Here is a 288,358-nt window from a genome sequence, read left to right as displayed (position 1 = left end):
TTCAGGAAGGTGTAACGATGTGCGCCGAGAATCTGGAAGCAAGTTCAGGGAGTGAGTGTATATACAACATAAAACAAAACAAGAAACAAATTTTTTTGTAAATTGAAATTTGCTGTCATAAATGTTCCGCATTTGTGGGTTGCGCAGGGGATATGGTCACTAGTGTAACCAGGAGGAGAGGCCTCAATTAATGGTAAATTAATCAGGCTTGAGACATATTTCAGTCAGGCCAATCACATCAAGATCAGATTAGTTCATTGACTATGACTGCCTTGGAAGTGAGGAATCTAACATTAAGTAACCCTATTTTGAAATGTGAGATATCACAATCTCTTTCAATAATGACCGGAATGGAGGAGGTCTTTATTACAGTGAGATCACTAAGGCAAACACCGCCATGTTCTGTTTTGCTCAACCTAGATCGAGGCACAGACAGTCTCAATGGGGATAGCTGAGCTGACTACACTGACTGTGCTACTGGCAGACTCCACTAAACTGGCAGTTTTGGGTCGATCCCAGAACCAGACCCATAATAATTGCGCCGCAGAAGGTGTAGACGGAGCAGCCTCCTGGTCAGGCTCCGTAGACATACACATCACCCATCGCTCCCGAGTATACTACTCGCCAATGTCCAGTCTCTTGACAACAAGGAAGATGAAATTCGAGCAAGGGTTGCCTTCCAGAGAGATATCAGAGATTGTAACATTCTCTAGTTCATGGAAACATGGCTCTTTCGGGATTTGTTGTCGTAATCAGTTCAGCCACCGGGCTTCTCCATGCATCAGAGACAGAGATACACACCTCTCTGGGAAGAGGAAGGGTGGGGGTGTATGCTTCATGATTAACGACTCATGGTGTAACAACATACAGGAACACAAGTCCTTCTGCTCATCTGATCTAGAATCAAACGCCGGCCATATTACCTCCCAAGATAATTCTCGTCAGTTATCATCACAGCTGTGTACATTCCCCCTCAAGCAGACATCAAGACGGCCCTCAAGGAACTTCACTGGACTCTATGTTAACTGGAAACCATATATCCTGAGGCTGCATTTATTGTAGCTGGGGATTGTAAAGACAATTTGAGAACAAGGAAACCTAAATTCTATCAGCATATTGATTGCACTACGCATGGGGGTAATACACTTGATCACTGCTACTCTAACTTCCGCGTTGCATACAAAGCCCTCCCCCGCCCTCCCTTCGCTAAATCCGACCATGACGCCATCTTGTCCTACCGTGTTATGGGCAGAAACTCAAATAGGATGTAACAGTGACTAGAACCATTCAATGCTGGTCTGACCAATCAGAATCCACGTTTCAAGATTGTTTTGATCACACGGACTGGGATATGTTCCGGTCAGCCTCAGAGAACAACATCGATTGAAACGCTGACTCGGTGACTGAGTTTATAAGAAAGTTCATTGGCGATGTTGTACCCACTGTGAACATTAAAACCTACCTTAACCATTTGCGCAAAACTGAAAGTACGAACCACCGCATTTAACCATGGAAGCAGTGTAGTTATTCCCTCAGGAAGGCAATCAAACAAGCGAAATGCCGGTACAGGGACAAAGTGGAGTCGCAATTCAATGGCTCAGACATGAGACGTATGTGGCAGGGTCTACAGGAAATCATGGACTACAAAAAGACGTCACGGACACCGACGTCACGCTTCCAGACAAACTAAACACCTTCTTTGCCCGCTTTGAGGATTATACAGTGCCACAGTCGCAGCCCGCTAACAAGGACTGCACCCCACCCCTCTCCTTCTACGTGGCCGACGTGAGTAAAACATTTAAGAGTTAACCCTTGCAAGACTGCCGGCCCAGACGGCATCCCTAGCCGCGTCCTCAGAGCATGCGCAGACCAGCTGGCTCGTGTGTTTATGGACATATTCAATCGCTCCCTATCCCAGTATGCTGTCCCTACATGCTTCAAGATGGCCACCATTGTTCCGGTACCCAAGAAGGCAAAGATAACTGAACTAAATGACTACTCACTTCTGTCATCATGTAGTGCTTTGATAGATGAGTCAAGGATCATGTCACCTCCACCTTACCGGCCACCCTAGACCCACTTCAGTTTGCATACCGCCCCAACAGGTCCACAGACGATGCAATCGCCATCAGACTGCACACTGCCCTATCCCATCTGGACAAGAGGAATACCTATGTAAGAATGCTGTTCATTGACTACAGCTCAGCATTCAACACCATAGTACCCTCCAAGCTCATCAAGCTGGAGGCCCTGGGTCTCAACCCTGCCCTGTGCAATTGGGCCTGGACTTCCTGACGGGCTGCCTCCAGGTGGTGAAGGTAGGAAACAACATCTCCACTTTGCTGACCCTCAACACTGGGGCCCCACAAGGGTGCATGCTCAGCCATTTCCTGTACTCCCTGTTCACCCACAACTGCGTGGCCATGCATGCCTCCAAGTCAATCATCATGTTTGCAGATGACACAACAGTAGTGGGCTTGATTACCAACAATGACGAAACAGCCTACAGGGAGGAGTTGAGGACACTTGGAGTGCGGTGTCAGGAAAACAACCTATCACTCAACGTCAAAAAAACAAAGATGATGATTGTGTACTTCAGGAAACAGCAGAGCGAGCACCCCCGAATCCACATTGAAGGGACAGTAGTGGAGAAGGTGGAAAGTTAAGTTCCTCTGCGTATAATTACAGACAAACTGAAATGGTCCACCCACACAGACAGTGTTGGGAAGAAGGTGCAACAGCAGGCCAGGCTTGGTCCTATTTGTGGGTGAGTCCCAGAATTTGTAAATAATTGGCCCTATTTCTATCTTTTGGGAGGGGCAGAAATCAGTTTTCAACCAGCGATTGAGTTGTGAGACTGCTGAAGACCTCATCACTCCCCCTAAATGGGAGGGGGCCACAGACAATTACTTGATGCCGACATCTTTCTAGCTGATTTACATGCTGAAACTATGTTGCGCTTGGTGACCTCTGACTATTTCATCCTAACATCATTGGTGCTGACGTGGATAAAAAATATCCCTATACTCTCTACACTCGTCAGTTTTAGCCTTAGCAATCACCATCTTCAGATTAGCTCTGCCCCCTGGTAAACAGTGTATGATCACTGGATGATTAATTTTAAGTTTAATATTGTGGGTAATGGAGTCGCCAATGACTAGGATTTTACATTTTTCAGAGCTAATGGTGGGAGGCTTCGGCGGCACAGACCCCGTAATGGGTGGAGGAGAGACCTGAGAAGGCTCGGCCTCTGACTCTGACTCGTTGCTTAATGGGGAGAACCGGTTGAAAGTTTCTGTCAGCTGAATAAGTGACACCGGTTGAGCATGCCGACAGCATTTCTTTCCAGAAGCCTTGAGAAAATTGTCCAGCTGAGGGGACTGTGCGAGAGGATTTATACTACTATCTGTACTTACTGGTGGCACAAGACGCTGTTTCATCCTATTCTACACTTAAATTGCCCTTGCCTAACGATTGCATCTGAAGCTGTGCTTGCAACACGGCTATCCTCATCATAAGGCGATAGTTCTCCTGTATATTATGAGTACAGCGACTGCAATTAGATGGCACAGTATTAATGCTACTACCTAGCTTTTTCGGCTGGCGGAGGTCCTATAGAACCAGATAAAGCGCCCGGGGGAAAAAGTTGAATGAAAGACGTTGAGCAAGGATAAAAACCAAAATGTTTGTCAGATAGCCAGATAGCAACAAACAGCACAACAGCAAGGATAAAAATCTGGAAGTTGAGGGCGGAGCGATTGATTCTCTGCAGCACTCCACCAATCAGGCCTTTATGGTAGACTGGCCAGACGGAAGCCATTCCTCAGGAGTAGGCGCATGACAGCCTGCTTGGAGTTTGCCAAAAGGCACCTAAAGGACTTACAGACCATGAAAAACAAGATTATCTGGTTTGATGAAACCAAGATTGAACTCTTTCGCCTGATTATGGGGTATTGTGTGTAGATTGAGGAGATTATTCTTCTTTTTTAAATTCATTTTCGAACAAGTCTGTAATGTAACAAAATGTGTAAAAAGTCAGTATATATTACCTTTAACTTATCAGGGAGTCTTACTGCGACCACGGTCTCTTTTACAGATGAGCCCTGAATTACATAAATTACAGAAAATACACAAATCAATATAAATAAAAAATGCAAGCAGAAAGAAAACCACGGTCATAAAAAACAAACACATTCAGAGACAACTGCAGGTCTTGACAGGTTGTCTTGCAGTCAGCAACCATCTTCTGGTAGACAGAGCGCTCACTCTGAACAAGCAGGAGATGCTGTTTCTTCAGCTTGACTAATTTAACAGCTTCTGGCAGATTGGCAGATCTGAAGACATGATAGTTGTTCTTCCCACACTGCCAGCACAGGTCTGTCCTAGGCTTAGTGCTCAATATGTGGGGCAGCAATTCTCTCCACAGATTCCTGAAGGAAGACAGCTAGACTACACATACCTCTGAAAAATGCACAAATAATGTGAAATCAATAAAAGTTGTGGCAATTTATGTTGGAAGTAAATGAAATAACCAAAATGTATGTTGTTTATGCTTTACATACCAAGTTTTGTCATCGATTCCTTGTAGAGACGCTTTCCACCAAAGTGTTTGTGTCAAGGGTGGCATCCTCGTAAAACTATTGCATTTTCCTATGCATAGTTGTTGATGAAGTTCACAACTCGCTGCAAGTCCTTATGCTTCAGATGTAACCTGTGCTTGCTTGGGCCAGCTCTCATTTTGATGGGAGGCATTTGACCATTCTCCTTGTATGACTGGTAGAGGAGAGTCAGGTGTGTTCTACTGATGCTGAAAGACTCATTTGTGATACAAATATTTTAGCATTATTATACAATAGATGGCCCTAATCACCGCCAGACACACCTAGCTAACTTGATGGGTCATGTAATCATCTGGCAAAGAGGAGTCTTTTGTTTACGCATCTAGCTAGCTAGCTAGCTAAACAATTAACCATAATCCCAGTACTAGCAATACAAACCGATTGTCATAGCCAGTTAAAGGTAATCAACTAGGTTCAATGTTAGTTAGCTAGCTAACATTAGGCTATAACTAGCAATGCAAATTGCTTCCTGAGATACAAATAATATTTTCTAAACAGATAATACAGTGAGCCAGCCAGCTAACATTAACTAGCTAACAATACACTTTAACTTTGAGTCTTTTGTTTAGCTAGCTAGCAACCAGTTAGCAATGAGCAATCTTGAGGCCGGTGCCCCTCCAGAGGGGTTGTGCGACAGCTTTTTTGTCCATTGCCTCATCCACGGGCCTTAGCGATATGCCGCAGCCATGCTCCTGCCATTCACGTGCCGTATTCCTCACGCATCTCACCCGCCCATGACCTGCCATTCTCCCGGCCAGCAACACTACAGCTGCTAGTCGGAGGCAATACGCTTTTTTAGCATCAAGCCAGCGGCATGCCTCCTCCCTATTGCCACGTAATTGTATATATATTTATAACTTTTTATTATTTAAAGGTGCATTGAACTCCATGTTCATTTGGAAAAATACTGTAAAATAATGTGTGTGCAAAATAACAGATAACCAGGGCAGTCCTGGTCTCCTGGATCCACTAGTGACTAAAAAAATCTAATCCAGTCTAATCTAATTCATTCTTAAGTGATAATGCCAGAGAAGCCGGTGTTTGGAGGATATATTGACACGGGTGTTGCTAGGCCTGAGACGAAGTCGAGGGCATGATCACTTTTATACAACGGTCTCTCCAACAAATTCAAATAACGATTGACATATTTTCATTAAATACATTATTTGAATGAATTCATTCATACTATTTCATCCTTCCACAATATATAGTCCCCACACAAATCTAGGGTTGCTACTCAAGCCGCCTGGTCATTCGTTCTATCGGTTCGGTTACCCAGTCATTCAGTCTGTTTGTTCCGTATCTATGGATGCAACCCAGTTTTCGTTCTAAATGTGACATTACCATACTGTCTGGCAACGTTCTAATCTCTTGTTTGCTAGCTAGCCAACTACGGCTAATGTACAGTCACGTCAAAAAGTGAGGCCAGAAAAACTTTTCCATTTGTTTAAGCTGTTTTCTAGTGACATTTATTTGGATACATCCACAAGATTGAGCAAATGAGCCGCGATTTCGCCTGGCATAGGAAAGGTGCTCACTCGTCAGGACACTTATTCAGAGGAGCTAGCCAACAACCCAGATAAGACAATCGGTTCAAACTGAAACTGGAAAGACTGCTAACTAGCTGCACTTTGTTTTGTTTTAGCTTTTTTCATTTTACATTTCTTTGCATATATCCATAAAAATGATGCCAGCTGATTCATTATTTCGACTGGCTGAGAAACGCTGCCTGCCTATTTATCTTGTTCCGAATCCCAACAAGTTCATTACTATGGGACAGCTGGAGATCAAATTTGATTATTGAAACAATGTTGCAAATGTCAGAGAGAAGGACAGCAAGCTTTTATAGTGGAGATCAAGTTTATAAATTGCCTGGCTGGGCTGAGTAGACAGTGGATTGCGCAGTCAGGTGGAACAGAGTAAATAGTTATTTTAATGTCATAGATTTAGCTTGTGGTAACTTCTGGAACAGATACCGGCTGGAATGTGGTTTTAACCAATCAGCATTCAGGATTAGACCCACCCGTTGTATAATAATAAAACAACAACATTGTAAATATGTAACATAATGAAAAGATTAAAGACCGATTGCAGATATTTCCAATAAGTATTTACATTTAAGTTGGTAACAGTTATGCTCTTACCTTGGCACTGTTGGCCCGTTGTGGCGTCTCACTCGTGGCCCTGTTTGAAACATTAACTTTACATTTAAATTAAGTAAATACTGTGCAAGAAAGAACAGATATATCAAAGTCTCATCTGGGCTATAACATTACATACTTCCATGGTTATTACATCCACATGGTGCTGTGGTGATGGCAAGACGTTGACAGAATGCAAAAGGTAGCATCCACCACACTGTCGACTTTAGGTCCTTGGCACCCATTACTGCCAGAAACCTAAGCTACAAAATGCAAGAGAGGTACTACAAATGACACTTAACATATTTTCCACACCCATGAAACATTTTCAGCTGCTTCCCTCTTAAACCTGATTGATCTTGTGAAGCGCGCTCTAATGCTACACATGGTGTATGTCTTATTTTGTACCATTTTCCTATTGAAGGGATGCATGCATGTGTTCTTCCAGGTTGTGGTCAAGTGCTCTACTTTCATGGTTTCTATATGCTCTATATTTTTCACCATGTTAACAGGCATTTAATAAATGTCCAACCTTTTAAGTTTTGTCTATTTTCTGAAGATGCATATAATTATAGTAGACTATATTTTATGATATTCTGACCTAATCTGATCATAGGGCAACAGAACATAAGTAGTTGCCTATATAATATTTTACAGACATCTACCACAATTTAAGAGGTACTTAATGGTTTTCTACAGCTCGATAAATTGTTTTGCAATGACCCAGTGTCACAAATGATGGCTTCTATTGATTGTGCAGCATACCCTGGGATAGCCTTGGATGTAATATAGCTGGATACATTGGTAAATTAACGTTAGCTAGCCATGCTGCCTCATGCTAGTGTTAAACCCAGCTATAGTTTTGTTTCATTACTGGTAGTTACCATGTTTTATCTATCAGTGATCATTGCTTTGGTGATTGATTTGATGGGTAGTCATGGATACAACACCACTACTGATTACACAGCCAACCGAGCCTCACCATGCAATAATTACTCCAAATGCATCTTCTCATTATTTATTACATACCTTTCAACGTCTGTTGGAAACTGGACATTTTACAGTAAACAAGGTATTTATTGATGACGTATGTTTCTTATCGTGAAAAAGAAGTTGATTTACAGATGAATACTAGTAGTGGCAAAACTTGCAAAGACATTGATTTCTAGCAATTTTTTGTGCGTTGTGAATTAGCTAGCCAGCTAAATATCTACTTGGGACAAGCTAGCTAGCTACCGCCAAGAAGAGGATGAAGACCATTTGTGCCTTACTGAATGTACATAACGATCATTAGGAAAACATCCACTATCTAGTGCACTCGTCCTAAACAAACTTATAAACAATTAGGTAAGTCAAGTCTACCAAACTAAGTGCACTCTGTTACAGATTATTTTTTGGCGATCAAATGTTTCATTGATGAAAAAAACTTGCAGAATGTAGGCCAAAATCCACCTAGCTCCATCTTCTCCCACTGCCGGCCACAGGGCTTCCTCTCACTACCATATTTGGAAGTGAGAGGAAACACCAACCGGATGCTTCACATTTACAGTGGGGCAAAAAAGTATTTAGTCAGCCACCAATTGTGCAAGTTCTCCCACTTAAAAAGATGAGAGAGGCCTGTAGTTTTCATAATAGGTACACTTCAACTATGACAGACAAAATGAGAGAAAAAAATCCAGAAAATCACATTGTAGGATTTTTAATGAATTTATTTGCAAATTATGGCGGAAAATAAGTATTTGGTCACCTACAAACAAGCAAGATTTCTGGCTCTCACAGACCTGTAACTTCTTCTTTAAGAGGCTCCTCTGTCCTCCACTCGTTACCTGTATTAATGGCACCTGTTTGAACTGTTTGGCACCTGCCTCTCTCATCTTTTTAAGTGGGAGAACTTGCACAATTGGTGGCTGACTAAATACTTTTTTGCCCCACTGTATACATCCGGTGAAATATTTGTCTCATTGTTCTAACACTTTGTATTCAGGACAAAAAGTAAATTACTTTGGTCATTTTTTAGCAGTAGTGCCATGTTGCAAACAGGATGCATGTTTTGGAAAGTGTATTATTCTGTACAGGCTTCCTTCTTTCACTCTGTCAATTATGTTAGTATTGTGGAGTAACTACAATGTTGTTGATCCATTCTCAGTTTTCGATTATCACAGCCATTAACTGTTTTGAAGTCACCATTTGCATCATGTTGAAATCCATGAGCATTTTCCTTCCTCGTCGGCAACTGATTTAGAAAGGACGCCTTTATTTTTTGTAGTGACTGGGTGTATTGATACACCATCCAAAGTGTAATTAATAACATGCTCAAAGGGATATTCAATGTCTGCTTTTTATCTACCAATAGGTGCCCTAACCTCCCTGGTCTTTATGGTTGAATTTGTGTTTGAAATTCACTCATCAACTGAGGGACCTGTTACATTTGACTTGTTACATTTGTACAGCTGAATTGATTTAGGCTTGCCATAACAAAGGAGTTGAATACTTACTGACTCGACATTCATGCTTTTTATTTTTAATTAATTTGTGATGTCCACTTTGACAAAAATGTTTTTTTGTGTGTGTAGGCCAGTGACAAAAAAAATCCCTACTTAATCCATTGTAAATTCAGTCTGTGACACCTCAAAATATGGGAAAAGTCAAGGGATGTGAATACTGTACTTTCTGATGCTGCACATTGTCTATGAAATCATAGCAGCCAGAACCTCCAGAGTGAGACAGACCTGCCCAAAAAGCAGCACCTCAGACTTGTTTACATAAGACAACATGTCACCAATATTATGGTTAATATAACTCTTGGCCCTAAGCCCTGTATTTGATATTGTCAATCACCTGAGTGTACCACTTTTTGGGGCAAAATGAGAATTGAGATGATCCGAGCGCACTTGTATTCTAACTGCAACTTTTCAATATTCCAAAACCCATTGGAAAGCATCTTTTGTCCTCCCCAAGACCTGTTTTGTAACATGATTCCCTATGAAACACTGCCAGATGGAAGCACACTCGCCAATGACTTGCAACCAGGTTCAGGTTGTCAACCTACCAGGGTATTTACAAACAGCACATGAATGAAATCATCATGTATTGATCACATCTTTACTAATGCCACAGAAATTTGCTTTAAATCAGTATTCAAATCCATAGGATGTAATGATCACAATATAATAGCCATACTGTATCTAGGAAAACCAAAGTTCCAAAGGCTGGTCCTAATATAGTGTATAAGAGGTCGTACAATAAGTTTTGTCGTGATCCATATGTTGATGATGTAAAAAATATTTGCTGGTCTGTGGTATGTAATGAGGAGCAACCAGACGCTGCACTTGACACATTTATGGAATTGCTTATTCCAGTTACTAATAAGCACGCACCCATTAAGAAAATGACTGTAAAAACTGTTGAATCCCCTTGGATTGATGAGGAATTGTATGGTTGAGAGGGATGAGGCAAAAGGTATCTGTCAGCCCAACTGACTGGAAAACATACTGCAAATTAAGAAATAATGTGACTAAGCTAAATAAAAATAAACTATACTATGAAACAAAGATAAATGATATAAAGAATGATAGCAAAAAGCTTTGGGGCACCTTATGTAACGGATGTAAAACGGCTAGCTTAGTTAGCGTGGGCGCTAAATAGCGTTTCAATCAGTGACGTCACTTGCTCTGAGACCTTGAAGTAGTAGTTCCCCTTGCTCTGCAAGGGCCGCGGCTTTTGTGGAGCGATGGGTAACGACGCTTCGTAGGTGTCAGTTGTTGATGTGTGCAGAAGGTCCCTGGTTCGCGCCCGGGTATGGGCGAGGGGACGGTTTAAAATTATACTGTTACATTGATGCTGTTGACCCGGATTACTGGTTGCTGCAGAAAAAAAAGGAGGAAGGTCAAAAGGGGGGTGAGTGTAACGGATGTAAAACGGCTAGCTTAGTTAGCGTGGGCGCTAAATAGCATTTCAATCAGTGACGTCACTTGCTCTGAGACCTTGAAGTAGTAGTTCCCCTTGCTCTGCAAGGGCCGTGGCTTTTGTGGAGCGATGGGTAACGATGCTTCGAGGGTGACTGTTGAGGTGTGCAGAAGGTCCCTGGTTCGCGCCCGGGTATGGGCGAGGGGACGGTTTAAAATTATACTGTTACACTTACATGAGATTTTGGGGAAAAAAGCCAGCTCCATCATTCATTAAAAACTTCTTATGGAGGTGGTCCCTGCACAGGGATAGCTCAGCGGAAATTTCAGAGCGTCACCTATAGTACTTGAGTAAAGTACTCAATAAAACTCAAACTTTCATAAAAATACACATGCAAGGTACTGAATTAAAGCTACACTCGTTGTGAATCTAGCCACCAAGTCAGATTTGTAAAATGCTTTTCGGCGAAAGCATGAGAAGCTATTATCTGATAGCATGCACCCCCCAAAATACCAGCACGACACGTAAACAACAGATTTTGCGGTAACTGGCGCTACCCAAAACGCAGAAATAAAATATAAAACATTCATTACCTTGGACGAGCTTCTTTGTTGGCACTCCTATATGTCCCATAAACATCACAATTGGGTATTTTTCCCGATTAAATCCGTCATTGTATACCCAAAATGTCATTTGCTGAAGACCAGTCTGATGCTGAGAAAAGTCAATTTACAAGACGCAACGTCACTTTTTAAAATTACAAAAGTCGCCTATAAACTTTTACAAATCACTTCAAACGACTTTTCTAAACCAACTTTAGGTATTAATAAACGTTAATGATGTATCAAATTGGTCACGGGGCGATCTGTATTCGATAGCAGCAAGTCTGGAAATCATCGTCCATTTTTTCAGTTTCACAACATACTGTGGTGCGCCTCAAGAAAGGAGGGGTCTATTCGTGTTGTAACCAAGGATAAATTAATATGAAAATGACAGCAATGGCGACATCGTGTGGAAGCTGTAGGCGTTTACAGGAGATCATTTATTTTAGGTCGCCTTTAACAATACATTGAATGGCGGACTAATATTTTGTTTTTGTTTTTGGTAAACAGTTTTACCAGGGATTTTTACTCCTAAACACGTTCTGTTATAGCCACAGACCCGATTTAACCAGTTTTAGAAACTTCAGAGTGTTTTCTATCCACACATACTTATCATGTGCATATACTATATTCCTGGCATGAGTAGCAGGACTTTGTAATGTTGCGCGATTTTTAACAAAAAGCTGCGAAAATTCGCATCATCCATAACAGGTTCATTGATGGCTCATTTATCACAAAACTCACTGATATTGCCAAGTACTTTAATTACATTTTCGTTGGCAAGATAAACAAACTTAGGGATGACATGCCAGAAATAAACGCTGACACTACACATTCAAGTATTTCGGACCAAATTATGAAAGGCAAAAGTTTTGGCCACTAGATGCCCCCATTGTGCTTTTTGACCCTTTTGTTTTCCCTTGTTTCCAGTTATTATTTGCACCTGTGCCTCATTTCCCTTGAATGTATTTAAACACTTAGTTTTCCTCAGTTCTTTGCTCTGTGTTTGAATGTTAGCACCCAGCGATGCTGTGAACATTTGTTGCTCAAGTTGGATTCTCTTGTGGTACTCTGTTTTTGTTCTTGTTTATTTATTTCTGATTATCTTTTGAGGCTTTTTTCTGCTGTACCTACCACCTTGTGGATTTACCTTTTGACTTGGAGGATTACATTTTTCTCTTGGAATTACTGACGTTGTGGATTTGTATTTTTGCCTGAAGAACTTTCCTTTTTACTTTATTAAAACACTGTCTCAAGTACTGCTGTGTCTGCCTCATCTTCTGGGTTCTGCCGACTATTAGTGGCTCTGTTTGCAAAGTGACTGTTTCTCACACCGGAGACCCGAGTAGCAGACAATATTGCCACTCCTATTTGCCACATCTTCATATTAAGCCTACTAGAAAGTGTGTTCCCTCAGAACTGGAGGGAAGCTAAAGTCATTCCGCTACCCAAGAATAGTAAAGCCCCCTTTACTGGCTCAAATAGCCGACCAATCAGTCTGTTACCAACCCTTAGTAAACTTCTGGGAAAAAATGTGTTTGACCAGATGCAATGTTATTTCACAGTAAACAAACTTTCAGCACATATATAGGGAAGGACACTCAACAAGCACGGTACTTACACACACGACTGATGATTGGCTGAGAGAAATTGATGATCAATCAATCAAATGTATTTATAAAGCCCTTTTCACATCAGCCGATTTCAAAGTGCTGGACAGAAACCCAGCCTAAAACCTCAAACAGCAAGAAATGCAGATGTAGAAGCATAAACTGATTGTGGGGGCTGTCTTGTTGGACCAGTGCAGCTTTTGACATTATTGATCCTAGTCTGCTGCTGGAAAAAGTATGTGTTATGGCTTTACACCCCCTGCTATAATGTGGATAAGGAGTTAATTGTCTAACAGAACACAGAGGGTATTCATCAATGGAAGCCTTTCAAACATAATCCAGGTAGAAGCAGGAATTCCCCAGGGTAGCTGTTTAGGCCCCTTGCTTTTTAAAATCTTTAATAAAGACATGCCACTGGCTATGAGTAAGGCCAGTGGGTCTACGTATGCGGATGACTCAACACTATACACATCAGCTACTACAGTAAATTAAATGACTGAAACACTTAACAAAGAGCTGCAGTTCGTTTCTGAATGGGTAGCAAGGAATAACTTAGTCCTAAATATTTCCAAAACTAAAAGCATTGTATTTGGGACAAATCATTCACTAAACCCTAAACCTCAACCACATCTCGTAATGAATAATGTGGAAATTGAGCAAGTTGAGGTGACTAAACTGCGTGGAGTAACCCTGGATTGTATACTGTCATGGTCAAAACATATTGATACTACAGTAGGTAAGATGGGGAGAAGTCTGTCCATAATAAAGAGCTGCTCTGCCTTCTTAACAACACTATCAACAAGGCAGGTCCTACAGGCCCTGGTTTTGTCGCACCTGGACTACTGTTCAGTCGTGTAGTCAGATGCCACAAAGAGGGACTTGGGAAAATTGCAGTTGGCTCAGAACAGCGCAGCACGGCTGGCCCTTAAAAGTACACGGAGAGCTAACATTAATGACATGCATGTCAATCTCTCGTGGCTCAAAGTGGAAGAGACATTGACTTCCTCATTACTTGTTTTTTGTAAGCGGTGTTGACAAGCTGAAGGTTTCGAGCTGCCTGTTTAAAATAATAGCACACAGCTCGGACACCTATGCATACCCCACAAGACATGCCACCAAAGGTCTCTTCACAGTCCCCAAGTCCAGACTATGGGAAAAGCACAGTACTACATAGAGCCATAACTACATGGAACTCTATTCAACATCAGATAACTGATGCAAGCAGTAGAATCAGATTTAAAAAGCAGGTAGAATTACACCTTATGGAACAGCGGGGAATGTGAAGTAACACAAACATAGGCACAGACACAAACACATGATAACACACGCACTATACACACATGCACACATGGATTTTGCGTTGTAGATATGTGGTAGTGGAGTATGTTGTTAGTGTGTTGTGAATTCTGTAATAAAGGTATTGTAATGTTTTTAAAATGGTATAACTGCCTTCATTTTGCCGGACCCCAGGAAGAGTAGCTGCTGACTTGGCAGCAGCTAATGGGGATCCATAATACATACAAATACAAATACTTGATAAGCTGATTGTGGCCTGGGTGCTCAATGTACCTTAGTTACTACTTGCTAGCTTCATTGACAAACACAAGAGTTGGATGAACAGCGTGTTGCTTGTGCTTTATTTACGATAGTTTGATAGCTTGCAGATGATGAAGTTGTTAGACATGTTATTGTTCTCAGAAATCAGTCCCGAGTGTGCAGCCCAATGTGTATAAAAACCTGGATGACTGACAGGGGGTGCTGTATTGAAAAAGGATTTAGTGTAACGGCATTCCAGAAACCAAACATAGAAAACAAACATAGACTTCCCACCCTGACCATACTAAATAAAGACAAAACAAAGGAAATAAAGGTCAGAAAGTGAGAAAAAAAAACCTGGATGACTGACAGGGGGTGCTGTATTGAAAAAGGATTTAGTGTAACGGCATTCCAGAAACCAAACATAGAAAACAAACATAGACTTCCCACCCTGACCATACTAAATAAAGACAAAACAAAGGAAATAAAGGTCAGAAAGTGACAGTTAGGAAGTTATGGAAATGCATTTATTAATGTCTACATTCGTTTTTGACACATTTATTGTATTACAGACACCTTAATGCATACTTTCAATTTATAAATTGTATAATGGAGCTAAAAATAAAAAAAAATGTTTTTGTTGTTGTTGAGAGTACGAATGTTGCTGTTCCCACTCAATCTTTTTTTGGTCCTTTTAATTGAAATACTGCTGAATTCCATTCATTCTGTCATGTGTGCTCCCTCTCCGGTCTCTAGGTCACCAGGCTGCTCGTTATGGAGCACACCTGTCACCATCATCAGACTCACCTGGACTCCATCACTTCCCTGATTACCTTCCCTATATATGTCACTCCCTTTGGTTCCTTCCCCAGGCGTTATTGTTTCTGTTTCATGTCTGTGCGTTGTTCGTGTTTTTTTATTTTGTATTATGTTGTGTTTATTTATTAAAACACTCACTTCCTGAACTTGCTTCCCGACTCTCAGCGCACATCGTCACACATTATTATGGAGGACTGCTCATACTGGGGAGTGTCAATATTGCCGACTGGTGGATTCAAAGCCTCTCATTGGCCAGTACATAGCATTAACAATCCAGGGTTTATAATACATTGTTTTCACAGCCAGACTTTCCCGACTAGATAGACTGTATGGCAGTGCACTGACTGGTTTTATGTACATTTTGTAATTTGACCAAAAACCTTAGCTAGATCTAAAATTGCGTGACTAAATCCTCCTTGGCAAAAAAACATTAAATAAATTACAGATTTCTTGATTATTTTCTTAGAATAATTATTACTATTTTAGGGAAATTTATATTTTTAGGAAGTGGCCATGTTGTTGCTACGGAGACTCAGGAGGGACAAACAACAGTACCTGCCAGGGTATGATATGCTAACATAACACACCCACATCTAACCACATGCTAGCATTCCTTACTGAGTAATCTTCAAAATTAGGAAAATCAGGAAGTGCAGTCACCCTTTAAAAACATGTCGGCCCAACTAGAAATACTATACTCAGGTAGGCTTCGTTACCTTTTTACAGAATATTGTTACAGAATTTGAAATTCCACGTGAAAGTTGTTTTTAAAAAATTATGTACCACATGTTTGTTTTTTGTGTTGTGTAACATGTGAACTCTTAATTTAATACATGTGAAGATATGGTTTCACATGTGAACAACTGACCAAACATGCCTCTAGCTTTTTTGTGACATTTTCAGCTCACTGTGTGAAAATAGCTATTTCACATGTGAAAATGCGATTTTTCACATGTAAAAATGTATGTGAAAATACAACCTAATGTGTAAATAGGATAACTTTGGACTTAGTATCTTTCGTTTCCTGAAACTAGTGATATTTAGAAAATGAATGATGTTGCTAAATGCTTGGAAATTACACTGATCTCACATACAGTATGAAAAATTATGATCCAAAATCTAATAAAGCCAACTAGTTCAGTGACTTGGAGGGCTTTGCTTTGATTGTTTTAAAGAATTTATCATGGTATTTCTTTCTGTAGACTAGCGGATCAGGTGGAGTTCAGGAGAGTTCACATTTAATTTCCATGCTCCCTGAATCTGTGAGCTTGTACAAGAATAATTAAGTTATAGTATCAAGACATAGTTTGCATCCCAATTGGCAAACTATAACCTTCATAGTTTATTGCCTTGGTGCTGGTAAAAAGTAGCGGACTATAAAGGGAACAGGGTGCCATTTGGGTTTACCTAGATCTCAAGGAGTGTGTAAAAGACGCTATTCTGCTCCTGTAAAACCTGTCGGGAGACGGGTCATCAATCAACGCAGGCATCGACTTGATTGCCAGGACAGAGTACTGAGGACTATTCGTCATTTTTATGTCTCTCCGTTCAGCGACACAGAACATCATAAAAAGGCTTCATATATCATGTAACTCTACCCAGTGGGCTTACATGCCAAGCTGAACCACGTGTTCACCCAAACCTACAGCACATACACTATATATACAAAAGTATGTGGACATCCCTTCAAATGAGTGGATTTGGCTATTTCAGCCACAACCGTTGCTTACAGGTGTACAAAATCGAGCACACCGCCATGCAATCTCCATAGACAAACATTGTCAGTAGAATGGACTTACTGAAGAGCTCAGTGACTTTCAATGTGGCACCGTCATAGGATGCAATCTTTCCAACAAAAATGCATAGTGCCAACTGTAAGGTTTGGTGGAGGAGGAATAATGGTCTGGGGCCTTATTTCCATTGAAGGGTACTCTTAACGCTACAGCATCAATGACATTCTAGATGATTCTGTGCTTCCAACTTTGTGGCCACAGTTTGGGGAAGGCCCCTTTATGTTTCAGCGTGACAATGCCCCCGTGCACAAAGCGAGGTCCATACAGAAATGATTGGTTGAGATCGGTGTGGAAGAACTTGACTGGGCTGCACAGAGCCCTGACTTTAACCTGATCGATGATATCTGGGATGAATTTGAACGCCGACAGCTAGCCAGGCCTAATCGCACAACATCAGTGCACGACCTCACTAATGCTCTTGTGGCTGAATACGAGCAAGTCCTTGCAGCAATGTTTCAACATCTGGTGGAAAGCCTTCCCAGAATAGTAGAGGCTGTTATAGCAGCAAAGGGGGGGACCAACTCCATATTAATGGCCATGAGTTTGGAATGGGATATTCGACGAGCAGGTATCCACATACTTTTGGTCATGTAGTGTATATAAAATAGCCGACAATGGAGGTTTTAAAATAATCTAAGACAGCACAAGGTGCTTAAAGTACTTCAAAATGTAGCACTCTGAAATTGCTTGAAAATCTGAAATGTTCTCAAATTGGTACTTAAAAACTACAAAAACTATTTTTAAAATGTATTGGTCTTGCAAATTAACTGCTGAGTTTAATTTCCTCACGTGTTTCGCGCTCTGGTTGTCAGCCGAGCTCGCTCATTCCACCCACACTGCCACTCAGCCAGGCAGGTACAGAACTGCCTGGCTGAGTGGTAGTTTGGCACCGCCAAACGTCACATTGATATCTAAAGTGCTGGGCAAATGTCGATTCCATCCTGCATGGCAGGATATGGATGTTTATGGATAGGTTTTGCTAGACCCAACCAGGGATGTAATGGAGGGTAAATGCATGTAAACATAGTTTAATCACCTTTTTATATGTGAAATAGAGATTACTCACCTTTTTATATACAAGTTTGTCGTGACATCTCATAGCTAGTTAATTCTCACAAAAGTGAGAGAACTGCTCTAGATTGGAAATGTACATTACTGAGTGTAAAGCCATGCTGGCTTTACGGAAATAATATACAATATATGGGGCAGAATGACGTTCAGTAAATAATACAAACCTAGGTCTGCCTAGTTAGACATAACGTTAGCTAGCTAGCTCATACAACAGTCAAACCCGGCTTTCTAATGTTTACGTTCATTCTTCTGAACTAAAGTAGCTAGCTAACTTGACAGCTAATGTCATGGAAGCTATTCACAGAAGACCATAATTGTCTTTGTTATGCATTAGTATTTTATATTATTATATTAATTATTTTGATATATATTCAGAACCAAACATCAACCCAACTTTTACCTTTTGCCTCATTCAAACTTGGCATGAATGTTTTCAGCTGCAATTTCGAAGCTCCCCAAAGAACTCCAGTAACAAATGGGGATTCCTCGATGAACCCAAGCCCTAACCCTAGCTGAACCCTAACCTTTTGGGGCTGTTTTTCATTTCCAAGAACCCTAAGATTCTTCAAGGATCTTTGAGGATCTTAGAACTATAGTTGAAGCCCACATTTTTTGAGCGTATTTAAAATGTGCATCTACATCAAGTCAATCGGAGGACTGTTATTTGTGCCAGAAGGGTGTGTTCTGGAATCGAACACACGCCGACAAGGTAGGCTTATACGTGCACGCTGAAGGTAGCAGCCCTAATCACTAGACCACCAGAGGCCACGATTGAACTCAATTATGACAGGACATTCGTAACCTTCGGATATGTATCTATCTTGTTATTAAGCTATATAAAACGACGGTTGTTGATGTGTATGATTTCAGTTACATTTTTGTACATTTGAATCTTGCGGTAATAGAACCTAAGCTTAGCATTTGAGTGAGCGAGATAACCTTATTTTGAGAGCCCTGATCCCATTGATTCGACTGCCCCTGCACAGAAAGAAAGAGAACTGTTCATCCTTCTCAACAAGGCTCATTTGAATTCTCAGCGACAAAAGAGTGATCAAGTTAAGATCCGACATCTGTATGTTCCTCATTTAACTTGGGAGATGATATTTTGACAGACTAACCATGTAAAAGGGTACTGGTCTAGTTCTAGTCCAAGGTCATGGCAACACAGCAACCTGGGGCCATATGTGCAAAGCATCTCAAGAGTATCAGGCTCCATCTGTTAATGCAATCTTAGTAATCTACAAGACAAAGAGAATCTTGATGCATACGCCACCTGGAGTCTTCAACCTAGATACAGCTAATGCTGGGCATACACTACATGGCTTAACAACTTGGACGTGCTCACATTTACCGATTTCCTTGTCCCAAATCTTTCATTCCGTCCATCCTCAACCCCAGGACGTGGATGCTCACATTACACAATGATTCCCTAGTTGATCCTGCCCTGCATTTCTCTGTTGTCATAGGGAAAAAAGGCTGACAGGCAAACAGGGTATTCACTAGTTAACACATCCACAAATTGCTAAACATCGCCTATTTCTATCATTTCTCTGACAAAATCTGATTTGAATCCTAACATCACCACACTGCTACGTTTTTGAGGCCAGTTGGATGTATTGGCAAATTCTCTAAGATGATGTTGGAGGCTGCTTATGGTAGAAAAATTAACATTACATTCTCTGGCAACCTCTCTGGAGTCAACATGCCTATTGCACGCTCACTCTAAACTTGAGACATCTGGAGCATTGTGACAAAACTGCACGTTTTAGAGTGGCCTTCTATTGTCCCCAGCACAAGATGCACCTGTGCAATAATCATGCTTTTTAATCATCAGGCAGTTTGTGTTCCAATATTCTCACACAACTGATATCACAGTGAAGCGTCACAAGGTGTCGCCCTAGACCGTGTTATCAGTAAATCTGCCTCACTCAGTCTAGGGAGAACCAGAGACTAGTGGGCAGAGGGAACAAAAAACATAAATCCAACATCAACAGTTATATAACACAAGGTGTTATCATATAAAAGTAAATACAAAAGTGGCGTGTGGGAAAAATGGCGCCAATAAAGACGGTTGCCGTGCTTCTTGCTCTTAGGAAACTTTGCAGTATTACATTATTAGCCCAGAAAATGTTTTCTGTTATTACATACAGCCAGAAATAATTATTGGATATCAGAGTGGTGGTAACTAACCAGCACTACCAGCATTACGACCAGGAGTATGACTTTCCCTAAGCGGATCCTTTGTTCGCACCCCCCAAGGCAATTGAACTGATTCTAGAGACCGACCCAAAATGGAGGAGAGGTAGTCGGAGTGGTCTTCTAGTCCGACTTAGGAGGCGCGCACACCACCCGCAACTTCCGAGTATATTACTCGCAAATGTTCAGTCTCTGGATAATAAAGTTGACGGGCTCAGGGTGAAGATTTCTTTCCAGAGACACATCAGGGATTGTAACATACTCTGTTTCTCAGAAACATGGCTTCCTCTGGATATGCTGTCTAAGTCCGTCCTGCCAGCTGGGTTCTCAGTTCATCGTGCAGACAGGAATAAATATCTCTCCGGGAAGCAGAACGGAGGGGGTGGGGCAAATTTGAGAAAAAGGCTGTCGAAGTTCTATCAACAAATCGACTGTAGTACTCGTGCTGCTAAAACACTCGACCACTGCTACTACAACTTCCGGGATGCCTACAAGGCCCTCCTCCCTCACCCTCCTTTCAGAAAATCTGACCACGACTCCATTTTGATCCTCCCTTCCTATAGGCTGAAACTCAAACAGGAAGTACCTGTGCTAAGGACTATTCAACGCTAGTCTGACCAATTGGAATCCACGCATCAAGATTGTTTAGATCTGTTTAGATCGGGTAGCTTCCGAGACTAACATTGACAAATATACTGATACGGTGACTGAGTTTATCAGGAATTGTATAGGAGATGTTGAACCCACTGTGACTATTAAAACCTACCACTGTGACTATTAAATCTATCCTAAACAGAAACCGTGGATAGATGGCAGCATTAGTGCAAAACTGAATGTGCGAACCACTGCATTTAACAATGGCAAGAAGACTGGGAATATTGCAGAATACAAACAGTGTAGGACAAAACACACATCACTACAAGAGTGAAAACGCAACACTACATGAAGAGAGACCTAAGACAACAACATAGCAAGGCAGCAATACATGACAACACAGCATGGTAGCAACACAACATGGCAGCAGCACAACATGGTAGCAGCACAAAACGTGGTACCGACATTTTTGGGCACAGACAACAGCACAAAGGGCAAGAATGTAGAGACAACAATACATCACGCAAAGCAGCCACAACTGTCATTAAGAGTGTCCATGATTGAGTCTTTGAATGAAGAGATTGAGATAAAACTGTCCAGTTTGAGTGTTTGTTGCAGCTCGTTCCAGTCGCTAGCTGCAGCGAACTGAAAAGACGAGTGACCCAAGGATGTGTGTGCTTTGGGGACCTTTAACAGAATGTGACTGGCAGAACGGGTGTTGTATGTGGAGGATGAGGGCTGCAATAGATATCTCAGATAGGGGGGAGTGAGGCCTAAGAGGGTTTTATTAATAAGCATCAACCAGCGGGTCTTGCGACAGGTATACAGAGATGACCAGTTTACAGAGGAGTATGGAGTGCAATGATGTGTCCTATGAGGAGCATTGGTGGCAAATCTGATGGCCGAATGGTAAAGAACATCTAGCCATGTCCTCTAAACCTTCAATCTGCATACTGGACCCTATTCCAACTAAACTACTGAAAGAGCTGCTTCCTGTGCTTGGCCCTACTATGTTGAACATAATAAACGTCTCTCTATCCACCGAATGTGTACCAAACTCACTAAAAGTGGCAGTAATGAAACCTCTCTTGAAAATAGCTAAATGATCCTTGGTATGACCTTCTTAAAACAATTCCATATAGTTTAGTAGACCACCCCCCTGGCTTAGACAGGAATTAGACTGATGGGCTTATATATTTGACAGGTATTCGATGTGGCGTCCAAGCAGACCAGAATGTACGACTCAAAGGGCTCCCGCCAAGGTACCTCAACCCTCTTCATACTACAGTTTCAAAACATGGGAAATTGTGCCTGTGGTATCTTGAATAACAAAATTCTGTTTTATTGCATCAATGCCTTCGGGAATGTCTGGGATCTGAGTGAATGGACCACCGTGTATCCATCACAATGGCACCAGGATCCGACAGATTCGGTGCCATGGTCCCAGCAATTTTGCACCGTATAAGCAATATCAAAAATAACCTAAGAAATAGGTTACATTACCATAGCCTAATATAATGGGCCATGTGAGAATATATCGGTATTCCTGGGCTATATCAGCAAATATGTTAGATGTAGTTTGAAGCGAGCAGAGTTGGACTTGCACTTTCTCTTGTGCTATTTTATAGCCTACCTTTTGGAGTGAGAAGATTTTCAGACTGAGAAATATGGGTGATCAATATTTATTTCAAGGCCATGTAGTAAGTATTGTTGCTTATGTATTACAGATTCGAGGTTCACGGAGAACTTGATGAGTCAGCATTGTGGCATCTTCATCGATACCATGCCTGTCTCTGGCAGAATACGCGTTGACAAAGATGACATACGACCGGTATGTTATTGGAGTCACCTTACACTGTAGTTGATGCAGAATTTAGCAAAAAAATATATAATTTTATTACATGCTATTTTCCAGAACTCTTGCTCTCCACCTCGGAGTTGATGCCCTCATCACTGAGGAAGACATTGAGGTAATTTTCTTGTCTGAATAAATGATGATTTGTAGTTGAGAGACTCATCAAGACATTTGATACAGACACCCACTTCCACTTCATCTCTGAAGTGATGTTCTGTGAGGTAATGACATGCAGAACTGGATGTTTTTGTGTGTTCTATAAGTGTACTTTTTGCAGTCAATCTGTGTGCATTCTTATCTAACAGGCCTCTGCCTCATCAGATGTACATTGTGTTCAGCTGTACTCATCCACAGTGTCGTTTGGTCAGTAATTGAATTGCTCTCAACCCACTTCCTTATATCCTCACACATAATGGGTGTTTCTCAAAATGCATGCTATCGTGCTCCAAGCACGCAAAATTGGAGCACTAGAGGGTCGGAGAATAAGTCTAAATTGAAGTATGCGAAATGGAGCACGGAGGGCACTTCTGGAATATGTACTCCGTTTGCACATACTTTGAAGCATGCATCGATGCAAGCTTCAACAGAAAGTATGCAAAGAAATATGACGCAACTAAGAAAAAATGTGTGTGAAATTTGTGAAATTTGCAGTTAGACAAGAGAAAATATTCTCCGGAATTAAATGCTGCCTATTCACATCTCCTATGTTGCCTGCCTACAATATTTTATCTTGACATGTTAATAAATACATGCTGTCTTCATTTTGGCATGTTTACCTGCCTACATACCGTATATAACAAGCCCATAATACGTCAATAGGGCTAACTGGCTAGGTACTACTGTTAGCTAGCCGCAAAGAATTGTTAGCTAGCTACCCACGAAGAATTTACATCTATTTTGCCTGTTAAAAACTTCTTAGGAAACAAATCCCGTTAACGGGATCGATTTGACATCATCCGGTGAAATGGTAGAGCGTCAAATTAAAATGTAATTATTTGAAATATTTAACTTTCATATAATCACAAATGCAATACAGCAAATTAAAGCTTTACTTCTTGTTAATCCAGCCACCATGTCAGATTTCAAAAAGGCTTTACGGCGAAAGCAAACCATGCTATTATTTGAGGACAGCACCCCATCAAACAAACACATGACAATCATATTTTAACCCGCCAGGCGCGACACAAAACTCAGAAATAACAATATAATTCATGCCTTACCTTTGAAGAGCTTCTTCTGTTGGCACTCCAATATGTCCCATAAACATCACAAATGGTCCTTTTGTTTGATAAATTCCGTCGTTATATCTCCAAAATGTCCATTTATTTGGCACATTTTATTCAGAAAAACACCGGTTCCAACTCGCCTGACATGACTACACATTATCTAATAAGTTACCTGTAAACTTTGTCCAAACATTTCAAAACAACTTTCCTAATCCAACTTTATTTTGTAAAGTAAATAACAGATAAAAAATTAAGACAGGATAAACTGCATTCCATAGCGGATAAAGTGAAAGTGGAGCGAGCTTCAGGTCGAGCGCCCCAACCACAACAGTACCCTTGGCTATCCACCCAGATAGGAAATAACTACTTCTTCATTACTCAAAGGAAAAACCTCAACCAATTTCTACAGACTGTTGAAATCTAGTGGAAGCAATAGGAACTGCAACCAAGTGCCTTAGAAATCTAGATCCACATAGAAAATAATTGAAAACACTGTCACCTCAACAACAACAAATTCCTGGATGGTTTGTCCTCGGGGTTTCACCTGCCAAATAAGTTCTGTTATACTCATAGACATTATTCAAAGAGTTTTAGAAACTTCAGAGTGTTTTCTATCCAGATCTACTAATAATATGCATTTCCTAGCTTCTGGGCCTGAGTAGCAGGCAGTTTACTTTGGGCACACTTTTCATCCGGACGTGAAAATACTGCACCCTAGCATTGAGAGGTTCATGAAAAATTGGACTTTCCCAATTGTTTGGGATTGGATGATGGAAAACATTATGATCACCAAACCTCCAAATTCAGGGAGACATTTTTTTAAATTATAAATTAACCTTCTTTGTGGTGCTACTCGCCCTTGTGGATGCCAAATACCACTTCACAGCTATTCAGGTGGGGGATTTGGGGAGAAACAGCGACAGCGGAGTCTATGCCAACTCCCCACTTGGAAGGGCAATGGTGTCAAAAACCCTGCAGGTGCCCCAAGATGCCTTTCCGCCTGGGGGTGAAGATTTGGGAAATATACCAAACACAATTGTGGGGGACACGGCCTTCCCACTACAACCTGACCTGATGAGGTCATATGCAGGGCACAACATCAGCTACGACAAAGAAATCTTCAACTATTGTCTCTATCGAGCTAGAACGACAGAGGAGAAGGCATTAGGGATCCTTGCAGCCAGATGGAGGATCTTCTACAAGGGAATCAACCTACTGCCATGCATGGTTGATACCCTAGTGGTTGCAATGTGGATCCTCCATAACTTCCTCACAAAGCCTTGTGATTTGGAGATGTGGCTACAGCAGAGTGGGGCAGGGATGAGGCAAGGCATGAGAAGCATAGCCATCCAGGCCAACAGAGCAGGTCAGGAGGCGGTTTCTGTCAGAGAAAAGTTTACAAAGTATTTCACATCTGTGGCAGGCAGAATTGACTTCCAGAACAGAATGGTTGTAGCTAGGCCTGCTTAGATGCACTATGTGTGAGTGTGTGTGTGTGTGTGTGTGTGTGCGTGTGCGTGTGCGTGTGCATGTGTGTAGTTAAAAAAAATCCTTCCTGATTGATCAACATGGGACAGTAAGTTCAACTTTGACAACATCTTCCTTTGTTTTGTGTATTCATTCAACACTTTACAACTATTGTACAATTCCACCATTACTTCAACAGTGAACAAAAAAACATAAACTTTTACATTTTTTAAATACTAGTAATTTTCCACCTAATTTTCTCATGTGACTGTTGGCTTCGGAGGATTTCTGTATATTAAAAAAAATCATACAGCACACATGCCATTCACATTCAGCTAGCTAGTTCATTTTATACCAGAGAATGAACATTGGGTTGTTATACTTTAGCTGAAATGCACATGGTCTTTGCAAACTCTCTCCAGACCACATCTTTTTTAGCGTCATACAAAAGTGAGTACTTCTCTACTTCCATGATAAATCTCCACTGAAACATGCATGAGAGCATCAGCTGTTCTGGACGACTGTGCGATCACACTCTCCACAGCCGATGTGAGTAAGACCTTTTAACAGGTCAGCATTCACAAGGCGGATTACCAGGACGTGTACTCCGACATGCACTGACCAACTGGCAAGTGTCTTCACTGACATTTTTTAAGCAGACCACCATAGTCCCTGTGCCCAAGAACATTAAGGTAACCTAAAGGTAGCCTAAATGACTACCGACGCGTAGCACTCACGTCTGTAGCCATGAAGTGCTTTGAAAGCTTGGTCATGGATCAGATCAACACCATTATCCCAGAATTCCTAGACCCACTCCAATTTGCATACCGCCCTAACAGATCCACAGATGATGCAATCTCTATTGCACTCCACACTGCCCTTTCACACCTGGACAAAAGGAGCACCTATGTGAGAATGCTATTAATTGACTACAGCTCAGCGTTCAAAACCATAGTGCCCTCAAGGCTCACCACTAAGCTAAGGACCCTGGGACTTAACACCTCCCTCTGCAACTGGATCCTGGACCTCCTGACGGACCGCTCCCAGGTGGTAAGGGTAGGTAACAACACATCGGCCATGCTGATCCTCAACACTGGGGCCCCTCAGGGGTGTGTGCTCAGTCCCCTCCTGTACTCCCTGTTCAGTCATGACTGCATGGCCAGGCACAACTCCAACACCATCATTAAGTTTGCCAATGACACAACAGTGGTAGGCCTGATCACCGACAACGACGAGACAGCATATAGGGAGAAGGTCAGAGACCTGACCGTGTGGTGTAAGGACAACAACCTTTCCCTCAACGTGATCAATACAAAGGAGATTGTGGACTACAGGAAAAGGAGAACCGAGCACACCGAAAAGGAGGACCGAAAAGGAGGACCGAGCACACACCCATTCTCATCGACGGAGCTGTAGTGGAGCAGGTTGAGAAATTCAAGTTCTTTGACAGTAGTGAAGAGGGCACGACAAAACCTAATCCCCCTCAGGAGACTGAAAATATTTGGCATGGGTCCTCAGATCCTCAAAAGGTTTTACAGCTGCACCATTGAGAGCATCCTGACGGGTTGCATCACTGCCTGGTATGGCAACTACTCGGCATCTGACCGCAAGGTACTACAGAGGGTAGTGCGTACCACCCAGTACATCACCGGGGCCAAGCTTTCTGCCATCCATTGTTATTATCTATTGTTATTTTACTGCTGCTCTATTTATTTGTTACTTTTATTTATTTTTCTTAAAACTGCATTGTTGGTTAATAAGGGCTTGTAATTAAGCATTTCACTGTAAGGTCTACCTGTTGTATTCAGCGCATGTGACAAATAAAATTTGATTATAGAGAGACTGTCAACGAATACAGCAAAGAGCTGCTGTTTTTAAGAGTGAGTTTGTTTAAGTTCTTTCTCAGCACTGTCAATACTTTTATAAGCCATAAAATGTGTGTTTTTCCTATTTCCACTCAGCTCTACAACAGCAGCAGTTAAATGCAGAAGACACATTTCAGTTGAAGGCATTCAGTTGTACAACTGACTAGGTACCCCCCTTTCCCCAATGAATGAGTAAGAAAGTGTATCTCTCGGTTTGCATTGTTATTATTAGCGGCTTGTTTTTTTTATATCGAGTCATATTTCACTTTCTCCTTTCATAGGAGTAACAACATGAATTTGTGCATGAGGCAGAAATAATGTGGTGCGACTGAAGTTTTCCCATCAGCTGGGAGATGCCATTTTTGGTCAGTGTCAGTGGAGGAAAGGGAGAGTGGAGGGATCTTGAGAGGCGGACACCCGGTCTGCTGCTCTCTCCCTCTGCTGACTGACCATCAGATACAGCCAACACCATCAACAGCGGGACACAAATAAAATAAAAAATAGGAACACAAGTCCTTATCGTTTGTTTTTTTACAAAAAAAATGTTTGTCGATTGACTAGGAATGCCTTGGAGATCGATCAGTCGACTGCAATCGACCGGTTGGTGACCACTGGTATACAGCATCCATGCTTACTTGCAGGTTCCTTCCCGACAATAAGAAATAATAAAAGACAAGAATATGAGCATAAAGTAAATGGCTCAGTTGAATAGAATATATTTTAAAAATAATAATATTGTATTGGAAGGCACAATTTACAGTCCAATATATAGGGGGATGGGGGGCCAGTGTATACATTTAGCAGTATAATAAGTCTGGTAGCAGCAGTTGTGATGTGTGTGTGGGTGTGTGCTGAGTGAGTGCATGTGTGCTAAGGTGCAGAGAATCAGAGCAGGTGTTCAGTCCAGTTCAAGTGCTCCGATACCGGCCTTGATGATGCTGCGTGCCATCCTCAGGCACCGTTTTGAGTAGATGTCCTGGACAGGTGGGGCCACGGTCCAAGCACGTCTTCACCACCCCGCTGGAGGGCCTTGCGGTCGGGGATGGCGCAATTCCCTTACCACGCCGTGATGCAACCGGTCAAGACACGCTTGATGGTGCAGCAGTAGTATTTGGAGAGGACACGGGGAGGCTTGTTGAATTTCTTCAGCTGCTTCAGGAAGTATAGACAATGTTGCACCCTCTTGACAAGAGTGGTGGTATTGTTGGTCCATAACAAGTTCTCAGTGATGTGGATGCCGAGGAACTTAAAACTCGTGACTCTACTGCAGTCCCCTTGATGTGGATCGGGCCATGTTCCCACCTTCAACAATCAACTATTTTGTTTTGCTGACATTGAGGGAGAGGTTGTTGTCATGACACTACAATGCCAGTTCCCTTACCTCCTTCCTATAGGCTCACTCGTCGTTGTTGAATATCAGGCCTGCAACCGTGGTGTCGTCAGCAAACGTTAGGATGGAGTTGGTGTTGTTCAAAGCCACACAGTCGTGGGCGAACAGGGAGTACAGCAGAGGACTGAGGACACACCCCAGGGAGGGCCCTGTGTTTAGAATCTGTGTGGAGGAGGAGTTGTTGCCAATCCTTACAGCCTGTAGTCAGCCTGTCCAGGATTCAGTTGCAGAGGGTGGTGTCCTGCTGAAAGGTGAATTTGTCTCCAAGTGTCTATTGGAAACCAGACTTTATCAATATATTCACCTGTATTTACCCCCCCCCCACCCCCCACCAAAAAGAAATCACGCTAATTAGCATCATAAAGAACTACAAATGCCATGATGATGATCTGGACGAGATTGCCGAATCGAGGCAAAGTTAAGAATCACTGGATTACCTATCTAATGTTAGGTGATTTCAGTAATGAATAAATTGGCAAAATGTACAATTCTGTGAACTATCTTGTTCAAGTTTTAAATTGACACAATACCTGTTAGCAAAGGTGTCAGCTAGAGATGATGTGCAGGAGCATGCAGGGATTTGTAGGCTTGCACGATGTCTACTTTGATGTAAATTTGCATTTTCAGATCTGAGAGTTAATAGAGCCAAATATATTGATAAAGTTACCTTGTCCACGAGAGATTTATCAAAACATCACTCCAGGGTAAGCCTACACAAAACACAGCCCTTATTCTAAGTGTTTCTAAAAATCCCTATTGCAAAAATGAATGGTGGAAAAACGATTGGAACCATTTCCCTGTTTGACTGCAAGGTCAAACAGACACCTTCACTGTGGGGCTCTATTTATTTATTAAAAAAAACAACCTTTTACCCCTTTTTCTCCGCAATTTCGTGGTATCCAATTGTTTAGTAGATACTATCTTGTCTCATCGCTACAACTCCCGTACGGGCTCGGGAGAGACGAAGGTTGATAGTCATGCATCCTCCGATACACAACCCAACCAAGCCACACTGCTTCTTAACACAGCAGGAGGCCCGTGGGGCTCTATTTCATTTGATTTTATCCTAAGAAACTCCCTAGTCCTTGCCGATAACAAGCATACCCATAACATGATGCAGCCACCACCATGCTTGAAAATATAAAGAGAGGTACTAAGTGATGTGTTGTGTTGGATTTGCCCAAAACATAAAGCTTTATATTCAGGATATTAAGTAAATTTCTTTGCACCTTTTTAAAAAGTTTTTACTTTAGTGCCTTACTGCCAACAAGATGAATGTTTTAGAATATTTTTATGCTGTGCAGTTCTCCTTCTTTTCACTCTGTCATTTAGGTTAGTATTGTGGAGTAACTACAATGTTGTTGATCCATCCTCAGTTTTCTCCTCTCACAGCCATTAAACTCTGTAACTGTTTTAAAGTCACCAATGGCCTCATGGTGAAATCCCTGAGCGGTTTCCTTCCTCTCTGGCAAGTGAGTTAGGAAGGACGCCTGTATCATTGTAGTGACTGGGTCTATTGATACACCATCCAAAGTGTAATTAATAGCTTCACCATAATCAAAGGGATATTGAATGTCTGCTTTTTACATTTTTTACCCTTCTACCAATAGGTGCAAAAGGCCACGCCCCCCTTGGGGGAAAACATGAGACACTGCCCGTAGACCCCCATTCAAACTGACTTTTACTAACCTATGAATCGCATACTTTACATAGAAAATGCCTAAAATTGCTGTGTTCTGCACAGCAAACAAAACAAAGAATTAAGATTTTATGTTTTTCCAAACGTTGCAACTGAGCCAGACAGGAGGAACCGGTGGCTACAAGCTATTTGGCAAGAGGAGCGGGGCAAGATCTGGGATCCCAGCAGCACACACGTACACATATGTATATGATATATATGATGCCAGATCTAGCCCAGCTCATCTTACACTATATATATATATATATATATATATATATATATATAAAAGTATGTGGACACCCCTTCAAATTGGTGGATTCGGCTATTTTGGCCACACCATTGCTGACAGGTGTATAAAAATCGAGCACAGCCATGAATGCATTCTCCATTGACAAACATTGGCAGTAGGATGGTCTTACTGAAGAGCTCAGTGACTTTCAACATGGCACCGTAATAGGATGCCACCTTTCTAACCAGTCAGTTCATCAAATTTCTGCCCTGCTAGAGCTGCCCGGTCATCTGTAAGTGCTGTTATTGTGTTACTCACTATTTTTGTAAGGGGGGGCATTTTCGAAAACAAAAAATACAATGAATAGCGAAACAAAAGAAAATGCGAACACCCTCTTGAAAGCACGCCCAAGAGGGGGGTCCCTGGAGAAGCAGAGGGGGAGAAAGGAATCCCCAGGAAAGCCAGTTCCCCGACTTGGAACAAGTTCCCCAACACGAAGAGGTTCAATTGACCACATCTGAGCGTGCAAAACTAGAAGAGGAAATCTTTACCTTGAGGGATGCGGCCAGAAGAGAGTGGTGATGTGATAAGATTTACAGCGAGCAGTGTCAAAAACAAGGACAATCATTGCAAACTAATGACCGGTCAGTGTTTGTCGATTTGCATGTTTCTGCTTCACCTGCAAATGATCAACAGAAGACCAGCTGTTTGTCACCCTAGTCAAATTGAGGCAAAACCCCCTCCACAGCCCTATTAAATCAAGTATTACATTTGAGTAAACCCAATATACAAAATGTTATCTCCTGATGGATCGATCTGATATATGTCAATAGGACTTTTTTTTTTTAAATCACTGGCCAGACCGGGAGTGCATCAGATCCTCGTCAACAGAAGCTCAAACTAAATTCCCCAGACTGGCAGGTACAATTGGCTGCTTCGACATCAGGATTGAGCATCCAAAATGTGTACCTAATTGAAATTAGCTCAAATACACTATAATGTTCATTAGTTTTCAATAAGTAAAATGTGTTTAGATTACCTTTCAATTGTCATAAAGCACACTACAAATGCTGATGGTGGTATGTTAACTGTATATCATAACACACTGGTGGTTTAACAAGGCAACACAGTTTATAGAACAACACATGCATTGAAATAGACATTGATATTCCACTACCCCCATATTTGTAGCAGCTAGTTATGCTGTGTCTATTTGTGAACATTGCCACAGTGAAGTATTTAATCGCCTGCCACCCGTCTGGCAGCTTCAGCCACTTGTCAAAAGGTTGGGGAGGAAGAGCATCAGAGGTTCCACATTGTAAGACAGTCGGGCTTTACATCCCACTCGTAGCACCACTCTGGAGATCAGGCATGTAGTACAGTTTCTTAATAATTCTAGTTGCTATAGTGTTCGTGTACAAAGGCCTTCTGTGACCTGAGATGGCTACCATAGACAATAACATGTATTGTATAAATGGTTGAAAAGATGTAACCTACAGTGCATGCTCGTTGATCTGTGCTGTGTTCTAATGTCCTTCCTTTCAGATTTTGGCAGACAGGGGCTTCACATTTAAGGATGATTTTGCCCTTATTGGAGCACACCTCAAAACCCCTGCCTTGAGTCTGGAGTCCGATGCAGTTTGTGGGGAAAGAAGTAGAGCACTCAAGTGTGAAGTCGAATGTGAGGATTCACATAGACGAGAATTCATTTATGTTGAGAGCCTAAATGATGCTTCAGAATTGTACATTTTGTGCATAGTATTGAACTCCAATAGATAACAGGTCATCTTCTTCTGCTTCTATTCAACAAGAAAAACAAAAGTCGTGAGACCAGTATGTAAGACCACGGAGTGTGTTGCTCCAATGTTTTGCAATAGAGAGTCTGATAGGCGTGCTGAAGACGCGGTTCCCCATCCTGGATGGGCCACTTAACCTGCGCCTGGTTAAGAAACTGAAGGATGAGAGCGAAGACAAAGAAGAGGCAACAATCGACAAAATTGTCCATGTCTGTGCCGCTCCAGTCAACATGTCAGGCAGTGTGGTTGATAATAACAACGAGAACAATAGGGATTGTCACGGTCAAATGTTATAATCTTACTGGTGCACACAGATGGTGCACTGCAACAATATTATAACTGGCAAAATCATGTTTGTTTTAGAGGTTTAACTGCACTAACACTACGGCTGCCTGCCCTGCGGCTATTGCTGTCTGCCCTACTGCTGCTGCTGCCTGCCCTGCTGCTGCCGCCCTGCTGCCTGCATTGCCATCACCACTGGGGTTGTGATCAACCCCCTAATAAAATACAAAGTTATGAACACAGGCGTGCAGACATGACTTTGTTCATCTGCATATTTGATGTACATACACATATTGCGCGTTCTTTTCCAAGTTATGACATCGGTTAGTATCATTCAAATGGAATATACTGAGCAAAAATATGAATGCAATATGCAACAATTTCATAGATTTTTACTGAGTTGCAGTTCATATGGGTCACGTTCTGACCTTAGTTCCTTTGTTTTGTCTTTTGTTTTAGTATGGTCAGGGCGTGAGTTGGGTGGGTTGTCCATGTTAGTTTGTCTTTGATTTTCTATTTCTGTGTTTGGCCTGGTATGGTTCTCAATCAGAGGCAGCTGTCAATCGTTGTCCCTGATTGAGAACCATATTTAGGTAGCCTGTTTTCCATTGTGTTTTGTGGGTGGTTATTTTCTGTCTAGTGTGTTTTGTCACCTTACAGAACTGTTTCGGTTTAGTTTCTTTCTCTTTGTTATTTTGTTTAGTGTTCTGAGTTTAAATAAATATCATCATGAACACATACCACGCTGCGCTTTGGTCCTCACCTTCTTCCACCGATGACGGCCATTACAATATGAGAAAACCAGTCAATTGAAATGAATAAATTAGGCCCTGATCTATGGATTTCACATGACTGGGAATACAGATATGCATCTGTTGATCACAAATACCTTCAAAAAAATGGGCCTCAGGTTCTCGTCAAAGTATTTTTGTGCGTTCAAATTGCCGTTAATAAACTGCAATTGTGTTTGTTGTCCGTAGCTTATGCCTGCCCGTACCATAACCCCACTGCCACCACTCTGTTCACCGCTCGCCCACAAGACCTCATACACGTGGTCTGTTGTTGTGAGGCCAGTTGGACGTACTGCCAAATTCTCTAAAACGATGTTTGAGGTGGCTTATGGTAAAGAAATTAACAGTAAATGATCTGGCAACAACTCTGGTGGACATTCCTGCAGTCGGCATGCCAATTGCACGCTCCCTCAAAACATAAGACATCTGTGGCATTGTGTTGTGTGACAAAACTGCACATTTTAGAGTGGCCTTTTATTGTTCCCAGCACAAAGTAATGGTAATTATAAGGTAATTATCATGCTGCTTAATCAGTAGTACTCTTGATATGCCACACCTACCTGGTGGATGGATTATCTTGGCAAAGGAGAAATGCTCACTAACAGGGATGAAAACAAATTTGTGCAAAGTCTTTGAGAGAAATAAGCTTTTTGTCCGTATGGAACATTTCTGGGATCTTTTATTTCAGCTCATAAAACATGGGACCAATACTATACATGTTGCGTTTATATTTTTGTTCAGTGTAGTTCTATACAGCATACAGTATGTCGTAAAAGTATACCTGTGTCGCACTTACCTGTACATCGTGGTGTGTCAGTCTGGGGAATATGTGCCTCGCCCAGATGTCACGAGAATGTTGATGGAGCATTGGATTAAAACTTTATCTCTGGTGACACAGAAGATCAGGCAATCTTGTGGAGTCCATGTGATAAAATCACAGTAAGTAACCTGAATCACGAGCATCTCCATCTGTCCTGGCGCTTGCTTGACTTTCTTGGGTGCCCTGAAGTCTTCTTCACAACAATTGAACCGCTCTCCTTGAAGTTCTTGATGATCCGATAAATGGTTGATTTAGGTGCAATCTTACTGGCAGCAATATCCTTGCCTGTGAAGCCCTTTTTGTGCAAAGCAATGATGACGGTACTTGTTTCCTTGCCGGTAACAATGGTTGACAGAGGAAGAACAATGATTCCAAGCACCACCCTCCTTTTGAAGCTTCCAGTCTGTTATTCGAACTCAATCAGCATGACAGAGAGATCTCCAGCCTTGTCCTCGTCAACACTCACACATGTCTTAACGAGAGAATCACTGACATGATGTCAGCTGGTCCTTTTGTGGCAGGGCTGAAATGCAGTGGAAATGTTTGTTTGGGGATTCAGTTCATTTGCATGGCAAAGAGGGACTTTGCAATTAATTGCAATTCATCTGATCACTCTTCATAACATTCTGGAGTATATGCAAATTGCCATCATACAAACTGAGGCAGCAGACTTTGTGAAAATTAATATTTGTGTCATTCTCAAAACTTTCGGCCACGACTGTATATTTGAGTACATTTACTTCAGTGCTTAATGACAGTAATCATGGTAATCATGTAATGTAATCATGGTAATTGTGTAAACAAACCTACTTGATGGCAGCACCAGGTATTGTGAACTTGGATAGCACAAGCAAGCTGGTCAGATATGACAATGTTTTTCTTGTTAAAACCTTAGGAACATTACAAGTAGTTGTAGCAGTATACGACTACTAACACTGAAGCTAATTTTTGATAATAATGTAATACTTATTCTGCCATGCAGGCGCAATGGGCTGCAGCAATTGCCCCGTCCCCCATGACTTCACCAAAGTGTGATGGGGTGTGTCTGTTACCCTCCGAGTCGGCTTCACTCTGGCTCTAAACACTTTGTTGTTGTCAGAACCTGCAGCCGTGTGATGGGGTGCCACTTTGGTTTTAGAAGTGGGGGGCACATAACCTGGCAGGGGGTCTGAGTGTTCTCCCCCAGAATTTGTTGGGGGCATCTAAGGCAGATTTTCTAGATTGTTACACAATCCAAAATGCCATCTCTAATTTAGAACAAAAAGTAAGCAAAAATGCCCACAGTCATCAAGCTCGGTAAGAGATCATTATTAAATAGGTTTAAGTGATTAATAAGACTGAACTAGGTCAAAGGTAATTCAATAATAAATATTGTGTTGCACGTTTAACCAATAGACTAACAAATGAACAACTCTTGAAAAAATACAAAGACTTTTGATTGTCTTTCTTAACACATCCTCTATATCAAAATTCAGCCAGACGGACCAGCCAGCACACCGGATCCCTACCAGTCTAGTCAGTAACTCATCTCTCTCCCAACACAATTTTCTTCCTAGTTCCCACCTTGAATTTTTTTAATTCCCAAGGGAAAGGTTTGAACCCCCCCCCATACACCTCAAATATACTTTAACACACAAACAGCAAATTCTCTGTATAATTAATCTCACAGGCCTAATAGGACTGTAGAGATCTTTTTACCTGCACACAATATAGCAGGGTTGCCCCATCCTGTCCCTAGGGGTCCAACACCCTGTAACGCCCCAACCCAACAAACCCAACTCAGCTTTAGGATCTTAGTGAAACATTCATTATTGGTTTCTGGTGTGTTAGGCCAAGGCCAGAGTGACAACTCACAGGACAGCAGAGTCTCCAGTGTCAACATTTCTAAGCAAACAAAAACAGGGATAATCTGTAGACTTGCTGAGATAAAAGTACACACTCAATGCCAGAATTCAGCCAGCCTTCACAAGACCATAACATATGCAGGTATGTCCCCTTTTGTGTTTTACACCTCCAGCAGAGGAATGACATTTCAGAGTGCATGTAATTCAGTTTCACCGTCATATAGTATGTTCTATGGATGGTCTTCAACTGCAGTCGTTTATGTCTGAGGTGATATGAACATGACTGGGCATTCAAACACATCTGTATCCATTCATCATCATCAATAGCTTCTACCAGGTCTTTCTCACATTTTGGTTTGACATGTTTTGTGTCATCGGGAAAAGCCTCTATCAACCCATGATACAGTTTGGAAATCAACTTTTGGAGGTTTGTCAGACAAGAATAAAGTGTTTTATCTGCAAAACTTCACCTCAGCTCCGTCACAGCCTGGCCTTCCCTGGCTGCCTGACCCCTCTGAGACCCGTCACCATCTGATACTCCTAAGATGAGGCATGGCTAAGAATTACCTTGGTGTACATTTATACATTATATTACCCAAGAATAGAATCAATGGTTCAATAATTGAAATGAACATTATTCCCAGATCCCAAACTGTAGCTTTAGGCTTAAGATGCTGTCCTGTAGCTACAGTAGGTCTATCCATCAATTCAAGATGGAACTTTGTATCATTCATAATCCTGCTAAGACATGATGAGCGTAGTGCTGTGTACTGACTGTGCACTAGAGGGCTGCATTCCCGCTGGATGCCAGCAGGACCTACGGGTCCTGACAGAGATCATTGCGGCACGGTATCTTTGTCCCAAAGATCATTTGGAAACGGTCCTCTTTATAATTTGTGTGCGTTAGCCTACCTTTTTGTAATAAAAACACATCATTTTCACATTATTCACACACAGAATTCGCTGCTTCAACTTCAGTAGCCTACCTCTCCTAGTTGGGCCAGAGAGTTCGAGCGATTTAAGTTAGCAGGCTAAATGCCAGTGCTGTAACGTTTGCCAGCGGTGTCGATAGACAATAACGTTACAACCTGTCTGTATAATGTGATCATAAGACTTACGCTATTCTGAATTATAATAGGCGTGCATTAATGCTAGTTAATAAGTGACAAGGAACTGGCATGATAGCACTGACTGGCACTCGGGCTATGCTACATGAGCATGGAGGAAGGCCAGAATAATTGTGGCAGATTCATAATAAATCATTGAGGTTAATATTTAATGAGGACTGTTTAATGTTCTAGCTTTGTTTCCGGTATTTTATCCCCCAACAAAACAAGTGAAATCCTAACGACTAGCTTTACTGAGTTTAGTCCAGAATGAGGCTGAGCGATCAATCTCTGCTTTGACACAATGCATCAATGGAAGCAATGACTGGCAAGTCTAATAGCCCATAATATATCATAAGTCTCTGTTGTACCAGTGTTTGAATTTATATCTTGAGGTTCCAGACTTTTTTCCATCTACAGACTTGAAACAATTTTTCACTTTCTTTCAACACGTTTTTGGACACCCTTGCAGAAAGCAGGCGATGGCACAGAAACATGATTAATGGCATCTAATGAACCAAAGAAAGCCATTTCTGCCTGTGGTAGAAAAGCAGTGTGTTTGACAAAATCGGAATCGTCTGAATGGAATCAAACTCTTCCTCCCTGTGGTGTTCAAAGGGGACGCAGCAATGCACCTTGAACAGGTTGCGGCTGATTGTTTCCCAAACAGATTGCAAAATTTGGAAAATTGTGCGGTCTGTGTCAATGTGTAAGTCATTGGAAAGCCTGCAGTTAGATGAACACGGTAACGCAGTTACTCATGTCTCACAGAATAGCACTGCATGTACTTATAGCGCTGCATGTACTTATAGCACTGCATGTACTTATAGCACTGCATGAACCAGCATCAGCAATAAATGGCCCCTGTGGAAACACCAGAGACTGTCTGAATCTCATTGTGAAACATTGGCCGCCCCACCCAAGCCCCCATGCCCAGCAGCACAGACAGACCACAGTACAGTCACCATCCGGTAATGGTGCTACTTAACACAAGAGGTGAGGCCCAGTTAAGCTGCCCACCAGGCTAACCGTTAAAAGCCTGGCTCACCAGGCTGACCGTTAAAAGCCTGGCTCACCAAGTTGACCGTTAAAAGCCTGGATGACCAGGCTGACCGTTAAAAGCCTGGCTCACCAAGTTGACCGTTAAAAGCCTGGATGACCAGGCTGACCGTTAAAAGCCTGGCTCACCAGGTTGACCGTTAAAAGCCTGGCTCACCAGGCTGACCGTTAAAAGCCTGGCTCACAAGGCTGACCGTTAAAAGCCTGGCTCACCAGGCTGACCGTTAAAAGCCTGGCTCACAAGGCTGACCGTTAAAAGCCTGGCTCACCAGGCTGACCGTTAAAAGCCTGGCTCACAAGGCTGACCGTTAAAAGCCTGGCTCACCAGGCTGACCGTTAAAAGCCTGGCTCACAAGGCTGACCGTTAAAAGCCTGGCTCACCAAGTTGACCGTTAAAAGCCTGGCTCACCAGGCTGACCGTTAAAAGCCTGGCTCACAAGGCTGACCGTTAAAAGCCTGGCTCACCAGGCTGACCGTTAAAAGCCTGGCTCACCAGGCTGACCGTTAAAAGCCTGGCTCACCAGGCTGACCGTTAAAAGCCTGGCTCACCAAGTTGACCGTTAAAAGCCTGGCTCACCAGGCTGACCGTTAAAAGCCTGGCTCACCAGGCTGACCGTTAAAAGCCTGGCTCACCAGGCTGACCGTTAAAAGCCTGGCTCACCAGGCTGACCGTTAAAAGCCTGGCTCACCAGGCTGACCGTTAAAAGCCTGGCTCACCAAGTTGACCGTTAAAAGCCTGGCTCACCAGGCTGACCGTTAAAAGCCTGGCTCACCAAGTTGACCGTTAAAAGCCTGGCTCACCAAGTTGACCGTTAAAAGCCTGGCTCACCAGGCTGACCGTTAAAAGCCTGGCTCACCAGGCTGACCGTTAAAAGCCTGGCTCACCAGGCTGACCGTTAAAAGCATGGCTCACCAGGCTGACCGTTAAAAGCCTGGCTCACCAGGCTGACCGTTAAAAGCCTGGCTCACCAGGCTGACCGTTAAAAGCCTGGCTCAACAGGCTGACCGTTAAAAGCCTGGCTCACCAGGCTGACCGTTAAAAGCCTGGCTCACCAGGTTGACCGTTAAAAGCCTGGCTCACCAGGTTGACCGTTAAAAGCCTGGCTCACCAGGCTGACCGTTAAAAGCCTGGCTCACCAGGTTGACCGTTAAAAGCCTGGCTCACAAGGCTGACCGTTAAAAGCCTGGCTCACCAAGTTGACCGTTAAAAGCCTGGCTCACCAGGCTGACCGTTAAAAGCCTGGCTCACCAGGCTGACTGTTAAAAGCCTGGCCCACTGGCCCCAGGTTCTGTAATCCTGTAAATGCTCTAAGTGGCCCCCCATCGATCAGAGAAATAATTTCCCTCTGCAAGACGCTGTCTTCCTCACTCAGAGTGTGCATCCCAAATGGAACTATATAGGAAATAGGGTGCTATTTGGGACAAAACCGTACTCACTTAGACTCAGGCTCTCAATGCAAGATGGTAGATAGCAAGATCCATAAAACTAAATGTACCCTGTTAATAGGGACAAAAGTGCACAGTAATGCACAAACTAACAATACACATCTGGGATCATCAACTAGATTTAGCCGTGGGATGATTTTTTCTTGAGAGGGTGGTCAGGGGGCCGGGGACATGCTAATTGACCGCAAAGACCCCAAACAGATATACTATTTGACTAAAACATTTGCTTATGATATTTTTTGGTATTGAAAACAAAATTAAAATCAATTGGAGCTGATTTGCTGGTGTTTTTACAGTCTTTATTGTCCAAAAAATAAATAAAAAACATATATAAAACCACCCAAATTAGACAAGTGGACAGCCAGTTGGGGAACCCTGATATACATGATGTGTGTATGAAAGTCTCATCAGGGAACAATTGTTTTAGCCCTCAAGGTCAATATTTAGCTGACTGGCTAAATAGTTGGAAGCTTGGTATGTCATCCATTTTGTACCTACATGATGAGGAGGAGGAGATTCAGGATGAGAAGCAGGATGAGGAATAAGAACATCCTATCTCTGGCCCATAGACTGACTGATGATACAATGTCGCTACCTGGTGGACAATATATAATTTCAAAGGCTAAAGCACCAAATCTAAAATGCACCAAGTGGCAATTTATCAGACACATGATCAATAATCTATGGCAGCTTTTAGACAGGCAGTCAAACTCTGATATCATTTCCACTAATTGGTCTTTTGACCAATCACATCAGATCTTTTCACATCAACTCGCGCTTGAGCCTTTTACTTAAGGTTTTGGTCCACCAGCTTCAAACAGCTGTAAAAAACTATATGGTTTTGTATTGAAAACATATTTCACAGCAATTTAGATCATACAGTGATTCCCTACACTATTCAGTGCTTGTTTTCTCACAAAAACTGAAACTGAGCGAACAGAGTCGAACTTTAACAAGCCGGGAAATGACAAAGTGATTTCCACTATATAATATTACTGCAGATATATTATGGACATCTTCTGAAAATCCTATGTGTAGCACCTGAAGGAAATTGACACCTTTGCAGCCTGAATGGAGAATGTTTTATGTATGAACCGGTCCACGGGGGATACGAGTGTATAGCCAGCTGCATACCTGCCCTTCGGTAAGATGAAACGACTCAATATCCCCATCTGCCGGCCTTTGGGCTATGTTTACACAGATCAATTCTGATATTTTAACCAATTATTGGCAAAAGATCTAATCTGATTGGTTAAAATAACAATTATTGGCAAAAGATCAGAATTGAGCTGTCTGTGTAAACATGCTACAGACAGTTAGACAGACTACTTGGACTTCTAATGGCCCTTGTAGAAATATCATCAGATGCAGAGAGGTGGTCACATAGAAAATGGAAGAGAAGATCCATTCTTCTCTGTGAAATGGAAGAGAACATCCATTCATTTCTAACCAGTCTTATGTCACCCGAGACGTGGCGATACTTGGAAAGCCTAGGCCACAGAGGAAACATAATCTGCATCCCAAATTGCACCCTATTCCCTATATAGTGTACTACCTTTGTTTTGACCAGAGCCCTATGGAAATGTAATGCTCTAAATAGGGGAAAGGGTGTAATTTGGGACACAGACATGGTTACACAACCTAACGAACCTCGTTAATAAGCTGATATGAGCCTTTTGTCTGTTAGTACGATGCAAATACCGGACAGGATATGAACTGACTGAATCAGAGCTCCTCTTGCAACAGAAATCCAAGGATATCCATTGGAAAAGGATGTGTGAATAATATTTTGGACGCCATATCAAGTAGCCGTTTCGAGCAGATGACATAGAACAGGTTTTTTCTTCATGTGTGAAATGATATAGTTTAAGGCTCTAGCAGTGTGTCAGTCAAAGGCCTCTAGTGTCATGCCTCTACTCCATGGATGTGGCAGGTAGCTTAGTGGTTAGAAGGTTGCTGGATCGAATCCATGAGCTGACAAGGTAAAATTCTGTTGTTCTGCCCCTGAGCAAGGCAGTTAACCCAATGTTCACCAGGTGCTGAAGACATGGATGTTGATTAAGGCAGTCCCCTGCACCTCTCTGATTCAGAGAGAGGGTTGGGTTAAATGTGGAAGATTCATTTCAGTTGGACAACCTTTCCCCAAATGGCTCCCTATGTAGTGCACTCCTATGGGCCCTGGTTAAAAGTAGTGCACTGTTTAGGGAATAGGGGGCCATTTGAGATGCACACCATTCTCGTAAATCCCCCGTCAGTGGGGACCTATGGTTAACACAGCAAAGCCATTCTCTTAATTACAAAGCTGGATTTCTTGAAACACTATTAACAGGTCAGTTGTTACCAAGTCAAGTGATTATGATACAAGACAGCTGCGTCTATGTTCTCTACTCCAATGAAATATCAACCTATCCGGAATATAGAAACCGTAACACGGAACCCAAACCGGCTTCGCGCGTGCGCCATCGTGCATAAAATGTATTTTTTTTAAAACTGTAATTAGTAGTAAGCCTATTTCTCATTAAACCGTTTCACCTTAATTTTAAATAGCAAAATAATAGTGTTTACACAGGCAACCAATTCTGATATTTTCCCCACTAATTGGCCTTTTGACCAATCACATCAGATCTTTTTCAGAGCTGATCTGATTGCTCAAAAGATAAATTAGTGAAAAAATATCTAAATTGGGCTGCCTGTGTAAAAGCACCGGCTTCTGTTAGCTTCACATTCCAAGTCAGTCTTCATCCATACTACAATGGTGAATATTGATCATCCGCCTGCCACTAAATCTAGCAGGTTTGAAACTGCGCGTGCATGTCGCACATGGCTAGTCGAACGCAAACTCTTCATTGAGCCAATGCTGAAATACCAATACATGGGCGAGTCAGTGCTACATTTTAAATGGTTGCCGAAATCAAAATGAAAGAAAAGTTATCTTCACAGGCTATAGTGTGAAATAAGCTTTTTAGGAAGTGCCGTCTTTATTTGATTTCTTATTTTTAATGCTGACTTTTTGGTGTGCTTATCAATGCACAACCCCAAGCATATGTTTCTCACTCCTATCGATAAAATAATTGTATTAAGTCATAAGTGTTACTGTGCGTGTAGTTTAAAATGCATTATGTCATTAAAATGTGTACCATTTAACACACAAAAAACATTTGATTAACAACATATTTAATCAGTTGTCTTCCTCAAATTAAGGGGATGATGACGCAATCTTTGCAAGATTTCATTGGTCCTCAACTCGTGGCTCAGTCATTTAATCCAGGGTAAATGGAGTTAGCCGAGCAGGTTAGTTGTGAAGATTTGTTACCATAGAAATTGACCTGGCTAAAAGGTGTTGAACTCAGTTGACCAAAGTTACCTCGCTAACTTCTCAAACCTTCATAGGATAGCCCTCTGCTCGTCACTAGTTAAAATAGTCACAAAGTCAGATTCCACAGCCTACAAAAATGATATTTTTGGTCTTCCTTTCAGGAGAGGCATAAGGTTAGCAGCGTGGTTAAGGTTGGGTTTCAAATCAAATTTTAAGAAATAGGCGGTGTTTAGCCATAATTGTGACTTTGTGGCTGTGTTAACTACTGATGACCTGCAAAACTGCCTCCAGTACATGAGTCATCTCAATGAATGCCAACTTGCACTTTTTAAAGACATGGACTACATAAAAAAAAATAAGAATAGGCTTCACCAACAGTAGTTTTCCATTGATACAAGCTCTCGGGTAAATTACCACAGTAGATTTGCCGTGGTAAACAAGGAAATGCTTTTTTCAATTCTACGGGATGACATCTCCCTTAGTCTACTAAAACATAAGGATACATTTGTTCAGATGATAATACCCAGGGTATATTTGAACAAAGTTGGCAGCAATCAGGTCTAAAAGATAACCTCGACATCTGTTTTAAAGGTAGACTCTGCGAAATGACATTGCCACGAACAGCACAAGAGATATTGAGCTGAGCAAGATGCAGACTTCACTCTCACGGTCACACACTGTATCTGCGCATGTGCAGTGGGCTAAATCAGGGTCACAGAGTGTTTCTTGGTAGTCTTAAACAAATCTACTTTAAAACAAAAGTATACGCCTCACATGGTTACGGGCACCTGTACCATGTCAAATATAGTTTGCATCCCAATATTACATTTTGTATACATCACAGAAGGCTAAAATATAACAAAACCGTTTGACAGAAACACTGGATTTTCTGAATTAAGTTAATTAATTAAAAATTAATTATGAAAAACATTAACATTTCTTGTGGCTACTAGGTCATTTGATTGCAGGAAAGGGTTTTAAGGAGCAGTAAATTGTGGCCAATGATGGTTGTAATCAGCTGTGCGGGTTATTTTTAGCACTTATTGATGGTTTAACGTGAAATCACCTTGTGTTAGTACGCTGGCCAACACTCATTACAATACGTCCTCAGTGTTATATTGCAAGCTAGAGTATATTTTTCACCTAAACTCAGCAACAAAAAAAGAAACATCCCCTCACTGTCAACTGCATTTATTTTCAGCAAACTTAACATGTGTAAATATGTGTGAACATAAGATTCAACTTAGAAATAAACTGAACAAGTTCCACAGACATGTGACTAACAGAAATGGAATAATGTGTCCCTGAACAGGGGGGGGGGGGGTCAAAATCAAAAGTAACAGTCAGTATCTGGTGTGGCTACCAGCTGCATTAAGTACTGCAGTGCATCTCCTCATGGACTGCACCAGATTTGCCAGTTCTTGCTGTGAGATCTTACCCCACTCTTCCACCAAGGCACCTGCAAGTTGCCGAACATTTCTGGGGGGAATGGCCCTAGCCCTCACCCTCCGATCCAACAGGTCCCAGACGTGCTAAATGGGATTGAGATCCGGGCTCTTCGCTGGCCATGGCAGAACACTGACATTCCTGTCTTGCAGGAAATCACGCACAGAACGAGCAGTGTGGCTGATGGCATTGTCATGCTGGAGGGTCATGTCAGGATGAGCCTGCAGGAAGGGTACCACATGAGGGAGGAGGATGTCTTCCCTGTAACGCACAGCATTGAGATTGCCTGCAATGACAACAAGCTCAGTCCAATGATGCTGTGACACACCACCCCAGACCATGACGGACCCTCCACCTCAATCCCGTACATGTCTCTGTGTAACGCTCATTCCTTCAACGATAAACGCGAATCCGACCATCACCCTGGTGAGACAAAACCACGACTCTTCAGTGAAGAGCACTTTTTGCCAGTCCTGTCTGGTCCAGCAACAGTGGGTTTGTACCCATAGGCGACGTTGTTGCCCGTAATTTCTGGTGAGGACCTGCCTTACAACAGACCTACAAGCCCTCAGTCCAGTCTCTCTCAGCCTATTGCGGAAAGTCTGAGCACTGATGGAGGGATTCTGCGTTCCTGGTGTAACTCGGGCAGTTGTTGTTGCCATCCTGTACCTGTCCCGCAGGTGTGATATTCGGATGTACCGATCCTGTGCAGGTGTTGTTACACGTGATCTGCCACTGAGAGAGCGATCAGCTGTCCGTCCTTTCTCTCTGTAGCGCTCTCTTAAGCATCTCACAGTACGGACATTGCAGTTTATTGTCCTGGCCACATCTGTAGCATGCATAAGGCAAGTTTACGCAGATGAGCAGGGACCCTGGGCATCTTTCTTTTGGTGTTTTTCCAGAGTCAGTAGAAAGGCCTCTTAAGTGTCCTAGGTTTTCATAACTGTGACCTTAATTGCCTATCGTCTGTAAGCTGTTAGTGTCTTAACCGTTCCACAGGTGCATGTTCATTAATTGTTTATGGTTCATTGAACAAGCATGGAAAACAGTGTTTAAACCCTTTACAATGAAGATCTGTGAAGTTATTTGGATTTTTACTAATTATCTTTGAAAGACTGTTCCTTTTTCAGGACCCTTTTTTTTTGTTGCTGAGTTTATAATAACATTGAGAAAACATTGTTTTTAATAACAGTCTTGCTTACTTTATTATGGCGGTGCAACACACCAGATGATAGCGTACACAGGCAGCCCAATGCTGATCTTTTTCCCCACTTATTAGTGTTTTAACCAATCAGAACTTATTCAGATCTGATTGGTCAAAATACCAATTAGTGAAAGAAATATCAGAATTGGGCTGCCTGTGTAAATGCAGCCTTGGTCATGACAGCTGCTAGGTTCTCTGTTCTGAGAAGGGTCTGCAGATGTCCTCATATGTTCATCAGGTCTTCACCCATGAGAGGGTATAAACAGTATGAGACTGCTGGCAGCCAGCTGTGGATGCCTGAAACATTGAAAAGCAAATCGCAGCCTTCTGGGCCTAATCAGTGAACAAACCAGATTCACATTTCAAAATACAATATTTTATTTAAAAATAAAACTGAAATGTGCAACCCAGATCATACATGTGATTATCATCCTGATTCAAGTGTCTGACCATTCCACTGTCTGACAGAGTATAAAGCACTAGATGGACCAATGGAATGCACTATGATTCTCAAGAGACTGGGTATGTGTCCCAATTCCAAATGGCCCTCTACTGCTAGTAGTAACTATAGGGAATATGGAGCCATTTGGGACACATCCTGGGTCCATCGGTTTCACATAATGCTAACTGTGTGTCAATTAAAACCAGTGGACTCAGATACTCTCCCGGACCAGGGTGGATGCCACTGCGCTTTGTAACTTGTCGCGCGATGGACCAGGGCCCAGTTTCCCACTGAAACTTAGGCTTATGACCGTTTTAATCTAGCCCTACAACAGTCAAAGCTATAACATGCTTTTCACAAACCACCACAGAGTATGTTATGGCCTGTGTTGATACTGCCCTTCTCGGAGCAGCGTTCTGCCTTTCCAATCTTAACATTAGAATTACTGACGAGGGATCAGCTCCTAGAGAGATGTTATTTATTGTCTATGGCTACAAATATTGAGGCGGCTTATTCTAATGTTTACCCTATAAAAACGCACTAAATCAAGATTTGGCAAATATTAGACGGAAGGCTAGTCTACAATTAGCTATATATTCAAATACAGTATATTAGGTCTGTAGCCTATACTGTATTTATCTTTTAAAGTCAAGCAGAACGGCAAAAAAAAAAAGCATCTAACGACATTCTTAGCTGTTCTACAAGTGGCCTGATGTCGTGGGTAAATAAGTGTTAAAGAGCAGCTTTATTAAAACGGTGGTTTTGGGAAACAGCTTAAGAGATTTAACGATGCTCCTACGAAGGTCCTAATGATGAACGTAGCCTTAAGGTACTTTGGGGAAACCGGACCCTGAGCTACTCTGAATCTAGTCCCAATGAAAAGACTGAAGTTGTTTCCTCGACTTCACCACACACACACACACCTGCAAAGTGACACGTGCATAGATCTGTTAGCTATTTAAAAGAACTCACCCATCAGGCCAATGTCGTAACAAATCCTGGTGGTGAGAGGCCATATGTAGCATGCTTCTCAGAGTAGGAGTGCCAATTTAGGATCAATTTAGTGGTTCCATCCACAATGAGTAATATTGTGGAATGGGGCTGATTCTAGACTCTGAGAATCTTGATACAGCGGGAACAAGGGATAAAATATTGTCAGGGCAAGCAGACAGACATTGACATAAGAAGAACATCAACATCCCATTCATTCACATGCGAGTCTGTCTGACATGTGGCACATTTGACACAGGAGAAGCCCTAACCCTGACTCCTTTTGAGGCCTGTCAGTAGCCTGGTCCCAGACCTGTGTGCTTCAGCCAATTTCTCTAACTAGAGAAGTTGGCTAAAACCCAAACAAATCTGGGATCAGGCTAGCTGTTTTGAGGGTACGCAACATAAGCTGATGGGGACTGGATGGCATGTTCCGACACACTGCAGTCAAAAATGCACAAAGACTACCATATATCTAACGCTTGCTTGGTCCCAGATCCATTAGTGCTTTTGCAAACTCCATTGATGTCCTTGTCAAGCTAAAACAAGGAGGTGGTGTGATAGCACAAACAGACTGACACTCAGGCTACTTTAACTCTAAGGAGTCATTTCTGTCAGAATAAGGTGATACACTAACAAACGTAGCTGCAATTACTGACCTGCTCAGTTCGACATCTCAACACATACTTGAGATGTGTATACACAAAATGCTAAAATAATCTAATCAAAATGCTGCATCGACATGTGTACAATACTGGTATGAAACTTGAGCTTTGAACACTGATATTACCACGGTAGTGGTTGGTTGGCACTAGTGCCGAGCGATTACTGCATTTGAGGTCTGTATGGTTTCGGTTTGATTATTTTTTTTCCAATAATCACAGTTTTCAGTTGATACAATTTTAACATTAAATGCACTGTGGGTTAAATGTTAACAGAAAACAATTATTAAAATTCCCATTATTAGTAGTGACTGCCAATTTACTGCGTATCACTTAATTACTTAAAAATATTTCATTCTGTATATTACATTTGTTTTATTTGATGACTTTAATTCCAAATCTCCTCATCTCTAAAGAGCTGCTGCCTATGCTGTCTGACAAAAAAAAAACCCACTATTTTAGTAGTTCTTCAATGGAAATAAGGCATACTATCAATCACTTAGATAAATGCATTTTCAGGTAGATACCTCACGAAGCAACTGCTCTCTATCCCTCTTGATCATGCATTTCTCGGTCTAAGTGTCTGCCCCACACTAACCTAACATAGCAGGAGTAACGAAAAAAAAAACTGAAAAGTAGGATTATGCATAATGGTCATTGTAGTTAATTATCACGTTTTCTGCACTAAACTATGAATATTGGCCTTTTGGAAAATACGTCGCACAGATCGGGCTAGATTATATGGAATTCAAATAATTGAACCAAAGTTGGTCAATTAGCGGTTTAAAAAACAAAAAATAAACAACATTTTGGTTGATCGCTCAGCACTAGTTAGCACCCCATTTGTTTCCGGTGTGAATGAGTGCTAAGAAAAACAGATCCCAGCGACATTCGCTTGAGAAGTCAAATGCAATACGACTATTCCCAATAATACATTGGCTCCCACAGTCAAAGAAACAAGCACCACGAGGCTTGTACCCAGTGTGCATCCCAAACGGCACCCTATATAGGGCACTACTTTTGAACAGAACCCTCTGACCATGTATAATAAGCCCCGACGACAACTCACCAGGAAATAAAAAAAACACACCAAAAAGTAGTTAAAAATATCTTGAACATGCCATCCTGCACACATAGGCCTAAACCAAAACACATGTATTGTAACAGACTTCCACTCCTGTAACCAACATAGAATACCAGTGTTACTGATACTACCCGGTGTCCATTCACCATGATAAACCCCTTCCTTTCCCCAACCTAAGTAAGTTAACCTGACTACCATAAGTGAGTAGGTAAACACTGTTTGGTATAGGCCTCTGTATAGTAGGCATCAAAATAGACAGACAAATGAATACATGATTGATGAAACACTTCCGCACAGAACATTCAAGAGACCTAAATGTTAATCCAGGTCCTAATATGGCATTATGATATATAATCATGATATGTAGTGGTGATGGTGTGTCCATCGCTTCAAGTGGACACTTAGTATTCCAGTCTTAGAGGAGAAGTGTTCTTTCTGGCTGTGGTTCTACTGCAGTTTACTATCAGCTTGATCACATCCAGGTAGCAAAAAGTCCATGTGGTTTAGTAAGAGGGTCCAGTTAACAAGGACCTTATAATAGTGTGGTATTCATTACAGCACACCGTAGCAAAAACGTAATGGAAAGGAGCATTTCTAATTGGACAAGTTCTGGAAGTCCCTCCCTGTTTTGGTTTGTTTTCTTCTGTTTGGTGCTGAATGAACACAACCCAGGCGAGGTCAAGTTGATGTAGCAGGGAGAGACGCAACACTTGCTTCCCGTGCAGCCTTAAGCTCAAAATTGAACAATTTTGTTTTGTTTTTAAGAAGCCAATAGGGAGAGGCTGAGAACACCAGATAGGTGAGAACGGTAGTCAGTCAGTTCAACATCCAACGAGGGAGAAGGGGCTATCTTAGTCCCGCCCTCGAGGTCATCCACTCCAGGCCCTGGCATAAGCTGAAAATAAAAAATGATGAACAGTCTAAATTGCAGATCCCTTTTGAAGTTTCAGAAGAAGTAATGTTAAGAGGCGTATCACATAGGCTATAGAAAGGAATGGGACAGTGTTAAGGTTGTGTGTGTGTGTCCGCGTGATGCCAAGGCCCCTCTCACCCTTCTCCTGTGAGTGCGCAGCACGACTGGATGTGCCAGGGGTGGTCTTTGATGGAGCTGAGGGTGAGGTATTTGGAGATTTCCGCCGCCGACATGCAGTCCTTCATATCCTGCTTGTTGGCAAATATCAACAAAGCTGCCTTTCTTAGGTCCTGGGAAGAAAGAAGGGGCAAAGAGAACAATGCAACTTCCACTACAACATGTGTCCCAACTGGCACTCTATTCCCTTTTTAGTGCATTCATTTTGACTAGAGCCTTATGGCACTATATAGGGAAAAGGGCACAATTTGGGACGCAACCAAGCACAACGGAAACTTCCCCTAAACAATGTGACGGAGGGAACTAGGAATCACTCATGTGGACTTGTGAGACTAGCTCCTTTTTTTTTTGGCTAGCAAAAAAATAAAAAATCAATTACAGAGATAAGACAAGACTAGTTCTGTATGGTTTCCCACCAGTTTTATGTGCCAGCATGCGTGTGAATGAAGGTCAGAGTACTGGGGGGTTAATATACGAACCTCATGAGCCAACATCTTATAGAGCTCCTCTTTAGAGATCACCAGCCTCTCTCGGTCTGTGCTGTCCACCACCAAGATGATAAACTGGGAATTACAGGAGACAGAAAATGCCAACTGAAATCACTTTATAAATCCTGCAAGAGGAAAGTAGACATTTCCAAAAACACGTACTTGCGTACTAAATAGTAGGCTTTTGAGGTGTGCGAAAATAGATAGTATGTGATATTTAGAAAAAAATGTATGCTTTAAAAATGCCAGGATGTCATACTCATTTCAGCTTTTCATCTAGGAGACTTCGTTGCACCCTTGAGGAAGAGAATAGTCTTTTCACACCCACCCGTGTTTGACAACAGCTAATAAGAATAGGGGTACTCTATTCTTGCGTGATTGTGCATTAGATCACGCCTTCTCAGGATAGATGAGTATTTATGTTTATTTGTTGCTTACTGCATACTTTTTCACTAAACAGTACGTTCTAAATAGTATGTACACTGAACAAAAATATAAAAGGTCAAACGTTGGTCCCATGTTTCATGAGCTGAAATAAAAGATCCCAGAAATTGAGCACAAATTGGTTTTACATCCCTGATGGTGAGCATTTCTCCTTTGCCAAGATAATCCACCTGCCAGTTTTTTTAAATTTAACTTGGCAAGGCAGTTAAGAACAAAATGTACAATGACTGCCTACCCAAGCCAAACCCAGATGCTGGGCCAATTGTGCCACCCTATGGAACTCCCAATCACGAACGGATGTGATACAGCCTGGATTCGAACCCGGGACTTTGGTAACGCCTCTTGCAAAGAGATGCAGTGTCTTAGACCACTGAGCCACTTAGGAGCCCAAAGATTTTGCATATCAAGAAGCTGATTAAACAGCATTATCATAACACATGTGCCCGTTGTGCTGGGGACAATAAAAGGCATCTCTAAAATGTGCAGTTGTCACACACAACTACACAAGAACATCTAATGCGATAGACCATATCACTGGACAGGAAATAGAAGGCATCAGCTGAATGTTAAGTGTTTCCTGTCTGTATTGTCTACTTGTTAAATGTTTGAAGTCTTGATTTGTAATTGTTTAATGTCTCATTAATTGGTCTTGGACCACAGGAAGATTAGCTAGCGTTATAGCGTTAGCTAATGGGGAGCCTAATAAAAATGACCCCCCCAAAAAATGGGGTTGTTATGGGCAGGCATAAGCTACAGGCAACGAACACAATTGCATTTTATCGATGCAGAGTGATAAGCGTGACGAGATCCTGAGGCCCATTGTCGTGCCATTCATCTGCCTCAATCACCATGTTTCAGCATGATAATGCACGGCCTCATGTCACAAGGATCTGTACACAATTCCTGGAAGCTGAAAATGTCCCAGTTCTGCCATGGCCTGTAAACTCAGACATGTCACACATTGAGCATGTTTGGGATGCTCTGGGTCGACATGTATGACAGCGAGTTCCAGTTCCAGCAACTTCACACATCCATTTAAGATGACTGGGACAACATTCCACAATCAACAGCCTGATCAACTCTATGCGAAGGAGATGTGTCGCGCTGCATGAGGTAAATGGTGGCCAGATACGGACTGGTTTTCTAAGCCACGGGCCTACCCTTTTCTTTTAAGGTATCTGTGACCAACAGATGCATCCCTCTATTCCCATTCACGTGAAATCCATAGATTAGGACCTAATTTATTTTGATTCGCTGACTTCGTTATGAACTCAGTAAAATCTTTGCAATTGTTGTATGTTGTGTTTATATTTTGTTCACTACAGTAACATTATTACAAAGTACGCAGTTTAAATAAGTACTAGGCAAGACAGATATTGGACACGGCCATTAGGTTTGTCACCAGCAAGACACTATGCTCGTACTCGTTGAGTGAACGAGAGGGATTTGGAATGATTGGCCACATGCGACTGGGAAGACAAGTACAGCAACAGACAAGTTACAGAGACAGAGCACAGATGGCTGGTGAAACAAGCTCATGACTTCCATAGAAGCCAATAGATTCAATAGGACACTTCATCTTTTCAGATGCCATTTAGAACAGGTACAGTGAAACATGGTGGGTGGATATTTCCGAGCGGAGACCCTCACAATTGGGCTTGCTCCGGGGCTGGTGGCTAGCATGCTAATGACTCATTGTGTATCGTTCAGAGAGCATAGCAGATGTGGATGCAGTGTTTGTGCTGAAGTGAGCATGTGAACAGAGCATAGCAGATGTCAGGTTCCAGAATTGGCAAGAGTGTGTCATACGGTTTGAAGAGTCCTACTGGGGGGGTTTTAAAACAGAGCTCCAATGAAGAGCCACATTCCTCATCCTCCTCTTCCCCTCACTCTTACCATAAGCTGCTGAGGCAAAACATGCCTTTCAGACAGGCCTCTGTCAGCGTGACCTTTGAACCCGGGGACGCCCCTTTGGTCCGTCTGTGCTCTGAACAAACACGGCAGCTGGGTAATACTTTTGTTCCCCTCTCTGACAGCATCTATTAGGGATTAGGAGCCCCACTATTTACAACACACACCACTGGACCTTGATGCACCATCTGTCTGCTACCACTAAAACGTACAGCACTGGCCACTGGGTGAGTAGAGTATGTTGGGGTGGTGGGTGTAACTTACCTCTGTGTTGGAGTAATAGGTGTTCCAGGAGGAGCGGAGAGACTCCTGTCCCCCGATGTCCCACATGAGGAAGTGGGTGTTCTTCACCACTATCTCCTCCACATTACTCCCGATGGTGGGCGAGGTATGGACCACCTCGTTCATCAGACTGAGGAGGAAGTTACAAAAACGTTGCAGTCATCTACCTCAGAGAGCAACAGTCATTAGTAGGATGGCCAGGAGTTTTCCCTAAACATAGAAAAACGCTTGAGTTTTAGTTGAAGATACATGGAGACAGTAGACATGGGGGGGGGGAAATTGTAGTAGTCCCGAGTGGAGCAGCGGTCTAAGGCACTGCATCGCAGGGTAAGAAGTGTCACTATAGTCCCTGGTTCTAATCCAGGCTGTATCACATCTAGATGTAATTTTGAGTCCCATAGGGCGGAGCACAATTGGTCCAGCGTCTGGCCGTCATTGTAAATAAGAATTTGCCTAGTTAAATAAAGGTTAAAACGTTTTTTTAAGTACTCACAATTGGTACAGTATGGTGGTCTTTCCAGCATTGTCCAACCCGACAATAATCACCTTGTGTTCTGCAACAAAGAAAGTGTGCACAGGTTACAGTTTCCCTTCCAAAGATACACTACCTTCTTGCCACACTAAGATTAAAGGAGGGGAAGCTGATCCTAGATCTGTACCTACGGGAAACTTCACACCAGAGCCATTTTCAAAGCTAATTAGCCTACCTCTTCAAGCAAATTCTCTCTTAGCTTAGCTCCTAGCTTTAGCTGGCTTAACACAAGTGCAAGTAGCCCACCCCCCAAAAATCACCATACAGGGTCTTTAGCTTCTGTGTTGCTTTAGGGCCTTTAACACTCCACTGTCATACAGAAGTGGCTGGCAGACCAAAGCCTGAATCAAAGTTGGCACGTCTGTGTTAGAATATCCCCCATAGGGGACTTCACCTTTGAAGCCCATGGGCGACAAGGAGGAAGGTAGTACTATCAGAAGGCTGATGACTTTGACAGGCTTTGGCACACAACAGATGATGTCGTCAGATGTTCCACAGCTATTGCTTCCTGAGAGGATAGCTACCTTGTTGTGGATGTGGGTTGGCCCGGCCAAAAAAAGCTCACAGAGAGAGTTGAGACTTTATTACATGCAAGGAACACTATCCAACATTTCCATATCCATGGACTGGTGTGAACTCTATATTTTCCATTCAAACAAAATCAAACGTTTTCAATATGACAAACACCATGATGGAAGTGGTCCAGAATGCACATTCCACAAGCATCCATCCTAGTAGTAATCTCACTACCATTAACTCTGTTGATGTGAGTGAAACTGGTAGAGTTCTAAGCCCCCGAAATGGTAAATTCTGACTTGTCTCTCGGATCTGATATAAAATTGCCATGGATCTGTGCAATTAAAATTTATTTGTCATCTGGACCAGTCCTCTTAAATGTAATGTGCGTGAGACAGACAAGAACCGCACAAGCTTTATTGTTGTCAGCCAACTGCAACTCAAAAACGTATAGCTTCTGCCCAGCTGAAAGTGATTCCGGCTGCTCGCCTCACGTCCGCCTGCTGCTGAGAGAGAGCGAGAAAGAAAAAATGTCCTCAGGGACAAGTTTAATATTGTAGTGGAGAAAGATGAGAAGGTTGGCACGGCCAAATGGAACTCACTATTCAGGTTTGATGCAGTTTTCTAACCTATTTGTTTTGGTACCCATTATCATTTGTTTTATTATTTTTGTATATTATTATTAGCCTATTTAATAACATAAACCAGTTCTTGAAATATGCAAAAATTTTATCATTTTGTTGCCCAAATTAAATTCTGTATTTTGTTCTCTGTATTTAGGTTATAAGTAGGCCTGTTATAAAATAACATTTGCCTATTGCTGTCATTTGTTGGGTAGGCCTACAGTAGGCACTCACATTTATTGGTAATTACTGCAATATAGGCCTGTTCAAGGTTTAAACCAGTTATTTAAATGTTTTGTATGATTCTGTTCAGCCATTTTCTTTGGCCAAATTTAGAGTAATGTTACATTTGCTGCAATATAACATAATTATCAGAAGGCCTAGGGCTACACGCACTCAAACCATGAAAAGGAAAAAACAAAAAAAGGGCAAGATGCAAAACTCAATTTAATGCTGCAATATAATAACCTGTTTGTATTTTCCCTGTAAACAATGACTTGACTTACCTTTATTAGGGTAATATCAAAATTAACTTCTGTGAAGGTTTGGTATGCCTAGCTATTAGGCTTAGCTAATGGGGCACCAGGTAACCTAGTGGTTAGAGTGTTGGGCCAGTAACCGGAAGGTTGCAGGATCGAATCCCCGAGCATTTAACTAAGGGGTTGTGTTAAATGCGGAAGATACATTCAGTTGGACAACTGCGAACCAGCGACACTTTATACACTGCTCAAAAAAATAAAGGGAACACTAAAATAACACATCCTAGATCTGAATGAATGAAATATTCTTATTAAATACTTTTTTCTTTACATAGTTGAATGTGCTGACAACAAAAATCACACAAAAATGATCAATGGAAATCAAATGTATCAACCCATGGAGGTCTGGATTTGGAGTCGCACTCAAAATTAAAGTGGAAAACCACACTACAGGCTGATCCAACTTTGATGTAATGTCCTTACAACAAGTCAAAATGAGGCACAGTAGTGTGTGTGGCCTCCACGTGCCTGTATGACCTCCCTCCAACGCCTGGGCATGCTACTGATGAGGTGGCGGATGGTCTCCTGAGGGATCTCCTCCCAGACCTGGACTAAAGCATCCGCCAACTCCTGGACAGTCTGTGGTGCAACGTGGCGTTGGTGGAATGAGCGAGACATGATGTCCCAGATGTGCTCAATTGGATTCAGGTCTGGGGAACGGGCGGGCCAGTCCATAGCATCAATGCCTTCTTCTTGCAGGAACTGCTGACACACTCCAGCTACATGAGGTCTAGCATTGTCTTGCATTAGGAGGAACCCAGGGCCAACCGCACCAGCATATGGTCTCACAAGGGGTCTGAGGATCTCATCTCGGTACCTAATGGCAGTCAGGCTACCTCTGGCGAGCACATGGAGGGCTGTGCGGCCCCCCAAAAAAATGCCACCCCACACCATGACTGACCCGTCGCCAAACCAGTCATGCTGGAGGATGCTGCAGGCAGCAGAACGTTCTCCACGGTGTCTCCAGACTGTCACATGCTCTGGACACTACGCTGACAGACACAGCAAACCTTCTTGCCACAGCTCGCATTGATGTGCCATCCTGGATGAACTGCACTACCTGAGCCACTTGTGTGGGTTGTAGACTCCGTCTCATGCTACCACTAGAGTGAAAGCACCGCCAGCATTCAAAAGTGACCAAAACATCAGCCAGGAAGCATAGGAACTGAGAAGTGGTCTGTGGTTATCACCTGCAGAACCACTCCTTTATTGGGGGTGTCTTGCTAATTGCCTAAAATGTCCACCTGTTGTCTATTCCATTTGCACAACAGCATGTGAAATTTGTCAATCAGTGTTGCTTCCTAAGTGGACAGTTTGATTTCACAGAAGTGTGATTGACTTGGAGTTACATTGTGTTGTTTAAGTGTTCCCTTTATGTTTTTGAGCAGTGTATTTCTTATAGCTCTTCCTTTATACTTATTTTTTTAAATAAATGGACACCTATGCCTTCCTTTATACTTTTTTATAATATATACATATATATATATCATACTGATGCATTTAGCGCTCAAATCTCCTACATCTGAAACGTGAGGTGGACAATTGTTTTCAGAAAGTAGAAACTAATCAAATAGGCTATAAAGTTTTTAATATGCTACACATTGAAACAACAAATCTATATATTTTCAGTTTAAGGGCAAGTAACTGGATCATTTGGCCAAGTTAGCTCGTTTATTGATGTCGCTGGCAGCGCCCAGCTTGGGGTTCTCTCGCTCCCTCTTTCTACTCTCGGACCTAAATGAGCACTGGTCTGTTTTTCCACCGGTCTTTTCGTAACAGGTCCGACTGTCCTCGAGTCCATTCGGAACGGGTCTATTTTTATTTATTTATGCATATCAGGTCAGGTGGAAATGCCATGGATCCATTTCGGAAGAACTTTTTTGACCTGTTAAAGTCCTCTAGTCTAAAACACTGGAGGCTGGGATTAGCAATTCACTGGTCCTCTTCTGTCTCACTGAGGGATTAGGCCAATGGGATACACAATTCCACAGGATTACTTTAGGGCCCAACATTGCGGGACAGTAGTATGAGAGTTGTTCTACTATAGATTACCTCCATTGGTATACAGATCTGGGACCAGGCTAGCATGAGTGCCAGTCTGTTTGTGCTATCATCATGCCAACTCCTTGTCCCTCATTGTCATGTTTGGCTTGACAATGAGAAATGTAGTTGGGAAGAGCACAAACAGATATGGGACCAGGTTTAAGGGGGAGGGAGGTAACCTAGAGGTTAGAGCATTTGGCCAGTAACTGAAAGGTTGCTAGATCGAATCCCCGAGCAGACACGGTATAAATCTGTCGTTCTGTTTCTAAACAAGGCAGTTAACCCCCTGTTCCTAGGCCGTCATTGTAAATAAACATTTGTTCTTAAAAGACTTGCCTATTTTTTTTATTTTTTTTTAAAGGCTCTGCCCAATTCCATTATATTGACATGTTCTTTCTCTGCAGGATTGAAAAGACAGGAAAGGGCCATTACAACACGTCTTTGTTATCCATTTAGCCCTATAAAACTCCAAACCGACTTCCACATCCTTCCAAAGTTGTCCCGTGTGTCCATTTCTCAAAGTCAACAGAAACAGTAGCCTAAACAGCAAGTCCGAAATTGGACCACAGACTGCACATTATTCATCTCAAACATGTGGCTATTTGAGTGTTACCGTTACATCTAACAGTATCCTTAGCTGGCTGATTCTGTGAACATCTACCACCATTATATTATGTTGCCCACGGTAACTACCTAAAATTGAGCTACAATAAATAAATAGTTAGCCAACTAACTAGACCACTACTATGTGTTGTTTTGCATGCAGCCATTGTCAAGGAATAACGTTAACTACACATCGGGACGAAGAACAGCTGGCAACCAAAAACGTTAGCTAGCCAACTAACTAACTAACGTTACTGATGAAGGCCCCATATTATTGCGTGTATACTAGCTAACGTACTAGTTAGCTACTAGCAAGCTAAAAATGTTAGCTGGTAGATAAGTACTCACCTTGATTGCAAAAGAAACTCCACAGTTTGGCAAATATAAGACCCATGTCGTTAGTGGTTTAAACTGCAAAGAGTGGACAGTCGACGTATCCAGGGCTAACTAACGTCGTTAGCTGGCACAACAAGCCCCCGTTAGTAGTTCTGAAATGAATAACCAGGTCCACAACAAGCCACGTAAATTAACTCGCTAGCTCCACAACAAAACTCTAGTTGAGAAATGATTAGCTAACTAGCTACCTTTCTTTACTATCCGAGGTACCAGACTCAGTTATTTTGTATATGGGCTAACGTTAACTAGCATCAGAGTCACTACTATCCGTTATGGCCAAATACGTTGACACAACACTCTTTCCTGATGGTGCCTTTGGAATTCTGTGAGCTAACGGCCCGGAGCTAAATTAGCTAGCTAAGGGTTTAACATTAACCACTTCAAGTCGACTCGTTTCCAGCTGCTAGCTAGCCAACTCTACAGTGAGAACCTTATATACACGAAGTTTTCCTTAATCCGAGATCTGGCTGTGTGTTCTAGCCTCTTCAAATTGACTGTTTGTGTAAACCCAGATGCAGTGTATTTCAAATGCCACCCCCGGCCTAAGTGTCAGGTTACAATTGATGACGTTGACGCTAGGGGCTCAATAATTGGTTGAAAATTTACAGGATTATTTTTCATTTAAAAAAACCTGAATAAAATGTTTATTTATATATTCAGGAGTATTTTTTTTAACAACAAGCGTGGGGGTTACTGTCGCCGGGACTGGCCGCGTTGTTGTTAAGAGTGAGCTATTGTGACATCAACTGTGTGACAAAGTTGTGCCAGATGACATCATGTCTGACATATATATGTATATGTATATATAGACATTTTGATGGACAAATCAATCAAACGGGTCCACCACCTCACCGGAACAACTTTCTATATTCACACTCCTGGTAGGTTCTACATTTGATTGACTTCAGTGATAATCCAACCAGAACTGGGTTGAAACACTGTTTGAAATCAGGCCAATGGAACAGTCCTAAAATGACAAACCCCGCCTAATTTGGCACTCCAGGTAGGCTAAAGCAAACAGTCATAGTAATAATAATAAATAGGTGGGTGTTTACATCTGTCCTACTTCATGTGTGTATTAAACATGTGTGAATTATATTTTTTTGTGTGCATATGGCTCAGAGAGTGGTGTTCAGTGTTACTTTGCAAAGTATTTGAAAGATTTAAAATAGTATTTGAACCCAGGACTGAATTCAACAGAATAGGTTATGGTGAGAAAAAAGTGTGTAAATGGTCTTCGATGTGAACAGTGAAAAATAGTATCAAAGTTCAAGTATGAGCTTGAACTTTCTTTCAATTGGTTTGTTTTACCCTAGAATAGGCTGAATATAATTGTTTTCACCATATTGCTTAGGCAATCAAATCCTTTCAGACCTACACAATTTTATGGGGCCTAGTGGCTCTTGGTTTGTCTCTGTTCTGGACAGGGCTTACATATATCTATTACAATGGCAAGGTGGCTTATTGGTGCACTTGCAAATCACACTATTTTCTCATAAAGGTTATCACAAACATCCCAAAATAAAATGTTAGGACTGTCTGACTGTTTCAGAACAAGGGGCTGAGAATGAAGAGGAAGTGCAGGTTCAATGTGGACAGGGGCGAACGCCCAACCAAAAAACGGTCCAGCCAGCAGGCCATAACCAAAATGGTTTCCTTGGTGCTCCCTTGTCCTCAATTGACACAGAGCACTCTCCAGAAACTGCAGATTGAGAGTGAGGCTGACCCTGACTGGCCCACTCCTATGGAGACCAGGGCAATTTCAAAGATGCCAAGGAAAAAGGGCCTACCAACCCCCAAGATGGAGGACAAGGAAACCCAATGCGACATGGGATCAAAGAGGAAAAGGATGACTTTTTTCCAAGATCTGGATTCAGACGACCTTAGGGCTGCTAAGAAGATCAAGGTCACCATGGCATCCGGGTCATACAGCTCCTTTGGCTCCTCCACATCAACAGATGCATCCACCAGCAGCGAGAGAACTGACTCTAAAGGTTCAGAAGTCTGTGATAAACACAAGACCAAAGTCCGGCGCAACCCACCACGCAGAGGTCAGACACATCGGTTATAATTTGCCTTAGGTTTGAGTGACCAGACACCACAGAGTGTTTCAATGAGATAATTCAACTGTGGCCAATTGTTGTAAAATGCAAATACAGTGCCTTGCGAAAGTATTCGGCCCCCTTGAACTTTGCGACCTTTTGCCACATTTCAGGCTTCAAACATAAAGATATAAAACTGTATTTTTTTGTGAAGAATCAACAACAAGTGGGACACAATCATGAAGTGGAACGACATTTCTTGGATATTTCAAACTTTTTTAACAAATCAAAAACTGAAAAATTGGGCGTGCAAAATTATTCAGCCCCTTTACTTTCAGTGCAGCAAACTCTCTCCAGAAATTCAGTGAGGATCTCTGAATGATCCAATGTTGACCTAAATGACTAATGATGATAAATACAATCCACCTGTGTGTAATCAAGTCTCCGTATAAATGCACCTGCACTGTGATAGTCTCAGAGGTCCGTTAAAAGCGCAGAGAGCATCATGAAGAACAAGGAACACACCAGGCAGGTCCGAGATACTGTTGTGAAGAAGTTTAAAGCCGGATTTGGATACAAAAAGATTTCCCAAGCTTTAAACGTCCCAAGGAGCACTGTGCAAGCGATAATATTGAAATGGAAGGAGTATCAGACCACTGCAAATCTACCAAGACCTGGCCGTCCCTCTAAACTTTCAGCTCATACAAGGAGAAGACTGATCAGAGATGCAGCCAAGAGGCCCATGATCACTCTGGATGAACTGCGGAGATCTACAGCTGAGGTGGGAGACTCTGTCCATAGGACAACAATCAGTCGTATATTGCACAAATCTGGCCTTTATGGAAGAGTGGCAAGAAGTAAGCCATTTCTTAAAGATATCCATAAAAAGTGTCGTTTAAAGTTTTCCACAAGCCACCTGGGAGACACACCAAACATGTGGAAGAAGGTGCTCTGGTCAGATGAAACCAAAATTGAACTTTTTGGCAACAATGCAAAACGTTATGTTTGGCGTAAAAGCAACACAGCTGAACACACCATCCCCACTGTCAAACATGGTGGTGGCAGCATCATGGTTTGGGCCTGCTTTTCTTCAGCAGGGACAGGGAAGATGGTTAAAATTGATGGGAAGATGGATGGAGCCAAATACAGGACCATTCTGGAAGAAAACCTGATGGAGTCTGCAAAAGAACTGAGACTGGGACGGAGATTTGTCTTCCAACAAGACAATGATCCAAAACATAAAGCAAAATCTACAATGGAATGGTTCAAAAATAAACATATCCAGGTGTTAGAATGGCCAAGTCAAAGTCCAGACCTGAATCCAATCGAGAATGTGTGGAAAGAACTGAAAACTGCTGTTCACAAATGCTCTCCATCCAACCTCACTGAGCTCGAGCTGTTTTGCAAGGAGGAATGGGAAAAAATGTCAGTCTCTCGATGTGCAAAACTGATAGAGACATACCCCAAGCGACTTACAGCTGTAATCGCAGCAAAAGGTGGCGCTACAAAGTATTAACTTAAGGGGGCTGAATAATTTTGCACGCCCAATTTTTCAGTTTTTGATTTGTTAAAAAAGTTTGAAATATCCAATAAATGTCGTTCCACTTCATGATTGTGTCCCACTTGTTGTTGATTCTTCACAAAAAAATAGTTTTATATCTTTATGTTTGAAGCCTGAAATGTGGCAAAAGGTCGCAAAGTTCAAGGGGGCCGAATACTTTCGCAAGGCACTGTACCTAAAGGCCTACAGGGCTGACTTACAGTAAGTCAAGTGTACAATAAAGCCCCCTGTCTGATTATTTGTATTGCTCTGTTTGTGCTCTTCTAGATCTGGTTATTGTCCTCAATGAAGCCTGTTAGACATTGAACAGCCTGATAAACAGTGTGTGGTTAGGGGAGGGACTGGGCCGTGTCCTTAACTGTGACATTTGTGTTGCAGCCAGTTTCACCTCGCTCTATAACGTGGGCAAGTTGCTGGGACAAGGAGGCTGTGGGTCCGTCTATGAGGGAACACGAAAGGAAGATGGGAGAGAAGTAATCATCCCTCCCTCTCTTTCCTCCCTCTTTAGATCTGTCCATCCACAGCATAAGACATTACCACAATTATGTTGTTTATTCACAACATGCTTCTCCCTTCTCTGTCACTCAGGTCGCTATTAAGTACATTCCTAAGGGTGTATCGGAGTACTACCTCACAATTGTAAGTACAGTCTGATAAATGTGTACGAGCCTACCCAACAAACCACCAAAACAGTCACATCGGAGTGCTAGCCTACCTAATAATTGTTTGTACAGTCAGACCAATATAACAGCCCACTGTGCACTGCCAATGCATGAAATGGTTGTTAATCAACCTTCCCCCGTTTAGCCTGGAACAACGCACAGGCTGCCCCTGGAGGTCGCCCTGATGCAGATCGTGTCGCGGCCCCCTGTCTGTGAACACGTGCTGGAGCTGGTGGATTGGTTCGAGCAGCCCAGGAAGTTCATCCTGGTCCTGGAGCGTCCCACCTCCTGCATGGACCTGTACGACTACTGTGAGACAATGGGTGGGAAGCTCAACGAGGCCATGGCGAGGGTCATCATGCTCCAGGTGGTTCTGGCGGTACGGCACTGCCGCGACCGCGGCGTCATCCACCGCGACATCAAAGTGGAGAACCTGCTGGTGCAGACGGACACTCTGAACGTCAAGCTCATCGACTTTGGCTGCGGGGATCTGCTGAGGGAGAAACTCTTCAGGGACTTTGCTGGTGAGAAGAGACGAAGACTGAATAGCATTGGTGTTGTGAGCTTCAGGCAAAGGAATGTAACCCCCCCCCCCATCTGTCTCAGGCACTACAGAGTTCTCCCCCCCTGAGTGGGTTCTGGATGGAAAGTACCAGGGGCGGAAAGCCACTATCTGGTCCCTGGGTGTGCTTCTGTTTGGCCTGGTCAACGGTGACCTGCCCTTCAGGAAAGAGGCCGAAATCATCCGAGGACGCCTGCGCTTCAAGAGAGGGATCTCCAAAGGTATATAGTTGCAGCTGGGAGGAGAGTAGGCGTGTTTAGGGAGTAGGGTGCAATTTGGTACGGGTCCAATTACCAGTGCTTTATCTACACACTATCCAAAGCGATGACGACACAGTAGAAACACAGAATTGAACTATTTTGCATTAAAAAATGGTTTAGGGTAGGATACATGATTCACAGAGTTTAAACTGAAGTTTGCAACAAGTTTGTTCTCTCTGTATACTTTTTTCTACTGTAACAAGATACCATTTGTGACTCTATCTAATCCTATTGTTCCATAGAATGCAGAGACCTGGTCCGCTGGTGCCTCAAGCAAGACCCTCTGAAGAGGCCCGTTCTGGAGCAGATCCTCCTGCACGACTGGCTGTCGGACCGGGCTCGCCCCTAAGTCCGTGTCCGTTGCAAATGCCATAAGAAATGCTGATATGAAATACATTTATTACTGTGTCATCAAACAATGTCATATTGCATACTTTATGTCATACCTATCAGATCTTTTACAAAATCTTATCCATTCTGTAACTGACAGCTCTTGTTTGTTACTCTCGTTTTTTTTGCAGGTTCTATAGCAATGTAAGCAAATTGAGGAGGGTAAGGGTGGGAACATGATTGGAGTGGGGAGAGATTTTGGTAATTTGGAATTAGTAGCTGTTAGTACCAAAACAACATCCCCTTTTATGGTACTTAACTGGACAATTGGGTCTTAAAATTCTTTAATGTTCAAAACCAAACCCTCCTCCAATGGAATTAGCCAAAGACAGCATCGAAAAAGAAGAAAGAAGAAGAGGACACCAAAAATCACCTGATATCACATTTGATCTGCACAACCAACTGGGAATGAGGACTGAAATTCAAAGCAGCTCTCCAGGGAACAATTTTGCAGAACATGAAGGGACACTCCAATTGTAGATAGGACCTTCAAAACAACGCTGAGTTCTTACCCTCCTTCTGTGCTGCAAGGGTTTGAAGAGAGATTGTAACAGGGATAATGCTTGGAGATTTTGCTACTCTGATGAGAGAAAATATGGTTTTTATTCAACCCCTGTACAACATCTTACCTTCGCCTTTGAGCTGATGTTGACAAAGGGAGGATACAGAAACTCCCCATAGAATAACAACTTTATGTTCCCCTAGACTGCACTGAGCCAGCTACCACTGTTCTAGTACTGAGCTTGAAGAGAACAACAGCCGAACTGGAAGGAAACTCCAACAGGAAGAGACCTTCAGAAAGACACCGCTGAGACCAGGTCTGACCTCCTCTGCTGCAAGGGCTTGAAGAGAGATAGTACTCGAGGGGAGTGAATTCCAATCGACCCCTTTACAGCATATTACTTTCACCTTTCAGTGTCTCCCGAGTGGCGCAGCGGTCTAAGGCACTGCATCACAGTGTAAGAGGCATCACTACAGTTCATGGATAGATTCCAGGCTGTATCACATCTGGCCGTGATTGGGAGTCCCATAGGGTGGCGCACAATTGGCCCAGTGTCGTCTGGGTTTGGCCGTCATTGTAAATAAGATTTTGTTCTTAACTGACTTGCCTAGTTAAATAAAGGTTAAATATATATATATATTTTAAATCAGCTGACACAGGAATGCCAATGACAGTTCTGAGCAGAAACAACAGTTTTGCCCCCCCCCCCCCCTTAAAATGTAATACGATTAAAAACACATTTCACATCAGTGTCCTGATGTAGTTAGGATTGTAATTTTAGTATTAATCTTAGTCTAAGTGAAGTAAATCAGAGCTGAAAAATGGTGTCCTCAAGAAAAGAAAAAAAAAACAATGAAGCATCCCTGTCTGGTGTAGTTTTAGATGTCTCATTTTATAGATACTATTAATGAGTAGGTAATAATAATCTGTAAGTGACTATCACATGTGAGTTGATTAATGTTTGATTAATGTACATAAACTCAAAACATATATACAAAATCTTTGAATTATCACTGAACTGAAATGTGTGTGTCAATAGCAACATGGATGTAGAACAACATGCAGAACAGTATCTAAAGAACGAGAAAACGACTCCAATTAGATTGCCTCAAAAGAACTACAACTCCCAACATTACGATACAGACATGTTAATGACGTATAAGGAAATACCCTACGAAGATCCTTCACCCAAAAATGTAACGTGAGTAGCATGGAAACTGATTCAAAACTGACTTGTAAAACGCTTTTCGCTTAGAATTTGCACACAAAAGTACTTTGAATCAATACTTCATGCGAGGAACATGCTAGATAATGGAATCGCAAAGAAGCTTATGCGTTTGATGTCTTCATATCACCTAAAACTAGCCTTTTCGCTCCCAGGTCTCCGGTTAAAATGGTCAGATATTGACCATTTCAAGGGAATGTATGCAGTAATTAACAATAACTTTAATTTCTGTTTATGTAATAACCTAGGTTACATCTCAGGTCGAAATAGGTGTATTTCTTTCCATCTTCAAATTGCCATAACCAATGCCAGAAGAAATGTCAATTTTCCCAAGAATTGCATTGAAGCCAGAAGTTCATGATTACTTGAGGAATGTCTTCATAAACAAGGAGGTGGGGTTCCCTTACCTGCTACACACACACACACATAGGGATATCTAAAGAATTGTGTTATTAAAGAGTTTCCAAGCCAGGGTCTGTTGTAGACCCACTTCCTCTCTCCTCTCTGCCTCTCATGTCAAAATAAAAGTCCTGCACATGCGGCATATGTGGACAAATAAGGAATAACTTGTGGGGGACGTTTGTTTTGACATGAGGCAAGCAGAGAGGAAGTGGGGTATATAACAGACCAAAGTTTGGAAAGTATGTTTAATAATATGATCCTTTAGATATTTTCTCTCATAATGATCAACTGTCCTGCCCATCGGCAGGAAAGTTAAAATGTATTTATTTTCTGGCTTCCCACGGACTGTTTTTTTTGCAACCCAGTACAATTTAAAGCAATTGCCTCCCGAGTGGTGCAGCGGTTTAAGGCACTGCTAGAGGCGTCACTACAGACCGTGGTTCGTTCCCAGGCTGTGTCACAATCGGACGTGTTCGAGAGTCCCATAGGGCGGCGCACAATTGGCCCAGCGTCGTCCGGGTTAGGGGAGGGTTTGGCCGGGGGAGGGGGGGGGGGAGGCAATCATTGTAAATAAGAATTTGTTCTTAACTGATTTGCCTAGTTAAATAAAGGTTAAATTTATTTATTTTAGTATGTAAATACACCCGCGTTGCTAAAAGCACCTAGCACACACACACACACTAATTAATGTGTTTGTGTTCATTGTTTTGATAGTGACTACATTTATGTTCTTGTTCGAACAAGACGTTGGTTGACTTCTACTAGATGCAACTTTATTGTTCCTAAATGACACCTAAGCTTTTTCTCGCACATGAGATCTCATCTATTTATGTACAGCTATCTGGGCATGTATTTCTCCTGCTTCTCAGAGTAGCATTGCTGATCTAGGATCAGTTTGGCCTTTTAGATAAAATGAATCCAAATGTTATTGAAAGGGAGGCCCTGATCCTAGTTCTACTCTGAGATGCTTCATGAATATGGGCCCTGAAGTTCAAAGTGTCACCCATCAATGATCTGTTGAAATAGAGAAGTAATGTTCAGCTACTCGAACCTGACACCCCCTTTCCTATGTTTGGGTGCAGGTGCTGGCTGCAGTGAGTCAAGGAGAGGCAGAGCAGAGGTTCCAGAGGCTGCTGTCCTGCCTGTCCCACCCGCCTGCCTTGACCTGTGTACGAGCCAGCACTCACCTGGCTTCCCTGGAGGAGATCCAACACAGGCTTGGGGAGGAACTCAAACAGGTGGGGAGCAGTCTGCTTTCTGTGTTGCTGGCTCGTGGGGGTGGGATTGATTCACTGTAGGACGTTAACTGAAATGTGCTTGAGTTCAAGGTTCCTTCTAGGCTATAGTGTGAGAGACAGATGGACTGAGTTTATTCCCTTCTACCGAAGTGTGCACTTGCACAGTTGATCACTCTCCGTCATCAATCAATCAATAAATCAAATATATTTATAAAACCCTTTTTACATCAGCAGTCATGGATTTAACAATGAGGGAAACTCCCTCCAGCCAATGCTTACACGAATCCAATGCTTTTAAATACATGACAGGGTGCAAATGCACACTTTAGGAAAAGGGTGGAGAATCAGGACACAGCCATAGTGGACATGTCTATGGCGCAGTTTTGCCCGAAAACTTAACTACTTAAATTGTCTTTTTTTTTATTGCTAAAGGTATTTTTTGTCCCGGTGGGTATGCTGTGTAAGAGCGTTTATGTCTGACTGTGTGTGTGTATGCATTTATGATTTTCAACACAGTTTTCTGTGTGTTGACGCCTCAGTGCGCGCTCTTCTAACCCTGCAACCTCTGTTCTTGCAGCAGCAGAAGTGTGACTCTCAGTCTGAAGACATTTCCGTTATTATTCTCCCCCACCCACACATTCCAGATGTGCTGCTTCTTCCTGTCATCGGGCCTAGGTATGTCAGGAATGCCTGCAAAATGTCCGCCAAATACACTATATACAGTACCAGTCAAAAGTTTGGACACACCTACTCATTCCAGGTTTTTTCTTTATTTTGAGTATTTTCTACGTTGTTGATTAATAGTGAAGACATCAAAACTATGAAATAACACATATAACACATATGGAATCATGTATTAACTGTTAAACAAATCAAAATATATTTTATATTTGAGATTCTTCAAAGTAGCCACCCTTTGCCTTGATGACAGCTTTATATACAAAAGTATGTGGGCACCACTTTGAATTCGTGAATTTGGCTATTTAAGCCACGCCCGTTGCTGACAGGTGTATAAAATTTAACACAGCCATGCAATCTCCAGAGTCAAACATTGGCAGTAGAATGGCCTTACTGAAAAGCTCAGTGACTTTCAACGTGGCACCGTCATAGGATGCCACCTTTCCAACAAGTCAGTTTGTCAAATTTCTGCCATGCTAGAGTTGCCCCGGTCAACTGTAAGTGCTGTTATTGTCAAGTGAAAACGTCTAGGAGCAACAACGGCTCAGCTGCGAAGTTGTAGGCCACACAAGCTCACAGAACAGGACCACTGTGTGCTGAAGTGTGTAGCACATAAAAATCGTCTGTCCTCAGTTGCAACACTCACGAGTTCCAAACTGCCTCTGGAAGCAACGTCAGCACCAGAACTGTTCGTCGGGAGCATCATGAAACGGGTTTCCATGGCCGAGCAGCTGCACACAAGCCAGAGATCACTGTGCGCAATGCCAAGCGTCAGCTGGAGTGGTGTAAAGCTCACCATCATTGGACTCTGGAGCAGTGAAACACGTTCTCTGGAATGATGAATCACGCTTCACCATCTGGCAGTCCGACAGACAAATCTGGTTTTGGCGGATGCCAGGAGAACGCTACCTGTCCCAATGCATAGTGCCAACTGTAAATCTTAACGCTGCAGTATACAATGACATTCTAGATGATTCTGTACTTCCAACTTTGTGGCAACAGTTTGGGGAAGGCCATTTCCTGTTTCAGCATGACAATGCCCCCGTGCACAAAGCGAGGTCCATACAGAAATGCTTTGTCAGGATCGGTGTGGAAGAACTTGACTGGCCTACACAGAGCCAAGACCACAACCCCATCGAACACCTTTGGGATGAATTAGAACGCCAACTGCGAGCCAGGCCTTATCGCCCAACATCAGTGCCCAACCTCACTAATGCTCTTGTGGCCGAGAGGAAGCAAGTCCCTGCAGCAATGTTCCAACCTCTATTGGAAAGCCTTCCCAGAAGAGTGGAGGCTGTTATAGCAGCAAGGGGGGGACCAACTCTGTATTAATGCCCATGATTTTGGAATGAGATGTTCGACGAGCTGGTGTCCACATACTTTTGGTCGTGTAGTGTAAGACTCCACTCCACAAAGGTAAGAGGGAAAAGCACTCTTTACCGATGTAAAAAATCGAAGCTCTTGTCCAGGACTTTGCATGCAGCTTTCTGAGCCTTCCTGGACCAGAGCTTAGAAAAATCCCAAACCCTCTCCAAAATCACTCCCACCATGGCCACAACTACACATGATTTCATAAAATTACAGTAGAATGAACAATTTTCTTAATTGAACTCGCTATGCAAAAACACTATGCACATTGGGTTTGACATTCACCTATGTAACCAACTCAACGACAGAACTTAAAGACACAAAGAAAGCCCCGCATAAACCAACAATTGCTATTAATGACATGAGGCAACTTTCTCTTCTGTTCTTAATCTTTCCAAGAATTTGTCCTTTGCTACTATTGATATGTATGTGTGTGGGGATAGCATATAAGTGGTACCTCTGATCATTAGCGCTGTTCCTCACCTCATCACTCGCGCACCACATAGGGAATAGGGTGCCATTTGGGACGTAACCATAGAAAATAAGCGGCATGTAAATGTGTTTTTACCACCCTTTTACTTTGCGCTCAGGCCTGTGGTCCAGCTCACCTCGGAGGTCATAGTAGGCGCTCAGTGTGGCAGTGCTGTTCTGAGGGGAGCGCACGTCTTCGCCCCAGGGATCCTCGCCACACCCAAGTGTAAGAGGACTTCATGCACTCCAACTACAAGCCAAGGACGGCACCCTTTTCCTTCACTTCCTTAGTTGCCATTGGTACCTTTGACCGTAACGATTTGGTAGACCCTTGAGTTCTTCTTCAATCATTTGAAGGGATACTAGTTGCGTTCTCCACAGATTGTTGCGTTAGAACTGTTATCAGCAGTCTACTGAAACAATAGTTTTGAGAATGAACATTATGGCCTGGACTGGAGGCACAATATTAGCGGCGTGTTTTGGTCTCAGTCATGAAGACAGGACGTGGTGTAACATATCAATGTTGTGATACTAGTTGCCTTTACTGCAGATAATTGTGCTAGAACTGTAAAAAAAAAGACTATTGACTCGTAAACCTGTTGCCGGATCATTTTCTGTCTGTTTCAGTCATGAAGACAGGAGATGCTGTGTCTGTGTTCTCGGACCTGGAGGGGAAGTGCACACGGGGGAACAAGGACTTTAAGGGAAAGAAAGTGTTTGTGGGAAATGGAGTCGCTGAAATGGACCGCTCCGGCATCTTCTGCTCAGACGAACCAGTCAAGTAGGCAGAGACACTTAGTTCTCGAATCTCTATTCAAAATTCTCTCAGAGCAGCGTTACACTAGTTTGTTATAAGGCTGCTATTTGGCCAGCACTTTATAGCACATCAAAGTGGTAGTAACATGGTAATAGTATGGTTGCTATTGGAGTAAAGTTTTACTACAGATCAAGCCTCATTGAATGAAGCAGGCGCAGATACTCGATATCAATGCTCAGAAAGATTTAGTCCTAGTAAAAAGTGTACGCTACGCTGTAAAACATGCTCAGGCTTGAATATATTTTACAGTAATGTCACTGTTCTCTCCCCGTGTAGGGGCGTTGGTATTCGGATGGTAGAGCCCCTGTACCAGAGCCCCTCCTTCGATGGGGTACTACCCAGCCTGGCGTTCCTACAGGTACCTCTTGAACAGCAGTTTTTTTGAGACGGCAGTAGATTCTCTGGATCGACGGTCGTAATCAGGGGCATCTCGTGTATCAAGAATCTCAGAGAAGGAGTGCTGATTTTAGAATCGGTTTTGATCACAACAAATAAGATCACATGGACATTGGGGACCTGGGCCTGTAACCACAAAGCATTTCAGAGTAGAGTGCTAGGTCCCCACCTCTCTGTAAAATCTTATTCATTATGATCTGAGCAGCAACACTTATCCTAGATTAGCACTCATACTCTGAGCTCTGTTTTCCCCGTCTCTTTCTATGACTCTAGAACCTCCCATCGGTGGTGGTGGGTCACGTGCTGGGGCCCCGTCCTGGAGAGCGCATCCTGGATATGTGTGCCGCTCCCGGGGGGAAGACCTGTCATATTGCTGCCCTGATGCGGGGACAGGTGAGAGAGTGTGGGGGGGGGGGGGGGGGGGGCTCTGCTGGGCTTTGAAGACCTTGAAGTTAAAGGTGCAATATGCAGAAATTGCTCCACAATTTCCTGGTTGCTAAAATTCTTATAGTTCGCCTAATTTCAGATTATGTGATAAAACAAGCAAGTATAGTGTAGAGAATCATTGTACCATCTAACCCGCTGTGAAATATATTTTCCATAACCAAAACTATTTTATTTTCAGCTGTTTGAAGCTGGTGTTCAAAACCCAAAGTGAAAGACACAAAAACCAAATTTAAGAACGGGAAGCATAGAAATAGCTCACGTAGAACATATCTACCGCTTCTTAGACTTTCTTTCAATGGGAATGACAGATCAAGAACTCACATTTCTATGTGAATTTGGTTGGGTCACCCAAAAAGTTACATATTGCAGCTTTAAAGGGACATTACACTTTCAGGTCAAAGTTTGTGAGATGTAAAGTAGTCTAATGTGGTCTAATGTCAAGATGAAGCCACGTCCCATTACGTCACTTGTATAGATCCAGCTATGTGGCTCCACCCCAAATAATTGAAAACAAAACTTTAATTTATGAGTAAAATGTCCCTTTTTAAGTTTCCATTTGCACATTACATCTACTTCTCCACAAGGTGGAGCTGTTGTGCAAGGTTGAGCTCTTTTTCCCACTGCTACCTGGAATGTTGTTTTTGCCTTTGCTGCCCACTTGGTTTGTCCCTTGCAGGGAGAGGTAGTGGCCCTGGATAAGATCAGAGGCAAGGTGGAGCGCATCCGTCAGAACGCCAAAGCGCTGCATCTGGACTGCATCAAAGCCCACTGCTTCAATAGCATCAAGGCTGTGTGCACTGACCAGGCCCAGGACACTGAGGGTACGGAATGTAACTGATGGGACGCACATCCCAAATGGCACCCTAATCCCCTACGTAGTGCACTACTTTTGAACAGGGCCTAGGCAAAAGTAGTGCACTATAGGTAATCGGGTGCCGTTTAGATCGCCGGCATGAACACCACTGCCGATTTCAATGTTATTCTCACCTCTTCTTGGTTGGCTAGCGTGGTTACTAATTCAGAGACCTGGATACTTTCATGTCACCCTGTTTTCAGGTCCACCCTTCCCTCCACAGAGTTTTGACCGGGTGTTGCTGGATGCTCCATGTAGCGGTCTAGGCCAGAGACCCAGCATGGTCTGTACCTGGAACCTGAAGGAGATCTGCTCCTACCAGCCTCTACAGCGCAAGCTCTTCCACACCGTGCGTCACACACGCATACACACACACACACACACACAGACGCATGCATGCCCGCTCGGGCACACTTACCTCGCATAACACTGTCCGTGACCAGTGCTGACCAGTAGAGGACAGTGTGGACGAGCTTGTGTGTTCTAGAGCTCTGGGCTCCGATATACTCTGATGAAAAGCTTAAGTATAGCCGGCAGATGGATTACTGTGGGGAGATTAGGGTCCAATAGTGAGCACATCACTTATTCCAGCGGCACAAAGCGCTCCATCAGTGTCCACTGGAGTTTCCTTAAGGCCATTTAATATCTAGGCTCTGGAGAGACCGCAGTAAGGTAAATGTGTGTGTGTACATAGCTGCACCAGCATTTTGACAATGCAGTGTCTATCTATTGAGCGATGAGGGCATGTTAAAGAGTGCTTACTGTGAGTGTGACCTTAATGTGTGTGTGTGTGTGTGTGTGTGTGTGTGTGTGTGTGTGTGTGTGTGTGTGTGTGTGTGTGTGTGTGTGTGTGTGTGTATATAATTGGCAGGCGGTACGGCTCCTGAAGAGAGGTGGAGTCCTGGTGTACAGCACCTGCACTGTGACTCTGGCAGAGAATGAGGAGCAGGTGGCCTGGGCCCTTAACACCTTCCCCTGCCTCACACTACAGCCTCAGGTAGCGCACACACACATGCACACACAGCCTCAGGTAACAAACCTGTAAACACACACACACACACAGCCTCGGGTAACAAACGCGTATGCACACACACACACACATAGCCTCGGGTAACAAACGTGTACATACACACAGCCTCAGGTAACAAATGTGTACACACACAGCCTCAGGTAACAAATGTGTACACACAGAGCCTCAGGTAACAAATGTGTACACACAGAGCCTCAGGTAACAAATGTACACACAGAGCCTCAGGTAACAAACGTGTACATACACAGAGCCTCAGGTAACAAATGTGTACACACAGAGCCTCAGGTAACAAATGTGTACACACAGAGCCTCAGGTAACAAATGTACACACAGAGCCTCAGGTAACAAACGTGTACATACACAGAGCCTCAGGTAACAAACGTGTACATACACACAGCCTCAGGTAACAAATGTGTACACACAGAGCCTCAGGTAACAAATGTACACACAGAGCCTCAGGTAACAAACGTGTACATACACAGAGCCTCGGGTAACAAATGTGTACACACAGAGCCTCAGGTAACAAATGTACACACAGAGCCTCAGGTAACAAATGTGTACACACAGAGCCTCAGGTAACAAATGTGTACACACAGAGCCTCAGGTAACAAACGTGTACATACACAGAGCCTCAGGTAACAAACGTGTACATACACAGAGCCTCAGGTAACAAATGTGTACACACAGAGCCTCAGGTAACAAACGTGTACATACACAGAGCCTCAGGTAACAAACGTGTACATACATAGAGCCTCAGGTAACAAATGTGTACACACAGAGCCTCAGGTAACAAATGTGTACACAGAGCCTCAGGTAACAAACGTGCACACACAAAAAGACTAACTAAGGTGTCTGTCTCTCTCAGGAGCCCCACATCGGAGCAGAGGGCATGCTGGGAGCTGGCCTGTCACCTGAGCAGCTGCGTCTCCTCCAGAGGTTCAGTCCTGAGTTGGGCTGGAGCGCGGCCGAGGCCAGGGGAGAGGATGACAGCCCCACAGAACAGCCAGAGTCCCCAACCCCCCTCGCACACCGAGCCAACAAGGACACTATCGGCTTCTTCATTGCCAAGTTCCTGAAGAGCTGACAGGACTGGACTAGCAGTACCCTCCCCATCTGGTTAGAACCGAGCTGTTCTCCCTGCCTTCACACAGGGCCTGCAGAGAGGAATAATGGTGTTTACACCTCTCACTGTACTCAGGCAGGAGAGCATTTAGAACACACACTCCCTGTGCGGTTTACAACATCCACCTCTGTGCCTGCCTGGCTGCCTACTAAAACACTGGCCCATATAGGGATGACTTGTATAAACAGAGAGGGGAGGGAGGGATTGAACAAGATGAAAAACATTTATGGGTGAGTAAGGGAGAAAATGCGTAGGGTGGATGAGTATCGGCAAATGCAGTTCTGCTGCCGTTCGCCTCGTCGCCATGACAACAGTGACGACACAGCTGCCCTGGTGACAGCGGATTTGCTGGCTCTGGGAGCGTAGATCAGGAAGTAGCGTGCTGAAAGAGGTCACGAGGTATTAACAATTTACTGCCTTTTAGTTAGTGCTTTAAAAACAAGGAACCGGTATGGTTATTTTTTACAGGAACAAGATGGCATCACACAGCTATTCCTCAGTTTATGCTCTCTCTACATTCAACAGATTTTGTTACTTTACTTATCCCCTTTTCTCTCAAATAAATTGAAAATAAACTAAATATGTATATTTGCATATTCTTTACTACTTTCTCATTAAATATTTGTGTATAAACATCACCATATTGCTTGCAGTATCAAAACATTTATTTATTAAGTCGATTTGATCAAATGGATGAAGGTCAATGCGGGTGAAGGTCAACGTCATAAATCTACAAGTGTTCAGTACTAGTCAAAAGTTTGGACACCTACTCATTCCAGGGTTTTTCCTTATTTTTGTTTGACTATTTTCTTCATTGTAGAATAATAGTGAAGACATCAACACTATGAAATAACACATATGGAATCATGTAGTAACCAAAAAAGTCTTAAACAAATCAAAATATATTTTATATTTGAGATTATTCAAAGTAGCCACCCTTTGCCTTGGTGACAGTTTTGCACACTCTTGGCATTCTCTCAACCAGCTTCATGAGGTAGTCACCTGGAATGCATTTCAATTAACAGGTGTGCTTTGTTAAAAGTTCATTTGTGGAATTTCTTTCCTTCTTAATGCATTTGAACCAATCAGTTGTGTTGTGACAACGTAGGAGAGGTATACAGAAGAAAGCCCTATTTGATAAAAGACCAAGTCCATATTATGGCAAGAATTAAGCAAAGAGAAATGACAGTCCATCATTACTTTAAGACATGAAGGTCAGTCAATCCGGAAAATGTCAAGAACTTTGAAAGTTTCTTCAAGTGCAGTCGCAAAAACCATCAAACGCCATGATGAATCTGGCTCTCATGAGGACCGCCACAGGAAAGGAAGACCCAGAGTTACCTCTGCTGCAGAGGATAAGTTAATTAGAGTTAACTGCACCTCAGATTGCAGCCCAAATAAATGCTTCACAGAGTTTAAGTAACAGACACATCTCCCACATCAACTGTTCAGAGGAGACTGCGTGAATCAGGCCTTTTATGGTTCGAGTTGCTGCAACGAAACCACTACTAAAGGACACCACTAAGAAAAAGAAACTTGCTTGGACCAAGAGTCACGAGCAATGGACATTAGACCAGTGGAAATCTGTCCTTTGGTCTGATGAGTCCAAATTTGAGATTTTTGGTTCCAAACACCGTGTCTTTGTGAGGGTAGGTGAATGGATGATCTCTGCATGTGTGGTTCCCACTGTGAAGCATGGAGGAGGTGTGATGGTGTGAGGTTGGTTTGCTGGTGGTACTTTCAGTGATTTATTTTGACTTCAAGGCACACTTAATCAGCATGGCTACCACAGGATTCTGCAGCAATACACCATCCCATCTGGTTTGCACTTAGTGGGACTAATTTGTTTTTCAACAGGACAATTTATTTTTTTTATTTATTTATTTCACCTTTATTTAACCAGGTAGACTAGTAGAGAACAAGTTCTCATTTGCAACTGCGACCTGGCCAAGATAAAGCACAGCAGTTCGACACATACAACAACACATAATTACACATGGAATTACAAACATACAGTCAATAATACAGTAGAAAAAAAAGAAAAGTCTATATACAGTGAGTGCAAATAAGGTAAGGTACTAAATAAGTAGGTAAGGCAATAAATAGGCCATGGTGGTGAAGTAATTACAATATAGCAATTAAACACAGGACTGGTAGATGTGCAGAAGATCAATGTGCAAATAGAGATACTGTGGTGCAAAGGAGCAAAATAAATAAATACAGTATGGGGATGAGGTAGTTGAATGGGTTGTTTATAAATGGTGTACAAGTGCAGTGATCTGTGAGCTGCTCTGACAGCTGGTGCTTAAAGCTAGTGAGGGAGATAAGAGTCTCCAGCTTCAGTGACTTTTGCAGTTCGTTCCAGTCATTGGCAGCAGAGAACTGGAAGGAGAGGTGGCCAAAAAAGGAATCGGCTTTGGGGGTGACCAGTAAAATATACCTGCTGGATCGCGTGCTACGGGTGGGTGTTGCTATGGTGACCAGTGAGCTGAGATAAGGAGGGGCTTTACCTAGCAGAGACTTGTATATGACCTGGAGCCAGTGGGTTTGGCGACAAGTATGAAGCGATGGCCAGCCAACGAGAGAGTACAGGTCGCAGTGATGGGTAATATATGGGGCTTTGGTGAGAAAATGGATGGCACTGTGATAGACAGCATCCAATTTGTTGAGTAGAGTGTTGGAGGCTATTTTACAAATGACATCGCAGAAGTCGAGGATCGGTAGGATGGTCAGTTTTACGAACGTATGTTTGGCAGCATGAGTGAAGGATGCTTTGTTGCGAAATAGGAAGCCGATTCGAGATTTAATTTTGGATTGCAGGTGCTTAATGTGAGGCTGGAAGGAGAGTTTACAGTCTCACCAGACACCTAGGTATTTGTAGTCGATGAATACGGCTGCACAGTAATGTCTCTTATCGATGGTGGTTATGATATCGTTTAGGACCTTGAGTGTGGCTGAGGTTCACCCATGACCAGCTCTGAAACCAGATTGCATAGGGGAGAATGTACGGTGGAATTCTAAATGGTTGGTAATCTGATTGTTAACTTGACTTTCGAAGACCTTAGAAAGGCAGGGTAGGATAGATATAGGTCTGTAGCAGTTTGGGTCTAGAGTGTCTCCCCCACAAAAGAGGGGAATGACCGCGGCAGCTTTCCAATCTTTGGGAATCTCAGACAATACGAAAGAGATGTTGAACAGAATAGGGGTTGCAACAATTTCGGCAGATAATTTTAAAAAGAGATGGTCCAGATTGTCTAGCCCGGCTGATTTGTAGGGGTCCAGATTTTGCAGCTCTTTAAGAACATCGGCTATCTGGATTTGGGCGAAGGAGAAATGGGGGAGGCTTGGGTGAGTTGCTGTGGGGAGTGTAGTGCTGTTGACCGGGGTAGGGGTGGTTACTTTGAAGAAACTAAAATATTAAATATTTTGATTTGTTTAACACTTTTTTGCTGACTACATGATTCCATATGTGTTATTTCATAGTTTTGATGTCTTCACTATTATTCAACAATGTAGAAAATAGGCAAAATAAAGAAAAACCCTGGAATGAGTAGGTGTGTCTAAACTTTTGACTGGTACTGTATATCCTATATGGGCTTCAATTTACAGGCCACCTCTCCCATACTTCCCGTGCTGGAGTCAGAACTCAGACCTTCACAATGACCTCAGCTCACCCCACTTTCCCTGGCTTCCTGGGAGGAGAAATAGCATCTAGGAATGGCCCTAGAAAAGTGATTAAAATGGCTCCACTGACAGGCCTCTAAGACCCCACTATCTGTGGTTTAAATCTGACCCAGGAACAGCATAAGTGGTTGCTTTTTGTTGTTGGTACTCTGCAGTGTAACAAGATAAAGGGACTGTCCATTCACTAAAATTGAGATGCAGCTTTAAGAGTGACTCGAGTTGGTGTATTTTCTGGGACCTGAGGAGAAATGTTGGGAAGTAATACACTGCTCTCTGCAGGGACTGACTGGGACCAGACATCGGGATGGGCATTTCTAACACACGGACTATGTTTTTCCTCAAGGACCCCATTATTAGCCAGATAATGATATTTCTGTGCAAAACCTCCAATTTAGACCAGCCCACTGGGCTAAAGATGGACCAGCCCACTGGGCTAAAGATGGACCAGCCCACTGGGCTAAAGATGGACCAGCCCACTGGGCTAAATATGGACCAGTCCATCTGGCGTTCGCCCTAACTGCCCTATGGCCAGTCCATTTCTGGAGAGACAGTGGGAAGTAAAACACTGCTCTCTGCCTTATTTAAACCTGTCTACTCTCTCGCTCTCAGTCCCTTCTGTCTCTCCTTCTCTCTCTGCTGTTGACGTCCATGGCGTCATGGCGACTCGGAGGCAGCTGGTTCCACCTGGGAGTTTCAGGATGGTTTCAGAGGTCTCTATTCTTAGACCAGACCAGTCTTCTTCACTTCTGTCTCTTCTCATCTCTCCCATGTCCTGGTGGGCCATTCCTGGTCAGAGTACTAACGTAAGCTGTGAATGTCATTCTCAGAGGAAGCGATGACTTTTAGACACAGACATGCACGCACGTACACACTGTTGCCGACACACAAAGTACAGACAGACACCACAGGTATGTAAGAAACAGCATTTCCTGAAACGTATTTCAAATAAATCTAAGACCAGTTGATTTTCTTGTCCTCTACATAAATCCTTTGTTGCCAAGTTTATTTTTTTGTATTTATACATATGTACATACAAATGTACACTCTTAAAAATGTGTAGTGTTACTACAGTAGCATATAAATGGATTGTACATTATAATCATAATATTTGAGGCAAAAATAACATTTAAAAACTAAGACTTGTTCTAGGGGACCGGTTGGTTGATGGTAATGTAAACAGAGGGACAGGATACCCTAGGGGTGCATCCCAAATGGAACGCTATTTCATACATAGTGCACCCTGGTCAAAAGTAGTGCACTGTATAGGGAATAGGGTGCAATTTGGGGCACATCAACTCCCTTAACTTACTTAACTTACAGAGGGCAGCCTGAACTAAGTTAGGAGTTGGCCCTAACCTCAACTGTGCTAGGTTATAACCAGAGCCATATATTTGAAAATAAATATTTTTTTAGAGAGAAAACGTTTCTAAATGTATGGCTCCGGTTATAACTTGGGGCTTTACGACATTTCTTGACCACAGTAGCTTAGCAGAAAGGCTTCCCTTTTTCATCCAGTTGATATCATTCAGTGGTTGTGATTGATTTTCAAAAGAAAAAGTGGACAATTGGCAAATTTCTCACAATACCTCATAATGCACATTCATAGCTAATTGGACTGTACTAAGTACATGGAACTGTCCTTAGAAAATGGTCAAACTTAAAAAAGACATTTCATCATAGATAAAAGTCCCCTAGTGTGTGAGTGGATTGGTTTGACCCGATAACTGTACCCTAAAATATCAAATCGCTGTACACCGGACACCAACACTGTGAATCAGTCTACAGAATGTTGTGCTAAAAGTGCTGAACAGAGTGTTATCAATGTTATAAAATGTTTCTGGACCCTTTATAAATAGAACAACAGTACTGTAATGTAAGACAGCAAGTCATGTCACTATTAATTGTCTTGTAAGGCAAGACTAAGGTGTGCCCCAATGGAGAGGCAGCATCAACACCAGAGGAACCAATGTCAGAGGACCAAACACCGAAAATTAGCAGAATAAAAAAACTAAAAAAAGAAGGAAAGAAAGAAAACAGGAACATTTGAATTAAACAAAGATAAAACAATTGCAAATATTTAGCATTTAACCTTACCTGGTTTCCCACTTCTCAGTCAGTCACCGCTAACAGTAGTCTGAATGAACAAATTATTGTTCAAGTGGCAGTAAGAAAAAGAAAAAAACAATATAGAAATACAATTTAAAAACGCTAATCACAGAAAGCACAGTACAGAAGAGAATTCTGCTGTTGTGTCATGCGTTATCAAACACAGGTTGAAAATATGCATATTTGAGAAGATCCATGCATATCCACACATAAACGACAACGTCTATGTATTGATACACACATTTATATATTTATATATCCATATCTATATATGATCAAAATACTGCCGTTGCTAAGGATGCAGCAGGCTTTACAAAGGAAGCGGACATAAACAGGGGATGCAGGGGCTTAAGAGTATAGCAGCAAGATGGGACAACAGAATGGTTTGGGAAAGAGGGGGGTGAGTCCTACAGTACCACTGTCTCAGTGTGTGAGGGGGTTTGTGGTCTAGGGGCTGGGCTGTCACTGGTGAATATAGGGGTCTCTGGCCCAGTCCCCTGTGTCGCCCCTCTTTTTGGGGGCCACCTCCCCTTCCCTGTCCCTGTCTCGGTCATAGTACTGGTGGTGATCGCGGGCCGGTCGTTGGTGGTGCTGGTGACCGCGCGGCTTGTTGCGCTCGTTGTGGTCCTGCTCGTTGCGCTCCTTGGAGCGGTGGTGTCCTGTCGTAACGTGGTCCGCCTCCTCGCCAGTGCCGCCACGGTGATGGTGGTGATGGTGATGGTGGTTGTGGTCCCTGGGGTGAGGCGGAGCCTCGTAGCGCCCCTGCTGAGGGTGCCCCCCCTCTCCCAGCCCCTCCTCCTCATACTCCTCCTCTCCAAACTCTTCTTCCTCTTCCTCCTGGTGGAGGAGGTGAGTGCGGGGCTCTATGTAGGCTGAGTCTCTGCTTTCTCTGCTCTCCCGGCTCTCGGGGGTCTCTGAGTCCTGTGTCTCCCCCCGGGAGAGGCCCTTGCCCCGGCTACCACCGCCACCAGTATGATGATGGTGGTGGTGGTTGTTGTGGTGCTGCTCAGTCCGCTGGGAGGAGGAGCGGTGGTGGATGTGCTGGGGTCTCCTGGAAGACTCTGTCCTCAGGGGCCTCCCCTCCTCCTCCTCCTCCTCCTCCTCATCCTCCCTCTCCCCGTCTGGCTGCTCCTGGCTCTGATGCTGGCTGTGGTGGTGGTGATGGTGGTGGTCCTCCCTGGAGCCCTTCCTCTCCCCACCTTGTCCTGCCTTGTCCCCTGCTTTCTGCTCTGCCCCGCTGCCCTGGGGTTAGCAACACAAACAAACAACACGGCCGTTAGTACAGTTAGACACACCAACACACCTAATGCAGAGTAAAACACTTTTTTGGATTATCCTCTATGATTTTGAATGCATTGTATCCATATACAAATCAATTTCTAATCAAACACGCACTCCAACCACATCCATACAGTATATCAAATCAAACACACACTCCAACCAAATCCATACAGTATATCAAATCAAACACACACTTCAACCACATCCATACAGTATATCAAATCAAACACACACTTCAACCACATCCATACAGTATATCAAATCAAACACACACTCCAACAACATCCATACAGTATATCAAATCAAACACACACTTCAACCACATCCATACAGTATATCAAATCAAACACACACTCCAACAACATCCATACAGTATATCAAATCAAACACACACTTCAACCACATCCATACAGTATATCAAATCAAACACACACTCCAACAACATCCATACAGTATATCAAATCAAACACACACTTCAACCACATCCATACAGTATATCAAATCAAACACACACTCCAACCAAATCCATACAGTATATCAAATCAAACACACACTCCAACCACATCCATACAGTATATCAAATCAAACACACACTTCAACCACATCCATACAGTATATCAAATCAAACACACACTCCAACAACATCCATACAGTATATCAAATCAAACACACACTTCAACCACATCCATACAGTATATCAAATCAAACACACACTCCAACCAAATCCATACAGTATATCAAATCAAACACACACTCCAACCACATCCATACAGTATATCAAATCAAACACACACTCCAACCACATCCATACAGTATATCAAATCAAACACACACTCTATCCACATCCATACAGTATATCAAATCAAACACACACTCCAACCACATCCAAAACGTATATCAAATCAAACACACACTCCAACCACATCCATACAGTATATCAAATCAAACACACACTCCAACCACATCCAAAACGTATATCAAATCAAACACACACTCCAACCACATCCATACAGTATATCAAATCAAACACACACTCCAACCACATCCATACAGTATGTCAAATCAAACACGCACTCCAACCACATCCATACAGTATATCAAATCAAACACACACTTCAACCACATCCATACAGTATATCAAATCAAACACATACTCCATCCACATCCATACAGTATATCAAACACACACTTCAACCACATCCATACAGTATATCAAATCAAACACACACTCCAACCACCTCCATACAGTATATCAAATCAAACACACACTTCAACCACATCCATACAGTATATCAAATCAAACACACACTCCAACCACCTCCATACAGTATATCAAATCAAACACACACTTCAACCACATCCATACAGTATATCAAATCAAACACACACTCCATCCACATCCATACAGTATATCAAACACACACTTCAACCACATCCATACAGTATATCAAATCAAACACACACTCCAACCACATCCATACAGGATATCAAATCAAACACACACTTCAACCACATCCATACAGTATATCAAATCAAACACACACTCCATCCACATCCATACAGTATATCAAACACACACTTCAACCACATCCATACAGTATATCAAATCAAACACACACTCCATCCACATCCATACAGTATATCAAATCAAACACACACTCCAACCACATCCAAAACGTATATCAAATCAAACACACACTCCAACCACATCCATACAGTATATCAAATCAAACACACACTCCAACCACATCCAAAACGTATATCAAATCAAACACACACTCCAACCACATCCATACAGTATATCAAATCAAACACACACTCCAACCACATCCATACAGTATATCAAATCAAACACGCACTCCAACCACATCCATACAGTATATCAAATCAAACACACACTCCAACCACATCCATACAGTATATCAAACACACACTCCATCCACATCCATACAGTTTATCAAATCAAACACACACTCCAACCACATCCAAAACGTATATCAAATCAAACACACACTCCAACCACATCCATACAGTATATCAAATCAAACACACACTTAAACCACATCCATACAGTATATCAAATCAAACACACACTCCAACCACATCCAAAACGTATATCAAATCAAACACACACTCCAACCACATCCAAAACGTATATCAAATCAAACACACACTCCAACCACATCCAAAACGTATATCAAATCAAACACACACTCCAACCACATCCAAAACGTTTATCAAATCAAACACACACTCCAACCACATCCAAAACGTATATCAAATCAAACACACACTCCAACCACATCCATACAGTATATCAAATCAAACACGCACTCCAACCACATCCATACAGTATATCAAATCAAACACACACTCCAACCACATCCATACAGTATATCAAATCAAACACACACTCCAACCACATCCATACAGTATATCAAATCAAACACACACTCCAACCACATCCATACAGTATATCAAATCAAACACACACTCCAACCACATCCATACATTATATCAAATCAAACACGCACTCCAACCACATCCATACAGTATATCAAATCAAACACACACTCCAACCACATCCAAAACGTATATCAAATCAAACACACACTTCAACCACATCCATACAGTATATCAAATCAAACACGCACTCCAACCACATCCATACAGTATATCAAATCAAACACACACTCCAACCACATCCATAAAGTATATCAAATCAAACACACACTCCAACCACATCCATACAGTATATCAAATCAAACACACACTCCAACCACATCCATACAGTATATCAAATCAAACACGCACTCCAACCACATCCATACAGTATATCAAATCAAACACACACTCCAACCACATCCATACAGTATATCAAATCAAACACACACTCCAACCACATCCATACAGTATATCAAATCAAACACACACTCCATCCACATCCATACAGTATGTCAAATCAAACACACACTCCAACCACATCCATACAGTATATCAAATCAAACACACACTCCATCCACATCCATACAGTATATCAAATCAAACACACACTCCAACCACATCCATAAAGTATATCAAATCAAACACACACGCAAACCCACATGCATGAAATTCAAACTCACACTTGTAGAAGTACACACGTGTACTGCACTGCACACTCAAAGGTTGAAATGAAAGGATCAACCCTAGAAAGGTTGACTGTGGTCCTGGAGAATACTAAACGTTTCCCAAAAAGTAATCATATTAGTTTGAACTTGATTGATTTACAAATGGCGCCCTACTTTTGACCAGAGCCCTATGAACCCTGGTCAAAAGTAGTGCACTGCATAGGGCCATTAGTGCCATTTGGGATGCACACCCAAGTCTGCAGGACCAAGGCTGAATCACCATGGGAATCTAAACCTGAAGTCCACACCGCTCTTTTGACTGAGTACCTCTCACTCACCGCAATCACACACATGTTAACCTCACTCGTCAGAATCATTTTCAGTAGTTTAAAAAGGACGTTCATTGTCAGGAGTTTCAGCAAGGCATGGGGACGGAGAAAAGACGTGGACATTTGAAATTCACATGAAACTGATCTGCATCGATCAAATGGCCCAGACGAATTGTTCGCTGCAGTTAAATACAGACACTTCAAATAGATCATTATTCTCAAACTGACAAAAGTGCGTCGTGCAAAATTCCTCTGCCTGTAAGAATTCATTTTTTCAAAGGATAGCAACCAGCCGTGTTGAACCAATTCTAAACACAAGCTCCAGATTTGTCGGTGTAATTTCAAGGCTTAATGATCTTGTTCAGTCATGGTTAGCAGGCCCACCACTAGTCATGCCACCTCTCGTCTCTCGATGCCTCTTCCTATTAGTTTCTCTACATCTCATTGCATCCTCAGCCTCCCCCCCCCCCCCCCCATCTCCCTCTCTCTTTCATTTTCCTTCTCACTGTATCTCTGTATCTCTTTGTTCTTCATCTCTCTCTCTCTGTCCTGCTCTTCCCTGTCGTGGTCAGTGTGCCATGGCGCTGACTCTGTGGCAGTAAAGACTGCTGACGGCCAGTGAGCTACTTGTCTCCCTGCCCTCCCTGCTCTCCCTGTCCTCCTCCTTGTCTGGGCTCCGGAGCAGGCCGCCCACAATGGCCCGGAGCCTGGTTAGCGCCTGTACCTGCATGCTGGAGACAGGAGCGGGGCTGGAGGGCAGGGCGGCCGTGGACACCTTGGGCAGCAGCGGATTGGGGGGGTTGCAGCTGGCGGGGTGGGTGCTCTTCCAGTAGGCCTCCAGGTAATCAGCCATGTGCTCACACGCATCCTCCAGTTGGTTTTCATCCAGGATGATGTCAAACATCTCCTGAGTGAGGGAGATGGAGAGAGATAAACAGAGGGGAAAACAGTATTGTTAGTGTCTTTATGGGCCCAAAACAGTACAGGTGTGAGCTTAGTATGGGTCAACGATAGATAACAACTTTATAAGAGAGGATCTATTTTTTCTTAGATACTTTATTTTATAGATTCCAAATGACTTTGCACCTTGTTTTGTTGTTGTTTTTTTTTTACAAGAAACTGACATGCTTCTTGGATTAAGTTAGACTAAAACTGTATCAGAGACAAAATAACCAATTTAATAGCATTAAATATTCATTTGGCAAGAATAGTCAGATCAGGGAGACTCTTAAAAGCTAAATACCACCAGGGATGCGATGCTATTGGAATTACATTAGGGTGGATTTTTTCACAAGCCTGTGATGTTTGGGATCATATTCTAAAAGAAAACCAGAGAAGATCACAGAAGGACTGAAATAGATTTGGCAGGAGATATGAGGCTTTCTGAAGCATTCCACAACAGTATTATTAATATAAGGGCAGAATCCTGACGGGAGATATATACGCACACAACTCAAAAAACCTCCACGCAAATCAACGTCAGTGCACGATTTACACAAGACTTCAAGTAACTTGAGTGCGTGTCTTCTCAAGTTTTCCTCCTCTCCACCCTTGACAGTCTCCTTTATGGTATCAATAGAGGCTTGAGGCACAGAGACCCAAATCGTCAATCTGCACAAAGAAACAGTATCCTTCCAGATTGTAATAGCTGTGGCGTGCGGCGGGTGTGATCCAGGTAGACCTCTGGCCAGCGGTGTGGCTATACTCACGGCAGGGCACTGGGCCAGTTTGTCTGCAGCGACCATCTGGACATTGAGGTGCTTGGCCTGGGACTTCCCTCTGGACTTGATGAGCCTCTGCAGAACCTGTGGGAAATATGAGCGAGGGGCATGAGAGTCACGACACCGTCAGCACCACAACAAATCCCATTCCCATCACATGAAAGTGCGTGGACACCGTAGCGATGTTAACCAACGCTGTCCCATGAAAACATTGTCAACGCCGCAACAGAGTCAACTCCGTCACATGAAAGCATCGTCAACGCCGCAACAGAGTCAACTCCGTCACATGAATGCATCGTCAACGCCGCAACAGAGTCGACTCCGTCACATGAAAGCGCGTGGACACCGTAGCAATGTCAACGCCGTCCCATGAAAGCATCGTCAACGCCGCAACAGAGTCAACTCCGTCACATGAAAGCATCGTCAACACCGCAACAGAGTCAACTCCGTCACATGAAAGCATCGTCAACGCCGCAACAGAGTCAACTCCGTCACATGAAAGCATCGTCAACACCGCAACAGAGTCAACTCCGTCACATGAAAGCATCGTCAACACCGCAACAGAGTCAACTCCGTCACATGAAAGCATCGTCAACACCGCAACAGAGTCAACTCCGTCACATGAAAGCATCGTCAACGCCGCAACAGAGTCAACTCCGTCACATGAAAGCATCGTCAACGGCGCAACAGAGTCAACTCCGTCACATGAAAGCATCGTCAACACCGCAACAGAGTCAACTCCGTCACATGAAAGCATCGTCCACACCCTAACAAGGTCAACTCCATCACATCACAGCATCGTCGGCACTGTAACGTAAGTCAACTCCAATGTAGCAGCAAGGTGGAGACTTCAATCCAACATCAGTAGCACAGTAGAACTGTGATTCTACTGATTCACAGCAGCAGTGGTTGATGAAAAGAGGAGACGAGAGGTGTCAGACGGTTTATCCCGTCGAGATGTGATTCAGGCTGACAAAACGTTGATTTAGTGGCCGTATTTCACACATCTTCAGCTACGCCTTCGTTCCCTTTTTATGTTCCTGAAATGGCAGGGTTTTTATTGTGTTATTTGCAGACAGCTGAAGGTCAGCGTGATGAATCACACACCTGACTCTCTCCCATTTAGACGAGCTGAGTAGACGGAGCTTTAAAAAAAAGGCCATGTTTAAAAACTGGAGCAGGTCGCCATTCAGTAAGAAAAAGGCGATATGAACAGTGACAAGACACATCCATACACCATTGGCTCCCCAATGCACCAGGGACATCCATAGACATAAACCAGTAGGAGACGACTTCACTACTTCACTACTTCTCGTCTTCTGTTCATTTCATCAATCTGTCACTCACTTCTTTCATACTGTCTGGAGGGGATCAGTCTCTACCTGCCCTGCTTCTACCTTTACACACTGACACATATTATGTATGGAAGCCCTGAAGCCCAAGGTAACAAAAATAAAAAATCACTTGGAACGATCTTGTTTGAACTACTTAGTATCTTGTTTGAACGATGTAGTCAATTTTTTTATAATAATAAAGTTCTGTATATTATTACTGTGTGTGAGATGGAAGGTTGGCTGAATACATGACTAGAAAATAAAGGTTAGTATTGGAATAATAACCATGTAATACACTGGGGCAAACTGCTAGTACCCCGAGATTCAGTATGATGACCCAACAGTGGTAGGTAGGCCTGATCAATGACACGATGAGACAGCCTATAGGGAGGAGGTCAGAGACCTGACCGTTTGGTGCCAGGACAACAACCTCTCCCTCAACGTGATCAAGACAAAGGAGGTGATTGTGGACTACAGGAAAAGGAGGACCGAGCACACCCCCATTCTCATCGGCAGGGCTATAGTGGAGCAGGTTGAGAGCTTCAAGTTCCTTGGTGTCCACATCACCAACAAACTAACATTGTCCAAGCACACTAAGACAGCTGTGAAGAGGGCACGACAAAACCTAATGAAAACATTTGGCATGGGTCCTCAGAGCATCAAAAGGCAGCTGCACCATCGAGAGCATCCTGATGGGTTGCATCGCTGCCTGGTATGGCAACCGCTCGGCCTCCGACTGCAAGTCACTACAGAGGGTGGTGCGTACGGCCTAGTACATCACCGGGGCCAAGCTTCCTGCCATCCAGGACCTCTATACCAGGCGGTGTCAGAAGAAGGCCCTAAAAATTGTCAAAGACTCCAGCCACCCCAGTGATAGACTGTTCTCTCTGCTACCGTATGGCAAGCGGTACCAGAGCACCAAGTATAGGTCCAAGAGGCTTCTAAACAGCTTCTACACCCAAGCCATAACACTCCCAGACTTTTTGCATTGCAAATTTGACATGTCATGATTTGATATGCCATGTAAACTACCACATGTATTTGTGGAATGGAAATTGTGTATTGTGAATGAACGTAACTTTATGACTATAACTACTGTTCCATGAAGGAGTGAAACAAAGTACAACACACTATGTATGGGGAGTAGCAATCTCGCAACTTTGGATGAAGGATCTACAATCACGCCTGACAAGGCCAATGAAATCCAAGCCTCGCTGGAAGCCCTGCCTTCCACAGGTTATAAGCGTGAGGGTTGGATTCATTCCTTCAATTTAATACCGCTCTTCACCGAGGCCAGGAACGGGCGGTGCGGGGTCAAACAGGTGTCGTACCTCGTTTTTCTCCTTCAGGGAACAGTAGTTATAGTCATAGCGTTACGTTCCCTTTCAGTCAGTCATCTTTGGTGCAACAAACTATTGCGAAATATAATCACGACCCAACGGATACTAAATGAAACGGCCCATGGCAGACCACCCCAACCTGACCACTCCAGATGCGGCAGTCTGGGCATTGCGCAAACGGCGCCCTGTCTAATGACTTTCCCCTGTCCCAAGCGCAAGCACGCGGTGTTCTATACTGGGAGCAGACACATCCAAGCTATAAAACCTCATGTGTATGTGGTGATGCCCAACTCGCAGCAGCACAAATATTTCCTATGGTCAACCCTTTAAACAATGCTCAAGACGCTGCCAGACCCCTGGTGTACTGGACACTGGTAGGTAATCCTTGCCCCTTGCTGCTATATGCCAGGGCAATAGCATCCACAATACAGTGGCAGAGACGCTGCTTAGAGAGTGCCCTGCCGCGAGCTGGATTAGCAAAACAGACCAAAAGTTGGTCACATGACCGGATATCCCGGGTCCATTTAATGTACGTGCGTAAAGCTCGCAACAGGCACAGGGCATGTAACCTTTGTTGCTCTTCAGAAGCAATAGCAGGAGGCGAACAGGTAAATAGGACCTGTAGGACATAGCCATTACTTTTGGGGCGAAGGCCGCTTTTGGACGCCCGGGGCCTACTGAGAACAGCAAGGGTGTACAGAGGTCCCCAGCACTTTTAGCCTAGGCCATAGCCATGAGCAGGAAGGTTTTGTAGGAGAGTATCTTCTGATCCACCGACTCCAGAGGCCATGTACCCTTTTAAAGTGGAGAATGCTTGAAAAGCACCTGTAGAAACATAAGGATGTCCCTTACAGAGCACTGAAAAGTCCTTTATCTTGGCACCAGAGCGCAAATGCTTGCCACTTATTCGCATACAGTTCTCTCATGGAGGGCGCCCTTGGTAGCAATAACATTCAGAGGTAAACCTCTAGCCATCAGATTGGCCTCTAGTGGTCAGGCCCATAGGATCGCTTACCATACCTGCCAGTGCACCTGGGACAACAGGTGCCTGCCTAACGGGTGTTTCCACGGGTCCCCGCCTAAAAGGTTAATGATCTCTGCGAAATAAGGTTGCCTGGGGAGACACAAGAATCAAAGGTAAGCCATCCCGGTGCACCCACTTCACCGTGGGATACCTCATGGCGAAAAATAGAAGTCACTGCGCGTTTTCCCACAATGCCTAAAAATCGACATCGGCCCTGCCGAAAATGTTCCATACCTGGGACAGCCTCTACTCCCCCCCCCCCCCCCCCCGCTCCAATTTCACTCCAGTACCGTTCACTTCACTCAGGGAATGCCCGGTCCAGCATGCATTGTAGGCTATTTGTGTTATTCTATAGCCCCTTGCTTTAGCTACTGTCATGGAGTTCGCTAAATCTTTTCATAAAGAAAATGATAAAACACACAGGTGCAAAATCAAAGTGACAAAGATGAGGACGACCAAGACCAAGAGAGGTAGAGTGGTGACCTAGTGTTCACAACTAAAGAATCATTGTGGAATCCGAAAAGACACCTATCCCTAAAGCATGATGGTGTACTTACTATGTGCACATGCTAACAGAAGGGAATGAGGTGGGTAGCTAGCTAAGTATTTATAAACAAAAAATCTGACTTCTTAAAAGTTATATTATCTATACAATAGGCTGAAATAGATTTTGGCCCAATAGGCATGACATGTTATGTTTTCCAAGGAGCTTTCCGTTTTTGCCAAAAAGCATTTAGGCCTACACATTTTTAAAAACAACTCTGCATCCCTGCCCAGCCTGGCAAAAGTGGCCTGAAGACTCCCAGTGGCTCTGCAAGCACGGAGAGGGTATTCTCCACTGCTGGCCTGATCTCCAGGCACCATCGCATGAGCCTGATGACAAATTCTGGTGTTTGTAAAAATGAATTCAAAGGAACTGTAGACTAAGCCTAATAAGGTATTTTTGTTTCATTTGTATTTAAGTCAGTTTACCTGTCTGGTTCTTGACCTAGTTAGAGAGTGTTTATATGCCTTTTAATGTAACGTCATTTAATGTAGCCTATTTCAAATGATGAGCACTTCTTACAGTCACTTTTTCATTCTGTTAATTAACATAGTTTTCATTCAAATCATATGGTTTGGTTTCAACACTTCAAAACCAAATGGTAGGTCCGGGTGGTCACAATAGTAGATTGGTGTTGGTTAAATGGTGAGTTTAATAAATGGAACGAATTTGGAGCGGCAGTTTTTTTTCAAGTGACCGAGGAGCGGTTATTCGCCTGAGCGGTTGGAGAATATGTGCATACTCTACCACCAGCCAATCAATGTAATAGCGATCGGATGGTGAGCATTCTGAGTTTGTAGACTCTGAGGTGCTTGCTGAGGGCACGTAGTTCGAGAATAGGACGCAAAGTCCCGTCCGTTTCCGTAAACCAGGAATACCGGCTGTACTAGAAGTCCCGGGTCTTCGACATAGGAACCACTCAGATTGCCTGCTTCTAGAGACGGGAGGATATTTCCTCCCTCAAGAACAGTCGACGTGATGATGCTGCAGACGCGTGGGGGATGCACAACAAGTTCTAGCCTGTACCCTGACATCATTGTTCGCATGATCCCGGGCGAAAATTGAACTCACATACCCGTCAAAGTTCCACCCGTCAAAACTGTGGAACTTGGCTGAAAAAAACTGTGTTTATGTGCCAAGGTTTGCCTAAAGCCCGGCCCACTCTGGGTACACGGGCTCTGGCGATCAGTGACGTACCCCGGTTGGCAGTGCCACATGAAGGCACTGTTGTCACAACGAGGCTCACCAGGTTCAGGCAGTAAGATGCGTTTCAGTAACCAGCTGGCACCCAGCGCTGGACCGCACACATAAAACATAGACCCAGGGAACAAAAGTTAATCATGGAGGTTACCCTACCAACCAGTCATAGGTACTAGCGACAAAACGCCTTGTAACCTAGCTGGAAATTGGACAGGTAGCTCTGAAAAACGGACCCCTTCTGTTGTAACAGACAGGGGTGATTGGTAATTGAATCTCATTTTCAGGAATGTAAAGTGTTGAGCTGGAGACAGACAGCTCATTTGGGGGGCTCTTATGAACCACAGAGACTGCATGTGGGATAATAGCGTGGTCGTGTCCAACCCTGCTCATTCCCTCGACTCCGCTACCAACAACTCATCGCCTATAGAGCCCATAACCTGCATCACTAGACACCTCATAGTGATTAGTGAGCTACAGGCAGGAATCAATGAATCCCAGTAATGAACCAGCCATGGGCACAGTGACCCAACTTGTCATACTCACCCTGGGGAGATTGATCTACCCCTGTGGAACGCGGGGGGCAGGTAGCATTAAGTATGGACAAGCTTCCAACATACATTGTGCTTCTGTGAGACTGTATAGCCTGCATGAAGCCTGGCCCCTATATAAGCACAGGGGGCTCTGGCAATGGCTGACGTAGTACGCCGTCTGCCAAACGTGGGGCCACTGTTGTCACAGTAATGTTTTTGCAGAGGGGCGCACTGGTCACTCAGACACATGCTTGGCCCCACGCTCCGGGAGTTACCCCAGCCAAGTGCTCAGAGGGCTGCTTCTACATCGGAGGTGCACTTAAACCCCATTTCCGTCACTCCCTCCAACTCCAGGAACTTAAAATAGGAATGGGGTTGCCATAACGCTGGGGGAAAGCTAGTAAGTTTTACTCAAGGAAGTTAAGCATGCTAGCCAACGTTAGCAAGGACACTTTTTAGCATAAGCTAGGCTAGCTAGCCCAGCAACACCAGTGGGGAGGCAGTAATAGGTATTATAGCTAGCTCGCCTCGGCGAGTTAAGACAACCTGGCTAGCACGACATGCAAAGCTCATTTAGCTAGCCCAGTGTCGAAAGTCTACGTAGAACCGGATCACTGAGGTGACCGGACCCATCCTTAAGAAGTCTATGAAGAGAGGAAGCCAGTGCTTGACTGAGGCAGACATAAGTGGCGGGGGGGTACCCCCGAACCTGGCCGCCCTCTCTCTTCGAGTAGCCTCCCGTGTACCGAAGGTGACTGACTGAAACCAGACTAGATGTAAGTTACCACTTATTTGCCTTGCTTGGCCTCACCTTAGGAGAGGAGATCTTGACGTAGACGATGATAGGGGCCAGGGAGGTCTTTCCCAATTGGGCCGGGTGGTTGATGGTGTCTGCGTCCAGAACCACCAGCTGCAAGGTCCGGGCCAGCTCAAAGATACGCTCTATCTCACTTTGCACTTCAGCTACTAAGAGAGAACGAGAGGGAGAGCATTAGGATTGGAGAGACACGAGACAGAGAGAGAGAGAGAGAGAGTGAGGGAGAGAGAACGAGAGGGAGAGCATTAGGGTTGGAGAGACACGAGACAGAGAGAGAGAGTGAGGGAGAGAGAACGAGAGGGAGAGCATTAGGGTTGGAGAGACACGAGACAGAGAGAGAGAGAGAGTGAGGGAGAGAGAACGAGAGGGAGAGCATTAGGGTTGGAAAGACACGAGACACACAGAGAGAGAGAGAGTGAGGGAGAGAGAACGAGAGGGAGAGCATTAGGGTTGGAGAGACACGAGACAGAGAGAGAGAGAGTGAGGGAGAGAGAACGAGAGGGAGAGCATTAGGGTTGGAGAGACACGAGACAGAGAGAGAGAGAGTGAGGTAGAGAGAACGAGAGGGAGAGCATTAGGGTTGGAGAGACACGAGACAGAGAGAGAGAGAGTGAGGGAGAGAGAACGAGAGGGAGAGCATTAGGGTTGGAGAGACACGAGACAGAGAGAGAGAGAGAGAGAGTGAGGGAGAGAGAACGAGAGTCAAGCCATAAATCCGCTTTCATTCCGCCCTTCAGTTATGCGGCTTCGAGAGGAGGAGAGATTATCAAAACTGAATGGCCATAGGATCATGCGGAAATACGGAAGTATCCCATTTAACGTGAGAGAACATGTATTAGCTAATGCACTTTCCCCCCCCAGATAGACGTGGTTAGGTCATAAACATAAATCACAGACAGTCCAGGAAATCTCCTTCAAGCAACACTTCACTTCGTTACATTTCATTAGAAGCTCAAACAAACTTGTGTTTGCACATCCACTGCTGCAATGACTAAGACACGCGTGTTGCCGGAAATTGAGTGGAGAGTCCAGATGTGTCTGGTGATTATAATACATTATGGATGCATCCCAAATCCCTCTCTATCCCTATATATAGTGCACAACTTTTGACCAGAGTTCTATGGGCCATGGTCAAAAGCAGTGCCCTACAAAGAGAATAATAGAGTGCCATTTGGGATGCATTTTATGATGATGTTTTTCATATCAGACGCTTCCTGTTGGAAACACTGGGTTTTGATGATATCTAGGCCGAAATCAAACAGGAACTAACAGCTGTGACTGGAATGCAACATAGGCCGCATAATATTACTTTTCACACACTAACTCAATTACACAAATGCTTAACTCAAGCGATGGGTCTGCTTGTAAGAGATTCCTGAAATAACTTCAGCCACATTGGGAACAACTGTTGCTTTCAGAAAAGTCTTCCTATCTATTGCCATCGAGACAGAGTTCGGGTTCAGCGCACTGTCAACACGTGTGTCCCTGAAGTGATTAAATAATTATACAGTTGCATTGGCTTCCAGTTGAAGAGCTTGTCATCAAAAGTGGAGCACCGAGGTTGTACAGAGCTGTGCAGTGCTTTAAGTGTAACCCAGTCTTAAAGTATCTTTAAAGATGAGTGGGGCAGTGGGGGTAGACAGAGGGAGGTGCTACTAGCATCCATCCACGCTCCGTCTGAGGCTCCACAGAAAGGGCTTTAATCCCGGGACATCGCTGCCCGAGCAACCGGCACGTCAGAAAAGTAGTGCACTCAATAGGGAATTGGGTGCCATTTGGGATGCTACCCAGGAGTAACATTACAGAGCACCGTTGCTCATGTCAGTGATCCAATACAAAGATTAGGACTGTGGCTTCCATAGTTCCGTTGGCTCTCCGGCCACCCCTGTGAGGTCAGAGCTGAGGAATCTGTTTCATTCTAAACCGCAGCTTGTTAATCAAGCCTGGTAAAATCAGCTGGGTTCTTGACCTTGTTATCTGGCAGCAGGCTTCTGGATTCTCCTCTCTTTCCCTATCTTTTGTTCCAAACACAAACCTTTTTAATCACATCCCCAGACAGGTCAATCGTCCCCTTCCAACATCTGTAGGTCTGCACTATAACCATCTTCAAGGCTTTCTTCCAAATGGCACCCTATTCCCTATATAGTGCACTACTTTAGACTTTTGATTTCCCCTGGTCAAAAGTCGTGAACGACACTCTTAGTAAAAAGGGTTCCAAAAGGGTTATTCAGCTGTCCCCATAGGAGAACCCTTTTTGGTTCCAGGTAGAACAATTTTGGGTTCCATGTAGAACCTTCAGTGGAAAAGGGTTCTTTCTACATGGAACACAAAACATTTGTACTTGGAATCAAAAGGGTCTGACCTGGAAACAACAAGGGTTCTTCAAAGGGTTCTCCTATGGGGACAGACGAAGAACCCTTTTAGGTTATAGATAGCGCCTTTCTTTCTAAGAGTGTATAGTGTATAGCAGTGGTGTAAAGTACTTAAGTAGTTTTTTTGGGTATCTGTACTTCACTATTTATATTTTTGACAACTTTTACTTCACTACATTCCTAAAGAGAATGATGTACTTTTTACTCCATACATTTTCCCTGACACCCAAAAGTACTCATTACATTTTGAATGCTTAGCGGGACAGAAAATGGTTCAATTTGCACACTTATCAAGAGAACATCCCTGGTCATCTCTACTGCCTCTGATCTGGCGGGCTCACTAAACACAAATGCTTTGTTTTTAAATGATATCTGAGCGCTGGAGTGTGACCCTGGATTTCCTGGTTTGCCTAATATAAGGATTTGTTTTTATTATTCATACTTTTACTTTTGATACTTAAGTATATTTAAAACCAAATACTTTCAGACTTACTCAAGTGTATCTTAACTGGGTGACTTTCCTTTTTACTTGAGTCATTTTCTTTTAAGGTATCTTTACTTCTACGAGAGAGAATTGAGTACTTTTTCCACCACTGCTGTATGAGGTATAGGATGCCATTTTGGACACATCAGAAGGCTTTGTTTAATCTTTTACTCCTTCCCTTTTCTCTATGCAATTAGTCTCTCTAAATACAAAGGGCACTAGAGGAACACAGAGGTCTCATACTTCCAGAACTTACCAAGGTTGGAGCGTGTGTTGGAGCGCTCGATGATGGCGTGCTTACTAGGGTTGTTGAGGACCGAGCGTTTGGCAAGAGAGATGTCTGCCGTGACACGAGTGATTGATATTCTGATAGGAAGGCAGAGAAAAAAAAATAACTGGTCAGAGAGAGAATAGAGCGTGCTCTGATTTCCGAATCAAATAGCCTTGATTCATGATCAATAGCAATGCAAAATGTAACACTTGGAAAGAAGACTGTATTCCAAATAAAAAGGGGATAGCAACCAAATCACCATATGAAGAGGGGAGAGTTGTGATTTCTAAGGTTTAGTAGACGAGGACAGAGATGGTGTGAGTATGCTTATAGTCAAATACCATATGTAAAACATCTTGCTAATGATCAAAAGGCTTGCACTCTGAGAAGAATATAAATACGGTTTACAGTATGAGTACAGTATGAGTTTTGTAACATCATTTATTTACTGTGGATGGGAGACTGGCCAGGAAGCCCAGGCAGGGACTGGTGCATGGAGAGGAGAGGAGCTGAGGAGAACCCTGCGCTGCACTAGGGCCCACTATGGCCTATTAAGGACATGGAGAAGGCCTATTTAAAGCAACAGCTAGCACACATCTCCAGGCCAAACAAACTTGTTACATACTCCTTCGGCAAAACCTCCCGGGACGACTAAATACCAGCCTATAGGACTCAGGCAGAGCAGACTGAACAGGGAAAAAGAGAGGGGGAAGGAAGAAAAGCACGTACCTCCCTTCAAATCGGTGTTTCAAAAAGTCAAACAGTGCCTTTTGCATCATATCTGTCACCTGCAAGCAAAAGGGATAAGAAAAACACAGTGAACATTTATGGAACGACCATCATTTTGAAAACAGACTGTGTGTGTGTGTGTGTGTGTGTGTGTTTGCATGGGTGGGTTGGTTGGTGAATTGAAGCAAGCTCTCTGTTGGTGAGAGAGGGAGCCCCACAGCACAGACTGTTGTTTCAGAATTGACGGACAGCACAGACTGTTGTTTCAGAATTGACGGACAGCACTTCAGCCTTTCCCATGTAAACAACTGTGCTCCTCCTCAGCTTAGTGTGTCCTGTTCTCATCAGGTTCCAGAGGAACCTCCCCTTTCTGCCTCCCATTTAACCACAGAGACAAAGCTCTGCTCTGTTGGTGTGTCCATATGTCCACAATGAGAACAAGTAGTAGAAGTGGAATTAGTGTAAACAGAATGTATTAGTGAGTGTAGTAGTGGTGCTAGTACCAGTAGTAGGGTTGCACAATTCAAGTAATTTCCCCAAAATGTCCAGGTTTTCCAGAATTACCATTTGGAAGATTCCCTGGGTTTCTGGGAAACCTGGTAATTTGGGGAAAGTTACCGGATTTGGCAAACTTAACAAGTAGTGATCTAAATATAATGTACTAGTGGTGAGGGTGGTAGTGTCAGTGATAACCCCTTATAACAACTGCATAACAACTTATAACAACCCTTATAATAACAATGCTGTTACCTCATAGCCCTTCAGTGACGGTCCAACCAGGACCACAGGTCGCATGGAAGGCACAACGTCGTATGGAGGAATGTGTTCCGTCTGCCCGGCGACAGAAAACAACCCATCAGCTTCACATCCAGGGGGATTATTATACAGAGGCCGCAGCCCAAATGGCACCCTGCCCCCCTACATAGTGCACTACTTTTGACCAGCGCCCTGGTCAAAAGTAGTGCGCTAAATAGGAAATAATGGCGGCATTTTGGAAGCATGCACACTCAACATTACACACTGTAATGTCCAGGGGAAAAGGCAAAACACACTGTACCAATTATTAGAACTGAAAGGAACTTGGCAAACTATGAAATTAGTTGTTCTAACTGTGAGCCCCAGTCTGCACTCAACACACATGAAGGATGCCAGTTAAAGGGGCAATCTGGGACTGGTATCCCTTCATTCATCATAGTTTTCTGGTCCATAGAAATAGGGGTGTTTTGTTTTCATTTTGAGTAAATATAAAACGGTAAGACGTTATACTGAATGACACTCTAGACAGAGCAAATACTAAGATCATCTCTGAACTGAATTCACTGACCCCGTAATGAATTGACAAGCAGCTTAACATAAGAACAACAATCCAAATCTGTGTGGAGGTCAAGGTATACTGAACAGAATCTCATTATTGTTATCTACTCAAAAGGGAATGTCAGTAGAGGAACTGGTTAGTCAGAACAAGGATGATAAGAACTAAAATGGTAGGAAACGGTAGAACTGAAACAAACTAGCAGAGAAACCCAGTCACACAGCGACAGAGTGGGAGCTCAGTGCATCTCAGTGACAGCTTCAGAGGTATGCGTGTGTGTGTGCGGGTGACAGCGAGGCAGTAGACCTCTAATGCCACATCTGTGTGTGCTGTCACAGTTCCAGCGGTGTGACGGTGCAGTATGTCTGAGGAACGCACCGGCAGACAGACAAGACTGACACGCCATCGCTTCGCCGGGAAAATGAAACCGCTTTCACCTCCGCAGGAGCGACAGTGCGTGATCTGAGCACTACTGGAGACAGCTATGACAGATGGATGAAGAGAGAGAGAGAGAGAGAGAGAGAGAGAGAGAGAGAGAGGCGATAGCACAGTCTGTCACACCTTTACTACCTTTTTTCACAACTCAATATTACTGCTAACTACAGTATCTACCGCTCTTGCTGTTTTTGTTTGTTGTTGTTCCATCTCACCCTGTTTTTGTGTCTTAGCCTCTCTCCGCAGTCTTCCTGTCTATCGCTCTCTCCCCTTCCAACTCTCTCGCTCTCTCTTTGTCTTCATCTCTTCCCCCCCTTCTCTCTCTCTAGCTCTCTCTCTCTCTCTCTAGCTCTCTCTCTCTCTGTCTCTAGCTCTCTCTTTTCCTGTATCTGTCTCTCTCTCTCTCTCTCTCTAGCTCTCTCTCTCTCTTGCTCTCTCTCTCTCTCTCTCTCTCTCTCTCTCTGTCTCTAGCTCTCTCTTTTCCTGTATCTGTCTCTCTCGGTCCGTCTCCCTCTCTTTCATTTTTCTTCAACTGCTAACATCTGCTGCCGTCACTGGCTGTCCCTGGGGAACTCTCGTTACATCAGAGCGGGGAAAGTGCTGCTAGATGCAAGCCAGAGCATCCAAGTCTGGAGCACTACCGGTCAGGACGCTGAAATATTTTAGGCCACATTTCGCTGGCCTAGGCTACAGGGTTATTGTTACTAAAATAATGCACGCTGCTGGATGATGGGAAATGGTGGCTATTGTTTCCATTGTTGTTGTAGTTGCATGGTCTTGGAAAGGAGACGAGACTGCACCTCTTTATCTGATTATTGTAAAAAGAAAACCAAAAACTCAATAAATATAATGTTTCAAGTAGAAAGGACATGAAATGTGAATGGAGAGGAGTTTTCTGTTTGCTAAGCTTTGCATCAAGTCAAGACATGGAGTGCACACAATGACCCGAGAACTATTGTTGTGTATGCAATGTGTGTATGTGTGTGGGTTATGTGTATGAGGTTGGCCCACACACATAAACACACACAGGCAGGCATAGAAAGTCACACGCACACACACACACACACACACACACACACACACACACACACACACACACACACACACACACACACACACACACACACACACACACACACACACACACACACACACACGCACACTCCTCTGAAATTGTGTATTAATATGGCAGTGCTTGACAAAATAATGTTTTTTTTATGGGAGTTGTTTCATTGTTGTATTTGTTCTAATGGAGGTCACACTTGATTCATGTTGCTGTGATAAAGATACACAACCAAACCAACACGGACGCTAATAGCTGTCACTGTAGATTAGGGCTGTGGCGGTCATGACATTTTGTCAGCCGGTTATTGTCATGCAAAAGATGGCGGTCTCAGGTAATTTACCATTAATTAACACGTTTAGCATGTCCAGGCCTCCCCAGATACAAGCCGCTGATTTAAAAAAGTTGAATAAATCAATTTAATATACACCATCACAATATATCCACTATTTCATTTTGTTAAGTTTTAAAAAATGAGGACATGAAGAAAATCTATACTTATAAATCCTGTGCCATTATTTTATTTTATACGCTTTTATAGTAAGAAGAATATAATTGAATTTATCTGGAAAAAAAATAAGGGATATTTTTTCCCATTACGAAGCAATTGCGCATACTGTATGAAGTGGCTATGTTGAGCGTAAACTGATCATTTGAAACAGGTCCTATATGCTAGATTTAGTTGTGAATGATACAAACCTTACAATGTCTCAGAAATCAAAACATACACTACCGGTCAAAAGTTTGGACACACTGCACCACCTATCACACTTTCACAAAATGTATGAATACATGGGTAAAGGGCAATCAGATGTGTGAACATAATCGCTTTCCATGTTGTCTGTTGTCTGTAGCTTGTGAGGTGTGGAAACACTTTGTTGCTTTTATGAATTTTGTTGCTCTGTCTGTATTCTACGTCTTGCTTGTCCTATGTTGCTCTGTCTGTATGCTATGTCTTGCTTGTCCTATGTTGCTCTGCGTGTGCTCACTGCTCAATGATTGTCTATATTGTAATTGTTTTTAATAACCTGCCCAGGGACTGCGGTTGAAAATTAGCCTGCTGGCTAAAACCGGCACTTTTACTGAAACGTTGATGAATGTGCACTGTCCTTGTAAAAATAAAATAAACTCAAACTCAGGGTTTTTCTTTATTTTTACTATTTTCTACATTGTAGAATAATAGTGGAGACATCAAAACTATGAAACATCAGATATGAAATTATGTAGTAACCAAAAAAGTGTTAAACAAATAAAAATATATTTTATACTTGAGATTCTTCAAAGCAGCCATCCTTTGCCTTGATGACAGCATTGCACACTCTTGGCATTCTCTCAACCAGCTTCATGAGGAATGCTTTTCCAAAAGTCTTGAAGGAGTTCCCACATATGCTGAGCACTTGTTGGCTGCTTTTACTTCACTCTGCTGTCAAACTCATCCCAAACCATCTCAATTGGGTTAAGGTCGGGTGATTGTGGAGGCCAGGTCATCTGATGCAGCACTTCCATCACTCTCCTTATTGGTTAAATAGCCCTTAGACAGCCTGTAAGTGTGTTAGGTCATTGTCCTGTTGAAAAATAAATCATAGTCCCACTAAGCGCAAACCAGATGGGATGCTATATTGCTGCAGAATGCTCTGGTAGCCATGCTGGTTAAGTGTGCCTTGTATTCTAAATAAATGACTGACATTGGCACCAGCAAACCACCCCCACACCATCACACCTCCTCCTCCATGCTTCATGGTGGGAAACACATGCGGAGATCATCCGTTCATCCGTTCACCTACTCATCAAACCAAAGGACAGATTTCCACCGGTCTAATGTTCATTGCTCGTGCTTCTTGGCCCAAGCAAGTCTCTTCTTCTTATTGGTGTCCTTTAGTAGTGGTTTCTTTGCAGCAATTCGACCATGAAGGCCTGATTCACGCAGTCTCCTCTGAACAGTTGATGTTGAGATGTGTCTGTTACTTGAACTCTGTGAAGCATTTATTTGGGCTGCAATCTGAGGTGCAGTTAACTTTAATGAACTTATCCTCTGCAGCAGAGGTAACTCTGGGTCTTCCTTTCCTGTGGTGGTCCTCATGTTTCATCATAGCGCTTGTGCAACTGAGCTTGAAGAAACTTTCAAAGTTCTTGACATTTTCCGGATTGACTGACCTTCATGTCTTAAAGTAATTTATTTATTTTATTTATTTTACCTTTATTTAACCAGGCAAGTCAGTTAAGAACAAATTCTTATTTTCAATGACGGCCTGGGAACAGTGGGTTAACTGCCTGTTCAGGGGCAGAACGACAGATTGACCTTGTCAGCTCGGGGGTTTGAACTCGCAACCTTCCGGTTACTAGTCCAACGCTCTAACCACTAGGCTACCCTGCCGCCCTGCCGTAATGATGGACTGTCGTTTCTGTTTGCTTATTTGAGCTGTTCTTGCCATAATATGGACTTGGTCTTTTACCACATCTTCTGTATACCACCACTACCTTGTCACAACACAACTGATTGTCTCAAAAGCATTAAGAAGGAAAGAAATTCCACAAATTAACTGAAATGCATTCCGGGTGTCTACCTCATGAAGCTGGTTGAGAGAATACCAAGAGTGTGCAAAACTGTCATCAAGGCAAAGGGTGGTAACTTTTAAGAATCTCAAATATAAAATGTATTTTCTACAAAAAACTTTTCTACAAAAAACCTGGAATGAGTAGGTGTGTCCAAACATTTGACTGGTACTGTACATGATTATAGGTGTTACGTGTGCTCCCTCTCCGGCCTCTAGGTCACCCGGCTGCTCGTTATGGCACACACCTGTCACCATCGTTACGCGCATCAGCGCAATATGACACTCACCTGGACCTCCTTGATTACCTGCCCTTTATCTGTCACTCCCTTTAGTTCCTTCCCCAGGAGTCATTGTTTCTGTTTCAGTTTCCTGTCTGTGCGTGGTTCGTGTTTTTTATTTTGTATTATGTTGTGTTAATTGATTAAAACACTCACTCCCTGTACTTGCTTCCCGACTCTCAGCGCACACCGTTACAACAGGCTATTGATGACTTGAGAAAGTCGCAAAAAAAGCTTGAGCTCTGTTCCTTGCCTCAGGCTGCACAGCCGTTTTCTCATCAACTGATCATATTCCCACCATTCAGACAGACTATTCTCAATTTAATCTCGTCTTTGCTAATAGGTAAAAATTAAGTTTCGATTTAGAATGGCCCATTATCAAATGGGCAGGAACAGGGGCAGGGGAAACGATACATGTCATCTGTATTCACTCGACTAGCGACTAGCGAATGGAGGCCGCGTGCTTTCCCACTGGTCCGTTTTGTAGGCTACTTCGGTTTTACAGTGGAGCATGTGCTTAATACAGCAGCTGAGAAATAAATATAAGAAAACTCACTTCACTCCAAGCATCAACCACTGAGCATGCTCTCGCTGCCCCGACAAGTGCACAACCAATGAACCAAACAGGTTCTCTCCCAGACTCATGGATAGACATTTTAGAGCGTAGCATAAAGGTAGCCAGCCCATCCAGTATGCATAATAATACAGTCTACACACAAAGGTCCATTTGTTTCATTTTGGAGTATAGGCTAGACCAATGATGCACCAAAGACATCTTAAATTAGTTATGTTTTATGTTTTTCTGCCATGTGTATAATACGGTGGGCTGTGTATTCTATAACGGCACAATCATTTTAATTCAGTTCTTTATTTTTTCCGGGCTCGGGCTTATCAGCCTATGCATCAGCTCAAATATGTGTTTTTACACGGTTTCAAACCGTTGTTGAACTTCGTTCTTGTCACGCCCTGACCATAGTTTACTTTGTATTTTCTATGTTTTGATTGGTCAGGGTGTGATCTGAGTGGGTATTCTATGTTTCTTGTCTTGTTTGTCTATTTCTATGTTCAGCCTGATATGGTTCTCAGTCAGAGGCAGGTGTTCGTCATTGTCTCTGATTGGGAACCATATTTAGGTAGCCTGGGTTTCACTGTGTGTTTGTGGGTGATTGTTCCTGTCCTATGTGTCCCTGTGTTCACACTATATAGGCTGTTAGGGTTTCGTTACGTTTTGTTTTTGTAGTATTGTATTGTATTGGAGATTCGTGTTTCGTATTATTAATAAACATGGATTGTAAACCACACGCTGCATTTTGGTCCGACTCTCCTTCGTATGAAGACGAAACTCATTACAGAATCACCCACCACCAACGGACCAAGCGGCGTGTCAACAGGCAGCAGCAGCAGCAAAAAGAGGAGTTACGTTGTAAGGATTTCTGGACATGGGAGGAAATCCTCGACGGGAGAGGACCCTGGGCTAAACCAGGGGAGTATAGCCGCACCAAGGTGCAGCCGAAGAAGGAACAGAGGCAGCAGGAGCAGCAGCAGCCGCAGCCGCAGTGGGAGAGAGCGTCATGGGAGTATGAATTAGATAATGGTGGACCATGGGCTCAACCGGGAGAATATCGCCGTCCCAAGGAAGAACTGGAGGCGGCGAAAGCTGAGAGGCGCAAATATGAGGAAGTAGCACGACGGAGCGGATGGAAGCCCGAGAGTAAGCCTCAAAAATTTCTTGGGGGGGGGCTAACAGGGAGTATGGCTACGCCAGGTCGCAGACCTGAGCCAACTCCCCCTGTTTATCGTGAGGAGCCAAGGAGGAGACCAGAACCGGTGTTGGAGGTAAGCGAAGCAGAGACTGTGAAGGAGTTAATGGAGAAATTGGAGGAGAGTGAAATGAGGGAGTTGCTGTGTTGGTGCTTTAAATATGATATTCGCCCGAAGGAGCGTGTCGGGGATTTATTGGCACCTGGGTCAGTGCTCTCTACTCGTCCTGAGGTGCGTGCTAGTCAGCTGGTGAAGACAGTGCCAGTCTCACGCACCAGGCCTCCTGTGTACCTCCCTAGCCTTGCATGTCCTGTGCCAACACCGCTCTCAAGATCTCCAGTACGCCTTCACGGTCTAACCCATCCTGTGCCACCTCCACACCCCAGCCCTCCGGTAGCAGCTCCCCGCACTAGGCTTCCTGTGCGTGTCCTCGGCCCAGTACCACCAGTGCCAGCACCACGCATCAGGCCTACAGTGCGCCTCGCCTGTTTAGCGCTGTCGGAGCCTTCCTCCTCTCCAGCGCTGTCGGAGTCTCTCACCTGTTCAGCGCTGCCAGAGCCTTCCTCCTCTTCAGCGCTGTTGGAGTCTCCCGCCGGTTTAGCGCTGTCAGAGCTTTCTGCCTCTACAGCGTTGCCGGAGTCTCCCGCCTGTTCAGAACTGCCAGTTAGCATAGAGCTGCCAGTTAGCATAGAGCTGCCAGTTAGCATAGAGCTGCCAGTTAGCATAGAGCTGCCAGTTAGCATAGAGCTGCCAGTCTGCAAGGAGCTGCCAGTCTGCAAGGAGCTGCCAGTCTGCAAGGAGCTGCCAGTCTGCAAGGAGCTGCCAGTCTGCAAGGAGCTGCCAGTCTGCAAGGAGCTGCCAGTCTGCAAGGAGCCGCCAGAGCTGCCTGTCTGCAGGATGCCGCCAAAGCTGCCAGTCTGCAAGGAGCCGCCAAAGCTGGCAGTCTGCAAGGAGCCGCCAGAGCTGCCAGTCTGCAAGGAGCCGCCAGAGCTGCCAGTCTGCAAGGAGCAGCCAGGGCCGCCAGTCTGCAAGGAGCAGCCAGGGCCGCCAGTCTGCAAGGAGCAGCCAGGGCCGCCAGTCTGCAAGGAGCAGCCAGGGCCGCCAGTCAGCATGGAGCAGCCAGGGCCGCCAGTCAGCATGGAGCAGCCAGGGCCGCCAGTCAGCATGGAGCAGCCAGGGCCGCCAGTCAGCATGGAGCAGCCAGGGCCGCCAGTCAGCATGGAGCAGCCAGTCAGCATGGAGCAGCCAGTCAGCATGGAGCAGTCAGTCAGCATGGAGCAGCCAGAGCAGCCAGAGCTGCCAGTTAGCAGGGAGCAGCCAGGGCCGCCAGTTAGCAGGGAGCAGCCAGGGCCGCCAGTCAGCATGGAGCAGCCAGGGCCGCCAGTCAGCATGGAGCAGCCAGAGCAGCCAGGGCCGCCAGTCAGCATGGAGCAGCCAGAGCAGCCAGAGCTGTCAGTCAGCATGGAGCAGCCAGAGCAGCCAGGGCCGCCAGTCAGCATGGAGCAGCCAGAGCTGCCAGTCAGCATGGAGCAGCCAGAGCAGTCTGCCAGCATGGAGCAGCCAGAGCTGTCAGTCAGCATGGAGCAGCCAGAGCAGCCAGTCTGTGTCGACCAGTCTCTTCCAGATCTGCCAGTCGTCCAGTCTCTTCCAGATCTGCCCGTCGTCCAGACTCTTCCAGATCTGCCCGTCGTCCAGACTCTTCCAGATCTGCCAGTCGTCCAGACTCTTCCAGATCTGCCAGTCGTCCAGACTCTTCCAGATCTGCCAGTCGTCCAGACTCTTCCAGATCTGCCAGTCGTCCAGACTCTTCCAGATCTGCCAGTCGTCCAGACTCTTCCAGATCTGCCAGTCGGACCAGACTCTTCCAGATCTGCCAGTCGACCAGACTCTTCCAGATCTGCCAGTCGACCAGACTCTTCCAGATCTGCCAGTCGACCAGACTCTTCCAGATCTGCCAGTCGACCAGTCTCTTCCAGATCTGCCAGTCGACCAGACTCTCCCAGATCCGCCAGTCGACCAGATTCTCCCAGATCCGCCAGTCGACCAGATTCTCCCAGATCCGCCAGTCGACCAGATTCTCCCAGATCCGCCAGTCGACCAGATTCTCCCAGATCCGCCAGTCGACCAGATTCTCCCAGATCCGCCAGTCGACCAGATTCTCCCAGATCCGCCAGTCGACCAGATTCTTCCAGATCTGCTAGTCGACCAGGATCTGCTGAAACCGCCAGCCAGCCAGGTTCTGGTAGTTTCTACTACCTGCCTGGGCTTCCTCTCAGTGCTGAGCTTCCTCTCAGTGCTGAGCTACCCATCTGTCCCGAGTTACCTCTGTCCCGAGCTGTCCCTCTGTCCCATGTTATCATTGTGGTGGGTAACCTATTTAGGGACGTTTAGGAGGGGGATTAAAACTGTCATGGAGTGGGTTCCACGTCCAGCGCCAGAGCCGCCACCGCGGACAGATGCCCACCCAGACCCTCCCCTATAGGTTCAGGTTTTGCGGCCGGAGTCCGCACCTTGGGGGGGGGGTACTGTCACGCCCTGACCATAGTTTACTTTGTATTTTCTATGTTTTGATTGGTCAGGGTGTGATCTGAGTGGGTATTCTATGTTTCTTGTCTTGTTTGTCTATTTCTATGTTCAGCCTGATATGGTTCTCAGTCAGAGGCAGGTGTTCGTCATTGTCTCTGATTGGGAACCATATTTAGGTAGCCTGGGTTTCACTGTGTGTTTGTGGGTGATTGTTCCTGTCCTATGTGTCCCTGTGTTCACACTATATAGGCTGTTAGGGTTTCGTTACGTTTTGTTTTTGTAGTATTGTATTGGAGATTCGTGTTTCGTATTATTAATAAACATGGATCGTAAACCACACGCTGCATTTTGGTCCGACTCTCCTTCGTATGAAGACGAAACTCATTACAGTTCTTCAAAATTGATCATCACAGTGAGGTGAGTTTTAAGAGTACTGGGGTCCTACTGTATTGACGATATGTGTTTGATGTGATTTTATATTGCATTTGCATTGATGTCAGAGTGGTTAGAGGGACAATAGAGCCCTGAGTTTCAGGCCATTAGGACCTGATGGTCTAGCAAGTTGGGTGCTATCAAAGCATGTCCAGAATGAATAACAGGAGATTATTGTGACTCAATGTTCATGTGGAATTTGACTGTGGTCATGACTCGTGGCTGCCGGTGTGGCGGTAATATGATCACCGCAACAGCACTAATGTAGATACACTTCTGGTTTAATAGCTGAGTACAATGAGTTCCCACTAAATCTGCATCACGCATGCACACACATGTACACACACACACACACACACAGAGAGAGACCACAGCGACGACAGTGAGTTAGATGGGAGTGTCAGGAAAAACCACAACCACTGCAGAGAAATCACCGATGCACATCCCCCAGACCCCCAAGGCCCTGCTGGGGGTTGGTGCATGCTGCACGGCAATATAACTTACCGACTTCTGCTTCTGCTTAGCTACGGCCCAGACGGAAGAGGAGAGAGAGAGGGTTAAGAAACTGGCAACATGCATGCTAATGGCTCGAACGCCCAGTGGAGGGAGGGAAGAGACATGGACTATGGCGGGACACAGAGGACAAACAGAACGGGGGGGAACGGACAGACGGTGGACAGGGTGATGCTGAGCAGCCACAGTGAGGCAGTTGTCGTGGGTAGCTGTGCGGACGGACCGACAGAGAGAGAGAGAGAGATCGAGAGTAAATACTGGCGTAGATGCCACGTTTACCTTCTTAAAGAAGGGCATTCGTTTCTCTTTGGCTAGGGTGGATGACATGACAGTGTTTGGCTGACTGGCTTTAGGGGAGCGGAGGTGGACTGGAAGCTCATTGTCCTCGGGGTCTAAGCCTGTGGCATCTATGTCAAAGGCTACGCACATGGACACAACACAAGGCCACCATCACACAGAGGCAAACACAGGAGGTTACGAGGGTAACATTGAACACCTAACACTGGACAGATACACAGGTTATTCCACCACATAAACAAACTATACAGACCATAATCAAGCTTGAGTTAACTATAGTCAAACTGGGGTGAGCAAGGACAGTAAACGATAGCACATAAGGTAAGCAAACATTTAAGACATAAACACCATTCCAACATTTCCACTAAAGGGCCACGTCGTGTAGATTTAGCAACCGATTGGACAATACGCCTGAAGTGTACAAAAGATAGGCCAGCAGTAAGGTCAAAATAATGACCTTACTAATGAAACTCACCCTCGTCTCCCATTTCTATCACGCTTCCTTTTCAAACCCTCTTAGAGGTTGATGGAGGTTTGGTAATAACTCCCAAGTATTACAGTAAAGAGTTTGTTTGTGTCTGTGAAAAACGTGGCAACCTTTCCCCAAACGCCTGCCGCAAGGCCCTCCATTACTCACCAGAGGAAGGGGGGGTGGATTTCCGCGAGTTAGGAACCACTTCACCTAAACTGGTAGAGGAGTTTGCTCCCGATTTACTGCAAAGAGAAATAATTAATATCAGCTATATAATTCATATCAGTATATCTGAGGTGTTGCAGGATGACAGTGTCGGCTATCTCAAGGGTCGGCTCAATGCAAGAATAATGATTGGGTGAGGTGCATGTTAGTTTCCATGGTGATTGCAGTAAGGTGGGGGGGGGGGGGGAGAATGGTACGTACCCGGAATGGAACTTGCCCTGTTTGGCTCTCTGCTCGTGTTGTATCCGAGTGTTCTCGATCTTCACAGGACTGGGGATGAAACCGATTTCACAGCCTTCCTTCACCAGGCGCCCTATCCACCAGTCGTTATTAAATTTCTACAGGGGGACGGACATGAACTGGTTAATACATCTGTGTTCCCCTTCTGCTCGTCATCATTGTTATCAACATCATCTTCCTCCTCATCCTCATTCTTCTCCCATTCTCCTCCACCTCCATCATCCTCGTCCCCATTTGATAGTACTGTGACCCCTGACCTCTTTGACGTGGAGGAAGTCTTTAGCCTCAAAGGAGATGGCCATGCCCGGCACGGGGACGTCGTCATCGTTGGTGGCACAGTAGTTGACATTTGTGCGGACAGCAAACGCAACCGGTTTAGTCTGCCAAAGAAAGAAAAGGAATAGATGCAAAGTTTTGGCTACACAAGATAAGACATGATATAATGACAGGTGTCTCTGTAGGCTGAAACCTTTGTGTTGGGTGAAAGTTGAGCATGAAGAAAAGAAGGGTGATATGCACATCCTGAACTTGAGAATACCCGTGCTAACTAAAACATTATACTGAGATAGGAATTGAGAGTCCCACACGTGGAATAGGCTGCTCCCAAGTGCATTATTCCAAACACCCAAATACACCGTTTGGACTTCACAGAAGTCTTTATCGGGAGACAAAGCTGAGCTCCATGGATTCGTTCCCTGAATCCAATTCTCCGTGATGTTTTTATTACCGTCTCAGGCTGAGAAGAGAGGAGTGCTATTCGCGGGGCTATTTTCTCCCCCCATTGTGTGAGGCGTAAAAAAAGAACTGCTGTCAGAGATGCTGCCTGGCAGGCACGCTGTGACTCACCCACACTCACTTCTAATCTTTATGAATGAGCCTGCTAATGTCCCAAAATGACACCCTAGTCCCTATATCAGTGCACTACTTTTGACCAGAGCCCCACGGGGTTATAGGACAGCCTGGTCAAAATTAGTGCACTAGACAGGGAATAGGATGTCTTTCCCCTACTCTGTCTCCCTGCTTTAGGGTACATCAGTGGTTCCCAACCAGGGGTACTTGGCCTATCCACAAGGGGTACTTGGCCTATCCACAAGGGGTACTTGGCCTATCTACAAGGGGTACTTGAGAGGACTCTTGAGACCATAGGCCTACTGGCATCACAATCATCAAACCATCATCTGGTATCACCATCATCTGGCATCACCATCATCTGGCATCATCTAACTCCGTTTAGGAGCCTGAGATTTGCTGATAATACTGAGGGAGTCCTGCTCTAGGATATGACAATGTCGCCCTGTCCTTTGTTTTGTGTTGAGTAACCCAAGTACGCCCAGAAGGCTAGGTCTACCGAGTAGCCTAGGACGACCATTTTGATGTTTGTACTTGTTTGTTTGTATTTTGAACCATTTATTTAAGAGAACCACAATGGAAATACATTTTCAAACGTGTCGTCGTCGATTATTTTAAATGCATTATCCACGCGTGGTCGTATTGGGATTGAACTTGTCAAAGAGATCTATCTATTAAACAAATATAAACCAGGATTAGTCTTGTAATGATTCGACGGCTTCTTAACTGAACTTCTGGTTTTGTCATGTGTTTCCTTCTGACTGACAATGAGCACACTGCACTTGTCCAAATGGTTGGTGAATAGAGTCTGTACAATGGCTGGATCAATGTGTTCCATTTCTAAAATCACCTATGACCTTTTTCCCCTCTGGGACAGCCATCCACCCTGTGTGTCCCAAATGGCCCCCTATTCCCCCCGTAGCAAGGCATGACATTTTCTGTGAAAAGGGATTTAAACAATAAAGACTTAAAAAAAATAGGTCACTGACTAGAGAAACGAGACAGGAGAAAAAACATGCACAGACTCCAAATCGTAACCTGATTGTGGCCTTAAGAATATCAATTTTTTTAAAGATGTAATTCCTTTCTAAACGATTCTATCAAATGTTATTGGACACGATAGTAACCTGAGCTGAGTTTGTCTGTGGTGGCGGCAGTTGGTGACATGGACATGGCCCTATCCGGATTACATTTCCTCTGCCTGTGAGAGCGTGACAAGCTCCTCTGTCGCTGGTGGCCGATGGAGAGCCAAGCCAAACGCTCAGTGACACAGCCCACAGTAGTCTCCCCTGGCCCTTTTGCTAAACGTTTACCTGTAGATGAGAAAGGGAAGCTGGAAAGGGACATGGCTTAGCTTACCACTAGCTAAATACATCAAATATCCATGTAGCATAAACCCAATGAAAACCCTGGAAAAATGATATAAAAACGACAAACAAACATTAAAGCGAAAATGACTGGCCATAGGACAGTTAGGGTGAATGCCAGATGGACTGGTCCATATTTAGCCCAGTGGGCTGGTCTAAATTGGAGGTTTTGCACAGAATTATCATTATCTGGCTAATAATGGGGGCCTCAAGGAAAAACATTTGCTGGTGTTTATTGCTCAGGCACATTTCTGCTCCCAGTGAGAAACCATGGCGAATGGCCTTGTAATGCACTAAGCCTATACAGTATACAAACCCATAGATGTGGCAACAACTGTTTGGTAAGAATCGTCCTCCAAGAAAAGGGGGCATAAAGAACACTTAAGAGTAGGGAGCGTAATTCTTCCCAGTCACCTTCAGCCTTCACCTATCTGATGAGCCCCATTAGAATGATTGGCCAGGAGAGTGGACCTGCAGGAGATCCTGCAGACCTACGGACGTCCCAAACGGCACCCTATTTCCTAGTGCATTACTTTTGACCAGAGGCCTATGGGGACCCGGTCAAAAGTAGTGCACTATGTATGGAATAGGGCGCCATTTGGGACGCAGCCACGCATTTGGACCATTCTCAGGCGAAGAGCAAACAGGATCATTCAATCCCGATGTCCTTCAATGTCAGATAATGCTTTGTAAAAATATGAAAACCGGTGCAAAGCGACAATGATAAACCTCTAAAGAAAACAAGATAAATACACGCCATTTATAATCCTCTCTAAATGAGCTTGGCAGGAGAGTACAGCACATCCCAGGAAAGGAATGAATGGTTGTATGTGTTGGTCAATGTCAATGGAGTAAATGTACTGCGCCTGAGTGTGTACAGCACTAGTACATGACACACAGAGGACATTGTGTCCTTGGTTGAGTGTCAGTTTAACGCCACACGGCTGCCGTGCTAAGATGTTATGTTCCGTCTGAGGCGGTGTCCCAAATGGCACCCTATCCCCTACATAATGCACTACTTTTTGACCAGAGCCCTATGGGCCCTGATGAAAAGTAGTGTCCTATGAAACAAATAGAGTACCAATTTAGAACACAGCCAGGTAGTATGTGCCTGTGTGGTCTGGGGGGACTGGTACTGCCTTTCTCATGCTCCACTGCTTCTCTCTCTCCAGTCTCTCAGTGATCAATGACATGGTCTGTGACGTCAGTAGCCCATGCTGGAGTATTAATGCTGTTTCACAGTGGTTAATGCTATTTCACACCAGTGTGCATCTGTGTACACACTCTCCTGACCTCAGATGCCACCATGGATTATCACAGGTGACAAGCGCTGTACACTGTGGCGCTGTGTTGTTCTCCTCTCCTGTAAATCCCCCTCTTCCTTCCTGTCTACCCCCCATTTCCTTCCTGTCCACCCCCCTCTTCCTTCCTGTCCATCCGCCTCTTCCTTCCTGTCCACCCCCCTCTTCCTTCCTGTCCACCCCCCTCCTCCTTCCTGTCCATCCCCCTCTTCCTTCCTGTCCTTCCCCATCTTCCCTCCCCCTCCCCTCATCGCTCCTCTCTTGTCCATCCCCCTCTTCCTCTCCTCATCTCTCCTCTCCTGTCCATCCCACTGTTCCTCTCCTCATCTCTCCTCTTCTGTCCATTCCACTCTTCCTTTCCTCATCTCTCCTCTTCTGTCCATCCCCATCTTTCTCTCCTCATCTCCCCTCCTGTCCATCCCACTGTTCCTCTCCTCATCTCTCCTCTTCTGTCCATCCCCCTCTTCCTCTCCTCATCTCTCCTCTCCTGTCCATCCCACTGTTCCTCTCCTCATCTCTCCTCTTCTGTCCATTCCACTCTTCCTCTTCTCATCTCTCCTCTTCTGTCCATCCCCCTCTTCCTCTCCTCATCTCTCCTCTTCTGTCCATCCCCATCTTTCTCTCCTCATCTCTCCTCTCCTGTCCATCCCACTGTTCCTCTCCTCATCTCTCCTCTTCTGTCCATCCCCCTCTTCCTCTCCTCATCTCTCCTCTCCTGTCCATCCCACTGTTCCTCTCCTCATCTTTACGTAGCACAGGCAGGCCTTCATTAGGCATGCAATATTGACCGCAGCAAGAAAATAAGTACAATTATAATTCTGAATTTATTCAACTTTTATAGCGCTATTCATGACTTAAAGAACCTCAAAGCGCTTTTTAAAATGTAAAACAACAACAACAACAACATCATTCATGACAGGGTCGGGAAAGTTCGTGGCTTGAGTGGTCATCGGAGGAAGGTGGTCATGACATAAGGGGGATAGAGAGAGGGATGGAATAGGAGAGGGAGGAAAGGTCGGTAAGAGAGTGAGGGGCTGGAGAAGAGAGTGAGGGGAATGGGAGAAAGAGGAGGGGAAGAGAAAGAACGGAGAGAGAATAGAAAAGAGAAACGACTGACATAAGAGAAAGAGAGTGTGAGGGGTGAGCTAGAGAAAGAAATGTGAAAGAAATGTCCACCACCCCCCTTCCCTCTTGCTTTCTCATTCTCTCTGTTAAAAATCACTCCATTTTGTGCATATTTCATTAACTAATATCCTGAAGCCTTCTCTATAACGGTACTGCCATCATTATAAGATGCCTGCCCTGCGTGTTGCCTGCCTTGTCATTTGTAATCTGGCACTGTCCTTGCATTAGCAGGCCACAGTGGATCTAGGACCATAAATCAAGATTCTCGTATTGTTTCACCTTGAGCAAATGTTTCGGATTGTTCTGAAGTCGAATGTAAAGCCTTATGGCGAGCAGAGCGAGTGCAGTGTGCTAGCTCTGAAGTGCGAGTCTGTAAAATGTGGTTTTATGCGCCGTGGTAAGGTCCCCTTAACCTTCATCAATCCAGCCGGATATTTTTTATTCTATAAATGAGCAGAGCCATATGGCCATTTCAGCACTGTCCATGCATAATGAAATAGATAATGAGGACAGTTCTCTAAAGTCCAGACATTTGAATATTTTACATTCATATCGAACATAATTGGGTGACAGTGATTGATGGTTGAGGCTATTTTTACAGGGGAAACGAGAGGTCTGTCTTGGTTTGAATCTGGGGTTGTGTCTGAAATGGAATCCTATTCCCTATATAGTGCACTACTTTTAACCAGAGCCCTTTCTCTTTCCTCTCTCCCCCCCTCTCTATCTCTATCTACTGTATATATCTCTCTTCCCCTCTGTCACTCTCTCTCTATCTCTGTTTTGTTAACTCCAGTGTACAGTGGGGAGAACAAGTTTTTGATACTGCAAATTAAATGCAAATTAATTACTTAAAAATCATACAATGTGATTTTCTGGATTTTTGTTTTAGATTCCGTCTCTCACAGTTGAAGTATACCTATGATAAAAAAATTACAGACCTCTACATGCTTTGTAAGTAGGAAAACCTGCAAAATCGGCAGTGTATCAAATGTATCTGTATCTCTGACTCCTTGGCATTGCTCTGAGGTGATAGAGGAAAGGAGGGCAGATGGTGCTAGTTTGTTGTCAGATGTGAGTGTGATTTGGGCTAGGAGACACTGCCATTAGGAGGAGAAGCCTGTAGAGTTGATTAAAGCTGTGCGGTCAGAGAGACGGGCTCAAGGGCCCATGAGGGGATACTGATGTGAGAGACCAGTGGCCTCAGGGAGACACAGCGTATCTCCATTTAACTCTGGCTCGCCTCGCGTGTGCTGCCCAGATCTGGGCTACGATTAAACGCAAACAAACAAAGACGTGCACACACACACAAGCACACACCAGGGTTTCATATGACATTGAAACCAGTAGCCTATTTCTCTCATGTTCTATTGGTTTTCAAATCAACTTTATTTTATTGTCCAGTAGCCAAAAGCACAATCCTAGTCATATGTGCAACCCCTGCTAGTTGTTGCATCTTTAGATCTCCCCTAACAACCCATGCTAGTTGTTGCATCTTTAGATCTCCCCTAACAACCCATGCTAGTTGTTGCATCTTTAGATCTCCCCTATTTCTACTTTTCTAAAGTAAATGTGATATCTGTCACATGAAACCGCTCGCATGTGCAGTGCGCCCTTGATAGCTGTGTTTTCCGCTAATTACAGTATGGAACGAACATTCGCGCGTAGCCTACTGCCGTGAGCGCGTTGCTACGCAGCTATAATGTGAAGGACTAATAGTTGATCAACATTTTCAGCTAAACATTCTGATCTGTTGCATCTGACTCAATACTTTTTAAAGTGATTCTTTCTCGCACAGAACAACAAGCTGACTAATAGAATAGGTCAACGTTTCTACTACAGGGGATAGTAGATTGGCATAGGCTAGTGATTTTGCCATTCGTTACTTGTCTTGTTGGCTGAGGAAACGGAAATGTGGACAGTTATTCTGACATCTACAAAGTGCACATCGGAATTCTGTAAGAAGAACGCATGCCGTTGCATCCTCGAGTGGTATGTTCTGTTAATATGAATCACCGTCATCTAAATGTGATCTCTGTCATTCTCAGCACCATGGGTGGATGCCCTAATCAGGTTATGCACCCAATGCATAGAGGTCCAGTACAGTTCTGCTGCCGGTCAAATGTCTGGTGCCACATGGAAACCCTGGTACAAACGCACACGCACACACCTCCCCAACGCAACCGGCATGGCAAGGAAACGCTCTCAACTGAAAGAAACCAGTCGAAATCGATGCCTTGTGCTGTTCTCTGCGCCGCGAAAACTTCCTCTCTACACTGAGAGCGTAACTCATTCTGATTAGCAGGGCCTGGCTCCCAGGTGGGTGGGCTCCCCAGTGGGTGGGCCTATGCCCGCCCATGGCTGCGCCCCTGCCCAGTCATGTGAAGTCCATAGATTAGAGCCTAATGAATTTATTTAAATTGACTGATTTCCTTATATGAACTGTAATTCAGTAAAATCTTTGAAATTGTTTTTTAAATATTTTTGGTTCAGTATATATACAGTTGCACATTGAGCACATGTTGTCTCTCAAATACATCATTACACTTGTTGGTTAGCTAGCTAGCAAATTTGAGCCATATTAGCATACACATGAAATCAACAAGACATTAAGAAACAAGCCACCAACGATTTCCCACATGGCAGCTTCTTGTCAATGTTGCTAGATTTCTGAACGTTCATTTTGGTGACGTTGTCAGCCAACCTGTCTATGTAGTGCACTACTTTTGACCAGGGCCCATAGGGTACCTTACACTCTTGGAGAAAAGGTGCTATCTAGAACCTAAAAGGGTTATTTGTCTGTCCCCATAAGAGAACCCTTTGAAGAACCCTTGTTGGTTCCAGGTAGAACCCCTTTTGGTTCCAGGTAGAACCATTTCCACAGAGAGTTTGACATGGAACCAAAAAGGGTTCTCCTATGGGGACAGCCGAAGGACCCTTTTGGAAACCTTTTGTCTAAGAGTGTAGGGCTCTAGTAAAAAATAAGTACACTACTGTATATAGGGAATAGGGTGCCATTTGTGACATAGCCCTGGTTGGTCTGCCTGTAAAGAGGCAATCAGGCCAGCATATAGCCGGATGTTTCACAGAGAGAGCCCCTTCTTGCTCGCTAATTAAAAAGATAAGTCGCTAGCAGATAACCTGGCATGGATTACCCCAGCCACTTTACATGATAGACGAGCTGTAAAAATAGCTGCTCAATGATCTGGCATCTCGCCGAAGAGAGAGACAGAGAGAGAAAGAGAGAGAGAAGAGAGAAGAGAGAAAGAGAGAGAGAGGGCCCGGGTCAGGGGAAGTGCAATCTCAGTGACAGTAATGGTTTATAAGACGGTAATTCACAAGCACCTGTCTAGCGCACCGTTAATACGTTATATACAGTAAACACTTACTGTACAGAGGTAATAGAGTCTATGTGCCCTATTGGGGTCTGGTCAAGTGCACTAAAGGGAATAGGTTGCCATTTGGAACGTAAGCAAGCCATAATAACATGAAATACAAAAGCCATAAGACTGTTAAACAGTTAATTAAATGGTTACCCGGACTATCTGTATTGACCCCATCTTGCATTGACTCTATGCACACTCACAAGACTATATATAGACTATATACACACTTATTCGCACACACTAAATCAAATCAAATGTTATTTGTCACATGCGCCGAATACAACAGGTATAGTAGACCTTACCGTGAAATGCTTACATACAAGCCCTTAACCAACAATGCAGTTCAAGATATAGAGTTAAGAAAGTATTTACTAAATAAACTGAAGTGAAAAAAAATATATATATAATCAAAAAGAAACAAGAAAATGACATAACAATAACAAGGCTAAATATTGTATCTGCTGGAGCGAGTGCTACGAGTGGGTGCTGCTATGGTGACCAGCGAGCTGAGATAGGGCGGGGCTTTACCTAGCAGAGACTTGTAGATGACCTGTAGCCAGTGGGTTTGGCGACGAGTATGAAGCGAGGGCCAGCCAACGAGAGCGTATAGGTCGTAGTGGTGAGTAGTGTATGGGGCTTTGGAAGCAAAACGGATGGCACTGTTATAGACTACATCCAGTTTGCTGAGTAGAGTGTTGGAGGCTATTTTATAGATGACATCGCAAACGTATGTTTGGCAGCATGAGTGAAGGAAGCTTTGTTGCGAAATAGGAAGCCGATTCTAGATTTAATTTTTGATTGGAGATGCTTAATGTGAGTCTGGAAGGAGAGTTTACAGTCTAGCCAGACACCTAGTTATTTGAAGTTATCCACGTATTCTAAGTCAGAGCCGTCCAGAGTAGTGATGCTGGATGGGCAGGCAGGTGCGGGCAATGATCGGTTGAATAGCATGCATTTAGTTTTATTTGTGTTTAAGAGCAGTTGGAGGCCACGGAAGGAGAGTTGTATGGCATTGAAGCTCATCTAGAGGTTAGTTAACACAGTGTCCAAAGAAGGGCCAGAAGTATACAGAATGGTGTCGTCTGCGTAGAGGTGGATCAGAGAATCACCAGCAGCAAGAGCGACATCATTGATGTATACATAGACTGCCAGAGGTCTGGACAACAGGCCCTCCGATTTGACACACTGAGCTCTATCAGAGAAGTAGTTGGTGAACCAGGCGAGGCAATCATTTGAGAAACCAAGGCTGTTGAGTCTGCCAATAAGAATGTGGTGATTGACAGAGTCAAAAGCCTTGGCCAGGTCGATGAATACAGCTGCACAGTAATGTCTCTTATCCATGGCGGTTATGATATCGTTTAGGACCTTGAGCGTGGCTGAGGTTCACCCATGACCAGCTCTGAAACCAGATTGCATAGCGGAGAAGGTACGATGTGATTCAAAATGGTCAGTAATCTGTTTGTTAACTTGGCTTTCGAAGACCTTAGAGATGCAGGGTAGGATAGATATAGGTCTGTAGCAGTTTGGGTCTAGAGTGTCTCCCCCTTTGAAGAGGGGGAGGACCGCGGCAGCTTTCCAATCTTTGGGAATCTCAGACGATACGAAAGAGAGGTTGAACAGGCTAGTAATAGGGGTTGCAACAATTTCGGCAGATAATTTTAGAAAGAGAGGGTCCAGATTGGCTGATTTGTAGGGGTCCAGATTTTGCAGCTCTAGTATATAGGTCCTGGATGTCAGGAAGCTTGGCCCCAGTGATGTACTGGGCCGTATGCACTACCCTCTGTAGCGCCTTATGGTTAGATGCCGAGCAGTTGCCATACCAGGCGGTGATGCAACCGGTCAGGATGCTCTCGATGGTGCAGCTGGGAATACATGCTAAATCTTTTCATTCTCCTGACGGTGAAAAACTGTTGTTGTGCCCTCTTCACAACTGTCTTGGTGTGTTTGGACCATGATAGCTCATTGGTGATGTGGAGACTCGACCCGCCTGTTCAACCTTCCTTTTCCTATAGTCCACAATCAGCTCCCTTGTCTTGCTCAATTTGAGGGAGAGGTTGTTGTCCACACTGCCAGGTCTCTGACCGCCTCCATACAGGCTGTCTCATCGTTGGCCGGTGATCAGTGTTGTGTCGTCAGCAAACTTAATGATGATGTTGGAGTGGTAGTTGGCCACGCAGTCGTGGGTGAACAGGGAGTACAGGAGGGGACTAAACACGCACCTCTGAGGGGCCCCAGTATTGAGGATTAGCGTGGCAGATGTAATGTTATTGCCTACACTTACCACCTGGGGGCAGCCTGTCAGGATGTCCAGGATCCAGTTGTAGAGGAAGGTGTTTAGTCCCAGGTTCCTTAGCTTAGTGATGAGCTTTGTTGGCACTATGGTGTTGAACGCTGAGCTGTAGTCAATGAATAGCATTCTCACATAGGTGCTCCTTTTGTCCAGGTGGGAAAGGGCAGAATGGAGTGCGATTGAGATTGCATCTTCTGAGGATCTGTTTGGGCAGTATGGGAAATGGAGTGAGTCTAGGGTTTCAAAGCACTTCATGGCTACCGACATGAGTGCTATGGGGCGGTAATAATTTAGGCAGGTTACCTTCGCTTTCTTGGCCACAGGGACTACGGTGGTCTGTTTGAAACATGTAGAAATTACACCGTCATGGAGAGGTTGACAATGTCAGTGAAGACATTTGCCAGTTAGTCAGCGCATGCTTTGAGTGCATGATCTGGTAATAAATCTGGCCCCACGTCTTTGTGAATGTTGACCTATTTAAAGGTCTTCCTCACATCGGCTCCGGAGAGCATGATCACACAGTCGTCCGGAACAGCTGATGCTCTCATGCATGCTTATGTTACTTGCCTTGAAGTGAGCAGAAAAGGCATTTAGCTCGTCTGGTAGCTTGCGGCTGGGTTTCCCTTTTTAGTCCGTAATATTTTCAAGCCCTGCCACATCTGACGAGCATCAGAGCTGGTGTAATCTTAGAACTACATTGACACTCTCACAGAAAACCCCACACACTGACATCCAATACAATACCAGTCAAAAGTTTGGACACACCTACTCATTCCAGGGTTATTCTGTATTTTTACTATTTTCTACATTGTAGAATAATAGTGAAGACATCAAAACGATGAAATAAAACACATGGAATCATGTAACAACCCAAAAAGTGTTAAATATTATACTGACTCTCATGAGGACCGATACAGGAAAGGAAGAGCCGGAGTTACCTCTTCTGCAGAGGATAAGTTTATTAGAGTTACCAGCCTCAGAAATGCAGCCCAAATAAATGCTTGAAAGAGTTCAAGTAACAGACACATCTCAACATCAACTGTTCAGAGTAGACTGCATGAATCAGGCCATCATGGTCAAATTGCTGCAAAAGAAACCACTACTAAAGGACACCACTAAAAAGATGAGACTTGCTTGGTCTGATTAGTCCAAATGTGAGATTTTTGGTTCCAATGGCCATGTCTTTATGAGATGCAGAGTAAGTGAACGGAAGATCTCTGCATGTGTGGTTCGCACTGTGAAGCATGGAGGAGGAGGTGTGATGGTGGGGGGTAGAGGTCGACCGATTTATGATTTTTCAACGCCGATACCGATACCAATTATTGGAGGACCAAAAAAAGCCGATACCAATTAATCGGACAATTTTTATTTATTTATTTGTAATAATGACAATTACAACAATACTGAATGAACACTTATTTTAACTTAATATAATACATCAATAAAATTAATTTTGCCTCAAATAAATAATGAAACATGTTCAATTTGGTTTAAATAATGCAAAAAGTGTTGGAGGAAAAAAAAGTGCAATATGTGTCATATAAGAAAGCTAACGTTTAAGTTCCTTGCTCAGAACATGAGAACATATGAAAGCTGGTGGTTCCTTTTAACATGAGTCTTCAATATTCCCAGGTAAGAAGTCTTAGGTTGTAGTTATTATAGGAATTATAGGACTATTTCTCTCTATACCATTTGTATTTCATTAACCTTTGACTATTGGATGTTCTTATAGGCACTTTAGTATTGCCAGTGTAACAGTATAGCTTCTGTCCCTCTCCTCGCTCCTACCTGGGCTCAAACCAGGAACACATCGACAACAGCCACCCTCGAAGCAGCGTTACCCATGCAGAGCAAGGGGAACAACCACTCCAAGTCTCAGAGTGAGTGACGTTTGAAACGCTATTAGCTCACACCCCGCTAACTAGCTAGCCATTTCACATCGGTTACACCAGCGTAATCTACACCAGCCTACCGGCGCCGACTGAGATGGTCACCTCGCTTCGCGTTCCTACAAGCATTTCACTACACTCGCATTAACATCTGCTAACCATATGTATGTGACAAATAAAATGTTATTTGATATCGGGAGTTGATAGGCTTGAAGTCATAAACAGTGCAATGCTTGAAGCATTGCGAAGAGCTGCTGGCAAAAAAAAGCTGTTTGAATGAATGCTTACGAGCCTGCTAGTGCCTACCACCGCTCAGTCTGACTGCTCTATCAAATCATAGACTTAGTTATAACATAATAACACACAGAAATACGAGCCTTAGGTCATTAATATGGTCGATTCCGGAAACTATTATCTCGAAAACAAGACGTTTATTCTTTCAGTGAAATACGGAACCGTTCCGTATTTTATCTAACGGGTGGCATCCCTAAATCTAAATATTCCTGTTACATTGCACAACCTTCAATGTTATGTCATAATTACGTAAGATTCTGGCAAATTAGGTGGCCCAAACTGTTGCATATATTCACTGACTCTGCGTGCAATGAATGCAAGAGAAGTGACACAATTTCACCTGGTTAATATTGCCTGCTATCCTGGATTTCCTTTAGTTAAATATGCAGGTTTAAAAATATATACTTCTGTGTATTGATTTTAAGAAAGGCATTGATGTTTATGGTTAGGTACACATTGGAGCAACGACAGTCCTTTTTCGCGAATGCGCACCGCATCGATTATATGCAACGCAGGACACGCTAGATAAACTAGTAATATCATCAACCATGTGTAGTTAACTCGTGATTATGATTGATTGATTGATTTTGTTTTTTATAAGATAAGTTTAATGCTAGCTAGCAACTTACCTTGGCTTACTGCATTCGCGTAACAGGCAGGCTCCTTGTGGAGTGCAATGTAATCAGGTGGTTAGAGCGTTGGACTAGTTAACTGTAAGGTTGCAAGATTGAATCCCCGAGCCGACAAGGTAAAAATATGTCGTTCTGCCACTGAACAAGGCAGTTAACCCACCGTTCCTAGGCCGTCATTGAAAATAAGAATGTGTTCTTAACTGACTTGCCTAGTTAAATAAAGATTAAATAAAGGTGTAACATGTTTTTTTTTTTAATCAGCCAAATCGGTGTCCAAAAATACCGATTTCCGATTGTTACGAAAACTTGAAATCGGCCCTAATTAATTGGCCATTCCGATTAATCGGTCAACCTCTAGTGGGGGGAAGCTTTGCTGGTGACACTGTCAGTGATGGCTACCACAGCACTCTGCAGCGATACGCCATCCCATCTTTTTAGTGCTTAGTGGGGCTATCATTTTTTTTTTCTCACCCGGACAATGACCCAACACACCTCCAGGCTGTGTAAGGGCTATTTGAACAAGAAGGAGAGTGATGTAGTGCTGCATCAAATGACCTGGCCTCCACAATCACCCAACCTCAACCCAGTTGAGATGGTTTGGAATGAGTTGGACCGCAGAGTGAAGGAAAAACAGCCAACAAGTGCTCAGCATATGTGGGAACTCCTTCAAAACTGTTGAAAAGCATTCCAAGTGAAGCTGGTTGAGAGAATGCCAAGAGTGTACAAAGGCAAAGGGTGGCTACTTTGAAAAATATAAAATATATTTTTATTTTTTAAACACTTTTTTGCTTACTACAGTGCCTTGCAAAAGTATTCAACCCCCTTGGTGTTTTTCCTATTTTGATGCATTTTTATTCAGATTTCATGTCATGGAAATACACAAAATAGACCAAATTGGTGAAGTGAAATGAAAAACAATTCTAAAATTAAAAAAAAAAAAAATGGAAAAGTGGTGCATATGTATTCACCCCTTTGCTATGAAGCCACTAAATAAGATCTGGTGCAACCATTTACCTTCAGAAGTCACATAATTAGTTAGATTGCACACAGGTGGAATTTATTCAACACCTGTTCTGAAAGGCCCCAGTCTGCCACACCACTAAGAAAGGGGCACCATGAAGACCAAGGAGCTCTCCAAACAGGTCAGGGACAAAGTTGTGGAGAAGTACCGATCAGGGTTGAGGTATAAAAAAATATCTGAATCTTTGAACATCTCACGGAGCACAATTAAATCCATTATTAAAAAATTGAAAGAATGTGGCACCACAACAAACCTGCTAAGAGAGGGCCGCCCACCAAAACTCACAGACCAGGCAAGGAGGGAATTAATCAGAGGCATCAAAGACACCAAAGATAAACCCTGAAAGAGCTGCAAACAGCGGAGATTGGAGTATCTGTCCATAGGACCACTTTAAGCCGTACACTCCACAGAGTTGGCCTTTACGGAAGAGTGGCCAGAAAAAAAGCCTTTTTTTTTTTTTTTAAGCAAACACGTTTGGTGTTTGCCAAAAGGCATTTGGGAGACTCCCCAAACATATGGAAGAAGCTATCGGTCAGATGAGACAAAAATGTAGCCCTTTGTGGGCATCCTAGAGCAAAACAACCGATATGTGCGTGTTCGTGAGATTCCCACCTTTCCACATAGGGGTGTGTAACTGTTCGGACGCTACAGACAGAAGTTGGCAGATGGTCTGACAAACACCGCTCTAGCTCTTTCACCGCAGATGGTCTGACAAACACCGCTCTAGCTCTTTCACCGCAGATGGTCTGACAAACACCGCTCTAGCTCTTTTACCGCAGATGGTCTGACAAACACCGCTCTAGCTCTTTCACCGCAGATGGTCTGACAAACACCGCTCTAGCTCTTTCACCGCAGATGGTCTGACAAACACCGCTCTAGCTCTTTCACCGCAGATGGTCTGACAAACATCGCTCTAGCTCTTTCACCGCAGATGGTCTGACAAACTCCGCTCTAGCTCTTTCACCGCAGATGGTCTGACAAACACCGCTCTAGCTCTTTCACCGCAGATGGTCTGACAAACTCCGCTCTAGCTCTTTCACCGCAGATGGTCTGACAAACACCGCTCTAGCTCTTTCACCGCAGATGCGGAAGTGCAACATACAGTATCGCTGGCTTAAACTGACAGATTTTTATGGGGATTTTTGTATTATGCTAATTTGATTTCCGGGGGGGGGGGCGCGGATATCGACCGTAGCGGCTGTGATAGGAAAAAACTGAGGAGGGATCAACAACTTTGTAGTTACCCCACAATACTAACCTAATTAACAGAGTGAAAAGAAGGAAACCTGTACAGAATAAAACATATTCCAAAACATGCATCCTGTTTACAACAAGACACTAAAGTAATACTGCGAAAAATGCGTCAAAGCAATATTTTTTTGTTATGTTATGGGGAAAATCCAATACAACACATTACTGACTACCACTCTCCATATTTTCAAGCATAATGCATCATGTTATGGGTATGCCTGTAAATGTCAAGTACTGGGGAGTTTTTCACAAATGGAATGGAGCTAAGCACAGGCAAAATCCTAGAGGAAAACCAGGTTCAGTCTGCTTTCCACCAGACACTGGGAAATGAATTCACTTTTCAGCAAGGTAATAACCTAAAACACAAGGCCAAATCTACACTGGAGTTGCTTACCAAGGAGACAGTGAATGTTCCTGAGTGGCCGAGTTACAGTTTTGACTTAAATCTGCTTGAAAATCTTGCTCAACTAAGGTAGTTAACCAACAACATATCACAGCATCGCAAGTAAAACATAATTTTTTTTGTAACCGTTACAGAGAATGTTGTTGCTGTTTGGGCCAGCTACTTGCAAATGCATTTTTGTATTTTAGTCAAATGCATTACAAAATACAAACATTTTATTTTGATACACTGATTTGTATGGTATTTTGTATCTGTATTTTGTCATTTTTGCCTATCCCTGTTCAGAGTGTATTGTCACTGTTTCTCATAGAATTTGTCACAGCGGGCGCATTTTGGAAGTTTTTGGTCAAAATGTAAGCATACCTACTTCTCCAGGCACCACTACACCACTATGTACATATCTACCGGATATATTGTACCCTGTAGTCCTGCAAATTAATCTGGTACTGGTACTTCCTGTATATAGCTTAATTTCGGTGTATTTTATTCCTCGTGTTACATTTCTTTTCACTCTGTATCATTGGGAAGGGCTCCTAAGCAAGCATTTCATGGTAAAGTCTACACCTATTGTGTTTCTGTGTCTAACACAACGTTCAACCACCACGTTGCTTCTTCCTGGGAAATTTGGGAAAGTTAGCGTAGTTTTGTAACCCTATGCTGTACTGTATGTACCGTAGAATGGACTGATTATTCCCTATGCTTCTCACAGACAAAGCTGTTGCGCTTAGACAGCATGTCGTGGAACACACAGTCTGTCCTCACTAAGGCACTCATATCTGTCAGACATCTAGAACCTACCTAGAACCAATCTAGAAGAAGAACCCTTGTTGAACCCTTTGAAGAACCCTAGTTGGTTCTAGGTAGAATCCTATGGTTCCAGTAGAAATGTTTTGGGTTCCATGTAGAACCCTCTGTGGAAAGGATTCTACATGGACCTGAAAATGGTTCTACCTGGAACCAAAAATGTTTTTACCTGGAACCAAAAAAAGGTTTCTGCTATGGGGACAGCTGAAGTACCCTTTTGGAACCATTTTTTTGTAAGAGTGTGATTTATTTATCCCCTTATGCCATGGCTGCAAACAACCCCAATACATACCATGTTTGTGTCACAAATGGCACACTATTCCCTATAGACTCTACTACTTTTTTCTTGACCTGGTCAAGAAAAAAGGGTTCCGAAAGGGTTCTTTGGCTGTCCCCATAGGATAAACCTTTTTGGTTCCAGGTAGAACCCTCTGTGGAAAGGGTTTCACATGGAACCAAAAGGGTTTACCTTGAACCAAAAATTGTTATTCAAAGGGTTCTCCTATGGGGACAGCTGAAGAACTATTTTAAGTTATACATAGCACCTTTGGTTCTAAAAGTGTAGGGAATAGGGTGCCATTTGGGATGTAGCACAATAGTAATACTAGAGCCAGAGGTCCCTTTCCCCTAGCCTGAGAGTCAGACTACCCTAACCGGATAGGGCACTGATGTGACACGGTGGACCTAGGGCCCTGAGTTTCCCTGACCATGTGACCTGACTAGTAAAAACTCCAATGGAACCAGGAGAGTGATGTGAGACGACCTCAAAGCTCACTAAGCGGCACAAGCAGATCCTGATCGTAAAAAGGCCTTTTTATGCTATGATCCACCATACAAGATCCAGAGAGAGAGGGAATGAGAGAGAGAGAGAATGAGAGAGAGAGAGAGAGAGAGAGAGAGAGATAGAGAGAGAGATAGAGAGAGAGAGGGAATGAGAGAGAGAGAGAGAGAGAGAGAGAGGGAATGAGAGAGAGAGAGAATGAGAGAGAGAGAGAGAGAGAGAGAGAGAGAGAGGGAATGAGAGAAAGAGAGAGAGAGAGAGAGAGAGAGAGGGAATGAGAGAGAGAGAGAGAGAGAGGGAATGAGAGAGAGAGAGAGAGAGAGAGAATGAGAGAGAGAGAGAGAGAGAGAGAGAGGGAATGAGAGAGAGAGAGAGAGAGAGGGAATGAGAGAGAGAGAGAGAGAGAGAGAGAGAATGAGAGAGAGAGACAGAGAGAGAGGGAATGTGAGAGAGAGAGAGAGAGAGAGAGAGAGAGAGAGAGAGAGAGAGAGAGAGAGAGAGAGAGGGAATGAGAGAGAGAGAGAGGAGATGGCTAAAGAAAGGGAGATCCACAGCAGACTGCAGGACAGAGTGGTCAGTATGAGTGTCAGTACAGTACCTTGGCCTTCTCCAGCTGTGCCTGAGCCTGCCGCTCTGCCTCTCGTCGCACGGCCTCCTTATCCTCCTCCAAGGACACATCGGAGTCTGATGGACGGCTGGTGTAGGAGTCCGCCGAACCCTGCAGAGTAGAGGGAAACACACACTAATGAGAGATTGCATAACAGATGAACTCTTGAGACCTCAACCAACAGACAAACTCTTCAGACCTCAACATCACACAACAGACTAACTCATCATTTCCCAAACTCGGTCCTCGGGATCCCAAGAGGTGCATGCTTAGTTTCGATCCAGATGATCAAAGCGTGATGACTAAACACCAAAATGTACACCCCTTGGGGTGTTGAGGACCGGGTTTGGGAAACCCTTGGACCCCTTTTCAGACCTCAACAACTCTTCAGACTCACACTCACCAGACACACAAAAACATGCAGCACATATGCACACCGTGCCATCCTATCTTTGGAGACGGTTGGTGAAGACAGTTCGGTCAAATCACCAGAGAGCATCGGAGCCCAGTTAGTGAACTTAGTGAACAGCCACACACATCTAAATCAGACAATATCCAAACCCCAGGGTAGGAGAGGCAGGGATAAATCACTAAAGCTAAGTGGATGTGTTTCAAGTGGACACTCCCCTGCTTCTCAGAAAGCAGCAGGACACCCACCATCTCACAAAGCCTCAGGCTACATCAGTAACTACAAGAGTAGTGCACTATCAAGGGGATAGGGCGCCATTTGGGATGCACATCCAGTCGGTCCTTTCATTCACTACCACTTCGGCCGGAGAGGAAAAAAGAGACTAAAGAGTAACGCGTCAGGATAACAGGACTGGAGCTGTAGGTTTGTGTCTCCCATGCTCTGTAAGAGAGACATACCCTCCGCCCTGGTAACTGTGGGCCCCAGCATGTGTGTGTGGTAAAGGCTGCAGCTTCAGCCATATAAACAATCAGGCTCACACACATTCTAAATCTCCTGGGTGCACACACACACACACACACTTAAATAACAGAAACAGATGTATGGGCACACACACACACACACACACACACACACACACACACACACACACACACACACACACACACGCACGCACGCAGGCAGGCAGCCCAGTATGTTTATAGCCCTGTTATGTTATTGTCAGACTGATGGACTTTTTGAATAATAATGATAATTAACCTCGCACTCTACCAGGCTGATTAAAACTAACCCAACCATTGCATATAAATAGAAGATCCTACTTTACTATCCAATACCGAAACCTGGCATGTGGCTACGTTCCACCTTAACATTATACATCACACTTGAAACATTCATCCTAAACACTTTCTATTCAGCACATGCCAGGTGCTCTCCACCCGGCACATTCCAGGTAATCTCCACCCGGCACATTCCAGGTAATCTCCACCCGGCACATTCCAGGTAATCTCCACCCGGCACATTCCAGGTAATCTCCACCCGGCACATGCCAGGTAATCTCCACCCGGCACATTCCAGGTAATCTCCACCCGGCACATTCCAGATAATCTCCACCCGGCACATGCCAGGTAATCTCCACCCGGCACATTCCAGGTAATCTCCACCCGGCACATTCCAGATAATCTCCACCCGGCACATGCCAGGTGCTCTCCACCCGGCACATGCCAGGTAATCTCCACCCGGCACATTCCAGGTAATCTCCACCCGGCACATTCCAGGTAATCTCCACCCGGCACATTCCAGGTAATCTCCACCCGGCACATTCCAGATAATCTCCACCCGGCACATGCCAGGTAATCTCCACCCGGCACATTCCAGGTAATCTCCACCCGGCACATTCCAGAAAATCTCCACCCGGCACATGCCAGGTGCTCTCCACCCGGCACATGCCAGGTAATCTCCACCCGGCACATTCCAGGTAATCTCCACCCGGCACATTCCAGGTAATCTCCACCCGGCACATTCCAGGTAATCTCCACCCGGCACATTCCAGGTAATCTCCACCCGGCACATTCCAGGTAATCTCCACCCGGCACATGCCAGGTAATCTCCACCCGGCACATTCCAGGTAATCTCCACCCGGCACATTCCAGATAATCTCCACCCGGCACATGCCAGGTAATCTCCACCCGGCACATTCCAAGGTAATCTCCACCCGGCACATTCCAGATAATCTCCACCCGGCACATGCCAGGTAATCTCCACCCGGCACATGCCAGGTAATCTCCACCCGGCACATTCCAGATAATCTCCACCCGGCACATGCCAGGTGCTCTCCACCCGGCACATTCCAGGTGCTCTCCACCCGGCACATTTCAGGTAATCTCCACCCGGCACAGCCAGAAGAGGACTGGCCACCTCTCATAGCCTGGTTCCTCTCTAGGTTTCTTCCTAGGTTTTGGCCTTTCTAGGGAGTTTTTCCTAGCCAACGTTCTTCAACACCTGCATTGCTTGCTGTTTGGGGTTTTAGGCTGGGTCTCTGTACAGCTGATGTACGAAGGGCTATATAACTACATTTGATTTGATTTGATATTCATCTCCTGCATAATAGACGAGGCACTGCTCATGAACTATCCACGTTTCTTCTCCTGCCTTGTACCTGAGACACCTTCTGTAAATAACACTGCTTATGCTTTATGCACTCTCCTTAATGCTTCCGATATCCGTCTCTTACCTCATAGGTTAAACCCTACCTGAAAATACTCTTAATACTGTATACAGTACACCGCATCTCATCACTGTCACATTGTCTATAGACTAGGCCTGTGTCATAAATGGCACCCTATTCCCTATATGGTGCACTACTTTGGAAAAGGGCCCCATAGGGTGCCATTTGTGACACATCCCAAGCTCTAACCTATAACCACATCAAACCAGCTCATGTATCCTCATGTCCTTTACATGTGACTGACGTTGTTCAATCCATTGTTCGATCCAATCCCATCGTTCCATCATGTCCAGACTTAAGGCAAGGGTCGGACCCAGAGAGTTACAGCACAGCGGGTCAGAGAATGGGTCCATAACGAGGACTGTGAACAGCGGTGACAGACAACCCACGACCCCTCATCATCACCGTCGCAGCATGACAACTCTTATCACCCTGACAATACCGTCTTCTGACCCCTATACGGGTAGGCACAGGTAAATACGATGATGTTCACACACTTTTACATGTGCGGCGCGCGCACAATCACGTACGCACGCGCGCACGGACACACACACACGCGCACAAGTAAGCATGTATGAATAATCAGCTTACACAGTCGTCGGAGCTCTTGTTGCGACCTCCCTTGGCTCTTTTCAGCAGCCTAATCCAGGTGGCCTTCATCAGCCACACCGGTCATTCAGTGTCCTAAGCCACTGTTACGTATCCCTGCTACAACCTCAAATACCTGGACTGCTATCCCTGCAAAAGACCTCCACAGGTATGTCTACCTTTGCTGCTAACAAAGCTACCTATGTTAGGGATACCTTGGGTGTGACTGCCAATACCTTTGCCGTTAAGGCTGTCCCTAACGCTGCAGCGAGAGCTAGTTCTACCTTTGCTGCCGCTGTGCTGTCCACATGAGCCATGGAACCGGAGCATAATCTCAGCAGCTGCCTGTCTCCCTCCAGTCTCCTCTAGCCTCGTCTAGCTGCTCAGGCTGCCTGCCCAGTGTGAGCTTCTCATGCCTCACCCCCCCCCCCCCAGCCCCTGCTCCGGCAGCTCCAGCCCTGTCGTCTGTCCTACACAGGCTGGACTGCCATACTCCTTCCTCGCGGACAGATAAGAGAACGCCTGCCTGGATGATCAGTGAGGGAATGCTAATGTTGCTGCTGCTACTCAGGTGGTGCCTGCTGCATGCAATCTCAGCTCTCCTCAGCCTGTCAATGTATATATCCCGCGCTTTTTCTCTCTCTCTCTCTCTCTCTCTCTCTCTCACCGGATATCTTGAGCTGTTTCTACCTCTGTGGTTCTGTCTAACTCACCCCCCCGCCTCTCTCTCTCTGCCTCCCTTTCGTATCACTCCCCCACCCCTTCTCCTCTTTCCTTGTTCTTTCGTTTTCTCATGTTCCTTCTCACAGTCGCTCCATCTGTTCCGCTGTCTCCACTGTGATTAATGCTGCAGTACAGAGGGCTTGTTTGTGTGTGTGTGTGTGTGTGTGTGCCATGTTTGTAAAACTATGTATTGGATCTATAGGCATACATGTAAACATTTAATGTTGCACAGATATTAGTACACACACACACACACAAACCTGCACGCAAGCACCCACACACACTCTGTTCCTGTGATGATCGTCAGTCCAAAGTTCAGTGCTGTGCCTCTCCCCCTCCAGGGAGGTGACGAGGATACCTGGTGCGTCCCTACTCTACGCACTCACTTGCGTCGCAAAGCACATACATACGCACACACTTCCATGGCAAGAGCCTCTCCTGTGCCACCAGGGGAAAGAGGTGGAAACACAGAGAGAGAGAGAGAGAGAGAGAGAGAGAGAGAGGGAGGGAGGGAGAGAGAGAGAGAGAGAGAGAGGGAGGGAGAGAGAGAGAGAGAGAGAGGGAGAGAGAGATGGGAGAGAGAGACAGAGAGAGAGAGAGGGAGAGACAGACAGAGAGACAGAGACCTAAAATAGATGTTCCAAGCTGCACAGTACAACACTCTGATCTTAGTGATAGTGATTGTTAAGTTTGAGAGTTACTGTAGCTAAAGCCAAGCGCAGAGGATCCCTGGTGATTCACTAAATATGAATCCCCCCCCCCCACACACACACACACACAACTTTCACTACCATAAATACTTCAAAACAGGTGAGCACACATTCTTCTGCAGGACATGTCCTTTTCTAGCATGGCATGAGACTGCTAATGTTTACTGGTTGAGGCAGGGACTGGGGCAGTGAAATCTGATCCATTTCAGAGCTGGGTTAGGAGAGGCCGGCACAGGTCAGGAGGAGGAAGAGGTCAGCGGTCCCCACAACTCAGGTCAGCACTGGGTGGCAGGTCGCCTACCGGTTAAGAGCATTGAGCTATTAATGAATGAATCAAAAGGTTCCTGGTTCGAATCCCGTGCTGACTAGGTGAAAGATCTGTCGACATGCACATCAGCAAGGTACTTAACCCTAATTGCTACTGTAGGTCGCTCTGGATAAGAGCATCTGCTAAATTGTAAAAAAAAATGACGATGGTTTAGCTAATGGCTAGCAGTCATTCCCCTAGGAGACGCTAACTGTACATCAAAAGATATGACACGCTAATCAGCCCTGCATTTCATAACCAATCAATCCCATAGTTCTACCCGCACAGAGGTCGTCTCAACCAGCTCTAGGATGCGTCTCAAATAGCACCCTGTTCCCTATTAAGTGCACTACTTTCAACCGGGACCCGTAGTGCACTGAAGAGGGTGCCATTGGGGACGAAGCTGTGTTGAAGATGACACACTGATTTAGCTGCGTCCTACACGAAAACAAAGGCTTGCGGGAGAATAATACAATTTTAGCTCGCTTAGACCAATTACTCTAACATGGGAGGCAATTGTCACAGTCAGACTCCGGACAGAGACGGATTGGAATGACTGTGCAAGTATTATGCACTCTGACAAACGTCCGTTACAAATAGGCCGGCTGTATGGAATACCTCCTTCAAATGTCGTCTGACTGACAGCCTGTTTATGCCAACATGCCGGCTCCTAGTCAGTCATTGTCAGGCCAATGTCTGGCTTGACAATGAGCATTGCCGATGTCAAGAACAAGAGGCTGCTTCAGACGGCCTTAATGTTACTAGTAAAAACAGTGGAGGGAAAACATATAAAGAATGTGGTATCCAGTTACCTAACTATACTACACCCGATACTGTAAGTCCCATGAAAATACTAGAAGGCAGTAGTGCTGTGAAAGCCTCTACCGATGGTAGAGCTGGTGCCTATTGGGCGAAGGAACCTTAAAACCAGGGTATTATGTGTCACACGGTCACACGTGGCTCGAACATTGTCTAATGGCGGGGGTGAGCTAGAGTGACGGGAGTTGTCGCTACCCTCCAGAGCGTGGCGCAGATGTTTCCCATGTGGAGCTGGGTGCCCACTGCCCAGAGCAAGGGGCCCTCTGTCCAGGCTTATGCATGTCTGTGAACACTGGGCACAGTGGGCAGTGAGAGAGGTTGACATGGACTCAGTCTGACTGAGAGAGCCTCCGGCTGCATGACACGGCCGACCTGAGGTCCCACTCCCACACTGAGATGAACAGAGTGTAGAGAACAAAGAAAAGAGACAGACAGGGATGAGCTCACGATGGTCACCCTTTGGAGAGAGAGAGAGAGAGAGGTTGAGAGGGATGGTAGAGACGGGATGGGTGAAGAGCATGTTTGTTTTTGTTCGCACGCGTGCATGTGTGTGTGTGTGTGCATGTGCGTGTGTGTGTGTGTGCGTGTGTGTGCATGCGTGTGGTGTGTGTGGTACGGCAGTGCTCCTGTGGTCTGCTGTAACAGACTTATTGATCCCTCTGGGCTGCTCTGCCTGCGAAACCACAAACAGTCGCCACATGCCGCGGTCGCATAGGCGGTCAGCGCATTAGAATGGCACAAATCACTAAGGCTAATTACAATCAATCATCGAACGGCCCGGGTGGCTAAACAGGGCTGTCACAGGGCAATGTCAGCATTCCCTTCAGTAGAGGGCGTACACACATCACTGGGGAATCGCCTATTGTTTTAAAAAATATATATGTTAGAATCATTGGTAGCGATTACCTGGACAATAGGGGTTACTCTAAAAGGTGTATTTGCAGTGTAAAAATAGTTGAGATGGAAGGTTGTGGTCATGCAGACGTATGATGAATGAATTAATGATGACATAACAAGCTGAAATGCTCCCTAGTCTACCGGAGACTCAGTACGGCAGATTGTTCATGGCGCATAACTCCTTGTTCACCCCTCCCCACACCAGCCCCTATCTTCTGCCCCCCCCCCCCTTCCCAGACCCCCTGCTAACGCTCTCTCTCTCTCTCTCTCTCTCTCTCATCCTTGTCTTCCATTCTCCATCACATCCCCACCCCACTGCCTCTCTCTTTCCCTTGTCTCCCTTCCCCCCTTTCCCCATTATATTCCCCCTACTCTCTCTCTCTCTCCCACTTTCCCTCTCTCACCCACTTTCCCTCTCTTTCTCTCTCTCCCACTTTCCCTCTCTCTTCCACTTTCCTTCTCTCTCTCTCTCTCTCTCTCTCTCTCCCACATTCCCTCTCTCTCCCACTTTCCCCCTCTCTCTCTCTCTCTCCCTCTCTCTCTCTCTCCCACTTTCCTTCTCTCCCTCTCTCTCCCACTTTCCCTCTCTCTCTCTCTCTCTCTCTCCCACTTTCCCTCTCTCTCCCACTTTCCCTCTTTCTCTCTCTCTCCCTCTCTCTCTCTCCCCCTTTCCTTCTCTCTCTCTCTCCCACTTTCCCTCCTTCTCTCTCTCTCTCTCTCTCCCACTTTCCCCCTCTCTCTCTCCCACTTTCCCTCTCTCTCTCCCTCTCTCTCTCCCACTTTCCCTCTCTCTCCCACTTTCTCTCTCTCTCCCACTTTCCCTCCTTCTCTCTTTCCCTCTCTCTCTCTCTCTCTCTCTCTCTCTCTCTCTCTCTCTCCCACTTTCCCTCTCCCTCTCCCACTTTCCCTCTCTCTCTCTCTCTCTCCCACTTTCTTTCTCTCTCTCTCCCTCTCTCTGTCTCTCTCTCTCTCTCCCACTTTCCCTGTCTCTCCCACTTTCTCTCTCTCTCTCTCTCTCTCTCTCTCCCTCTCTCTATCTCCACATTATATCACCCTCCCGTCACAGCTCTGCCCTCTGCCTTCTCCTCTTCTCTCTCGTGGGAGAGTCAGTCACTATCGAGCCTTCCCGGTATTCCTCAGAAAGAGAAGAGCCGAAGTGACAGTTTTCTGCTCATGAATATGTTAGGAATAACGTGTCACCGTGGGAATCTAACAATGCACTGATTTTACTTGGAGCAATTTTGTAACCTTCCTGGCAATAACAGAGTTTGCAAAGGTTGAATTGGACGCCGGCAACATAAATATAATTCTAACTGTGGTTACAGTAAATCCTATTCTTAGAAGCAGTACTATGAAGGCGGAGACGACCTTCTCGCAACTTTTTCTGGTCCATATTATCAGATTTCTTAGAATGTGGTTGTCTAATCTCGAGCAACAGACTAAATGAGTGCCTTTTACATCCCTTTGATGCTTTAAGTAGAAATTGTGCCCCAATATCAATTTCAAAAGTCTGTTAAACTAAACAAAGTGCCCTTCTATATAGACCACATGGAATATTCAATCAGACTTTCAATATGTATGAAGACTTGCAAAAGTGCCAGAATTCAGCATTTTTGACCCTCCGTGCACCCCCTGTGACTTATAGGAAGATTTTAACCCACTTAGCTAACCCAACATTTGTTGTAAGGTGTGTTAAGGTCAACCATGTTACGTGAACTGAATTCTCATTTTAATATGGTGAAACTATTTTTTCAAAAGAAACATTCAACATTTAATAGTAAAAGCAGGTTAGTAGAACTGGTTCTACTATTTTTGGAAATGTTCCTGGTGTCCTGTGGTAAAAAAAAAACCCAGAAACGTTTCAACAATTTCATATCTTTTTAAGCTTGCATTCAGTTGCCCGTTCTGTTGCACATAACAAGCTTCCATCCCCCCTATCACAAGGGGATTTATGGCTGATTTAAGATGAAGTCATACACCCTGTTATGGTCAACCCTGTTACTTTATTTGGCATTTTATAGTATTTTTATTTATTTGAAGTTGCACTACGCAGAAATCGCTTCACCATTTCCTGGTTGATAACACTCTAATAGTTTGTCTAGTGTCACTTTATGTGACAAAACAAGCTAGTATAGTGTAGAGAACCATTGTACCATCTAAACCGCTGTAAAATATATTTGACATAACCTAAGATGTTGTTTCAGCTGTTTGAAGCTGGTGCACAAAACCCAAAGTGAAAGACGCAAAAACAAATCTTAAGAACGGGAAGCATAGAAATAGCGCACATAGAACAGATCTATCACTTCTTCGACTGGCTTTCAAGTAGAATCATAGATCTATAACTCATGTTTCTATGTGAATTTGGTATGGTCGCCCAAAAAGTTACATATTACCACTTTAACCTCTTGAGATGGCAAAACGTGTTTTTTTGTGACGTTGTACCTGTTCCCTGTATAGTTCTTTATGACAGAATGTTTACATTTGGTGCAATCTAATGTTTTTTTTGTTGTTGACCAAGTCACACTTCTCAAAAGGCAACAAATTGGTGGAACTACCCAAGTGTGGACATTCAGGAACACTGCCTGTATCCCAAATGGCACCCTATTCTCTGTATAGTGTACTACTTTGGACTAGATACCAAAAGTAGTGCACTATACAGGGAATAGGATGCCATTTGGGACGCACCCGACAGTGAGCCTGTGGTTGGTTTGTGACAGTTGCTGTGCTCATTCTAAGCTGGAACAAGAGGCTGCTGCTTTATAGCCACCTGCCTGTCAATGTCACATCCCTCACAGCAACGGAAAGTCTATTAAATCATCGTCCCATAGATTACACTATGACTACTGTCTTCTTCCACTGAGTAAAGACAATAGCACACAACGCGAGACATGACAAGAGATGTTCTGTTAGAGCACGTGGTTGACTTCTGTCACTGCTTCCCACTCAAACTGATGAACGAAGAATGGAAACAGAGAGGAAGTGTGTGTGTGTGTGTGTGTGTGTGTGTGTGTGTGTGTGTGTGTGTGTGTGTGTGTGTGTGTGTGTGTGTGTGTGTGTGTGAGAGAGAGAGAGAGAAAGAGAGGGCGAGAGAAAGAGAAACTGAGAGAGAAAGAGGAGAAAAAAAGAAAATGGGAGTGTGTAAGATAGAGATTGCTAGAATGATTGAATGAACGAGGGTGCGTGCATTCCTACATGTGCACGTGTTTCCCTATCTGTGTCCGAGTGTGAGTGCGCAGGTCGGGGTACTGAAGTAATGGCTTTTCTGGCGTGGGTAGCCGAGCGGGGAGCAGGATTGGCTGCGTGGAGGTCAAGGTGACACTTGAGGGGGAACCCAGGACAAACAAGGGAAAGTGTTTACCCAGCATCCCACATGCCAAGTGTCTTCCTCTGTGCGTTAGATAAGTGCATCATCCCATTGAGGTGATGGACACTCCGGCTGTCAATCAAACCACACTGTCCTAGGGAGCAGGGCTGTGTCTCAAATGGCACCCTAGTCCCTATGTAGCACATAGGACTCCGGTCAAAAGCAGTGCACTACATAGGGTTAAAGGGATGGTTAAAAGCCAGGGGGAGGGGTTGCTTAAGAGCACACTGCTTTGAAAAGAGAGAGGAGGGGACCATGCAGTAACACAACACTAGAGGCACCATAGAGGCAATAATCAACCCACCTCAATAGGCAGGGAGCTGATGAAGGAATGTGGTTTGATTAATGGAATATGGTTATGAAACGAGCCATGGGGGTGTGTGCTGCACTCGTTCATTGTGATTGCGTCGTTAATATTGTGTCAGGAGCTGGGTGTTGGAGGCAGGCGGTGTCTGTGGATGATGGATGAGCACCGGGCTGGTTATGAGAGGACTGTTTGGTGAGACTTTTAGCTCCATCCTCAGAAACAAATTGGCCATAGGGTAGTTTGGGCAAATGCCAGATGGCTGGTCCATATTTAGCCCAGTGGCTACACTTGGGTCTTTGTGCAGAATGATCATTATTTGGATAATAATTGGGGCGCAGAGAAAAATAAATATGAGCTGTTTTCTGGGCCCAGTCCATCCCTGTCCATCTTAATAACTGCAGCAACAGACAATGCCAGAACACCAGACCCATTAACACGACTGCCAGTACTGTGAGTGTGTGTCCTAGCAGTCTGGACTCAGTGTGAATTACACTCTGTACCACTGTCTAGGGTCATTCTGCTCCTCCGCAGTCAGTTGTGTTGTTTAGTAACAACCCTGCAATGTAATAGGTGTCCATATCAGAACTACTATAGTCTGCTCTCTGTCATTTAAGGCATCAGGAAATAGGCACCGGTCACATTACATTTCATTTACGCAGAGATGTGTCCTCAACCGGCTGAGTCAGACAGATTACACACGCGCGCACACGAGGACGCACACGAGGACGGACACGAGGACGGACACGAGGACGGACACGAGGACGGACGCGCGCACACGGGACGCACAAGCACATAAGAGATTGGCTCTGTGGCTGTCTCTCAGTGTTGTAACTCAGATCAGTGTGTCGATACAAAACTCCAGAGCACATCCACCTCCTGTTAACAGTAAGAACTACAAAGACGTGTCCATGATTTTAAAAATCATACAGATACTTTCAATCCAGCTTTGTGAACAGAGTATAGATGTGCTGGGGGGCTTGTCTAGAAGTGGTGCTCGCATCCCCAGACCACATTCCCCGCGGACGCAACGCGTTTAATCACCTGTTCTGACTCTCACTTTCTATGCGATATCCCTCTCTTTTGTCCCACCCATGTAGATAAGTACAAAATAAAAAGTATTTCTACACATGTGTCAGTATGTGTGTCATTGGTATTTGCAGGCTAGTAGGACTGGAACAGCAAACAGCAGAGGATTGGGAGGAGACAGCTGGTCAGGTCGTCTCCCAGCAAACCAAAAATAGGTTCTGTGAATGTTCCCAGAACATTGATTAGGTTGCCCCAAACGTGTGCGGAATTATACTATGTTTGTATAAAACATTTGCCAGATTTTGCAAAAACGTTCCCAGAACACATTTTGTTATTACATTACCTGGAAACCGAATAAGAACCTTAGGGGAATGTTCTGTGGTGGTTTTTACAGATGTTGTGCACAACAATTTGGTAAATGTTAGGAGAACAAATGACACGAATAACACATTTTGTTATCAAAAACATTATTTGAATGTTTTTTGGATGTTATCATCCTAATGTTAGATAAAACCCTAACTAGAACTTAATGGGAATGTTAGCTAATGTCCTGGGAACGTTCCCGGTTTGCTGGGCTGTCTGTCTCCAGCTCTCTCTCACACCCCAAATGAGTCAACTGGGGAGCAAGGAGATAGACAACAGCATCTGTCACAGACACACAGTGTCACAGACACAGTCACAGACTCATAAGGACAGACTGATACAGACACAGAGAAATCCACACACACACACACACACACAGACTGACAGACAGACAGACAGACAGACGGACACGCTAGAGGACTTCACGGATGCAAAGAGTTCCGAAATGGACCTGGGCTTTCCTATCCTATTTCCTATTTCCTACCCAATATGCATAAATACATTTTACAATATAGAGACCCATTCCGAACGGACCGAGGACAACTACACCCGTTTAATATAGACCTGGTCGGATCCAAACCCGGTCCGATCCAAGTGAGGGAAGCAACAGAAAAGTACATTTTTATGCTACTTTATTAACCAGAGCTGACAAAGCGTGAGGGAGAGCAGGTAGAGAGCAGAGGCTGTGCTGTGTGTCTAGGCTACTGTGAGTGTGAGCGAATGACATGGGAACAGGGAGGTAGGGAGAGACAAGAGGCTGCAACCAACCAAGCCAATTTGAGCTATAGTAGACTAATAGCTGCCCTAGATACAGTGGATACAGTGGGGCAAAAAAGTATTTAGTCAGCCACCAATTGTGCAAGTTCTCCCACTTAAAAAGATGAGAGAGGCCTGTAATTTTCATCATAGGTACACTTCAACTATGACAGACAAAATTAGAAAAAAAATCCAGAAAATCACATTGTAGGATTTTTAATGAATTTATTTGCAAATTATGGTGGAAAATAAGTACAAACAAGCAAGATTTCTGGCTCTCACAGACCTGTAACTTCTACTTTAAGAGGCTCCTCTGTCCTCCACTCGTTACCTGTATTAATGGCACCTGTTTGAACTTGTTATCAGTATAAAAGACACCTGTCCACAACCTCAAACAGTCACACTCCAAACTCCACTATTGCCAAGACCAAAGAGCTGTCAAAGGACACCAGAAACACAATTGTAGACTTGCACCAGGCTGGGAAGACTGAATCTGCAATAGGTAAGCAGCTTGGTTTGAAGAAATCAACTGTGGGAGCGATTATTAGGAAATGGAAGACATACAAGACCACTGATAATCTCCCTCGATCTAGGGAGATTATCAGATTAAATACCAGCAACAGTTTGTGAAAACCTTGTGAAGACTTACAGAAAACGTTTGACCTCTGTCATTGCCAAGAAAGGGTATATAACAAAGTATTGAGAAACTTTTGTTATTGACCAAATACTTATTTTCCACCATAATGTGCAAATAAATAAATTAAAAATCCTACAACGTGATTTTCTGGATTTTTTTCTTCTAATTTTGTCTGTCATAGTTGAAGTGTACCTATGATGAAAGTTACAGGCCTCGCTCATCTTTTTAAGTGGGAGAACTTGCACAATTGGTGGCTGACTAAATACTTTTTTGCCCCACTGTATGTTATTTATCATTCAATATGATTACGAAGTACCTATTTTGACTGCATCAAACCCGGGAGAAGCTAGCTAACTAGCTAGGGTAATTGAGGATGCATGCGCTTTCTCATGCTACACAGTTACAAACAACACTCCATTCAGAATATAAAGTAGCAGCCAACCTGTTGGCTCTTGGTCGTTGTAGCCTATTCTTCTCCTTTAACTTTTAATTCCTTCATTTTATTTCCATCTTCCATTGATTTGATATCTTCTAACTTTTCCCCACAAGAAGGCTGTATAACTGTAGCCCATTGCCGCTTTGATGACTTATGATTGGTCAACAATGACAACAAAGCTACACGCGCCACTCTCGTGAAAAGCAAAGAGCAGCATAAATGCTAACATGTCTGTCTCTCTCTCTCTACTGCAGTAGTCACATTCGGATCTATATGGGTCCTTCCAGACAAGGAAGTTATAATTACACATACCAGAGACCTGTGACATTATTTAGAATTCTGGATCCGGACCCGCTCAGGTCCCAGATCGGGTCTCGGGTATTCGGGCACAGGTGGATCCGTGAAGACCTCTAAGACACACACACACACACACACACACACACACAAAACAAAGTGGCTCAAAAATGCCATCGATATCTAATGACGATCCAGTGTCAGTGAAGCCCATTAAAGTGGAACAGACAGCGTTTTAGAAACATGAAATCCTATTAAAATCTGTCCCTATACCCCCCCCCCGAGGAAGAATAAAACACATTTCTTTACTTTTTCTGACAAGCGAGCACTTACATATGGTCATTTTTATACTTTTCATAGAATGTTTGGGAATGACGTAGAGTAAGGCATGTGTGAACATTCTATAGCAATACAGAGTGGGAAAGCAGCCGTGCGTTTGGAATAATTCATAGACACTGCAGTAAATAAAACCTCATAAAAACGTGTCAGTCTTACCCAGGACTGGACTCTACACAGACCGGTGTGCCATAGAATATCAGAGCTACAGTAGGCCTATATGCAAATAAGCCACTTGGCACATGGGCCTGCCATCATTCACTTTGAACTGGACTGTGTGTTTCAACGCAGTAGCAACAGTGTGACTATAGATCCTTGGAAAGCATTCGCAAAAACCCACAAAATACACCTGAATGGATTTTTACAAATATGTACAGTTGAAATCGGAATAAAGCACCCTTTTGGATATATTTGCCGGTTTTAGATGCAAAACATCTAGAAGATGTCCTTTTTCAGGTTTAGAAGAAGTAACTGCTAAACGATGACTCCCATTCGTATAAGCTGATAGCATAGCTAGCATACCGAAATCGGTGGTGGTAGTCAAAGTTGATTGGTGACGATGACATGAACATGTATTGAGGTTGACATCCATACACGCATTATACACAGATTTTCACCTCAACATGGTGTGAAATACACATATAAACAACAGCCTAAATATAGGATCATTTTGCTGGGGGCAATGAGGAGATTCAGGATCTTTCCCCCCATGCGTTTCCATGGCATTTCCATTGTTTTGGTCAGATTCCATGGAATTTTGAGACAAATAGAACCTACTTTTGACTGATATTCTGATTGTCTGTTTGTTTCATATCGGCAAAGTAGTTAAAACATTTTCAGTTCCTCTTTAAGGCCAACCTTTCACATGGACAGAGTTAATTAGGTGTAAAAAGTAGTGCACCAAATAGGGAATAGGGTGCCATTTAGAATGCACATGTGTGAGGCTACTGTTTGAAGTAGGATGGGTTATTGGAGTGAGGATAGCTCATGACAGTCATCTCATTCTGACTGTCAATAACACACAGAGGGCTCAGATCTCAGCACTGTCTACTCAGTCACACACATCAAACTACAGGTCGACCGATTAATCGGAATGGCCGATTAATTAGGGTATGTTTGGGCACCGATTTGCCGATTTAAAAAATATATTATTATTATTATTTATTTTTTTAGACCTTTATTTAACTACGCAAGTCAGTTAAGAACACATTCTTATTTTCAATGATGGCCTAGGAACAGTGGGTTAACTGAATCGTTCAGGGGCAGAACGACAGATTTTCATCTTGTCAGCTCGGGGGATCGAATCTTGCAACCTTACAGTTAACTAGTCCAATGCAATAACGACCTGCCTCTCTCTTGTTGCACTCCACAAGGAGACTGCCTGTTACGCGAATGCAGTAAGCCAAGGTAAGTTGCTAACTAGCATTAAACTTATCTTATAAAAAATAATCAATCATAATCACTAGTTAACTACACATGGTTGATCTAAGTATCTGACTGAGCAGTGGTAGGCAGAAGCAGGCGCGTAAACATGAATTCAAACAGCACTTTTGTGCGTTTTGCCAGCAGCTTTTTGTTGTGCGTCAAGCATTGCGCTGTTTATGACTTCAAGCCTATCAACTCCCGAGATGAGGCTGGTGTAACCGAAGTGATACACCTGAATGGATTTTCAAACGTCACTCGCTCTGAGCCTTCTAGTAGTTGTTCCCCTTGCTCTGCATGGATAACGCTGCTTCGATGGTGGCTGTTATCGTTGTGTTCCTGGTTAGAGCCAAGGGAGGAGCGAGGAGAGGGACGGAAGCTATACTGTTACACTGGCAATACTAAAGTGCCTATAAGAACATCCAATAGTCAAAGGTTAATGAAATACAAATGGTATAGAGGGAAATAGTCCTATAATAACTACAACCTAATACTTCTTACCTGGGAATATTGAAGACTCATGTTAAAAGGAACCACCAGCTTTCTCATGTTCTGAGCAAGGAACTGAAACGTTAGCTTTCTTACATAGCACATATTGCACTTTTACTTTCTTCTCCAACACTTTGTTTTTGCATTATTTAAACCAAATTGAACATGTTTTATTATTTACTTGAGGCTAAATAGATTTTATTGATGTATTATATTAAGTTAAAATAAGTGTTCATTCAGTATTGTTGTAATTGTCATTATTACAAATACATTTCTAAAAAATCGTCTGATTAATCGGTATCGGCCTTTTTGGTCCTCCAATAATCGGTATCGGTATTGAAAAATCATAATCGGTCGACCTCTACATCAAACACCATTTAACACACGCGCACACACACACACACACACACACACACACACAGCACACACACGCATACACACGCTTACATTAGGGATGTGACAAATGTTCTTAACGTTTAAACTGCCATTTAATGAAAATGACATGAATTCACAATTCAGATATGGTCCTGCATATGACCTCTAAGGTGTAATGCAGTTCAATCTACCCAAGATCTGGCTACCTACCAGATGGTCGTCACTAGTTACCACAGCCTACAAAGTCATTTACCCTGCCTATTTCTACAATTAATTTTCTTAAAATGTGGTTATAAACTGTTAACCTTATGCCTAACCCTACATTTCCATACATTTTATCTAGTAGAAACCCCACCAGACAGCCCTCACCTCAGTTAATGGCTCCTGAGTGGTGCAGTGGTCTAAGGCACTGCATCTCAGTGTAAGAGGTGTCACTGCAGTCCCTGGTTCAAATCCAGGCTGCATCACATCCAGCTGTGATTGGGAGTCCCATAGGGCAGCGCACAATTGGCCCAATGTTGTCTGGGGTAGGCCGTAAACAAGAATGCGTTCTTAAGTGATTTGCCTAGTTAAATAAAAAAATTATGCAGTTTTAGGTTTTCTGCTGTGTGCCTCTCTTTCACGTTCTCAGTTCTCTGTAGTACATGGGACTTCATGTCCCACTTCTCATCAATGTGATGTATGACAGCGCATTCATAGAAGTCCAACAATCTTTTGCACCGCGTATGGTATTTGAGAGCGTGCGCTTTGTAGGACTACTTTGTAGGATCAATCATTGAACAATTTCTTAATTTGGGCCATCAAGGTTTTTCTACATCTTGTAGTCTGGTTATAGATATGCCATTAGGGCAACTGCTGCCAGCAATGGGTTGGGTCTCGCGGTGCCTCCCTTTCAGCATTGCACCTGCACTGCCACTGTAGCTCAAGTATTGCCATACAGGATTTTGTTGCTGTCGCTTTCCTGTCTTTTTGTTTTATACTGTTGACAAAGGATGACGTGCGGAGCGCTTTATATCCGTGACAAATACATTTAAAGGTGGATATCTCCTCCTAACTTTACAGCATTGTTGTACTGGGTATTTGTTTAATTCACATGTATTCCCTTTATGATGTTGTTCGGGACCCGTTAGTGGTAGTTTTGTGATAACTGTACTGCGATTGTAGTGGTAGTTTTATGATGACTACAGTGATTTTAATTTTGCAATGACAGTCTGTTGTTGTACTCTTCTCACAGTTTGCTTACTTGATATCTAGCGAACTCGCTCAAAACTGCCACTGTCCTGCTGTCTCAGCTGGCCAGCTGTGTTTACACTACCGCACAGCCTATTCTTGCATCCAATGTGCCCAACGTCACAGTGGTTGACTGAAATGCATAGTTTGGTGGGGAAAAAAAGAAAAAAGCAATGGTTTAAAAACAACTATAAATCAAAATATTATGATTTAATATATACTTGTAAAGAATACTTAGAGTACAAAGTGCTAGTCACTCAGTTTTAGAGTAGTTAAAAGGTCTACTTCCCTGCTTTTGACAGGAGCTGGCTCGTACCTGCCCATTGACTTTCAGCAATTGCGCTAAGCTAACAATATGCTACCTTCAACTTCCTTCAAACTGCATGCAGAGACATAAAAATGGTATCCATGAGTTTGTCTGACTCTGGGTAAGTAGAATATTACCCAAAATCTGGATATCCCGAAGTATCCCTTTAAGGGGTTCAAAGAAAAAGGTAACTAAATGAACTAGAGTATTAAAAAAATGCACAGAAAACTATGTCGTAAACCTTGAAATGGTCAGTTCATGTTTTAAATCAAATTATGTTGCTTTCATAGCCTCCATCAAATACATAGCCTTGAGTCAGAAGTAATATGATACAAAGATCTTTACAGTCGGAAAGAGGCAGATAAGCAAAGGCAGAGAAAAAAACAGAGTTCTGAATAGCCATGGCTAAAGAAAGTGGGCCTTGTAAATGCTATGTGTTCACTAACTAAACAGTCTCTGTAACCAGAGGACCAGGCACTTCTCATGTCCCAGGTGTTTATTTTCCTAACGTCACATGAGCCGTTAACAACTGTCGCAGCTTTCCACTTCAGGCTAGTAACCTCGAGTCGCAAATTCAGACAAGATGCTTAAATAATCCGCTACCCCTAAAATTACCCCTGTAGGCAGGCTACATAAGAGCCAGAGCCGCGACACTCTCGAGCAACACACTGACTTCCAGGAAAAGTTCTAAGGAGACAAAATAGGAAGCCCAAGACTTTGCCCTGGAATTTGGTGTAAAAACAAAATTCTTCAAGATTCCAGAACTCTTCTCCATTGTTCAGAGCGGAGAGTGAGAAAGAACAAGAGAGAATGAGATAACAACTGCTGAATCTGTGCAGCCTACAGACAGATAGCCTCAGAATGTGTAGGCAAAGTATGTTTACAGTATGTGTTTGTGATATTGTGTCTACTCACCAAGTCAGACTCCTCACTGCCCGAAAGATACATATCTGCCCTACCCGGCTCTGCTGTCGCCCCTGCTCTGCCCGGTCCGGGAGAAATATTCCTCAGCTACTGCCCATCTCCTCCCAGTCCCAGCACAGAGAACTCCTACTACTACTGCACTCCTTGGCTCCTTTCAGTAAAACACACCGAAACTACATTAACTACAGCAAAGTAACCCACAAAAAGTTTGAAGTTTGGAGTTTGGCATTGGGAGTTTCAGCCCTTGTATGGCCCAGTCCTGTCCTATACCGGCTGAAAGAGAGACGAGCCTCTTCTTTCCCACGCTGGGAAAACACTCCTTCAGTGAGCTGCGACCGTTCTCCAGCCCCCCAAAACAAGACCCCCCCCCCCCCCCAAACCCCTCCCACACACACATACATAGCCTGAACAAACACACATAGCCAGTTAGGAAGTAAGAACTCTGGCCAACAGGGCAGGCCTGAAAATTCCAGAATCCACCAAAAGCAGCTGCAGCAGCTTCTCATTTCTGTGTGAGTGTGTGATCCTGAGAGTTTACATGTGTTCGGCTATGCCTTGAAGAGGTTACACTTTGAGGAGAGGAAGGGTAAAGACTCAGACTTACTGTACATTAGAAGCCCAACACATGTTCCTAAAAACCAAAGTTCAGGAAATAATTATCTTTACTATCTTGAAAATATGCCATACGCAGATTACGTACAGAGGCTTGATCAATGCCCAATAGGCCACAAAAACGGATACACGTACTTTGAACATTCTTCATTCAGTTTATTGGGGTCCGCTGGGTGACTGTAGTGGTTACTGTGATAGAAGTCATCTAACTTCAAACGACCATGGCCCCGTTTCCCAAAAGCATCTTATGGTTCTAATGGTGAATTTAGCCTCAAGATGCTTTAGGGAAACCATCTCTTCATAATTACACATCAGAGGCCCCCTGAGTGCGTTCGGTGCAATGTGTGCTTCTGTGTCTTTGAAATTGTGATAATATCATCTCAGCGCTCATGTAGCAGAAACCTTAAACGTGAAATAATGTGTTAAAGCGCGAGAACACCAACCCCCCGCTGTGTCACTGTGTGTGAAGCGGGGCAAAAGGCTGGAGCCACCGCCACAAATAGAGTCCATATGAGTTAGGCTACACTACAGGGTCACAGAAAGACCTTCTCCTTTAAACTATAAGCCAACGTACGTGTCAATTCTGGATTGGTCAAGTTCAAGTGTTGTTGCCAATATATTTTCTCATTAAATATGTTCACTTGACTCACGTCTCACTCTCTCATCCATACAACTTTAACGCATCATGGCGTCAGAAGTGGGATAAGCAGGCCTATAGCAAATCCCATGATACACCACTCCTCCTCAGCCACCTGGCATTGCCCAGTGGTGTAATCGTTAGTCCAAACCCTATCAAACAGTTGCAAAATGTTTTGCAACGAAAGCGAGTTTCTAATGGACATATTAAGGTAGGTCCCTCCCTGTTTGGTTCTGTTTGGTTCCTAGTGAATACACCCCAGATGTTTGAGAGACATTGAGAGAACCACGTGTTTGGTGGGTAAATCCTACTAGATTACGTGACTATGTTTGCTCTGCTCTAACCCCTTTCCAAAGATTATAATCCAGAGCGTGTGTTGGGCAGTGTTAGAGACTATTGCCTCGTCAGGACAGTGATCCACGACCACCACCTAAGCCCCTACTCTACAGAACACGCCTGGTAACAAGGTTATATATCTGGTATAACAAAACAAATATAAAACCTAGGAGGCTCATGGGGCTCACCCCATTCCATAGACTTACACAGTAATTATGACAACTTCCGGAGGACATCCTCCAACCTATCAAAGCTCTTGCAGCATAAACTGACATGTTGTCCACCCAATCAAAGGGTCAGAGAATGAATCTAGTACTGAAAGTGTAAGCTACAGCTAGCTAGCACTGCAGTGCATAACATGTGATGAGTAGTTGAATCAGAGAGAGAAAGACAATAGTTGAACAGATTTGAACAAATACATTTTTTACAAAATTAAGGAAAAGCAAGAGAGAGCTAGCTATATTTCGTAGAATATTTCTTTTCACTTTCACTTACTTAGCTAGCATCGAATGCAGCTATCTAGTTAAGCCGACTCAAACACCCGGCTTAAACAGCGAGGGATGCTATGTTAGCTAGCTGGCTATGGCTATCCAACACTGGAACTCTTCCAATTCAAGGTAAGCTTTTGGTTTTATAAATGCATTGCCACCGGGACCCACTGGTGTAACTGCTAAACTGCTTGCTGCTGACTGTACACTGTACTGCATGATTATAGCGGGTTGACTAACGCGTTAGTTCTAGTATATACAGTATGTTGACTATGACGTGACAACAATGAAGGCTGTGTGCAGCGGTTAGTGGCATGATATAAAGGTTTAGCATGGAAAGTTTTTTTCGCCTGGTCACAGAAAACCCACTGTGTCGGTCACAAAATTTAGACAGCTGGTGATTGTCAAGCAAATAACTGTCAGTCTCACAGTAATTGAACGTTCATTTACATAAACACATTTAGCATCTCCTGGCTTCCACACATAGCCTACAAGCCACTGATGCTGACCTTTGGAACATTTACATAATAAAAAGTATAATAAATCCATGTGATATAGCCTACACCTTCACAATAAATACATTTCTTATGTTAGACAGTTCTAAAGAAGCATGATATGAAGAAAATGTCATCTATTTCAGAAGAACAGAATGGAATACTCTGAGTTGTCCTTATGTTAGGTCCTGACCTGGCTATGCCGAATGGCGGTGGGCTACACTAGTTCATTTAGCAAACAAGATTTGCTTAGAATTCCGTGGCATTATTTAATAGTATGAAGAATACCACTGAACAAAGCTGCCAGTTAGGCTCTACACCCCTTGTAAAGCGGATTAGTATGCTTAATTTTAAGATGCTATTTGGCCACTTTAGTTGTGATACAAACCTTATTAAAACATATAGGCCTATGGGCTGGGCTAAATGAGGTGTGCGACTGTGATTCAAAAAAGGCATGGTTTCTTATGCTGGGCATCAAACTTTGCGACTTTGTTTTCAAAAGGCTGATTTGGTTATTGGTTTGTTCATGCGCACGCCCTGTTTGTGTGTAGCCTCGGATTTCTTTTCGAGGGAATCTACTTTTGTAATAGTAACAGATTGTAGCAGTTAGTTTGTTTTGGTGTGCATTGAGAGCATGTTTTCCTGGAAAGTCTTTAACTGTTCATTACTTTCGTTTGCATCTCCAAGTTGCACCTTGTCTTTTCTTCTGGGAGAAGCCATGGCTTGTTGGACTCGTGTCGCCACGCCACTTTACCAACTGATTGGTCCGCTGTTGTACAAAGCTGAGTGCTCACACTCTCCCAGTTGCTTGGGGATATGTTGATTCATCCATTTTAGAGAGCCTTTCATGTGACGGAGAAAAACTTCTGTACATTTTCTATCCTCATTATAAGATCAAATCAAATGAATTTATAAAGCACTGCTTACATCAGCTGATATCTCAAAGTGCTGTACAGAAACCCAGCCTAAAACCCCAAACAGCAAGCAATGCAGATGTAGAAGCACAGAAGGTATAGAAGATGCTGTTCATTGATAGCCAGTGTACTGATGGTTTATTAGTTCATTCTTGGGTTTTAATGAGGAGGATGTGAGTGTGTTCTCTGTAATCATCATACTAGGAGCAATGGTGCACTTTGTGTGTGTCTGTGTGTGTGTGAGAGTGTGTGCGTGCGTGCGTGTGACAGATATCAGTAATTGGGGTGGGTTGAGCCAAGGTTTGAACAGATCAATTGTCCTCTTGTTCTGCCATATCTACAAACATAACAAATAATTTGTAGACTGCAAATTGACCGCAAAAAGTCCAAAAATATATGTTTGACTAAAACATAATAATGTGTATTTCTATTATGCATGGCAATACTTGGGAACTGATTTCTTAAACAAAGATCACTTGGAGCAGATTTCCTGGTGTTTTTCCCAGTCTTTTATTTCAAACAATGAAAAAAATATATTTATAATTTTTTTGCTCAGAAAACTTGGGGCCAAATCAAACCACCCGCGGCGCGGACTGACAGTTGGGGAACCATGGTATAGGGGATAGGGTGCCATTTGGGACAAAGCCTGAGAGAGTAGGCGGTGACTGACTGGTAGTTGTGGGAGATGGAAAACCCACATTCTCTCATTGGCTAAAATAAGAATGTGAACAAGTGGAAGTGCCCTGTGGCATTCTAAATTCATTACATTCACAAAAAAGGTTCAAAACTATAAAAAATGAAACAAATAAAAATAACCATGGTTTTCAAACCACTCAGCTTCCATTCCCTCCCAAAAATAACCTGCCCGGAAACAGTGCCTCACCCCTGGAAGAGACTCTGGTAATCAATATGAGCTACTGTTAAAATCATGAAAGGCATTTTTCTACTATCCCCTTAAACTCAGTTCACATATCGACTCAATATCCCAAAGTAGGGACCATATCCATAAAGAGTCTCTCTCTCTGAGTGATGATCTAGGATCAGGTCCCCAGTCTGTGTAATCTCATTCACTATGTTCTAAAAGGCAAAACTGATCCTAGATCAGACTCAGAGACGATTTGTGAATACGGGCACTGAGCAAACATCAAATCGATCCTATTCAACCACCCAAACAGGCCCAAAGAGCTCTAAGGCTGTGTTTACACAGGCAGCCTAATTCTGATCATTTTCCACTAATTGGTCTTTTAATAAATCATATCAGCACTTTTGCAAATAATTAGGTCAACAATCTGAATTGAGCTGCCTATGTAAACGCAGCCTAATTGATCAATTGCACATTCCTTTGTGGAACAATATAATAAATCATAATGAACAAACTACAGTATGACTGTATTCTTACAGTATGTTCACTTCTTCCATTGTTAATCTGTAAAATCCCATTAAATGAGAGTGGACGTTTTTGTAAAGTCAACAAGAACACTGGTGTAACACTAATGGGCTAGAATAAGCCACGATTAGATTATTAAAGAGCTTTCTCCAATCTGTAGCACTTCTTCCTAGGGGGTTTTCTCTTGCCAACAATCCTATTAGACAAATGAAATGCTCCAAGATTACACTCAGTGTAATCAATTTGAATTCCTAGGAGAAAAAACCCACAAACACTTCCAATTGTCCAATTCTCTGAATTGCTAGGGGAAAAGCCACACCAACACTTCCAATTGTCCAATTCTCTGAATTCCTAGGACAAAAAAACAACATATAACAGTCAAATACTTGAAGGGGTGAATAAAAACAATAGTGAAATGTAGGGATGCAGCGATATTACTTTTTTGGCCGATACCCGATATTTAAACATTTTAGCAGCCTTTTAAGCATTCTAGCACAGTCAAATGGTTGAAACACACACACACACACACACACACACACACTGACCAAAATGTTATATTGTTGGCATTTACGCATGTCCCCATTACCAGTAAAACATAATCAAAACCTATTTCTTTCTCTTGCTTGTTCAGTTGTTTCATTCTCAACCAGGATTTCATCAGACATGTCAAGCAGTGAAGTTTCAGCTGCCTGCCCGTGGCCTCTCTTACTCGGTGCGCACTGTCACTGTGTCTGTTTCATCTCGTCCATCTGTGTCTAACATTTAACATGAACCCTGTTTCTTATCTGCATCGATGTAGCGGCCCATGTACCTAGCATCAAGCATAGTGGCGACACTGTAAAGAGGCTCAGAGAGAATGCCACCGAATCACTTGTTCACAGCATCTAGTAAAGTACTTTTCCAAGTTAACCCGACAGTCTGTGTCGGCATTTCTGTTGAGCGGGAGTTTCAATGCCATGACAGAGGGTATCACGTCTGCTGCAGACGCAGTTGATGAGCTTGTTTCTCAAGTCAGTTGTTCGAATGGAGCTAGGAGTGTGTTCATGTTTACAAGTTTCAAACATGTTCTCAAATGCCATTCAAATGGCAACAGCGGTATGAGAACCAGCACATTCTTGAGCATGCAGTAATGCTTTCCTCAGTACGAAATCCTCGTCGACCCACTGTGCTGTCAGACTCAGAATGCTCATGAGTCTGACATCGCTGGTCCAAATGTCAGTCGTGAAGCTAATAGCAGTGACGCCCATAGCAAGTAGCTAATGGATGTGTGTTTCAACAATACTGTGTAACTCCGGTAGGGTAACATCTGAAAAATAGCGCCTACTTGATAGTGTGTACCGGGGCTCGAGGTGCTCGACCAGTCGGCGAAAGCCAACATCATCCACGGCAGAGAACGGTTGATTGTCAAGGGAAATTAAATGGATTTGGCCTTTGAGTTGCCTCGCTGAAATGTTCTTACTGCTCGACCTGTTGACTGCTCGATCCACACAGCAGACATTGTGGGCTAGGTTAGGAATGCTGTGTTGCACATGTAGCGCTGTATTCTTCGTGGCGTCATTACAACATCTACCTACATTGTATATGCGTGCATGTCAGCTTTGACATCACCGTTAAGCTAGACATCGGGCATTTTTAGCTAATATCGGCCGATTCCGCTATGCTTACCGATATATCGTGCATCCCTAGTGAAATGGTCAAATCTGTTGAGGATGTTTTACGTACAAGTACAGTAACTACTACACACTTCCCAGTAGGCATGGCCGGTATACGGTATATACCGTACACCGGGGTATTTTGAAAAAGCCCCAGGATGGTTTTTCAGTACTCTCAAATACCGTCAAAACTATTTGACATTTTTCAATACATTTTAAATATTTGTAGCTACGTAAGTTATTACCTGCCGTCAACTTGTGCAACATCTTAGGAGATAAAGCAGGATGCTTTCTTCATTTCACCGGTCACATTATTTTAAATGATGAAGCTTACCGTTGTTCCCTACAACAGTTGAGCCAGACATGTTTGTTTTTTTCATGTAAATAGCACAATGGGAGAAAGCGAGCTGGTGAGTTCGCAAAGTTCTATATCTATCAGTGAGTGTCTGTCGTGTGGCGCACCTGATGTGATGAAGTAACACTTGTGTGCATATGTTTGCCAACAGATATCTTACAATGGCTTTCTGCCAGAAGTCATAGAGCTCTGGTTGACTTTTCTGTACGGCTGCCATTTTTCCCCCCTGTCCTTTCTACTAGCGTTATTTTCTCCATTCTTCTTTTCATCTGCTCCATGTACACATGTTGCTCTTCCTTCAGAAAGCATGCATTACAACTTTGTTAATTTGCACAATTTCTCTCGTTCACTTTCGCTTGTAAATGTCCGCACTCCCCGAAAATAGTAGCTACTAGCTATGCTTATATAACTTTATGAGCTGGATTTGCCTGTCTTTGCAATTAGCTTGTTGGTTTTCGCTCGTTAGCATTTAGCTTACAGCGTCTATGTGATTTCGCTATTTGTGAGTTTGTGCTAATTTTGTTAGCATTCTGGTAATATATGCCCAATGGGCTTTTCTTGGGGTTTTAGAACCCCCTTGTGTGCTATGCTGGTGAAACCGAAAAAGCTATGATTGTTTCTCTGAGTAAAGCAATGTAATGCTGCACCCAAAGAGCATATGCTCATTATCCTCTGACTGGAGTACAGTGAGTCCTAATGAACCACCCCCCTCCCCCCCGGGGCAGAGCAGAGCAGCATCTGAGAGGGGTTACCTTAGTTACATGGCCACTGCCCTGGCGCCCCAGGACTGATTAGCTCTAATTACAGAAATATAGAGGCGGAAGTGTGTGTGAGAGAGAGGAGGGAGGGAGGGAGAAGGTTAAGAGATAGGAAGAGCGATATGGAAAATGGAGAGAGAGACCCAGCTGCTCACTGCACTGCACTGCACTAAAGAGCTGTGCTGGGCATAGGCGCTAAATAAACCTGGTAACAAATAGCACACATAAATGCGCCAACCCTACTCATCTGTCAAATCTTACAAAATACTGGGGGGGGGGGGGGGGTTTATGATTTCACGTTACATTTACATTCCACATAACATTTTCCTAATCACTTCTGTTTATTGATCTGTCTGTATCTCTACTTCGAGTTACCTCTTGTACAAACACATAGAAGGGGAGGAGAGCCACACAGAGAGCCACACAGAGAGCCCACCTCTGTGAGAACATTTGAACTCAACACTCACAGTGAGGTACGCCAGACACACTGTGAGAAAATCACGTGTATTCCCCTGAACGTGTCGTCTACCCAGAAACAGGGTTGGGTCCAATTCTCCTCAATGCTTTTCAATGGAATTGGAATGTCAGTTTACTTCCCGGATTGACTGAATTGAAATACGCAATTGAGCCCAACCAGAAAAGCCATGCAAAGCTCAATACCTACGTTCATTATGAAAATCAGAAAGGAAAGCTTACCCTCAAAACCAGGTGTTTGCTTCTTGGAGGCTTTGGTTCTATTGCAGGCTTGTCCAGCATCCCAAGGGGAATCAGAATCATGATAAGAGAGTGCCCCAATACTTTATGAATAGAGACTAGGCTACCACCACATGAACAGATTAGCACATACTAGCCCAGACAACAGACAGCTATGCAGATCACTGCACCAGTGTAGAAGTGTCTATGTGCTAAAGTGAACACTGAGTCACTTTACGCTTACTGAACACATTGGCTGTCCCACATGGACGCCTATGAACAACTCTTCGGCCCGGGTAAATTAGCTAGGACTGCTGTCCCGATATAGTCAGGCACAGACAGGCACGTCAACAAACGTAAGCCGCACGTACGCATGCATGCCAGACACGCATGCACATGTACACACACACTGCAATGGAGGGAATTGACAGATGGACAGAAATGCCAGACAGGCAGGAAGACAGACACTACCGTCAGACAAACAGACGGGCGATTCCACGCCATCATAAGCATATAATATTTTTGGTTCCTCAGATTGTTCTGGCAATTCTCACATAGAAACTTAATTGGGAGGAAGGAGGTTTGACATGCTTTTGACATTTTTTTATTAACAAATAATACAAATAAAAAATCATGATGAAAGTGGCTATTTGTTTTGAGGCATGAGGCATGTATAGGTCAAAAATGTTTTGACCTATACATACCTCATGTAAGACCCTATGATCTGTAAACCTTACATGATACAGACAACATCTTTCGCAGTGGTACTTAAGTACAAATACTTTAAAGTACTACTTAAGTCATTTTTTGGGATATCTGTACTTTACTATTTATATTTTTGACAACTTTTACTTCACCACATTCCTAAAAAAAATGTACTTTTTACTCCATACATTCTTCCTGACACCCAAAAGTACTCGTTACATTTTGAATGCATAGCAGGAAAGAAAAATGGTCCAATTCGTGCACTTATCAAGAGAACATCCCTGGTCATCTCTACTGCCTCTGATCTGGCGGGCTCACTAAACACACATGCTTCATTTGTAAATGATGTCTGAATGTTGGTGTGTGTCCCTGGCTAGCTGTAAATAAATTAAAAATTAAAAAGTTTTTGGTGCCTACATTAAGTTGGCCTACATTAAGGAATTTGAAATGATTTATACTTCTACTTTTGATACTTAAGTATATTTTAGCAATTACAAATAAGGACTATGTGTAGATTCTGAAAGAATTGTTTTCACGTTCATTTATTCACGATAAAACATATTAAAACGAACATCTCAAAAGTACCCATTTTGATTTAGCTTATCTGAAGTCATATTCTTTGGAATAATATACTTTACAAGTACATCACATGTCCAAGATGGGCTCTCTGCTACTTTTGAAATGATTATACATTTGATGAACACCACCAACACAGGGAATGGGAAATTAGATTGAAAGCGAACGTCCTCTGCTAGTAATTTGCTGAATGTAAAGGAGGGCTGTGATTGGTTAATGACCTAATAATGTTAGTTTCTATGTATAAAATGGGTAATTTATCCAAAAGTACCAGTCTAAACATAAGCACAATCAAAAAGGGTACTTTGTCGAATAAATTATTGTGAATTGTTTTCATTCAGAATCTAAACATAGTCCTTCCACACTGCAACGAGTTTAATGGCACCGCGATGCTGTCCGTACCATGTACGGTTCACAGATCATAGGGTGTTACAGGAGGAATGTGTCGGTCTAAAAAGGACCTAATATGGCTACTTAGGTCATGATTTTCTCCAAAATCATTTGTGATTCAAATGTAAAAAGCATATCAAACATCCCAATGAACTTTCTATGTGAGAGTTGGCTAGAACAATTTGAGATACAAAAAATATGTTACGCTTACACTGCCATGGAATCGCCCACAGGCAGGCAGGCAGGCAGGCAGGCAGCCAGGCAGCCAGGCAGGCAGGCAGGCAGGCAGGCAGGCAGGCAGGCAGGCAGGCAGGCAGGCAGACAGACAGACAGACTCCTATCCCCCTAGTGGTTTGAGGGCAGGGTACCATGGCACTGTCTTCATTGATTAGCTGGGTGAGTGGAAGGAATGTCTCTGTTATGCTGCTATGACGTGAAATTCACAGGCACACACACACACAAATACACACACAAACACACACCCATGCACACACACACGCACGCACACAAATAAGAGTCTTTAAAAGTCCGTTTTAAGGGTACCATAGGCAAAGTGTCTGAGCATCAACTCAGGGCAGTCATATGATGTGTCAAACTCTAGCCTCTGTAGAAGAGCAACAACCCACGAGTGCAATGGCTCCATGTCTATTTGATCTCCTTCTCACTTTGTAATGATTGCTTCGCGGAATGGAGGTTTAAAGCGTCTTGCACCAATCCAGGATTGACCGAGAAAGAAACTATCGCCATCCTTCTTCTTGGCGGACAACCGCTGGTTGTCAGTGTTTTGGTTCTGATACATTTAGCATAAAACAATGACAACTATAATAGAGGCCTACATTAACATTTATGGAAACACCAAGTCCACTGGTGATGTTATGGAAATAGCCTACAGATCTTTCAGCCAAAGAGAGGTCTCATTCATACCTGGGTCTAATTTATAAGGCACCAAACCGGAGGAATACGGACTAAAACAGGAAGGGACTACATGGATTTGTCCAATAAGAAATGCACATTTCCGTCTTCTGTTGCAAAACGTTTTAAAATGTTTTCCATTGCATGCCCTAATGAATACAACCCAGTGGTAGGATGAGAGACACTCCAGCATGAGGAAGAACTATAGTTATAGTAACTGCCTGTCATCTGAGTCTGTCTTCTTCATATAGAAGTTACAGAGTTCACATACATGTTCTAGCCACATAGACACACCTGCATACACCCAGGCCAAACTACACAAAAGCTAGGTACTGAAACAAACACGTGAAACAAAGAAGTCTGCAGCCTACAAAGTAAACAGTACAAAAGACAAAACAATGACTTCTCTAAGCCAGAAATAAATCATCTCACTAAACACAAAGACAGGGGTCCACCATTCTGAATAGCTGTTGATATTTTACCTTTGGCTTCTTCGACATGCTCGCCGTCCCAGACTGCCCGAGACACCTGTGTCGCTAACTCTCTGCTCCAACGCGACAGCGATGAATTATGGAAATCCCATGGATTTGTTCAGAGTACCATGACCCAGGGGTACAAGCAGCTGACGCCTTATATAAAAAATACCCAACCTATTTACCCTCAGTCAAAATGGAATTAAACGCAAAAAAAAAGTTAAGCTCTACTGACAAGTCGCTCTCCATTAAACCGATCGACCAATCCCAAAACTAAGGATGCTCTGCTGTCTGGCCAGTTAGCTTCCATAGCCAGGAAAGGAAAGGAGATTGTTGTCAGCCCCGGCAAGGTCTGTTCTCTGGAACGTCTTCAACTGGAAATTACACGCCTGTTGTTGACTGAGCCCATCTGAGGATCTCTGGGGCTGATACACACACACACACACACACACACACACACACACACACACACACACACACACACACCACGGGGCAGGTCTGTGCAGTGTGCGTGAGCATACCCATACACACAAACACACACTACACACACATGGAGCTAGGCAGCCGTGATAGACATCATCGGTGTCATGGTTCGCTCCAGGGTTTTTCTTCAGCTCGCTGGGAATTAGGCTTTAATTTGATAGTGTGACATCTGTCGCCTGGGCTGGACCTCAGGCTGACAGGCCGGCCTGTGCTCCCTTACTGCACACACACACACGTCTCGCATCTCTTACAGACACATCTCTCACAGTCTTTACACACACATCTCTCACATTCTTCACACACACATCTTACACTCTCACCACACGCACACATCTCACACCTTCATCACACAGATGTATCCCATCTAGGGCTGGGCGGTATACCATATTTTACGATATATTGTATTGTTGCACGGTCCGGTTTGGGTTTTTACTTGACCTTCTATAGCAGTATTTGAATGTTTGGTTTGTTAAACGTGTTAAGCCTTGCGTTCCGTCCATTTTTATAGTTTACACCCGCTACTTGAGTCATCCCTCTCCGCTCTCTCTCTCTCTCAACTAGCCCCGCCCCGTCACTCAAGGAGCGCATTTGTGGTTCCGCGACCACGAGACACTTGCGTTCAGTCTGCATGGTCAACGCAGGACATGCAACAATGTCGAAGACAACGATGACCTTTCCACTTCTTAATGCTTCTTAATAATATCAATCCACAGAGTGGTATATAATCACACTATTAGTTTGTGGTACTTACATCAGCAAACAGCTAGTTTGTCTTTCCTTAGCAAGTTCTAGCTAAATCGTGCTAGACGCTAATCGACAGACCAACACTACCATCTGGAGCCCTATCCCTGGCTCCGCCTGGCCTCCCTAGCCCTCGTTAGTGCTATTGATGTGGCTGGTCATCAGTGTTGGGTACCATCACATCACAGCATCTGTATCGTAACTATCCGATTGCATCACATAGAGATCCTTTAACTCACCATTTCATTGTGTACTGCATCAGGTCTGTCCATGAAGGTCAGGGTAACCGGTCCGAAATAACTTTTGTCATGAGGTAATAACGCAGTCTAGCATTAGTAAGGGTTTGCTGGTCAGGTCAGTCAGTGAAAGGGTGCAGCCATAATTAAGGGCTTGTTCATTTGCTGCTCACCTGGAGTATCTGGCTCGATGGCGGATTTGATGATGATCCAACTATTGAAGATTGTACCTGATTCTATTGTAGATTTGTCCAGGTTGACTACTGTCGTCTATGGCCTCTACTGCCAACTTGATCAGACTCCACCCAATACTAGATTCAAATGTTACTGCACTGTTTCATATCATTCAGGTGCAGCACGAGGATAGAATGCAGAAAGCAGCATTTACGCACCATATAGGTTTCCTCCCTCTGGAGGAAAACACACAAAATACACCAATGTTTATGCACACACTCACAATACGGTTCAGAGGGGAAAAGCACAGCAGGTAAGATTTACGTCATGAATCGTGTTCTGGAGGCAGCTCTGCAAGAGTGGTCACGAGCTGGCACAGCCACAAAGTCATCAAATCTGAACCTAATCCTAACTTAAACCTAACACTAACCTTAACCACACTGCTAACCCTAATACCCTGACTGCACTGCTCGCATCGCGTGCGCGTTGCAAAATACATTTGAGAAATCTATATTATTCAATTATTGCACCCACACTGCTTGCGCGTGTCAACGAGTATCTGCGTTGCCAAGGGCTAAAATAGAAGTCCTTTCTATTTCTGACGCAGATCGCGCTGCAAGTCCTGCCTCTCCCATCTCCTCATTTATAGAAACAGGTACCCACGTGCCATCTCCTCATTGGTTATACCCACGTGGGTGATTGAAAGACGTACTGTGTTGCCGGTTGTCGTGGTAATACCATGAAAGTTTAGATGCCAATCACCATATAAGTTCAAAGATGAAAAAGATGAAAAATGACTAGAAACGATTCGGTTGACCGTTTTATGTGTGGATTAATTAGAGGTCCTTGTGCATTTCAGGTAAAATAACAACTCAATGTTTATAACCCAGGACAAATTAGCTAGCAACAGCAAGCTAGCTAAATAGGACAAATTAGCTAGAAAGTGCAAGCTAACTAGCCATACATGTTTAATGCTTTTCGACCCAAATTAATGTCATTGGTCCAGAGTTTGTTTTGATATTTCAACCTGATCGCGTTTGGTGTAGGGGGACAAAATAAATGTAATGGCTTACCCTAACCTTAAATTAACACCAAAAAGCACATTTTTGTTTTCATACATTTTTACAATATAGCCAATTTTGACTTTGCAGCTGGCACATCTAATGGTATTTGCTCAGTTCTGCCTCCAGAACGAGACTCATCCCAATAAATGTCAACCTGCGAAAAGCACACACAAGAGTGTGAACTAACGTAATGATGTACCACAAAACAAGACTGCATGTCTTAAAGCATAAATCAGATGCTATACAGCTGGTCTAGCCTCAGGTTCCCTACATCTAACCTCTCCATATCATTTCACCCAGTTACAATTAATTGAGGTAATAATTATTTACATAATTGAAAAGATGAATGAGTGAGATTGAAGTTTTTGAGTTGAGATTGTGGTATCATAGCTATCTCTGCCTCATTATTGGCCTCCTGCGGAAACAGATACAGGCAGAGAAATAGAGAAAGAAGCAGTGAGAGAGAGAGAGAGAGAGAGAGAGAGAGACAGAGAGAGAGAGAGCGAGAGAGAGAGAGAGAGAGAGAGAGAGACAGACAGACAGACAGACAGACAGACAGACAGACAGACAGACATACAGACAGACAGACAGACAGACAGACAGACAGACAGACATACAGACAGACAGATAGACAGACACTGGGAGAGAGAAATAGGTGAAGAGTTTGAGGAAAACAGAGATGCTCGTGGGTAACCGGGCACCAGACTAAGCCCCTCCCCATCTAGCTGATTTCATCTGAGCAAAACCACTCTCTCTCTCTCTCTTTCTCTCTCTCTAATCTCCCCTGATCCATCTGCACTGGCCCAGAGTCAGAAATGAAACACACTCCCCCACACACAAACATAATAGGCCTGACATACATAGTTTTGTAAATGCACATTCAGATAACAATTGTGCAAACCTACAAATACCGTGCAAGCACACATGCATACTCTAAGGACAATCACTACAGTGAATGGGCATACATGTAAGCTAATAACAAGCATAGGAATTAGAGGTCGACCGATTATGATTTTTCAACGCCGATACCGATACCGATTATTGGAGGACCAAAAAAAGCCAATGCCAATTAATCGGACGATTTTTTAAATGTATTTGTAATAATGACAATTACAACAATACTGAATGAACACTTATTTTAACTTAATATAATACTTCAATAAAATCAATTTAGCCTCAAATAAATAATAAAACATGTTCAATTTGGTTTAAATAATGCAAAAACAAAGTGTTGGAGAAGAAAGTAAAAGTGCAATATGTGCACTTTTAAGAAAGTTAAGGTTTAAGTTCCTTGTTCAGAACATGAGAACATATGAAAGCTGGTGGTTCCTTTTAACATGAGTCTTCAATATTCCCAGTTAAGAAGTTTTAGGTTGTAGTTATTATAGGAATTATAGGACTATTTCTCGCTATACGATTTGTATTTCATACTATTGGATGTTCTTATAGGCACTTTAGTATTGCCAGTGTAACAGTATAGCTTCCGTCCCTCTCCTCGCTCCTACCTGGGCTCGAACCAGGAACACAACGACAACAGCCACCTTCGAAGCAGCTTTACCCATGCAGAGCAAGGGGAACAACTACTCCAAGTCTCAGAACGAGTGACGTTTGAAACGCTATTAGCGCGCACCTAACTAGCTAGCCATTTCACATCGGTTACACCAGCCTCATCTCGGGAGTTGATAGGCTTGAAGTCATAAACAGCGCAATGCTTGAAGCACAGCGAAGAGCTGCTGGCAAAACGTACGAAAGTGCTGTTTGAATGAATGTTTACGCACCTGCTGGTAAATCATCCCCCGTTTGGCGAAGTTGGCTGTCTTTGTAAGGAAGAAATAGTCTTCACACAGTTCGCAACGAGCCAGGCGGCCCAAACTGCTGCAAATACCCTGACTTTGTTGCAAGAGATGTGACACATTTTCCCTAATTAAAATAAATTCATGTTAGCAGGCAATAACTAAATATGCAGGTTTAAAAATATATACTTGTGTATTGATTTTAAGAAAGGCATGGATGTTTATGGTTAGGTACACATTGGAGCAACGACAGTCCTTTTTCGCGAATGCGCACCGCATCGATTATATACAACGCAGGACACGCTAGATAAACTAGTAATATCATCAACCATGTGTAGTTAACTAGTATTATGATTGAGTGATTGATGTTTTTTAAGTTTAATGCTAGCTATCAACTTACCTTGGCTTCTTACTGCATTCGCGTAACAGGCAGGCTCCTCGTGGAGTGCAATGTAAGGCAGGTGGTTAGAGCGTTGGACTAGTTAACCGTAAGGTTGCAAGATTGAATCCCCGAGCCGACAAGGTAAAAGTCTGTTGTTCTGCCCCTGAACAAGGCAGTTAACCCACTGTTCCTAGGCCGTCATTGAAAATAAGAATGTGTTCTTAACTGACTTGCCTAGTTAAATAAAGGTGTAAAAAATAAATTAAAAAACGGCCAAATCGGTGTCCAGATATACCGATTTCTGATTGTTATGAAAACTTGAAATCGGCCCTAATTAATCGGCCATTCCGATTTAATCGGTCGACCGCTAATAGGTATACGCATACGCCCAATACCTTCCCATTGTCCGTCCTGCAGACATGAACATTTTAAAATGACTTAAAGTCTACCTCAAAGCAATAATACCTGTAGTCTACCGCTTACCGAAAATACATTAAAAAAACCTGTGCTTCCAGAATGGCATTTCAATCACATGACTGGATTATTTATCATGGGGCTCATGGTAAACTTTCTGAGTCCCTCCCGGTTATACTCATCAGCTAATGGAGACAATGCTTTCCCCAGACAAACACACATGCATCTCCAACGTCACTGACTTTCAAGTTGACATAACATTATTTATTTTTTAACAACAAACATTGCTGTCATGAAAAGACAAAGTAATGGACTGATTGATTGTTATCTGGCATGGCCAGATCTCATAAAGTGGGCATGTAGTAGTTATATAATTCCTAAATCGCTAAAGCCTCCCCTGAAATAGCCATCGGATGGCTCAGGAGAAAACTAAAACCACGGCTATCTATCCCAGGTTGCACTCCAGTCCTGCCACTATCAACTACCCCCAGGGTACCGGTGTGAATCTCAAGTGTTTTTTGTTTTGTTTTTTCAAATCAACTCCTTCAGATTAAGTCAAATCCGAAGATTACAGAAATGCTTGACAAATCCCCAAAACAAATGTTATTGTTGTTTGTCACTTTGTCATAACCCCAATCTGGGCTAGAAGATTGAAATAATGCCTATGTCAACTGCAGAATGCTTTTTTGTTCATTAGTACTCCATGCTTAGATAACAGCTGGCGATGAACGAACTGGACTAACATACAAACAATGTCATTTCAGCGACGGCGCTTTTTCAATTAGGTTAGGAAAATAAAAGAACTTCCTGTTCTGGAAGAAAACTATACGTGAATCATCTGCTTTCTGACGGTGTTAGAACACCTTTAAACATGGTAGACTTCTGCCTTGGGGGAGGGAACGGCTCAACAAACATTAAACTCGCAAATGCCGCTATTAGAATGAACACTGAATGAGCAACACTTTCCTGACAATCAATTCTGTCACAATTTACAATGAAATACTTTTGAAATATCCATGTGTTCCTATTGCTATGATTCAATGTGATATCTGACAGAGCAAATGTAGAACAAGTGATTGTTCGTGGGTTTGAAGAGCGCCTAGAGCGCCAAGTCAAAGCACAGAGGTAAGTAATGGGTAGGGTATCTTGCACCTCCATCCCCTTCCGCCCTCCCCTGAAAACACCCTACATTCCATAGCACCGCCTGCACATACGCCACTTACCCAGGAGACATTTTTATTCTTGGGTGGTTTGAGCATGGCAACAGTAGCAGCCTGGCAGCATGGATGGAGAGAGGAGCCCCTCCTTAGATGCTCTTAGCCCCAGAGTAGGAGCAAGTTCGGCGGGCAGGTGAGAGCGGGACAGGGGGTAAGGGCCAAGGGGCCGCGGTGGAGCTCAGCCATGGGTCTTCTGCCCTCCGAACTGTCAAATTAAAATCCTCCTCGGCTCTAGACGACTCCAACATCTGTCAGGAGTGGCGGACACATCCGACCGCAGCACTGCAAACACACCCACAAGAAAAGAGGAAGAAGAAAGGCAAGTAGAAAACAAGGCGTCAACACCTTTCCGGTTCTCCAAGCAGCGTAATCGTCGTCATTGTCAAGACCTGAGAAAGTAGAGACATTCCCTCCAAAAGTTGGATCCACTTCTTCTTCCTCCCGGTAGTCCAGAGTAACCTCCTGGACTGATTATGTATTCATGGCTGGCGATGAATATGCAACGCCCCAACCGGCAGGTTTATAACCCGCCCTCCTGCTGTACCGTAGCAAGTGTCCAATCGCTGAGCAGGTCCTTGCCGGTGGCTCCCACGGGTGGGCTTATGGAAGCATTAGGAGGAAAACACTGATTCTGCTGGTAACAGAGGGCGGAGTTATGAAGTTATCCTCAGACAGGCAGATCAGAGATCAGCATCACTCCCAGAGGGTGAGAGAGTCAAGAGAGCATCCGCCGGAATACCTGACCTGGTAACTTGCTATGGAAATCTACTGACAATTCTCTGTCTAGGTTTTTCCTCCCTCTCTCTCTCTCTCTCTCTCTCTCTCTCTCTCTCTCTCCCTCTCTCTCAGGTCGATCCTCACCCTACCCTGTGTTGCTGAAGCTCCTCGATCTCACATCTCTTTCTCTCCCACGTCAAACTCGTTTTCTCTCTCCCCCTTCCTCCATTCTTCTCTCCCCCCTCTCTCTAGGGTACTGTATGTGTTCTCGCCTGGCTGGCACCTGTTGCCAGGGCGCCCAAGCAGAGATAGGTACTCTGACAAGCCAATGGGGTGAGGGTAAACTAACTAGAAATTAGGTTTTATTCTGTTTTCTCTTATCATTCCCAACCCTTCAGCCTTTTCCTTTACTATCCTCTATCCACACAATTACACCCAGTCTCCCACTATCTGACCACGATCTCGGCGTCTCTCCGTTTTTTACTGACTCTTACCCCTCTAACTCAATCTCGCCCGCCTCTCTCACTTTCACTCCTTCTCTTACTCAATAAACTTCTCTCACGCTCACAAGTTCTCTCACTCAACCTCCTGCCCCTCTCTTTCCATTTGCCGCCTGTCTATTTGTTTATACAACATGTCAATCCAGATCAACTGAAAAGATTGTGACTTAGTTTTGGAACTATCACTGCTGTTTTGATGCCGTTTTGAGGTAGGTCATTTATATTGGATATTAATTGTTCTACAGTGGCATGCATGGACACACACACACACACACACACACACACACACACACACACACACACGCCTTCCAAACAACCTAGACCTACATAATCATTAACAAACAATTAACAGGTTCAGGTTCAGAATTAATGGTAGCCTTTACGTAACATTTTATGTAGCCCTAATACAATTCTAACGTCTGTCACTCGAATTAACTGTGCTCAAGTATCCATATGGGCTAATGACCGTCTCCTGGTGCGCAGAGGAGAGGGAAGAGAAGGAGAAGAGGGAGTCTTCTGCATCCCCACTCTTAATTGGATGCTAAGAAGCATCTGTTCCCTTTTTTACGAGACGCCTGACTTAGTGTGGATGCGCAGGCGGTCTGAGGTGCCCGTTATTAAATTGGCATGGGCCGTGCCTGGCGCTCCCTAAGTGCGTAATGGTACCTTGATGATGGGCCATTTCTCTGTGTGTTTTATAGAGATGGGATATTTAGGTTGTCGACGCACAAGCCAGAGGGTCGTATACAGTGGAGGAGTCAGTGTAGATGGCATGAAATGGAATTCAACTGAGTGGATTTAATACAGCTCTGAAATTGGAATTGGGATCTGAATACTGTATGTACTTTGCACTGTTCCGGTACTGACTTGATTGAACAAATGTGAGTATCAAGGTGGAGCAATGGAACAGTGGAGCCTCCATGATCTTCCAGGCATTTGATCAACACATAAGTGCACTCTCATAAATAAAGGTGCTATCTAGAACCTAAAAGGGTTACTCTGAGAAATCTTTGATGAACCCTTTTTTGGTTCCATGTAGAACCCTTTTGAGTTCCATGTAGAACTTTTCCACAGAGGGATCTACATGGAACCTCAAAGTTCTACCTGGAACCAAAAAGGGTGCTACTGCTACTTGGAACCAGACGAGGTTCTCCTATGTGGACAGGCGAAGAACCCTTTTGGAACCCTTTCTTTTTTCTAAGAGCGTATACACCTCTATTTTGTCTGAAGAAAGTCATCACACATTTCCTTCCTATAGCCGACTGTATTCAGATATGACACAGAGGTTCTTCATTCGCACCCAATACTAAAGGGGAATGAGTATTTATTGTAGATATTTATCTTGCCCATCAGCTCTGTTTGGATGTCATTATTATGCTGGAAAATAGCCTACGGTTAATGAAAAGAATGTGTCAGATAGCATTTTTTGGTAGAGTTTGCTCTTTCTGGTGACAGCACCAATCCAGCCTAACATGTGTCAGTAGTCAGAGACATGACTGAAATGAATTGGGTGATGAAAATAACTGCATATTAATCATATATTACCAACCAACAAGCATGTCATGGATGTAGGATTGCAACATTCCGGTAAGAGAGTGGTGCCACTTCACCATCTTCACTATTTCCAGGATAGGATATCTTCCGCCAAAACGGGGGAGGGGAGGGGGGCTATCCTGAATTTCTCAAATAAGAAAAGAATATACCTTTTTTTTACAAAACATTTTTGCTGCTGTGTGCACTAATGTATACAACCCAGCCCGGTGAGTGTTTTTAAACAGCAGTACCTAACTCCCTACAGATCTGTCTCTGATCACACCCACCACTGGGTCTCATTGAGATCAGTGTTTCCAGACCAGTGAGTTACGATACATACACAAGGCCTCCGCAGACGTATATCACAGTTTCCACTACTCCGAGGGTAGAGATGACAGATTATGTAAAAAGCCTGTAAATTCCTGCGTGAAACTGAGATATTCCTGGGGTCTTCTTCTGTGATCAATTAGCCATCCCATTTTTCCGGACGTTTCCCTACCACTCTTGGGAAAAGTGGAGGAACGTTCATCCATTGCCAAGGAAACCCAGCTCCATACAAAGTGTCTGCTCTGGCCCGACGTTCCGGCTCTGGGCTCTCATCCCAACGCGTGGAAAACTGGGAATTCCAGGTCACACATTCGCCAGGGGAGATTATCTCACCACTAGCAGCTCAACTTTATGTTTCAGGGAAAAATAAAGTATTCCATGAAATGCTCTGACGCTTGTCTCGTGTCTCACTCTTTATTAGGTTCACTTTCATCACATACCCAGCCAATGTGACATACTTTGAAGAAAATGACTGCATCGTTTTAGTATAACCTCTTAAAAAGTGAAGAAACACTGGATTTCCTCCAGGAGTGGACAGTGAGTAGATACATTCTATACTGACATGGACACACATAGAGTAGTGCATTGAATAGAAATACATCATGATCAAACAGCTTGCGCAACCGCTGACCTTGCATACTCTTAAAAGGCACAAGCACACACACACCAAACCACCTACAGTACTAAACACCTCACACTTCCTGCAAAGACAGTAAGGGGTGGTGTCCCAGACACAGATTGAGCCTAGCCCTGGAAAAATAAGAACTTTCAATGGAGAATGTTTTTTAGTTCAGGACTAGGCTTCATCCGTGTTCGGGACACTGCCCCTATGGAGTTGTGTCTACTACACTCACTGTGTTGCTAAACTCGTACACAGGCTACAAATCACAGGAGGTTGGGAGCACCTTAATTGGTGGAGGACGGGCTTGTGGTAAAGGCTGGAGCGGAGGAATGGTATCATTCCATTCGCTCCGTTCCAGATGTTATTGTGAGCCGTCCTCCCCTCAGCAGCCTCCGCTGCTACAAATGCACTACTCTCCGGTCCTGTTGCGTAACGGGAACCAGGAAAAGCAAACAAAATAAAGGGAGTTTGACCGGGCCTGCTGTCTTCAATTAGCCCCGTTTCCGTGCAGAGTGTCGAAGACCGCCCTGGCCCTTCAGTCTGCAACTTGTCAGTGTCAGACAAGAGTCCCATCCAGGCAAGGTCTCCCTTTTTGCGCTCCAAATTCCAACGCAAGCATAATTGCGTTCCGCCCCATTTCGGACGTAAAACGGCGGTTTGGGCCTCCATATTGGAAACATGTGAGAGGAGTGACATAGAAAGAGCGGTGTGTCACGGAAGGAAGCAGTCTCGGAAGTTCAAAAGGCAGCTAGACTCACTTGAACATGCTTGGGCTCTTACCACAGCATATACTGTAGTCTACAGTAGTAAAATAGCCATATATACACAAAAATACAAATCCATACATGCTTTATTCATGTCACTCTTCCACAAAGAACGTCTTTCTGCATTTTCAAAAGCATCCCACACGCAGAGAGCTCTTGGTCCCTGCTCAGAGTGTCCAGCATGCCGTGTCGTGAATAGAACAACAGCCATCTCTCCAGCTGCACAGGGGCAGTAAGCCTAACCCCTGCAGCCTGCAGCCCTGCACTAATCCACTCATCATTCAGATTATAAATCCGGTCTTTTGTAAGTGTTAATCCAGACCACGGCAACATGAGTGTGCGTCCCGGGCAGACATGGCCAAAGTGACTTCAAATCAAATCCAATTGTATTTTGTCGAAAGGCGCCGAATACAACAGGCGTAGGTCAACGTTACAGTGAAATGCTTACCTACAAGCCCTTAACCAACAGTGCAGTTTAAAAAAAAATAAGTGTTAAGAAAGTGTTTACTAAAATAAACTACGGTAAAAAAAATACAAATAAAACATTTAATAAAAATAATAAAAATAAAGAAGAACATTTTTAAAATAAATAATTAAGGAGCAACAATAAAATAACAGTAGCGAGGCTATATACAGGGGTTACCGGTATAGAGTCAATGTGTGGAGGCACAGTTTAGTCGAGGTAATTGAGGTAATATGTACATGTACTGTAGGTAGAGGTAAAGTGACAATGCATGGATATAAACAGGCCCGGGTAGACATTTGATGAGCTGTTCAGGAGTCTTATGGCTTGTGGGTAAAAGCTGTTAGGAAGCCTTTTGGACCTAGACTTGGCGCTCCGATACCACTTGCCGTGCGGTAGCAGAGAGAACAGTCTATGACTGGGGTGGCTGGAGTCTTTGGCAATGTTTAGGGCTTTCCTCTGACACCGCCTGGTATAGAGGTCCTAGACTTAAACAGAAACCACTGTGGAAGAGCGGTAAATGAGGATTTTTTGTTGTTGTCGTCATCGCAGTTGATAATTTACAACCATTATGTCAGCTAAAAGACTTAAGTAGTCTGACATAGTAGCAGCTATAACAGCTGTACTGGCAGCATAATGCATGTGTTGTATGCTGATTGGACTAGTGTCATTTATCCATAGAAATGTATGTACAACCTCTATGGCTTCATCCCACATTATACCTATACTATGTAGTGACTAAATTATTCTAAATAGGGAATAGGGTGTCATTTGGGACAAAGACTATGTATCTCAGGGTTTTTTCGGGCTGCTTATGTCCAAACAGCCGTGCTGTTATGATTTTTGTTGTTCTTTTGTTTTTTGCATTATTGTTTTCTGTTTTCCTTAGTTTTTCTCTTTTTTTTCTCTTTTGTTCATTTTGTTGGTTGTTGGTGAATTGGGGTGGGGGGGGCTTGGGGGATGGAATTATTTTATTTTTCTGGGGGGGGGGGGGGGGGGGGGTGACGACAGAGTGTGCGGGTGGGTGGGGGTTCTCGGATGGTTGAGGGGCAGCTCTTGGGGCTGATGGGTCGCTGGTGCGGTTTTGACCCTGTGAGAGATCTGTCGACGTGCCCTTGAGCGGGGCGTTGGCCCTGGTTGCATCTGTGGGTCCCTCTGGATGGGAGTCTGTCAGACGTCTAATGTGATGTAGATGTTGAGCGGCTTCATTGCAAGTTTGATGTTTGAGCCATTCAGATAGCATAAGCCATGGCACAATATTTAGAACACCAGGAAATGACGCTAAACAAAAATTTAAACGCTACTATGTTACAAGCATTTCGCTACACCCGCAATAACATCTGCTAAATAGGCGTATGGTATGTAACCAATAAAATGTTATTCGATTTGGTCAAAGATTTGACTGACTTACAGTTCATATAAGGAAATCAACCAATTTAAATAAATAAATTAGTCCCTAATTTATGGATTTCACATCACTGGGAATAGAGATATCTTTAAAACAAAGATAGGGGTGTAGATCAAAAAAACAGTCAGTATCTGGTTTGACCACCATGTGCTTCATGCAGCGCGACACATCTCCTTCGCATAGAGTTGATCCGGCTGTTGATTGTGGCCTGTGGAATGTTGTCCCCCATCATTCCAGAGCATCCCAAACATGCTCAGTGGGTGACATGTCTGGCGGGTACGCAGAACATGGAAGAACTTGGACATTTTCAGCTTCCAGGAATTGTGTACAGATCCTTGCGACATGGGGCCGTGAACTATCATGCTAAAACATGAGGTGATGGTGGCGGATAAATGTCACGACAGTGGGCCTCAGGAACTCGTCACGGTTTCTATGTGCATTCAAATTGCCATTGATAAAATGCAGTTGTGTTCGTTGTCAGTAGCTTATGTCTGTCCACACCATAACTACACCGACACCATGGGGCACGCTGTTCACAACGTTGACATCAGCAAACCGCTCACCCACACGACACCATACATGCTGTCTTCTATGTGCCAGGTACAGTTGAAATCAGGATGAGCACACTTCTCCAGCGTGCCAGTGGCCATCGAAGGTGTGCATTTTCCAACTAAAGTTGGTTATGACGCTAAACTGCAGTCAGGTCAAGACCTTGGTGAGGACGACGAGCATGCAGATGAGCTTCCCTGAGACGGTTTCTGACAGTTTGTGCAGCAATTCTTCGGTTGTGCAGACCCACAGTTTCATGAGCTGTCTGGGTGGCTGGCCTCAGAGGATCCCGCAGGTGAAGAAGCCGGATGTGGAGGTCCTGGGATGGCCTGGTTACACGTGGTCTGTGGTTCTGTGGCTAGTTGGACGTACTTCCGAATTCTCTAAAACGACGTTGGAGGCGGGTTATGTTAGAGAAATTCTCTGGCAACAGCTCTGATGGACATTCCTGCAGTCAGCATACCAATTACACGCTCTGTCAAAACTAGAGACAGCTGTGGCATTGTGTTGTGTGACAAAGCTGCACATTTGAGAGAGGCCTTTTATCGTCCCCAGCACAAGATGCACCTGTGTAATAATCATGCTGTTTAATCAGCTTCTTGATATGCCACACCTGTCAGGTGGATGGATTATCTTGGCAAAAGAGAAATGCTCATTAACAGGGGTGTAAACACATTTGTACCCAAATTGTTCGCATGAAAAACATGGGACTAACACTTTACATGTTGCGTTTTTATTTTTGTTCAGTGTAGCTTTAAAACTGCACATTTTCTCTTAGCCCCATGAGAAAATCTGTAGAATTGCAGGAATTTTGGTGGCGCAGTGGTTAAGGGCGCTGTACTGCAGCGCCAGCTGTGCCATCAGAGTCCCTGGGTTCGCGCCCAGGTTCTGTCGTAACCGGCCGCGACCGGGAGGTCCGTGGGGCGACGCACAATTGGCCTAGCGTCGCCCGGGTTAGGGAGGGCTTGGTCGGTAGGGATGTCCTTGTCTCATCGCGCACCAGCGACTCCTGTGGCGGGCTGGGCGCAGTGTGCGCTAACCAAGGTGGCCAGGTGCACAGTGTTTCCTCCGGGTTGGATGCGCGCTGTGTTAAGAAGCAGTGCGGCTTGGTTGGGTTGTGTATCGGAGGACGCATGACTTTCAACCTTCGTCTCTCCCTAGCCCGTACGGGAGTTGTAGCGATGAGACAAGATAGTAGCTACTACAACAATTGGATACCACGAAATTGGGGAGAAAAAGGGGTAAAAATAAATTTTTAAAAATTAAAAAAAGAATTGCAGGAATGTTGCTATCAAACTGCACAATGGTATCTCCATCACATGGAAAATGAGTAGAATTACAGGAAATTAGTTTTAAACAGACAAATGTTGTCACTGTGGCCAACGGGAGGGCCTCTGAAATGTTCAATCAGCGACCACTCCATTGGCCACGCCCATAGCCACGCTCTTGTCACACCCACCACCTAAGCCCCATTTTGATCCAGAAAAAAACCTGCATCTACTGTAAGCATTTAGTTATGGCTGGCTTTGATTTAGACCAGCGAAACGTCATAATGGAATGATATCAAACTACAGGCCAAATCTGAGAACATTCTGTACACATTAACAACCAAGCTCTGTGGTGACATCATAATCTGGGGGTGACATCATAATTGAGATCTGGGGTGACATCATAATTCATACAAAGGTGAACCTGATGAAAACACTACTGCACTAATGCATCATGAGTTGGTTATAGTACCATAAAATCTGCGTTGCTGGGTGCATGTGTAAAATGTGTGTGTGTGTGTGTGTGTGTGTGTGTGTGTGTGTGTGCGAGTGCGTAACGTATGATCTGAAAGGGGTTACAGGGACATCTAGTGGTGACAGCAGTCCCACTGTTATGTAGTGTGTGTGTGTGTGTGTGTGTGTGTGTGTGTGTGTGTGTGTGTGTGCGTGTGCGTGTGAAACAGTAGCTACTGTTTCACAGTACACTGCAGGGAGAGAGAGTGCAGAGCCAGCCAAGAGACTTCTATCTCTTCAGTCTATAACCGGGCACGAATAAACAGAACCAAATGTAAATCAAAACTGGACGTTGAACTGACGTTTGTGCCCAGTGGGATGTGCCCGGCGTCTGCAGCGCGGAGTCTGAGGACATCGCTCTATGCCACCCACTGACGACATCCTCAGCTCTCCCTGTCCAATCCCCAAAATAAACATGAAATAAAAGATGCATCAGCTGCCTCCTAGTGTGGCTGGCTGGATGGGTCGAAAGCTGGCAGTCCGCTAAGAGTCGAGCGCTAAGATTTCTCGCAGCAAGACCCTGCAGTCTCAGGGAGGGTGCAGCCGGAACAGAGAAACAATTAAGCTTGCAGATAAACAGAGAGAGACAGAGAGAGAGAAAGTGTGTGTGTGTGTGTATGTGTGTGTGTGTGTGTGCGTGCACGCGCCTGCGTGCGTGCGCTTGTTGCTGTGTTCACTCTCTCAGGCATACATGCACATACTATCTGGTGTATGTGAAAATGAAGCATCCTATTTTAATTTATTATATATACACACACTCAAACATTTGCACGTGCCTGCATGCATACAGGAATGTACGCACGCGCGCGCACACACACACACTGTCCATACACACCCTTCACATACATATTTAGCAGTTAAGTGTTGGGCCAGTAACCGAAAGGTCCCTGGTTCAAATACCCGAACTGACAAGGTGAAAAATCTGTCAATGTGCCCTTGAGCTAGGCACTTATCCCTCATTTGCTCTAGGGACGCCGTACTACTATGGTAGAAACAAACAAAAAACCATTTCACTGCACCTATCCGGTGTATGTGACAATAAAACCTATTTTGTACTACCTTTTTTTTAATCATTTATATTCCAGACTCAAGTCCGGAAGCTAAATTCTTGCAAATGTACTGTGTATTTAAATACCGTATTCTCGACATAGCTCATTCTATTATTTCTATTACTGTACCCATTTTAGTTGCACTGTTTATTCACACCACATATTTATTTACATACTGGATTCATGATATAGCCCACTCTAATATCTAGTGCTGTACCTATCATTCTGAGTATGTCTTGTGTCAATTCTATTCAATTCTATTCTATGTATAGATTGCAGTTGGATTACTGTTACAGTGCTATTTGGGTTAATTGGATTCCTTCTGACATTTAAAACATTTCTTGATAAGATTTTTTTTTGTTGGGGGGGGGGATATATTATTTGTGTTCTGGTTGGACATTTTACTGCGTTGTTAGGAGCTAGTAACATAAGCATTTCGCTACACCCTCGATAACATCTTTTAAACTGTGTACGCAACCAATAAACTTTGATTTGATTTAACACACACACACACACACACACACACACGACTTTGAACGAGCTACAGGTATTCCTAGAAGGAATCATTAACGGAAACGCTTTCTTAGCGTATGCGGTGTTGAACACAGTACAACATTACTAAGACTAATACCTGACGCCTCTGTTTGCCCTCTCAGTGGAAAAAGCAATTACACTTTCTCCCTCTCCCTTCTCCCTCTATTAAAATCTCTTCTCGGTGCTAAATTGATAGAATTAGGCAACAGACTCACGTATGGAAGCTGTGCTCTCCGGCGATGACCCAGCCCACAGCACGGCATGAAGGGGGATCAGGGGGGGTTCAGGAACAGACGCCCTGTCAGGCAGCAGCATCCACTCAGCCTCGGTCCATGGCTAAACACTCGGCCCGCAGGGGGGAGGGGGGGGGGGGGGAGCGGGGAGAGGAGGGGGGGGAGGAGGATGGAAGGGAGAATGGGAACGAAGGCAGGAGGCAGGAGACGGAGTAGAAGGAGAGAGCCGTATCCACGCCGAGCCCCCCCCCCCCTCCCCCTCCACACGTGCAATCAGATCCTCACAGTCAGACCCAAGCACTATCTAATCTAACTCTCGGCAGGGCAGTTTCCACAGCGAATTTGACTCCAGTGCCGCCTCAGCCCTCCAGCCCGCCCCCATGTCCCACAGCGCAGCAGAGGCCAAGAGAGTAGAGTGCCTCTGAGTGAGGCGCAGGTCTGTTACAGCACTGCCTGTTACCCCAACCCAAATCCTTATCCTCTTCAGCACCGCGGGGCTGCTCCTCTATTTAGCTTTCAACCAAATCCTCTGCAGTACTGCTGCTGTTCAGCTCCGTACGGTGGCTGTCTGCCTGATTGACCGGCTGTCTGGCTGTCTGGCTGGCTCCCTTGGTTCTGGTTCAGCTCCTCATGTGTGTGTGTGTGTGTGTCTACCGTCTTGTCCTGTAGAGGCGCCTGGGGGACACACGGTGCAGAGGGGTCCTGACTCAGAAGTGGAGGCGGAGCTACCACTGTCCTTCCAGTAGGGGGGGGGGCGTTGCCCTCGCCGCTTACGCCACGCCTCTTCTCTCTCTCTCTGCCTCCACCTTGGGTTCAGTCAGATGGACAGACACTAATCTTCCTTTTCTTTCTAAGTCTTCTGAAGAAAGTGTGTTGCTGGAAAACAGAGAACACTGCAGGGCAGTGGTCAGGCAAGGTAGGGCAGAGGCTCAGACAGAGATCTGGCTGCTGGGCTAGCTGGTGAGAAGAGAGACTGTGTCTGGTTGTGTCTGTGTCTGGTGCAGAGAGAAGCAGCAGTAGCAGAACTCTCTCTCTCTCTCTCTCTCCCTGTGGTCCCTGGCTCAGTCATGTCTGAGCGCTGAGTGGAACACTGGCTTCATCGCCTCTCTTTCCCCCTCTCCTCTCCTCCCCTCTTCTCCTCCCCGCCCCACCCCTTGTCTCTCCTGCTCTTTGCCTTGCCCTGCCCAGTGCACTCAGCCTAACAGATGATTGAATCCAGAACTTAATGTACTCACTGCTGTGTCTCTGCTGCAATCAAGCCTTCCATCTCTCCGCCCCTTCGCTCACCCTACCATCCCTTCCCACCGCTCTCTCTCCTTGCAAGGGTGTGTAATGTCTCTCAGTCACCTCCTCTCTCAGTGTCCTGTCGTAGTCGGAGAAGGGTAGAGAGGAGAGGGGTATAACAGAAGGATAGAGGAGTGTGAGAGAGACTGGCTGTCCTATCTTTACCATTGTCTCCTCGCTGCATTGAAGAGCAGGTGCTGTTGTCTGAGTACACAGGGATGGATGATACACAGTCTGAATTTCAATTGGTCACCGGCACTACTGGCTTAGAACATAGGCTTTACCCTCACGCTCTCTCCCTTTCTCCCTCCCGACAAAACCAACTTTATTTCATTATTTCTCACTTCCTCGGTCTGTCTCTCCCGCTCTCCTTTTTGTTCTCACTCTCTCTCTCTCTCTCTCTCTCTCTCTCTCTCTCTCTCTCTCCCCCTATCTCACTCTTACTGATTGGAATCCTCTCCTTTTCGGTGTCTCAAAGGCTGGTATTTATGAGTACTTTCCCTCTCCCAGGGAGAGCTGTGCTGTTTACATCATAAGCTGCATTGGGTAAGCAGCAGCATTTCTTCCAACACTCCACAGCAACCTCAGTGTTTTTTCCTCTCTACCGAGGAAAGTTTGAGTCATTTCAATGGCTGTCGTTATAGCACAATGTGGCTCTCCGTTTGATCCCGCTAATACAGGCTTAAAAGGGATACTTCAGGATTTTGGCATTGAAGCATTGTGTGCAGTTTAAAGGAAGTTGCTAACTAGCGTTTGCACAGTGACTGGGGGTCTATGGGTATCTGCTAGCATGCTAGCATGCTAGCAGATACCCATAGACTTCCAGTCATTGCCTTTAATGCTAGTTAGCCTTGGCTCACGAAAGTACCTCTAACTTCCTTCATACTGAACACAAAGACATAAAAATGGTGTCCGCGAGTTCATCCGACTCAGGAGAAGTAGATAAAGGGCCTCGTTGCTAAATCCCGACGTATGCCTTTAAGGCATTAATTGTATGCAGAGATGACATTGATACTCTGGCATCTGCTGTGCTGTGACTAAAACAGACGGCAGTGTCCTCACCACCGCTCCACGGGGCAAGGGCAGCCGCTGACGGTGTCTCTCTCTCCTGCCCTCCGCTGCTGCTGCTATTATATGCTGCGTCCCGAACGGCACCCTATTCCCTATGTAGTGCACTACTTTTAACAGGAGCCCTCATACGGGAAAGGGGTGCCAGTAGAGACGCTCCCCTCTCCTTGTTCTTGCTGCTCTCCTCTCTCTGCTCCATCTAGTACGCGCCACAGGTTCCAGAGAGCTATTTGTCACAAGTACAATCGTAACGTGACGTCTACTGTCAGATTGTCGGCTAGAGAGCTGAGCTCGGACAAGAGGGCAAACCCCGTACTCTCGAGGCCAGGCAAGGCCAGTTTGACCAAAGCAGAGTGTGCGTCCCAACTGTTACCCTATATAGTGGACTATTTTTGACCAGAGTCCATAGGCCCATCATTTGGGAAGGGAACAGGCTCTTACAGTATTTACAGATAGCCTCCAGTGATGCTTTCATATGTACCGTAATGAATCAATATATATTCATCTCCTATCTGGGCAAGCAGGAACTTTTTTTAGAGCCCACTAGTTAGAGAAAAAAAACAAAAAATATGGCACATTCTTTCCTCTCTGCCTTGATAAATCGGAGTGTCACATCAATGCCTCATTCTGGGGTAGGTGTGACAGGCGTCACTGTTTTGATGGAGGAGCATCATTACAGGCAGAGACCTTTCACAGAGGCAATGGGAGGGGGACTACCATCCCATTGTATCAGAAGTGATCATCACTCACTCGTTCCTTACGCAGCTACCATGACAAATAGCTGTGGGCCGTGATACACCGCTCTACAACAAAATCTGTACTATCTGAATGAGAACACATGTAAATGAGTAGTGCTGTGAGGGTACAGAGATATTTCAGGGACATGGACCTAATAGGTACTATACCACAGTATACTTTACGATACTGAACAAAAATATAAACGCAACATTCAACGATTTTACTGAGTTAGAGTTCATATAAGGAAATCGGTCAATTGAAATAAATAAATTAAGCCCTAATCTAAACATAGGCCCACCCACTTGTGAGCCAAGGCATCCCATTGGGATGCCAGCCAGGCCCAGCCAATCAGAATCTGTTTTTCCCCACAAACAGGCTTTATTGCAGACAAAAATACAACTCAGATTCATCAGCTGTCCGGGTGGCTGGTCTCAGATGATCCCGCAGGTGAAGAAGCCGGATGTGGAGGTCCTGGGTCTGTTGTTGTGAGGGCGGTTGGACGTACTGCCAAATTCTCTAAAACAACATCGGAGGCGGCTTACGGTAGTGAAATAAACATTCACTTCTCTGGCAACGGCTCTGGTGGACATTCGTGCAGTCAGCATGCCAATTACCCGCTCCCTCAAAACTTGAGTCTGCTGTGGCATTGTGTTGTGTGACAACATTTTTGAGTGGCCTTTTATTGTCCCTAGCACAAGGTGCACCTGTGAAATGATTATGCTGTTTGATCAGCTTCTTGTCAGGTGGATGGATTATCTTGGAAAATGAGATATGCTCACTAACAGGGATGTAAACAAATTTGTACACAAAATTTGAGAGGAAAAAGTTTTTGCACGTATTGAACATGTCTGGGATCTTTTATTTCAGCTCATGAAACATGGGACCAACACTTTCCATGTTGCGTTTATATTTTCGTTCAGTATATACAACTCAAAAAAATTATGTGTTAAAAACATCCCAAGTTGGCAGTTTGGTCACAAACAACTCATAGATTTTTTCAAGTTGGGTTGTTGATGCTGTGAGAATTTTTTTTTTTTAAATCAAATAAATCCCAATATGTGTTTGGTCCACTATTTACCAAGCACTTGGTTGTTTTTAACCCAACATTTTTAAGAGTGTATACTAGACTAGACTAGAGGTCGACTGTTTATGATTTTTCAACGCCGATACCGATAATTGGAGGACCAAAAAAAGCCGATACCGATTAATCGGCCGATTTTTATATATATATTTGTCGTAATGACAATTACAACAATATTGAATGAACACTTTTATATTTTAACTTAATATAATACATAAATAAAATCAATTTTGGCTCAAATAAATAAAGAAACATGTTCAGGGTAGCCTAGTGCTTAGAGCGTTGGACTAGTAACCGGAAGGTTGCAAGTTCAAATCCCTGAGCTGACAAGGTACATATCTGTCATTCTGCCCCTGAACATGCAGTTAACCCACTGTTCCTAGGCCATCATTGAAAATAAGAATGTGTTCTTTTGACTGACTTGCCTAGTTAAATAAAGGTAAAATAAATTAAAAAATTATGCATAACCACAGTGTTGGAGAAGAAAGTAAAAGTGCAATATGTGCCATGTAAAAAAGCTACGCTTTTTGTTCTCACAATGATAGCTTGTGGTTCCTTTTAACATGAGTCTTCAGTATTCCCAGTTAAGAAGTTTTAGCTTTTAGCTTTTATAGGAATTATGACGCGACGACTATTTCTCTCTATACCATTTGTATTTCATATACCTTTGACTATTGGATGTTCTTATAGGCACTTTAAAAAACAGCGCTGTGCTTCAAGCATTGCTAAGAGCTACTAGCAAACGCAGTAAAGTGCTGTTTGAATGAATGCTGACGAGCCTGCTGCTGCCTACCACCACTCAGTCAGACTGCTCTATCAAATATCAAATCATAGACTTAATTATAATAAACACACAGAAATACATGCCTTTGGTCAATCTGGTCAAACCCGGAAACTATCATTTTGAAAACAAAACGTTTTTTATTTCAGTGAAATACAGAACCGTTCCGTATTTTATCTAATGGGTGGCATCCCTAAGTCTAAATGTTCCTGTTACATTGCACAACCTTCCATGTTATGTCATAATTATGTACAATTCTGGCAAATTAATTACGTTAATTACGTCTTTGTTAGGAAGAAATGGTCTTCGCACAGTTCGCAACGAGCCAGGCGGCCCAAACTGCTGCATATACCCTGACTCTGCTTGCACTGAACACAAGAGGAGTGACACAATTTCCCTAGTTAATATTGCCTGCTAACATGCATTTATTTTAACTAAATATGCAGGTTTAAAAATATATACTTCTGTGTATTGATTTTAAGAAAGGCATAGATGTTAATGTTTCGGTACCTTTGTGCAACGATTGTGCTTTTTTCGCGAATGTGCTTTTGTTAAATCATCACCCGTTTGGCGAAGTTGAAGTAGGCTGTGATTCGATGGTAAATTAACAGGCACCACTTTGATTATATGCAACGCAGGACAAGCTAGTTAACCTAGTAACAACAAGCTAGTTAACCTAGTAATATCAAGCTAGTTAACCTAGTAATATCAAGCTAGTTAACCTAGTAATATCAAGCTAGTTAACCTAGTAACATCAAGCTAGTTAACCTAGTAACATCAAGCTAGTTAACCTAGTAATATCAAGCTAGTTAACCAAGTAATATCAAGCTAGTTAACCAAGTATTATCAAGCTAGTTAACCTAGTAATATCAAGCTAGTTAACCAAGTAATATCAAGCTAGTTAACCTAGTAATATCAAGCTAGTTAACCTAGTAATATCAAGCTAGTGAACCTAGTAACATCAAGCTAGTTAACCTAGTAACATCAGGCTAGTTAACCTAGTAACATCAAGCTAGTTAACCTAGTAATATCAAGCTAGTTAACCAAGTAATATCAAGCTAGTTAACCTAGTAATATCAAGCTAGTTAACCTAGTAATATCAAGCTAGTTAACCAAGTAATATCAAGCTAGTTAACCTAGTAACATCAAGCTAGTTAACCTAGTAATATCAAGCTAGTTAACCAAGTAATATCAAGCTAGTTAACCTAGTAATATCAAGCTAGTTAACCTAGTAACATCAAGCTAGTTAACCTAGTAACATCAAGCTAGTTAACCAAGTAATATCAAGCTAGTTAACCTAGTGATATCAAGCTAGTTAACCAAGTAATATCAAGTTAGTTAACCTAGTAATATCAAGCTAGTTAACCTAGTAATACCAAGCTAGTTAACCAAGTAATATCAAGCTAGTTAACCAAGTAATATCAAGATGGTTAACCTAGTAATATCAAGCTGGTTAACCTAGTAATATCAAGCTAGTTAACCTAGTAATATCAAGCTAGTTAACCTAGTAATATCAAGCTAGTTAACCTAGTATATCAAGCTAGTTAACCAAGTAATATCAAGCTAGTTAACCTAGTAATATCAATCTAGTTAACCTAGTAATATCAAGCTAGTTAACCAAGTAATATCAAGCTAGTTAACCAAGTAATATCAAGCTAGTTAACCAAGTAACATCAAGCTAGTTAACCAAGTAATATAGTGATTATGTGAAGATTGATTGTTTTTTATATAAAAGTTTAAGTTTAATGCTAGCTAGCAACTTACCTTGGCTCCTTGCAGCCACAAGGTCCTTTTGATGCTGCACTGGCGTAACAGGTGGTTAGCCTGCCACGCAGTTTCCCCGTGGATTGCAATGTTATCGGCCATAATCGGCATCCAAAAAGGCAGATTACCGATTGTTATGAAAACTTGAAATCGGCCCTAATTAATCGGCCATGCCGAGTAGTGTAGTATAGTCTAAACTAGCCTATACTACACTACTTTAGGTCTCCTGTAATGTACCAAGACTTTAAGGTTTAATGATAATACCACTATTTATCAGAAATGTAAAGTAATTATTCACAGTGACAAAAAAACAAAAACAACACAGAGGATTCAGATACAATGATATCATTGTCTATTCCCCTGAGGAAAGTACAAAGCGACTTGGCAGGTCTCAGCCCCACTGTCTGTCCTGCAGACGTTCTCATTTAATCACTGAGTGCGCATCCCAAATGGCACCCTATTCTCTACACAGTGCACTACTTTTGAGCCTTGACCCATTGGGCTCTGATCCAAAATAGTGCACTATATAGGGAATAGGGTGCCATTTGGGAACAATCCTAAGAGAGTGGGTGCCTGAAGACAAAGACTGCTCTGCTCGTAACAGAGGGCACTGCTTTGTAATGCCTCCCCTCCTGACAGGACAGGGGAATGGAGGAGATTATACAGGCATCCATCTTACATTTTCCCCTCAGGTAAACAAGACAAGGTCACTCCTGGATATATTACCCTAAAAGGATGAACAACTGTTTGGAACATAATGTGATTCTATGCAGTTCGTGTGCTTGAATGAATATTCTATTAACATAAAAACAATCTATTACAACACTACAACAGAAGCAAAACCTTTTCTCTTTTCATTTTGAGTCCTATAGGTTAGTACCTATTCACATAACTTCACCTCCAAGGACATGCATGCCAACACAGACTGACAATGCAGTAGCTCATATTCATGATGGGGAAGTGCCTCTTCCTTTCTAACCACCAGATGGCAGTCTTGCTATTCTGTGCCACTAGCTCAAACAGATGAGACAAGTGATGCGCCACCATAACATGAATGGTTATTCTATTATTCTTACAAATTATGAGCATTGCATAAGTAGCCAACAACAAGCATAATGCTTGATTCAGTTGCCAGCCTATGGCTCATAGATGACAGAAAACATGCACTGTTGGAAACATTGAACAGAGGCACATCCTCTCCACATATTGGGGCGTCCTTAAAAATGTCTGCAGGACTCAGGTCTATAAGGTTGTCAGTGGCCTGAACAGAGGCAACTAGGTTACTCCATATCCTGTCTGTGTCCGTAGTATCAGTTACATAACCCCCCCTGGGGTTGCCAGATTTGATAGGTGGCACAGCCAATAACTTGCTTACGTAACCCCTTCCCTCCATTAACGTGAGAAAACATCATTTGCGGATGAAAATAAAAAAGTCTCTAATCAAGAGAATGAAAAGGGGGTTTCCTGCCCCTGCAGACCCCACCACACCCTTTCTTTCAAACACCACACCACCACTACCCCTATCCCTATGGAGAGAGTCAGTGTCCCAAATGGCATTATGAGAGAGAGAGAGAGAGAGAGAGAGAGAGAGAGAGAGAGAGAGAGAGAGAGAGCGAGAGAGTGAGAGAGAGGGGGGGAAGAGAGAGAGAGAGAGAGAGAGAGAGAGAGAGAGAGAGAGAGAGAGGGGGGGGAGGAGAGAGAGAGAGAGAGAGAGAGAGTGAGTGAGCGAGCGAGAGAATGTGAGTGTGTGAGTGAGAGAATGTGAGTGTGTGAGTGCGAGAAAATGAGTGTGTGAGTGAGAGAAAGTGAGTGTGTGAGTGAGTGTGTGAGAGAGAAAGTGAGTGAGTGAGAGAAAGTGAGTGTGTGAATGAGAGAAAGTGAGTGTGAGTGAGAGAATGTGAGTGAGAGAAAGTGAGTGTGTGAGAGAGAGAAAGTGAGTGTGTGAGTGAGAGAATGTGAGTGTGTGAGTGAGAGAATGTGAGTGTGTGGGTGAGAGAATGTGAGTGTGTGAGTGAGTGAGAGAATGTGAGTGTGTGAGTGAGAGAAAGTGAGTGTGTGAGTGAGAGAATGTGAGTGTGTGAGTGAGAGAAAATTAGTATGTGAGTGTGTGAGTGCGAGAAAATGAGTGTGTGAGTGAGAGAAAGTGAGTGTGTGAGTGAGTGTGTGAGAGAGAAAGTGAGTGAGTGAGAGAAAGTGAGTGTGTGAATGAGAGAAAGTGAGTGTGAGTGAGAGAATGTGAGTGAGAGAAAGTGAGTGTGTGAGAGAGAGAAAGTGAGTGTGTGAGTGAGAGAATGTGAGTGTGTGAGTGAGAGAAAGTGAGTGTGTGAGTGAGAGAATGTGAGTGTGTGGGTGAGAGAAAGTGAGTGTGTGAGTGAGTGAGAGAATGTGAGTGTGTGAGTGAGAGAAAGTGAGTGTGTGAGTGAGAGAATGTGAGTGTGTGAGTGAGAGAAAATTAGTATGTGAGTGAGAGAAAGTGAGTGTGTGAGTGAGTGTGAGAGAGAGAAAGTGAGTGAGTGAGAGAAAGTGAGTGTGTGAATGAGAGAAAGTGAGTGTGAGTGAGAGAATGTGAGTGAGAGAAAGTGATTGTGTGAGAGAGAGAAAGTGAGTGTGTGAGTGAGAGAATGTGAGTGAGAGAAAGTGAGAGTGTGAGAGAGAGAAAGTGAGTGAGAGAAAGTGAGTGTGTGAGTGAGAGAAAGTAAGTGTGTGACTGAGAGAATGTGAGTGTGTGAGAGAATGTGAGTGAGAGAAAGTGAGTGTGTGAATGAGAGAAAGTGAGTGTGAGTGAGAGAATGTGAGTGAGAGAAAGTGATTGTGTGAGTGAGAGAAAGTGAGTGTGTGAGTGAGAGAATGTGAGTGTGTGAGTGAGAGAAAATTAGTATGTGAGTGTGTGAGTGCGAGAAAATGAGTGTGTGAGTGAGAGAAAGTGAGTGTGTGAGTGAGTGTGTGAGAGAGAAAGTGAGTGAGTGAGAGAAAGTGAGTGTGTGAATGAGAGAAAGTGAGTGTGAGTGAGAGAATGTGAGTGAGAGAAAGTGAGTGTGTGAGAGAGAGAAAGTGAGTGTGTGAGTGAGAGAATGTGAGTGTGTGAGTGAGAGAAAGTGAGTGTGTGAGTGAGAGAATGTGAGTGTGTGGGTGAGAGAAAGTGAGTGTGTGAGTGAGTGAGAGAATGTGAGTGTGTGAGTGAGAGAAAGTGAGTGTGTGAGTGAGAGAAAATGAGTATGTGAGTGAGAGAAAGTGAGTGAGTGAGAGAAAGTGAGTGTGTGAATGAGAGAAAGTGAGTGTGAGTGAGAGAATGTGAGTGAGAGAAAGTGATTGTGTGAGAGAGAGAAAGTGAGTGTGTGAGTGAGAGAATGTGAGTGAGAGAAAGTGAGAGTGTGAGAGAGAGAAAGTGAGTGAGAGAAAGTGAGTGTGTGAGTGAGAGAAAGTAAGTGTGTGACTGAGAGAATGTGAGTGTGTGAGAGAATGTGAGTGAGAGAAAGTGAGTGTGTGAATGAGAGAAAGTGAGTGTGAGTGAGAGAATGTGAGTGAGAGAAAGTGATTGTGTGAGAGAGAGAAAGTGAGTGTGTGAGTGAGAGAATGTGAGTGAGAGAAAGTGAGAGTGTGAGAGAGAGAAAGTGAGTGAGAGAAAGTGAGTGTGTGAATGAGAGAAAGTGAGTGTGAGTGAGAGAATGTGAGTGAGAGAAAGTGATTGTGTGAGAGAGAGAAAGTGAGTGTGTGAGTGAGATAATGTGAGTGAGAGAAAGTGAGAGTGTGAGAGAGAGAAAGTGAGTGTGTGAGTGAGAGAAAGTGAGTGTGTGAGTGAGAGAATGTGAGTGTGTGAGAGAATGTGAGTGAGAGAAAGTGAGTGTGTGAGTGAGAGAAAGTGAGTGTGTGAGTGAGAGAACGTGAGTGTGTGAGTGAGAGAACGTGAGAGTGTGAGTGAGAGAAAGTGAGTGTGTGAGAGAGAGAAAGTGAGTGAGTGAGAAACGGGGAGAGAGAATGAGAGTGAGAGGGAGAGAGAGAGAGAGAGGAGGTGGGCGAGAGAGTGAGAGGAAGAGAGAGTGGGAAGCCAAGTGAGACCTTTCACATAAACACAGCAGAGAGTGGGAAGCAGCAGCAGGAGATATTACATAATTCTTATGTAAACCAGAGTTTGAGAAATGGCAGATGCTGTATAGCCAGGCTGGTGTAAAATGCCTCATCAGTCAATTCAAAGACCTGCCGCAGAAATCACATAACTAAAACTCCAGCAGTGGATGTTGGGCATTAAAAAACGTGTACATTTATGGCTGTTTGGATGCATCTCATTCTATTCTCCTGTTATACTATTAATAAATGTCCAGAGCACTTAGATAAGGCCTCAGGAGATGCATGGTAATCTGATAAATCCTACAAAGGGTTTGGCAGCACTGTGTATACATCCCAAATGGCACCTAAATTCTTATATAGTGCACTACTTTTCATGGGCTCTGGTAAAGAGTAGTGCACTACATAGGGAATAGGGTGCCATCTGGGACGTAACCTGGGAACGATTCCATTTTGGACAGAGGGCCTAAAATCTTAAACAAATTAGACTGCAGTGCCCTTCAAGCTTTTATCCCTGCAATTATACAGTATCAGTTACCATCCCCTCAATGACATTCAGCTCGGTTCAACATTATTTATGGAGTCCATGACGCAGTCGTAGTCCTTTAGAGACTACTCCATCTTCTTGCAGCGTCGGACTTAAAGCAGAGAGTGACCGCACCACCACTACTCCCACTGGTTGCTGACTGAGTGGTCCGGACCACCACTGCTCTTAACCTCCTCCATCCTACCGTAAACCCCACGGGCAGTAAGAGTCACAGGGCACTTCTCTATTTCTTTTCCTCTGTCCCTCTCTCTCTCTCTCTCTCTCTCTCTCTTTATTTCTCCGTCTCTATTCCTCTTCTCTCGTCCCCTGTCTCTGTCTGCCCTCTCTCTGTGTAAGAATGAGCAAAGTAAGACCGTTCTCTACGTAGCAGTTTGACTGCAGGACTGAGAGATGAGAGATGTAATGGATCGGGCGTACAGTAACCCCGATGAGCCTCTGAACACTCTGAACACTCGCCCACATGAATACTGGGATTGAGTCACCGTGCCAACAGGTGTGGTGTTGGGGAGATGGGAGAAGAGTGGAAGGCACTCAAACAACGTGCGATATGAGCATTCGGAAGGAATAGGCCAGACTCACAATTAAAAGCTTGATGAAAAAAGCTGTGTAGATCATTTCAAGGAAAGTAACATAAAATCATCACAAAATGTACCTGAACTATTATTATAGTTTTTAAAAGATATCTCTTTTGGTGATGTGTACATTTGAGTCTGAGCATGGTGAGAGCTCTGATAACAAAGAGGGAAGATTACAATGAGACAAGAAAAACATGTCCGGAGAAAATGAAAAGGAGCTTGACAGCTTGACGAATAGGCAGCGAAACATGTTTTGAAACCCAGTTCCCACTATGTGTTAGTTTAAAGTTTTAGACACCACAGCCACATACTTGTGTGAGAAGTGAAAATAATCATGTCCAACAAGATGGAGAGGGAGAGGGGGAAGGGAAAGAAGGTCAGCTTAACCCGCTGTTATGATTAAAAAATTCAAAAAGCAGTGTAGTTACTTTAGTTCCTAGCAGAGTTCCTGAAAGGGCTGCTATTCCTGCAGTCCTCTTCCAGCAAACATCTAAAAGGGGATACTATATCTGCGCTTAGCTTTGCCAGTCTGACCCCGGGAACAACCTTTCCCCTCTCTCTCTCTTTCTCTCTCTCTCTACTTTCTCTCTCACATCCTACATCATGTCTGGGTATCTCTCTCAGCAGGTTTGTGTCTCAGACTTACTGTGGTTGCTTGTCTGACCCTCATACGTTCCCCCTCGCTCCCTTTTTCTTTCCCTTTCTCTCTCTCCCCTCTACTCGTCTCCCGCAGTGTCGTGTCTCAGATGTAAGTTACTGTAGTCGCGCTCAGTCTAATTGAGTTTGGTCACGAAGACTGAGAGCGTTGCAGAGGATGACGACAGTCAGTCAGAGGTGGTCGGCCTAATGAGCCTGTTGGCATACCCAGTGGGGGGGGGGGGTTTGAGGGGAAGGAGGGTAGCCATGACATATCACTGCTGAGAAGACCCTCACCACCACCCTAATCCACACAGCAACTCTTCACTGATCGTATAAACACACGGTGAAAGCGAATGTGAGCTCCCCTTAGCCTCAACTCAAACACCTTCTCTGTGCCTGAGAGAAAGCAGACGGCAATTCCACAACGTGCCATATTGTTCTGATCCCACTCTGGTTTCACCGCTGCTCTGCTAAAGAGGAGGCGATCTGTGTCTCCTCCAAAAAAGGAAGAAACAGTTCTGCCGAGGAGGCCATCCTCAACCCGTCCTCTCCCTGTCGGTCGCCCGCTGGTCCGCTGCTCCAACAAAAACCAGACGTCGCGAGTGCTTCACGTACACACCGTGTACCTCAGAGGGTCTGCTTTTATAATAGGCCACAGTCGCGCCAGCCACACTCAAGCCACTGAGTGCAGAGCTACAGGGCCACCGGTGCCGGCAGTTCACAGAGATCGTTAACATACTGTGCCCAAGCACTGTTTACCAAAGGGGCTTTCGTTGCAACATGCAATGATTTATATCAATGACTTGGCTGTTTTCACTCTTACGCCAGTATGAACTTTGCTGGCTATGTACTGTAAACCATAGAGGTAGAACGTTCCAATGATATGCGGTAAACATCCAGTGCAGAGGTGATGTCGTAAGTGTCCGGTAGGCCAGATATTCTAGCGCATACAGAACGCCTGGAGATATCATCACATTCATACCATTATAGTGACCTAATGCCCCTCGCCGACGCATTCAAAGTCAGAAAAGGGTACTGTCTCAGGATTACTTTCACAGTCCCACCCGCACTTCCTAAATCAGATTCTCACTGCCAACCACTGGGATCACTGGCTGTGCAGAAAATCCACAGACCTTCCAAGATACTGAGGTGATAAATACCTTTTAGGTAACCTAAACGCAGGGTGTTTGTTCCCCTTACCTGTCGCACAAAGCTGTTGGTTGTTGTATCCGACGAGGTGCTTCCATCTGATCCTTTGAATCTGCCTTTCCTCCGTGCTCCTTTTCCATGTGACTTCAGTAAGGGGAGAAAACAGAATGATTATTTGTTCAAAGACCATTATCAGCAGGTAACACTAAAACCTAGATAACAAAGGGTATGACGTGTTGACATATGGGGTACGACATCTTATGTGGGTCGTAGCAGCTGGGGTCTTCGTGTGGAGGGTGGGGGTGTCTTCCCAGGAGATGTTGTTTTGTTGAACGACTGTGAGAAGGTTTTTCAACTCCAAAATGCATTAACATGTAATGATGTTCTCTTCCTATATGTAAGTTGTTGTAACTTGTCACTCTGATCTTAAAAGCGTGTGTCAGCAGAAATGTTAGAAATTGTAGAAAATAAAAATATATATTATTTTAAATATTTTATTTTGGGGGAAGTGTGGCAGGGAATATAGGGGAAACAATGAGTGTATTACTATGTGTATTATACAAGAGTGTATTACTATGGGAAAAGATTCTGGTGGCACTGAAGTTAGTTTTCAAGTCATTTGAAAATAAAAACAATGGACATTATTGCACGGGGCTCATATGATCAATAGTTGATATACTATCTGTGATCATAATAGGCTACACCTCGGGAAACTGCACTACAGGGCTGAAGTGCTATGTTGCTAGTAGCAACTGACAAAACACCAAATCTGCTTTTATTCCAACACATTCCCCCAGGGCATGTAAATTATGAATATAAAAAGAAAGCTATTCTGTTGGTTACTTAGAAACCAAATCCAAATCAAACCAAATGTTATTATGTCTAGTCTATTTACTCTAAAATACCCATTTTGGTGCAGGCACTCAATATGCAGTGACGTTAGACAACGTTGAATGTCATTTCTGGATGTATATTTGCTATATCTTTTTTATTAGAGCAGCCTAGTTGTCATTGATCATTCATTATGAATTCACTACATTCATAAACAGATTGGCAAGTGGAAATAGTACAACATCCAGTACTTAATCATAATTGCAATCTGCTCTTTTTAGTAGCAAAACCAAGGCTATTATATACTGCCCATTGGAGAACCCTCTGAAGAACCCTTTTTTGGGTGCAGGTAAAAACCCTTTTGGTTGCAGGTAGAACCATTTGTACCGCAGGTTCTACATGGAACTAAAAAGGATTCTACCTGGAACCAAAAAGAGTTATCCTATGGAGCCAGCCAAATAACTATTTTAAAACCATTTTTTTCTAAGCGTGTAGAGCTTGCCAGCTTGTAGTACAAAAAAAATGGAAATGAGTTTCCTCTGGTTTGTTCAGCCATTATAGGAATGCCGAAAATAAGATCTGAGATCCTATCAGTCAGTTAACATGACCTTTATGAATTATATAGCCTTTATGTGGTTTATGTTCTTGTTTTGATTACATAAATGCTTCAAAATTCACAAAAAGTGACGTTAGCTGATGACGTTATATCAGAGAACAAAACGTCTAAGACCTCCGACGCCTGTGTTAACCACAGACCTTATTTTCAGAGTTAATCCAAAAACCTTATTTAAAATTTTAAAAAATCATTCATATCCCCATAGGCTTTGGCCAACGAGTCACGGTGGAGTTAATGCCTACGAAACGACACATTTACTATTGCTCTCTATACTGTATCCTGTAATGTAAAATGATTCAGACATCTTACTGAACAAATGAACTGGTCAAGAGACCATCTAAATATGTTCTTAATCACATCAAAGCAAACCCCATTTTAACTGTGTGGATTTCATATCCAACCCCCAAGGCTAATAACGTACTGGACTGGCCATGCAAAAAAAAGTACTAATATTTACTGCTGCATAAATGTAAGAAACGTATTGCCTAATAAACCAGTTGGCTAGTATCACCAGGTAAAATAATCAGGCTGCTGCAATTCAATTGTCTTCCAACGAATGACAGCTATAACTATGTAACCCACCTGAAACAATAGTAGCCTAGTGTGTTTCACTTTTTACAAGAATATTCGTCCTTATTATCCAAAAGGTAGGCTATACTACCTGGCATAACGCAGGCTCCTCCAACGTTTTGGTCATGGTTTACTGATTCGTTACATTTGGCGTCAAGCCAAGATGGGATTGGAAATGAGGTATTTGCATCTATTTTTGTTGGATAACTTCATAAATGGCAAGTTATTTATTACTATACGCGTGCGACATAGACATTATAAAATGCTGCAACTGTACATACTTGTAGCCCAGGGTTGTCGAGCGAATCCATATGTCTGTCCAAAAGTGAGTGCGTCTTTTGCAAGGTATTATGGACCATTTGACATCCAACCGTCGATCGATCGTTGAGATAGACAATCAACTTGTTCAAGGGTCGGTGGTCAAGCGTGACTCCCGCTCTCTTCAAAATTTAGAGCAGACATTTTTGTTTGACACGACTTTACGTCCCAATGAATACAAATAGTTGCGTGGAAGAGACTTTTGCGACGGAGGAGTTAAAGTGACTAGGCCATTTTCCTCAGCCCACTCTGCCATGCAGTCTTGAAGTTTGAGTCAGACCACAACCGGGAAGACTTAGGAAGGGAGGAGCAGTTTGCGGTAAAAAAAAAAATAATAATAATAATTTAAAACACACAAAAAAAAAACGTTTTTCTAATGGGCTTGTTTCCTCCCTTTAGGTGAAAAAGAAAGAAAGAATATGTCATTGGACAGCTCAGTCACTTAGCGAGTATCTGGCCCTCACTCCCACGTTAATTCACTGTCCGCCTTCCCCCACGTTCGCACTCAACTGGTTACAGTTGCTCTATCGAGCAAAGGCACAGGTGCAAGCGTTGTCTCAAGCAAGGGACATCTAGACTAATTCTGGTTTCTCGAGTTAACATTTGCAATGATTTGGACTTTATTTTGTAAAATAATAGTTACTTTTATGATGGGGTTCGAACATAATGGAAAGGGGAAAATCTAAAAGCGTCGCACGTAGATAATTGTTTGTAGCCTAGTAAAGCTCGTTCACATGACACTTCCCACTCATGCACAATTGTCCTGAGGATGAGGTTAGTTTGTGATTGACTCATTTCACAGTAAGAGTTGTTTTGGAATAAAACACATTAAATGTTTATGTTTCGCAATAAATAGCCTTACTTAAAAGGACATGCTACTGTCTTTGCACTATAGCACATTTACACGCCACAATGTGCAAATTATGGGGGCCAGGGAATGAGACATTAGCTCCCCTAAATGCAACAAAAGTCCAACATTGGGGGGGGGGGGGGCTCTAATTTTTTGCACTGCTAGTGTTAAATATGAAAATAAAAGCTTATTCCAAATTAAACGAACACTCCCACCACTATGTCATGATTTAAACCTTTCAATTGAATTAATCTCTCTACTCCACCTGTCTGCTAGTTTGGCTAACACCTAACTCTCAAATTCCTCTGGACTTCAGAGTCTGGAATGGCTGTAATGGCTCTTTGATGTTGGCACAATGAGTCAATAATGAAGGGGGCTTGGCTTTTACTGGTTGGCTCTTGTGTCTTTCTCGCTCAAACGCCTACATGCACAGCCACACACAGAACCTGAGCGCAGTTCTCTTCCATTACAACGGTTTTCAAATACAAACAACAAAAGGTCTCAACCCTTGTGAAAAAAAAATATTTAAGCGTACCAATCAAATCCCTCGCTCAATTGAGCGAATAATGCATTAAAACTTCTTAAGGCTAGGGGGCAGTATTTTGAAGTCCGGATGAAAAGCGTGCCCAAAGTAAACTGCCTGTTACTCAGCCCCCGAAGCTAGGATATGCATATAATTGGTAGATTTGGATAGAAAACAATCTAAAGTTTCTAAAACTGTTAAGAAAACTGATGAAATTACTGATTTGGCAGGCGAAATCCCGAGGACAAATCATCCAGGGGGGAAAAAATTGAGGTCATAGGATTTTCCAAAAGATTTTCTATGGGAAACTCTATTTTATTCGGAACCTGGTTGCAGTTCTTATGGCTTCCACTAGGTGTCAACAGTCTTTAGAAATTGGTCGATGTTTTTCATTTGAGAAATGAAGAAGTAGTGCTGTTCTTTGTACGTGTCACTCTGAAGGTCCCTAGTCTTTTGTTGCGTGTGAACAGGAGCGTGTTCCGTGTTATTTTTCTTCGGTATTGGAAACAGATTATCCCGTCTTAAATTTTATTGATTATTTACATTTTAGGATACCTGAGGTTGGATTAGGAACATTGTTTGAAATGTTTGGACCAAGTTTACAGGTAACTTATTAGATACTTTGTAGTCATGTTGGGCGAGTTGCAAAGGGTGTATTTTGGAATCAAACGCGCCAAATAAATGGACATTTCGGGGATATAAAGAAGGAATTTATCGAACAAAACAACCATTAATTGTGTCACTGAGACATTTGGGATTGCAAAAAGAAGAAGATCTTCAAAGGTAAGGAATTTATTATATCGTTATTTCTGACTTTTGTGTCGCACCTGCCTGGTTGAAAAATTATTTTCATGTGTTTTTCGGGGGGCTGTCCTCAGATAATCACATGGTGTGCTTTCGCCGTAAAGCCTTTTTGAAATATGACACAGCGGCTGGATTAACAAGAAGTTAAGCTTTATTTTGATGTATTACACTTATATTTTCGTGAATGTTGAATATTGATATTTCTGTAGTTTGAATTTGGCACTCTGCAATTTCACCGGATGTTGTCAAATCGATCCCGCTAAAGGGATTGGCGCTTTAAGGGATCAGTGTGTCACAGCTCTCCCTGCTCTGTAAGTCGTGGGTCGAGGCAGCCATGCTACCTGTCGGCCTTGCTCCCCCCCCCCCCCCCCCCCTGTACATGCAGGTAGGGGTAAAGTGACTATGCATACATAATAAATAGCGAGTAGCAGCGGAGTTAAAAAGGGGTGGGTCAATACAAATAGTCTGAGTAGCCATTTGATTATCTGTTCAGCAGTCTTATTGCTTGGGGGTAGAAGCTATTAAGAAGCTGGGAGATAGAGAGAAGATAAATCATATATGTTTTACATTCTATCTGTCTTTTCATGCTTCATCACCAGGAATCCTATTCCTGTCAAAGCCAAATGTCACCACTAAAACGTTTTCTAATACACAATGACAGTTGCCTTTGTCATGGGCAAAATGACTGATACCTCCTGTAAACCGCCCCCCAACGCCCCCTCTAGCAGTATGTTGTTGGTTGTTGGTAGGACAAAACTCAGTGCCTTTATTATTCATCATTGCCCTCTAGTGGTTTTATTTGGTTCAACAAACCGGGCTCTTTTCCAATTCCTCTTTCCTTGATTCCTTGCGTCCTCTCTCCCCAATCTCCTTCTTAAAACTCATTGGAGGAACAGGTCCTAGGGGAGGGACCTTGAATCTACTATGCCAATGCTCTTTGAGAAGGAGGGGAAGAGAGAGGAAAGCGAGGAATCAAATAATTGAGATACACTCTGGGAGTTGCTACCCTAATTAATTACAAGATTTTGCATGAAAGTAGAGTCTGTTCTGATCGGATTGCCTTTAGACTGGTCTTTGTATTATGATCCATATACAGCAGCTTACAAACAATAATTACAGTAGGCCTATACTCTGCAGCATATTGTACTTGTGTTTTCCTGCAAAGGTTCAGTGTTTCAGAGTAAGAAATGTAGACATCGGTGGAAAAGGGATTTTATGGGTTAAGTAGGCACATTTTAACTCCTTACCATTGGCTCAATACCATAACTCCTGACACATCAAAACCTGACTCTAACCTCACACACAAGACACGCAGGTCAACATCTACAAGTGGTTTAGCACGTACCTTTGGCACAATTACAATACATGAAGCACAATGGGTTATATATTGAGTCAGAGCAGTCACCCGATTTAAAATCCAAAAGGATAACAGCTGAGTGCATCGCTGACATATCCCATTGTATATCTGTCTTAGCCTTTCCCCTTAGCTCACGTCTATGCTCCCTCTGTCCTCCTGACCCCTGACCGTTACTCTGCTTTGGGGGCTCTTTGCTGAGTGAGTGAGGATAGCTGCGGATACAGAAGTGCACTCACAGCCCAGATAAAAATCCTTTCCTTCCTACATCCCGGCAGCGAACACCTTTCAAAACACACACACAAGCATGTCAAAGAGGGTCTTTTAGAACAACACACACGTGCACACACACACACACACACGCACACACACACACACACACACACACATACACACACATACACACACACACACACACACACACACAAACCAATAAACCTGGAGCTTTCCTGGAAATTCCAAAGGGGATGGCATTCCCAAAATTAGCACAATAAATTGGAAGTATAGAAGAAAATGCCGTGAACTTCCTCCCATTGTTGTGGAATGACTCGGAAAGCTCTAATAAACGGAGTCAGCAGAATATTCACGACTTTGACACCAACCATATGCCAAATCCTCTAAGCACTATCTACAGTATTTGCAGATCTGAGGTTATACTGTGGTTATTATGAATAAACATATTGTCCTTGTTGTATAGTTACTGGCAGATGACTACCTCCAGCTTGTGGACCAGACTTTTGTGAAATGATGTTACTGTACTGTACCGAGTACTCAACATTAACCAGTTACTGCTTAAAGAGAGCTTCTCGTCAGAATTGTACATAAACGTCTCTTGTATAATATCGAATCATAGTTGTGGCCTTATACAGCCGATTCAAGATCGCAAATGTATCCATTGTCTCATGAATATAGTATAAGTGAATATTTTGTATACAGTATGCGTCTCTCTCTTTTTCCCCTCTCATGCCCCTCTTCTACCTTTTCCTTCCCCTCCTTCTCTAGGCCCACTCTGGCCTTTGAGAGAGGGAGCACAGTACAGCGCTGTGTGGGCAGGAGCCCTCCGGAGTCTCCAGCTTGTTGAGTGTGGATTAGTCAGCCCAGACCAAGAGCTTTCTGCTGGATGAAGAGAAGAGTACAGGCTGCTCAGGTGGGTGGAACTGCCCCCCGTTTGACCGCACACAGTGTTCACTGATCAGGACTGAGAATACATGTCTCCAAAATAGAGAGCTGACAGGCGGTGTTATTGTATAACCACATAGAGACAATAATTGATTTAGAAGGCGTATCATGTAAACAGCAGTACAGAACCAAATTCCCTGACATTGGTTAAAACTGAACAGAGCAGAGCAGTACCAAAATACCACCAAACAGGGCTAGACCTGACTAGAGCTGATCAGAACAAATTCTACATACTGTATAACAGAACAAAAGTACAGCAACAAACTCTGATTTCCATTCTGGTCAGGCCAGACAAGAAAGGGGCAGCACATCCATTACAATGTCAATACCCAGCAGTAGAAAAATGGTAGATGATGTGTTTAACATAGTGGGTGAGCTACAGTGATCTTCTGTGGCTCAGTTGGTAGAGAAGGACTCTTACAATGCCAGTGTAGTGGGTTTGATTCCTGGGACCAATATGTAAAACATTTATACATCCATGACTGTGTGTCGCTTTGGATAAAAGTGCCTGCTAAACGGCATATATTATTATATATAGATACAGTATGTTTGAAGAAATGTTTTGTTTTATTGGTTGCCACATTTGTTTACACACTGAGACTAGGTGATTTCCCAACCGTCCCTCCCCAACATTAGTGATTTTTTTTAAAAAGGCGATAGAGATGATAGACCTTGGCCGCAACATATGCATTAGACATCCATCTCCGAATCAATAAGAATTGGGCTGAGTAAACAACAATCGTTTATTCAATCTTTTTGCTTGCACTTCTAGATACCTGTAAAATATCAGCTGCTTACTAAGATCACTTATTGAGACCCCAAAGTGCTGTATTCAGAATATTATACTGACAACCAATTATAGATATTCAGTAATGGAGTTTGTGTTCCAAGTATTTACTTCAAATATATTATCTTTAGTGTTGATCATCTATGTTAGTGAAATAAAGAAGGTTGAGACTTGGTTTGGCTTCCTAATCAAATGGGGATCAATGGATGGTTTGATTGTCAACAGCAACAGCCTTATATCATAATGAACATACAGGTAAGATGCCAAAATAAAGGAAACACTTGAGTAAATGAGGGATACTGTCACGAACCTCGCCGAGGTTGGTGCCTCTTCCTGTTCGGGCGGTGCTCGGCGGTCGTCGTCGCCGGCCTATTAGCTGCCATCGATTCCCTTTCCGTTTGTTTTGGGTTATTGGTTAATTGGGTACACCTGTTTTGTATTAGGATTTGTTTGTAGGGTATTTAAGGGCACTAGGCCCGCTGGGTATTTGTGCGGGCTTGTTTTTGTTACTCTGTGTTTTGTTGGTGTGATTTATTATTGTATTTATTCTCCGGACTGTTTAGTCCTGTTGTTGTTTTGGACTAGCAACGTATTTACGCCCTGTGTGTTGGCGTGACTGTTTTTGTTGCGCTGGGGAATAAATCTGAGGAAAACGACTGAACCCTGCTCTCTGCGCCTGATTCCACCCACCACACCTAGTAGAGCGTAACAGAAGCCCGCACCACCTGAAATGGAGTCAGCAGGAGCAGCGACCACTCCTCTCCCCACTATGGAGGAGCGCGTTCATCACCATACAGCTGTCCTCCATCGGATTGGTACCGCGATGGACCAGATGATGGAGAGGATGGAACGATGGGAGAGGAGTGGTCTCCCGACATCTACCCCAGCTCCCCCACTCCCGACACCACCTACTCCACCTACATCGTCCTCTGGGTCCGGCGCACTACGTCTCTCCCCCCCGAGGGAGTACGATGGAGCGGCTGCTGGGTGCCAGGGATTTTTGCTCCAGCTGGAGCTCTACCTGGCTACCGTGCGTCCGGCTCCCTCGGGTGAGGAGAGTGTGAGCCTCCTCGTCTCCTGTTTAACGGGCAGGGCCCTGGACTGGGCTAACGCAGTCTGGAACAGTCCAGACTCAGCTCGGGACAACTACCTGGAGTTCACTCGCCGTTTCCGAGCAGTGTTCGATCATCCACCAGAGGGTAAAGCGGCGGGTGAGCGACTGTTCCACCTCAGACAGGAGACGAGGAGCGCGCAGGACTTCGCGTTGGAGTTTAGGACCCTAGCTGCTGGTGCTGGGTGGAATGACAGGGCCCTGATGGACCATTACCGGTGTAGTCTCCGGGAGGACGTCCGCCGGGAGCTGGCTTGCAGGGACACAACTCTCTCCCTGGATGAACTAATAGACATGTCTATTCGATTGGACAACCTGCTAGCTGCCCGCGGGCGTTCAGAAGGGGTCCTGTTAATTCCACCGTCCAGCTCTCCCACTCCCACTCCGATGGAGTTGGGAGGAGCTGCATCTAGGGGGATCAGAGGGGGCTCCTCCTGCTCCTATTGTGGACGGAGAGGACACACTTCGGACCGGTGTTGGAGGAGTCCCTCTGGGAGTCGAGATGGTCGGCAGAGCGCTCCTCGGCCACCCCAGGTGAGTAAGCACCAAACTCACCCAGAGCTCCCTGTTGGTCACATGTTTTTGTTAATTTTTTTCCCTGCATTTTTCCCCTCTCTTCAGCATAAGGCGCTAGTCGATTCAGGCGCAGCTGTGAGCTTTATGGATCGTGGACTCGCCCGTAAATTGGGTATTCCGTTAGTGCAGATAGACCCACCTGTCCCCGTGCACTCCTTAGATAGCCGACCGCTAGGGTCAGGGCTGGTCAGGGAGGCCACGATTCCGCTGGACATGGTAACGCAGGGGAATCATAGGGAGAGGATCAGTTTCTACCTTATTGATTCACCTGGGTTTCCGGTGGTGTTGGGGGTTCCCTGGCTGGCTATTCACAATCCCCTTATTTCCTGGAAACAGGGGGCTCTTAAGGGGTGGTCAGACGAGTGTTCAGAGAGGTGTTTAGGAGTTTCCATCGGTGCTACGACGGTGGAGAGTCCAGACCAGGTTTCCACCGTGCGCATTCCCCCAGAATATGCCGATTTGGCTATCGCTTTTAGTAAGAGGAAAGCGACCAAATTACCACCCCATCGACGGTGGGATTGCGTGATAAACCTCCTGGAGAACGCTGCACTTCCCCGGAGTCATGTGTACCCACTGTCACAGGAGGAGACGCTGGCTATGGAGACATATGTCACGGAAGCTCTGAGACAGGGGTACATTCGGCCCTCCATGTCACCCGTCTCCTCGAGTTTCTTTTTTGTGAGGAAAAAGGAGGGAGGTCTGCGTCCGTGCATTGATTATCGAGGTCTCAATTCGATCACAGTGGGTTTTAGTTATCCGCTACCTCTCATCGCTACGGCGGTGGAATCATTCCACGGAGCGCGTTTCTTCACAAAACTGGACCTCAGGAGCGCGTATAATCTGGTGCGTATTCGGGGAGGAGACGAGTGGAAAACAGCGTTTAGTACCACATCAGGCCACTATGAGTACCTCGTCATGCCGTATGGGTTGAAAAATGCTCCAGCCGTCTTTCAATCCTTTGTAGATGAGATTCTCAGGGACTTGCACGGGCAGGGTGTGGTAGTCTATATTGATGACATCTTGATTTATTCTGCCACACGCGCCGCGCATGTTTCCCTGGTGCGCAAGGTTCTTGGGCGACTGCTGGAGCATGACCTATACGTCAAGGCTGAGAAATGTGTGTTTTCCAAACCAGCCGTTTCCTTCCTGGGTTATCGCATTTCCAGCTCGGGGATGATGATGGAGTGTGACCGCGTTAATGCCGTGCGTAATTGGCCGACTCCGACCACGGTAAAGGAGGTGCAGCGGTTTTTAGGGTTTGCCAATTACTACCGGAGGTTTATCCGGGGTTTTGGCCAAGTAGCGGCGCCCATTACCTCACTGCTGAAGGGAGGGCCGGTGCGTTTGCGGTGGTCAGCAGAGGCTGATGGAGCCTTCAACCAGTTGAAGGCACTGTTCACTGGGGCTCCCGTGTTGGCGCATCCGGACCCTTCGTTAGCATTCATAGTGGAGGTGGATGCGTCCGAGGCTGGGGTTGGAGCCGTGCTGTCTCAGCGCTCGGGTACGCCACCGAAGCTCCGTCCCTGCGCTTTCTTTTCTAAGAAGCTGGGTCCGGCAGAGCGGAACTATGATGTGGGGGACCGGGAGTTACTAGCTATGGTAAAGGCCCTGAAGGTGTGGAGACACTGGCTAGAGGGGGCTAAACACCCTTTTCTCATCTGGACTGATCACCGTAATCTGGAGTATATTCGTGCAGCGAGGAGACTGAATCCGCGCCAGGCTAGGTGGGCCATGTTCTTTACACGTTTTAGATTTACGATCTCTTACAGACCAGGTTCCCTCAACACTAAGGCCGACGCGCTGTCCCGTCTCTATGACACTGAGGACCGGTCTATCGAACCCACTCCCATCCTTCCTGCTTCTCGGCTGGTGGCCCCAGTGGTATGGGAGGTGGACGCGGACATCGAGCGGGCGTTGAGGGTTGAACCTGCGCCTGCACAGTGTCCGACTGGCAGAAGTTACGTACCGCTTGGTGTTCGTGATAAGTTGATTCGGTGGGCTCACACACTACCGTCTGCGGGTCATCCGGGGATCGATAGGACAGTGCGGGGTCTTAGAGGGAAATACTGGTGGCCCACCTTAGCTAGGGATGTGAGGCTCTATGTCTCTTCCTGTTCGGTATGCGCCCAGAGTAAGGCTCCTAGGCACCTTCCTAGAGGGAAGTTACAGCCCCTCCCGATTCCACAACGGCCATGGTCCCATCTCTCGGTAGATTTCCTTACTGATCTTCCCCCTTCTCAGGGGAACACTACCGTTCTGGTCGTTGTGGATCGGTTCTCTAAGTCCTGCCGTCTCCTTCCATTGCCTGGTCTCCCTACGGCCCTACAGACTGCAGAGGCTCTTTTTACCCACGTCTTCCGGCACTATGGGGTCCCAGAGGATATCGTCTCCGATCGGGGTCCCCAGTTCACATCTCGGGTTTGGAAGGCGTTTATGGAGCGTCTGGGGATCTCGGTCAGCCTTACCTCTGGTTATCACCCCGAAAGTAATGGGCAGGTGGAGAGAGTAAACCAGGAAGTGGGCAGGTTTCTGAGGTCGTATTGCCAGGACCGGCCAGGAGAATGGGCAAGGTACGTCCCATGGGCAGAGTTAGCCCAGAATTCTCTTCGGCATTCGTCCACGAATATGTCGCCATTCGAATGTGTACTGGGTTACCAGCCGGTCCTGGCTCCGTGGCATCAGAGTCAGACCGAGGCTCCTGCGGTGGAGGAGTGGGTACAGCGCTCTAGAGAGACCTGGCGGGCAGTCCAGGATTCTCTCAGGCAGGCCAGTGAACGGCAGAAGAGAGACGCTGACCGCCACCGCAGTGAGGCCCCGGTGTTCGCACCAGGGGACAGGGTCTGGCTCTCGACCCGAAACCTGTCCCTCCGCCTGCCCTGCCGGAAGCTGGGGCCGCAGTGTGTGGGGCCATTTAAAGTCCTGAGGAGGATAAACGAGGTGTGTTATAGATTGCAACTTCCCTCTTATTATCGTATTAACCCCTCGTTTCATGTGTCTCTCCTCAGGCCGGTGGTAGCTGGTCCCCTACAAGACAGTGAGGTACCGGAGGTCCCTCCACCCCCTCTGGACATCGAGGGGTCCCCGGCGTACACAGTACGAGCTATTCTGGACTCGAGACGCCGGGTGAGGGGCCTGCAGTACCTCGTGGACTGGGAGGGGTACGGTCCGGAGGAGAGGTGCTGGGTACCGGGGAGGGACATTTTAGATCCTTCCCTCTTGAGGGATTTCCATCGCCTCCACCCGGATCGCCCTGCGCCTCGTCCTCCGGGTCGTCGCGCTGCGGGAGCCGCGCGTCAGGGGGGGGGTACTGTCACGAACCTCGCCGAGGTTGGTGCCTCTTCCTGTTCGGGCGGTGCTCGGCGGTCGTCGTCGCCGGCCTATTAGCTGCCATCGATTCCCTTTCCGTTTGTTTTGGGTTATTGGTTAATTGGGTACACCTGTTTTGTATTAGGATTTGTTTGTAGGGTATTTAAGGGCACTAGGCCCGCTGGGTATTTGTGCGGGCTTGTTTTTGTTACTCTGTGTTTTGTTGGTGTGATTTATTATTGTATTTATTCTCCGGACTGTTTAGTCCTGTTGTTGTTTTGGACTAGCAACGTATTTACGCCCTGTGTGTTGGCGTGACTGTTTTTGTTGCGCTGGGGAATAAATCTGAGGAAAACGACTGAACCCTGCTCTCTGCGCCTGATTCCACCCACCACACCTAGTAGAGCGTAACAGATACAAAGTATATTGAAATCAGGTGCACCCACACAGGTGTTTGTTCCTGAGTTAATTAAACAATTAACAGCCCATCATGCTTAGGGTCATGTATAAAAATCCATTTTTTTGTCTACCATGGCCAGAAGAAGAGCTCTCACTAAGTTTGAAAGAGAGGTCTCAAAGGAGCATAGGGGCTTTAAAGCTGCTGTGTGTGTGTGTGTCTCTCCCACTCAACAGGTCTCAACCCTACTGAACAGTTATGGGAGACTCTGGATCGGTGCCGGAGACAGCATTTTCCACCCCCATCAACAAAACACCAAATAATGGAATTTCTCGTGGAAGAGAGGTGTCGCATCCCTCCAATAGAGTTCCAGACACTTGTAGAATATGTGCCAAGGCACATTGAAGCTGTTCTGCCGGCTCGTGGTGGCCCAACACCCTTAAGACCCTTGGTTGGTGGTTCCTTTATTTTGGTATTTACTTCGGAAAGTATTCAGACTTGACTTTTTCCACATTTTGTTACGTTACAGCCCTATTCTAAAGTTGATTAAATCAAATAATTTCCTCAACAATCTACACACAATACCCCATAATGATGAAGCAAAAACAGGTTTTTGTACATTTTTGTACATTTATTAAAACCAAAAAACAGAAGTACCTTATTTACACAAGTATACAGACCCTTTGCTATGAGACTCGAAATTGAGCTCGGGTGCATCCCGTTTCCATTGATCATCCTTGAGATGTTTCTACAACTTGATTGGAGTTCACCTGTGGTAAATTCAATTGAGTGGAGATGATTTGGAAAGGCACACACCTGTCTATACAAGGTCCCACAGTTGACAGTCCATGTCAGAGCAAAAACCAAGCTATGAGGTCGAAGGAATTGGCCGTAGAGCTCCGAGACATGATTGTGTCGAATCACAAAGAGTACCAAAACATTTCTGCAGCATTCAAGGATCCCAAAAACAAAGTGGCCTCCATCATTCTTAAACGGAAGAAGTTTGGAACCACCAAGACTCTTCCTAGAGATGGCCACCTGGCCAAACACAAGGCCCTCTCCAATAAGTGTTAGGGAGGTGGTCACTCTGACAGAGCTCTAGAGTTCCTATATGGAGATGGAAGAACCTTCCAGAAGGACAACCATCTCTGCAGTACTCCACTAATTAGACCTTTGGGCTCCTGAGTGGTGCAGCGGTCTAAGGCACTGTATCTCAGTGCTAGAGGCGTCACTACAGACCCTGGTTCGATTCTAGGCTGTATCACAACCGGACGTGATTAGGAGACCCATAGGGCAGCACACAATTGGCCCAGCATCGTCCCGGTTGGGGTTTGGCCGGTGTAGGCCATCATTGTAAATAACAATATGTTCTTAACTGACTTGCTTAGTTAAGTAAAGGTTAAATAGAGTGGCCAAATGGAAGCCACTTCTCAGTAAAAGGCATGTGACAGCCCACTTGGAGTTTGCCAAAAGACACCTAAAGACTCTGACTATGAGAAGCAAGATTCTCTGGTCTGATGAAACCATGATTGAACTCTTTCACCTGAAAGCCAAGCAACACGTCTGGAGGAAAGAATGCTGGGGGGATGTTTTTCAACGGCAGGGACTGAGAGACTGGTCAGGATTTGAACCCAATCAAACATCTCTGGAGAACTGAAAAAAGTGCAGCAACGCTTCCCATCCAACCTGGAAGAGCTTGAGAGGATCTGCAGAGAAGACTGGGAGAAACTCCCCAAATACAGATGTGCCAAGCTTGTAGCGTCATACCCAAGAAGACAAGGCTGTAATCACTGCCAAAGGTGCTTCAACAAAGTACTGAGTAAAGGGGCTGAATACTTATGTAAATATCATATTTCAGTTTTTGTTCATGAAATGAGCTAAAATGTCTAAAAACACAATTTCGCTTTGTCATTATGGGGTATTGTGTGTACAGTTGTAGCCAAAAGTTTTGAGAATGACACAATATTAATTTTCACAAAGTCTGCTGCCTCAGTTTGTATGATGGCAATTTGCATATACTCCTGAATGTTATGAAGAGTGATCAGATGAATTGCAATTAATTGCAAAGTCCCTCTTTGCCATGCAAATGAACAGAATCCCCCAAAAAACATTTCCACTGCATTTTAGCCCTGCCACAAAAGGACCAGCTGACATCATGTCAGTGATTCTCCCGTTAACACAGGTGTGAGTGTTGACGAGGACAAGGCTGTAGATCACTCTGTCATACTGATTGAGTACAAATAACTGACTGGAAGCTTCAAAAGGAGGGTGGTGCTTGGAATCATTGTTCTTCCTCTGTCAAACATGGTTACCGGCAAGGAAACACGTGCCATCATCATTGCTTTGCACAAAAAGGGCTTCACAGGCAAGGATATTGCTGCCAGTAAGATTGCACCTAAATCAACCATTTATCGGACTATCAAGAACTTCAAGGAGAGCGGTTCAATTGTTGTGAAGGCTTCAGAGCGCCCAAGAATGTCCAGCAAGCGCCAGGACGGTCTCCTAATGTTGATTCAGCTGCGGGATCAGGGCACCACCAGTACAGAGCTTGCTCAGGAATGGCAGCAGGCAGGTGTGAGTGCATCTGCATGCACAGTGAGGCAAATACTTTTGAGGAAGGCCTGGTGTCAAGAATTGCAGCAAAGAAGCCACTTCTCGCTAGGAAAAACATCAAGGACAGACTGATATTCTGCAAAAGGTACAGGGATTGGACTGCTGAGGACTGGGGTAAAGTCATTTCCTCTGATGAATCCCCTTTCCGATTGTTTGGGGCATCCGGAAAAAAGCTTGTCCGGAGAAGACAAGGTGAGCGCTACCATCAGTCCTGTGTCATGCCAACAGTAAAGCATCCTGAGACCATTCATGTGTGGGGTTGCTTCTCAGTCAAGGGAGTGGGCTCACTCACCATTTTGCCTAAGAACACAGCCATGAATAAGGAATGGTACCAACACATCCTCCGAGAGCAACTTCTCCCAACCATCCAGGAACAGTTTGGTGACGAACAATGACTTTTCCAGCATGATGGAGCACCTTGCCATAAGACAAAAGTAACTAAGTGGCTTGGGGAACAAAACATCAATATTTTGGTTCCATGACCAGGAAACTCCCCAGACCTTAATCCCATTGAGAACTTGTGGTCAATCCTCGAGGCGGGTGGACAAACAAAACCCCACAAATTCTGACAAACTCCAAGCATTGATTATGCAAGAATGGGCTGCCATCAGTCAGGATGTGGCCCAGAAATGAATTGACAGCATGCAAAGGGCGGATTGCAGAGTTCTTGAAAAAGAAGGTTCAACACTGCAAATATTGACTCTTTGCATCAACTTCATGTAATTGTCAATGAAAGCCTTTGACACTTGTGAAATGCTTGTAAGTATACTTCAGTATTCCATAGTAACATCTGACAAAAATATCTAAAGGCACTGAAGCAGCAAACTTTGTGGAAATTAATATGTGGGTCATTCTCAAAACTTTTGGCCATGACTGTAGATTGATGATAAAAACCATCAATTTAATCAATTTTAGAAAAAAGGCTCTAAACTAACAAAATGTGGAAAAAGTCAAGGGGTCTGAATACTTTCTGTAGACACTGTATTTCATGGCAAATATACACATACAAGCAAGGTATCTGTATACAAAGATCTCGTCTGGCACTGTAGACTAGACATCTGACACTATCATGTCCAGACATAGATGTGACAGACAGACTGCAAGCTAGCTATGTGCCCTATGTGACACAGTACGCCATACAAAAATAAATCATCACACAGAAGATGTGTTCATGTCCTAAAGATCACATTTAGGCATCCGATTCATACAAAAGTGGATTCATCCAGCTCTAACACATTATGCGTAACCACTGGATCTAAAATGACATTTGATTCACATCGTCACTGCTACTATTCACGTCACTCTATTATCCGGTCACTTGTGAAATGTTTCTTGCTTGTGACATTTTAAATGTGCTGTTCACGGTCTTCATATGGTGTGTCAGTAAATAATGCAGTAATCAATAAACAAGATGTCAAAATGACAACAAAAAAAAGCAAGACCACAAAGTACCATCAACATTGCCATCAATTACATATTTGCATGGCAGATACCATAGTAGGATGTGTGTGTGTCCTGTCATCAAAACTTAAGTTTGTGCTCAAACAGTGCAAGGAGCAGAAGACAGGCCCAGCCCATTAGGAGACCAAGGTTCTGCAGGAGGAACATGATACAGGGCCTGTTGGTCTTCACACGACTCATCTCTGGGAGCTGAGAGAAAGAAACGTGAGGAAGAGAAGAGAAGAGGGAGAAATTAGGGTCTGGGAGTTTAATTATTGGGTAAATCTCTCTCTATCCCAAATCACCTGTGAATTGCAACAATTTATTACCTATCAATAGGGAAAGAAGATTTTCCTGACTGTGCGAGCTGACTGATCAAGGGGACACACTGTCTGGTTAAACTCCTGTCTCTATCTATCAGTGTGTGTTTTACGAAGAACAGCAGTAGCCCAGCCTCACCATCTCTACCAGCGACAGATAGAGGAAGATCCCCGCAGTAACGGTGAAGATCCACTGCTGGACCTCTGGCTCCGAGGAGACGAAGAGGCCGATGTAGAGGCCGATGAAGGCCGTCAGAGCACTGAGGAGGTTCATCATCACTGCATTCCTCACAGAGAGACCTGAGCTTAGCAACACCGCAAAGTCACCTGAGATGAAGAGAAAAGAAGAAGAACAAAGTAAGAAGAAGAAGAACATATTTTAGGTCATTTAGAACCAGTGTTTTCAGTTCTCCAAAACTGGGACACAAATGACTCAAGACATGTTTATTTTCTGTTTGACAAAAGAACCCAAAGAAGAACAAGAAACGCTGCCACCCCATGCCAACAACCTTTGACCTTTCAGTAGCTGCTCTGTGACCTTGTGACCTCTCACCCATTTCATGAGGGATTTCATGGCAGAGGATGGCCACGGTGGTCGCCATGCCTGTCTCGGTGGACGAGGAGAAGGCCGCCCCCACCACCAGGCCGTCAGCAAAGTTATGGAGGCTGTCTCCCACGATTACCATCACAGCCAGTACAGGAATACCCTGTCCTGGGAACACAAAGAAAGTCTGTCTGTGTGGCGGCTCTGTCCTGAAAGCCCATCTGCTACGTTCCCTAGCCCAGTCCCAGTCCTAGCCCCACTAATTACACACAGCACACTAGACAGAACAAAACAGAAGAGGATCAAACTAGACAGAGAGGGAACTGAGGACTGGGGGACAGGGAGTGAAGATAAAGGAGAAAGGAGGACAGTGAAATATCTTACTTACTCGTCTGATGCGTAGGGGTTCTTGGTTCAGCCTCCTCTGATGGGATTTCTGTGCATTCTAAGTCCTCCACAGTTCCCTGTAGGCGAGAGACAAATACATTGGAGGGTTTTTCCTTACATTACAATGATATTACTCCGGTCCATGGCAAAAGCAGCACACGAGTGACCACAGTTCCCCCTGCCTATGTCATGAACAGTCTAGAGGAAGTTCGCCAAAACTGCTCAGTTTCTCTAAGGCATGAATTATTCAACAGCAGCATCAAGGTCTCCTACACCATGGCCTGTTACAGATTTACTCTCGCCCACACTCCTCTTCACTTTCCCTGCAATGCAACATTCTGTCCACGTCAACATCAGAGTTCAAACTGTTCAAAATGTTGACCAAATATTTTTGAATCCTATAAGCCTCTTTTGAATTCCTGTGCTTTTATATTAGCCTCCCACAGCATATTGGCAGATCATTTTCTCCCACTTTCACTCCAAACCTCTGCCACCTTCACCCATGTTTTCTCTTGTTGTTGATAGGCCTTTGTTGAAATGACACATATTTCCTACTATTGAGAACAGTAATCTATGGCATCACGTCAATTGTGTTCAACCAGTTCAAAGAGGGTTGACAGATTTGTCATCAGCTCTAATTTGAAGCATCAGTGGACACAGGAACACAGTTATACCACTGCAGCTGTTTGTCTCTCTTCAAAGCAGAAACCTTAAAAGCGCTCAAAAAGGACTGTTTCCCTTTCACAGACAGCTCAAGTCCAAACAAGCCTAGGGGACACTTGTGTGAGGATGCACCTTCAATTGAGTTCTCTATTTCTGCTCTCATATGAGGAAGTTCAAGGGTCACCAATAGGTTTCATATTGCTTCAACTGTCCATTGATGCAATCACTGAACATGTTTTATTTTTTAAAGTGCTGCCTGTTACACTACTGTATATGTGCCAGAGAGGGACAAACAGACTCACCAGCTGCATGGTTGAGATAGACATGCCCCTCTGTGACTGGCCGTTGCAGTTGAGCTCCAGGGGGAGGTCATGGGAATTGCCCAGGCCCCCGTGACCCTGCCAGAGAAAAAGAGACTCATCAGCCTCCAGTCACTCCAGAGGCCACCAGCCAGAGCCACAGCCACCTGCACAGTCAGCTCAGCTCAGGCTCTGTCATAAATGGCATCCTATTCCCTATGTAGTGCACTATTTTTGACCAGAAGCCATAGGGATGCAGCTTCATTCCGAGTTTCAGCCAGGGCCAATGGGAACCAATGGGAAAATAGTCATTAATAACCTTTTTTTTTTTTTAAATGGATTTCGATAGATAACATTCAGATTTGGACATGAAACAGCCTGCTAACAGTAATTGTTGTTATTGTTATCTCCTTTTCAGGCCTGTAGTTCAATGTTGGTGGGTAACAAACTGCATATTCGTTGTTTTAAACAGGAAGATGAACATGCCAAGAGACAGAAATAAATACTTTAGTAAAAACTATCATCTTACATGGCCATGTGATGGCATCACAAGGGAGAAGATCCTTTCGATGAGGAAAAAGCCGTAGATTCCAGCGATGATTCCCAAAATCTTCCACAGATATTCCTTTCCCTCAGTAAAGTGATGATCGTAATGGTGACTGTCGTCATGGAGGCCAAGGATCTCCAGAGGAGACAGGGAGAGGAAACAATGAGACATTTAATCTACACTGAAAGCATTCTTATATGTTTTGTAATCAGTCCAGTAGTCATGACTCATGATGACTATAGAAAAAAAGGGGGAGCTAAGATAGAAAGGAAATCCCAATCGGTAATGTCACTGACCATACTGTTTGTTTAACAATGGTTCAAATGTTGTTATGCAGGCTTAGAAAATATCTTAGACCAAATAGGTTGGCGTGTTTACATGAAACAGCTATAACACAATTTTTGATGTACTTGGGAGGTGTCACCATTTAGGAGATATTCTCTATTCCCTATATCTGTGGTATGAGTATAACCACCATTCCATATACCTGTGGTATGAGTATAACCTCCATTCCATATACCTGTGGTATGAGTATAACCTCCGTTCCCTATAACTGTGGTATGAGTATAACCACCATTCCATATACCTGTGGTATGAGTATAACCACCATTCCATATACCTGTGGTATGAGTATAACCTCCATTCCCTATACCTGTGGTTTGAGGTTTATGAGGCCTCTGTGACCTTGGCCCTATACTTGTGGGATGAGTATGGCCTCTGTGCCCTATACCTGTGGTATGAGGTGCAGGAGGGCGTCCCCTGAGAGGGTTCCCACGGCCAGGCCCACAAAGAGCTGCAGGATGAGGGCGTAGGTCTCCTGGCAGGAGTTGAAGAAGATCAGGCAGATGCCCAACATGGAGCCCACAGTGATGAGTAACACAGCAGCCGTACTGTAGCCATATTCTACAGAGAGAGCAGAGACAGAGATGTGTTAAGAACTATAGCAGAGATAACATCAATAGTTAAGAGACAGACTACAGCATCTTTATGTGTTGAAGCCGTACATAAACGGCATTGTTCAACAGATGGATTATGCATGTTTTAGACTCTACTCAGGACAAATAGTGACAAATGGGGGCATGCTGAACATCTTAGCTAGACATTGACATCAGCCAAAGGACAGTGTAGACAAGCTGTTGATTTCTAATGATGGGTTGTGAGGTACAATGTCTTACTCTCAATGGCACTGGGTGGAGATCCTCGTGGAGCTGGCTCTGTGGACTCACAGGCATTCCCTAGCAACTGCTGGATAACAGCTGGGCAGATTTGTTTGAAGTGATCCCGGGAAATATGCAAATGCGGATCCATAACAAAAATATCCACCAGCTGATTGGCTGAGTAGCATACCTAATCCAACAGAAAATAATCGAAAATATTGTGAAATATTTTGTCTGGGAAAGCTCTCCATGGTGATTCCTCAAGTTCGAACCGTGAGCCTTTTCAGCTCAAATCAGTTTTCACCACTAAATGTGGAGTCTGAGTTTCTGTCTCACCTGTGTCCAGTCTGTGTTGATCCCCAAAAGCTCATGGACACACCCTATATGGGAGGGGCCTGTGTTGCTCTGCTTCTCCCTGCAGTGTGAGTGATAGGCCCCTCCACTACCACCTCCCACACCAAGCTGGTGCAGCAGCTCCTCCAAATCTATGCAACAGCCAGAGCACTGACATCAAACAGTGCTTACATCACCACATACAACTCAAATCTATAGAGATGTACTAAATAGCTTTTTGGGCCCTCTATCCAACTCTATGGTCAAATCACTCATAGGAAGGACTCCTAAACTTACCCCTGACATGTAGGTTGCTGGTGCGGTTGAGGGACTGGAAGATGTAATCTGTAAAGAAGGCAGGGGAGGGCAGGTTCCTCTTGCTGAAACAGTGGCCCTGCAGGGTGTGGGTGATGATGGCTGCAGACAGTGTGGCCACTGAGGATGGATCAGCACCTTGGCTATCTGTGATCCCCAACTCATCCAGTAGATGGGAGGCATCGATACACTGAAGGAGGATGACGTGTTACTGGTTAACAACTGGGAATATCTTCCTGTAACTCGCCAGTGTCCATCTCTAACAGTCTGAGGCTATTTCAATGTGTGGAGATTGAGATGATTCTCTGGTGATGTGAAGAACTGTGCCTTCGGTTGACGTGACGTTTTATGCTAGAGGTGCAGCAGTCTTACCTGTGAGTGGGAGGAGCCAGATGTCTCTAGAGCAGGTGGTTGATAGTTCTGGTTGATGAGCTGCAGAATGCTCTCTATCTCATTGGAGGAGAGGAAGCCTCTTTCTTCTGTAGGTTGGAGGTTGGTCAGGGCCAGAAGGTAGTACTGGTAGCTAGGTGACAAGGAGGAGGAGGAAAAGGAGGAAGGGGAGGGGTTGGTGGCACACAGGTGTTCCATGTTGATCATGTAGTAGAGCAAAACGGTGGAGACTCTATGGTAGTCATCCTCGGTGAGGTAAGCCTTCCTATCATCCTCCAGGACAGAGAGGACAAGGTCTGGAGTGAGGCACTGTAAACATAGCAATCAAACATGTTATGCAGTGTGTGTGACGTAGGGGATATGTTGCAAAGTAAATATTTCAGCTGCTTGGAAATGAAGTAAAACCTTTACTGGAAGCTTACAAAATGAGTCAGGCAGAAATAGGGGTGAAAGGGGGGTATATTACTGGAAATATCAGAATGATTTAATATATCACGAGACATCTAGTGGCCCTTTTGGGTATTTCATATTTGTACTGGTGTCTGTAATGATCACCATTTTTTAGTATTTATTTTACTATGTCTGTATGTATTTGTTGTCAATGTTTTACTGTCAAACTTTTTGGCAGTTGTAAAAGACGTCAATAGTTGGAAGAGTTGCAGTTATATGATAATAATGCCTTTGTTGATTAGATGCTTTTTTTTTGTTAATTTAGCTATTTTCTCTGGAACAATATCGTCAATCTACTAGAAACTTATGGACAATATGGACACTGATATAAAAAGTGAATGCTACACTGAACAAATATATAAACGCAACATCTACAGTGTTGAGCTGAAATAAAATAATCCATGAACTGTTTCCATAGTCACAGGAAGCTTATTTCTCTCGGAAGTTTGTACACAAATTTGTTTACTTCCCTGTTAGTGAGCATTTCTCCTTTTCCAGATTTGTCACATGACACAATGCCACAGATGTCTCAAGTTTTTAGGGAGTGTGCAATTGGCATGCTGACTCGAGGAATGTCCACCAAAGCTGTTGCCAGAAATTGTCCGGATAATTTCTCTACCATAAGGTGCCTCCAACGTCATTTTAGAGAATTTGTCAGTACGTCCAACCAGCCTCACAACCACACACCACGTGTAACCACATCAGCCCAGGACCTCCACATCCGGCTTCTTCGCCTGCGGGAGTATTAATGTCTGTAATAAAGCCATTTTGTGGAGAAAAACAAATTCTGATTGGCTGGGCCTGACTCCCCAGTGGGTGGGCCTGGATACCAAGTGAGTGGGCCTATGCCATCCCAGGCTCACCCACAGCCGCCCAGTCATGTGAAATCCATAGATTAGGGCATAATGAATTTATTTAAATTGACTGATTTCCTTATGAACTATAAGTAAGTCAAATCTTTGAAAAATGTTGCATGTTGCATTTATACAGTATGTTTGTTCAGTATACAGTACCAGTCAAAAACTTAGACACACCTACTCATTCAAGTGTTTTTCTTTATATTTCATATTTGAGGTTCTTCAAAGCTGCCACACTTTGCCTTGATGACAGCTTTGCACAATCTTGTCATTATCTCAACCAGCTTCATGGGGTAGTCACCTGGAATGCATTTCCAGTCAGCCAATCTAAAGCCACTCAATTTGGTCTGATGAGTCCAAATTTTAGATTTTTGGTTCCAACCACTGTGTCTTTGTGAAACTCAGAGTAGGTGAACGGATGATCTTCGCATCCACAATGTGAAGCATGGAGGAATGATCTCCGCACCGTGAAGCATGTAGGAAGAGGTGTGATGGTGAGGGGGTGACACTGTCAGTGATTTATTTGGAATTGAAGGCACACTTTACCAGCATGGCTACCACAGCATTCTGCAACGATGCGCCATCACATCTAGTTTGCACTTAGTGGGACTATAATTTGTTTTTCAACAGGACAATGACCAAAAACACACCTGTAAGGGCTATTTCACCAAAAAGAAGAGTGATGGAGTGCTGCATCAGATGACCTGGCCTCCACAATCACCTGACCTCAACCCAATTGAGATGGTTAGGGATGAGTTGGACCGCAGAGTGAATGAAAAACAGCCAACAAGTGCTCAGCATATGTGGGAACTCCTTTAAGACTGTTGGAAAAGCATTCCAGGTGACTACCTCATGAAGCTGGTGGAGAGAATGCCAAGAGTGTGCAAAGATGTCATTAAGGCAAAGGGTGGCTACTTTGAAGAATCTCAAATCTAAAATATATTTTGATTTGTTACATTTTTTGGGGTTACTACATGATTCCATATGTGTTATTTCATAGTTTTGATGTCTTCACTATTATTCTACAATGCACAAAATAGTACAAATAAAGAAAAACCCTTGAATGAGTAGGTGTGTCCAAACTTTTGACAGGTACTGTATATATCAACTCATACACCCTGTGCTATGGAAACAGTACAAATGGATTTACAGTAACTCATTTTTCTCCAGGTCAAATTGGCCAGCCAGCCATCAGTGAATGTGAATAGAGTGATTAATAAGAAATCTGTCAATTTGACTAAAAGGACTTAAAGCCATCAAGCAAACACTTTGTGCTAACGATCTAAGGCATGTTCTTTGTTACAGTTAACATTTTGTTTTGTGTTGAGGTCATATAAATTAAGAGTCTATATGCTTTTCCCCCTGTGCAAGGCAATTGAATCCATATAATTCACAGATATTTTTTAAAATCTTTAACTCCCTTCATTGTTTGATAATAGGCCTGTTTTACCCAAATGAGGAGCTTTGTGTTAGTGTGAATACAGCCCTGGCCAGACAAACACATGAACACACACAAGAGGAAGAGAGTGGGCAAGACACTAACCCTTGCAAATATTTTCAATGCACAATGTTTCAGGGTCATAAGAGTCAGTTTCTAATGAATGAGTTGCTTTCTTAATTTCTAAAACCCCTGCTCAAATGAGACCTCCATTCAGGGCTTCTGACACACACACACACACACACACACACACACACACACACACACAGACACACACACAGAGACACACTGTAATCCCACCCATACAAACACACAGAAACCCTGTGCCTCACAGACCACATTTTTATGTAGTGTTCTGTCAAATTGAGGGACCTCTAAAGCCACTCAGCATGAGTGCTGCATAGAGGGCAAGGCCTTAAGCCTCCACACACTCACATTCCAACCATGACAAGCAGGGTTGAAAGAATAAACAGACAGGAGTGAATGCAGACCGTATCTACTGTGGTAGTAATTGCTGTTAACATTAATGTTATTTTTTGGAGTAAAACCTTAAATTGAATAAAAGTGTCATATAGTAGAATGTTATGCATAGAACCCCATAGCAGATAGAGAGTAACAGTTGAATGTCATAGAATGTTTTAGGCCTTACCTTGTCACAGAGCTCCTGTGATCCCCCAATCCGTTCTGCACAGTGCACAGCCTGGAGGACAGTGGAGAGTAGGAACCCTGTCTGGTCCCTCTGGAGCTGGGTCTGAGAACCAAGTTGTAGAGCCTTGATGGCCTCTTGCAGGTAGCCCCTCTCCTTGCCCTGTTCTGGGGCCTGGCCCTCCACGATCCTCCCCAGCAGACACAGGGGTAGAAGGAGCAATGTGGGGACAGCATGGCTCCAGAACCGCATGGTCCCACCTGGGACCCCCATCTCCCTGCTGGGACCCCTGCCACTGACTTAGGGCTGGATGGAGAGACGACAAGGAGGACAGGAAATGAAAGAGAAGGAGAGAGTGCAGCCAAGAGTTTGAGAAAGACAGAGAGGAAGAGAGAAGTTTTATCAGGCAGGGAAAATAGGATTGAGAAAGACAGACAGAGAAAGAGAGTTAGAGAGAGAGCGAGGCTAGAAGCAACGAGAGGGAGAATGTGTTTGGGCTGGGGGAGGCCTTAAAAATGTACCCGCCCTGCCTAATCTAGTGGAGGATGGCCAGCAGGAGGGCTGGCTGGGCACCCTTCACCCGAATTAGCCCCCATTACACAGGGATGGCCAGTCAGCCAAGAGCCCTGGCCCCTCAATACTCCACAACAAAGGGATTAGTGCAAGCAAGTGAGAGAGAACTAAGGGCAGGGAGTGGGTGCGAGAAGGGGAGAAAGAAAAAGGGGGCAGGGGAGGGAGCATGAAGGGAAGGACTTTGAGTTTAAATACAGTAATTGCTCCACATGGACAGAGCCTGCTATACAGCATGTTGGTAATGAGACAAGGGCCAAATGGCTGGAGAAACTCTCCCGAGTGGATGCACTCAGCAGTTAACGTGTGTATCATGTTTTGGGCGAAAAAGTTCCCTCTGCGTGGACTATTAGCTGCAGATCAGACAGACAGAGGGATTTTCTAAACTCCTGGCCTCACACCTGAACAACAACATTCCTCCGAAGGAAAATGTTGCAGATTAGAGAGTTAAGCCATATTACCAGAACACAGAGGCTATAACACATTCTGGAGGACCACTTTCCATGAACACATGCACGCTTACTGTATAGAAATAGATGTTCAAGTTGTTTTTCTAATTGAAAATCCCACTGGATGTCCACCTGCTCACCAATGAGTCAGATTACCATCACGCATCTAAACAATAATAAATAGCTGTAGAACACAGATGAATCCCACAACATGGGGACGTACTAATACAGGAAGGGGCATGCTGAGTAACTGTCCCAGATGCCCGAAGCAGATCCCCAGACATTAACATAGAAGTATTTTTGCTGTATTTGTGCTGTACGGTCCCTGAGTCACCACAGGTCAAATGCACAAGTGCACGCACGCCAACACTACCTCTGAACGCATTCGCAACATCCTCCCACACACAATGTACCCTGCATGTCAGACAAATCTGAACAACACACACTTCTGTAAGACCGTATAAAACGGTATACCCATCCAAAACTACCATTGGAAAAAGATGAAACAAAACATTTCATGAAACATGACCTAGACCTAGCTACCTACCGTTTTTCCCTCTCTACCTTTTGTTTTCTCACTCTGGTGGATGGAGAGGAAGGGTTTGTGTTGTTTTCGGAGAATCCCTTGCATCGGTAAAAACCTCTTATGAGAAGAAGTAAGAATTGTGTAAGCTCCTGAGGATTAGCTGCCAGTTCCCCTGCCTTATAGTGCTCCGGTTGCCATGGAGAAACAACGAGGGCACTGGGAGCAGCACACCACAGGCTGGGGGTGGGCTAGGGAGAGGGTTGGAAGGGGTGGTGGGCAGGGTAGAATGGAAGGGTGTAGATGATCTAGTTGAATGATTGAAGCCTGAGAGAGCACTGTTCTGAGAACTGCTCCTTCCTGCAAGCTCTTTGCCACAGAGCAATCAGTATGCACACTCCGAATAGACCGCAGTCTGCTGTTATGTAATACAGTAATAGCTATAAATATTTTCTTTGCAGATGACTTGCATTGCATTGCATGTAATTGAATGTAACTAAGTGACTGATGGACTGACTGACTGACTGACTGACTGACTGACTGACTGACTGATTGACTGACTGAGTGACTTAGAGACTGACTGACTGACTGACTGAATGACTGAGAGACTGACTGACTGATTGAATGACTGAGAGACTGACTGACTGACTGAATGACTGAGAGACTGACTGACTGATTGAGTGACTGCCTGGCTGAATTAGTGACTAAGGGACTGACTGACTTCTCAGGTTTCAACAAATGTTTCCACAACGTTCACTTAAGAGTCTCATTTTATATGAATGTTCCCCTTATGAGCAAGGAATGTTTTCCGGAGACCATTAATGTCAATTAGAATTTACCCAGAATGGGATTACCATGTTCTCAGAATTTATATTAATGTTATAGACACGTTTAATGGGTACGTTGCATGATTAAGATGGCGCCGTTTTGCAATCTCCGACCCTTTATTTTCACAAAATTACTTTACTTTATTTTCACGACATGTATCCGCTATTATTGCTTACAACCGACAAGAACTTTTGAACATCAGATCGACAGTTACTTACCCTAATTCCAGCTTCAACTTCGATTAATCTGCCAGGGGCTCTCTATGTAATTACGACCCAATTTTCAGGCCACCCAAGAGGAAACGCCATTGTTACAAAGGCAAGAGGGGGGATCCTGCTGAGATTAAGGTGAGGGGAAAACCAGCCACTTCCCTCCATTCTACTGGCTAATGTACAGTCACTTGATAATGAGATGGATGGCCTCCAATCGCGGATTTGCTACCATCGTGACTCTCGATACTGCAATATTCTTTGCTTTTCTGAAACATGGCTCTCGGACAAGATAACCCCCATGGCTATCCAACTCACTGGGCGGAAAGGACAGTGGAGTCAGGGAAATCGAGGCGGGGAGGGGTTTGCCTCTGCATCAACATACACTGGTGTGCTAACTCCAGTGCGGTGGAAGTGTCAACCCACTGTTAACCCATCTTGGAATACCGGATTGGCAAATGCCGACCCTTCTACCTCCCGAGGGAGTTTTCAGTTGTTATCGTTACTGTTGTATACTTTCAACCTCAAAACAATAAAATAACAAGCTGGCACTTAATGAACTGTACAAGGCTATAAACCAACAAGAAAAGCTACATCCAGAGGCTGCTTTTCTGGTTACCAGCGATTTTAATTCTGCGTCGCTAAGACATGTGATGCCCAAATTCCATCAACACATCTCCAATACCACTAGCGGCGATAAAGTCCTAGACCACAAGCAAGAAATTTGCCATTCGGCAAATCTGATCATGACTCCGTACTCCTGCTTCCTGTTTACAAGCAGAAAAGAAACAGGAAGTACTCGTGACACGCTCCGTTGAGAAATGGTAACCAGAATCAGAGATTATGCTATAGGACTGCTTTGCTAGCGCTGATTGGAATATGCTTTGAGAAGCCGTTGAGATTGTTGACGAGCTAACCACCTTCATTACCGGCTTCATTAGAAAACATATCGGCCACGTTGTCCCCACGGTGAGGGTTCGCTGCTTCCCCAATCAAAAGCCCTGGATTAACACTGAGGTTGGCACTAAACTAAAGGACAGGGCTACCACACACAGAGCTGTCATACACAACCCCACTATGACACTCCGCAGAGTCATCAAACGAGCAAAAGGACAATATAGGAATAAGGTGAAATCATATTAAACAGTTTCCGCCGCCTGGCACATGTCGCAGGGTCTACAGTCCATTACGGATTACAAAGGAAGACCCAACTGTGATCTGCCCAATGATGCCTCTCTACCAGACGAACTGAATGCATTTTATGCATGCTTTGACAACAACATCGTGCCGGGTGTGAGGGCCGTCACCGCCCCAGAGGATTGGGTGATCTCACTCTCCGAGGCCGACGTGAGAAAGCTCATTAATCAGGTCATGCCACCATGACTACTGCCATGTAGAACTCACTTCTGTAATCATTATCCCAGACACCCTAGGCACACTCCAATTTGCATACTGCCCCAACAGATCCATAGATGACGCAATCTCAATTGCTCTCCACACTGCCTTCTCCCATCTAGATAAAAGGAATACCTATGTGAGAATAATGTTAATTGACTACAGCTCAGCGTTCAACACCATTGCTCCCTCCATGCGCGTCACCAAGCTTAGGACTCTGGATCTGAACACCTCCTTCTTCAATTGGATCCTGGACTTCCTGATAGGCCAACCCCATAACCTCTGCCACACCCCCATTCACATTGATGGGGCTGCAGTGGAGCAGGTCGAGAGCTTCAAGATCCTCATGTCCAAATCGCTAAACACTTAAAATGGTCCATACACACACGCATAGTCATGAAGAAGGGGTGACAGTGCCTCTTCCCCTCAGGAGGTTGAAAAAGTTTGGCATGGGCCCTCAAATCCTCAAACAGTTCTGCAGCTGTACCATTGAGAGCATCTTGACTGGCTACACTACTGCCTGCTATGGCAATAACACCACCCTCGATCGCATGGCGTGACAGAGGGTGGTGCGGACAGCCCAGTACATCACTGGGGCCCCAGCTTCCTACCATCCAGGTTATCTACAGTACAAGTCAAAAGTTTGCACACACCTACTCATTCAAGTGTTTTTCTTTATTTGTACTACTTTCTACATTGTAGAATACTATAAAATGCCATAACACATGGAATCATGTAGTAACCAAAAAAGTGTATATTTTTTGGTTACTACAGAAGATAGCTCAGAAGATAGCTCTATTTGGTAAAAGACCAAGTCCATATTATGGCAAGAACAGCTCATATAAGCAAAGATAAATGACAGTCCATCATTAATTTAAGACATGAAGGTGAGTCAATCTGGAAAAAATCAAGAACTTTTAAAGTTTCTTCAAGTGCAGTCGCAAAACCTATCAAGCGCTATGATGAAATTAGCTCTCATGAGGAACGCCACAGGAAAGAATACGCAAAGTTACCTCTGCTGCAGAGGATAAATTAATTAGTTAACTGCACCTCAGATTGCAGCCCATATACAGTGGGGCAAAAAAGTATTTAGTCAGCCACCAATTGTGCAAGTTCTCCCACTTAAAAAGATGAGAGATGCCTGTAATTTTCATCATAGGTACACTTCAACGATGACAGACAAAATAAGAAAAAAAATCCAGAAAATCACATTGTAGGATTTTTAATTAATTTATTTGCAAATTATGGTGGAAAATAAGTATTTGGTCAATACTTTGTTAAATCAAATCAAATCAAATCAAATTTTATTTGTCACATACACATGGTTAGCAGATGTTAATGCGAGTGTAGCGAAATGCTTGTGCTTCTAGTTCCGACAATGCAGTAATAACAAGTAATCTAACTAACAATTCCAAAACTACTGTCTTGTACACAGTGTAAGGGGATAAAGAATATGTACATAAGGATTTATGAATGAGTGATGGTACAGAGCAGTATAGGCAAGATACAGTAGATGGTATCGGGTACAGTATGTACAAATGAGATGAGTATGTAAACAAAGTGGCATAGTATAGTATAAAGTGGCTAGTGATACATGTATTACATAAGGATACCGTCGATGATATAGAGTACAGTATATACGTATGCATATGAGATGAATAATGTAGGGTAAGTAACATTTATATAAGGTAGCATTGTTTAAAGTGGCTAGTGATATATTTACATCATTTCCCATCAATTCCCATTATTAAAGTGGCTGGAGTTGAGTCAGTGTCAGTGTGTTGGCAGCAGCCACTCAGTGTTAGTGGTGGCTGTTTAACAGTCTGATGGCCTTGAGATAGAAGCTGTTTTTCAGTCTCTCGGTCCCAGCTTTGATGCACCTGTACTGACCTCGCCTTCTGGATGATAGCGGGGTGAACAGGCAGTGGCTCGGGTGGTTGATGTCCTTGATGATCTTTATGGCCTTCCTGTGACATCAGGTGGTGTAGGTGTCCTGGAGGGCAGGTAGTTTGCCCCCGGTGATGCGTTGTGCAGACCTCACTACCCTCTGGAGAGCCTTACGGTTGAGGGCGGTGCAGTTGCCATACCAGGCGGTGATACAGCCCGCCAGGATGCTCTCGATTGTGCATCTGTAGAAGTTTGTGAGTGCTTTTGGTGACAAGCCGAATTTCTTCAGCCTCCTGAGGTTGAAGAGGCGCTGCTGCGCCTTCTTCACGATGCTGTCTATATGAGTGGACCAATTCAGTTTGTCTGTGATGTGTATGCCGAGGAACTTAAAACTTGCTACCCTCTCCACTACTGTTCCATCGATGTGGATAGGGGGGTGTTCCCTCTGCTGTTTCCTGAAGTCCACAATCATCTCCTTAGTTTTGTTGACGTTGAGTGTGAGGTTATTTTCCTGACACCACACTCCGAGGGCCCTCACCTCCTCCCTGTAGGCCGTCTCATCGTTGTTGGTAATCAAGCCTACCACTGTTGTGTCGTCCGCAAACTTGATGATTGAGTTGGAGGCGTGCGTGGCCACGCAGTCGTGGGTGAACAGGGAGTACAGGAGAGGGCTCAGAACGCAACCTTGTGGGGCCCCAGTGTTGAGGATCAGCGGGGAGGAGATGTTGTTGCCTACCCTCACCACCTGGGGGCGGCCCGTCAGGAAGTCCAGTACCCAGTTGCACAGGGCGGGGTCGAGACCCAGGGTCTCGAGCTTGATGACGAGCTTGGAGGGTACTATGGTGTTGAATGCCGAGCTGTAGTCGATGAACAGCATTCTCACATAGGTATTCCTCTTGTCCAGATGGGTTAGGGCAGTGTGCAGTGTGGTTGAGATTGCATCGTCTGTGGACCTATTTGGGCGGTAAGCAAATTGGAGTGGGTCTAGGGTGTCAGGTAGGGTGGAGGTGATATGGTCCTTGACTAGTCTCTCAAAGCACTTCATGATGACGGATGTGAGTGCTACGGGGCGGTAGTCATTTAGCTCAGTTACCTTAGCTTTCTTGGGAACAGGAACAATGGTGGCCCTCTTGAAGCATGTGGGAACAGCAGACTGGTATAGGGATTGATTGAATATGTCCGTAAACACACCGGCCAGCTGGTCTGCGCATGCTCTGAGGGCGCGGCTGGGGATGCCGTTAAATACCCTTTGTTGGCAATGACAGAGATCAAATGTTTTCTGTAAGTCTTCACAAGGTTTTCACATACTGTTGCTGGTATTTTGGCCCATTCCTCCATGCAGATCTCCTCTAGAACAGTGATGTTTTGGGGCTGTTGCTGGGCAACACGGACTTTCAACTCCCTCCAAAGATTTTCTATGGGGTTGAGATCTGGAGACTGGCTAGGCCACTCCAGGACCTTGAAATGCTTCTTACAAAGCCACTCCTTCGTTGCCCGGGCGGTGTGTTTGGGATCATTGTCATGCTGAAAGACCCAGCCACGTTTCATCTTCAATGCCCTTGCTGATGGTAGGCTTTGTTACTTTGGTCCCAGCTCTCTGCAGGTCATTCACTAGGTCCCCCCGTGTGGTTCTGGGATTTTTGCTCACCGTTCTTGTGATCATTTTGACCCCACGGGGTGAGATCTTGTGTGGAGCCCCAGATCGATGGAGATTATCAGTGGTCTTGTATGTCTTCCATTTCCTAATAAATGCTCCCACAGTTGATTTCTTCAAACCAAGCTGCTTACCTATTGCAGATTCAGTCTTCCCAGCCTGGGGCAGGTCTACAATTTTGTTTCTGGTGTCCTTTGACAGCTCTTTGGTCTTGGCCATAGTGGAGTTTGGAGTGTGACTGTGTGAGGTTGTGGACAGGTGTCTTTTATACTGATAACAAGTTCAAACAGGTGCCATTAATACAGGTAATGAGTGGAGGACAGAGGAGCCTCTTAAAGAAGAAGTTACAGGTCTGTGAGAGCCAGAAATCTTGCTTGTTTGTAGGTGACCAAATACAGATTTTCCACCATAATTTGCAAATAAATTCATTAAAAATCCTACAATGTGATTTTCTGGATTTTTTTTCTCATTTTGTCTGTCATAGTTGAAGTGTACCTATGATGAAAATTACAGGTCTCTCATCTTTTTAAGTGGGAGAACTTGCACAATTGGTGGCTGACTAAATACTTTTTTGCCCCACTGTAAATGCTTCACAGAGTTCAAGTAACAGACACATCTCAACATCAACTGTTCAGAGGTGACTGCTTGAATCAGGCTTTCATGTTTGAATTGGGCCGAGAAACACGAGCAATGGACATTAGACCGGTGGAAATCTGTCCTTTGGTCTGATGAGTCCAAATGTTTTATTTTTGCTTCCAACCGCTGTGTGTTTGTGAGACGAAGAGTAGGTGAATGGATGATCTCCGCATGTGTGGTTCCAACCGTAAAGCATGGAGGAGGAGCTGTAATTGTGGGGTTGCTTTACTGGAGACACTGCCAGTGATTTATTTGGAATTGAAGGCACACTTAACCAGCATGGCTACCACATCATTCTGCAGCGATACGCCATCACACATATGATTATTTATTGATACCTTTGAAACGAGGTCTAGCTGCGACCACAACCGGACTACATTGTGAACAGAATGCAATGGCTTGACTGCCTCAAGGGAGATTTGCCCAATGGGCTGTCAATCGTTCACGATGTGTGTGAATGTTTATGTAGAGAGATGTGCGTGTGAATGTTTACGTAGAGAGATGTGTGTGTGAATGTTTACGTAGAGAGATGTGTGTGTGTGTGAATGTTTACGTAGAGAGATGTGAATGTTTACATCGAGAGATGTGTGTGTGAATGTTTACGTAGAGAGATGTGTGTGTGTGAATGTTTACGTAGAGAGATGTGCGTGTGAATGTTTACGTAGAGAGATGTGTGTGAATGTTTACGTAGAGAGGTGTGTGTGTGAATGTTTACGTAGAGAGATGTGTGAATGTTTACGTAGAGAGGTGTGTGTGTGTGTGTGTGAATGTTTACGTAGAGAGATGTGCGTGTGAATGTTTACGTAGAGAGATGTGTGTGAATGTTTATGTAGAGAGATGTGTGTGAATGTTTATGTAGAGAGATGTGAGTGTTTATGTAGAGAGATGTGAATGTTTATGTAGAGAGATGTGTGTGTGAATGTTTATGTAGAGAGGTGTGTGTGAATGTTTACGTAGAGAGATGTGCGTGTGAATGTTTATGTAGAGAGATGTGAATGTTTATGTAGAGAGATGTGAGTGTTTATGTAGAGAGATGTGTGTGTGAATGTTTATGTAGAGAGATATGTGTGTGAATGTTTATGTAGAGAGATGAGTGTGAATGTTTATGTAGAGAAATGTGTGTGAATGTTACGTAGAGAGATGTGTGTGAATGTTTATGTAGAGAAATGTGTGTGAATGTTTATGTAGAGAGATGTGTGTGAATGTTTATGTAGAGAAATGTGTGTGAATGTTTATGTAGAGAAATGTGTGTGAATGTTTATGTAGAGAGATGTGTGTGTGAATGTTTATGTAGAGAGATGTGTGTGTGAATGTTACGTAGAGATATGTGTGTGTGTGTGTGTGTGAATGTTACGTAGAGAGAGTTGAATGTTTACGTAGAGAGGTGTGAATGTTTACGTAGAGAAATGTGTGTGTGTGAATGTTTACGTAGAGAGATGTGTGTGTGTGAATGTTTACGTAGAGAGATGTGTGTGTGAATGTTTACGTAGAGAGATGTGTGAATGTTTACGTAGAGAGATGTGTGAATGTTTACGTAGAGAGATGTGCGTGTGTGTGAATGTTTACGTAGAGAGATGTGTGTGTGTGAATGTTTACGTAGAGAGATGTGTGTGTGAATGTTTACGTAGAGAGATGTGTGAATGTTTACGTAGAGAGATGTGTGAATGTTTACGTAGAGAGATGTGCGTGTGTGTGAATGTTTACGTAGAGAGATGTGTGAATGTTTACGTAGAGAGATGTGTGTGTGTGAATGTTTACGTAGAGAGATGTGTGTGTGTGTGAATGTTTACGTAGAGAGATGTGTGTGTGAATGTTTACGTAGAGAGATGTGTGTGTGTGTGAATGTTTACGTAGAGAGATGTGTGAATGTTTACGTAGAGAGATGTGTGTGTGTGAATGTTTACGTAGAGAGATGTGTGTGTGTGTGAATGTTTACGTAGAGAGATGTGTGTGTGAATGTTTACGTAGAGAGATGTGTGTGTGTGTGAATGTTTACGTAGAGAGATGTGTGAATGTTTACGTAGAGAGATGTGTGTGTGTGTGAATGTTTACATAGAGAGATGTGTGTGTGTGTGAATGTTTACGTAGAGAGATGTGTGTGTGTGTGAATGTTTACGTAGAGATATGTGTGAATGTTTACGTAGAGAGATGTGTGTGTGTGTGAATGTTTACATAGAGAGATGTGTGTGTGTGTGAATGTTTACGTAGAGAGATGTGTGAATGTTTACGTAGAGAGATGTGTGAATGTTTACGTAGAGAGATGTGTGGGTGAATGTTTACATAGAGAGATGTGTGTGTGTGAATGTTTACGTAGAGAGATGTGTGTGTGTGAATGTTTACGTAGAGAGATGTGTGTGTGTGAATGTTTACGTAGAGAGATGTGTGTGTGAATGTTTACGTAGGGCCTACGACAGAGGTTTCACAAAAAAATGTTTTTAGCATGCTGAGCATACCTCGCAGGCACCTAGCATATTAACACACAGAGATGCGATCAGTCACTTAGTTAGTACGCAGACCAGGGGAGCATGGCTTACAGTAGAGAGTTTTGGTGGCGTGCAGATTTCTCTTCCTGTTTTCCATGGTTGTGTATGAGATTTACCGTGCAGCCCAGGGGACCTATATATTCATTTAAACAGTATAGTATTTATATTGTCCAGGGTAATGTATCTGACAGAAGACATTTCTTCTTCTGGTTTCAATGGAAACTGCCAAACCACAGTACGCTATGATGGATCTCTCTATTTGTCCGGTGTTTGTTAGTTCTGCATGGACGTGATGTGAATGTTGGTTATTACTCTATTGTCGGAACTAGAAGCGCAAGCATTTCGCTACACTCGCATTAAACATCTGCCAATCATGTGTATGTGACAAATAGAATTTGATTGGATTTGAATGGGAAAAACACCTCGGCAACAGATACACAAGCATGCTACTGAGATGAAATTATACAGAGGAAGAAGGTCGAGCTTCTTGAATCTGTACCCCTCCATAGAACGTCTCAGTAAAGGAGAAGAGCTGTTTAATGTTACCTGTACTTCGTCAGACTGTGTGCAATAATTCTCTGGTTTCAGTGAAATCACCCAACCCAGCATTAAACATAGTTTTACTTATGAATGAGTGTGTTGATAGGTGATGTGTTTCAGGTTCAGAGTTGCTCAGACTTGTAAATACTCCACATAAACACAGACTGGTTGGTTGTTAGGCACATTCTGTTTCCTGTGTCCAGACTTTGATGATTGGCTAATGGCTGAAATATTTAACATAAATCGAAGGGTTGCAGAGGGGAATGTAAATGATTCTGACAGGGGTATTCTGACCAGCGTGTTACTGCTTAGTCTGCATCCAGAGACCGAAAGAGCTCGGATTCAAGTAGCTTTCCCCAAATTCTAAGGTTTTACAGAAATCCCGGTTGTAAGATTCCTGGAATCAGGAGGGAATAAGCAGGACATAACGAATCCCCAAACAGGGATTTCTGGGAAACTTGGGAATTTTGATCAACTTGGTGTAATTTTGCAATCCTAAAGAGAGCATCACTAAAGCATTGTAGAAATGCTTAACTCCCACCATCTCTCTCTCTCCTCCCTCCAGTTCTCGCGGGTGTTGAAGAACAGGGCGTGGCCCACCTTCAAGCAGGCCAAAACCAAGGTGTTCCCGCTCCACAGCAGCGACTTCTGTCCCACCAACTGCCATGTGAACGTGATGGAGGTGTCCTACCCCAAAACCACCACCTCTCTGGGCAGCGCCTTCAGAGTGCAGCTGGACAACAGGAAGAGTTCCACCCTGGAGAGAGGAGGTCGTAACGCCGAACAAGGTGAGAGCATGGCACTAAGCCCTGACCTCTGACCCTAACCCTGGAGGGTTAGAGAAGGTTAGAGAAGAGGCCAGCAACTGAATTTCTTGTCATCTTGCTAGGATGCCAATGTCCATTGTAGTGCTGCGTTTAATTCTGACCGTCTCCCAGGTAAGCTGAACCCCATGGTGTACGTACAACACACCATCACCAGTATGGCAGCTCCGTCAGGTCACAGTCTGGGTCGTACGGAGGGTCACGGCCTCCGCTTCCTGCTCCGGGAGGATGACCTGATGGTCTTGGACTCCTACCAGAAACTACTAGGCAAGCTGACCACGCTGGTGAAAGAGATGGAGGGCCACGCCTCACAGATACACGAGTGAGTCTGGCAAGACACACGTACACAGATATGTGCAGGCACACACACACGCGCGTAGCACGCCTGCCTTGCACGTAGGCCCAGAAAAAAAGACTCCAACCACCCAAGCCATAGTCTATTCTCTCTGCTTTAGCTCGGCAGGCGGTACCTGTTCATCAAGTCTGGCACCAACAGGCACAACAGATTCTATCCCCAACCAATAAGACTGATAAATAGCCAACAAAATAGCTACAATAATTTCTAACTTAATCTTGTATCTTTATTGACCTTTTATTTTTTGTATTTCACTGTTTCAATGCACACTCACAGGGCCCTACACACTCACGCACACAGACTCATGCCATCATCTGCTCACTCACACATATGCACATACATTTATACTGACTACCCACATGCACACCCACACATACTAGCTTCTGCTACTCTGTTTATCTTTTATCCTGTTGCTTAGTCACCTTACAAGTCCGTGTTGCCCAGCAACAGCCCCATACATATCTGTTGCTGACAGGTGTATAAAATAGACCACACAGACATGCAATCTCCATAGACAAACATTGGCAGTAGAATGGCTCGTACTGAAGAGCTCAGTGACTTTCAACATGGCACCGTCATAGGATGCCACCTTTCCAACAAGTTAGTTTGTCCCATTTCTGTAAGTGCTGTTATTGTAAAATGGAAACGTCTACGAGCAACAACGGCTCAGCCTCGAAGTGGTAGGCCACACCAGCTCATAGAACGGTACCGCCGAGTGCTGAAGGGCGCAGCGTGTGAAAATGGTCTGTCCTCGGTTGCAACACTCACTACTGAGTTCCCAAATTGCCTATGGAATCAACTTTAGTACAAGAACTGTGGGTCAGGAGCTTCATGAAATTAGTTTCCATGGCCGAGCATCCGCACTCACACAAGTCTAAGATCACCATGTGCAATGTCAAGCGTCGGCTGGAGTGGTGTAAAACTCAACCCCGTTGGACTCTATAGCAGTGGAAACACATTCTCTGGAGTTATGAATCAGTCACTATCCTCCATCTGGCAGTCCGACGGACTAATCTAGATTTGGAGGATGCCAGGAGAACACTACCTGTCCAAATACATAGTGGCAACTCTAAAGTTTTGTGGAGGAGGAATACTGCTCTGGGGCTGTTTTTCAGAACAATGGATGCATGAATGTTCTTGCAATGTCCCATAAAATGCTTTTAGAACATTGTTGTATATTCTGAGAACATTGTAACCACGTTCTGGGTAAATTATGTTTGACATTAAGGCAATGGTCTCCTAACTTTAACACCGAAACATGCTAAAAAGGTTAGCAGAAGGTTTTTGCTAACATAGATAGAATGTTCCACAAACTAACGGAAAACTAGACACAAACATTAGGGGAACATTAGGGGAACATTAGGGTTGCAAAAATGTTCTTTCTGCCTAGAATTGTTAGCTGGGTTAGTGTCTTACTGACTTGATTCACTGACTAACTTAGTGACTGACTGAGTTAAGGAGTGAATTTTAATCCAAGTCTGTTCATTTCTCTCAGAACTTGTTAATTACCGTAACTGGTGTGTGTGTGTAGTTAAGGACCTGCTGACAGTTAGGTTTGAGTGGGTTTTGAGGCACTGTGTTTCCTTTGTGTTGTTGGACAGGGTTGAAACAGCCTAAAGGGCACACTGGACATTCCACACCACTCTCCTTTCTGAGGCTCTTTGTGGTCCTAATGGTAACATTAATTTGAGCTCTCTCCTCTCTCTTTCCATCTCTTCCTGTCCTCGTTAATATGTGTAATAGGGTGGTTCCACGAAAGGACTGCTCTTTGATATTTTAAGTAGAAATTGTGCACCAATATTGAATTTTAAAAGCCTGTTATATTAAATGAAGTGCCCTTTAATATACAGTGCCTTGCGAAAGTATTCGGCCCCCTTGAACTTTGCGACCTTTTGCCACATTTCAGGCTTCAAACATAAAGATATAAAACTGTATTTTTTAGTGAAGAATCAACAACAAATGGGACACAATCATGAAGTGGAACGACATTTATTGGATATTTCAAACTTTTTTAACAAATCAAAAACTGAAAAATTGGGCGTGCAAAATTATTCAGCCCCCTTAAGTTAATACTTTGTAGCGCCACCTTTTGCTGCGATTACAGCTGTAAGTCACTTGGGGTATGTCTCTATCAGTTTTGCACATCGAGAGACTGACATTTTTTCCCATTTCTCCTTGCAAAACAGCTCGAGCTCTGTGAGGTTGGATGGAGAGCATTTGTGAACAGCAGTTTTCAGTTCTTTCCACAGATTCTCGATTGGATTCAGGTCTGGACTTTGACTTGGCCAGTCTAACACCTGGATATGTTTATTTTTGAACCATTCCATTGTAGATTTTGCTTTATGTTTTGGATCATTGTCTTGTTGGAAGACAAATCTCCGTCCCAGTCTCAGGTCTTTTGCAGACTCCATCAGGTTTTCTTCCAGAATGGTCCTGTATTTGGCTCCATCCATCTTTCCATCAATTTTAACCATCTTCCCTGTCCCTGCTGAAGAAAAGCAGGCCCAAACCATGATGCTGCCACCACCATGTTTGACAGTGGGGATGGTGTGTTCAGCTGTGTTGCTTTTACGCCAAACATAACGTTTTGCATTGTTGCCAAAAAGTTCCATTTTGGTTTCATCTGACCAGAGCACCTTCTTCCACATGTTTGGTGTGTCTCCCAGGTGGCTTGTGGCAAACTTTAAACGACACTTTTTATGGATATCTTTAAGAAATGGCTTTCTTCTTGCCACTCTTCCATAAAGGCCAGATTTGTGCAATATACGACTGATTGTTGTCCTATGGACAGAGTCTCCCACCTCAGCTGTAGATCTCTGCAGTTCATCCAGAGTGATCATGGGCCTCTTAGCTGCATCTCTGATCAGTCTTCTCCTTGTATGAGCTGAAAGTTTAGAGGGACGGCCAGGTCTTGGTAGATTTGCAGTGGTCTGATACTCCTTCCATTTCAATATTATCGCTTGCACAGTGCTCCTTGGGATGTTTAAAGCTTGGGAAATCTTTTTGTATCCAAATCCGGGCTTTACACTTCTTCACAACAGTATCTCGGACCTGCCTGGTGTGTTCCTTGTTCTTCATGATGCTCTCTGCGCTTTTAACGGACCTCTGAGACTATCACAGTGCAGGTGCATTTATACGGAGACTTGATTACACACAGGTGGATTGTATTTATCATCATTAGTCATTTAGGTCAACATTGGATCATTCAGAGATCCTCACTGAACTTCTGGAGAGAGTTTGCTGCACTGAAAGTAAAGGGGCTGAATAGTTTTGCACGCCCAATTTTTCAGTTTTTGATTTGTTAAAAAAGTTTGAAATATCCAATAAATGTCGTTCCACTTCATGATTGTGTCCCACTTGTTGTTGATTCTTCACAAAAAAATACAGTTTTATATCTTTATGTTTGAAGCCTGAAATGTTGCAAAAGGTCGCAAAGTTCAAAGGGGCCGAATACTTTCGCAAGGCACTGTATGTAGTACACTGCTCAAAAAAATAAAGGGAACACTTAAACAACAAAATGTAACTCCAAGTCAATCACACTTCTGTGAAATCAAACTGTCCACATAGTTAGCAACACTGATTGACAATACATTTCACATGCTGTTGTGCAAATGGAATAGACAACAGGTGGAAATTATAGGTAATTAGCAAGACACCCCCAATAAAGGAGTGGTTCTGCAGGTGGTGACCACAGACCACTTCTCAGTTCCTATGCTTCCTGGCTGATGTTTTGGTCACTTTTGAATGCTGGCGGTGCTTTCACTCTAGTGGTAGCATGAGATGGATTCTACAACCCACACAAGTGGCTCAGGTAGTGCAGCTCATCCAGGATGGCACATCAATGCGAGCTGTGGCAAGAAGGTTTGCTGTGTCTGTCAGCGTAGTGTCCAGAGCATGGAGGCGCTACCAGGAGACAGGCCAGTACATCAGGAGACGTGGAGGAGGCCGTAGGAGGGCAACAACCCAGCAGCAGGACGGCTACCTCCGCCTCTGTGCAAGGAGGAGCAGGAGGAGCACTGCCAGGGCCCTGCAAAATGACCTCCAGCAGGCCACAAATGTGCATGTGTCTGCTCAAACGGTCAGAAACAGACTCCATGAGGGTGGTATGAGGGCTCAACGTCCACAGGTGGAGGTTGTGCTTACAGCCCAACACCGTGCAGGATGTTTGGCATTTGCCAGAGAACATCAAGATTGGCAAATTCACCACTGGCGCCCTGTGCTCTTCATAGATGAAAGCAGGTTCACACTGAGCACATGTGACAGATGTGACAGAGTCTGGAGACGCCGTGGAGGACATTCTGCTGCCTGCAACATCCTCCAGTATGACCGGTTTGTCTGTGGGTCAGTCATGGTGTGGGGTGGCATTTCTTTGGGGGGCCGCACAGCCCTCCATGTGCTCGCCAGAGGCTGACTGCCATTAGGTACTGAGATGAGATCCTCAGACCCCTTGTGAGACCATATGCTGGTGCGGTTGGCCCTGGATTCCTCCTAATGCAAGACAATGCTAGACCTCATGTGGCTGGAGTGTGTCAGCAGTTCCTGCAAGAGGAAGGCATTGATGCTATGGACTGGCCCGCCCGTTCCCCGGACCTGAATCCAATTGAGCACATCTGGGACATCATGTCTCGCTTCATCCACCACAGACTGTCCAGGAGTTGGCGGATGCTTTAGTCCAGGTCTAGGAGGAGATCCCTCAGGAGACCATCCGCCACTTCATCAGGAGCATGCCCAGGCGTTGTAGGGAGGTCATACAGGCACTTGGAGGCTACACACACTACTGAGCCTCATTTTGACTTGTTTTAAGGACATTACATCAAAGTTGGATCAGCCTGTAGTGTGGTTTTCCACTTTAATTTTGAGTGTGACTCCAAATCCAGACCTCCATGGGTTGATAAATTTGATTTCCATTGATCATTTTTGTGTGATTTTGTTGTCAGCACATTCAACTATGTAAAGAAAAAAGTATTTACTAAGAATATTTCATTCATTCAGATCTAGGATGTGTTATTTTAGTGTTCCCTTTATTTTTTTGAGCAGTGGGGCAAAAAAGTATTTAGTCAGCCACCAATTGTGCAAGTTCTCCCACTTAAAAAGATGAGAGAGGCCTGTAATTTTCATCATAGGTACACTTCAACTATGACAGACAAAATGAGGGGGAAAAAATCCAGAAAATCACATTGTAGGATTTTCTATGAATTTATTTGCAAATTATGGTGGAAAATAAGTATGTGACACAAAATCAGGCTGTAAGGGGTGTGAATACTTCCAGAAGACACTATATATAGAATGTCCCCCTAAGTAACGGAAAACTGGACATTACGGGTAACATTACAATAATGTTCTCTCTCCCTAGAATTGTTAGCTTGGATTACTCTTGTCACAAGGGGTTTTATGGCTGATTTAAGATGAAAATCGTCAACCCTGTTATGGTCAAACCGTAGTAATTTTTTATTTATTTACCTCGTGAAATGGGAAAACATGTTTTTTAGGAAGTTGATCATGTACTCTTAATGAGTTTTTTGGGGGGACCATGTACCCACTTCTTAAAAGTCACCGAATTGGTGGAACGACCCAATAACCTCTTTAATCTGCCTCATAGTGATGATAGCTGTGTTTAAGTGTACCTCAATTACTGTATATAGTTCCAGAAATGGTGTATTAACCTCCTAAATGCCCCTGGATTCAGTATGTATTGATTTAGCATGCAATGTGTGAGAAGTGTGAGTAAGAGTATAAGGTCAAATACATTTGTTTCAAAACTTTATTTCTCTCTTTGAGCATATATTTACAATATAACTTTGCAAAAACAAAGCAAAGTACAGTGGTTGTATTTTGAACTTTAGTTTCACACACCAAATAAATCTGTACAAGGCTCCTTTAAACCAAACAAAATGACTGTTGTTGATTCTATAATTTGTGCAGGGGTTGCATATGCAGTCTTGGCTGTACATCTGGACTGTATCCTTGACAACTGATGCTGATATGCACAAAGTGCATATAATTTTTACCCATTATTTACAGAGCAAGAAAATTAACAAAGATAATACGTGAATGGTTTCAGATTTAGTTGCAATCTCAGAATTGGTAGGCCTTAACACCAGCAGCATGCTTTTGGGGTATTTTTCATATCAAAACTTGTCTCAAGAGTGTTTTCACCTGTTGGTGGTTCTTTGTGTCCCGTCTAAGCTGTTTCGTTCTGCTCTATGTTGGCCACCAGGCCCTTGGTGTCCACAGTGGCTGTTGGGCGGATGGGGTTGTTGAAGTACAAGGTGTTGTCGAAAGTACACTCTCCCAGGACGGGGGTAGGTATCCGTTTGCGGAGTAGGAAGGCACCGAGTCCTACCACTGTGATTATCACCAAGACGACTGCCACAGCGATGCCGGCATAACCATGGGGAGCTTCCTCCACTAGGGGAGCTAGAAGAAAGGAAGTCACTTACTGTTATTGGCAAAATTATTGTGGGATTGGTTTTAGTCTCTGTATAATGTTCAGAAATGTGGAGTAGAGTGAAGTTGCCCCTAGACGCTGATCTTGGGTCAGTTTTGCATTTTCTCCACTAATGGTTACGGATTGGGTGAGGGGAAACTGATCCCAGGACTATGCCCTGGAGCCAGAAAAACATTGATTTGACTGTCAAAACTGATCAAATGTATCATTCTTTACGCTAACCAATTATATCTGCTGTGAGACACTCACCAGCAACTGGTTGCTTCTCTGTTGGTGTGATGACTGCAAAAGAAAAGATAAAGTTGTTCACAAAACATAATTGCAAGACAATTCTAAGCTGATACAACAAACACAGCATGACTTGAATAATGACTCTGATATCATCCCATCTTAAATACTTGAATCTATCAGCTGAGTCCGACTCACCTTTGGCTGTTTTGCAGATGTATGACTTGTACCGGTTGCAGCTGTTAGTGCTCCACAGACCACTATTTGACTGGATCTCCACACATTGTTCTCCACTCTTTGGCATCCCTTGTTTCCAGTTGGTATAGTCCACCACACTGTTGTCAATCCACATCCAGTCACCTGGAACAAGAACAATGGGTCGAAACTATATCCTTTGACATGGGTGATTCATTGTCATTGAACAACTATAAAACAATAAACATGGTTGTGAAATTGGGACATAATCTTAGAATTGCAAGAGACAGGTAGGTACAGTACTTGCCATTTGTTCATTTAAGGTGATGTTGCTAGTTAAACATGTTTTATATTCGAGGGAAAATGCTTTTTGAGCCAGCGGCCTCAATGTTATGGGTTGTCAGTAAAATGCACTGATAGGGTTTCAAAATTCCGGTAATTTTTCAAGAATTCCTTGATTTTCCAGAAATCCTGGTTGGGAATTTTGGGAAATTTCGCTGAATTTTATAACCAAAGGTACTGACCTTCGTGGCTTTTGTGCATGCCAATCCAGAATGACTTGGATCCATCCTGCAGTAGCTCAAGGTTCTCCTGGATGAAGCTGGCCTCCAATGGATCCTCGACACTCACCAGGGATGCTCCTGTTGTCAGAGAAACTTACTACCCGTATTCATCATCACCATCAATCACTTTGAATTTCTTGCATTCAATTAATGAGTTCATATGCTCTACATTCATTTAAGACTTTGGGAATGTCCCAAATAGCACCCCATTTCCTATGTAGTGTACTACTTTTTGACCATGGAATAGCATGCCGTTTGGGACACAACCATTGTGGTCTGAATGACAGTTGGTGTGAAGGAGGAGAAGTGTGTACCCATTCGGAGACATTCCACAGTGGCGTGGGCCCAGTTGTCCACCACAGAGTTGAGGAAGGCGTAGCAGTAACCCCTGAAGGGAACCCACGTCTTGCGTTTCTTGGGCTCGGGGCAGTTGCCAGGGAGCTGAGGGGGCTGGCTGGGGGCTATGTCTTTAAAAGAGGCCAGAGAAGTTCACATACTGAAGTTGATGTACATGAGATGTAAATGGTCAATGTTGGCACAACTGATACATTACTGCATACAACACTTTTCAAAGACACACTTTTGGATTGATCAAGCATTAAACACAGACTTTGTGGGTAAATGGAGTAAAGGCCTTGTCTGACCTGGTGATCTCTTGCACAGTGAGGAGTAGGTGTTACTACAGTCGCCTGTCTTCCACTTGGCGTCTGTATCCATGTAAACACAGGCAATATTGTTCTTTGGCTCATCTACGCCCCATTTGGTGTAAGATAGAGGCCAGTTATCCACCCACTTAAAATGCCCTTCAGTCTGAGAGACAGAGACAAAGACAACAAAACACAATGGGGGAAAGGTCCAGCTGAAAACTTACAGGTTTAAAAACACAAAACCGCTTTGGTTTCTTAAATGAACACGTCAGAGTAGGAGATCCAATGGATAACAGTGGGAGATCATATCAATGCTAAGTCCTCTTTGGAGCTGCACTAGCTCTTAAACCAAAGCTAGAGTCCAACAAGTTAGGTCATTTTTTAACTACTGGGCCTTGTAAAGAGGAAATTGAAGATCACAAATCTCCATATTTATAATTAGTCTGATCAACATATTGTCTGGAATGTTTAGTCTCTGTAACCCAAATGATTGGCATAGAGCAATGTCAAAACTAAAGACTTTTACCAAGTTGTTGTTGAGGCCGATCCACATGGGCTCATTGTATTTGTGGCTCTGCATTGTGATGAAGGCCTGGGTGATGGGGTTCAGGATGCTAGCCATCTCAGCATCGTCTGCTTTACATTGCCTCCGGGCCTCGTCCCAGTTCATCTTCTGGACCACCAGTTTGAAGGAGTCATTTCCCAGCTTGTAGAACGTCTTCGTTGACTCTGTGGTGGCAGGGACCACAATCTGAGAATCTGAAACCAAAGGAGACTTGTTGGAGGGGAACCTAAAGAGGGACACTCTATTGGACCACATACCGAAGAATTGGAATTGAACAGCCTCACTAGGGTTGTCGATAACTTGCCAAAAACTGGCAGGTTCTCCAGATATGCTGCTTGGAGGATTTACGGATTTCTGGAAAACCTGGAGATTGTGAGAAAGTTACTGGAATTTTGCAAACCTAGAGCTGCCTCACTGAACTATGGCTTCTTCTCACCAATATTCCTTTTGCAGATGAAACCACGGGATACTAAGCAGTCCTCGACCTTCCACATTCCTGTCTGTTTTTGAGAGCTGCCCACCAGAACCACACAGTCAAACACCTGGAAGAGAGATTGGGAAGGAGTTGAAAATGTTAGATCTTCAGAATTCTCATTTGACTTGTTAAGGCTGTTTTGCATTTGGATTTATTGACAATAAGTCAATCAAAATCCCAAAGCCTAACATGTAAAGGTTCCCAAACCCAGATTGAAGGCGCAGTCCTGGATTAAAAATAAATCTCAATAAAGAATCTTCCTTGAAAGTAGATATTAGTCTACCTACTTTCAAGGGGGATTCTCTATTCAGAACAATTTTTTATCTGTTTCCAGGAAGTCACTTAATCTGTGTTCAGCAAACAGTTATTTTTACTGTACGTCTTGTACCTCTTCCAAAAATGAATATCGTCCGTCTGGCACTGACGTTGGATGCCCTTTTGCCCAGTTGGTATAGGAAACACCTCTCCCCTCCGTCCATAGGAAGCTCATCTCCGAGTTGACGTCGTTCAGTCCTATCCAAATGTCCTGAGGATTCCCAAGCATCTGGGTGGTAAGGAATGCTGGGAGGAAGACCAGTCAGAACAATGAAGAGTCAACAAGTGAATCCATATATACTGTTTACATGCAAAGGATTATAACCCCTGTTCCATTGGTTAGCATTTCAATTATTTTGCACTTGTTAACCAATGTATATAAGATTTCTTGTTGCATGCTTATAATTTCACAAATCCTCAATATAATTTTACACACAAAATTTGACAGAATTTTAATAGCATGGTTTTATGCTAAATTACTTTTTAGAATTTCAATGTTCATTCTATTTCATTCTACCTTGGGCAATGCCGTTGTCTCAGGTAGATTTGGCGGTGAGGTGTACACTTATTTATTCAAACTTTATTTTACTTGACAAGTTAGTTAAGAACAAATTCTTATTTACAATGACGGCCTAGGATCAGTGGATTAACTGCCTTGTTCAGGGGCAGAACGACAGATTTTTATCTTGTCAGCTCGGGGATTCGATCAAGCAACCTTTCGGTTACCCAAAGCTCTAACCTCTAGAAGGATGGCCTCCTCACCCACCTTGCTCTTTCTCGCTGAGGACAGAGGCCAGGTTCCCTCCCTGGTTGATGCAGTAGGTCCTGGCCTCCTGCCACGGCTTCTTATCGCTGTCTCCAATGAATTTGTAGCACTGTGGAAACATGATGCATCAACACGCTGTGTGTTGCAACATCACACGCTACTACAGCAAACAAAATGGATTCTATAGTGCATGGGCTCTGGTCAAAAGTATTGCACTATAAAGGGAATAGGGTGCCATTTGGGATGTAGACAATGACTCTCCACACACAGGTCAGCATCACATTGGGTCATCACATGATAAGGAAAGTAGTTTGTGCGAGGTTCTCTCTGCTGGTGTACCGTACAGGTCTATGTAGACTACAGAAGGATGTCCTTGTATGATTTTATACTATGTGGTGGTGGTACTGTAGTAGTGTAGCAGTTACCTTCCCCTGGAAAGCAATCCATTCTGGGGCACATCCTCCCTTGGGTACAGTGGTGGGGGCCATGGTCGTGTTAGTGAAACTGGTGGTTCTTTTACAAATGGAGGCCAGCTCTACGCCACAGTTGATGTCATTCCAGTACCCTAGAGATGCAGAGAAACAGAGAGACACAACCCGATATAGATCCAGCTTACAAAATGACATCCTGGGAGCGTCCCATGAATGTTAGTGAAAGTCCCATGGACGTTGCAGTATAACAACACTGTAACGAGAGCATAACTGCTAAATCCCTCTGAAATTAGACGTACCCATACTCTTGTATATCGTCACACAGTTCTCATCGTTGTTGGCGAAGTTGGGTTCGTTTTGATCCCACGCGGTAAACACAACAGGAGACCCATCCAACCAGCTGAAACATACAGTACACAAACCCAGTCTGAACTGTGAGCATCTATTCAATCAACTACACACCTTGAAAGCACACGTTTCTCCACTCGACAGAGAAGCACAGATTTCAGGCATGTTCACTGGACTGTGACAAACAAAACATGCTCATGCACAAATATCTCTGAAAAGAGGTGGTAGGACTTCAGGTTGTTTTAAATGTCCAGGGAACAGTCAACAGTCATTTTACATACCTAAAAGACTTATCCAAACCAACGGTCATTCCAATGTAATATTGTCCCTCGGATCCTCTAGATATCTGGAAAAAAGTTGCAACTCTTTGAGGAAACAACCATTTCTAGATTGAACATTGAACATTTCAGTGACACTTGTTGTTCTCCTGTCATAGTGTAAAATCCTCTCTTTATCAGATCCCAAGAACCAAAGCTTTTCGGACGTCACAGGACTGCATATACACAAATATAAACACATGTAAAGTTTTGGTCTCATGTTTCATGAGCTGAAATAAAAGATCTCCGAAATGTTCAATAACGCACAAAAAAGCGTATTTCTCTCAATTTTAGTGCACACATTTGTTTACATCCCTGTTAGTGAGCATTTCTCCTTTGTCAAGATAATCCGTCCACCAGGTAGGTGTGGCATATCAAGAAGCTGATTAAACAGTGTGATCATTATACAGGTGCACCTTGTGGTGGGGACAAGGAAAGGCCACTCTAAAATGTGCAGTTTTGTCATACAACCCAATGCCACAGATGTCTCAAGTTTTGCGGGAACGTGCAATTAGCATGCTGACTGCAGGAATGTTCACCAGAGCTGTTTCCAGAGGTTTGAATGTTCATTTCTCTATCATATGCCGCCTCCAATGTCATTTTAGAGAATGACGTCCAACCGGCCTCACAACTGCAGACCACTTGTGTGGCGTCTTGTGGGTGAGCGGCTTGCTGATGTCAACTTTGCGAAGATAGTGCACCATGGTGGCGGCGGGGTTATTATGGTATGAGCAGGCATAAGCTACTGACAACGAACACAATTGCATTTTATAGACCATGACGATATCCTGAGTTCCATTGTCGTGCCATTCATTCACCACCATCACCTCATGTTTCAGCATGATAATGCACAGCCCAATGTTGCAAGGATCTGTACACAATTCCTGGAAGCTGAAAATGTCCCAGTTCTTCCATGGCCTGCATACTCACCAGTTATGTCACCCGTTGAGCATGTTTGGGATGCTCTGGATCAACTTGTTCGACAGACAGTTCCAGTTCTTATTTTATATTTGAGATTCTTCAAAGTAGCCACCCTTTGCCTTGATGACAGCTTTGCACACTGTTGTCATTCTCTCTACCAGCTTCATGAGGTGGAATGCATTTCAATTAACAGGTGTGCCCTGTTACAAGTTCGTTTGTGGAATTTATTTCCTTCTAAATGCATTTGAGATAATCAGTTGTGTTGTGACAAGATGGGGTGGTGTACAGAATAAGAAGAAGAGATTTGCTTGGGCCAAGAAACACGAGCAATTGTCCTTAGACCAGTGGAAACCTGTCCTTTGGTCTGCTGAGACAAACCGCTGTGTCTTTGTGAGACGCAGAGTACATGAACGGATGATCTTCGCATGGGTGGTTCCCACCATGAAGCATGGAGGAGGTGTAATAGTACTTTGCTGGTGACACTGTTGGTGATTTATTTAGAATTCAAGGCATACTTAACCATTATGGCTACCACAGCATTCTGCAGCGATACGTCATCTCATCTGGTCTGCGCTTAGTGGGACTATCATTTGTTTTTCAACAGGACAATGACCCAAAACACACCTTCAGGCTATTTGACCAAGAAGGAGAGGGATGGAGTGCTGCATCAGATGACCTACTATTATTCTATTATGTAGAAAATAGTAAAAATAAAGAAAACGTGTGTCCAAACAGTTGACTGGTACTGTATATGAACTGACATTTTTTCATGTTGCATTTATATTTTTGTTCAGTATAGAAGTGTCTACCTGTTTCCATATAAACTTCCTCTCGCTCTCTGCAGTGATGACCACCAGGTCACCAAAGTTCTTTTTACAGAATTCTCTCGCCTCGTCCATGGGGAGATTCTCAGTGTTGAAGAAATACTGAGTGTCGTTGTACTCAATCCAGCCGTCCTTTGTAGTGTTGTACACTGAAAAGGCATGTAAAAAAGGAGTACATTTCCTGTTAGGCATTTTTAATAGTACATTTCACAGAGTACATTTTCTCTTAGTGTTTGTGTTGAACTATGCTTCGCAAACTAAATGATAGAAGGTGTGCGATACATTATGTGCAGTGATTAATTTAACTTAAGGGAAAGGCCAAGAGCTTGAAGGAGAGCAGAGAAAGTGAGAAGGAGGAAGTGGAGACAGGAAGTGGAGGAATGAGAAACAGGAAACTGGACATATTCCTAAGATCCTATGCATTACCTGGCTCAACTTGAGTGGGATGGGGCTTTGGGGTAACCCCTGTGGATACCAAAAGAAGTTTGGGTGAGCACATCTGCAAGGTTGAGGGTCAAAATTCTATGTTCATCAATAGTTTCATGACTGACATGAACTGCACGCCCATTGGGCACACACACTGGTTGAATCAATGTTGTTTAAACGTAATTTCAATGAAATGACATTGAACCAACGTGGAATAGATGTTGAATTGACGTCTGTGCCCAGTGGCTGGTGAAGTCAGTGCTCCAGCAGATATGGTCTACTGTACCTTTGCGAATCTCGCAAATCCAGTCATTGTAGGCATCACAGTGTCGATCATTCCAGTGGCGTCCGTAGTAAAACTGGACCTCTGCGCATTTTTCATTATCGTTGTAGTCGTTTGGTTCTCCAAATCCCCAATTCTCATAGCTGAACTGGAGAACAACATTGGAATAATGTTACACAGTAGCACTGTATGGTGTCCATATTAGCCTCAGGCTGAGGCTGTCCTTATATGGACACCATAGTACTGTATGAACTTTCATTCCCATTAAAGACAATGACTGCAAATCAAATATTGAAACAAGAGTAGTGAGTAATAAACTACTTCTAAGGAGAAGGAATATCACAGTAAAGATGAGGTGGCAGGCTACTCACTGCTGATCCGTCAGCCCAGACGAAACCTGCGGAGGGATCCAGATTGCTGAGGCCGATCCAGGCTGCATCAGAGGAATGATACCTGAACAGAGAGAATGGAAACCACAGACAGTGGTTATTATGACTGTGTGGTTTTCAACCACAGGCAGTGGTTATTATGACTTTGTGGTTTTCAACCGCAGACAGTGGTTATTCTGACCGTGTGGTTTTCAACCACAGACAGTGGTTATTCTGACTGTGTGGTTTTCAACCACAGACAGTGGTTATTATGACTGTGTGGTTTTCAACCATAAACAGTGGTTATTACGACTGTGTGGTTTTCAACCATAGACAGTGGTTATTATGACCGTGTGGATTTCAACCATAAACAGTGGTTATTACGACCGTGTTGATTTTGATTTCAACCACAGGCAGTGGTTGTTATGACTTTGTGGTTTTCAACCATAGACAGTGGTTAATAGGACCACACTGGTTTTGACTGATACTCATGGCAACAGAAACAGTTATGAGGATAACTTACGGAGAGCCGTTCAGGTCTGTGGCACTGTGAATGCTCATCAGATCACCACCAATGGCCTTGCAGAATTCCCGCGCCTCTGACCATGACTTCTTGTTTTCAGTCTCTTTTCTGTAAAGCTTATTGAGGGGAAGAGAAAATGATTATTGATGAATTATTAACTAATTATTATAATAATAAAGGATTATCAATGATTTCATGCTCATTGATTAAATTATTGATAAAAACAATAACTATTCACTTAAATTCACTGATCAAAGTGTTTGTTTCACATACAGAACATGTTCAGCATATACCCCAACTGTACCTTGTAACAGACATTCCTTTTAGCAGCAGGTGACCACCCAGAAGGACAGCTCAGTGCCGGGGTGGTGCGAGGGGCCATTGTTGATGTGACGCCCTCCGCCATTTTCTTACAGATGTACTTCTCCTTGTTGCTGCAGCTGACCACATCCCACAGACCAGCAAACATTCCAGTTGTCATAGCTACGCAGCCTTGTTTTCTGTCTTTTTTCAAACACACAGAAAGGCGAGAGAAAACTTAATAGTTTCATTTAGTTCTGACATTTGCCAGGCAGTTAAGGTGTGGGAGAAAGTAGTCCTCTAATACCGCAGACATCAGAGCAATGACAGTTCCTGCTACAATCGATCATCAGTTGCTACAATCAATCACCATTGTGGGAAAAGGACACTGTACCTGGCATGCCCACGTTGAAGTGGGTGAACTTGACCTCCGAACTGGTAGTCCACTTGAACGTGTCTATATCCGCCATGTTGGAAAGTCCACTCCAGAAGTACTTCTCCGGCCTCAAACCCACCAAACTGACCAGGAAGGCATTTTCATACCTACAAACCAACAAACACACACACATTAAATCTATTATCTGACAACTTATTGCTATTATCTTGTCCAGGATGTGACTCAAATAAGTGAGTCCAATATATCTTATCCTTATAAAATGGTCATGATGTGATACCGTACCTGTCAGCCACTTCCACCAGGATTGAGTCACTCTGCTGGCAGGTCTGCTTGGCTTCATCAAATGTTTTGGTTTCTGATCCAACGTTGTAGCAGTAAGAACCATACCGGATCCAGCCCTTGATGACAAAAATACAGAAACAATTATCCTCCTACTGGTGGATCTTTGTCAGTCAAGATGACACCATTCTAGTCCTTATCTAGAATCATTTTCAAGCTTCCATTTTATGTGATATAATTCTGTATTCATTAGTTACTGTACTCTCCCTTTCAACAAACAGGAAATGACCTCACTCACCAGCTTACATCCTGGACTATCTTCCTCCGGGGCACCTGCCACCGGTTTGGTGGAGGCCTTTTTCTTACACATGTACCCGTAGGTCTTCTCACACAAATTATCAGCCCACTTCCCATCCTGTGAGAGAATATGGAGTCCACATTGTCACAATACCACATGTATTACTGCGTTGACACCACTGTTAAACGTTGTCATCATTGCCATTGTTAGCCGTAGCATTCAGCTAGTGTTCGCATTTATCTAGCGTCAGCATTTACCTAGCACTAGCATATAGCGAGTGTTAGGGTTAGTTATACAAAATCTGTGGTGTAAGCATTTAGCTAGCGTTAGTGTTAGCATTAGCATGAACCTAGTCTGTCCATTGAGGGACCAATGTGAATGTTACCTTTCCTCTGATCAGGACACAGTCCTCCTGGAGGTTGGCACCGTGAGAGGGCTCCCCTGTCTGCCAGTGGCTGAATGTCACATGGGATCGGTCGGTCCACTCAAACAGCAATGCGTTCCTTTGGTCATTCAGGCCGATCCACAGCACATCTGTGGCCGCTGAAGTTAAGCAGAAGGACATTAAGAGTCAGAGCCAGGAAGACAGTGATAAACACCTGAAATACTTATCGTTTCCTTTGGCTGATCAAATTGACTGAGGTGACATTATGATTATTGTTATTTATTCATGGAAGCCCAATTTAGACCAGGGTCTCATTCACAATCATTCCCCGAGTACAAACATTTTCACAATGAAGAAAATGAACATTCCAAAGAAAACAAGACGAGTAAAAAGTCGACAAGGTACAGTTACAATACTACCATTTCAACAAATGAACCATCAATAAAAACAACTGCAAATCACAATGAATGAATTTAACACCAGCATCCTAAACTGCTTTAACGGCACCAGGAAATCAAGATGCAAGGAATTTTGCAGGTTATTCCAACAATGGGGGGCACTAAAGCTAAAGAAGGATTTACCAAAATAGGTAGAGATCCTCTAGTGGTGTGGGGGCTGTGCTTTGGCAAAGTGGGTGGGGTTATATCCTTCCTGTTTGGCCCTGTCCGGGGGTGTCCTCGGATGGGGCCACAGTGTCTCCTGACCCCTCCTGTCTCAGCCTCCAGTATTTATGCTGCAGTAGTTTATGTGTCGGGGGGCTACGGTCAGTTTGTTATATCTGGAGTACTTTTCCTGTCCTATTCGGTGTCCTGTGTGAATCTAAGTGTGCGTTCTCTAATTCTCTCCTTCTCTCTTTCTTTCTCTCTCTCGGAGGACCTGAGCCCTAGGACCATGCCCCAGGACTACCTGACATGATGACTCCTTGCTGTCCCCAGTCCACCTGGCCGTGCTGCTGCTCCAGTTTCAACTGTTCTGCCTTATTATTATTCGACCATGCTGGTCATTTATGAACATTTGAACATCTTGGCCATATTCTGTTATAATCTCCACCCGGCACAGGCCACCCCACATAGCCTGGTTCCTCTCTAGGTTTCTTCCTAGGTTTTGGCCTTTCTAGGGAGTTTTTCCTAGCCACCGTGCTTCTACACCTGCATTGCTTGCTGTTTGGGGTTTTAGGCTGGGTTTCTGTACAGAACTTTGAGATATCAGCTGATGTACGAAGGGCTATATAAATAAATTTGATTTGATTTGAGATCTTAGGGGCCTCAAGATTTCAACAACACTGTGACGGGTTTGGTCACCTATTCTTTTATACTTTAGCGACAAAGCTAGGTAAATTAGAAGCTTGTGTAGTGGAACGTTGTAAATAAAAAGGGAGTAATGAAGTGATCTACAGGACTTCAATGAGGACCAGCCAATGTTTTGATAGAGGATGCAGTGGTGAGTATTAAAATTGTCACCTGTGATAAAGTGAAGGAAATTATGGTAGACGGCATTCAAACGTTTAAGACTAGTGGCTTCTGCAACCTGGTAAATGGTGTCACCATAGTCAAGAGCGGGCAGGAATATTGACTGTACAATCTGCTGCCTGCTATTTAGGGAGATGCCAGATCTATATATATTTTTTTTAAATAGCTTTTTAACTAGCTCATCCGCATGCTTTTTAAACATCAACTCTTTGTCAATCCAAATACCCAGACTTTTATTGGGACACATCTCAGAATGGTTTTCAAAACTGATAGAAATGACAACCCATGAGAAAGATCCTTGAAGTGCATAACAAATCTATTAGATATAGAGGTAATCGTAGCTACAACATGGATAGTGTACTCACTATATCCTGACTGAGAGATGATGAAGCTTTGTTCTTCTATGTTGTGGATGCTGGCCAGGTCCCCTCCATCTTTGTGGCAGGCGGCCAGGGCATCCCTCCACATCTTCTTGGTACGTTGTAGGTAGTAGCAGTGGCCTGCATAGGGAATCCAGTGACTGGTGCAGAAGGTGGGCTGATCTTTTCCTACTGAGGGGGGTCAAAGTTCAATAGTCTGAGAGAAGGTAGAATGTCCAGAAAGTGGTAAACTGTAATGTTTTATCTGTTTGACCCAAACAACCTCTGGGTCTGTGTTCATGAAGCATCTCAGGGTGAGAGTGCTGATCTAGGATCAGCCCGCCCTGTCCATGCAACCTTATTCATTATAATCTAAAAAGCTAAACTGACACTAGTTCAGCACTCCTACTCTGAGACAATTAGTGAAATTTGGCACTAATATATAAATGTTCAGTTTACCCTACCCTACACAACCTGACCTGGTGTTGTTAACCTTGTGTTGCATGGCATTTGAACTAAGTCGGAAATCGTGTGTAGGTCATGACTGTTATGTACTGTATGATTCAACTCTTACCTATAGGGGCAGAGGCCAGAGCAGTGGAGTTTCCTTTGCGACAGATATATCCCAGCTTCTTGGAACATTCATTGGTCTCCCATTTCGAGGCCTTGCCAGCATTCAGGGTTGCACAGCTGAGCCCGGGTTCAGTTGATGGATGTCCTTTTGGAAATATTGACCCATGTGTTTATTAATTGTCTTCCTGCAACATTGGAAGTCACAACATACTTGGACAACCTCAGTTGTTCCCTAGGCTGTAAAGTATAGTATGATGTGTTGCATGCAGTTGCACTCACCTGGGGCCCAGTTTAAATATCTGAATGGGTTTCCATTGCTCCACTGCCATCCAGCCTCAAAGTCTAGGCTATTCAGTCCAATCCACAGAGATGTGCCCAGGATATTGGTCAACCCTGCATTAATAAAAAGCATGACAATACGTCCACGAGAGTAGTGTAATATTCTTAATAAGGAATTGACTGTATCAGATTGATTTATCTCTAAATCAAGGTGAGGATGTCGGATAGACTGGCCATAGCACACTTTGGGCAAATGCCCTGGTCCATCTTCGGGCCGGTGTGTTAGAAATGCCTGTGCTGGTTCCTGGTCCCGGTCCTCCCTTGGACAATAGGTTAGACTATTCCTCAGATGTAGGTCTGACCAGGTCTGACTGTACATACCTGAGATGTAGGTCTGACCAGGTCTGACTGTACATACCTGAGATGTAGGTCTGACCAGGTCTGACTGTACATACCTCAGATGTAGGTCTGACCAGGTCTGACTGTACATACCTCAGATGTAGGTCTGACCAGGTCTGACTGTACATACCTGAGATGTAGGTCTGACCAGGTCTGACTGTACATACCTCAGATGTAGGTCTGACCAGGTCTGACTGTACATACCTGAGATGTAGGTCTGACCAGGTCTGACTGTACATACCTGAGATGTAGGTCTGACCAGGTCTGACTGTACATACCTCAGATGTAGGTCTGACCAGGTCTGACTGTACATACCTGAGATGTAGGTCTGCTCGTGGAGCTCTACTATACTGAGCAGGTCGGCTCCTTGCTGCTGGCAGCTCTTCCTCGCCTGGTGCCAGGTCAACACAGACTGGGTGTTCCTCTGGTACAGGACACCTGTCACTGGGTCACTGTCCCATCCCGAGGACGCTGAGGGGGACACGGAAACATTAGGACACACTTAAGGTGGGAAAAATAAATCATCAATAACAGTCCAAGAACTGAATCAAATCATGTTCTGTTCATCTCTATCACTTTCTGTCATGACAGAACTGCCCCTCATATCTATGACTATGGTGGCAGTTCACCAGGAACCTCAGTGAAAGGGGCTTCCTTCCTTTTCCTGTCCCAGTTTTGGAGCTGTGTCAGGGGAAACACAGGAATGAGCTCCAATCAGGATGGAAGGGTAAAGAGACACAGAGCTGCGTCCACAGCTAGAGGAACTAGAGAAAGCCTTTGTGTTTTTCTGTCAGGAGGTCAGAGACCAGACCTCGTCAGCGCTGACCTGGCCAATCCTGACCTCCAGCGAGGTCACGGAAAAACAGGAAAATCGAAGAATTCCATGTGTAGCCTCTGTTTTAATGAGGAATCTGTCCCTATCACAGGCTTGGCAGGGTGTTTTATGGCATTGTTTGAATTGGATACCGTCCCCACAAACCCTGGTCGTTTGCCTTGTTTTTACAGACTCATCAGAGTCCAGTATAGAGTAGGCCACTCATATTAGAGGGTTGTGTACTCCCATGAGGCAAATTTATTTTACCTTTTTATTTTAGGAGCTGTGTTGTATTCAGAAAGCATCCCAGAGTAGGAATGCTGATCCAGGATCAGGTCCCTTCTTGTCCTTATTCATTTTGATCAAAAGGCAAAACTGATCCTAAATCAACATTTCTACTCTGAGATGCTTGATACATACGGCTCATGATTTTTTACAGGTGTCACCTGCTGACCCTTTTCCTGATCACTGGAAAATGGCAGTAAATTACAAAAAACATAGCATGAATTGTGAGGTTTGACTCACATTTCGAGGGACAGAAGCCCCACTTCTTGGCTTTATTGTAATCTGTCTCTGTGGCGCACCAGAGCTGTCCATCTGAGCGCCCCTGCGGAGTGCACTCAGCATACCACTTCTCCCCAAACTGAAAGGGGAACTGGCAGGGACTTCCAAATGCATTCCCCCCTAGTGTGAACACCTCTGATGAAGGGGACAAAACAGTTTGTTACATTTAACATTTCTGTAATGTAGCAGATGCTCTCATCCAGAGCGACTTACAGATAGTGCATTCATCCTAGGATAGCTATGTGGGACAACCACATACTGTATCTCAATCATAGTAAGTGCATTCTTCCTTAATAAAGTAGCTATCAGCTATCAGTCAGTGCTAGTAGGAAAAAAAATACATTGTTAACAGTATGAATCATCCCAGGTCAGACATTCATTCCCTGGCTTTAAGAAAGTTTATGACAACAGCATCTTACACTTCTGATTCCTACCTCCAATCTCCAACCTCCAGTAACAGTGAGTGTGTCTTGTAGCTTACTTACCTTGGTAGCCCTTGGAGCAGAGGTCTTTCTGAGTACCATACATCTTCCAACAGCTCCAAGACCCAGATCCCTGGTAGATCATCATATTCTTCTCGTTGCGGTTGCCATAGTTTAAGTGCAGCGCCTTGTCTTTGAGGCCGAACAGGGTCTCGTTCTTACACTGCCAGTACTGGAGCTCGCTCTTCTCATCACAGGGGAAGAGCAGCACCTTGACCCAGTCCTTCAGGTCCTGAGCCCCCAGGCAGAGCTTCAGGGAGATGCTGAGGAGACGAGACTGTGAGGCCCAGCGGAATTGCTGGTTCTGGGACGTGTGGTCACAGGGAGCCACTGTGACTTGATTGGCGCTCACCGCCACCACACACTTGTTGTGATCCTGGTTGTAGATCAAGAAGGAGCTGCTGTCTGCAGCATGGGGGATAAGGTTCTTCTTATTTCTTATTTTTTAATCTGTTTTTGTTCTACAGTACCTTGTTATTTTTAGTATTACATTGTTATTGATTACTGCATTGGTGGGGTTAGAGCTTTCAAGCAAGGCATTTCACTGTAATTGCACGTGACATTGATACTTGAAACTAAGGACAATGATGTGATCTATCCCAGGTCTCATCCTTCTTTCAGGCTCTACAGCTGCTCTCATAAACAGCACTGCAATGCTATTTAACTGTGACATTGTGTCTAATTGTACAGGAACTGTAATTTAAAAATATATAAAAATCTAGGTCCAACTACAGTAAGTTGCATAAGAAAGCCTGTGTATATAAATATTTGTTGCACTTTCTTATTTTCTGTACTTACAGCGGTTAAAACTGTTTACAGCATTCAAATTATTTTCAATCATTTTTAAGAACTCACAGTGTATGTAACTACAATTGAAATACATGTGTTTTTAAGCCACTCAAAAAAATAGGCCACTTTAATGTTTATATCTGAAAGCATCTAAAACGCCTTATAATATTCTAAACGTTATCCAGCTCGTCAAATGGTTCACTCGTGACTCCTGGAATAGATTCCATCACAATATATCTCGCTGTGTCTGCCAATGAAGCAAAACTTACTGAAGGACCTAGAAATTCTGGATATATATCTTACCAGTCTACAAAAATATTGTTTCTTTCTAGCAGCCTCAACCTTGTCTTCCGTTTATTGGTAAAGCATATTAACAAATATCATTTGTAACACTTTCATTATACAGAATGCTTAACCATTGCATGAAACCAATTAAAGTGGAATAAAACCCTACATACCTATCTCAGCAGTGCAGCGCAGAGCATGCATAAGGCACAGGAGCACAGCGAGGGATGGACTGGATGCCATCGTAGCTAGTGCATAGTTTGCTATCCCAAGGCGAAAAGGTGATGTAAAGTAGCTGTACAGTCCAGAGAGGAGAGAGGGATCTGGCTGTGGTGTATTCAGGTGTCTCTCAAGGAAGAACAGTGACACAGAGACATGGATGCTGCCCCCTTAATCCAGCCGATGTGTATCCTGTCACATGGGTTGGCGGGGGGTCGGCCAAAACCACTGACATCAGGAGAGGAGAGGGGAAGGAGGAAATGTGCAGCCACTATTCATTCCCCTATCAGGAGCACACAGGGGACGAGAAGAGCCACAGGTCTGAGATCAGCCAGCGCATCAATGAGCCAGGCCTCACTCACTTTGATTGGATAAAGTCAAACAAGGACCAGCTCTCAGGGCAACTCTCTATGGACGATCTGTAAAATCAAAATAATGTAAGTAGTCACCAAGAACATGGCCGAAGTCCTTTTGACGACTGAGGAACATCCTTAAGAGTGCCCTTTGCTTCCCTATTTTAAGTAGAAATTGTGCACCAATATTGCATTTTAAAAGCCTGTTATATTAAATGAAGTGCCCTTTAATATAGACCACATGGATAATACAATAAATCACATTTTTTTATTAATAAAGGCTTGATAAACTGCTAAAAATCTGCATTTTGACATGTTACTTCCTAGGAAGATTTCAACCCACTTAATACCAACATGTTACGGTTTTCTTCCGGTGAAGGAGAGGCGGACCAAAATGCAGCGTGGTAATTTTCATACATGTTTAATAATGAATAAACACGAACAATACAAAAACAAGAAACGTAACGCAAAACCTATACAGCCTATCTGGTGCAAACAAACACAGAGACAGGAACAATCACCCACAAATCACTCAAAGAATATGGCTGCCTAAATATGGTTCCCAATCAGAGACAACGATAAACACCTGCCTCTGATTGAGAACCACTTCAGGCAACCATAGACTTTTCTAAACAACCCCACTATACCACAATCCCAATACCTACCAAAACCCCAAGACAAAACACACCACATAATAAACCCATTTCACACCCTGGCCTGACCAAAGTAATAAAGAAAACACAAAATACTAAGACCAGGGCGTGACGGACTCCCGGCCGCACAACTAAACCCAAAGGGGAGGGTCCGGGTGGGCGTCTGTCCACGGTGGCGGCTCCGGCGCGGGACGTGGACCCCACTCCAACAAAGTCTTAGTCCATTTGCATCGCGTCCCTAGAGAGGCGACCCTCGCCGCCGACCTTGGCCTAGTAACCCTCACCAAGGACCCCACTGGACTGAGGGGCAGCTCGGGACTGAGGGGTAGCTCGGGACTGAGGGGTAGCTCGGGACTGAGGGGTAGCTCGGCACTGAGTGGAAGCTCGGCACTGAGGGGAAGCTCGGCACTGAGGGGAAGCTCAGTACTGAGAGGAAGCTCAGTACTGAGAGGAAGCTCAGGCAGGTTAATGGAACTGGCAGATCCAGGCTGACTGGCGTTTCTGGCAGATCCTGGCTGACTGGGGGTTCTGGCAGATCCTGGCTGACTGGCGGTACTGGCAGATCCTGGCTGAATAGCGGATCCATGCTGACTGGCGACTCTGGCTGCTCCATGCTGACTGGCGGCTCTGGCTGCTCCATGCAGACTGGCGGCTCTGGCTGCTCCATGCAGACTGGCGGCTCTGGCTGCTCCATGCTGACTGGCAACTCTGGCTGCTCCATGCTGACTGGCGGCTCTGGCTGCTCCATGCAGACTGGCGGCTCTGGCTGCTCCATGCAGACTGGCGGCTCTGGCTGCTCCATGCAGACTGGCGGCTCTGGCTGCTCCATGCAGACTGGCGGCTCTGGCTACTCCATGCAGACTGGTGGCTCTGGCTGCTCCATGCAGACTGGCGGCTCCTTGCAGACTGGCAGCTCTGGCGGCATCCTGCAGACTGGCAGCTCTGGCAGCTCCTTGCAGACTGGCAGCTTCTTGCAGACTGGCAGCTCTGGCGGCTACTTGCAGACTGGCAGCTCTGGCGGCTCCTTGCAGACTGGCAGTTCTGGCGGCTCCTTGCAGACTGGCAGCTCTGGCGGCATCCTGCAGACTGGCAGCTCTGGCAGCTCCTTGCAGACTGGCAGCTCCTTGCAGACTGGCAGCTCCTTGCAGACAGGCTGCTCTGGCTGCTCCTTGCAGACTGGCAGCTCTGGCTGCTCCTTGCAGACTGACAGCTCTGGCTGCTCCTTGCAGACTGGCAGCTCTGGCTGCTCCTTGCAGACTGGCAGCTCTGGCTGCTCCTTGCAGACTGGCAGCGCTGAACATGCGGGAGACTCCGGCAGCGCTGGAGAGGAGGAAGGCTCTGGCAGCGCTGGACAGGCGAGGCGCACTGTAGGCCTGATGCGTGGTGCTGGCACTGGTGGTACTGGGCCAAGGACACACACAGGAAGCCTGGTGCGGGGAGCTGCCACCGGAGGGCTGATGCGTGGAGGTGGTACTGGATAGACCGGACCGTGCAGGCGCACTGGAGCTCTTGAGCACCGAGCCTGCCCAACCTTAACTGGTTGAATACTCCCGGTCGCCCTGCCAGTGCGGCGAGGTGGAATAGCCCGCACTGAGCTGTGCAGGCGAACCGGAGACACCGAGCGCAGGCTGGTGCCATGTAAGCCGGCCCAAGGAGATGCACTGGAGACCAGATGCGTAGAGCCGGCTTCATGACACTTGGCTCGATGCTTACTCTAGCCCGGCCGATACGCGGAGCTGGTATGTACCGCACCGGGCTATGCAACCGCAAAAATACATTTTTGGGGCTGACTCTCGGGCTTCCATCCGCGTCGCCGTGCTGCCTCCTCATACCAGCGCCTCTCCGCTTTCGCCGCCTCCAGTTCTTCTTTGGGGTTGCGATATTCTCCAGGCTGTGCCCAGGGTCCTTTGCGGTCCAATATCTGACCAAAATAATAAAGAAAACATAAAATACTAAGACCAGGGCATGACACAACATTTCTCCAAGTTTCACCATCATTGTAAAGCCCTAGTTATTTTGTTGCTTTGACAAAATCATTTCTGAAGATTATTATTTATTTATTTAATGTGATCCCTTACTGAAAAAACACATGATTTCACATGCGGAAAAAACACATGATTTCACATAACATTTTATGTGAAATCAGATGAAAACTTGTTGTTGGAACACTTCACATGACCACTGCACGTGTAGTTTCATGTTATCACATGTTGCTTTACATGTTGTCACGATATCATATTAACTTCAAATAACATCACAGGTGATCACATGAAAACATGTGTTTTTACAACACTTCCCATGTGATCACGTGAAATTCATGTGTTTTTGTGGTAAGGGATAACACGTCAATCCATAGATAGACAGGCTTACATTCAATTGCCACACCCTGTTGCACACAACAAGCTCACTGTCACACGGTGATTTATAGCCACCCTGCTACTTAATTTGGCACTTAATAAGCATTTACTATAGTAATTTGTTAATTTAACCTTTTGAGATCGAAAAATGTGTTTTTAGGTGAAATCTAGACTCATTATGAATATGCAAATAAGATTCGGTTTTTGGTTACTTTGTGTATTAACAACATTGAAATCTGTATCTACATAAACCAAATTACATATAACTTTAAAAGAACTTGCTTCCCACAGAGAAACTAAACTAAACATACTAAATGTACTAAATATACTAAACAACATGTATTAAAAATTCCTGTCCAACGTCAAATCATCAGCATGCTAATGAAGAAAAGAGGAAATACTGAATATTTCCCAAATCAATTTAAAAAAATTAATATTGTTATGTAGCTACTGTACAACATTTACATGAGAGAAATGTGAACACTATGGGGATGTTGGCCTTGATGTTTAAATGGAATTTACATGAGCCAAGTGATAACTGAGCAATGAGCTTTTAACCAATGAATGTTTCATAGACCATGAATACAATTTTAATATTTAAAACAACCAAAACGAAATCAAAGTTCATAACTATCAACTTTTTGAGTGAACTTTGGAGTTTGCAGTCCTGTGGAAGACCTTTGTCTAAAGCTTGTTGAATGCTCGCACTGAATCAATCAGAAAACACAATACAAAAACAACATTAGGATACTGAAAACAATTTTTTGATTGACGTCTTAAAAAGGTAGACTCAGCTGCTAAAGGGTTTGTGTGGCTTTGGAAAAACAGAGTCAGCTGTTACAAAGTTGCCTTGATGTTGCTATGCTTCTCATTTAAACAGGCATTCTATATATTTTTTCAGCAGTCTATGTATTTTTTTTAGCATATAAACAAACTATGTTGCTTGCATAAACTGTGACTTAGGCCTACTAAGTCTATCCTTAAATGTGTCGCCAACTGTTCCTAGAGAGCCACAATATACAATTTTTTCTCCAGCCAAGCCTCAACACAACTGATGCAAACTAATCAACTAATTATGACTCAGGTGTATAAGGCTTAGGTGGAAGAAAAGCGACATAAAATTTAGTTATGCCTAATACAGCAATTCATATTATTTTTTCCCAAAATTAATTATTTTTAACACTGTAAAGGGATTGTTGTACTTTTTACAGTAACTTACAGGCAGCTCAGTGGCAAGTAAAATGTTGTATTTCATATTACAGTACATCTACCGTAATCATAATGGATGAATTAAATTATTTGAGGATATGTATTTCACAGTATTTTACTGTAATTACAAGGGATTGGTGCAAGCAGGTTGACACACTACAACATATTAATTCATATTTGGTAGTTTATTTCACTTGCACTTCTAGAGCTCTTAACAAAGGCTTCCATACTTGCAGCGACTACAGGGCAAAACAGATCAAAAGGACATGAAAAAATGCTCAAAAAGCATTAGCATTTAAGACTACCTGCCTCTCCAATCTGTCCCCTATACATTTCGAATTGATGGGACACTATAACTACCCTTCCGGAAAAAAACACACATTTTTCACATTTAAACATGTGGATGCAAAATTTCAACATGTGATAACATGAAACTACACGTGACAACATGTGAGCAAGTGAAAACATGATCTCGTGAAATAAATGTGACAACATGGGGATGCAAAAGTTCAACATATGATAACATGAAACTACATGTGACAACATTTGAGGACGTGAAAAACCAGGTGTCAAATGGAATTGAGAATATTTTACTTTAAAATGCATAACTGACATTACTTCAATTTAAACAGTCATGGTGCCCTGCAGGTTTTATCTAGTTCCTGGTATGTTCCAGGTACGTTTTTAGAACATTGTGACATTCATTGTGACTCAACCTCGCTTGGGATTTGGACTCACAACCTCTTGGTTGCTAGGTACCTGAAGTACCAGCTGCGCCACCAGCTCTGTGGAAATAATGGAGATTATATCTAAAAAAATATTCATATTTTTCCGTCATTGTCTTTTGATGAACGAAAACATGTTCTATCATAGTAGCTCAAAATGTATCAGAAATTACTACTCTGCTTTGCTCTTTGCAATTTTGTTTTTTGTTCTTCCTCCTCACAAACTTGTCCTTTGTCTCTGTGATACTGTAATTCTTGTTCTTTGTTGATATGAACCTGCAACCAGTCAAAATCTATTGAGCAGTCAGTACTGTTAATAAATGGAAAGCACAATGTTCAGGGCCATACAATTTGTCCATTGTACAGTATACAGCCTACAATGCACTGTACTACAGTATACAATACTAAAAGGGACACAAATCAAAAGAGTAAACATGTGATCAATGTGCTTCTTCTTGTCTTTGGGCTGGGTCAGGCCAGAGCACTTTGTCGACATCACAAGCAATATTGTACCTCCTGAGGTAACGGGGGAAGAAGCCTCTTGTGTGCCGTATCCAGCCCTGACATGATTCCTCACCTATATCACCACAGGCTAAATCCATGGCTTGCAGCAGATTTACTCAGGTTTAGGGTTGTCTGTCATACACTTTCCATCTCCAAGAGGAGAAAAACTCCTCAATCGGATTCAGGAAAGGCGAGTATGGAGGGAGGTACAAGTTCATAAACTACCCATTGATGTTAAACCATTCCCTTACCTGAGCAACTCGGTGGAAACTGACATTGTCCCACACTATCACATAGGTGGGAATGGGATTCTCATTTAGCTCTTGACCCTGCTGCTCTTTAACCTGCTGCTCAAATAAATAATATCTTAGATTGGCAATAAATCTTAGAAGGTGCTGGGTGTTATATGGCCCGAGTGTAACATGGTGATGTAGAACACCATGGTTGCTGATAGCAGCACAGATTGTGACATTGCCACCTCGTTGACCAGGGACTTCAACAATGGCCCGCTGTCCAATCATGTTTCGGCCTCTCTTTCTCCTCTTTGTTAGATTGAAGCCTGCTTCATCGACAAAGATGAACTCATGGGGTCTGTCCAAGGATTCCAAGTCAAATATTGTCTGTGTAGAAATGCAATATACTGTATGTAGGATTTTGTAAGTCGTACAGAGACAGTGCATTACTGTAGAGTACAATTAGGCTTCTGATTCACATACATTGTATGTACTGAAGAGTAATGTAATTTACATAGTATGTGTTAAATCAAATCAAATCAAATTTATTTATATAGCCCTTCGTACATCAGCTGATATCTCAAAGTGCTGTACAGAAACCCAGCCTAAAACCCCAAACAGCAAGCAATGCAGGTATAGAAGCACAGTGGCTAGGAAAAACTCCCTAGAAAGACCAAAACCTAGGAAGAAACCTAGAGAGGAACAAGGCTATGTGGGATAGCCAGTCTTCTTCTGGCTGTGCCGGGTGGAGATTATAACAGAACATGGCAAGATGTTCAAATGTTCATAAATGACCAGCATGGTCGAATAATAATAAGGCAGTTGAAACTGGAGCAGCAGCACGGCCAGGTGGACTGGGGACAGCAAGGAGTCATCATGTCAGGTAGTCCTGGGGCATGGTCCTAGGGCTCAGGTCCTCTGAGAGAGAGAAAGAAAGAGAGAAGGAGAGAATTAGAGAACGCACACTTAGATTCACACAGGACACCGAATAGGACAGGAGAAGTACTCCAGATATAACAAACTGACCCTAGCCCCCTGACACATAAACTACTGCAGCATAAAATACTGGAGGCTGAGACAGGAGGGGTCAGGAGACACTGTGGCCCCATCCGAGGACACCCCCGGACAGGGCCAAACTTGGAAGGATATAACCCCACCCACTTTGCCAAAGCACAGCCCCCACACCACTAGAGGGATATCTTCAACCACCAACTTACCATCCTGAGACAAGGCTGAGTATAGCCCACAAAGATCTCCGCCATGGCACAACCCAAGGGGGAGCGCCAACCCAGACAGGATGACCACATCAGTGAATCAACCCACTCAGGTGACGCACCCCTTTCAGGGACGGCATGAGAGAGCCCCAGTAAGCCAGTGACTCAGCCCCTGTAATAGGGTTAGAGGCAGAGAATCCCAGTGGAAAGAGGGGAACCGGCCAGGCAGAGACAGCAACGACAACAGACTGCATAGTTAGCTAAATATGTCCAGGCAACTGAGAACTTTGTTCAGCCCATGGGTTTTAGTGTTTTAGCAATTGAGAAAAACTGTAATGTGCCTAGTTAGCTGTCTTTCATTTTGTGACTTGCCCGGGTATGTTAAAAATGGCGTTGTTGCTCCATCAGTATGCATCAGGTATAATGGTACAATAGTACACATATTTTGCACTTATTAGCAAATTATTAGTGTATTGGTGTACAACATTTATAAAATGTAATGAGTCTTTTGAAAATATGAACATGTACATTTTGTACAATGTATTTTTTGTTGATACTCTTACTAAGAGTTTGCTCAGAGCGTGATGAGGAGAGGCAAATATACTTGTATGGAGTCCAGACTGCAGCAGTAACTTTTGTCTTGTATTTGTATCCATTCCATGCAGTCATTAACCTCTCTGGGATCGTTTGGGACGCTAGCGTCCCACCTCGCCAACAGCCAGTGAAATTGCAGGGCGCCAAATTCAAAACAACAGAAATCTCATAATTACAATTCCTCAACCATACAAGTATTTTACACCATTTTAAAGATACACTTCTCGTTAATCCAACCACAGTGTCCGATTTCAAAAAGTATTTTCGGCGAAAGCAGAACATATAATTTTGTTAGGTCAGCAACTAGTTACGGAAAGCATACAGCCATTTTCCAACCAAAGAGAGGTGTCACAAAAAGCACAAATATAGATAGAATTAATCACTAACCTTTGACGATCTTCATCAGATGACACTCCCGGGACTCAATGTTACACAATGCATGTATGTTTTGTTCGATCAAGTTCATATTTATATCCAAAAACCTCAGTTTACATTGGCGCCATGTTCAAAAATGCCTCCAAAACATCCGGAGAAATTGCAGAGAGCCACATCAAATAACATAAATACTCATCATAAACTTTGATGAAAGATACATGTTTTTACATAGAATTAAAGATAAACTTGTTCTTAATGCAACCGCCGTGTCAGATTTCAAAAAAGCTTTACGGCAAAAGCACAATATTCAATCATCTGAGAACAGCGTTCAGCCACAAAAGCAAGCCATACAGTTACCCACCAAATTGTGGAGTCAACAAAAGTCATAAATAGCATTATAAATCTTCACTTACCTTTGCTGATCTTCGTCCAAATGCACTCCCAGGACTCCCACTTCCACAAGAAATGTTTGTTTTGTTTGATTACGTCCATATTTATGTCCAAATACCTCTGTTTTGTTCGCGTTTTTAGTTCACTATTCCAAAGGCACAATGCGCAATCTCAAATTCCCGATGAAAAGTCAAAAGAGTTCCATTACAGTTTGTAGAAACATGTCAAACGATGTTTACAATCAATCCTTATGGTCTTTTTATAATAAATCTTCAATAATATTCCAACCGGACAATAGCGTATTCATTACAGAGGAAAAAGAAGGCACCGCGTGAACGCACAGTAAACAACTGATTGGCCACAGCCTAGTCCGCTCTGTGGGGGGTGACATCATAATTGAGATCTGGGGTGACATCATAATTCATACAAATGTGAACCTGATGAAAACACTACTGCACTTTTGCATCATGAGTTGATTATAGTACCATAAAATCTGCGTTACTGGGTGCATGCGTAAAATGTGTGTGTGTGTATGTGTGTGTGCATGAGCAACATCCGTTCAACACCATATTGCCCATGAAGCTCATCATTAAGCTAAGGACTCCGAGACTCAACACCTCACTCTGCAACTGGATCTTGGACTTCCTGACGGGCTGCCGCCAGGTGGTAAGAGTAGACAACAACACGTCTGCCACGCTGATCCTTAACACTGGGGCCCCTCAGGGGTGTGTACTTTGTCCCCTCCTGTATTCCCTGTTCACCCACGACTGCGTGGCCAAACACGACTCCTGTATTCCCTGTTCACCCACGACTGCATTGCCAAACACGACTCCGACACCATCATTAGGTTTGCTGATGACACAACAGTGGTAGGCCTGATCACCGACAACAATGAGACGGCCTCTATAGGGAGGTGGTCAGAGAACTGGCAGTGTGGTGCCAGGACAACAATCTCTCCCTCAATGTGAGCAAGAGGAGCTGATCGTGAACAACAGGAAAAGGCTGGCCGAACAGGTGGCTTCTACCTCGGGTTCAGATCCTTGGAGCTCCCAGCCTCACCAGACCGTGAGGCTGCCTGAGAGACTGGCCCATTCAACATCACCAGCTGTCATCATAGGCAGCTCTATGGTGAGAAACATCTCGGGTCCCCAAGGTAAAAACCCTGTGCTACCCAGGAGTCCAAGTACAGGACATAACAAGGCTGCTTCCGACTGTTCTATCACAGATGCCGAGAGCTGACACTGTCATAGTCCATGTGGGGTCAAATGACATTAGGAGGGCTAGCTCGGAACATTTGAAAATTGATTTTAAATAACTGATTTTAGCATTAAAAGACTCAAAAAAACTGCCAATAATTTCAGGTTCGGTACCATTGTTGGGCCGCGGCTATGAAAGATTTACTAGACTGCTGGCATACACATCTGGCTAAAAGACCACTGTAGCTCTGCTGTAGTCAGTTTTATTGACGACTTTGACACCTTCTGGAAACAGAAGATACTTTACAGGAATGACAAATCCATCTAAATCATCTTGGCTCCTGGACTCTGTCCACGATTTTCAAGGCTGCGTTGAAACAATGACTGGTAAATGATCCAAGACCAGCTCAGTTAATCCCTACCATTGTGACAATGAGTTGTCATAATGCTGCATCAAATGTACATGATATTGGGGTCATTGGCAAACACAATGTAATTTAATATATGTATCCCTAATTGCACCGAATACATCTGTTTATCCTACAGCTATTGTAAGCAGTAATCATGAGCCTATAAACCAGAGTTACACTGTTAGCACTGTGCAACAGTAGGAAGACCACTTTATGCAGCTCACCCTGCACTATCCGCTCCAATGTAAACAACATGACGAAGTCTACCTCTGATAATCTTCCCAGTAAAGCATTAAAAACAATCACGCAACCCAGAAAAGTGCTACAAATTCCCATATTAACATATGTAGCCTAAGAACAAGGTCCTTGAAGTCAAGAACTTGCTTGTAACCGATGACATTCATATTCTGACTATCTCTGAAACTCACTTAGATAATACCTTTGATGATACAGTGGTAGCAATACATGGTTAAAACATTTACTGAAAAGAAAGAACTGCCAACGGAGGTGATGTTCAGAACCACATTCCTGTAAAGCTTAGAGACAATCTAATGTTAAATACTGTTGAAGTAATATGGCTACAGGTTCATCCTCATAACCTAAAGCCCATTCTTATGGGAAGCTGCTATAGACCACCAAGTGCTAACAGTCACTATCTGGATAATATGTGTGAAATGCTTGACAAGGTATGTGATATCAACAGAGAAGTATATTTTCTGGGTGATTTAAATATTGACTGGCTATCATCAAGCTGCCTACTCAGGAGAAAACTTCAAACTGTAACCAGTGCCTGCAACCTGGATCAGGTTGTCAGTCATTCTACCAGGGTAGATACAAACAGCACAGGAATTAAATCATCAACATGTATAGATCACATCTTTACTAACACTGCTGATATTTGCTTTAAAGCAGTATTCAAATCCATAGGATGTAGTGATCACAATATAATAGCCATACTGTATCTAGGAAAACCAAAGTTCCAAAGGCTAGGCCTAATATAATGCCTAAAAGGTCATACAATAAGTTTGTAGTGGTTCATATGTTGATGATGTAAAGAATATTTGCTGGTCTGGTGTGTAATGAGGAGCAACCAGACGCTGCACTTGACACATTTATGAAACTACTTATTCCAGTTACTAATAAGCACGCACCCATTAAGAAAATGACTGTAAAAACTGTTGAATGCCCTTGGATTGATGAGGAATTGTATGGTTGGGAGGGATGAGGCAAAAGGTATGGCAAATAATCTGTCAGCCCAACTGACTGGCAAACATACTGCAAATTAAGAAACCATGTGACTAAACTAAATAAAAAATAAACTATACTATGAAACAAAGATAAATGATATAAAGAATGATAGCAAAAAGCTTTGGGGCACCTTACATGACATTTTGGGAAAAAGCCAACTCGGCTCCTTTACTCATTGAATCAGATGGCTCATTCATCACAAAGCCCACTGATAATGCAAACTACTTTAATTACTTTTTCATTGGCAAGATAAGCAAACTTAGGGATGACATGCCAGCATCAAACGCTGACACTAAACATCCAACTATATTGGACCAAATTATGAAAGACAAGAATTATAATTTTGAATTCCGTAAAGTCTGTGTGGAAGAGGTTAAAAAATGATTGTTGTCTCAACAATGACAAGCTACTGGGGTCTGACAATCTGGATGGAAAATTACTGAGGATAATAGCACACGATATTGCCACTCCTATTTGCCACATCTTCAATTTAAGAATACTAGAGAGCATGTGCCCTCAGGCCTGGAGGGAAGCTAAAGTCATTCCGCTTCCCAAGAATAGTAAAGCCCCCTTTACTGGCTCAAATAGCCGACCAATCAGCCTGTTACCAACCCGTAGTAACCCTCTGGAAAAAATGATGTTTGACCAGATACAATTCTATTATTCAGTAAACAAATTGACAACAGAATTTCAGCATGCTTGTCATGTTGGACACTCAACAAGCACAGCACTTACACAAACTACTGATGATTGGCTGAGAGAAATTGATGATAAAATGATTGCGGGGGCTGTCTTGTTAGACTTCAGTGCAGCTTTTGACATTATCGATCATAGTCTGCTGCTGGAAAAAGGTATGTGTTGTGGCGTTACACCCCCTGCTATAATGTGGATAAAGAGTTACTTGTCTAACAGAACACAGAGGGTGTTTTTTAATGGAAGCCTCTGAAATCTATTCCAGTTAGAATCAGGAATTCCCCAGGGTAGCTGTTTAGGCCCCTTGCTTTTTTCAATTTCTACTCTTGACATGCCATTGACTTTGAGTAAAGCCAGTGTCTATACACGTCAGCTACTACAGCGACTGAAATGACTTCAACACTCAACAAAGAGCTGCAGTTAGTTTCAGAGTGGGTGGCAAGGAATAAGTTAGCCCTAAATATTTCTAAAACTAAAAGCATTGTATTTGGAACAAAACACTCACTAAACCCTAAACCTCAACTAAATCTTGTAATAAATCATGTGGAAATTGAGCAAGTTGCGATGACTATACAGCTTGGAGTAACCCTAGATTGTAAACTGTCATGGTCAAAACATATTGATGCAGTAGTAGCTAAGATGGGGAGAAGTCTGTCTATAATAAAGCGATGCTCTGCCTTCTAAACAACACTATCAACAAGGCAGGTCCTACAGGCCCTAGTTTTTTTGCACCTGGACACTGTTCAGTGGCGTGGTCAGGTGCCACAAAAAAGGACTTAGGAACATTTCAATTGGCTCAGAACAGGGCAGCACGGCTAGCCCTTGGATGTACACAGAGAGCTAATAATAATATGCATGTCAATCTCTCCTGGCTAAAAGTGGAGGAGAGATCGACTTCATAACTACTTTTATTTATGAGAGGTATTGACATGTTGAATGCACCGAGCTGTCTCTCTAACTACTATCACGCAGCTCAGACACCCATGCATTCCCCACAAGACATGCTACAAGAGGTCTCTTCACAGTCCCCAAGTCCAGAGCAGACTATGGGAGGCACACAGTACTACATATACCCATGACTACATGGAACTCCATTCCACATTAAGTAACTGACGTAAGCAGTAAAATAAGATTTAAAAAACAGACAAAAAAAACACCTTATGGAACAGCGGGGACTGTAAAGCATACACACACACACACACACACACACACACACACACACAATAACATACACACTATACATACACATGGATTTAGTACTGTAGATAAAGTTGAAGTCGGACGTTTACATACACCTTAGCCAAATACATTTAAACTCAGTTTTTCAGAATTCCTGGCATTTAATCCTAGTAAGTCCCTGTCTTATGTCAGTTAGGATCACCACTTTATTTTAAGAATGTGAAATGTCAGAATAATAGTACAGAGAATGTTTTATTTAATATTTTATTTCTTTCATCACATTCCCAGTGAGTCAGAAGTTTACATACAGTCAATTAGTATTTGGTAGCATTGCCTTCAAATTGTTTGGTCAAATGTTTCAGGTAGCCTTCCACAAGCTTCCCACAATAAGCTGGGTGAATTTTGGCCCATTCCTCCTGACAGAGCTGGTGTAACTGAGTCAGGATTGTAGGCCTCCTTGCTCGCACACACTTTTTCAGTTCTGCCCACACATTTTCTATAGGATTGAGGTCAGGGCTTTGTAATGGTCACTCCAATACCTTGACTTTGTTGTCCTTAAGCCATTTTTCCACAACTTTGGAAGTATGCTTGGGTTCATTGTCCATTTGGAAGACCCATTTGTGACCAACCTTTAACTTCCTGACTGATGTCTTGAGATGTTGCTTCAATATATCCACATAATTTTCCTTCCTCATGATGCCATCTATTTTGCTAAGCACACCTGTCCCTCCTGCAGCAAAGCTCCCCCACAACATGATGCTGCCACCTCCGTGCTTCACGGTTGGGATGGTATTCTTCGGCTTGCAAGCCTCCCCCTTTTTCCTCCAAACATAACGATGGTCATTATGGCCAAACAGTTCTATTTTTTCTTTCATCAGACCAGAGGACATTTCTCCAAAAAGTATGATCTTTGTACCCATGTGCAATTGCAAACCGTAGTCTGGCTTTTATATGGTGGTTTTGGAGCAGAGGCTTCTTCCTTGCTGAGTGGCCTTTCAGGTTATGGCAATATAGGACTCATCTTACTGTGGATATAGATACTTTTGTACCTGTTTCCTCCAGCATCTTCACAAGGTCCTTTGTTTTTGTTCTGGGATTGATTTGCACTTTTCGACACCAAAGTACGTTAATCTCTAGGAGACAGAACGCGTCTCCTTCCTGAGCGGTATGACGGCTGTGTGGTCCCATGGTGTTTATACTCGCACACTATTGTTTGTACAGGCATTTGGAAATTGCTCCCAAGGATGAACCAGACTTGTGGAGGTCTACAATTTTTTTTCTGAAGTCTTGGCTGATTCCTTTTGATTTTTCCATGATGGCGGGCAAAGAGGCACTGAGTTTGAAGGTAGGCCTTGAAATACATACACATGTACACTTCCAATTGACTCAAATTATGTCAATTAGCCTATCAGAAGCTTCTAAAGTCATGACATCATTTTCTGGAATTTCCCAAGCTGTTTAAAGGCAGGTTCAACTTTCTGAACCACTGGAATTGTGATACAGTGAATTATAAGTGAAATAATGTGCCAGGAGAGGAGCTGGGGGAGAATGGGGAGTAGCCGGTTTGTTGTGTTGCTTTCCCTTTTTGGCCATGGCCTTTTGGTCAACAGCTTAGTTTCTGTTTATTTGTTTTGTTATGCTTGTGTTTCAGTTTTACCTCTACTGGAGTTATTTTGTCGGGTGAAAGAAGACCCGTTTAGTAAAAGATAATAAAAGAAGAGGAACTACAACCAATGTATCTGGCCCTTTAATTTTATGCCTCCCGCCTGTGTTAGGGTGCTTTTGACAAGATGATCCATTTACAATTCATATCTTATATTGTGAGAACATGGCAACCATGTCCTGTGCATGTTTGGTGGGACGGTGGTGGAATATTCAGAAAAATGGACGCGTGAATGTTCTTTCTATGTCCCATAATAAGCTTTTAGACCATTGTTGTATAGTCTGAGAACATTGTAACCACGTTCTGCATAAGCTATGTTTGACATTAAGGCAATGGTCTCCTAACTTTAACACCTAAACACGCTAAAAATGTTACCAGAAGGTTTTTGCTAACATAGATAGTTAGGGGAACATTCTAACGGAAAACTAGACACAAACATTAGGAGAACATTAGGGTTACAAAAAACATGACTTGACTCACGGACTGACTTAGTGACTGATTGAGTTCATTTGAATCAAAGTTTGTTCTTTTCTCTCAGAGGTTGTAAATTACCGTAACTGGTTTGTGTAGTTAAGGACCTGCTGACTGTTAGGATTAAATGGGTTTTGAGGCCATGTGTGTTCCTTTGTGTTGTTGGACAGGGTTGAAAAGCCTAAAGGGCACACTGGACATTCCACACCGCTGTCCTTTCTGAGGCTCTTTGTGGTTCTCATGGTAACGTTAATTTGAGCTCTCTCCTCTCTCTCTCCATCTCTTCCGGTCCTTGTAAAGATGTGTAATAGGTTCGTTCCATGAAATGAGTGCCTTTTGCGTCCCTTTGATACTTTAAGTGGAAATTGTGCACCAATACTGCATTTTAAAAGCCTGTTATATTAAATGATGTGCCCTTTAATATAGACCACATGGAGAATTCAATCAATCTGATTTTTAATATGAATACAAACTTGCTAAAGTGCCAAAATTCAGCATTCTAGGATGTCCCTCTGTGCACCCTCTGTGCACCCTCTGTGACTTATAGAAAGATTTTAACCCACTTAACCCCAACATTTCTCCAAATTGTCACCATCATTGTAAATCCCTAGTTATTGTGTTGCAATGACAGTCATTTCTGAAGACTATAATTTATTTCATGTGATTAGTCAGTTATTTACATCTGTCCCTCATTTTAAGGACAAACCTGTTACGTGAAACTTTTCCTTTAAAACTTTTTTTTTTCAGAAGAATCATTGAACATCTAATAGTCAAATCAAAGTGGAAAAGCTGGTTGAACTGGCTCCCCTCCATTTAGCCATTTGCCCGTGTTTGTGGTGGAAAACTGAGCGGGTCGAGCATAACACGTCAACCCTGTTAAGCACAGATAGGCAGGCTAGAAATAATTTAACAATTTATTTAAAATTGACATGCAAAGGACAGTTTCCAAGAGACCATTCCCTTCATGTCAAATAGAACTTACCCAGAACGTGATTACCATGTTGTGAGAATATTCAATATTAATGTTCTAGACATGTTTCATGGGAACGTTGCAAGAAAATGAATGTGTCCAGTTCTCTAAGGGTTATGAGAGAATTCCATCAATGTTCCACCAAAATACATGGGTGACATGTTCTCAGAATATAATATATGAATGTTCTAGACACGTTTTATGGGAACATTGCATGAACATTCCTGTGTTGCCTGATGGTTCCAAAGAAACTTCCTTGTTTCATCATTACACATCACCCCCTTGTTGCTGTGGCCGAGCACATCAATGGTCTGATTGGTGAACCACTGATCCATTCACTGCCCTTTGTTAACACAAATAATGCATTTAATGTAAAGTGTTTATAAATGTCCATATTTGCCGCACTTTGACATACAGTGCCTTCAGAAAGTATTCACACCCCTTGACTTATTCCACATTTTGTTGTGTTACAGCCTGAATTCAAAATGGATTAAATAGATTTTTTTCCTCATCCATCTACACACAATACCTTATAATGACAAAGTGAAAACATGGTTTTAAACAGTTTTGCAAATGTATTGAAAATAAAAATGCAGAAATATCTCTTACATAAGTATTCACACCCCTGAGTCAATATAACCACCTTGGCAGTGATTTATAGCTGTGAGTCTTTCTGGGTGGGTCTCTAAGAGCTTTCCACACCTGGATTGTGCAACATTTGTCCATTATTCTTTCAAAATTCAGGAAGCTCTCTCAAATTGGTTGTTCATTATTGCTAGACAACCATTTTCAGGTCTTGCCATAGATTTTCACTCTGCCACTCATAGTCTTCTTGGAGAGCAACTCCAGTGTAGATTTGGCCTTGCGTTTTAGGTTAATGTCCTGCTGAAAGGGGATTTAATCTCCCAGTGTTTGGTGGAAAGCAGACTGAACCAGGTTTTCCTCTATGATTTTGTCTGTACTTAGCTACATTCCGTTTCGCTTTTATCCTGACAAACTCCCCAGACCTTAATGATTACAAACATACCCATAACATGATGCAGCCACCACTATGCTTGAAAATATGGAGAGTGCTACTCATTAATGTGTTGTATTGGATTTGCCTCAAATATAACACTTCATGTTCAGGACAAAAAGTTATTTGGCACATTTTTTGGAGTATTAATTTAGTGCCTTGTTGCAAACAGGATGCATGTTTTTGAATATTTGGGGTATTGTGTAGGCCAGTGACACAAAATCTACATTTAACCCATTTTAAATTCAGGCTGAAACACAACAAAATGTGGAAGGGGTGTGAATACTTTCTGAAGAGACTGCACGCAGAATGTTCCCATAATTAACGAAAAACTGGACACTCAAACATCTGGGGAATATTACTAAAACTTTCTCTATCACTAGAATTGTTAGCTTGGATTCCCCCTGTCACAAGGAGTTTTATGGCTGATTTAAGATGTTACGATGAATCTGCAGTGTTTTCTTTCTTTATTTACCTCGTGAAATGGGAAAACATTTATTGATGAAGTTGATCATGTGCTCTTTATAACAGAGTGATAAAATTAGGGGAAATCAAAAATATGTTTTGGGACCATGTCACACTTCTTAAAAGTCACCAAATTGGTGCAACGACCCAATATCCTCTTTAATCTGCCTCTTAGTGATGATAGCTGTGTTTAAGTGTACCTCAATTACTGTATATAGTTCCAGAAATGGTGTATTAACCCCCTAAATGCCCCTGGATTCAGTATGTATTGATTTAGCATGCAATGTGTGAGAAGTGTGAGTAAGAGTCAAAGACATTTGTTTCAAAACTTTATTTCTCTCTCTTTGAGCATATATTTACAATATAACTTAGCAAAAACAAAGCAAAGTACAGTGGTTGTATTTTGAACTTTAGTTTCACACACCAAATAAATCTGTACAAGTCTCCATTAAACCAAACAAAATGACTGTTGTTGATTCTATAATTTGTGCAGGGGTTGCATATGCAGTCTTGGCTGTACATCTGGACTGTATCCTTGATGACTGATGCTGATATGCACAAAGTGCATATAATTTTCACCCATTATTTACAGAGCAAGAAAATTAACAAAGATAATACGTGAATGGTTTCAGATTTAGTTGCAATCTCAGAATTGGTAGGCCTTAACACCAGCAGCATGCTTTTGGGGTATTTTTCATATCAAAACTTGTCTCAAGAGTGTTTTCACCTGTTGGTGGTTCTTTGTGTCCTGTCTAAGCTGTTTCGTTCTGCTCTATGTTGGCCACCAGGCCCTTGGTGTCCACAGTGGCTGTTGGGCGGATGGGGTTGTTGAAGTACAAGGTGTTGTCGAAAGTACACTCTCCCAGGACGGGGGTAGGCATCCGTTTGCGGAGTAGGAAGGCACCGAGTCCTACCACTGTGATTATCACCAAGACGACTGCCACAGCGATGCCGGCATAACCATGGGTAGCTTCCTCCACTAGGGGAGCTAGAAGAAAGGAAGTCACAGTGTTAATGGCAAAATTATTGGTGGAATTGGTTTTAGTCCCTGTATAATGTTCAGAAATGTGGAGTAGAGTGAAGTTGCCCCTAGACGCTGATCTTGGGTCAGTTTTGCATTTTCTCCACTAATGGTTACGGATTGGGTGAGGGGAAACTGATCCCAGGACTATGCCCTGGAGCAAGAAAAGCATTGATTTGACTGTCAAAACTGATCAAATGTATCATTCTTTACGCTAACCAATTATATCTGCTGTGAGACACTCACCAGCAACTGGTTGCTTCTCTGTTGGTGTGATGACTGCAAAAGAAAGAGATAAAGTTGTTCACAAAACATAATTGCAAGACAATTCTAAGCTGATGCAACAAACACAGGATGACTTGAATAATGACTCTGATATCATCCCATCTTAAATACTTGAATCTATCAGCTGAGTCCGACTCACCTTTGGCTGTTTTGCAGATGTACGACTTGTACCGGTTGCAGCTGTTAGTGCTCCAAAGACCACTATCAGACTGGATCTCCACACATTGTTCTCCACTCTTTGGCATCCCTTGTTTCCAGTTGGTATAGTCCACCACACTGTTGTCAATCCACATCCAGTCACCTGGAACAAGAACAATGGGTCAAACCTATATCCTTTGACATGGGTGATTCATTGTCATTGAACAACTATAAATCGATAAACATTGTTTTGAAGAAACGCAAGACGTGGGTTCCCTTCAGGGGTTACTGCTACGCCTTCCTCAACTCTGTGGTGGACAACTGGGCCCACGCCACTGTGGAGATCACCAGGTCAGACAAGGCATTTACTCCATTGGTTGTGAAATTGGGACATAATCTTAGAATTGCAAGGTACTGTACTTGCCAAATTCCGGTAAATTTCCAGTAATTTTTTCTGAATTCCTTGGTTTTCCAGAAATCCTGTTTGGGAATTTGGGTAAATGTCGCTGAATTTTGTAACTATAGGTACTGACCTTCGTGGCTCTTGTGCATGCCAATCCAGAATGACTTGGATCCATCCTGCAGTAGCTCAAGGTTCTTCTGGATGAAGCTGGCCTCCAATGGATCCTCGACACTCACCAGGGATGCTCCTGTTGTCAGAGAAACTTACTACCCGTATTCATCATCACCATCAATCACTTTGAATTTCTTGCATTCAATTAATATATATGTTCATATGCTCTACATTCAATTAAGACATTGGGTATGTCTCAAATAGCACCCCATTTCCTATGTAGTGTACTACTTTTTGACCATGGAATAGCATGCCGTTTGGGACGCTATTCCATTCTGGTCTGAATGACAGTTGGTGTAAAAGAGGTGAAGTGTGTACCCATTCGGAGACATTCCACAGTGGCGTGGGCCCAGTTGTCCACCACAGAGTTGAGGAAGGCGTAGCAGTAACCCCTGAAGGGAACCCACGTCTTGCGTTTCTTGGGCTCGGGGCAGTTGCCAGGGAGCTGAGGGGGCTGGCTGGGGGCTATGTCTTTAAAAGAGGCCAGAGAAGTTCACATACTGAAGTTGATGTACATGAGATGTAAATGGTCAATGTTGGCACAACTGATACATTACTGCATACAACACCTTTAAAAGACACACTTTTGGATTGATCAAGCATTAAACACAGACTTTGTGGGTAAATGGAGTAAAGGCCTTGTCTGACCTGGTGATCTCTTGCACAGTGAGGAGTAGGTGTTACTACAGTCGCCTGTCTTCCACTTGGCGTCTGTATCCATGTAAACACAGGCAATATTGTTCTTTGGCTCATCTACGCCCCATTTGGTGTAAGATAGAGGCCAGTTATCCACCCACTTAAAATGCCCTTCAGTCTGAGAGACAGAGACAAAGACAACAAAACACAATGGGTGAAAGGTCCAGCTGAAAACTTACAGGTTTAAAAACACAAAACCGCTTTGGTTTCTTAAATGAACACGTCAGAGTAGGAGATCCAATGGATAACAGTTGGAGATCATGTCAATGCTAAGTCCTCTTTGGCGCTGCACTAGCTCTTAAACCAAAGTCCTAAAAATTAAGTCATTTTTTACATGCTGTGCCTTGTAAAAATGAATTTTAAGATTTTACAATTATTGAACTAGGCAAGTCAGTTAAGAACAAATTCTTATTTTCAATGACGTCCTAGGAATAGTGGGTTAACTGCCTTGTTCAGGGGCAGAACAACAGATTTATACCTTGTCAGCTCGGGGAGTCGATCTTGCAACATTTTGTTTATGAGTCCAACGCTCTAACCACTAGGCTACACTGCCGCCCCAAGATCACAAAGCTCCATAATTAAAATTAATCTGATCAACATATTGTTTAGAATATTTTGTCTCTGTAACCCAAATGATTGGCATAGAGCAATGTCAGTACCATAGCAGGCAGGCTAGCGGTTAGAGCGTTGGACCAGTAACCGGAAGGTTACTGACAAGGTACAAATCTGTTGCTCTGCGCCCGAACAAGGCAGTTAACTCCCAGGTTCCGTGGATGTTGATTAAGGCACCTCTCGGATTCAGAGGGGTTGGGTTAAATGCGGAAGACACATTTCAGTTGAATACATTCAGCTGGACAACTGACTAGGTGTCCCACTTTCCTCCTCTTTTACCAAATTGTTGTTGAGGCCAATCCACATGGGCCCATTGTATTTTTGGATCTGCATTGTGATGAAGGCCTGGGTGATGGGGTTCAGGATGCTAGCCATCTCTGCATCGTCTGCTTTACATTGCCTCCGGGCCTCGTCCCAGTTCATCTTCTGGACCACCAGTTTGAAGGAGTCATTTCCCAGCTTGTAGAATGTCTTCGTTGACTCTGTGGTGGCAGGGACCACAATCTGAGAATCTGAAACCAAAGGAGACTTGTTGGAGGGGAACCTAAAGAGGGATACTCTATTGGACCACATACCGAAGAATTGGATTTGAACAGCCTCACTAGGGTTGTCGATAACTTGCCAAAAACTGGCAGGTTCTCCAGAAATGCAGCTTGGAAGATTCACGGATTTCTGGAAAACCTGGGGATTTTGAGAAAGTTACTGGAATTTTGCAAACCTAGAGCAGCCTCACTGAACTATGGCTTCTTCTCACCAATATTCCTTTTGCAGATAAAACCACGGGATACTAAGCAGTCCTCGACCTTCCACATTCCTGTCTGTTTTTGAGAGCTGCCCACCAGAACCACACAGTCAAACACCTGGAAGAGAGATTGGGAAGGAGATGAAAAGGTTAGATTCCTCTTCAGAATTCTCATTTGACTGGTTAAGGCTGTTTTGCATTTGGATTTATTGACAATAACTCAATCAAAATCCCAAAGCCTAACATCTTAAGGTTCCCAAACCCAGATTGAAGGCGCAGTCCTGGATTAAAAATAATTCTCAATAAAGAATCTTCCGTGAAAGTAGATTTTAGTCTACCTACTTTCAAGGGGGATTCTCTATTCAGAACTATTTTTTATCTGTTTCCAGGAAGTCACTTAATCTGTGTTCAGCAAACAGCAGTTATTTTTACTGTACGTCTTGTACCTCTTCCATAAATGAATATCTTCCGTCTGGCACTGACGTTGGATGCCCTTTTGCCCAGTTGGTATAGGAAACCCCTCTCCCCTCCGTCCATAGGAAGCGCATCTCCCAGTTGATGTCGTTCAGACCTATCCAAATGTCCTGGGGATTCCCAAGCATCTGGGTGGTAAGGAACGCTGGGTGGAAGACCAGTCAGAACAATGAAGAGTCAACAAGTGAATCCATATATACTGTTTACATAAAAATATTTATCAACCCCTGTTCCATTGGTTAACATTTCAATTATTTGGCACTCGTTAACCAATGTCTATAGGATTTCTTGTTGCATGCTTATAATTGCACAAATCCTCAATATAATTGAACACACACAATTTTACAGAATAGCTCAGGTAGCTTTAGCAGTGAGGTGTAAAGGGATAGACTTCTCACCCACCTTGCTCGTTCTCGCTAAGGACAGAGGCCAGGTTCCCTCCCTGGTTAATGCAGTAGGTCCTGGCCTCCTGCCACGGCTTCTTATCGCTGTCTCCAATGAATTTGTAGCACTGTGGAAACATGATGCATCATAGTAGTGCACTATGAAGGGAATAAGGTGCCATTTGGTATGCAGGCAATGACTCAACTCTCCACACACAGGTCAGCATCACATTGGGTCATCACCCGGGCCTTGATTTTTTTCCTTGACACATGATAAGGAAAGTAGTTTGTGTGAGGTTCTCTCTGCTGATGCACCATAGGCTACATACTATACAGTATGTAGCCTATGGTATGATTTTATAGTACGTGGTGGTGGTACTGTAGTAGTGTACCAGTTACCTTCCCCTGGAAAGCAATCCATTCTGGGGCACATCCTCCCTTGGGTACAGTGGTGGGGGCCATGGTCGTGTTAGTGAATCTGGTGGTTCTTTTACAAATGGAGGCCAGCTCTACGCCACAGTTGATGTCATTCCAGTACCCTAGAGATGCAGAGAAACAAAGAGACACAACCCGATATAGACCCAGCTTACAAAATGACATCCTGGGAGCGTCCCCTGAATGTTAGTGAAAGTCCCATGGACGTTGCAGTATAACAACACTGTAACGAGAGCATAACTGCTAAATCCCTCTGGAATTAGACGTACCCATACTCTTGTATATCGTCACACAGTTCTCATCATTGTTGGCGAAGTTGGGTTCGTTTTGATCCCATGCGGTAAACACAACAGGAGACCCATCCAACCAGCTGAAACATACAGTACACAAACCTAGTCTGAACTGTGAGCATCTATTCAATCAACTACACACCTTGAAAGCACACGTTTCTCCACTCGACAGAGAAGCACAGATTTCAGGCATGTTCACTGGACTGTGACAAACAAAACATGCTCATGCACAAATATCTCTGAAAAGAGATGGTAGGACTTCAGGTTGTTTTAAATGTCCAGGGAACAGTCAACAGTCATTTTACATACCTAAAAGACTTATCCAAACCAACGGTCATTCCAATGTAATATTGTCCCTCGGATCCTCTAGATATCTGGAAAAAAGTTGCAACTCTTTGAGGAAACAACCATTTCTAGATTGAACATTTCAGTGACACTTGTTGTTATCCTGTCATAGTGTAAAATCCTCTCTTTATCAGATCCCAAGAACCAAAGCTTTTCGGATGTCACAGGACTGCATATACACAAATATAAACACAACATGTAAAGTTTTGGTCTCATGTTTCATGAGCTGAAATAAAACATCTCCGAAATGTTCAGTAACGCACAAAAAAGCTTATTTCTCTCAATTTTAGTGCACACGTTTGTTTACATCCCTGTTAGTGAGCATTTCTCCTTTGTCAAGATAATCTGTCCACCAGGTAGGTGTGGCATATCAAGAAGCTGATTAAACAGTGTGATCATTATACAGGTGCACCTTGTGGTGGGGACAAGGAAAGGCCACTCTAAAATGTGCAGTTTTGTCATACAACCCAATGCCACAGATGTCTCAAGTTTTGCGGGAACGTGCAATTAGCATGCTGACTCCAGGAATGTTCACCAGAGCTGTTGCCAGATCATTGAATATTCAGTTCTCTACAATATGCCGCCTCCAATGTCATTTTAGAGAATGACGTCCAACCGACGTCACAACTGCAGACTACGTGTCTTGTGGGTGAGACAATAATGTGAAGAGAGTGCACCATGGTGGCGGCGGGGTTATTATGGTATGGGCAGGCATAAGCTACAGACAACGAACACAATTGCATTTTATAGACTGTGACGATATCCTGAGGCCCATTGTCGTGCCATTCATTCACCACCATCACCTCATGTTTCAGCCATTGAAGAGGAATGGGACAACATTCCACAGGCCACAATCACCAGCCTGATCAACTCTATGCGAATGAAGTGTCATGAGGCAAATGGTGGGCACACCAGATACTGACTGGTATTCTGATCCACGCCCCTAAATTTTTTCAAGGTATCTGTGACCAATAGATGCAAATCAGTATTCCAAGTGATATGAAATCCATAGATTAGGGCCTAATTTATTTATTTAATTGACAGATTTACTTACAGTACCAGTCAGGTTTGGACACAGCTACTCATTCAAGGGTTTTTCTTTATTTTTACTGTTTTCTAATTTGTAGAATAATAGTGAAGACATCAACACATATGAAATAACACATATGTATGAAACACACACATCATGTAGTAACCAAAAAAGTGTTAAACAAATCAAAATATATTTTATATTTGAGATTCTTCAAAGTAGCCACCCTTTGCCTTGATGACGTCTTTGCACACTGTTGTCATTCTCTCAACCAGCTTCATGAGGTAGTCACCTGGAATGCATTTCAATTAACAGGTGTGCCTTGTAACAAGTTCAGATGTGGAATTTATTTCCTTCTTAATTAATACATTTGAGCTAATCAGTTGTGTTGTGACAAGGTAGGGGTGGTATACAGAAGATAGCCTTATTTGGTAAAATACCAAGTCCATATTATGGCAAGAACAGCTCAAATAACCAAAGAGAAACGACAGTCCATCATTACTTTAAGACTTGATAGTCAGTCAATTCGGAAAATAAATTTCAGTCCAAATAAATGCTTCACAGAGTTCAAGTAACAGACACATCTCAACATCAACTGTTCAGAGGAGACTGCGTGGTAGAATTTCTACAAAGAAACCACTACTAAAGGACAATAATAATAATAATAATAATAATAAGAGATTGTCTTGGGGCAAGAAACACGAGCAATGGTCATTAGACCGGTGGAAATCTGTCCTTTGGTCTGATGAGACCAACCGCCCTATCTTTGTGAGACGCAGAGTATGTGAACGGATGATCCTCATATGTGTGGTTCCCAGCATGAAGCATGGAGGGGGAGATGTAATGGTACTTTGTTGATGACACTGTTGGTTATTTATTTAGAATTCAAGGCACACTCAACCAGCATGGCTACCACAGCATTCTGCAGCGATACGCCATCTAATCTGGTTTGCACTTAGTGGGACTCTCATTTGTTTTTCAACAGAACAATGACCCAAAACACACCTCCAGGCTGTGTAAGGGCTATTTGACCAAGAAGGAGAGGGATGGAGTGCTGCATCAGATGACCTGGCCTCCACAATCACCCGACCTCAACCCAATTGAGATGGTTTGGGATGAGTTGGACCACAGAGTGAAGGAAACGCAGCCAACAAGTTCTCAGCATATGTGGGACCTCCTTCAAGACTTGGAAAAGCGTTCCAGGTGAAGCTGGTTGAGAGAATGCCAAGAGTGTGCAAAGCTGTCATCAAGGAAAAAGGTGGCTACTTTAAAGAATCTCAAATATAAAATATTTGGATTTGTTTAATACTTTTTTGGTTACTACATGATTCCATATGTGTTATTTCATAGTAGTGATGTGTATACTATTATTCTATTATGTAGAAAATAGTAAAAATAAAGAAAAAGTGTGTCCAAACAGTTGACTGGTACTGTATATGAACTGACATTTTTTCATGTTGCATTTATATTTTTGTTCAGTATAGAAGTGTCTACCTGTTTCCATATAAACTTCCTCTCGCTCTCTGCAGTGATGACCACCAGGTCACCAAAGTTCTTTTTACAGAATTCTCTCGCCTCGTCCATGGGGAGATTCTCAGTGTTGAAGAAATACTGAGTGTCGTTGTACTCAATCCAGCCGTCCTTTGTAGTGTTGTACACTGAAAAGGCATGTAAAAAAGGAGTACATTTCCTGTTAGGCATTTTTAATAGTACATTTCACAGAGTACATTTTCTCTTAGTGTTTGTGTTGAACTATGCTTCGCAAACTAAATGATAGAAGAAGGTGTGCAATACATTATGTCCATTGATTAATTTAACTTAAGGGAAAGGCCAAGAGCTTGAAGGAGAGCAGGGATAGTGAGAAGGAGGAAGTGGAGACAGGAAGTGGAGGAATGAGAAACAGGAAACTGGACATATTCCTAAGATCCTATGCATTACCTGGCTCAACTTGAGTGGGATGGGGCTTTGGGGTAACCCCTGTGGATATCAAAAAAAGTTTGGGTGAGCACATCTGCAAGGTTGAGGGTCAAAATTCTATGTTCATCAATAGTTTCATGACTGACATGAACTGCACGCCCATTGGGCACACACACTGGTTGAATCAATGTCGTTTAAACGTCATTTCAGTGAAATGACGTTGAACCAACGTGGAATAGATGTTGAATTGACGTCTGTGCCCAGTGGCCGGTGAAGTCAGTGCTCCAGCAGATATGGTCTACTGTACCTTTGCGAATCTCGCAAATCCAGTCATTGTAGGCATCACAGTGTCGATCATTCCAATGGCGTCCGAAGTAAAACTGGACCTCTGTGCATTTTTCATTATCGTTGTAGTCGTTTGGTTCTCCAAATCCCCAATTCTCATAGCTGAACTGGAGAACAACATTGGAATAATGTTACACAGTAGCACTGTATGGTGTCCATATTAGCCTCAGGCTGAGGCTGTCCTTATATGGACACCATAGTACTGTATTAAAGACAATGACTGCAAATCAAAGATTGAAACAAGAGTAGTGAGTAATAAACTACTTCTAAGGAGAAGGAATATCACAGTAAAGATGAGGTGGCAGGCTACTCACTGCTGATCCGTCAGCCCAGACGAAACCTGCGGAGGGATCCAGATTGCTGAGGCCGATCCAGGCTGCATCAGAGGAATGATACCTGAACAGAGAGAATGGAAACCACAGACAGTGGTTATTATGACTGTGTGGTTTTCAACCACAGACAGTGGTTATTCTGACTGTGTGGTTTTCAACCGCAGACAGTGGTTATTCTGACTGTGTGGTTTTCAACCGCAGACAGTGGTTATTGTGACCATGTGGATTTCAACCATAAAGAGTGGTTATTATGACCGTGTGGATTTCAACCATAAACAGTGGTTATTACGACCGTGCTGATTTTGATTTCAACCACAGACTGTGGTTTATAGGACCACACTGGTTTTGACTGATACTCATGGCAACAGAAACAGTTATGAGGATAACTTACGGAGAGCTGTTCAGGTCTGTGGCACTGTGAATGCTCATCAGATCACCACCAATGGCCTTGCAGAATTCCCGCGCCTCTGACCATGACTTCTTGTTTGCAGTCTCTTTTCTGTAAAGCTTATTGAGGGGAGAGAAAATGATTATTGATGAATTATTAATTAATTATTATAATAAAGGATTATCAATGATTTCATGCTCATTGATTAAATTATTGATAAAAGCAACTATTCACTTAAATTCACTGATCAAAGTGTTTGTTTCACATACAGAACATGTACAGCATATACCCCAACTGTACCTTGTAACAGACATTCCTTTTAGCAGCAGGTGACCACCCAGAAGGACAGCTCAGTGCCGGGGTGGTGGGAGGAGCCATTGTTGATGTGACGCCCTCCGCCATTTTCTTACAGATGTACTTCTCCTTGTTGCTGCAGCTGACCACATCCCACAGACCAGCAAACATTCCAGTTGTCATAGCTACGCAGCCTTGTTTTCTGTCTTTTTTCAAACACACAGAAAGATGAGAAAAATTGAGTAGTTTAATTTAGTTCCAACATTTGCCATGCAGTTAAGGTGTGGGAGAAAGTAGTCGTCATACCAATGACAGTTCCTGCTACAAATCTGTCACGCACTGGCCATAGAGAGGCTTTTATTCTCTATTTTGGTTAGGCCAGGGTGTGACTAGTTTGGGCATTTTAGTTTCTTTATTTCTGGGCAAAGGCTGGAGAGTATCCGCGTCCAAGGGGGAGATAGAGGCGGCGAAAGCAGAGCGGCGACAATACGAGGAGTTGGCACAGCGGAGCAGGCACGAGAGGCAGCCCCCCCAAAAATGGGGGGGAGCACACGAGGAGATTGGCTGAGTCAGGTTGGAGACCTGAGCCAACTCCCTGTGCTTACCCTGGGGAGAGTGTGACTGGTCAGGCACCGTGTTATGCAGTGATGCGTACGGTGTCTCCAGTGCGCACTCATAGCCGGTGTGTTATATTCCAGCTCCCCGCATTGGCCGGGCTAAAGTGGGCATACAGCCAGGACGGATGGTGCCGGCTCTGCGCATCTGGCCTCCAGTGCGTCTCTTCGGCCCAGGATATCCTGTGCCGGCTCTGCGCACTGTGTCTCCGGTGCGTCTGCACAGCCCAGTGCGTCCTGTGCTAGCACCCCTCAATTGCCGGGCGAAAGTAACCATCCAGCCAGGACGGGTTGTGCCGGCTCTACGCTCGAGACCTCCAGTGCGCCTCCACGGCCCAGTGTATCCGGTGCCTGCTCCAAGAACCAAGCCTCCAGTATTTCTCCCCAGCCTGGTGAGTCCTGTGCCTGCTCCCAGAACCAGGCCTCCAGTATGTCTCCCCAGCCTGGTGAGTCCTGTGCCTGCTCCCAGAACCAAGCCTCCTGTATGTTCCCCAGCCTGGTGAGTCCTGTGGCAGCTCCACACACCAGGCTGCCTGTACGTCTCCTCACTCCAGTGATGATCTATGGCACAAAGCCTCCAGTGGTGATCCATGGTATGAAGCCTCCAGTGACGATCCATGGCACGAAGCCTCCAGTGACGATTCATGGCACGAAGCCTCCAGCGACTGTCTCCAGTCCGAAGCCTCCAGCGACTGTCTCCAGTCCGAAGTCTCCAGCGACTGTCTCCAGTCCGAAGCCTCCAGCGACTGTCTCCAGTCCGGAGCCTCCAGCGACTGTCTCCAGTCCGGAGCCTCCAGCGACTGTCTCCAGTCCGGAGCCGCCAGCGACTGTCCCCAGTCCGGAGCCTGCAGCGAGGGTCCCCAGTCCGGGGCCTGCAGCGAGGGTCCCCAGTCCGGGGCCTGCAGCGAGGGTCCCCAGTCCGGGGCCTGCAGCGAGGGTCCCCAGTCCGGGGCCTGCAGCGAGGGTCCCCAGTCCGGGGCCTGCAGCGAGGGTCCCCAGTCCGGAGCCTGCAGCGAGGGTCCCCAGTCCGGGGCCTGCAGCGAGGGTCCCCAGTCCGGGACTTGCAGCGAGGGTCCCCAGACCAGAGCCGCCACCAAAGTAGATGCCCACCCGGACCCTCCCCTATAGAGTCGGGTTTTGCGGCCGGAGTCGGCATCTTTGGGGGGGGGGGGGGGGGGGGGGGGGGGGGGGTACTGTCACACCCTGGCCATAGAGAGGCTTCTATTCTCTAATTTGGTTAGGCCAGGGTGTGACTAGGGTGGGCATTCTAGTTTCTTTATTTCTATGTTTTCTGTTTCTATGTTTTGGCTTGGTATGGTTCTCAATCAGGGACAGCTGTCTATCGTTGTCTCTGATTGGAAATTATACTTAGGCAGCCTGTTTTGCCACCTTAGTTGTGGGTAGTTGTGGGTAGTTGACTTTGGTAGTGGCCTGTATAGCCCTAGTAAGCTTCACGTTCGTATTGTTGTTTCTTGTTTTTGTTGGTGACATTCATAATAAAAAGAAATGTACGCTCACCACGCTGAACCTTGGTCCGGTCATTTCCCTGACGATGTTTGTGACACAATCGATCATCAGTTGCTACAATCAATCACCATTGTGGGAAAAGGACACTGTACCTGGCATGCCCACGTTGAAGTGGGTGAACTTGACCTCCGAACTGGTAGTCCACTTGAACGTGTCTATATCCGCCATGTTGGAAAGTCCACTCCAGAAGTACTTCTCCGGCCTCAAACCCACCAAACTGACCAGGAAGGCATTTTCATACCTACAAACCAACCAACAAACACACACGTTCAATCTGTTATCTGACAACTTATCTTGTCCAGGATATGACTCAAATAAGTGAGTCAAATATATCTTATCCTTATAAAATGGTCATGATGTGATACCGTACCTGTCAGCCACTTCCACCAGGATTGAGTCACTCTGCTGGCAGGTCTGCTTGGCCTCATTAAATGTTTTGGTTTCTGATCCAACTTTGTAGCAGTAAGAACCATACCGGATCCAGCCCTTGATGACAAAAATACAGAAACAATTATCCTCCTACTGGTGGATCTTTGTCAGTCAAGATGACACCATTCTAGTCCTTATCTAGAATCATTTTCAAGCTTCCATTTCATGTGATATAATTCTGTATTCATTAGTTACTGTACTCTCCCTTTCAACAAACAGGAAATGACCTCACTCACCAGCTTACATCCTGGACTATCTTCCTCCGGGGCACCTGCCACCGGTTTGGTGGAGGCCTTTTTCTTACACATGTACCCGTAGGTCTTCTCACACAAATTATCAGCCCACTTCCCATCCTGTGAGAGAATATGGAGTCCACATTGTCACAATACCACATGTATTACTGCGTTGACACCACTGTTAAACGTTGTCATCATTGCCATTGTTAGCCGTAGCATTCAGCTAGTGTTCGCATTTATCTAGCATCAGCATTTACCTAGAACTAGCATATAGCGAGTGTTAGGGTTAGTTATACAAAATCTGTGGTGTAAGCATTTAGCTAGCGTTAGTGTTAGCATTAGCATGAACCTAGTCTGTCCATTGAGGGACCAATGTGAATGTTACCTTTCCTCTGATCAGGACACAGTCCTCCTGGAGGTTGGCACCGTGAGAGGGCTCCCCTGTCTGCCAGTGGCTGAATGTCACATGGGATCGGTCGGTCCACTCAAACAGCAATGCGTTCCTTTGGTCATTCAGGCCGATCCACAGCTCATCTGTGGCCGCTGAAGTCAAGCAGAAGGACATTAAGAGTCAGAGCCAGGAAGACAGTGATAAACACCTGATATACTTATCATTGCCTTTGGCTGATCAAATTGACTGAGGTGACATTATGATTATTATTATTTATTCATGGAAGCCCAATTTAGACCAGGGTCTCATTCACAATCATGCCCTGAGTACAAACATTTTCACAATGAAGAAAATTAACATTCCAAAGAAAACAAGACGAATAAAAAGTCGACAAGGTACAGTTACAGTACTACCATTTCAACAAATGAACCATTACATCAATAAAAACAACTTTTATACTTTAGCGACAAAGCTAGGTAAATTAGATGTTTGTGTAGTGGAACGTTGTAAATAGAAAGGGAGTAATGAACTGATCTACAGGACTTCAATGAGGACCAGCCAATGTTTTGATACAGGATGCAGTGGTGAGTATTAAAATTGTCACCTGTGATAAAGTGAAGGAAATTATGGTAGACGGCATCCAAATGTTTAAGACTTGTGGCTTCTGCAATCTGGTAAATGGTGTCACCATAGTCAAGAGCGGGCAGGAATATTGACGGTACAATCTGCTGCCTGCTATTTAGGGAGAAGCCAGATCTATTTTTTTTTAAATAGCTTTTTAACTAGCTCATCCGCATGCTTTTTAAACATCAACTCTTTGTCAATCCAAATACCCAGACTTTTATTGGGACACATCTCAGAATGGTTTTCAAAACTGATAGAAATGACAACCCATGAGAAAGATCCTTGAAGTGCATAACAGATCTATCAGATATAGAGGTAATCGTAGCTACAACATGGATAGTGTACTCACTATATCCTGACTGAGAGATGATGAAGCTTTGTTCTTCTATGTTGTGGATGCTGGCCAGGTCCCCTCCATCTTTGTGGCAGGCGGCCAGGGCATCCCTCCACATCTTCTTGGTACGTTGTAGGTAGTAGCAGTGGCCTGCATAGGGAATCCAGTGACTGGTGCAGAAGGTGGGCTGATCTTTCCCTACTGAGGGGGGTCAAAGTTCAATAGTCAGAGAGAAGGTAGAATGTTCAGAAAGTGGTAGACTGTAATGTTTTATCTGTTTGACCCAAACAACCTCTGGGTCCGTATTCATAATCTATCTCGGGGTGAGAGTGCTGATCTAGGATCAGCCCGCCCTGTCTATGTAACCTTTTTCATTATAATCTAAAAAGCTAAACTGACACTAGCTCAGCACTCCTACTCTGAGACAATTAGTGAAATTTGGCACTAATATATAAATGTTCAGTTTACCCTACCCTACACAACCTGACCTGGTGTTGTTAACCTTGTGTTGCATGACATTTGAACTAAGTCGAAAATCGTGTGTAGGTCATGACTGTTATGTACTGTATGATTCAACTCTTACCTATAGGGGCAGAGGCCAGAGCAGTGGAGTTTCCTTTGCGACAGATATATCCCAGCTTCTTGGAACATTCATTGGTCTCCCATTTCGAGGCCTTGCCAGCATTCAGGGTTGCACAGCTGAGCCCGGGTTCAGTTGATGGATGTCCTTTAGGAAATATTGACCCATGTGTTTATTAATTGTCTTCCTGCAACATTGAAAGTCACAACATACTTGGATAACCTCAGTTGTTCCCTAGGCTGTCAAGTATAGTATGATGTGTTGCATGCAGTTGCACTCACCTGGGGCCCAGTTTAAATATCTGAATGGGTTTCCATTGCTCCACTGCCATCCAGCCTCAAAGTCTAGGCTATTCAGTCCAATCCACAGAGATGTGCCCAGGATATTGGTCAACCCTGCATTAATAAAAAGCATCACAATACGTCCACGAGAGTAGTGTAATATTCTTAATAAGGAATTGACTGTATCAGATTGATTTATCTCTAAATCAAGGTGAGGTTGTAGGTTAGACTGCATTGTAGGACTACATTGTAGGTTGTAGGACATTGTAGGTTGTAGGTTAGACTACCATTCTGTATACATCTGGCCCTTCTTTGGACAGTGTGCTAACAAACCTCCAAACGAGCTTCAATGCCATAAAACAAGCCTTCCGTGGCCTCCAACATAGCTTTTAAATGCTACTAAAACTAAGTGCACGTTCTTCAACCGATTGCTGCCTGCACCCTCCCGCCCGACCAGCATCACTACTCTGGACGGTTCTGACCTAGAACATGTGGACAACTACAAATACCTAGGTATCTGGTTAGACTGTAAACCCTCTTTCCAGACTCACATTAAGCATCTCCGATCCAAAATTTAATCTAGAATCGGATTCCTTTTTCGCAACAAAGCCTGTTTCACTCATGCTGCCAAACATACCCTCGTAAAAGGGACTATCCTAACGATCCTTGACTTCGGCAATTTAATTTACAAAATAGCCCCCAACACTCTACTCAGCAAATTGGATGTATCACAGTGCCATCCGTTTTATCAGCAAAGCCCCATATACTACCCACCACTGCGACCTGTATGCTCTCGTTGGCAGGCCCTCACCACATATCCGTCACCAAACCCACTGGCTCCAGGTCATCTATAAGTCTTTGCTAGGTAAAGCCCCGCCTTATCTCAGCTCACTGGTCACCATAGCAGCACCCACCCGTAGCACGAGTATAAAAGCACTGGTCATCCCCAAAACCGACACTTCCTTTGGCCGCCTTTCCTTCCAGTTCTCTGCTGCCAATGACTGGACGAATTGCAGAAATCTTTGAAGCTGGAGTCTTATATCTCCCTCTCTAACTTTAAGCATCAGCTGTCTGAGCAGCTTACCAATCACTGTACTTGTACACAGCCAATCTTTAAATAGCACACGCGACTTCCTCATCCCCATAGTATTACATACCCTCTTGCCCTTTTTCACCTCAGTATCTCTACTTGCACATCATCATGTGCACATCTTTCACTCCAGTGTTAATGTGAAAATGGTATTATTTTTTGCCTCTCGGACTATTTATTGCCTACCTCACTAATCTTCTACATTTGCACTCACTGTGCATAGCTGTATGTTTGTTTATGTGTAACTCTGTTGTTGTTTCTGTCTCACTGCTTTGCTTTATCTTGGCATGGTCACAGTTGTAAATGAGAACTTGTTCTCAACTGGCCTACCTGGTTAAATAAACGTGAAATTATTATTTTTATTTTTTTAAATAGACTGGCCATAGCGCACTTTGGGCAAATGCCATGGTCCATCTTCGGGCCGGTGTGTCAGAAATGCCTGGGCTGGTTCCTGGTCCCAGTCCTCCCTTGGACAACAGGTTAGACTATACCTCAGATGTAGGTCTGGCCAGGTCTGACTGTACATACCTCAGATGTAGGTCTGACCAGGTCTGACTGTACATACCTGAGATGTAGGTCTGACCAGGTCTGACTGTACATACCAGAGATGTAGGTCTGACCAGGTCTGACTGTACATACCTGAGATGTAGGTCTGACCAGGTCTGACTGTACATACCTCAAATGTAGGTCTGACCAGGTCTGACTGTACATACCTCAGATGTAGGTCTGACCAGGTCTGACTGTACATACCTCAAATGTAGGTCTGACCAGGTCTGACTGTACATACCTCAGATGTAGGTCTGACCAGGTCTGACTGTACATACCAGAGATGTAGGTCTGACCAGGTCTGACTGTACATACCTGAGATGTAGGTCTGACCAGGTCTGACTGTACATACCAGAGATGTAGGTCTGACCAGGTCTGACTGTACATACCTGAGATGTAGGTCTGACCAGGTCTGACTGTACATACCTCAGATGTAGGTCTGACCAGGTCTGACTGTACATACCAGAGATGTAGGTCTGACCAGGTCTGACTGTACATACCTGAGATGTAGGTCTGACCAGGTCTGACTGTACATACCAGAGATGTAGGTCTGACCAGGTCTGACTGTACATACCTGAGATGTAGGTCTGCTCGTGGAGCTCTACTATACTGAGCAGGTCGGCTCCTTGCTGCTGGCAGCTCTTCCTCGCCTGGTGCCAAGTCAACACAGACTGGGTGTTCCTCTGGTACAGGACACCTGTCACTGGGTCACTGTCCCATCCTGAGGACGCTGAGGGGGACACGGAAACATTAGGACACACTTAAGGTGGGAAAAATAAATCATCAATAACAGTCCAAGAACTGAATCAAATCGTGTTCTGTTCATCTCTATCACTTTATGTCATGACAGAACTGCCCCTCATATCTGTGACTATGGTGGCAGTTCACCAGGAACTATAGTGAAAGGGGGCTTCCTTCCTTTTCCTGTCCCAGTTTTGGAGCTGTGTCAGGGGTAACACAGGAATGAGCTCCAATCAGGATGGAAGGGTAAAGAGACACAGAGCTGCCTCCACAGCTAGAGGAACTAGAGGATGTGTTTGTGTTTTTCTGTCAGGAGGTCAGAGACCAGACCTTTCAGCGCTGACCTGGCCAGTCCTTTATGGCATTTTTTGAATGGGATACCATCCCCACATTTTAAACCATGGTCGTTTGCCTTGTTTTTACAGACTCATCAGAGTCCAGTATAGAGTAGGCAACTGATATTAGAGATTTCTGTACTCCCATGAGTCAAATTGATTTGACCTTTATTCATAAAGCATCCCCGACTAGGAGCGATGATACAGGAACAGGTCCCCTCTTGTCCTTCTAATGTTGATCTGAAAGGCCAAACTGATCCCAAATCAGCACTCCTATTCTGAGATGCTTGATACATACGGCTCATGATTTTTTACAGGTGTCACCTGCTGACCCTTTTCCTGATCACTGGAAAATGGCAGTAAATTACAAAAAACATAGCATGAATTGTGAGGTTTGACTCACATTTCGAGGGACAGAAGCCCCACTTCTTGGCTTTATTGTAATCTGTCTCTGTGGCGCACCAGAGCTGTCCATCTGAGCGCCCCTGCGGAGTGCACTCAGCATACCACTTCTCCCCAAACTGAAAGGGGAACTGGCAGGGACTTCCAAAGGCATTCCCCCCTAGTGTGAACACCTCTGATAAAGGGGACAAAACAGTTTGTTACATTTAACATTTCTGTAATGTAGCAGATGCTCTTATCCACAACGACTTACAGTTAGTGCATTCATCGTAGGATAGCTAGGCGGGACAACCACATACTGTATCTCAATCATAGTAAGTACATTCTTCCGTAATAAAGTAGCTATCAGCTATCAGTCAGTGCTAGTAGGAAAAATATACATTGTTAACAGTATGAATCATCCCAGGTCAGACATTCATTCCCTGGCTTTAAGAAAGTTTATGACAACAGCATCTTACACTTCTGATTCCTACCTCCAATCTCCAACCTCCAGTAACAGTGAGTGTGTCTTGTAGCTTACTTACCTTGGTAGCCCTTGGAGCAGAGGTCTTTCTGAGTACCATACATCTTCCAACAGCTCCAAGACCCAGATCCCTGGTAGATCATCATATTCTTCTCGTTGCGGTTGCCATAGTTTAAGTGCAGCGCCTTGTCTTTGAGGCCGAACAGGGTCTCGTTCTTACACTGCCAGTACTGGAGCTCGCTCTTCTCATCACAGGGGAAGAGCAGCACCTTGACCCAGTCCTTCAGGTCCTGAGCCCCCAGGCAGAGCTTCAGGGAGATGCTGAGGAGACGAGACTGTGAGGCCCAGCGGAATTGCTGGTTCTGGGACGTGTGGTCACAGGGAGCCACTGTGACTTGATTGGCGCTCACCGCCACCACACACTTGTTGTGATCCTGGTTGTAGATCAGGAAGGAGCTGCTGTCTGCAGCACGGGGGATAAGGTTCTTCTTATTTCTTATTTTTTTATCTGTTTTTGTTCTACAGTACCTTGTTATTTTTAGTATTACATTGTTAGTGATTACTGCATTGGTGGGGTTAGAGCTTTCAAGCAAGGCATTTCACTGTAATTGCACATGTGACATTGATACTTGAAACTAAGGACAATGGTGTGATCTATCCCAGGTCTCATCCTTCTTTCAGGCTCTACAGCTGCTCTCATAAACAGCACTGCAATGCTATTTAACTGTGACATTGTGTCTAATTGTACAGGAACTGTAATTTAAAAATATATAAAAATCTAGGTCCAACTACAGTAAGTTGCATAAGAAAGCCTGTGTATATAAATATTTGTTGCACTTTCTTATTTTCTGTACTTTCAGCGGTTAAAACTGTTTACAGCATTCAAATTATTTTCAATCATTTTTAAGAACTCACAGTGTATGTAACTACAATTGAAATACATGTGTTTTTAAGCCACTCAAAAAAATAGGCCACTTTAATGTTTATATCTGAAAGCATCTAAAACGCCTTATAATATTCTAAACGTTATCCAGCTCGTCAAATGGTTCACTCGTGACTCCTGGAATAGATTCCATCACAATATATCTCGCTGTGTCTGCCAATGAAGCAAAACTTACTGAAGGACCTAGAAATTCTGGATATATATCTTACCAGTCTACAAAAATAGTTACTTTCTAGCAGCCTCAACCTTGTCTTCCGTTTATTGGTAAAGCATATTAACAAATATCATTTGTAACACTTTCATTATACAGAATGCTTAACCATTGCATGAAACCAATTAAAGTGGAATAAAACCCTACATACCTATCTCAGCAGTGCAGCGCAGAGCATGCATAAGGCACAGGAGCACAGCGAGGGATGGACTGGATGCCATCGTAGCTAGTGCAAGGTTTGCTATCCCAGGACGAAAAAGGTGGTGTAAAGTAGCTGTACAGACCAGAGCGGAGAGGAGAGAGGGATCTGGCTGTGGTGTATTCAGGTGTCTCTCATGGAAGAACAGTGACACAGACACATGAATGCTGCCCCCTTAATGCAGCCAATGTGTATCCTGTCACATGGGTTGGCGGGGGGTCGGCCAAAACCACTGACATCAGGAGAGGAGAGGGGAAGGAGGAAATGTGCAGCCACTATTCATTCCCTTATCAGGAGCACACAGGGGACGAGAAGAGCCACAGGTCTGAGATCAGCCAGAGCATCAATGAGCCAAGCCTCACTCACTTTGATTGGATAGTCAAACAAGGACCAGCTCTCAGGGCAACTCTCTATGGACGATCTGTAAAATCTAAATACAGAGGTTCGTCTTTTAAAGAATATGGTAGAAGTCCTTTTGATGACTGAGGAACATCCTTAATTTCACAATATTCCATGCAAGAGACCTTTTGCGCCCCTATTTTAAGTAGAAATTGTGCAACAATATTGCATTTTAAAAGCCTGTTATATTAAATGAAGTGCCCTTTAATATAGACCACATGGATAATACAATAAATCAGATTTTTTAGTTTAATAAAAGCTTGCTAAAGTGCAAAAAATCTGCATTTTGACATGTTACTTCCTAGGAAGATTTCAACCCACTTAATACCAACATGTTTCACCATCATTTTAAAGCCATAATTATTTTGTTGCTTTGACAAAATCATTTCTGAAGATTATTATTTATTTAATGTGATTAGTGATTCATTTATGCATGTCCCTCTTTAAGGTCAACTCTAATGTGAACTGAACTCTCGTTTTAATATGGTGAAACTATTCCTTTAAAAATATATATATTTTTAAACATTGAACATCTAATCGTCCAATCAGAGGGAAATTCATGTGAGCTGGCTCTACTCTTTTTGACCATTTTCTGGTGTTTTGTGTTGGAAAAATGAGCAGGTTGAGCATCCCTTACAGAAAAAACACAATTTCACATGTGGAAAAATCACAACATTTCACATAGAATTTGATGTGAAATCTGATAACTTGTTTTTGGAACACTTCACATGATCACTACACGTGTAGTTTCATGTTATCACATGTTGCTTTACATGTTGTCACATTACCTTCACATAACATCACAGGTGATCACATGAAAACATGTGATTTTACAACACTTCACTTGTGATCACGTGAAATGTATGTGTTTTTGCGGTAAGGGATAACACTTCAATCCATAGACAGTCAGGCTTACAGTCAAT

General features: G+C 43.8%; 9 protein-coding genes and 1 long non-coding RNA gene across 43 annotated transcripts; 5 read left to right on the top strand and 5 right to left on the bottom strand.

Annotated features, from left to right (window-relative positions):
* Nucleotides 1-19,712: 19,712 nt before the first annotated feature.
* LOC149977434 (uncharacterized) lies at nt 19,713-33,427 on the top strand. The gene is made up of 4 exons (XR_016486498.1): nt 19,713-22,149; nt 22,615-22,718; nt 22,803-22,857; nt 32,146-33,427. It is a non-coding gene; the product is annotated as an uncharacterized LOC149977434 (long non-coding RNA).
* Nucleotides 33,428-46,070: 12,643 nt separating this feature from the next.
* Nucleotides 46,071-59,083, bottom strand: arl8 (ADP-ribosylation factor-like 8). 2 transcript variants are annotated; one of them, XM_021562988.3, is made up of 7 exons: nt 58,544-58,903; nt 58,308-58,447; nt 53,597-53,657; nt 53,086-53,233; nt 50,458-50,541; nt 49,940-50,091; nt 46,071-49,783 (listed from the first exon to the last, which is right to left on the bottom strand). In XM_021562988.3, the coding sequence occupies exons 2-7, from the start codon at nt 58,351-58,353 to the stop codon at nt 49,735-49,737; spliced, it is 540 nt and encodes a 179-aa protein (XP_021418663.1). In that variant the 5' UTR covers nt 58,354-58,447; nt 58,544-58,903; the 3' UTR covers nt 46,071-49,734. The 2 variants fall into 2 exon arrangements, with proteins under 2 accessions (XP_021418663.1, XP_021418662.1); XM_021562987.3 differs by having other exon boundaries at nt 58,308-59,083.
* An 81-nt stretch (nt 59,084-59,164) lies between these two features.
* LOC118938887 (serine/threonine-protein kinase pim-3-like) lies at nt 59,165-63,858 on the top strand. The gene is made up of 7 exons (XM_090199846.1): nt 59,165-59,236; nt 59,908-60,406; nt 62,337-62,431; nt 62,547-62,597; nt 62,766-63,144; nt 63,227-63,403; nt 63,685-63,858. Exons 2-7 carry the CDS (start codon nt 59,923-59,925, stop codon nt 63,789-63,791), a joined length of 1,293 nt encoding a protein of 430 aa, XP_090055972.1. The 5' UTR covers nt 59,165-59,236; nt 59,908-59,922; the 3' UTR covers nt 63,792-63,858.
* A 1,515-nt stretch (nt 63,859-65,373) lies between these two features.
* On the top strand, nt 65,374-74,962 carry nsun6 (NOP2/Sun RNA methyltransferase 6). Of its 16 annotated transcripts, none has more exons than XM_036944244.2 (12): nt 65,374-65,535; nt 65,808-65,951; nt 67,044-67,199; nt 67,777-67,874; nt 69,836-69,942; nt 70,344-70,497; nt 70,810-70,891; nt 71,203-71,322; nt 72,053-72,197; nt 72,433-72,578; nt 73,101-73,226; nt 74,125-74,962. In XM_036944244.2, the coding sequence occupies exons 2-12, from the start codon at nt 65,865-65,867 to the stop codon at nt 74,341-74,343; spliced, it is 1,440 nt and encodes a 479-aa protein (XP_036800139.1). In that variant the 5' UTR covers nt 65,374-65,535; nt 65,808-65,864; the 3' UTR covers nt 74,344-74,962. The 16 variants fall into 16 exon arrangements, 15 of the variants coding, with proteins under 15 accessions (XP_036800139.1, XP_090055964.1, XP_036800140.1 ...); XM_090199838.1 differs by having other exon boundaries at nt 65,421-65,530; nt 67,780-67,874; XM_036944245.2 differs by having other exon boundaries at nt 65,425-65,530.
* A 4,069-nt stretch (nt 74,963-79,031) lies between these two features.
* LOC110489951 (calcium voltage-gated channel auxiliary subunit beta 2a) lies at nt 79,032-191,278 on the bottom strand. 9 transcript variants are annotated; one of them, XM_036944241.2, is made up of 14 exons: nt 190,663-191,278; nt 188,416-188,508; nt 127,356-127,475; nt 109,625-109,747; nt 109,329-109,465; nt 109,068-109,144; nt 108,125-108,144; nt 98,009-98,089; nt 97,259-97,317; nt 96,515-96,624; nt 93,397-93,551; nt 86,602-86,697; nt 85,617-85,799; nt 79,032-81,414 (listed from the first exon to the last, which is right to left on the bottom strand). In XM_036944241.2, the coding sequence occupies exons 1-14, from the start codon at nt 190,738-190,740 to the stop codon at nt 80,635-80,637; spliced, it is 2,112 nt and encodes a 703-aa protein (XP_036800136.2). In that variant the 5' UTR covers nt 190,741-191,278; the 3' UTR covers nt 79,032-80,634. The 9 variants fall into 9 exon arrangements, with proteins under 9 accessions (XP_036800136.2, XP_036800134.2, XP_090055955.1 ...); XM_036944239.2 differs by lacking the exon at nt 108,125-108,144 and adding an exon at nt 108,413-108,552 and having other exon boundaries at nt 190,663-191,232; XM_090199829.1 differs by lacking the exon at nt 108,125-108,144 and adding an exon at nt 108,413-108,552 and having other exon boundaries at nt 93,397-93,548; nt 190,663-191,232.
* A 3,958-nt stretch (nt 191,279-195,236) lies between these two features.
* LOC118938886 (phosphatidylinositol 3,4,5-trisphosphate-dependent Rac exchanger 2 protein-like) lies at nt 195,237-243,617 on the top strand. Of its 2 annotated transcripts, XM_090199828.1 has the most exons (5): nt 195,240-195,377; nt 201,823-202,037; nt 225,725-225,947; nt 226,098-226,305; nt 243,514-243,617. In XM_090199828.1, exons 2-5 carry the CDS (start codon nt 201,909-201,911, stop codon nt 243,518-243,520), a joined length of 567 nt encoding a protein of 188 aa, XP_090055954.1. In that variant the 5' UTR covers nt 195,240-195,377; nt 201,823-201,908; the 3' UTR covers nt 243,521-243,617. The 2 variants fall into 2 exon arrangements, with proteins under 2 accessions (XP_036801426.2, XP_090055954.1); XM_036945531.2 differs by lacking the exon at nt 201,823-202,037 and having other exon boundaries at nt 195,237-195,377.
* LOC110489950 (zinc transporter ZIP12) lies at nt 202,050-215,769 on the bottom strand. Of its 3 annotated transcripts, none has more exons than XM_021562983.3 (13): nt 215,552-215,769; nt 213,989-214,291; nt 210,577-210,903; nt 210,187-210,394; nt 209,893-210,041; nt 209,575-209,746; nt 209,130-209,302; nt 208,382-208,534; nt 207,856-207,951; nt 206,892-206,967; nt 206,513-206,671; nt 206,099-206,286; nt 202,050-205,849 (listed from the first exon to the last, which is right to left on the bottom strand). In XM_021562983.3, the coding sequence occupies exons 2-13, from the start codon at nt 214,256-214,258 to the stop codon at nt 205,721-205,723; spliced, it is 2,100 nt and encodes a 699-aa protein (XP_021418658.3). In that variant the 5' UTR covers nt 214,259-214,291; nt 215,552-215,769; the 3' UTR covers nt 202,050-205,720. The 3 variants fall into 3 exon arrangements, 2 of the variants coding, with proteins under 2 accessions (XP_021418658.3, XP_021418657.3); XM_021562982.3 differs by having other exon boundaries at nt 213,989-214,665; nt 215,552-215,748; XR_016486638.1 differs by having other exon boundaries at nt 205,164-205,849; nt 208,382-208,511; nt 213,989-214,665; nt 215,552-215,748.
* LOC110489949 (macrophage mannose receptor 1) lies at nt 232,086-249,061 on the bottom strand. Of its 2 annotated transcripts, none has more exons than XM_036944237.2 (30): nt 248,827-249,061; nt 247,583-247,984; nt 247,059-247,232; nt 246,035-246,190; nt 245,321-245,434; nt 245,043-245,186; nt 244,475-244,660; nt 242,641-242,798; nt 242,256-242,372; nt 241,961-242,076; nt 241,676-241,824; nt 241,286-241,485; nt 240,982-241,097; nt 240,462-240,543; nt 240,094-240,238; nt 239,808-239,846; nt 239,367-239,530; nt 237,601-237,665; nt 237,271-237,371; nt 236,966-237,105; nt 236,541-236,649; nt 235,848-236,020; nt 235,421-235,526; nt 234,946-235,178; nt 234,417-234,582; nt 234,087-234,239; nt 233,734-233,850; nt 233,213-233,374; nt 233,036-233,068; nt 232,086-232,755 (listed from the first exon to the last, which is right to left on the bottom strand). In XM_036944237.2, exons 1-30 carry the CDS (start codon nt 248,894-248,896, stop codon nt 232,520-232,522), a joined length of 4,326 nt encoding a protein of 1,441 aa, XP_036800132.2. In that variant the 5' UTR covers nt 248,897-249,061; the 3' UTR covers nt 232,086-232,519. The 2 variants fall into 2 exon arrangements, with proteins under 2 accessions (XP_036800132.2, XP_021418656.3); XM_021562981.3 differs by having other exon boundaries at nt 244,475-244,657; nt 248,827-249,016.
* Nucleotides 249,062-267,105: 18,044 nt separating this feature from the next.
* On the bottom strand, nt 267,106-287,229 carry LOC110489948 (macrophage mannose receptor 1). Of its 6 annotated transcripts, none has more exons than XM_021562980.3 (30): nt 286,989-287,229; nt 285,745-286,146; nt 285,222-285,395; nt 284,317-284,472; nt 282,107-282,220; nt 281,829-281,972; nt 281,261-281,446; nt 280,282-280,439; nt 279,897-280,013; nt 279,602-279,717; nt 279,324-279,472; nt 277,097-277,296; nt 276,800-276,915; nt 276,391-276,472; nt 276,039-276,183; nt 275,753-275,791; nt 275,309-275,472; nt 272,749-272,813; nt 272,419-272,519; nt 272,114-272,253; nt 271,734-271,842; nt 271,304-271,476; nt 270,870-270,975; nt 270,395-270,627; nt 269,456-269,621; nt 269,126-269,278; nt 268,767-268,883; nt 268,235-268,396; nt 268,057-268,089; nt 267,106-267,777 (listed from the first exon to the last, which is right to left on the bottom strand). In XM_021562980.3, exons 1-30 carry the CDS (start codon nt 287,056-287,058, stop codon nt 267,542-267,544), a joined length of 4,326 nt encoding a protein of 1,441 aa, XP_021418655.3. In that variant the 5' UTR covers nt 287,059-287,229; the 3' UTR covers nt 267,106-267,541. The 6 variants fall into 6 exon arrangements, with proteins under 6 accessions (XP_021418655.3, XP_090055949.1, XP_090055950.1 ...); XM_090199823.1 differs by having other exon boundaries at nt 281,261-281,443; nt 286,989-287,182; XM_090199824.1 differs by lacking the exons at nt 267,106-267,777; nt 268,057-268,089; nt 268,235-268,396; ... (8 more) ...; nt 272,419-272,519; nt 272,749-272,813 and adding an exon at nt 273,866-275,054.
* On the top strand, nt 277,381-278,832 carry LOC149977433 (uncharacterized). Its single transcript, XM_090201273.1, has 2 exons — nt 277,381-278,371; nt 278,461-278,832. The coding sequence occupies exons 1-2, from the start codon at nt 278,135-278,137 to the stop codon at nt 278,830-278,832; spliced, it is 609 nt and encodes a 202-aa protein (XP_090057399.1). The 5' UTR covers nt 277,381-278,134.
* Nucleotides 287,230-288,358: the final 1,129 nt, after the last annotated feature.

Source organism: Oncorhynchus mykiss, chromosome 15, assembly GCF_057628025.1.
Source record: "Oncorhynchus mykiss isolate SJ-2025 chromosome 15, ASM5762802v1, whole genome shotgun sequence".
Lineage (NCBI taxonomy): Eukaryota > Metazoa > Chordata > Actinopteri > Salmoniformes > Salmonidae > Oncorhynchus > Oncorhynchus mykiss.
The sequence above is the reverse complement of the archived record's forward strand: the minus strand, read 5'-3'. Positions and strand labels throughout refer to the sequence as shown.

Coding starts and splice junctions, on each gene's coding strand:
- arl8 (XM_021562987.3), bottom strand. CDS start 58,353: ATGGGTCTTATATTTGCCAAACTGTGGAGTTTCTTTTGCAATCAAG. Junction 53,234..53,596: donor ACCACCATACTGTACCAATT/GTGAGTACTTAA, acceptor CTTCCTCCTCAG/TCTGATGAACGAGGTGGTCC. Junction 50,092..50,457: donor ATAAGATGTTGGCTCATGAG/GTTCGTATATTA, acceptor CTTTCTTCCCAG/GACCTAAGAAAGGCAGCTTT.
- LOC118938887 (XM_090199846.1), top strand. CDS start 59,923: ATGAAGAGGAAGTGCAGGTTCAATGTGGACAGGGGCGAACGCCCAACC. Junction 62,432..62,546: donor GAAAGGAAGATGGGAGAGAA/GTAATCATCCCT, acceptor TCTGTCACTCAG/GTCGCTATTAAGTACATTCC. Junction 63,145..63,226: donor ACTCTTCAGGGACTTTGCTG/GTGAGAAGAGAC, acceptor CATCTGTCTCAG/GCACTACAGAGTTCTCCCCC.
- nsun6 (XM_036944244.2), top strand. CDS start 65,865: ATGCCAGAAGAAATGTCAATTTTCCCAAGAATTGCATTGAAGCCAGAA. Junction 70,892..71,202: donor CCAGCCTGGCGTTCCTACAG/GTACCTCTTGAA, acceptor CTATGACTCTAG/AACCTCCCATCGGTGGTGGT. Junction 73,227..74,124: donor GCCTCACACTACAGCCTCAG/GTAGCGCACACA, acceptor TGTCTCTCTCAG/GAGCCCCACATCGGAGCAGA.
- LOC110489951 (XM_036944239.2), bottom strand. CDS start 190,740: ATGGTCCATAATACCTTGCAAAAGACGCACTCACTTTTGGACAGACAT. Junction 127,476..188,415: donor CCAACAGCTTTGTGCGACAG/GTAAGGGGAACA, acceptor TCTACTCTGCAG/GGTTCGGCGGACTCCTACAC. Junction 96,625..97,258: donor AAACACCGATTTGAAGGGAG/GTACGTGCTTTT, acceptor CCTTCCTATCAG/AATATCAATCACTCGTGTCA.
- LOC118938886 (XM_090199828.1), top strand. CDS start 201,909: ATGGAATTTCTCGTGGAAGAGAGGTGTCGCATCCCTCCAATAGAGTTC. Junction 202,038..225,724: donor CAACACCCTTAAGACCCTTG/GTTGGTGGTTCC, acceptor TCCTCCCTCCAG/TTCTCGCGGGTGTTGAAGAA. Junction 225,948..226,097: donor AGGTCGTAACGCCGAACAAG/GTGAGAGCATGG, acceptor ACCGTCTCCCAG/GTAAGCTGAACCCCATGGTG.
- LOC110489950 (XM_021562983.3), bottom strand. CDS start 214,258: ATGGGGGTCCCAGGTGGGACCATGCGGTTCTGGAGCCATGCTGTCCCC. Junction 207,952..208,381: donor TGATGCCATCACATGGCCAT/GTAAGATGATAG, acceptor TTTCTCTGGCAG/GGTCACGGGGGCCTGGGCAA. Junction 206,968..207,855: donor CTATCTCAACCATGCAGCTG/GTGAGTCTGTTT, acceptor TCTCGCCTACAG/GGAACTGTGGAGGACTTAGA.
- LOC110489949 (XM_036944237.2), bottom strand. CDS start 248,896: ATGGCATCCAGTCCATCCCTCGCTGTGCTCCTGTGCCTTATGCATGCT. Junction 242,373..242,640: donor GTGTCCTGATCAGAGGAAAG/GTAACATTCACA, acceptor ATTCTCTCACAG/GATGGGAAGTGGGCTGATAA. Junction 241,098..241,285: donor AAAGGAATGTCTGTTACAAG/GTACAGTTGGGG, acceptor CCCCTCAATAAG/CTTTACAGAAAAGAGACTGA.
- LOC149977433 (XM_090201273.1), top strand. CDS start 278,135: ATGTCTCCCCAGCCTGGTGAGTCCTGTGCCTGCTCCCAGAACCAAGCC. Junction 278,372..278,460: donor GCACGAAGCCTCCAGCGACT/GTCTCCAGTCCG, acceptor GACTGTCTCCAG/TCCGGAGCCTCCAGCGACTG.
- LOC110489948 (XM_021562980.3), bottom strand. CDS start 287,058: ATGGCATCCAGTCCATCCCTCGCTGTGCTCCTGTGCCTTATGCATGCT. Junction 286,147..286,988: donor GCGCTGCACTGCTGAGATAG/GTATGTAGGGTT, acceptor CCCGTGCTGCAG/ACAGCAGCTCCTTCCTGATC. Junction 280,440..281,260: donor CATCTCTCAGTCAGGATATA/GTGAGTACACTA, acceptor GCTTGACTTCAG/CGGCCACAGATGAGCTGTGG.